The 224,746-nt window shown below is 46.4% G+C and overlaps 2 protein-coding genes and 1 pseudogene across 6 annotated transcripts; 2 read left to right on the forward strand and 1 right to left on the reverse strand.

The window, feature by feature from the left end:
• Positions 1-6,975: 6,975 nt before the first annotated feature.
• Positions 6,976-37,324, reverse strand: LOC119445927 (uncharacterized). Of its 4 annotated transcripts, none has more exons than XM_037710229.2 (7): positions 37,126-37,324; positions 35,143-35,415; positions 32,930-33,196; positions 31,368-31,481; positions 24,835-25,086; positions 16,621-16,751; positions 6,976-12,279 (listed from the first exon to the last, which is right to left on the reverse strand). In XM_037710229.2, exons 2-7 carry the CDS (start codon positions 35,284-35,286, stop codon positions 12,105-12,107), a joined length of 1,083 nt encoding a protein of 360 aa, XP_037566157.1. In that variant the 5' UTR covers positions 35,287-35,415; positions 37,126-37,324; the 3' UTR covers positions 6,976-12,104. The 4 variants fall into 4 exon arrangements, with proteins under 4 accessions (XP_037566157.1, XP_049519690.1, XP_037566160.1 ...); XM_049663733.1 differs by having other exon boundaries at positions 35,143-35,445; XM_037710232.2 differs by lacking the exon at positions 37,126-37,324 and adding an exon at positions 36,766-36,780.
• Positions 37,325-58,574: 21,250 nt separating this feature from the next.
• On the forward strand, positions 58,575-200,320 carry LOC119445928 (aromatic-L-amino-acid decarboxylase-like). 2 transcript variants are annotated; one of them, XM_037710233.2, is made up of 16 exons: positions 58,575-58,652; positions 118,971-119,165; positions 165,927-166,351; positions 169,694-169,807; positions 175,707-175,758; positions 175,939-176,009; positions 176,555-176,689; positions 178,026-178,169; positions 178,883-179,044; positions 179,360-179,427; positions 180,188-180,258; positions 180,410-180,429; positions 181,398-181,496; positions 181,575-181,676; positions 182,754-182,978; positions 196,821-200,320. In XM_037710233.2, the coding sequence occupies exons 2-16, from the start codon at positions 119,018-119,020 to the stop codon at positions 197,058-197,060; spliced, it is 2,076 nt and encodes a 691-aa protein (XP_037566161.1). In that variant the 5' UTR covers positions 58,575-58,652; positions 118,971-119,017; the 3' UTR covers positions 197,061-200,320. The 2 variants fall into 2 exon arrangements, with proteins under 2 accessions (XP_037566161.1, XP_037566162.1); XM_037710234.2 differs by lacking the exons at positions 58,575-58,652; positions 118,971-119,165 and adding an exon at positions 143,451-143,776.
• LOC119446950 (U2 spliceosomal RNA) lies at positions 111,588-111,699 on the forward strand (annotated as a pseudogene).
• Positions 200,321-224,746: the final 24,426 nt, after the last annotated feature.

The following is a 224,746-nucleotide window of genomic DNA, read 5'->3' on the forward strand; positions in this document are numbered from 1 at the left end:
TTTTGTATTTCGCCTTCATCGAAATGCAGCCGCCGCGGCCGGGATTCGATCCCGCAACCTCGTGCTCAGCAGCGCAACGCCTTAGCTGACTGAGCTACCGCGGCGGGTATAGTTGCATGTAACACAACAGTGTTGTCATTGACTTGAGCAAGTTGGGTCTGCTTCTATGAATGCCCAATACCAGGATGTTTTTTAGTCTTGCTTGAAAAACTGCAACAACTGACAAAGTGCTATTTAGTTAACCTTTCTAGTGGTTGTTGGTTCATGGTATTAAAATTCTCATATTCATCTTATGCACTGCATTGTATCATATAGTAACAACCAAGTTCACCTTTGTGTGTTGCCAACGGCATTTAACTCAACCAGAAAGAATTAGTTCCGTTTTCGAGTGTCCTAGTCATTTCCCTAGTTTCACTGTTCGGACAGGTATAATCTCACTTTTACTTAGCAAATCACATTCCAAGTGAACACACATCGTTTCCGCCCTGCTGCATCTGATACCGCTGAGGGTCTGGATATATTTTCCATAAAATTTATTCCTACGTCCTATCAACATAGAAGGTCATCACGATCGTTGGTGTGTGGCTGCGTGTTCTATGCGCCGACCCCGTGCTTGTTTAGTGTCCGACGACTTTCACCACATTTCGCACCCGAAATAGCCGGGTAAGACAAGTTCATAGGTAGCGATCAGGCAGTCAATATTTGCGCCGTGCGGGCACAAGCATTGTAGGGGAAAAAATCAGTGTCATCGGCGACGGCTGCGCAGAAAAATGCATTCCAGTTACGTGTGTCGTACTTCAGAAACGAGGGCAAGAGAGCGCAGCTAATTACGAGCACAACACGTCGCAGGCTTTGTCGAGAAGCGAACTCTCCATCAGTTCTCTTATGTCGTCCACTTTTTCCGAGACTAAGTCCATGAACTCGGGCTCACCCCTGCTCATCACGACGATACGCGTAGGATGCACCGAGAAGTCGTCGTACCACAGTTCCAGCCGAAGAACTCCTGTGTACCTGTCGACGCGGAGCGCTAGGTCCATTCTCACGAACGTGAAGCTGCCGGCGGTCTGCAGTTTGCGGCCGAGTAGGCTCGACGCATGCTTGCGTTCGGTGTCTTCGATCTGCTGTCGGCGCAGTACGTACGCTTGAGTCGCTTCGGCAGCTTTGCCAGGGCTTGCTCCAGAGATGACCCCTCGATGTCTTCGCATACGGCCCAGGCGATGGCCATTGGCAGGCTGGTCGCTCGGACTCGATGATGTTTGTCGATTGTGCACTCGAACTTGTGGCCGCCCATGTCGCACTTTACCTCCAGCACGCCGTCTGAAAGTGCGCGCAGTCTCAAGCCATGTATACGCTCCTCGGGGATAGGTAGCCTTTTCAGCTTACTTGGGCTAGCCATGGCTGCGCTCGAGACGAGTAGACGCGCTTTGCGGTAATCACATCAGCGCTGGGCGGACATCACAGGCACGATGGTCACGCGAACGCGAGAAGCAAGCATGACACGAGTCGTTTCACGACGACCATATTCGCTTAATCACATCTGTAAGTGCACTACGACGGAGAAACGTAGGAGTACTTGTGAACTTCACACACACAAGGACAAAAAAAAAAAAAAAAAAAAAAACGTTTCATTGTTTGTACCCGGTGCGATCTGAATTCCTTCGGGGCGGCTCCATATGAAAATGGACGCCATTGTGGACACATGCTCACGATGTCGATTGCACGACCGTGGTCGATCGTTAAGCCAACGCCTCCCATTGCCTGTTCGTGGCCTGTTCAATGCCTCCTTGGCCTGCTGATGCTGCAGTAGCGGAAGGACGGTGAGGACAGTTACCTGCATGCCTGCAAGCTTACATTTAACTCCATTATGACGTTATGCCGCGTGACAACCCAAAAAAGGCCTGGTTCTCTGGCTTCAGTAACCAAGGTACAAACAAGGATATACAAAATAGCGACATGAAACTCGAAAATACTACAATCGGCATCGGAAGTTTACGAGGCGTGGCGTGGGCTCAAGTGGGCTCCACAAGAAAAGTGACGAAGTTATCACTTTCGTTGCTTGCTAATATTACTGTTTTACTTTCCACAACAAGAAACCAAAATATTAACTTCAAATTTTAAGATACTGTAGCATGAAAATTAATATTAACGATTAGAATTCATTTAATATCTCATTCTTAAGTAAGAAAATCCTATTTATGTATTCATCCTTTTTCTACCCACTGCAAACCAAACCAAAGCTTGAATGCAATGTGTACCACAGCTGCAATGCGATCATTTTAGCTACCAATGCTACGGCCGCTGTATGAATACTAGAGTGTACTAGAATCGAATGAAAACACACACCATATATTTTATCGAGCGGCCATACCATGCATTCGCTGGTACCATGTAACGGTGGGTGCGAAAGTGGACCGCACAAACATTACACGACCCCCGATATTTCTAGTACACCACGCTTTGAAGCGAATCAGAAAAGGAAGAATGGCGGAATGCCAAGATACGTAAACATGATTATTTAAATTACTTTATTGGTTAGACGTACCTACACCTAAAAAAAAAAGACATTATTGTAGAGAGATAACTTTGTTATAATGTAGCGAACAAAAGCGTCAAACACCATTTCAAACTGAATAAGTACCCCCTAGTGATCGAATGAAAAAGGGCCAGGTTGGGATAGGACTTAGTCTGAAGCATGCGTAAGTGGACGACAGAGGTCCCCCCCCCCCCCCCCCCCCAAAAAAAAAAAAAATTAAAAAAGAAAAATAAATAAATTGCGGCACAACTAATCTCACAGTGACATGTCAACGGTAATGCTTCAGCATTGAATCAATATAGCTACACAGCTTATTGTCACCGCCGAAACGAGCTATGCATGACGCGTGTACTACAGCGGGACTCTATTCCCTAATGGGCCGAGCCTGTACATGAAAGCGCAGCACTTGTATGTAGGCTCCCTATTCCTAAGAACACCTGGCGACATCTAGCGCTGCCACCGCGAAACATGCGCGTGGCATCCGAAATGCATGCATGGCGCGCCGGTGTGTGTGAACGCCGAGAAGCGCGTCATGCGGCAACCGCGGTCTCCTCTCTCACGCTTCTTTCTTAGGGAGCCTACATGCAAGCGCTGCTTGTATGTAGGCTCCCTATTCTTTCTGGACACGCTGCGCTATCTAGCGGCACGAGACGCCCGCGCGTGGCCTCCGAGCCAAGTAAAGCATAGAGGGGCTTTTGAGCCAATAAGTGTGGCACGCCGGTGCCTGCAAACACTGTAGATGAGCATTGTTCCCCCGCTTGCCGCACGCTCTGTGGCACACACTGCAGTGACCCAAGTTGGTGAGAGGTTCATTGAAGAGTGGCACATACCCAGTGCAATCATAGAATAGCACGATCGTAAAAGTGTTGGCATGTTCACTGAAAAGCAACACATAACCAGTGCATTTGTGGCGCAGCCTGCTAATGTGTGGGGCTGCTGTCCTTGAGAAACCCTTGGGACGTGGGTTCGATTCCGCTCAGCATTGGAGAAACTTATGGGATCTTTTAGGGGCGAAGCTCCTTAGGGCGTGGGTCTGTCCTTCCTCTGATGTAGTATGTAGCCACCTGTAGTTTTATGAAGTGTTCACTAGATGGCGTTGCGGTTCCGCTTCTACTTCCACTTCCGGGTCGTAACACTAGTAGATACAGCGTTTGACCGCTGGCGCCACGCTGCGCCGCTCGCGCGTACCGCGTTTCTAGGTGGTTTCTTTCGCTAGCTTTCGCCGAGGGCGCTCGAACGCAATCATATGATTCGCATGAATGCATTCTTGGAACCTGGCTGTATGGCTGAGTTAGAGTGTACTAGAAGCTTCTAGTACACTCTAGCTGAGTGGTTACGGCGCTCGCTTCGGGATCGCGCGTGCGCCGCTTCGAATCCCGCCCTGGTTAGGATTATTTTTTTCTTAATATCACGCTTTCCTTTTTTCCCTCTCTTTGCCAGCGCGGTATCTTTAACCCCGGTGCCGGGCGCTGACGCGAAGCGGCGGTCGTTGGGGTGTTGCGGAGCGCAGCGTAGCAACACCCCAAATAAAAAATACTGCTCCAGTCAGGTAGACTGCTCCCTCCCTGATAGTGAGATTATATTTGGATCATCAAAACAGTGATGCGTTTATAATACCACCGATCCCAACAGCAGGCTAGTCACCACCAGCCCAGCGTTTTCTCCGTCAACGCCTCATCCGTTCCAACGGCGGCGGCTCGAAACATGGTACGCGAGAGCGGCGCAGCGTGACGCCAGCGGTCGAGCGCTGTATCTACTAGCAATTGGAAATACGCTTCCGGGTCCGGTTCCACTTTGCGCGCGTTCGGTGCGAACGCGGGCAAAACGCCGACGGCGTCGACAACAGTTCTGCGTGTTGCTGGTGCTGCTGCATGTCCAAGTTTATACAGCTGATAAAACTACCTTGAGTCGACCCCATGGCTGCTTCGCATACTACTCAGGGTTTCCCTACGGGAAGATGGTGTAATTTTCTCTCTCGTTCCCGACGCGCGCTCTCTTTTATCTCTCGTCCGTAGCTGTGGTTTACCCGAATGATCCCCCGGTGCTTCGCCCACTCATCATTCACTTCGTGGATATGCTGTGACTTTTTTCGTCATTGTAGAGTGGCACACACCTCCTAGCTGGCACATACTCAGTGACCGAAGCTGGCGTCTAAGAGGTTCATTGGAGAGTCACAGACTGAGTGGCACATACTCGGTACTCCAAGTCAGCATCAAAGAGTTTCTTAGAACAGCGGTACCTACCCAATACTGCGTTTACTGACTCTTGTCTGCATGAAAGAGGTTCATTGAAGAGCGGCATGTATGTACACATTGCCACATACTCAGTGACCCAAGTTGGTCACCTATCAGTTTGCGGCTTGCGCAGTGCTGTGAAAGAATCGGTTCACTGCGCATTTTATTTTTTTTTACATTAGGCCACGCCGTAATTTGGCAACGATAAATGCGCTGGCTAGTGCCTCTCAAACATATGCCAAGGAACTCTGAAGAGCTCTAGGTGCTATGATGGATTGCGGTACCACAGCTACCTTAGACATGTTGAAAAATGGAGGCCCGTGGCTACTGACTGGCACGTTTGCGGCAGTTTCACACGAAGACGGGATGGTCAGGCATGCCTTTGCTTGCCTGACCAGCCCGTAAGCAGTCAGCTCAGCTAATTTGCTTAGCTGACTGCTTGCATTGTGCCTTGGAAATAACACAATGTATGGCCACGTACACCACCTTGAAAGTATTTCCCCTTTCATGTTCCCTGAACATATGACACATTTTAGAAATGCCAAAATGTGGCATAGCTCATGGCATGCTCGCACGCATAAGGTAAGACACTAGATCTAAAACAGACCAGGAAGTTGGTCTCGTTTGTAATTACATTTCTTGTCTCCCTCCCACCAATTCATTAAGCTCAACGCTGCTTAACAATGATCGGTCATGAAAAGAGTATCAGATGATGATTGAATGTCACGCAGAAGGCGATTGATGGGCCTCAACATTCCAATAGTGAAAGGCTCTGGCTTACTTTTGACTACCTACATGCACAGGCCTTGGTACACAAGCATTATACGCCAGGCACAATATACCTCATGTCAAATGACGCATAGCAGCGAATGTGTGTCACTCTTACCTGTGTGCTTCGTCTAAGTGCTGGTCCTCCAGAATTTGAACAATGTTACACCAACTGGCCCATGTTTCTACCTTGAAGGTGTGTTATACTTTGTATTGCACTGGCTAGTGAAGCCCTTATTAGTATACTATACGTGCCTCCGAGCTAGCTGTTCGTTGACTCAAAAATTTTCTTGCGGCTAGAAAATGTGTTTGCGCTGGTTTGTTGGTTCTTGTGTGTCAAGTCTAGTCACGCAAAAAACAAATGGAAAAAGATGTGGAAGGTACGCACCAGAATCAGGGTCATTTGCCGAGTGCGTGCTAGATGGCGCCACAATAGTGCACAGCAACCATAGTTGTACCAGTTATGTTCTCTGGTTGTATACTAACTCTATGGCTGCAGCGAACAGAGGTGTGTAACGTATGCGCTTTGTTAGTGCAAGCTCGTCAACATGCATTTGAAAGTGACGGCTGACGAGCAAGAGACTCTAGACTTATTGCCTATCGCAAGCTCTTTCAGGTAAAGAACCTTTCTTGTGTTTCATTCCTATATGAATGTGGCCACTGCATGTAGGAATTGAACCTACGTGTAACCACAGCCACTGAGCCAGCACAGTAATTCATTGGAAAGGTCACTCTGGCTGCAACTATATACCACAACAGGCATTTTCATTCCAACCTTCAAAGATTTTGTGATTTAGCACTTTTTTCATCAAGTTTCACAGCAAGAAGTCATTTTTTAGCCATCTGGCACCTTTATGAAATGAAAAATCACACTTTTTGCAGCCCTCACAATCGGAGAAGCCAGCCACCACATAAGCTACGTTTACATGGACTCGACAAAGGCAGGTCGAGCCAGCTTATTGGGACAATAACCGGTCATCGGGTTCATGTAAATGCTAGCAGGTTGGGCCGAGCGAGCATCGAGCAGAGTTCCATCAACTGCAAGGGGGTGGATTGAAATGCCCGACACACTTGGCAAGATGCATGTGAACGCTGTCGGTTCGAGAAACTAGACTCCAGACTCGACCACTCGCGTAAGGTTCATGTAAACAAAGCTATAGATATGGAGAGATTCTTCTGCTTCTCAGCAACTAAAGATATTGAAAAAAAAAACAGGCGAACAACTATGCCAATCGTTTTATCAAACAACATGGACAAATACGTGCGTTTCTTTGCTTAATTGGAGTGAAAACAAAGCAGCCGCAAGGTCACAATCCTCTTTCAAACTTCTCAGAATAGAAACGCAGATCACTGTATGTGAGGCTCGTAACTTAACTGACGCGACACAATACCATAGGTTAGCAAGTGTAACCAGTGATGCACGAAAGATTGAAGCCGGAGTGTTGAGTTAAAAAAATCTTTATTAAAGAAAAAACTCTGCCGCGCACATCCTATCCAAAAAGACGTTTGTGTGAGTATAAAAGCCTAGCTCGTCATTGTCTTGTGCATACTGCATCCGGCGCAGTCAAAGAACTGCAGAGTACCACAGCCACTTATTCAAGCCGAGCCAACATCTCACTACACGTCAGTGAGAGTAACTTTTCAAGACACTTTGTTGCGGCAAATGTGCATGCCAGCCAAGCATCACAGTACACAAAACTCGCATGCATAGCCCTTGATGCACTAGAAACTATCGTTCGGTGGCGTGCTGGCAAAGCGAGCTTGTCAACAAAAGTGGAGCGGTGCAACTTTTTTTTTTTTTGCCTTAGTTGCACGCACTACCCGTCCACCTTGCAAGCATGAGCTACATCAAATGCGCTGTAATGCAGTGTTACAAGCTCAAGTGTTATTTCATTTCAGGCAATCGAAACAGCCTTTCTGTAAAAAATAATTGCCGTTACACTTGAGAAACTGAATTCAATACAGCTTGGACAGTTTACTGGCAATATCCTTTTGTTTACTTACTGAACAAGTTCTTATTTGCAAGATCAACGTTATTATCCCAATATTTAGCTTCAGAGACGCTTGCGTGCGCCTAAATTTTGCAATAAAGGCAAGGACTGAATGTGTATAGTGACGCAAGTGTGAATTATTCGCGAGACTCTTTGCAAATTGCAGGCCATTTTAGGCCCCGACGAAAATCGTTTACTTCAGGACTTTGAACATTGTGTCATAAAAACAGACTTGCCCTTGCTTAATTCATTAAGTGAATACGGCAAGTGCAGGACAGCTGCAATTGCTCGCACAGGCTATATGGTGCAACTTCCACGCTCAGCTTTCTGTATTATGGCTGGTAATTAACTATGTGTGTGCAAAACGTTATATATTGCTTTGAACTACCATTAAAACAAACAAAAGAATTCAGCAGACAGGACACATGGAAAAATGTGGAAGATAAAAATGATATAACCAAGATCACAGACACAGCTTGCATTGCTGACTAAAGTGGAATGTATGCCCCCCAGGATGGATGTTCCAGTGGTTGACAAGATTCATCCTCCCATCTTCCAGGGGCAAACCTCCAGAACAGACAACCCATGTGTTCCTCAAGCGGCAACTGCTTGCAAACTCTGACAGCGAGATGAAATCAACATCATGTTCAGCTGACCAGCGGACCTAAGGTTGGGTCGTATTGTGAAATTGGTCACGTTTCATATTCTGAAACCAGGTAACTTGGCCTGCCTGCGACATTGTTTGAAAACTCCCTAGAGGTACCCATCACCTTTTGCATGTACCTATATTTGAGCACAAGATAATCTGAGCCTATTTTCAACGTACCATCGAGGTTAAATGAAGGGAAGTCGCTAGCATAAAAAGAAAGCTTTCTTTGGTGGAAGAGCCTTTGTGTGGAAGAGCCTCAGTGTGCATCTGATTTAATGTCTCCACTAACATCCTTTGTTAGCAGCAGTCTCAGCTACACGGCCCTGTGACAATTTGGCGCTTTCCTCTTTTTTTTCTGCTCAACTGAAATTAGTTCTGGATCTGAATACTGATTGAACTATCTTACACATGACAGGAGGCACGGCAAGGTCTTGAGAAATAACTCCATGGACATGATTAAAAAAAAATCTCCGACGTGTCCCTTCAAAGAGCAATACTAAATTAGTACTGTCTGGTAAACCTTTGTGTAAATTTGCTCATTATTATGGGAGCAAATTTAAGTCCAGCGTGCCCTTTATGAAGTTTGCACCGAAATTTCAGCCACAGTAAGTCAGTGCAACATCTCAGATTTCAAAGTATTTTCTCTTGGTTGCACCTTTTAGGCGCTAGAAAGTTCTTGAAAATTGCTAGAGTCTTTGGCTCATTTAAAGTGCCATGTGGTCCTTTATAAAAATAATTTCAACGCGGCCACGTAGATGCTGTCAAAATCAATAGGTACGAGAACTTCAAGGCTGCGGCGTCACTGGTACTTTTCGTTTTTGCATCTTTACTGGATTAGCAAGCCTCTGTTCATAATAAGAATGGCCATTTTTCGATTGTAGGAGCATAACTCACTAACATGGCTTAACAGGGTGTCCCTTTAGTGTCCCTTTAACAACAACAACATGGGGATATGAAAATAATGTGAATTAACGAGTATGCCGACTCACTAACTTCTTTTGCTGCAGCCTCATCTGCCGATTTAGTAAAGTGACGCATACTGGAAGCGACAGCCCTAAAGGTTAAATGAAAATTCCCATGCCTCAAATGACGGCAGACATTCAAACAGTAAATGTTTGTCGAGTATCCCAAGTGCTAGCACGGAGGAACCAGACATATATAACCAATACTGGCTCCGAAGGTCCGCTCCTCAGGAGGCAAGCAGTTGCTACTTTCACTTGCAAGCTAGGGCCAATTCAAACAAATGAATTGGAATGCAATGTGGGAACACTGCATGCTTCTGCAGTATCAAAAAAAAGGAAATACATCATAATACACTTTATAACCACTGACCAAACTCGCTTTGGAAGCAGCACAAATATATAGATAGGGTATTGCTATAACATGCACACAGCCCCTAAAGAACAATGAAAAAAAAAGTTTATTGGGTGGGGGGGACCTTGAATGAACACAACGTAGCCTATATACTCTTGTAATCATCTGCGTAAATGAAACTAAATGTGATCCGTTTGTTCAACAGACAGCATGAAATATGTGTGCACATGCACTGAAGCATGCAGCAGCAAGTGATAGTGCAGGGGTGGTATTCTGGAACGATCACCTCTTGGCTATATTTTCGGTTTCAACTGATGCAACTCCCAAAAGCAATTCCTGCGTGTTTACCTGACGGATACCCCGACATTGCCACGCTTGTTGTTGGCCATCATGTGAAATCAGATGGAAATGGAGCAAATGGAAGAATAACGCGAGAAGGAAGCACTATGCCCCCCCCCCCCCTGATTTTCTTTTTTATTGGCCAATTTGGCCACGCAAACTGAAAGCGGTATCTTATCGGGAAATCGTTCCAGAATGCGGATCCGGGTCTTGTACAGTGGGGCAAAACAACTGCACGAAATACAAAATGAACACATCTAAGAAAAGAACACGACGTGAAAGAAAATGGGGGACAGCAGAGAACACTGAAAGGGGAGGCAAGATGGGTAATTTTGTGCAATCAAGGTTGCACTGACTAGCCTGGCACTGCATTCCGGCAGGTTGCTAAAACTAACGTATGGCTCAAAAACACAAGAACTGCATGTGCAAACAACCTACATATGTCGGTAAACTAGAGTGACGATACGGCTGACTAATGTACATAAAAAGTTCCGCTGCTTCTGCAATGCCAGTAGCCAGGGTTTTTCTTATCCCTACTAGATTATCGAACAAAGCTCTAACTGTTTGTTGACCCCGTTTTGATCGTCAAACTGCTACGTTGCCACCAAAAAAGGAGACCACACATGTCGACATACGAGGCTCTCGGGATGCCCCTGCAAGCTGGCCAGAGTTGGCGATTTGTTCCTCGCAAAATGAGAACATGCACACTGTGCCTACAACAGCAGAAGGGTGCGTAACGACGACCAACTTAAGTCGTCTATTCCAAACCACCACACCGTTGATTACCCTTCACACTTGCAACAAATCACGCTAAATATCGTTGTTGGCTGCCTCGATGTTGACGATGTCACATTCACCAAAACAATGGATGAAGCTGCTTTGCTGAAAGACTCGTCCAGGTACAACCAATCTGGCTGTAATTGGCAAGAACCTAGTTAGCTGCAAACATTTGAAATGGTAGTTTAAATGGAAGTGCTCAGTAGCGTTTTGTTCTTTGTAACGGCTAAGTCACGCCTGGTTCTCAGAGCTTCTGATAGCCTTCATTTCCCCGGTTAAAGCATTACCACCGTGCACCAATTAGCACTTGTAATGGAAGCGTGCATTCAGCTCTCATGCAATCTGGTGGTGCTAAAGGTAATGGTGGCAGTCACCACATGCAACTTTAGCATTGGCACACAGATAGAAAGCCAAGAAGACTTTTTTTTTAAAAACAATAACAACTGCATGTTCAAACTTCAACAGAAACAAAAACAACACACAGTACGCTCCATCAGAGTCGCGAGACAGCTTACAACACTAAACAGCATATTGTCCGTGCTAGCCATGTTGTTCTTAAGCTGTTAAATAAAACAAAAAGACTCCACTACATGCAACAAAAATAAAGGATTTGGGCAGCGGCAAATGTGTCCATCACCAGATCGGCTCACGGAGCACCCAGCGCCAAAAACACTGCAGTTCGCAAAATTTCCTCGCTGAACAAAAGAAATCCATGCAAAAGCAGCACCTGGATTACAGATTTTGAACTCAATTTGAATTTTTTTTAAAACAGCTAAAGCACGTACTTCTCCCAAGGTGTGTGAAAATGATACTAGCGAAGGCTGGACGTCGGGGAGACTGACACGAAATTTTCAAAATGTCCAGTTTCTAATATGGCCAGTGCAGCCATCTGGCATCTGGCCTGTGCTCGTTTCCTCTGGGCTGATGGAGAGCACACTCACCACTGAATGAGCGTGCATCTTAGGCACGCAGTCACACATCTCCTGTCAAAACAAAGTATGACAGGCAGCAAATGGAGAAGCAGGACGCAGGACAATTGCTGCAAGGTGGCCTCAACGTGACCAAGCAGCTCCTACACAGTCAGGCAATGGAAGCCAAAAGAGAATAATGAAATTTCACTGGCGAAACACCGTTAGATCACCGCTCTCGACCAATGACAATCAATGTGGGGGGCCAAGGATGGTGCAACCACTGCACTCCACATACTATCTTTTCTCAATGCTAGCCTCAACCCGCATCGATTGCCATGTGCATCCCTAGAATTTAAGATCCGAATGTTCTAGCCTGCAAGCATTTTCGGGAGCCTCAGCAATATGGAAGAAACGACTCGAGAAGACAAACTCAGTGCTGGCTAAAAGGCGGGTAACAGCACTTGCGCACAGAAGCGGAGGAGGACTGCCGACTGTGCCGCAATTTGTCATGGCAGCAGAGGCAGCAGCAGCAGCAGCAGCAAGGTGCGCGCAAAATTGTCCAGCGCTTGAAGGACGAGTGTGCCACCATCATCGGGTGGTCGAGCGATTGGCCGTGCTGTTGACCTCGGGCTGACCCGACAGCGGCATGTCGCTGCCGTCTACGATCCTCCGAAAGAAATGGTCCTCGTCTTGAAAGACGTACGGCTGCCGGTTGTTCTCGTAGAGCAGGCCCAGGATAATGTTTAGAGCCGATACATCATACCTGAGTGAGGAAAGTGCAACGTAGTGATCAGCAGGTGCATCCGTGTGCATTTAACTAACAAGTGCCAGGAGAAAAAAAAAATAAAAATTGTGAGAAATGCTGTTTTTTATAAAACAGTGCATTTATTTCGTTATTTTTTTCTAGAAATATAATATGAGGAATGCTTATAGAGCTTTTGCTGGTCTTGTTGAAAAAAAAAATAGCAAAAGAAATTCTGTAAAAAAAGTAGCAAAAGACATTGTGTATTTTTTATGAATGTGTCAAAATTGCCAAGGTAGCGCAACCTTTGTCACGACGAGTTGGCTCATCAGCAACAGGGTTTAAGGCCAACTGTAAAGTGCGTAGTTTTAGATAGTGCAGATATTTCACGTGTGAAATACGAGTGCATGTTTTGCAAGAAGGTTGCAGAAAAATGCTTTTTGATACTGAAATTGCAAAAAATCCGGCCATTACTACTTGCCGGAGATGATGTAGAAAACAGAACATTGAGAACTAGTGCGGCTTCCCGGCATGACCTCGGAAATGAGGTGGTGCCTATGGCGGGCTGAAAATCTTGTAGACCACGGTCTGAGATTTGCATCATATCCGCTAACTGTCGTCTGCTTAGTTGCTATTTAAAGGCTTTTATTAAGACAATGTGACAATGACCAGGCCTGCAGTTATGTCAAGATTGTTTTGACAGTAATACTGCTACAGTATAGACCACTTATAACATAACCGCCTATAGTGCAGGACCGGATATAGTGCTGTCTTTTCAGACTCCCGTTAATTTTCCCATAGCACTCCATGTATACAAGTATCGCTTATAGTGCAGTTGCGGGAAACGAAATACCGGTTACAGTGCGGCTGCCTGAGAGCACGGAAGTCAGCGGAGACGGCGAACGCTCCCCTCAAACGGGCGCCCCAAGGAGTGCTCGAGGAAGAAAGAGACGAAGTGGAGGAGAAGGGCATGTGGTGCGAACGAACAGCCAGTGAGGCTGAAACCGGAATCTTGAGTGCGAGTCGTGAAATATCACGGCGCGCATAGCGATCGAGGGCCACGAAACTGCCAACGCCGGCCAACGCTCGCTTCACGATAACGGCAGTAAATGAAACTTCAGCGAACGGGAGGCGCCTGCACGACACGGCGAAGGGCGCACGCGGAGACCGTGAAACGTGAGGGAGGAGGGCGGCAGGGAAGCGGATTTCGCCTCGTCAACTCCACCGCTTCGGTGGCTCCCCTCGCCCTCCCTCGTAGCTCCCTCACTTTCGACTGCCACCGTGTGCCCGCCGCCGTGCAGGCGCCACCGCTCCAGCCGGCCCGGCGCCAGCTCCCCGAAGTTTCGTTTTCTGCCGTTATCGGGAAGCGGGCGTTTGCCGGCGTGGGCAGTTTCGTTGGCTGGCCTGGGACAGCGCCGCTGCTTCCCTCTGCGCCATAGCCGCAGCGGGCAAGGTCAACATGTGACTAGAAAGTAGAGGAAGCATCAAGGGGCGCAACACAGAATCGGCGACCTTGCCATTTGAGAGGGGGTGAAATTTCCGGCGAATTTTTTTTCTTTCTTTTTTTTTTTTGTTTTGTTCGCGCGCGACATTGAGGGGTCTCTTCTACGCTTTTACTCTATGGTGGTGCCGGAGAAATGCCGGTCGGAGGCGCTGCCGTGTGATTTGGTTCGAATTAACGAGATTCGACTGTAAATTGAATGCAAACGTTCTAGCCGCATTCCTCGACTGTCGCATACGCGTGGCGGCTCGGTGCACATGTTTTGCATATGTGCAGGCCTTGAAAATTGTTGCTTTAATTATAGTGCAGTACCCCTTATAGTGCAGATATTCGCGACTCCGGCGACTTACGTTATAAGCGGTCTACACTGTATATCACTTCTAATTAATTTAGCCAAAGTAAAACTTTATTGCGGTTAACCTTTTCTTATTTGCAAAACCAAACTGTGATAGTGCGTATACAGCTGAACCATAATATAAATATAACGAAGTCAGTAAAAGCGGCAATTTGATTCCTTATATCGAATTTTCGTTATAGTGAAATGTATATTTTTAATGCAATTAAGTATGGCCGCCGGCGAATATATATTACACCGGAAGCGGCCGCAAAATTTTCCGAATTATCAGGCAATTGAAAAAAGAAGTTTGAATGAGAAAAAAAAATTGTTCATGTTAAATTTGAGAGTCGGTGACGAAAGAAGTGGTTTCATGCCGTGTTGACGATATCTTCACATCGGCGGTATGAGGCTACGCCAACCACGCTTTCACCTCCATTCTGCCCCCAGGCTGATAGTATTTTCTAGTGCGGGCTGTGCTTGAAAAGGTGACATACGAATACGAATCTATCGTTTTGAAGGTCCCTTCGTTAAGACATACAAACGTAAACAACAGACACGTAAACAGGCAGTTGTTGGAATTCAGTGTTGTGTGTGTCCTCCTCATTCCTTTCCTATGTTGTTCTGTTGTAAATTCAAGCTGATCAAGCCTGAATTATGATGTTATTTTAATTTCTTGACAAATCGGCACATGGTGCCTTGGTGCAGAAAAATGTTTCAGCTAAGAGAACGAATGAGTGTCCTACGAGCAGGATATCTGTAAGACGCCTAGCCATTCTGAAAGCTTGCCACAACATTGATGACAGCTGTCGCCCATACCACGACAGCAGTGAGTGCACTGAGCCACAATGCCAATTTCCTAATCCTTTAAAAACTCTGGGCTATCCTCATGCAGGAGAAAGCCCTAGAGACCTTCTATAACACAGTGCAATTATTATTCCGACAGCAATTATATGGAGACTCCAAGCGAATTTTTGCCATGGCCATCGGTAAAAATTCCCTAGTAGTCTCCACATAATAGGTATATATTTAGGTATAGGTATGCTGTAGGCTTATCCCTGCCGTATGTGCAGGTTATATTGCTACACTATTCAATCGCTAATGTTGCTCATACCAGGTCTTATGTTCTTGACTAAATTATTCTTCAGAATTTTGAGAATGGCGGGCGTAGAGAATAAACTTTAATCAAAAGAGCACGCGAGCGTAGGTAGCTCCTCTGCTCTGCAGTGGGTGGTCCCCTCAGTCCAGGAGTCCAGCGGCCTCCTGGACTGATAGCTATCGGAATAACAATTGCACTGTGTTATAGAAGGTCTCGAGGGCTTTCTCCTGCATGAGGATAGCCCAGAGTTTTTAAAGGATTGCAAAATTGGCAATTTCTAGAGACATAACATTCACAGTGCACACCTTTTATCTTAAATGTTCTCAGACAATTAAATATTGAAGTGCAAAACTATATCAGTGCTGAAACCTGAAAGTGGTGTAATTTTACTGCCGCAGCTCCTAACGGGCAGCATAGTGGCACCTGTGCGATGTCACTATAGGCCCTACGTGGCGTTTTAAGGGTGCCAGAAATATTGGCGCACCTGCGTATGTCACGTCCACATTAGCCGGACCTGCATATGGTTAGAACACCGTCCGAGAAGTTCAAGTGCAACGCTACACCTTGCTATCACAGTCAGTACTTCACTGCCATTTTTTTGTTTTTATTTTCATTGCATGACAATGAGTAGTACCCTTGGCTAGGCAATGCATCAGCTCAAACATAAATCATAGGGCATCGAAAATTCCAAGCCTGCTGTCTTAACTCAAATTCCACATTTACTTGGTTTTCTGGCATGCCAAACTCTCCCTTTCCTTTTCGCTACCTCAGAGTGCTACTCTACTGTGCAGGGGATGCGCGACTCTCACGCTGGCCCCTGATGTTGTTTTCCCCGCATGGCTCCCGTCTCCTGTACTCCGGCTTCGCTGCGTAGCTTTACGACGACGGAGTTGCAGCGTATTACGAGAGATGGCACTAGTGTCGCGCTGCTACGGCAGGGGGTTACGTGGGCACAAAAGGGAGAAGGCTGTTGCTCTTCGGGTTGGGATCGGTGAGCGATGTGGACGTCCCGCGCTTGCGCCGATCCACACTTCGCGAAACCGTCTCGCGTGGCTAGGAGCAGGGCACCGGTATGGACGAATACGGATCGTTCGAACGCGCCACCGTTCGCGTGACTGTACACGTGAACGACTAGGCGATGGTGTCATAGCACGGGGCGAACATATTCGCTCGCTATCTGGTCGCGGTGAGTCGGAGTTCCTTGATTTGTCGCGCGCCCATGTGAATGTTCTATGCGTAGTAATTCGGCTAGCATGCATTAGAATTTAGTGTATGAAAGGTGCAATAAATGCCCTTTTGACTGTTTGCACTACTGTGTTGTCGTTCCTTTGACCCAAGGGCACGTGTGAGACCCCAGAACTGATGTAGCTCACGTTACATACGCTTTTCTTCAGTGTCCATTGTAGAAATCCTGCTGCCTTGACTTACCTATGGCAACCCGAGTACCGGTAGAGAGGTTTCTTGTCAAAGCGACAGCCCGTACTCTGGGCCCCCACTGGAGTGATGCAGTCTGCCACCAGGGCGCACCTCACCCACGGCAGCATCAGCCGACCCCGCACCTGCGCACCACAGAAGTGCAATGTCTCGATTAGTGTGGGAGGAGGAACTAACATTTATTAGTCCCACAGGAACTAAGACCCCAACCCGGGCCTTGTTGGTAGGCTCGGGCCTTCTGGCCCAGCACATTCTCACTGCACCGCACCATAAGCAGCCACCATAATTTTTCAAATTTTCGTAGGGGAGTGGTCCACTCCTCTCAGCTGCCGGAAGTTTGTTTGAAGGTAACTTCGAAAGCAATATGTTTTTGAAAGCGAAGGTCATAGTGAGGTGTTGTGTCCCCAGGCTGCAGAGCGAAAATCACCAGAGGGCACCGTAACGGAGGGTTTGCGATTTAAATTTTGCCCACTTGGGATGCTCCGAAGCGCACCGCGATCTCAGTGCCACATGTCCTTACAAATTCCACATCGATCGGAATGCAGCTGTCACACCAGAGAATAAAAGCCTCGACCTTGTACTCAACAGCAGAATGCCATGGCCACTGTGCATTGCAATGGGCGATGTGCAAAATATATACTGCTAAGTCAATAGGCACCGGGCGCGGGATGAATTTGGACCGATGGCGCCGCGAATGTAATGGCATGTGGCGGCCGGGCCGCACGCAGCAGGCGCTGGCGTGAAACCAAGTATGATCAAACATGACTGAAGCCTGTTAGGCCATTAAATTTAACCGTTGTTCATCGCTGCATCGCGTTTTTCAGGTGGAAAGTCTGTATATGTGTGGTTTGTAGGCAACAGCGCGTTCAGCGCTCAGCAATTGAAACGCGGTACACGAATCGCATGGTCGCCAGCGCTTTTTGCAGTGACTGTAAGCGCTGGGGACACCAAACTGATGCATTGTGGTGTAGAGTGAAAGCGATAACCTTCGTAACCCATTATGACTGTATTTGGTCCCACGGCGCTCACCTGTGGCATGAAAAGACAAAAAAAAAAAAAAACGGTGGCAGCCACGCGCTGCCAGCGCTTCAATCGCTGGGCACTGTACATTTCTGACGCTGATTTGCTATGGTCTAGTTGTTCTAACGTTAATAAAAGAGACGTTCATACGCAAGAGCATCGGGTGCCACTTGCCTATCTTCGCCTCCAGAGTGTAACGGCTCCGGAGCTTGGGCACCGAAGGCGAACACTCAGATTTGTAGTCATTTTGCCGTCTTATCAGTGTATCAGTCTTCATTTAATGTACATTTTCCTTCCTAGCAATTCCCAACTCTGGTTGCGTCCGGCACACGACTGTGCTGTGCATCGACGGCGAACGCCAACGCAGTGGCGTGTTCACACTCGCCGCCACCGACGGCTCCCGTCGCGCTAAGCTATATAAAATGGGCCGTGACTGAAGATTGGGCTAGTTTATAAGCAATCAAGAATGGGGGAAGCATTGCAAAGATAAAATAACTACAACGGACAGAGAACGGGAACTTACTGACATATGTGCTATCGGCGAAGCAGCTCAAGAAACAGAATAAGGAAGACGTATGTCTCCTTTTTTTCTGTACAAAATTTTTGTGTTATTGGCATATTTTCATGATTAAATACGCGGTAATGTTAAAGCGCAAAACAAAATAACATCTGGAATATAACTGCAAGATTTCCACGTCTTAGCTTGCCGCGGTGAGCTCCCTTCACGTGGTGCATTTGCATCGTAATGTGCGCTCGTTTTCTGCTTAAGGGGAGAGGCGGGTCAAAAAACGGCGATTTTCATTAAAGAAACAGGTTTTGTGTTTTTAGTTGTTTCAGCAACATTGATCTCTCCTATTTCACATATGATGAAATCAGAGCCAGAAATGATCGGGAAAAGTATAATAAACTCGGTTAAAGCACTCGAGGTGGCAAGAAAATGCACAGATATGACACATTGTCAAGCGTGCGATGCGTCAAACCGCGGTGTCGCACGCCATTGGGCTCATGCAAGGTGGTAGGCCTAAGCTTTTTCTCTCCAAGGTTAGCTTTGCCGCATTACATTCTCCCCGGGAAGTAATAATAATAATTAACAGAAGTAAACAGCTTTTATAACTTTCAATCGCATTTTTCTCAACTTCATATTTTGGGCAAAACAAGGCGTTTGTGCACAACATTTTATGTACTTATTGTGTTCCAATCAAGACCATATTTGATGGGCGTAATTTTTAGGATATGTAGAATGCACTTATCTAGAATTTAATGCAATCACTTTATTTTTTTAAGGATGAAAATTTTTAATGTACTCGGGCACCAGCCACTGAATATGAAGCACCAGATACGAAATTTTCCTAAAAAGTTGCCTGTAAAGGGAATCACATTATCTTGCTTATTAGCACTCAATGGAGTGTTAGGGATAGGAAAAATAATTTTGCACTGCTCTATCATGCTAACTGCTATGTCAAGCAGCTGCACAAACATGCACTGCTTCTCACTTATGCATGGCACTTAGGACATGAAACCATCGAGATATCCTAAAACTAAAAGTAGATTTCAAATGAAGAGATCAAGCTCTACAAGTGGTAGAATTTTCATTCACCCAGCATCATTATTTAAAAAGAAATATTTCTGAGGAGCGTCTCCCCTTAATATACTACCTGATGCCACGAATGTGATCTGCCTCATACAAGTGACGACCTTTCTCAAAAGCAGACACACGAAAATGCGTTTACCGGTGCGTCAGCCCTTATAACCCGCAGTACCAAATCACCGGAAGCACCGAGCGCCTTCGTCCCATCGTCTGCTTCACATGCCAGTGCTTTGACAGCTGCCGTTCGCGGCGCTGTTCGCCAGCATATCGCCGGCGCGACGCTGGCGCCTTACGACGGCCGCCCGGTGCCTATACATTAGTTCAGGCACAAATCTTGGTGGCTTCCTGCCCTAACTAATGAACTATCCAGTACATTAGGCCCTGTCCACTAAGCGTTATGTGGCATACCCTTCTGTTACATTAGCTCAGGCACCCACCCTGCCTAATTCAAATTACAGTGGAATCTCGATGATACGAATCGCACCGGGTCACGAAAAATATTCGTATTAGCCGAAATTCGTATCATCGAAACGCAATTAAAACTAGCCAAATTAAGGGGGGACGCGGGGATCAGATCGCGAAAATCGCGAGAAAAATCGATTTTTGAAAACCACGCGTTTCGGTATCTGCAACGCTTAATCTACGCTGTATCAAAATGGTTTGGCTGAAAACGCACTAAAAGTGCCCGAAAAAGATTAATTCGTCAGTGCGCAGGGTGAGAAAACAGCTTTAAATTGCGAAAAATCACCGCAGTTCACGGAGTCATATCTCGCATTTCCCGCCACCGAGTGCCGCCATCTTGGTATCGTTCGAAAGCTCAAAGTTTCGCCGTTCCACTTCTCAATTCGTCCGTAGTCGCCATCTTGTAACAAATGCACAAACGCAAAAGAAACGCGGATCTGGGATAGGTAGTCACATGGGCACTCCGGTGAATGCGGCGCTCCGATTGGCTGCCGTGCTGAAAGGCGTCTCTCCATTGGTTGCTGCTGTGACAGGGGCAAGATGGCAACCGCAGTTGTCTGCTTCGTAAGCCACGCCGGCGTCTTCACTTGACATGCAGAATTCGGATTACTGAGAGCTCCCAGGTTAGTGGTGGATCGTCGCTCGTTGGAGAAGAAATTTTGGATGAAGCACGCCTTCGGAATACGGAAGCGCAAGCCTCCTACGGCAAGAAAAATACGGCGATTAGCGGGAGAAGCGGAAGAGCACCCGACTGAATGTGCTGCGCTACCTTGCACCGTAGATTGCGTGCCGCGCTATCTTGCACCATGTGACTCCGGCAGCGAAACAGACAATCGCCCTGTGCCATCGGCACCGATAACGCAGTCGACAGAAGACGCGCCAACGGAGGCTCCCGTGCCTCGGCGTAGGGCCGCGCGAATCAGCCGAGATCGTTGCTGCGACTAGGCAAAATGGCGCAAACACAAAGAACGCGGCCCGAAGCACAGCAGCCACTCCGTCCGGCCGATGGCATGCGGAAATGGAGGAAAAGCAAAGCAACAAAAGCGCCACCGCTTCAAACTCTTCGTACCCAGTTGTGGCCTCCGCGCTGTCCGGCGCCGCGTCTGCGCCTCCGCACCAAAAGAGAAAGGGAGAAAGCGCGTGACTGCGCGCTGTTCTATTTCGCGGCCATCTGTGGGGCGGCGTTTATTCGTATCAACCAACGCGGGTCGAAAATCGATTCGTAACAACCGTTCTCTAGCACGTTGCAAAGTAATGGGGCTTGGCCGGGACCACAGAAAAATTCGTATCATCCGGAAATTCGTATTAGCCGTGATCGTATCATCGAGATTCCACTGTATGTGTTTGTAACACGTTTAATGCAGTGTAGTCCCAGTTATAAAATAAATTAAAAGACGACATCAGATAGAACAGAGTCTCACACCAGAGCTCTCTTTAATCTCCTCTTTAAGATGGCCAATGTGGCGTGCAAGACTGCTATTTTGAAAATCTGAAAGTGAATGCTAGCATAGTCTCTTTCACAGTGCTACCTGGTGATTACAAGACGGATTTAGTTTAGAGCACACAAGATGCTAGCGGGAATGAAACTGAATGCAATAAACATTAAGAGATGCGTGCAACTACGTACACTTGTGAGATCTTTGAGCGTGCAGCTGCAGGTGCTACAGGCATTCCGGACATTCTGCATTTGTGTAGTGTATGTGAAGGCGAGGAAAAGTAGTAAATATTACAAGCAAGTGTGTCGATGGTTGTTACTTAACACATTTTATATAATGAACTTAACAAAACAATAGATAACGACAGCTGAAATCTTGCACCTAGGTTTAGATTTGGTGGCCTCCCACATGCTACATTTTTCTTGCGAAAAGAATTGGGTGCACATTAAGTTTTCACTTTATTTAAAAGCTCCAAAATTATTTCTACATTTGAACCTATAAAAACTAGGTGTGCATTAGATTCGGCGGCATGTTAGAATAGAGCACATACTGCTAAGTGAAGCGGCGGTGTACTTGAGCATTTTTCTGCTTCTTTAATGAGCATGCTAAATTTGGCTATCATTTTAATCGGTCTCGCCAAGTTCAAATTAATAGAAGTTGGTTGTATACTCATTATAAGCTCGTTCTACCTAAAGCAATACTTTCCTAGAAATTGATATAATGAACCATTTTTAGTTCTGAATGAACATTTACTGATTATACCTCGCTGATTAGGCAGACATCTGGCTGCCCGCAGTGTGCTAGTAACTCACCTGATGTGGCAGTTTAAAAGCCCTATGAGCATTCAGCCACTTGGCAAAGCGCCAAACCGGCTGTGGAGTGCCGAGCTTCTGGTACTTGCTGCATGGTGTAACTGTGGTATGGGATAAGTAGCTGCACATGTGCAGATAAGGAGTTTTTAGCTTTGCAATCTTTTATTTACATTCTTGCGCAGCGCTGTAAGCCTCTAGTTTTGCCCGATGCTCATCATTGGATGCCAGCGTAAAGGAACAAAGCACTGGTCCTGTGTGTACGTGTTCCTTGTTGTCGCAGTCTTTACGTGCTGTTTAAACATGAAGTAAATAAACTCTGTCGTTGTTTAGGAGCGTCTGATCACATGCAGCGATAAGTGCTGTATAAAACCCGGGTATTGCATGCACCTGCAGGCATACTCGAGAAACGATGATTCTAGCCATCAGTTTATGCCACAAGAATAAACTGACATATACAGTGGAACCTCGTTGATACGATCTTCGCGGGAACTAGAAAATAGAATGTATCATCCAAAGCAAGCCCCAAAACCTAAGAAAACAGGCTTACTTGGTGACAAACTCGCTAGCAAAGCTTCCTGTGGCGTCGAGTGATACTGCTCCGCATAACACGCCTGTTATGCGGAGCAGCATCACATCACACGAACTGCAGTCAACACGCTTTTATTGAGCAACTTTAAAATAGCTCGTCAGTTTTCGCTGAACTTCTTTTTTTTTTTTTTCAAAATCCGTAAACAAGTTTATTTGAAAGATAACAAGTTCCTTGACATTGCTACGGAGGTCACGGTACCACGAGGCCAAGAATTCCGAAACAAAGGAACACTGTAGAGCAGCGTGATAACCAGCGATACAACTGGCGGACGAGGGGAGGCGTTTCATTCAGCCACGTGACCGCATGAAGATCTCGCCTGAAAAGCCAACCAAAACAAGCGCGAGCAAAAGCTGACGCGAGCAGACGATACGAGTGTGAATATAGCGGTAGGGCGGGTACGCAAGGCACCAGTTTCCCGTGCCACGGCCGATCTGGAGGCGCGCACTCCCGTCTTTCTTTAAAGAGTGAGCACGCACACATCACTGAAGGGGGCAGCTCATTGGTCTGCTTCGCTCGCAGCTCGTTTGCTGCCAGGGCCCGCGGCAATTCAAATCGGTCCAGGAACGATCCCTTCCACGGCACGAAACGCCTGCTTCGCGGCAGCTTTTGTGGCGCCCATTTTGCTGTCGCTGGTGCGCAGCGCGCGATTGTCTCCGGCCTGTAACACGTTGTTCGTGGGTCGTTGGAATGTAATTTAATCTAGTACACTTGAAACGGCGTGAGCAGCGTATACGGTGCTTGTACTAAGAGCGGGGCTAGAAATGTATTCCAAGCTGTCTAATCTTTCAGCTTATGAAATAAATCGGGATCAGTGTGCTCTGCGTTCTTTATTAGGCAAACATTTTGAACCAGTGGCTTGTCATATTTCTGACTCAGTAAAGTTCCTCGGTGCGGCCACTATCTGTTTATTTTCAGCGTAATCACTCGCGGGTGTTCTCTGCTGCGATAAATTTGTTCTTGCTGTGCACAAAGCTTGGAATTTAAATGTTCGGTACTTTGCGGTAGCTCGTAGCAAAGACATATTATCGCTAGTCCCTCGCTTACTCTGTGGACCGTCACGAAACATTCAGCTTTCAACATTCGTGTCTTGTCGGTGTAGTCGCCGTCACTAATGCTTCGGCACATTGATTCAAGTGTGCGCCTCTTCACTCACACATTGGCGATAGGGTGGGCGTAAGTTTTCGTGCGAGTAAGGGTGGATGTGTGTAGAAAGCGTGCGTGAAACTTAGTATGCCAGTAAGTGGCACTACTTCATTTTGTAACGAGCAGTACTCACTCCAAAGTGCCGACGTTCCGGAGTTGAAGTCCTTTCTTTGGAGGTTGGCTATACAGCGCAGGCGGATGAATTATATTTTTTATCCTTGAGGAAATCCGGTCGCGAAGGGCGGCAACACAGGCAGTCATTATGTAGCGCGGCGACACAGGTTGATTCTATTCAATTGAATCACTATTTTTGCAGCGAACTCCGCACACGTCTTCCCTTTATGTAACATTTTGTATGAATTGGCCGGGCACAGTGCATTAGCGCACACCCAGTTGCATTTTCAACAGCTTGGTAATAGAAGCAGTAATGGTTTCGTATTCGTGTGCATCGCTGAGGCAACGTGGCGAGGAGACGAAAGCGCCATCTCGTTCTTGTAGAGTTAACTGCTCCGCGAAAATATAAAGCTACGAGTTTCAGAAATACGAGTTTGCAGTCGTATAATCCAATTTCAGGTGAAAACGCGATCGTATCAACCGCCTGAAAATACATTGCTCCTATGCCCCGGGGCGTTGGCCGGGAAACGAAAAGAAAACGTATCATCCCGAAAAACGTATTATGCAGAATCGTATCAACGAGGTTCTGCTGTACACGCTTGTTTCTATTGTAGTCCATGCTAGGCTAACACATATGCTTCGGCTAACTCAGTGGCCCACCTGCACCCCTTTGACATGCCATTTCGGCCTCCACTTGAACTTGAGTATATTAATGGTTTACCGTACTTTTCATTTTGTGTGACCTTTGAAAGTGATCGATTGAGAATGTAGCCTCGGGTGACTTTGGAAGTTGTGTAAGAGAGTTTTTAGCTTCACAGCATGACCCCACCATCAAGGACATTACAAGCACCATTAACTGGACTACTGATAGTGTTTTGCAATGGCCGGTGCTTTTAAAGTCCCTGGAACTGAGCACAGCTGGTCGTAAGGCCTTGTCATGGGCTTTAATTTGAAAGAGTTCCCTGGCCTTAAAAAATGCAGCAAGCCACCAATCTATTCCCCACAAGTGGCCCAAGAGAAGGTGAGGGGAGAAGGGGAGCGTACCTGCGGTGAGTCGAACAGAAGGAGAACGGAGGGATCAACCATGCGCTGGAAGAAGAAGTGCTCGCGAGGCGCCCTAAGGAACTCAAACATGCCCAAGTGGGTGAGGGCCGAGGTGGGTTGTGGCTGGGAGGCCCAGGGCGCAGCCAGCCCCTCACGCAGTGCCCGGCCCACCACCCGGCGTGGGTCGGGTGCACTCGTCAGCTGGTAGTCCGGCTCCACCCACAGCACGCCACCAGACTCGCGAACCAGCTCCTGTTTGCACATACACATGAAATGCATATATTACACCAAATTTTGCGCGGCAAGAATCCATTACACAATAGAACCTCGTCAATACATTTTGGAAAAAGATGCGCAAGAAAATGTACTAACCGGGAAAATATACGATCTGAAGTTGCTAAAAAATTTGGAAGTAGCTCTGCATGAGCCAATGACAAATGGCACGAGGGATGGATAATGAAAAGAATCATTATAAAATAAAGCTATAGGATGCTTTCTCACGACAGTGGCAAGGAGAGCAGCATTTAGCTCACCACATTAACCTAGCAGAAGTATCATAAAGTTAGTGCAGACAGAGAGACACGCCAATAAGTGCAATAATTTCTATGATATCAAAATTATAGAATTGGAAATATTGACCTATACGACAATCCTGGGAGCGGTGATGCGATATTTTCGAACACTTTTTTCATTACATGTTTTTTTAATACAGCTGACTTTCATTATGGATTATTATAGTACAGTTAAACCTGGATATAACGAAATTGACAAATTCCCGAAAACTTTGTTATAAAGAGGATTTCGCTATATGCAGGTTCGGCACGAAAATTCGAAAAAGGAACGCTTACCGTATTTACTCGATTCTAACGCGCCCTCAATTGTAACGCGCACCGGTTTCCCGTTTTCGTTGAAGCACTCATCCTTGGAATGTCACACCAGGTACCGGATGTGTGGACGCGTGTCGTTTCGCACAAGAGCGAGCGTCACGATGGCGTCGTAGCGTCGTATAGCGTTACAGTAGAACCCCACTGTTACGTTCCCGGGGGCTGCGTTTTCCTGGCTGTTACGCCAATTTCGGCCGGTGCCGGCACAGCTCCCATAGAACATAATGCATTGGTAACCCCGTTGTTGCGTCGCAACTATGGGACCATTCCCGCATCATACGTTGCGAACTGCCACCCCGCGCCGGCCCGAGCGGCCGTTTTGACTTTTCATGTCGCTTGGCTTGGTGGCTTGACGATGGCATTGGCCGCCCAAAGTGCCGGGGGCGACAACTATGACGTATTTTCGATTTCCGCCAGCAAAAGTATGGCCCTTGAGATCCGTATTTGCTATATAAAGATAGTGTCTATGATGCGTTGTGGCCCTAAAATTGGTTTTGGCTCATAGATATTCCGTATAAAGTCCAAGGGCGATAACGCAGTCGCCGCGCGCCGTATGCTGTATGTGCGAGTGAAAACGTGCAAGGGGAGCCGACGACCGCGTCTCAATTTCGCGCGCGCAAGAAAAGCAGAGAGGAAGTGCGCCTTCTTCTGTTGCGCTCGAGGCACCGGAGAGGGGGGAGGGATAGCGGGGCAGTGTTGTACTGTACTCTGGCATCAACTGCGTACTGCGCGGCGGCGTGCGGTCGCGCGGGCCGTATCTTGAAAGCGATCTGCGTTGGGGCAGAGTCTAGCAGTCAAGGTGCGTCGGAGGCTCGTAGCTTTGTGCGTGCTGTGTGTTCTCGGCGCTCAGTTTGCGTTAAACAGCACAAAGGTCACTTCGCTCGCGTCTACAGCGGCGCTTCCACACGCCGCCAGGGTTTGACAGCGCGTGTCCGGGCTCATCGAGTGTGATGTGTCACAGCGTGTACCAGCGCGTCGGCAACATGAACTGGAAAAGGAGAGAGTGCCGGCTTGGCGGGCAAGGCCAGCAGCAGCAAGCGGCAGGATCAGGTTTGAATGAAGGGAGGGGGAAAGGTCATGCCCGTGGCGGCAAGATCGCCGGGTCGAGGGATGCAAGCCCGCCTCGCACACGCACGCATGCACACGTGCGCTCGCTTCGCATTCCGTTGCGGCGGAGAAGGTGCTTCCGGTTGCTGCTCGTGCAAAAATGACAAAATTTGGGGCAAAATCTCTAGGTTGTCGGAGGGGAAAATTCGTTATATCGAGGGGGTTTCCCGCTGCCACTTCGTTACGTAGAGGTCTCAAATACATGTGCTTCTATAGAGTAACGGCGGGGAATAGAAAAACTTCGTTATATAAAGGAATTCGTTATATGGAGGTTCGTTATAAGTAGAGGCCGGATCTTTAGGCATTAAAAAGCGCGCGTTAGGCGCCAAAATAGGCAGGCAAAACAAGGTTTTAGGCCTCCAATGTCGTAAATATAGGCACAATAAATTTTTACATAAATGCAAATAATATCAAACGAAGACGTGCACGGCCTATATCTACGATAGGAAAATAAGAAATGTTATTGCCTACGATGGCACAAAGGTGCCAACAGTTGAACATAGCCGTGCAATTGTCCCATAGAACTGCTGAACTATTGACGATCAATTGGCTTAATTCAACAAGCACACTGCTCATATTCATGTTCAATGGTCACTGTACTTGAGCGTCGCATCATATAGTGAAACAGGTAGGAAAAAGAATACTTGAAAGCTGGAAATACTGATTAAAAAAAGCGATACTTCATGTCTGCCTGATGAATTAAATTAAGACACAACAAAAACAGACAAATAACAAATGCAAGAGAGACTACGATTTATTAAGAAATTAGCGTGTTCTTACATGGGGACTGTTAGGTTGGCAATTTCCTCATATACAATGACATTATCCGAATTGTACAGGGAAGACGTCCCAACACTACCAAATACACTTCCCCCGCCCATTTGAAGGCACACATGTTTGAAGAAATCTGTTTGGAGAGCACGTGGAACGTAGTCTAAGAATCACTGATGAAGATTGTGGAAACAATAGCAAACTACCACCATCTCCAGATTTTTGGATTCAAAATTGTGCCTCTTGTCACTGCGAATGATCTCGTACGCTGATAGGGAACGCCCGACGGCGGTGAACACCTCAAAAAGTAAATTACAAACAAAACAAAAGCCACGTGCACATCACATTTTTCTTTCTTCTTTTGCTCTTCACTCTCCTTTCCCCTGACGGCTCTTCACGGTCTGGCATTCGCCAACCGCTAGCGCCATGTCAGCGCGGCGGCGTATGCTGGCCGGCGCGTCCCATTTCAATGCTGCTAGCAGTTGTTTTCCGGGAGTTGGTCGAACTAAAGGACTAGGTTGAACCCCACAGAGTTCCGAACAGTCAATGTTGCCCGGTAACATGAATAACGGTCTCTAACTGCACTTGAAAGCGAAACTTGAGGATAAATAGTGTTCATATAGGCGCCGATATTGGAAATAGGCATTTATAGGCATGTAGGCATTTATAGGCACTATAAAAACACTATAAAAGCCCTTCTTAACCTTTAATTCGTGCTCATATATCAAAGTGGGGTGATAGGAGGGCAAGGAACAAAAAAGGCATTTGCCTGAAATCCGGTCTCTAGTTATAAGCAGGTTTAACTGTACATCATCGAAGATGCTAGTCAGTCATCCATATACAGTAGAACCTCGTTGATACAATCCCGTTCCTCACAATTTCCTGGTGCCAACGTTGACGATCGAGAACACAAAAGATGATCCAATGCAGTTAAACTTCTTTTTTACTGTTTAATACGTTCTTGGAACCAATGTTCTTGGCTCTTGGCACCAATAGTATGTCACCAAACTGTGATGATACGATACGTTTTCCGGCTGCTAGATTCCATGTGAAAAAGAAAAAGTGCAAGTACGTGCAATCTAGAGCAGTAGGCGCTTGCCATGGCAGCTTCCTTGCAGCGCTCGCCTGCCCGTGTCCCGTGAAAATACCAGCACATACTTAGTTGTCTCTTCTGGTACCAGCAAATCTCACGAGTCATCACACATTGCATTCACAACTATTAATGCCAACTCTACCGCGATAAGCATCCTGACCTACCTGTTTTACAGCGCTTGTGAAGGAGTGCCATTGGAAGGTATACTGCACACTTTTAAGAGGCGAAAACCCAAACAAGGCACCTTTCTTTGCTGCAGGCCGCACGAAGTGAGCGTCATGTTTCACTCTGGCAGCGCCATCGTATTTCGATAGCACTCACAAACTCAATTTCGTTTCAGTTCTACATTACCATTTTAAAGCACTACACGGTGGTGTCCAAAACATGGCAACTATGACATCTTTCCGGCTCCTGAATCGCTTCTGGTGCATGCAGCCAACAATAGCATAGCTATTGAGATCTGTTTTTGCCGTCACTGGAGTATCGATTTGGACACCACATATAGGAAAACGACAACATGCGTCTCGGGCCTCTTGGGCCCCATCAGCCTGGCGCATGTGAGTGTCGATTCGTGCAATGCTTCGTGTTACATATGTGTCAACTACAACAGAGTCTGCAATATTTTTTTGTGACTTCGGATCGTATGTTTTCCCAGTTAGTACGTTTTTCCCAAAATTTTTTTTCAGAGACTTATGAACGATGTTCTACTGTACTATGTAATGTGACGATGGTCAATTTGCTGGAGCTCTCACTGCTACGAATTCTACCAACTGAAACGGTCACGTAGGGCACACTTATTGGCTGCTTGTGCAGGTTTCACACAAGGCACATCACCTCACTCATGCAACATCCCTTCAAATCTCCAGAGTTCCAATGAAGCACTGGAATGCCATCATCTCTGGCAGTTTATATGATGTTTCAAACTGTACTGCCCCTAAGTAGCTTCTGTGTTAAAGTCATATGCCAATTTGGAGGCATGTTTGACATTTCACAAGCACTAAAACTTACTATCACTGCATGCAATAATGGGAAAATGTTGGTACTACATATTAAAGGGGCCCTGAAACACTTTTCAAGCTAATCATAGAATAACAATACAATTAAATCGTCGCCTCGCGAATCTCCTACTGCAAAAATTTTTCAAATCAATTTCAAGCACAAGCAAAGTTAGATGTAGTTATCAGACCGGTCAGTGGCCTTTTCTCTTTTTTCATTTGCACTAGCATACTGGAAGCTACTCAGGGGAGTCGGCAAGAGGGTGCAGGGGAGCAATGCCCCACTGGCGCTGCCCAAAGGTTGAACGTGAGACGGCTCATGGCAGCACCCCGTGGCAGCCGCAGTATCTGCACACGCTTTTCATCTCGAAGGCCACGTGCAGCAGATGCAGCTATGCACAAATGTCGTATTTAGATCGGCGGTTTTTTCTGTTTTTTTGTGATTGAAGAATATATATATTTTTCATTTATATAACTCAAATGACCAATAATTGATTACTGAGAATGTTCTTGCGATCAAAATGCAGCTAATAGCTGTTGTGGGTCTAGCCGATTGCGATGATGCTGCACGACAACATTGCAGAAAAGAGAGCAAGCAATTTTTCACTGCATTGGTGCAGTGCGATAATATGGGGCTCAAATGTTCGCTCATTAACATATCGGCAACATTTTCTTACCAGTGCGTTCAAAAAGTGTTTCAGGGTCCCTTTAAGCAGACTAAGGGGAAACGCCAGATGAGCCTGGACGGGCAGACCAGTAATTCCACACTTGTTTTGATGCAAAGAGATGGAGAACTATTCAAAAGAAAAAAACTAAAAGCAAAGAAGCTTCCCTTTTTGAAGTTTGCTGGGAAGCAGATGCCATTTTGGGAAGCCCTCCGTATGGTGCAGCGTGCTCGTGTCATCACACTGCCCACTCGTATAATGCTTCCGACAAGGCGCGTGGTGCAAGGATTTATAAATGAAACTTATGGACAGCAACTTTAAGTGCAACTATTTTCATGCGCAATATTACTAAAAAAATTCAACACTATGGAATGGCCTCAGAGAATGACAGAGTGATTCTAATCAACAGTAGGTGAACAAGGAATGTCGCTGTAGCGAACATTTCAAGGAAGAGACTTGTCTCCGTGAAGTCCCAAAGAAGACAAATTCCTTTATTGAAACAGTGGCTACAACAACATTCTCCATTTCCCTGTGAACTTCTGTCTTGCTTAGACTGATTCTTCCTCATAAATGTATGCGTGAAATGCAGTAATTCAAAAGCGGATTAATGATTTCTTTTGTCGTCCTCATCTGTCATGCAAGTTGAGTCAGCACACATGTGTAACTTAGATGTAGAGGTGGAGCTGCACTGTCTGTCTAGCATAAGAGATCTGTTGAAAAATCTCTTTACATCAACAAAAAATACACCTTGTGTATGTGTTTGTGTGTACATCCATGCCATGTATACCATGCACATACTAGTAGTATACTACTTTCCCAGTGTCTCTAAGTGCACAGACCTTCTAGATAGATATGGCACGTGAAATCAAATCTTGGGACACAGCACAGGACAAGTTGCATTTTACATTCAGAGTGTAATACAAACAAGGCGAACCTTTAAAAAGTCACTGCAATAGATGACACATTGATATTTACAAAAAAAGAGACAGAGATGAGACAAAGAAGGAATGTGCCTCACCTGAATTATGATTGGCCGGTAGGCATAAATTTTGAGGTTGCTCACATGCGGTGGGTAGAAGTCAAAGTTGAGTGTGCGCAAGGTGCAGTTACTAGAGTTACACATGCTTTGTGCCTGCAAAGAGGAGGAAGGAAAACAAGCACCACAATGAGCAGCTTATAGTACCATGAAAAAAAAAATGGCAGCAATGAGCAAGTACGAAAGGCAAGAGAACAAGAAACATGTTCAATCTATTCATGAACAAATTACAATAGCTTGTTTAAACAAGAACACAGAATAAAGAAGACATGACACAAAGCTCTCGGCATGGTCTTTGCCTTTTAATGCAACAGCAATTATATAGACACTCGGGACGCATTCACGCCATCTGCTTTCCAGCTGCCATCATGCTCTCACACTATTGATTATTAATGACGCACGCATGGCATACACCTGAAGGGTTAGAATGTCTCCAGAGGCACGAGCGACGTGCAGTGTATTTGGCTGTAAAAACGACCTAGCCAAGTGGACGCACCATCGTGGTCCACCCAATCGGCTCCACAACAATGTCAGGGCAGCATTCTGCCCCATGTTGCTGGCATGAGCATGATGCGCAGACACACTAGCATTCGTGCCACACTACTGTGCATGTACCACTACCGTGGTGCTACACTGGCCTGAGCGGAACAAACAGTAACCATCAAGCTCATCAAGCTAAAGCTATCTAATTCTTTCCATGGCCACTGACAAACGTTGACAGTTTTCAGTTGTTCTTGTCTTGTGCATCACCAAGGTGCAGCACCTGCAGTGTCACTGGCAGTGCTCCTCATCACGCCAGTGTTTAGACACCTGGCAACCTGCCAGGGCATTGTTTCTGCTGTGCAGCAGTAGTTACCTCGCGATATTGTCAGTATACCATCCAAAGAGAAACGCTAGACCTTGCTACTGCTTTCAATGCTTCGGCCTTAAGGTGAAACTGCCAGTTTTTGTTCTTGCCCAAATGCACAGTTATATACGTACATCATGTCCCACCACAAGAAGCATGGCAAAAACTATGATCAGCTCAGGGAAAACAGCATAGAGAGGATGGACGATGAGAAAACGCAGATGCTGACTGCCAGTTGGCAGACAGTGCCTCCTGTTGTGCTGCTTTTTCTCGTCGCTTACGCTGTCTGTCAATACTGTTTTCCTTGTCCTTGGTAATGGCCAACTCATATAACTTCATGTTTTAGAGTACGAACAGCAACACGTGCATGTGGCAGTAGTGCGATGACAGAAAACAGGCTTCTTTCATCTTCAAGAAGTAATCTCCAGTGATGGAACAGGAGAAAAATGTTGACGAGTCCCAAAATACCTTGCTGCCTTCACAAAGAGGAAATATTCACTTGTGCTCATGCTCACAACCATGTACGGCTGTTTCTCACTCTAGCCTGACTGCCAGAGACATGCTAATGTCAATGCTGTACAACCAATAATACAGCTGCTTATTGCTAACAAAACTGCTGTGGTCACTCCAACACAAACTAAAGAATACATCACAGTCAACAAAAAGTAATAACGATAAAACTGTGGGAAAGACTGACGGTGAGCAGCTCAGCAGTGCCAAAGTCCAGAGCATAGACGACCACAGAGCGGTCAGGGAAGTGCGCCTGGCAGGCCTCGAGGAAGCCCGGTAGCCGCCCCAGCTGGTCGACACCCATGGCGGTGCCTACAACAGGTGGTAGCGGACCACTCTCATTCGCCATGAGGGCAGCTGAGGAAGGGCCCCCCTCGGAAGGCGTGGCCGGAGACAGCCCCAGGTGCAACAGGTACCGCTCAAGCTCCTGGGGATCACGCTGCTCAGGAACAACCTACGCACATAACGCACGAAAGAACTGATTCATGGCTGACTCACAAAGCTGGGTACATCTCGATGATGAATACATAATTAGACAAGGACTTCATTCACACACACTGATATCTCAAAAAAAGTGGCTGGAAAGGCATCTCCTGTGGACGATTGAACTGTTTTGTGGCACAAGCACTCAGTGTTCCCAGGTGGTATCTGTGTCAAGGACTGACCGAGCCCAACATGACTTAGTTGCATAATTGCACAACTTTCAGGCTTTTTGTACATCTGGCGAGGTCGCTCAAGTTATCCTGAAGTAATTTGCGAAGGGAGCCAACTGTGCTATCTTTACACATTTTGGCATACACACGATATACATGAGCCCAACTATAAGGATCGGGTCCGCCAACCTACCCAGCAAGGTAAAGCTGGTTTGCCACCTTTTGCATTTACATGGACCCTACTTTAATGACTCAAAAGAAGCGCCACCCCACTTCAAAACATGCTGGTCAAGAGTGGACTCGGAGGTTGTGGTTCACTGCTGCAAACAAGAACCACAGAGTGAATTCAAAATCCAGTTCTTCTATCTAGAAGACTTATTTCCACCAACTTGACTGCACTTATATGTGTTTTGCAGAGTTGGTTTATGGGCAACCTACCTGCCACTGTCGCAGCTCAACCTGAACCTGCTAGTCCTCATAAGTATTTGACAACTACTTGCCGTCCTGACTAGGCAACTCAAACCAACTTTGCGGCAACTGCACTAAACAATTTGCTAAATGAAAGGGTTCAACTTCACTTCAAGCCAAATGAGTGTCCCATGACCTGCAAACGTGTTCACAGTCATTTGTGCACTTGGCCTCAAAACACATCTGTCATAACAGAGTTGTTTGTTATTTAACAAGTGCACACTCATAACAGTGTCAAGCTCTCTGGAAGTGTTCTCATCTTACATTATTGTCCCATTTATGGATCAAATGTGACCAAATTTTCAGTCTTGAGCTTTCATTAAACATCAGACAGTACAGCACTGTAGTTTAGCGAGGTTCATAAGAACAGAAACACTGTGCATAGTTATGACCTTCAGTATGCAAAGATAAACCAGAGAACACAAGTCAAACAAGTACACAGGACGAAAGTTCGGCATACAGCAGATAGCACCAACTGAAGGCCCAGCGTTTGTCATTCCCAGTTCCACAGATATGACCGATTTATTAAATCTAGCGGTTTTCCTCGTTTACAAATAAACAAGGGTCTCGAGTTCAATGAGCAAGCACTCGCTCGCATGCAACATTGAACTTACGTCTCCAACTCGTGTGTGCTTCTCTTGCACTGGTTACTAGAACCTATCAAAGCAAAGCTCTCTTTGCCTCCTCGCCCAACTTTATGGGTACTGGCTGCTGTGTTGCCGATTACACAACTTGGGGCTTTGGGTATGTGCCCAAATAGACAACTGGGGTCATTGGACAAGTGTAATCAGACACTTGTCAATGGGTATACGTCTGCATAGACAAACTTGGGCCACTGGTTATATGCAACTGCACATGTGGCCCTGGTTATGTGAACATTCTTGGCCAATCCCCACGAATGGGTGTGTGCTACTGGGAAGGTGCCCGAATAGACAAGCAGAACGAGAGGCAGGAAGTTAAGAAGTCGACAACAGAAAACTGAAGAACTTGGCAACAGAAAAGTGAAGAAGTCGGTCTCAAAAGTAGCTGAGTCTGGAGAAGGAAGTAAAGGGAACAGAATGAGACCAAAGAGTGCACTGAACGAGGAATATGACGTAAAGAAGGAGAAATGAAGTGACATTTCAGCAAACATCCCCCCCCCCCCCCCAAGAAAGCTTCCATTATTACCAATTCCCGCAAATGCGTGGAATCTGTTGATTTTTCTTAGATTGTATTAGAAACGTAAAATTGCAGTATTAGAACCTACACCATTGGTTTTAATCTTGCACACAGCTCTCACCTTGAGGTTCTTGAGGTTGCTGAGCTGCCGGTGGGTCTCTGAGACGAGCCCGTCCAGGGCGGGTTTTGGGTCCCCATAGAGGCAGATGAGGGTGCTGGTCACCACGATGCAGGCCAGCAAAAGAAGGAAGCTCTTGGCCCGCATAAGGCTGCATCCGCAGGCGCTCGCCGCCTGACGCCAGCGCTCAGCTCCAGGGCACCAAATGATGTGTTCTTCCTAACTAGGCACTATTACTTTGCAGAAGCTGCCGCCACTGGCCCTCAGCCGCACATCCTGCACATCCGGGCAGTCACCATCAGTCTGCTGCTCGTGGGAAAAAAAGGGGCCCGACACACTTGTTCACGGACACAAACAAACAGTGCTCCATGCTCTGGTGAAACTTGGCTGCAATTCCGCCAAATACCTGCGCAATTTCTGGGCAAGGCATGCTGTCTCTGTATCATAGTTTCTTTTGGCATGCTACCACAGATTCTTTACAAGCAAGATGTGCATTGCATTATCAAATTTGTCAAGGGCAGCCAAATTGAATGCACTACAGCGTCAAATATGGGACCTATGACAAAGGACGCAATTATCCTAACTCCTGCAGGGCGACTATGATTTCAGGTGCCAAAAGTCCTACGTGGGAAGAAATGTGATCCCACGCCTACAGTTCCTTGTAAACGTACAGGTCCTATGCATTTATCTACAAGACAAGGCAAGGCAAGCATCTGCTGCTAGCTACACATATGTATTGAGAAAGTCAAGCTACCAAGCCAAGGGCAATGCTAACGATCGTGCAGCTGGCGTTCGTTGGGCTGTTTTATAATAAGACAGCGAGTACACTTACGGCAAGTGAAAACCGAAAACAATGACGCTGCACCTGCCTTTCCTGCTGGCCCGTTGTAGGCCGAGAGAGAAGAGAATATGAAGAAGCTCGATAACGGAGAAACGAGGAGAACGACAGGAAAATTCACGAAGGCAAGGTGAACCTTACTTTGAGCGCCGAGGTCGCTCGCAGCTTTTTCCAACGGGCACCAGTGGTAGTTTAGGCGGCGCAACGTACGATCCGAGGAAAAGTGATATGGGCAGAGCGCCTATTCAGCGCGACCGATACGTCCGACCGGAACACCTGCTGAGCTCCGAGGTGTGCCGTCGACACACTTGAAAGAGCCGCTCCCCACGCAGCTGCGCGATCTCGTTCGCGTTAAAGACGCAAGGGACTCGCGTTCGCGCGGCCCTCGCGGTCACGGTAACCGTCGTTGGCTTGGCCCTACGAATTCTGGCGGTCTCCCAAATTCTTCCCGCAGCATGCCAGGCGCGATTTTCAAGCCAATATGCGCCTTCGTATATGCAGAAAGAAAAGCTTACATTCAGCAGATCTCTGAGTGGCGCCCTAGTTGTGAAGAGAAATTTTGTCTTTTTTCGCGCCTGGCCCACGCTGTACTGTCCTTGGTTAGGTTATAAATAGCTGTTTTCTGCAACATCTGTCACCCTGCTAATCGAGTCCGAGGAGCTGGTGGCGCGCTCGGACAGTGATGCAAAGTATAAATAGAACCCGCGCTGCAGAGCACCGTCCCTGCTCCAGAAATCCGGTTGCTCTAAACAGGGCACTAAGCAGGGTTGAGAAGTTTCGTGACTGACGTTTTCGTGCTTCTATCCGTGCGCAGGGAAGCCACTGTAATGACTGTAAGCCGTGGAATGTTTTAAGCCACAACGAAGCGTTGGTCGAGATCCTAATCGATGTGTTTGCACGCATTTCCTGTCAGCGGAAGTAGGCGCGCGATTGAGAAACGAACGCCGAGGCCGATTGGCGTGCTTGTACGACACAGCTGCACGATCCCTACTACTCACTCGAGGTCAAAGCTAGTTAAATTGTACCAGCATACGCGCCAAGAAAATGGAAGCATGGGTCGATCTTTGCGAAGTGATACGAAACATGAAAGTTGGTTGCGCAGAGAAACAAGCAACGCGTAGTTGGAAATCGAATGGCTCGCGAGTCACCTTTCAGCGCGAACGAAGCAGACTGGTGGTCAGGAAATTCTGCTCGGACGCTTGAGGCCAGGATGCATCGGTTTAAAGGCGCCACAGCTGACTTGCGCACAAGTCTAACAACGCCAGAAGTCACGCCTTTTTGGCCAACGTGAAAATTTTACGAGCACGGGTTGCTCGACGCACCGGCACGACACAAACCAGCGCCTCACAAAACGCCCCCAAAACGATCCCCCAGTTGGTGTCTCCCGAGATAGGTGTCGCTACAACCGCGGCAGAAAGCGCCTCGGTAAAGTAAGCTGTTGCGCAGAAGAATGTGTAGCCTCCGAGATTACAAATACGTCGTCGCGTGGCGGTGACAGTCCCGGAGGCCCTTACGGAGTTTGCAAATAATCTGTGGCACTACAAGACAGCGCTCGTTCTTTTACTCGTTCTCTTGCGGTCATAGGCGTATTTACTAGGGGGGGGGGGGGGGGGGGATTTTATAAGTATGCCCCCCCCCCCCCCCTCTCTTTTGAAAGCGGGCGCTTTTAGATGCACGCTGGAAACTCCAACAAGACCACAGCTGAGACCAAATTTTCTTGTGAATGCATTAGCCACGTAAATAATGCCTTTATATATTATGCATTCCCTGTTTGGGCAGTGAGGATCGTCTTTCGTGCTTCGCCGCGAAGAGCGGTAGCAGACGACGAACAGGGTGCGCCATACACTCTTGCATTGCCGAGAAGGCTGGCGCTGGGCAGTTCCAGCCATAACAAATTTAACGTCGCGCTTCTTGCATCATGCTAAGTTTTTTGGGACATCATATTTGAAAACACAAGATTAGCTTGCTATATTTAACGTAAGGGCGAGGGATTCTAAAGTATTATAATCAGCCACGCCCAACGATGTTGTTGGATTATCAAATACCGGAACTATATTGACTCTATATGGGGTGATCATTTCTAAGTTTTACGAAATTAAAAAAAAAAAAAGACACCTGTGGCAGATAACATAATCCTTGTCCTTAAGCTGGATTATTTGAAGAGGCGGACATTACTAGCACGAGAAATCGAGACCACATATCTAACGAATTAACAGACATTTACTAGTATATTTCATCCTGTACTAATAAGTGTTTTAAATAATTGCTTTACGGCACATATTGCAATTTACGAATTGTAGCCGGTGACTTTGCAAGACGTATTCACTTGAAATGAATTTCCCGGAGGGCACCAGTTTCGAGGTATTATTTCCCAAAGTGTGGGACGAAATGCACGGGCGTTCCAGTTACCTTTATGCTCCAATGCATGAAAGAGCGTTTTGTTAAGAAGTATAACAACAGTGCAGTTTTACGGCCGGTTTGAGGACGGATATCTCCAAACTGGTGTCATTCCGGAAATTCATTCCAGGTGGACACGCCTTGCAAATATAATAATTCGTAAATTTCAATATGTGCCGTACGTAATGCAAGTAATTAAATTCGCGAATTTTTGTTAATTAGTTGAATATGTGTGTTGACTTTATTTGTAAGTAATGCCCGCCTCTCTGCATAACCCAGCTCAAGGACTGGAATTCTATCTGTTATCTGCAGCAGAGAATTTTTTTTCTTAATTCCGAAAAACTTACAAATGATCACTAACGTTAGCCAAGATATTCAACGAAAAAAAAAAAAAAAAAAAAAAAACATGGCGCAGGATACGATCTTAAGGCCTACGATGTTCGCTTTTCAGAACTCTGACGACGGAGCACTGTAGGTTTTATAATTGTATCTTGCACCGTGCAATGGTATCTTGCAACGTTAGCTGAGCCACACGTTATATGTCCAGAGAGCCGAATCTGTTGAATTTCATCGTGAAATCACCACTTATCTAGATATGTTGGTGAAAATGACCTTCAGAAATAATGTCAACAGTTGGGCGAGTTGGTGACCAGTGGCAGAGGTTAATTGTTCCGTGCGGTCTTTCTGCTTTGTTGTGCAGTGTTTTTGTTCTGCGCTTAAAGCGTTAAGAAGAAAACGACACTGTCGAATGTGCGCAACCATTACAATACCATTACAAGACTTGTATTTCTTCTATTGGTATATGTGTCACTTCTGACGTACGTTGTCTGTCCATTTTTATTTTTAGGCTCTTTCAACACAACAGTTACACTAGCACACGTGTAACTGGCAGAAAAAAAGCAAAACAAAGAAACTTAATATTCTGAGGAATGGGCGCCACTTTTGGTGATATATAAATACCGAAAGTTTTGTTTGAACTTCGTATAGGTCACCTATGTGCTGTGAAAAAAAAAAAAGTTACCAAATGCCTGCTTTCTCCCATCTTTTATGCGCTATAAAATTAATTTATTTGGTTTTCCTGGTTTCCTCGGTAAACTATGCGAGGCAAGGTGATTATATTTTGTTGAAGTAGGAATCGTGTTTTGAGTCACGAGAGATAAATGTTTATTTAATCTAGTAGAGTAGCAGTCTGGGTCAGTTGGTACATACTGAATAGTAAAAACCAGTCAAAAGACGAAGGACCAGTCGTCGTGTGTGCCACGTCTCTTCTCTGTCCTTCGTCTTTTGACTGGTTTTTACTATTCATTATTTAATCTATGTGGGCTCATTACAGCCTTTGTCGAAAGTGACTTAGGAGTTTTAAGGTGTTATATATATTGCCGTTATTCTAGATGTTTCCCAGACTCCCCAAAAATCTGCATGATGCATGAACTTTAAATTCCGTGAAAACATGGGTAATTTTTAGTGTAATGGCGCTGAGAACCTCTCACTCACTAAAGGTAACGCTGTAAATAATCTTTGTTATTCATACCTATTTTTGTTAGTCACACAAGGCTCGCAGTTTCTTTCTCCGCTGTCTTCGGTGAACTAAATGAGGCACCGTTGTTCATATTTGGGAAACATATTAGGGGCACGGTATGTGTTATGTGGTGGGTTAAATGCGCCTTTTTGCAATAGATTACGTATGCAAGCGGACCGGAGCGTTATTAGTGTGTTTTACAAGCGGCGTAAAACTTATACGGCTGCCCTGGCATAATTACAATTTCAACAAAGGTCAAATTTTGCGAACACATAGGGGGAACGCTACGCTAAGTTTGTGTGTGATGTTAAGTGCGTGTTGATCAAGTGCAGCCGTTGGGAAAAAAATTAAAGGAAGAAATTTAAGAACTCTTAAGCAGGCGTTCGAAAGTGTCAAGCTGCCGTTATATGCTACGTTTCCCAACTTTTCAAGAGAACTCTGCACTTCCCAAACGTTTTAATTTTTATTTAGAAACAATGAGCGCAGGAATGTGTTGCGAATTTTTAACGTTTCTAGCTTACTGGAAGCGTTACGAACAATTACTGAACCTTCGTTTTTGGGGGGGGGGTATTAATGCGTGATTAATATAGTGGGTTCGCCTGGTGTCCACAGTGAACTAAACGAGGCAGCTTCTTTATTTTTGGTGACAGTAAGGACGAGGTAATGGGTGATGTGTAGGCAAAGTTCAAAGTGGGTGGTTAATTGAGGCTTTGGTAATTGAGGCTGTGGACTCTGGATACACGAAACTCAATTGAACGGAATTGTTGGGGAGCGCATTCAGTAGGGCAGAAGCGCTCGCAAAGAACGCGTCAGCCTCGGTGGCCTGTCCACGGCAAAGAAGCGCCTGTCCGCGGCGCGCTCGGCGCTTCTTAATTTAATTTTGCACTGAAAACAACGAAGTGGGGCCCTCGCTTGCGCACCATCGAGCACGAAGGGCTCCACGGTGCACGCGACATGTGGCTCTACGTGGGTCTTCGTGCTGAATATACCGAACATTTGAAAAATCAAATGGTAGCTGTTCGATTCGTGATCCGAATCATTTGAACATTCACTACTCGATTCGATTTAGTGATATTCGAGTATTCGCACGCCCCTAGTTTGTAATACGCCCCTAGTGTCTATGATGAGCCCTTTGCTGGGACCCAGCTTTAGTGACGCCATATCCGGGAAAACGTATGAATGAGAAACGTACAGTGGACTCCAGATAAGTGAAATTAACTTAAACAGAAATGCTGGATAAACGGAACGACGGTGCCAACTTTGGTTGGCCACCTATAGGAACAATGTTAACAAACTTCGTTTAAACGGAACTGGAACTGAACTGACACTATACGTCATGCATCTACTGACAAAAATTTCAAATGTTGATGCCAAATAGCCAAGAAAATACAATTTCTATTCATTTTGCAATCCAAAATTTGTGCATTCGTGGCATCAGTGGCTGCTCTGCAGTGTTCACGTATAGCCTAGCTTTAGCGTTCCTTTGTGCATCATGGTGGAGACAGTCAAAAACCGAGAGCTCATGAACAAATACCTTGTGAGAAAGAAGCTCTGATACACACAAGCAGAGTACAATAAAGTCTTTTTTTTTTTCACCATTGTAAAATTAAATCACTCGCTGCTTTTGAAATAAAGCAATTTTTCGTAATTTTGTGTCCTTCGCATAAACGAAACTTCTGATAAACAGAACTCTATTTTCTGTCCCTTAAGTTCCATTTAAGCGGAGTTTACTGTATTGGCGGTGTTCTACTATACAGCATAAACACGCACAATATATTCATGCCCAACCAGTCAAAACGAACAGCATAAGTCACGTGCTTTTGTGTCACATCCGCCGCTGAAAATTGTTGTCACTGCAATCGGCACGGAAACTGATTTCAGGATCAAATTAAAATATAAAATGCTCTGATTTTAGTGCTATCACTGGCGCTGGAGGCATTATCAAGTCCTATAGTAAGCAAATGTGGGATAAAACCATGTATAATTTGGGATGCAGGGCCCCTTTAAGCTTTCAAGGACAGAGGTTACAGCAAAAGAAAGCTTGCACTCACCGCCCAAACTGTCCACGGAGGGTCCCATTGACACGAGGCTGCCTGTAGTAAGTCCTGGCTGCTCCGCGATCTACGAGGTAGATACATCTGACTCAGAACAAGCACACTATTATCTCTTGCACTTATAATGTGAAGCCTTGCATGTAGTTTGAGATAGCATCACCACTGGCTGCACAGTTCCAAGAAAAGCTACATACAGTGAAACCCCATTAAGACACACCTGCTTAAGGTGCACGTAATGACGCTTTGTACACAGGATTCTTGTCCCATAGCTACCATTGAATCTATTCTAGTGTATTTACTGTCCAGATCAGTCATAGGCTGCTTATCACGTTCTCAGATAAGGTGCATTAGTTCTGCTATTCAATATGTACTACAAGCTAACACAGTTGATCAACATTACAGGTGATGTGGTTCACAGTGGTGATTTGTTTCATAAGGTGAGATCGAGGCTGAAGTTGTTGCTGCAAGGCTATCGCAGTTGCAGGCAAAAATGAAAGAATCCTGTCGCAATGTGTGAATTAAGGATTTTTGTTGGCGCCTCTTCCTCCTAACATAAAAACTCCAACTTTGCTTTTAGTGCGTACAGTAAAACTTCGATAATTCGAAGACTGCCAGACCACAAAAAAGTCTTTGAATTAAGGGGATTTTTGAATTAACCGAAATTAAGAAAAAGGGAAAGAAAACAAGCAAGAACTTGCTGCAAAAGGAAATCACCTTTATTTTCCATGTCCGAGAAAGACTACTTGAAGTAATCACTAATGTGGGATTGCTTGGCACGGTAGTTCGCCGCCCCAAGTGCCATGTTTTCCAGCTGGCTCACAACACGTAGCATATCAAAATCGCCACTGCTGCACTCCACAAATCTGCGGACGATGTTCAGGGAATTGATAACGGCTGCTAAAGCGGCCGCGTGGGTGGGTTCGTTATTGTCGCCGTCATGGCCGACTGGCACACTGTCAGTGATTTCATTTTCCACGTCAGCATACGTTGTTTGGACATGTGCTTCTAGGTTCGAATATTCCGCGATGCCTAGTCTGCCGCCATCTTCTTTGCTGGAGTTGGTGATCCGGGCACACATATCAAGTAGTCTCCCTCGTCATCTCGGCAGGAAGAGCTGCAATTAAGCGTCATCCCGCAAACGTCATCCCCACGTTGTTTACAAAATCCGGCGTGTTCAGAGCAGCGTCTTATGATATTTGCCTTGAGTTCTTTCCAGGCGTACACAATCAGGCAAATCGCATCGAGGAGATTTATCTAGTACTGTTTGCCGTTGTCGTAGCGGAGCAAATCTGCTTCGATAAGTGGTGGCGGTAAATCTTCCTCGTCTGCAGTATCACTCCTGGTCCATCGGCTGAGATATGGCTGTTGTGTTTGCAGGGATGAAGACAACCTTGATGGCTTCCAGGTTCCTGATGTCACCGTGGGATGGGCAGTTATCGATAACAAAAAGAACTTTCTACCCTCCAACAGCAAACTTCCGGTCGAGGAGCCGCACATGCGCCTCGAATATTGCTGCCGCCATCCAGGCCTTTTTATTATGTTTGTAGATGGCGGCATCGGTCGGAGGAAGACGCGTCTTTTTGAAGCATCGGGACTTCTGCGCTCTGCCGATCACAAGCAATGGAAGCTTGCTGCTTCCAGACATGTTCGCGCCGAACAGGATGGCAATTCTGTCCTTGGGCTGCTTCCTCCCCGAGACAGCGGTTTCCTTGGCAGCAAATGTTTTAGTAGGAAGCACCTTATAAAATTGCATCTATAGGGTGGTGGCGTGGTGCAGAGGTAGAGCACCCGGCTTCTAATCTGAAGGTCGTAAGTTCCAATCCTCCTCCAGTCCACTACATTTTCAGGCATGGAGTGGCTCCTGACACCGGCAAAAAATATTGCCGAGAGCTAGTGGGGCTATACTAGTCCAGGTGAAACCAAATTAGGAAGGCCCACTAAGCTTCAACAAAGTCTCTCCCTCTCCAGAACAGGAATTGACCTCCTTGGTGCAGTATTCGGCAACTACCTCCCCCGTGACTCCTACAATTAACCCATGGCCCTCAGTCCCCAGCGTCTGCGAAGCACCTGACCAAGGCGGCGGTCAGACCTGCGACGCGGCAGAGGGTGCTGAGAATGTCTGGGTCCGGACAGGCCGCCACTGGAAACTGAACCTGGTAGTTCGTTCAACACGCGCACCCTCTCGAGTTATGCTAGCTTAGCAGGGCTATTTGTAGAATTATAAGGCGTTGCCTGGGGTATTATTGGCCTTAGTGAGGTTAGAAGAACTGGTGAGGCTTATACAGTGCTGACTAACGGCCACGTCCTCTGCTACAGAGGTCTTCCAGATAAGACAGAATCCGGGGTAGGACTTCTAGTCCATAACAACATAGCGGGCAACATTGATTCTACAGCATTAAGGAGAGGGTAGCAGTCATCGTAATATAGCTGAATAGGAGGCATAGAGTGAAGGTTGTACAAGCCTACGCCCCAACTCCAGTCACGACGATGAAGAAATAGACCAGTTTTATGAAGGTGTTGAATTAGCAATGAGAAAGGTGCAAACTCAGTATACTGTAGTCATGGGCGACTTCAATGCAAAAGTGGATAAAAAGCAGGCTGGTGAGCAAGCAATTGGCAACAATGGCATCGATTCTATATAGGAAAGCTAGAGGAAAGATGTTGGTAGAATTCGCGGAAAGGGATATGCTCCGAAAAATGAATACCTTCTTCAGGAAGCGTACCAACAGGAAGTGGACCTGGAAAAGCCCTAATGGAGAAACAAGGAATGAAATAGATTTCATACTCTCTGCCGATCCCAGCATAGAGCAGGATGTAGAAGTGTTAGGTAGGGCAAAGTGCAGTGGTCATAGGTTAGGGCGGTCTAGGATTTCTCTCATTTGAAGAGAGAAAGAGTAAAATTATTCAAGAAGAAACAGGCTAACCTAGACGCAGTAAGAGTAAAAGCAGACCAATTCAGGCTGATGCTCGCCAACAAATATGCACATTTAGAACAGGAAGATGACGAGAACATAGAGCTTGTGGGGTTTCACACATGCTCTTGGGACAAAGGAACGACAATACAGTAGTGCAAACAAACAAAATGGCATTTATTGTGCCTTTCATACACTAATGCACGCTAGCCAAAGTACTACCCATAGAACATTCACATGGGCGCGCGACAAATCAAGGAAGTCCGACTCATCGCGACCGGATAGCGAGCGAATATGTGCGCCCCATGCTATGACACCATCGCCTAGTCGTTCACGTGTACGGTCACGCGAACGGTGGCACGTTCGAACGATTCGTGTTCGTCCATACCGGTGCCCTGCTCCTAGCCACGCGAGACGGTCTCGCGAAGCGTGGATCGGCGCACGCGCGGGACGTCCGCATCACTCACCGACCCCCAACCCAAAGAGGAAGCGCCTTCGACTTTTTGCCACAGAACACCCATACAAACTTCTTTTGCTCCCAAGTCACGCCGCCGTTCGGTGGCGTTAGCATCGCGACACTCGCGCCATCTCTCTCAATGCGCCGCAACAACTACGACCGCCGCCGGCGCTTAGACACGCGGAGAAGCCGGATTACAGGAGACGCGAGCTATGCGGGGAAAACAACATCAGGGGACGCGTGAGAGTCGCGCATCCCCACAAGCTAATGAATGAAACCGTAACTAGGCTGATCTCCGAAGCCGCAATTGAAGTGAGAGGTAAGGCACCAATGTAACCAGTAGGTAAGCTCTTTCAAGTAACAAAGGACCTAATAAAGAAACGACAAAACATGAAAGTGGCAAACTCGAGAGATCAGATAGAATTCGCTGAACTGTCAAAACTGGTCAACCCGAAGAAAGTAAGGGATATTCGAAATTATAACGTGGAAAAGATTGAGGAAGCAGTAAAATATGGACGCAGCATGACATCAGTGAGAAGAAAACTTGGCATAGGACAAGGCAATGTATGCACTGAAAGATAAGCAGGGTAATATCATCAGCAATTTCGATGACTTAGTAAAAGCAGCGGAAGAATTCTGTACTGACCTGTATAGTTCCCAAGGCCGGTATTTTGTAGCGATGCCTTATGACTTATTCTATACTAGTCTTATCATCCACCGCTCACGGCTTGTTGATCCCGTTGATAACGTGAGCGGACCGTCGCTCTGACCGCTGACAAAGCGCGATAAGCGGGAAAAGGCATTAGCACCGGAAAGGCATCGCTACAAAATACCGGCCCAGAGCAGCCAAGATATACTATCATTCGAAGTAGTGATGAACAGGATACGGCGGCGCCTTCTATAACTAGCGAGGAAGTTATAAGGACCTTGCAACCAGGGGAAAAGCTGCTGGAGAAGATGGAATAAAAGTCGATTTAATCAAAGGTGGAGGAAATATCATGCTTGAAAAGCTTGACGCCCTTTATACGCAATGCCTCACAACTTCAAATGTACCAGAGAGCTGGAAGAACGCCAACATTATACTAATCCATTAGAACGGAGACGTTAAAGAATTGAAGGATTATAGACCCATTAGCTTGCTTTCAGTATTGTATAAAATATTCACCAAGGTAATTTCCAATAGAATCAGGGCAACACTTGACTTCAGTCAACCAAGAGAACAGGCTGGCTACAGGAAGGGATATGCTACAATGGATCATATCCAGGTCATCAATCGGGTAACCGAGAAATCTGCGGAGTACAATCAACCTCTCTATATGGCTTTCATAGATTATGAAAAGGCAGTTTATTCAGTAGAGATACCAGCAGTCATAGAGGCATTGCATAATCAAGGGGTACAGGAGGCATACGTAAATATCTTAGCAAACATCTACAAGGATTCCACAGCTACTTTAGTTCTCCACAAGAAAAGTAGAAAGTTAACTATCAAGAAAGGGGTCAGGCAAGGAGACACAATCTCTCCAATGCTATTCACTGCATGCTTAGAAGAAGTATTCAAGCTCTTAGACTGGGTAGGCTTAGGAGTGAGGATCAACGGCGAATATCTCAGCAACCTTCAGTTTGCAAATTACATTGTCCTATTCAGCAACAATGGGGAGGAGTTACACCAAATGATTGAGGACCTTAACCGAGAAAGCGTAAGAGCGGGGTTGAAGATTAATAGGCAGAGGATAATGTTCAATAGCCTGCCAAGGGAACAAGAATTCAGGATCGCCAGTTAGCCTCTAGAGTCTGTAAAGGAGTACATTTATCAAGGTCAATTACTCACAGGGGACCGTGATCGTGAGAAGGAAATTTACAGAAGAATAAAATTGGGTTGGAGTGCATACGGCAGGCACTACCAAATCCTGACTGAGAGCTTAGCACTGTCGTTGAAAAGAAAAGTGTACAAACATTGCATTCTACCGGTGCTAACATATGGGGCAGAAACTTGGAGGTTAACGAAGAATCTCGAGAAGAAGTTAAGGACCGCACAAAGAACGATGGAATGAAAAATGTTAGGCCTAACGTTAAGAGTCAGGAAGAGAGCGGTGTGGACCAGAGAGCAAACGAGGATAGCTGATATTCTAGTTGACATTAAGAGGGAAAAAATGGAGCTGGGCAGGCCATGTAATGCATGGGATAGATAACCGGTGGACCATCAGTGTTATAGAATGAATACCAAGAGAAGGGAAGCGCAGTCGAGGACGGCAGAAAACTAGGTGGGATGATGAAGTCAGGAAATTTGCAGGCGCAAGCTGGAATCAGCTAGCGCAAGACAGGGGTCATTGGAGATCACAGGGAGAGGCCTTCGTCCTGCAGTGGACATAAATATAGGCTGATGATGACGATGATGAATAAATTACGTATGTGTGTGCTCTAGAGCGTTATGAGTATAGCAAACGAACGGGGCAGGATTTAACCCGTTGCCTTGGCAGAACTATAAATGCCACCGAGACCAAATTTAGCGAAAATAGGTGGAACGCTATAAAAATCTCGGCGCGAAGTTGAATGAGCTGGATTACACACAGGTTTTGTAAAAAAATATGTTAGTCGATACTCTTAAAAAAAAAAAAGGTCGTAGTAGTTACTACCTAGTGTCTCACCATTTCCTACTTTGGTATAACTGCAGTTCGCAACTATAGAGTTAGTAACAGTACTGACTAAACAACGTAGTCATTGTTACTAATGGGTCTCCGCTACCAATTTCGAACTTAGTTGGCACAGCCAAATTTAAAGTTCCTATTCTATAACACATATCTCCGACCCAATCTGGAATACGTCACAGCTGGTCCGATATATGCAGCAGAGGCGAGAATCTTTGTGTCAGGTGGTGCTAACTGCGTTCGGAATTGGGAGCTGAGACCCATTAGGTAACACTGACTGCCTTGTTTAGTTGGTATTGTTACTAACTCTCTCGTTATCAACTGCAGTTATACCATGGTAGCAAATGGCGTGACACTATGCAATAACTACTACGGCCTTTTCTTTAAGAGTGATAAGTTTTATAATGCGTGTGATATGACCGCTATCAGCTATGCTGCCCTTTGTCCCGACAAAGCTGTAGGTGACAACGTGTTTATATTTCGTGAAAATGGGAGGGTTGGTCATGGTAAGTGACATGTCTGACAAAATTTTTACGTTACTGGTACAGTTAGAAGCGTTGCAAGTAATTACCGAACCCTCGTCTTTCACCCTATTTTCATGCGTCATATACTTGTATAAGACGTTCGTATTAGTTGGTGTACGCGATGTCCTCGGCGAACCAATCAAGGAACCTTGGTCATATTTGGCGAAAATAAGGGGCACGCTATGGGTAACGTGTAGGCTATAAGTTCTAAGTTAGGGGACAAATTGCGACATTTGCAGTAAATTACGCATGGAAGCGATCCGGAACTTTATATTTGTGCTTTACGAACAAATCAGAATTTATCTCGATGCTCTGGGAAAACTGGGAACCTGTGAGCGCGCGTGAGGACTTGCTCTGGCGTCATGTGCCTCATAAGCTTTAGCACCAGTTTGTAGCAATCCAAAATGCATGTGTCCTAGCTCTGCAGCGTGAACATTGAAAATGTGTGCACCTATAGCTACCACGAGAACCTCGATCGCTGGGCGTCGCAATGTACGAGTCGGCGTTGTGGCAAGCACGGTGGCATACTCTCTACATGTTTTCCCCTTTCAGGTCACGAAAGGCATGCGCGTATCAAGCGTTCTCGACGAGCAAGTAGCGAGAAGAGGGATTATTATCATTTGAGGATATGGTAACGCGACCGAAGTCTGTCCGATACACTCGAACCTTACACCCTTTGGGACTTGTCCCCAAACAGTAATCGTGATCTATTTTCCGTGACCTTCCTTTCCTAAGTGCTGCGCTCATGGTACTTCCAGGTCACGAACGGCGTGCGCGTTATCAGCGTGACATAGAAATCTTGACAGGACGGTAGCGTTTACAGAGTTTTCAAGAAAGGAGTACGCAAGCCAGACGGACGATGATTGTTGTTTGAGGACAAGATACGGCCCAAAGGGTGCAAACCTTTTTTAGAGTGTACATACGAGTACTATATAGGGAAAGTTGAGGCGTATTGATCCATCCACTCTCTGACATCGACCCAGTGGTTCAAGTTGTCTACGAGCTTGAATCACTATGTATGGGCTCTTGGTCATGATGCCGTCGTGCTGGTTCCACTGTCGTCACATTCGAGCTTCGTGATTTGACTCTCGTCATTCCCTCGTCGTCACAGCTTGTACGCCAACCCAGTGACTCAATTTAATTAATTGTCTCGTAGCATGAGCCACTATAGGTATGTGCTCGTAGTCGTGTTGCCGCATATTAGCCGAATGAACGAAAGTCTCAGAATGACCACTATACAGAATGACCACTTAAATAAACGTGACTTGGGGAATACGGTGTGTCTACATTGCTCGAATGCTAATCGCATTATATACCATCGACAGTTATCGCGCATGAGATGAGTTCTGTCGTAATTTTTTTTTCTCTCCCGACTACATCTTCGATATTGTGGTTGCTTGGGAAACGTGTCAGAAAAGAGGTAGTTAATGGTGAGGACGGCTGTTAGCTGCTGTGTATGGTATTGCTGTTCCATTTTCGCCTAAAAATTCGTATACTTTTTGCGAAATATTTACACCTTAATGCTGTCTGAGCAGACTTACCACGCAGAGTGCTTTGTTCATTTCACGACTGAGTGCCTTTTTGCGTATGCATTTTGTACTGAATCGAATTTTCTTATCATCATCTGCGACGTAGAAGTGCAATGCCTACGCTGCAAAGGAAGAAACCCGGCCTTGCCGCTAGAGCGCATCTATTTTGGCTGGCGCTGTTCCGCTTCTAAACGTATCCTGTGGCTCCATTAACCTTCCGTAACATTCGAGGAAAAAAAAGATACTCAGGAAATGGTAAGACTCTAACTTTGCACGTTTCTAAGTAGGTCACTAAATTAATTTCAGATTGCGAAAACTGTAGCGGGAATGATAGTTTTTCGGCGTAGGACGGTAGGCAGCGGAATTGAATCGGCGGCGTAGCGCGCTAACTACAGCGCTATTGTTCACCGTTGCGCTTCGTGACATCGTAGACTAGTGTACGCGTTTCCATTAACAAATTCGCAATTACTCTTCTTGAGGGCACTTCAAGGAATTTATTTCGCGATGTCACTTGTCAACAAAACAAAGCGGCTGCTTAACGCCCGCTCCACTTCGTATAAATGGGCTTCGTTGCGCTTGTCTGCGGGACGCACCTGTCACGTATGTGGACTGGGTTGTCCCAAACTCCGGTGACGTCGCGTACATTTCCACTCTCATAGAGGCCCGCGCCTTTATTGAAGCTGTCACCGCTGATGTAGCGGTCTGGCACCCGAACAAAAGAGAAATCGCAGCCACGAATTTCAGATATCCTTGCTGCAAAGCGCTGTCGTTTGCTACTGAATCCCGACCGTACTTTCGAAAGCGCTCGCTAGGTGGCCATGAGTGGCGCCTCTATAATATCATATATATAATAAAGCAACACCGCCGCATAGCGCGATGAAATTCCAATACAGCTAATCGAAAACCTCGGTCCAAAGAGCAAGGCAATGCCGACTATAATAGCATTGAGCAAGTGATTAAAACGAAGAAAATTCCGGTTGGATGGGAATGGACAGGGAATGGTTATGGGATATTCTCAAGCACGAAGGCATATATGACGATTTCGTGGAGCTGCTGAGGGAGATATAGAGACAACCGAATACGAGTTGCATGAGAAGGCCGAAAACGTAAATCAGTGCTGGAAATCGCCAAGGACTGAAGCAAGGATGTCCTCTCTTGCCATTGTTGTTCACACTTTATGTCAAGGGCATAGAAGGACGACTGGAAAACAGTGAATAAGGATTTGATTTATCATAGATGCGTAATGAACAAATGGTGCAAGACAAGATCCCCGGACTGATGTATGCGGACGACATATAGCTACTAGCGACAGTGCAATAGATTTACAGACACTTGCGAATATATGTGGCATCTATACTACCGCTATAGAGGCACTCTACAAAACAACCAATGCTACTTAGAAATCATTACTGCGACTTATATACAACATTAAGCGTATCATTCCTTCAATAAAGCGATTAGCTTTCTAGAAGCGTTCGGCTATTCGCTTACATTGACAATAATCGTTGATGGTTTCTGCACAATTTTCCCGTAGCTAACTCCATTATGTCCTTCCCTCTGTATATAGTACGTATCTTCTTGCGCATGTCAGGGACACTGAGCATGCGCGGCGTCGTACAGCAGGGGCTCAATAACACGAATATTAACTCGTGGGCTCCATGTCTAAATACATGGAGAAGGAGAAATCGTTTTTCTCGGCAACCACTGCACCAAATTTAATGAGGTTTTTTTTTACTTGAAAGAAAAGGTTGATATCTAGTGATTGTTGATTTCGAATTTTTTATTTAAGTCATCATTTTTTTTATTGAAAATTGGCAAATATCGCAATTTCTTAGAAAGCGAAACTGTCAAGTTTACAACCCTGTAACTCAGCAATGCAAAAAGATATCACAACTCTATGAATGGCAACTAATAGTACATGTAAAGCGCACAAAATTTATATATTATACATGGCTCCCAAGTAAACCGCTAATATGTGAGTAGAGCTTTTGCAAAACCCTAGTAAACAATGTAAAAAATTACGTAAGATATAAATTGACTTATAAAGTTTGTCCACTTTGGATGCTCTAACGGATGCAGTTTACAGAACTGTGACATCTGTTCTTGGGGCAGAGCTAAAAATATGTAAATTTCCTGATTCTATTTTTTAGACTTACGAATTTTTGAAAATTGCTTTTACAAAATTCAGATCGTAAATCAAAATTACCATTCGAGCAATAGCAAGAATTTCTCTTTTTCTCTCAAATGCAACAAATTTCATTAAAATCGGCAGAGTAGTTAACTCAGAAAATTGTTCCTGCGTTTTACATCTATTTGAATAGGCGGCAGCGGAGTCGGGCCCGAGCTAAAGCTTCCTCTTAACTCATTGTTTTATTTAATTGTCATTTACCATCATCCTTTACTATATTTTAACAGCGGAGCTGTTTAAGCCGGCAGTAAGTCCGTAACACGTCGGAAAAACTTCGCTGAGCGATGAGTCACTTGGGTTGCCTAGCAACAACCTCGCGGCGTGTGCTTCGTCTCCTCTCCGTGACGTGCACATGTTGCATGCCTTGCCATGGGACGTTAAGAAGAGAGAAGGAGAGCATACGCGTCGCGCGCACTATGCTCGGGAGAGAGAAAGAGAAAATAAGACAGAGAGAGAGAAAGAAAGAAATTGTAGCAGCACCAACGAGGCAACGCGCTGAGCTGCTGTCGACGCCGTCCGCTATTCCCAGTTTCCCTGCGTTCGCGCCGAACGCGCGCGGTGTCTGTGACTGCAGCTGGCGCCTCTGGCGGCGGCTCAGCAGGTTTCGACCAGCCACGCCCCGACAAGTGTGGAGGCGTAGCTTGGCCGTGACGTTACCGGGGAGATAAAACTCAGAGCCGTGACGGCGGCAGAAGTCTCGTTGACTCTGTGGCGAGTACATGTAGCCTTGACATGGGGCTACCAAAGAAGATCCGGACACCCGAAGAAGCCGCTCATCTTGAAGCTTGTCGCGCGGCCAAGCGAGAATCTGCACGTCAGCGGCGTGCCGATTCGGAATACCGTGCCTAGCAGCACTTATCATTTCCTAGCAAAACTTAGGCATGCCTAGTAATACCGGGAAGAAGCTAGGTTGAACACCAGCTCCGCTGTTCACTCCAGCCTTGCACCACCTGCCCATGTTTTTTGTTAATCCGTTCCGATTTACTTCAGTGGGACTAGCAGGACAGAGACACGCTCCTACCGTCGACCTCTCCGCCTTTCGTATCATTAATCTATCTATCTATCTATCTATCTATCTATCTATCTATCTATCTATCTATCTATCTATCTATCTATCTATCTATCTATCTATCTATCTATCTATCTATCTATCTATCTATCTATCTATCTATCTATCTATCTATCTATCTATCTATCTATCTATCTATCTATCTATCTATCTATCTATCTATCTCAACTTCTGCTGAATACACCTGTTTCTACTTCTGCTTGCGGTACCACGCAAGAATGTTAGTGTTTCATCTTAGAGTGATTAACTTAGACAAGTATACCCTTGCGGAAACGTTGGTTCCAGCGACATTTCTAGTCACATTTATCCACTTCAAGCCTCCATCTTGCTGTGAACTTCTGTTTCTTTTTTTTCTTGGGAGTTTTCATGGCAGTATTTCTTTTTCAGAGCTGCCAAAAATACGACACATAACAAGGCTGCACCATGCTGTAGGTATTTCACTACACCGAAAAATAACACCTCACCGAGGTGTTTATAACTTCAGTTTCAGGCCATGACGTTAGGAATGACGTGGATTACTAGTGTAGTAAAGCGTTTGATTGCGATAGCAATTATATGGACACCCCAAGCGGAGTTCGGCCGTCGCCGTCGCCGTGAGGTTCCGTCTAAAGTCCAAGGGCGATAAAATCGTCGCCGCACGCTGTATGTTGTATGCGCGTGTGAAAGCACGCAAAGGACGCGCGCTTTCACGGAGGCGTACGCACGGCGGAGAGCAAATTCGACGTCTTCCGTTGCGCGAAAGGCCGTGAAGGATGGGAGGGAGGGAGGGATGGGGGGGGGGGGCGACGTTGTGCTGCGGCACCAAATGCGTATCTTGTGACCGGGCGCAAGGAGAACTAGAATCTCGCACGCGAAAGGAGGAAAGCGGGAGGCAGCGCGGGAGGGAGGGAGTGCGGTTTCTGCTCTGCGAGCAACTGCGTACTTGTACTTTGCGTGGCTGCGGGCGTTCGCGCACACCGTATCTTGAAAGCGATGTGCGACACGGCTCCTACCTTTGTATGCGCTGTGCTTTCGCGGCTCAGTTTCCGTTGAAGCGATAGACCACACGAACCTTACCTCGCTGCTGCTGGTGCGCTTGCTCACGCCAGCGTTCTGACAGCGGTTGTGTGCGGTCATCGAGTGTTATCCATTCAGTTAGTAAGCGAATGTGTCCAAGTTTACACAGCCGATAAAACTACTATACTTGCTCCGTATAGCTCTCTACTAATATGCTATCGCAATTGAAGCTTCACCTTTCGGGCGAAACTGTGGCATTTTTATGAACCGCGCTGACCATATTTTAACAAATCAGGGCTTCGTCTTTCACAGCTTTCATTGCAGTCTCACATTACGTGCACCAACATTGAATAAAATAATGAGATCTCCTGTTTCCGTCCTTTAAAACATTGCAAATCGGAGCAGCCGACGCGCACAACTTCCATGAAATACATTCGTCTCGTAAAACAACAACAACAACAACAACAACAACAACAACAACAACAACAACAACAACAACAACAACAACAACAACAACAACAACAACAACAACAACAACAACAACAACAACAACAACAACAACAACACAACAACAACAACAACACAACAACAACAACAACAACAACAACAACAACAACAACAACAACAACAACAACAACAACAACAACAACAACAACAACAACAACAACAACAACAACAACAACAACAGGAGTGTAGTATGTTAGGGTCTAACCAAGTTCAAATTGTTTGAGGTACTGCGCGCGGCCAACTCGCCCATACCATCAGGCAGGGAACGGGCGACGCCCTTTCCCACAGTGTTACCAATGAATTCTGCATAAGCCGACGCCTTCGAGATCACTCGGAAAACATCTTCAACATCAGCGGAAATTACAGCTATCCGTATCGTATCTGTATCGACGTACCATGGCGGTGGACAACATTTTCAGATTCTGAGTCACCTCTGCAAGGAGTCGGATATCCAATGAAGAGAGTAGGGAACGAGCAACTTAACGTACTAATATATGGAGATAACTCTATTGTATGATGAAGCACATGAGAAGAGCCACTTCATAATGCTACAGTGGATACCCAGCCATTGAAAAATCATTGGCAATGAGTCAGCACACACAGGAGCAAAGCTTGGGCATATACCGACCCAACTCAGTAACCATTGACTTCTCCAGACACAACGTTACGGCGTTACTCTCCTCCAACTACCGCCAAGATCACTATTTCGCGCTAGACGCGAACTTCAAGATTCCACCTAAAGCAAAGAAAGGTTATACGCAATTGTACTATACACAGACTCGGGCTTGGGGTAGCGTTCACACGATGTTATTTTCGCAATCTAGGCCGCAAAAATTACCCAAACTGTCAAGCATGAGGTATACGTACTCCAGAGACGATCTCACACATGCTTTGCAACCGCCCTGATTACCGCACAGAACACCATACATTTATTAAAGCCACATTGTCTAGTTCGGACGACAGACCCCTAGTTCGCAGAGGAAGATACTAGGGCCATAGAAGAGCAGTCAAAACAACAAGAGCGCTCTTGCAATTTTTGACGGACAGTGGCCTCACCTCCAGGCTCTAGAAGTACATGACCGATGGCCAAGCATCGTGACGTGGGTGACGTACGTGTGCAGAACATGTATACGTATTGCACGTGTACATAGTTCACTGTGCTTTATCATCGTCATCTGCTCTCCCTCTCCCTCACTCTCCTTCCCCTTCTCCCTTTCCCCTACTTAAAGTAGCCGGCTAGAGACAGAGCTCCTCCGGTCGATCTCCTTGCTTTTCCCATATTAAAATCTTCTATCTATCTCTCTGTGTCCCACGTGACCACGCTGCACCTTAACTGCATTTGCAATTATGAAGGGTCAAATGGGCTCTCGCTTTGCTTCATCTTGACCAGACCAGGACGTGTTAGCGAACAAATGGCCGTTCGTATTTATTGTTGCAACTCGAATTTGAATGTGCTCCTAACGACGCGTCGCCTTGGAAACACGACGTCAGTATAAAATGCGGCACACTCAGTTATAGGTGGTATTGTCTGATAACAATCGCACGTACACCCTAGCGTGATGCATTCTTCCTGGTGATTAGCGCATACAACTATATGTAACGCCGGTATAAACGAGTGACGGCCAATTCTATATCGACGTATTTGCGGGTCCTCATGGGAACACACTGGCACAACGACAAGACGACAACGTGAGCATGAATACGCTTTAACGACAGCACGAACGTAAAAGAGACGGCTCGCGGAAGAGAGAAAACATCACACTAGTGCTGACATATAACACACAACAGCCCGCACGTTATCAACCATTGTCAGCGAACACCACCACCACGTACGCCAAACAAAGAAAACCACCAAGCTAAAAGACAAAGTTGAAATTCAAAACAACCAAGAAGTGCGTGTCAATTGGGTCTGCTTCAAGATGAGATTAGGAAACTCGCTTGTATGTGATGGAGCTAGTCGGCGGACGCAAGACAGTATAAGCTGAGGTAAACCATATATGGTGAGGTTGCGAGGCGTTCATTCTTCAGTGGGCATAAACTAATATAGTGATGATAACGCTCCACGCAGAGGCTACAACTTTGCACGTCAGTTGGCAGCGTAGTGTTCCCGTACATTCTCTGTACACCTGCTTTCGCTTCCTCCAGTCGACTGCGTTTAGAGTGAGCGGGCTAATTCAAGTTTTGAGTGGCGCCACCTAACTGCCCAGAGTTCTTGAATGAGCAAGCAAGGATGCGCATGTATGGATATATCTTATGGCGCTCGCGGCGTAAGCTCAAAAGGCTCCCGCCCTCGTAAGTCAGCTGGCCGCCGAGATAGAACGCTAGCTGACGACAGAGAGCGTGGCATCCTGGCGCGCACGCCGACCAACGCCGGTGCGATTCTTCGCAGAGCTGCCTGTAAATAAATAAAGAAAAAATAATAGAAAAAAAAACTACTCTCTTCTCTCTCTTTTTCTACTGCTACTCGGCATCACTTCATTTCGCATAGTGGGGCTATAGCAGTGTCAGAGCTGCCCACGCCAACTGGGCCATTTTCACGACAGCCCGTATCACGGTCTTGCGCCTCGTCCCGCACACTCGGTGTGTGAACACACGCACGCACCCACCCACTCGATCGCGCCTTTGTGACGACGAGCCAAGGAAGAGGGACGTTGTAGGACAAAACGTCGACGAGGGAGGGTTATAGAGTCGGAAGAGCAGCGACGTATAGCATCTGAGCCAGGAAAGGCGCGGAGTTGAACGGGAGAGCTGGGGAGAGTGGGCAGAAGTGTGTGGGTATAGGCGAAGAGGGGGGACATGCAGTCGGCTATAGCTGTCCTTCGAGGCGAAGACTTTCCAGAGCTCGATCAAGACCGCGCGCGTGCTAGTTAGTGCACAGAGCCGCTGTGGGTGGGATGTGCCGTCGTGGTCCCCCATTCCAATTGCCATTCTCTTCCCCAAAAACACTTCTCCAACTCATCGACTTAGCGGCGCATCGGTGGTGCTGGCGGCGGTATCCCTCATAGCGGCGGTGCCTCACGTCGTACTCCCCTCCCTTTTTTCCTATACACGGCTGTGTCCACACTGAAGAGACAGGGAGCAGTGGGCAGAAGGAGGAGAGGGAGGTGATGATGAAGGTGGGCAGCGGTACATTTATAGTTTATCGCGTCCCCCCCTTTTTTTTTCTCTCCCGAACACACCCTTTCCCTTTACCATAGCCGCCTTCTTCCGTGCCCAGGCTGCCTGGCATCTGCCCCTTTCCAAACCACTCTCCGGCAGCGCGAGCATCGTTCCAGAAGACGCCGAAGTCCTCCACGCGCACCATGGCCGTCGGGGGCCCCCCTTCTTTCTTTCTTCCAGACCCCCCCCCCCCCTCTCTTCCCTATACAGGCGCTCCTCTTCCCTCTTCCATTCGCACTCCGAAGGGGGGCCCGGCCGTCCCTCGTCGTCCAATGGCGGACCCCGGAGGGCCCTTCGAATGCGCCCCGGGCTCCGCCCGCCTTTTATAGAGCGCTGTACAACGCGCGCTCTGTTTTTGGCCGCTCATCTCGCGAGTGTTTTGCAGCTTTGACGAGCGCTTGCCTTCACACTTCCTTTCCCCCCTTCGAAGCGAGCGTCGAGGCGAAGGAGAGGAATGCCCTCGACTTGCGTGAGAGGAAGAAAAAAAAGGAACGAGAGTATGTTGGAAATAATAAAAAAAAAATAAGCGAGGAGGTTTGGAAAAGGAGGAGGGTGGCGAATACGAAGGGAGGAATGTGTTCGGAGCGACCTGCTGCTGTGGTCCAAACTCTCTTAATTTCTCGCGTGCTCGCGTCGCCAGAGACCGGAACTCTACCCTCGCGGCCACGGTGGCGTCGTCGTCTCACCCGCGGTGACTTGCGGCAGCTTCTTCGGCAGCGGTAAGCAAGTGCCTCCTCCACGTGCCGCCGTACAGCCGTTGCGCGTGTACACCGCGGCGCTTCCAATTGTTTTCGACAGCTGTTTGAACCTGTCAGCGCGGCTGTCGTGATGTCGTGATGTCGAGAAGAAAGATGAAAAAGAAAAAGAAAGATAGAAAGCGAACGTGGGTATAGACAGGAGTCTGATTCGTCTAGACCGTTCAGGCTTTTGACACGCTTCGTGAAATCTCAAGAAAAAGTTGCGGGACCTCAAAAATTACAGCCAACGAGCCTCCCCAGTTCGCGCGCTATAAAGCGATAAAGAACACATCCGAAGCAAGACGAGAATAAAAAGTAATATATTTAGCTGTCTGTGGCTAAGCAATCATGATTTGGTGGTGGCGATGGGGCATTCTGCATTATGGATAAGTATATGAGCGCGGAAGTGAACAGACCGCTGTATTTAAGTGAAGATCCCTGATGCAGACACGTCTATAGCATACGGAAATATTTAAACAAGGAACAAGTTGAAAAATAAAACGATATCGCTGGTCTTTCGCGCGTTATCGTCGGATATCAGTAGCTTAGCGCCGTAGGACTCGCGTCTTTACGAAAGAGAACCTCTACTTCTGGCCGCAGAATAATTCAGAAACCAGACTGGCCGTGATGTCAACAGCAGGACGCCACGACTTCCAGGGCTACGCTGTGTCAGTGGATTGCGGACGCAGGCTACATCATTCCCTGTTGTTGATGCGTTCAAGTGCGGGCCCTCCAGAACTCTGAACAACGCATGAGTATACTGTCTTGTGTGGCAAGGCGATGTCTGAGGGTTCGCAAAATTGACATTGAATGAGCGGGCAGCTCACGGTGAAGATGCTTCAGGAAGTGTGTTTGACCGCATTGTACAGAGGTCAACACACTTCTCTAGAATGCGCAAACCACGTTCTCAGGATTGCGCTGGTGATATCTGAAGATGACACGTGGCAGAAAATCGGCTTTATGTGAGGTTGCGTGACTACAATTACAATTTCCATTTATTTCTCTCGACTTAGTGGTCGGTTTAAGCTTTGATAGCTTCTTTGACCCTCAGAAGTGTGTTCTAGACAAGTGTGTGGACCTCTGTACATGAGTGAAACCTTATTTTCAATTTCTTTATTTTTCGCAGTCTAAAGATCGCCTCCGTATAACATTCGGAACCGTTCGATACGTGGGCTTATACGGTTTAAATGTGAACCTGAAATGCGAACGCTTATTCCAACTTTTCTTTTAACAATCAGCATACGGGTCTTTGGCTGTGAATTGAGCTTAGCCAAGGAAACACGTGAAGTTGCTCCGACTGCATTCGTCGGCGGATGCTGAGTTCGAACGGCTTCGCCTATTGTCCTTGAAAAGCTGATAGACGTGCGCTCTGGGCAATGATTGCTCCCGACATGCGGGTCGTTAGGCGTGTAAATGTACACATTAAGATCCACACTACCATCGCCTTGGCGCTCTTTGGCCACATTTGCAGCCCTTGCGCCACTGAGCCCCACTAGTCATCATCCACCTTGACTAGCTGGCCAGGAAGCAGTGGCAATGATTCTGCTCAAGGCCATGGCATAAAAAGGTAGTCGCAATGCTTGGAGCGTGGTAATTGCAAGAAGCCTAACAACTCAGCAGGCGTAACGCATTCCTCTGCATGAGCACATTCGCACCGTTCTACTCAAGCGACTAGGACGTCGTAAAGCTGCTTTGTTCCATAAAATAACCTCATTCGCAGCTGCATCGCGCCGCAACGAATTCATAGCAGATATAAGCCCGCTGCACCAAGCGGTTATAAAACAGTCTAAATGCGTGGCAGGCCATCTGTTCTTCAGGTATCAGAATAGACGACCTTGTCGCCGACCGATGCAGCTCGAGTAAAGGCCTTCGACGGCGCGCACAGAATAAGATGCACTCACACTATGCGTCTAACACGCAGCTAGCAATTCTAGCTTATCATGCACAACAGAAAGTTAGATATGGGGAGACCACCAGCGCCGTGGTAAGGACCACACGTGACTGCGACGAGGGGCCCCGAACTATATCGTCTACGGCGAGCTGAGACCAGGCCATTGACTAATGTCAAAAAGTCAAAAAACAAAACTTGGCACGTTGAAACCTCTAGCGATTTCTTGTTCACAATAAGCATGTGTTTAAAATTTTCGTGTATATACAGCTGAGCATTCGTCCTACGCTTTGAGAATGCACGTCGTCCATATCGCCCTGTGTCACGTTTGACGTGTTTCCTGTGGTTTGGTTAATCAGCGATTCGAGACGTAGTCTTGGTGATACGTTCCTTTCCATGGTAATGGCATTTGCCTCATCCAAGTCTGTTACGTGACGTGTGTTTCCAACGTGTTCAGCGATGGTATTTGATGTCACATGGTTCTTGGCAGTCGACGATGGTGGCGATTGAGTCCAGGACACTGAGTTCCCTGTAGCCCTGACCTAATTTCTTCCTTGGGTGCGTGTTCGGCTGTTCTTGAGTTTTGGCAGAATACTGCGTACAAATTTTTTTTTGCGCATCTGAACAGTATATGGTGCCTTCCATCAAACTTACCGCAGATGAAGAAGGAGGCGGAAGGATTCCTTCCTTGGACGCTATATGCTTTCGCTCTCCGACGCTGGCCTGAATTTTACCGCCTATACAAAACAGGCTCATTCTTGTAGGTACGTAAACTTCAAACTTATATGTACCCGTCTGCGTCGTTACGGTGCCAGTCAAAAACCGAACAATAAACACTTGCTCCACGACTACAGATTTGAAAGATGAGCTAGAAGCAGCCAAGAAGGAGTTGAACCCGACGCGTTTCACTGAGATGATTCGGCAAGTCATGATCTGCCGGCACCTAAGACTACGGGCAGAAGACCCTCCAGGATGCTCGAAGTTAGAACACGCATTGGATACCTACATTCAATAAATTGGCGAGCCGCTCTCTAAAATATCCAACCACGCCGTACAGATTGCGCATATACAGACATGCATATCCGCAATCAAATTAAAGCTAATTAATGAACTTGTCAACGTGAAAGACCCTTGACCTCGCTCAAGGTATCCGGGAGTGATTTACACTATTTCTTGTGCAGATTATCTACATTGGAGAAACGGGAAACCTTCAAAGGCGACGGAAACAACATAAAAGCGATGTTGCCAAGAACCACGTGGCCTCAAATTTCATTGCAGGGCGCGTTCAAAATAAGCGTCATGCTGTGAGCCGGGACGGGACAAAGGCCATTATCACCGAAAGAAACATATCAGCAAAAATACATCCGCAATCGCTGAACACAGCTAGTTAAATTTCTGAAGCAAAGTTTCTAAAAGCAGAGAACGGGGGGCGCTAAGCAGGATGCAACGCCGTTTTAAACGGCGTTGCATGTAGGCTCCCTACGCAAGGCAATCTGGACAGCGTGTATTTTCGAACCCTGAGACGAATGATTAAGCATACTATAAACAAATCTTGCGTGAATCGGCTCATTGTGCACAAGAGATCTGTACAGGCACCCAAATTTAAATATTTTTTTACATTGGTCAGTAATCTCTTCCATTAGTGATGCTTTTACCTGACAAAATGGCGCTCCGTCGAACTTCTAATTGCAAGTGAGAGCTTTCGTGGGGCTTCAGCGTAGAGAACACAACTTTCGGGTATGAGACTGGCTTATCTCCACAGGTACAGTGCATCGCGTAGAGGCCCGATGAGCGCCAAGGAAGGTGATCGTGCCGATTAAACTTAATTGAACGAACCACCTCCGTAGCACGCGACGATTGGCGCGCCTGCGTGTGCGTCTTTCCTGCGTGTCCCGACTAGGAACTAGCATGAGTCATTAACGAGGACGTGAATGGCTTTGATCTCAACGCGGGCCATTATTCCCGTGGGCACGACTGGCCCAGGTGCTGCCATTCTTATTAGAGCGATAGCTCTATATACTACTCCAGGTACAAACCCAGAAAGCGCCTGATTCCGTAAATCTGACCTTCAAGCTCAGTCCAAGGTCAAACTGGGACTTAGACTGCCTCTACCGGTGGCTGGTGCGTATGCCGCGTGGGCGCCCATATCTTGAAAGCGATCTGCAATGTGGACAAAGAGCGCCGAGTGCGGGTAGCTTCGTATGCGTTGTGCTTTCGACGCTTATTAGTTCGCGTTGAAGCGAGACGCAGCAGGAAGGTCAATTCGCTCGCTGCTGCTGCCGCGCCGAGCAGCGTTTGTGTTGTCTTGCGGTGCAATTGTAGATGCAGGACGGCGCCGAGCAGCGTCTGTGTCCTTTCCAAATGCAAGCAAAACCATGCTGTCGTTCGACAAACTTTGTTTAATCGCGTTCAACTACGGCAAATTTTTTTTTCTACGTTTGCCATCGCTGGTCTGACAGGCACGCCAATCCTGGCAAGTTGCTCGAGGCACGAACGGTTTCGACAAGGAGCCCATGCCGAGCCCGGGTGTAGTTTTTCGCCGCACACTTGAGAAGCAAGGTGGACGTACAGTGTACTCTTCTAGTACACTGTAGTGGACGTTTGCACAGCGAAGGTTTGTCTCGCGGCGCCTCGCTGACAGGCTCGGTGATGGGCGGGCAGTGTTTTTACGGTGCCGAGCGTTTCCTTTCATGGGGATATTGTGATCTTGAGCTCTATTTCGAGAACACCTTTCGTCCACACTTTGCACGTAAATTTTGCTGATCATCATCTTCGCTTTCGTGCTTTTTCTTGGAAATGACTAGAAATATGACAATTGTGGCTGTCTCCGGGGTAGTAGTTTTGAATGGTGTATTTATAGTGAGCTTTCCACACTGAAAACAGCGTTAAAAAAACGCGGCCTTGGGCCAAGCTCAATGATTGGTTCAATGATTGGAACTGAAGGTCCACTCACGCAACATAACTTAGAACAAACTGATTGGATGATTGGCGAACTGACGGTTGATTTTTACAGCTAGTCACCAATGATCGGAACGAAAACGTTTAGGGTGGGGCATGGACGAGTTAAAAATTTCGGTTCCCGGGGGGTCCCGACTAATTGTTCTAGACTAGACCTCAGCTGACAGGCAGCGTCTGCTGTACCGAGATGTGGTTGGTCCATATTATATGCAGATCCGATCTGTAACTTTGTAACGCATATATGAAAAGTCCATAAAAATTGCGCGGATCCCACGCTCTGTGGGAATCAGTGCATGAACGAGAAGCTTACTTGACGTACGTGCTAGTGTTAGTGCTAAATGCGTTGACTATAGTATGTGCGATGTTACATGAATGTAGACACAATGTTACGCCGTATAGAAGCTACATTGATACCATTTGATGATTGCATGTGATGATATTTCTTATGTTGAAACAAAACGTGGCAGTGAATTAAGTTAACTTCATTCCTTGAACGAAGTGAATGAGCGTCGCCGCTGCACATCGGAGTATATCCATACCCGCGACAGCTGCCATCACATTCTACATACCGAGACGCTGTTGGTCTCGAGGTGCAGGTGAAATAACAAGTAGGGGTGCATGTACGGAGCAGTACGAAACGTAACGGTTGACGTTGAACGCGTCTACAGCCCTTGCAAGGACATAATTAATTACAACTCCCACTCGAGACGTTGGTAAATATAAAGCTTTGCACGTGAAGAAGAGGAACCGAGGCACCCTATTTTTTGTTAGTCAGAATCATATGAAACCAAGGCGAGCTCAGGGGAAATTATTTGTAGTTTTAATTGAAGTGTAGAATTGCTAAAGATAAATGAAAGTTGACGAAAAATCAACTTGCCGCCGGTGGAAGACGACCCCACATATAAATCCACATATAAACCAGTGGTACTACGCCAGTGATTCCTTTTCATACTTCTCCACGCTCCGGGTTCAAAATCTAGGCACGACTTCAGGTCAAGGCATTGGTTTCACATCAAAGCATCAAGACGGACATTTGCATCACTCTGTGTTCGATTCATTCCCGCGTGACGCGTCAGCGCTTCGCTGTGCAGGGTACGAAGCCTTCCTGACATTGAGGTTCGAGTGCACGTACACAAGTTCTCGCACGCGATCCCCTGGGAGTCTGTTGCGTAGCTTGGTGCGCACATTTCCAAACTCGGACCAGTTTCCTTCACATGCGGCAGAAGAAGGGAGAATCTGCACCACGCGACAGGCAAGGGGCCTCAAGGGTTGGTTGAGGCAAAGTCCTTCCCACCACGTGGAGGGATCCAGGTGCTTCGCAGACTCCCAAACTCATGGGTCGAAAAACACGACTGTCCGGCGTTACGGCAGGAAAATTCATTGTGCTTCTTTAGACGAAGTTCCCTTGCAGGTTCTGTATTCTGCAGTGTTACACGTTCTTTTTTTTTCAATTTTATCCTGGTTCAAAAAAAAAAGAAAAATAACAGTTTTTCCCGAAAGTGTCAATGTTTTGTTTTTTTCAACCGCTTACATCTCTACCCAAGACCGCTACAGAATATCCAAGTAGTAGCCCTTTCTCCATTGGCCTTGCCTGGCGATGTAGCGTGTAGACGGGTGAGGCACGACGCCCCGCGCGTTGCTGAAAACCTGCATTGGGCTCCAGCCTCCAGCCTATGGTTTGAGCCATGCGGCCCTTTCATTTTAGGGGCGCACGCAGTATATATGCCCGAACCCCTCGGTGGGCTCTCTGCGGCTCCCACGATCGATTATGGAATGCCGGCTTCGCGCCCTACTTCTGCGCATCTAAACTCCCCGTCAGACGCAATTACTCTCAATGCTATTCGCCCCTGCTTCCCTGCTTCTTTTCATTATCCTTTTTTTGCCTTTTGTCAAAGAAAAAAAAACACACACACAGAAAAGGAAGAACTTAGGTATTGTCGTTCAGGCCTTTAGGACCCTCGGTGGGTTTTTCCAGCTCTTCTCACAGGAGACCCTTTTTTTTTTCACAGTCGTGTGCGAGGACACGTGTGAACATCGCCTGAGATGCTTGTAAATTGAGAGAATTAAGACACAGTGTCCTGAAGTTTCCCTGTTATGTCGCTTACTTGATCAGGATATTATGCAAAGTTCATCCGCTTTGTTCATTGCTCTTTCGTCGACATCATCATTTGACATTTTATGAGCAGATGCTAACCGAAGAGGAATTCTTAGGCAGGATAACAGAAGGCAGAAATGCAATGAGTATGTTCTAAAACAATTTTCTCCTGAACTCCGCTGATCCAAAAGATACGAAAACTCGTATCTTACAAGAGCAGCAGACAGCGAAAAACTATAGTCTGAAAGAGGTTGGTGCCCACAGCACATGAACAAAAGTTGGTGTGTTGCAATACCATAGTATGGTAAAAAACGAACTGATTGAACTATGGGAGAGAAAGCCCGACCATCGTGAATGAAGGTGAAGATTTATCTTCTAAACTTTCACGAGTCACAAGAAATAAAACGCGAGCGTCCCATAAAGGCCTGTTCGCTAGACTTCCTGTTTGGGTTAGGCTGATCGTCTCTACCAATACAATGTTTAATCGCTTGACAAGTAAAGTTAATACAAAGTAGCTAATGCGCATTCGGGAACATTACCAGGTGCCAAGGACGCGGATCCGATTGTTCACCGCAAATTTCTAACTGCACTATGACGTGACCCTCCTGCCTGAAAAGAGCTGGTACGAACGTCATAGAACCGGAGGGCATTTACCATGGACAGAAATTTACTTTTTTTTTATAAAGAAAAGTGGGGTAAAAGTCGGCTTTTATACCGTCTGGGCCAAATATCGAGACAGTATTCATGCCTCGCATCGTCCTATAAAGGTCCTCGACTGAAGCTGGTACGGACAGGAAGCGATGATTCAGGCTACATTCGATCGGCTAACACTGCGCCACCAATAGGAGTACATGCAGACGAGAGAAAGAACACTGTCCCACAAGCTCAGAGAAAATGTCGCCAGCCCTCGCACTTCTTGGGCTACCAAAGCGTCACGAATGACACTGTCTTATAGTCAGTTGCTTTCGAGCGGCCATCACGCACATGCCTGAGAGTTGAGTGATTGACAAATGGTAGACCTCGAACTGTAGCACGGCTGGATCGTCGCACGAGGCGAATGCCTCAGGATAGGATGATACCGGGCACTCAATTGGTTCACGTAAAACTGCATGACAAACCAACGCGAGGGGAACACTACGTTTCATAGCACGAATTAATGGGAGCGTGTCATTTAAGTGCTTTAGGAGGCGAGCCTATAGGTATACGCGCCCCTCTTGCACCAGAAGGTCGCGCCACCGGTTACTGTGCAGCTCTCACTTTACTGGTGCTTTAGCTGCAAGTTCCGGCTGAAGCCATGTCAATGCACTGCGGAGGTTTGAAGAAAAGTGTCAGCGCCATCAACTACATGAAATCTGCTGCAAACTGGGACATTATAAGCTTCCCAGAGGAAAAAAAAATGGACGTGCTCAACACGTGTGTGTGTTCCCTTTAACAGCAGACCCCACCGGTGCTGAACTACAACGCAGAAAACGAATGTTCAAGGCTCACGCGGGGAGCAGCTGGATGCCAAAATGCTGCGACGGTTGTGCATTCACATGCCCCATGTCACACCGCGTTACTCTCCGGTCAAAATATCACTGGGAAGAGGCCAGATATTGATAAGAAAGAGGCGACGTGCCAGGCGGAAACCTCGGTACTATTAAACTTTTCAAAGTTTTGGTCAGCAGCAATGTAGAAGTGGTAAAGTCTACTATTAGAAACCCGGCACACCTACGTAGAAGTAAGTACGCTACCATGCAATTGAACTCCCGCGTAACCGGGTGCAGCTGTTCAATTGGATTTCTCAACGCAGGTGCACCAATCCAAGGCCGCCCTTGCCTCGGTTCACAAAAATGGCGGATGGGATAGAGCACACATTTCAAATACACAGCCAAGAAAGTGCGATCACTATCTAATAACTAACTAGTGATTAAAAACGAAACCACTCGAGTGGGAGTATGCTCCGCGGAGCATACACCTCCATAGTCCTAACACGTCTCTCTTTGAAACGAAATCAACCGCTAACACGTGGCCTTCTTTTCTAAAAGCGCAATGTGTTATTCGCCGATATGCTTATATAATAAAAAGAACTTTCGCACTTAAAGCTCATGCATAAAAAGCAACGAAATTGCAAACAGAAAACCCATCCTGGCAAATTTGAACATCTTGGAGTGCACGAAAATTACCTCCCCCCGCCTCCATTCCTGTAAGAAAACGTCAACATCTTGAGCGCAAGCACAGTGCAGAACCCCGTTATGTCGGTATTCCAAAAACGTTGAACATTGAGCTTTTTGACAGAAATACTACTATGATCTGAGAATTTGCCATCTCAGATGGGACGAAAGATAGGCTTTGCCGTTGACCGGGCCTAGTGTATCAACGTCTGTACTTACCGAGAGAGCAAGTAGGACCACAACTTGGTTGATTGAGTTGACGAGTCTATTATCGCCCTCATAGGTGGTGATCCAGTCAATTGTCGGTCAGTCTGATCAAGTCCTGTATTGTTGGGGCTGCTTGCGCCAGCAGCCCCCTTTGAAAGATGTGCCATGCTGATCACACGCTGCAGCACTTATCAGACTGACCATGTTATACGGCTCAACTGACTGCTACCGAAGAACAGCATGGACGTCCTCAACAACGTCGCTAGCACTTGAGTTGAATGAACCTTATGATGAGCTTGACAGAGCTGCAAGGTCTTAAGACGACGGCCCTGCCACAGCCACCTGTAGTCGTGGGGTGGTCTTCCTCAGGTGACGCGAGAGGCTGTTCAGATGATGATGAAGAGTGTCCCAGCTCATTCGAAGCAAACTCTATCGCTGTACTCTTCAACAAGAGCTGTGTTTATAGCCCCCGGACGTGTCATCACAACCACTGCTACGTACAAGTGCGTCCTGAGATTGTCCACAGTTGCATGGTCGTTACAGCAACGTCTACAGGGAGCTTAAAAGCCTTCCATTGAATACCCGAACACGCTAGAACGATTGCACCGGAGCGTCTGGCCGTCCTTGTCGAAGACGTGGTGCTTTAAACTGCACAGGAATCACAAAACAGCACTCATGAAGTTGGGCATCTGCTTTGGCATTTCGATGCGAGTTACCGTCGACCCTGTTTCAGAGAGCTGTTTTTATAACGATACTCCCCAATTCAACAGCACTTTGCCGAAAAAAGGCAAGGGCCACACACAGCACTGTATCCCACGATCAGTGAAACACGGAAGCTAGAGCGTCACATAAACAGTCGCGATTTTTAAGCTGGACAATAAAGACTGGCTCACCATTGCAAAGGATGTCTTCTCGAGGAGCAATGTTTTCAGCTCTACTATAGATGTCCAAATGACCGCGCTAAGCTTCATAAATCCCTGGTACCCAAGGCTCAGGAATCCGCGACGTCCTCGACGGCATCAGTGACATTGTCGGCAATAGCCTCTTCAGGCAAAGTGAATAGGAAGCATTTCTGCGTGGTTGGTTTGGCTCGATCGTCGGTTCTTGAAAAGACGAAGTCCCCATGCACTGCAATGACACCGCCATGTCCTTGGGCTGCCGAGCAAGGCGAGTGGATCAGTACAATACCGTGGCCAGTGGGTCAATACAAGGCTTCGCCAAACTGACAGTAACCTGAGTAGATGTAGATGTAGAACCTAGAAGTTAGTGGTACATACCCCCTCTGGGGATTTGCCAAGAAACGGGTATAGTTCAAATCAAATCAAATCAAGCTTATTTTCATTCTGTCAAGATAAAGAAAGAAGGACTGCGACAAGATGCATTTTTTCAAACCAACTTGACTAGTTCAAAGCTCCATACAGTTCGATATAAATTAAGATAAAGAAAATGAAACATAGCCGATCCCCTCAACTTCGTCTTCCGCAAATGCGCCATTTTGTATACTTAAATTGAATTCATGACACTTACAAGGGTGAAAGTTGCTGTAAAATTTTGCTAGGGCTGTTTTTCAAAGGGCCCCGCCATTTTGTTCAGGTCGCCATGAACTGGAAGTACTCGTGGAAGACACATCCTGAATGTATTAAGTTGAGTAAACCTTCTAGTTGGGCTAGTAGGTGCATCTGTTATCATTAAATTTAACGCGATGCGAACGGAGACATATACGTAACGCCTTATCTTCCACAGATGACCCACTGCAAGTAGGTAGCGAGTCGGGAAGATGCACCGATGATTTTCCCGTGCGCCCAAAATACTATTGAAGCGGTGCCGTACCATCTCGCACCATGACTATATACCTGCCCAAGAAAGGCGGCCAAAATAAGTACAGAAGGCCGAAATGTTCCATTGATGTGATTGATACGCAGAATTTCCTTAATACCTGTGGCAAGCATTTACGTTGTACAGACGGGACGAACGGGTGCACTCGTGAACGTGCGCTTAGTGCACGTGTCACTGCTGGCGAATGTGAGCCACGACTTCACGGCTTGCGGATTTTAGGCAGCCGCAGAAAAGAGACAAAGTGATTGCGAAGAGGAGGGGGCGCTATTTTCTGCAACGGCAAGACCTGAAGTTTTTGAGGTTAAATTTATTCAACAGAAAGGGAACACACGTGTTAGTGACATCTCGCTGTCGTTATACGGGGTGATCATTTTTAAGCTTTACAGATATTTTTTAAATCCCTTGTGGCAGATGCTTATTCCTTGAGCTGGTTTATTCAAAGAAGCGGAAATTACTTGCGCTAAGCAATGAAGCACACATTCAACTAATTAACACAAATATATTAATGGACTTTTTAATTAATTCACGGCACACATAACAACTTAGAAATTGTAGCCGGTGAGTTTGCAAGGCGTATCCACTTAGAATGAATATTCAGGGTGACACCAGTTTCTAGGCTTTCATTGCCAAAATTCGCGACTAAGCACATGGGTGTTCCAGTTACCTTTGTGCATCAATGCATAAAAAAGCGTTTTGTTAACAACTAAGTGGAACAACAGTGCATTTTGAGCGCGAGTTCGATGGTGCATACTTCGAAACACGTGCCATCCTCAAAACGTTTTCTATGTAGATGGGCCTTGCGAACTCACCGGCTATAATTTGTAAACTGCAATATGTGCCGTAAATTAATTAGTTAGGTAGTGAATTTTCGTCAATTGGTCGATTATGTGTTTTGACTTCTCGTACAAGTAATGTCCACCTCTGAATAATCCAGCTCCAGGGCTAGAATTATGCTGTCTGCCATTGGCAGTATCTAAAAATTCTTTAAAGTCTAAAAATGATCACCCCGTATAACTCTAATATTCGATTTCTTTGTACATAAGCTGAGCTGATATGCATCTAAACTGCCATGGTGTATTTAGGTTGTGTGACGTTTACTGCGAGATACAGATATTGCGTCGTGATGTTATAAATGTGTATAGAAAATAAAGAATTAGTCATATTTCAAAATTGCTTCACACTTTAGCTTCAAATTTGTTTATGTTTCTGTGATCTGTCATTTTCTTCTTTCATCCCCCATTCCTTCTCTATATCTTCAATTTATATCCCACCTTTCCTAAAAAGTAGGCAGGCGTGCCCATTTCGGAGGCAGTTTCCAGCTTGCTTCTTCTTTTACATATGTCTCTTTCCATTGTAATTACGTTTTCAAATCTATTAACAATAATTCATATTTATAAGTGGCTGTGGACACACATGTGAAAAGATTTAGTGCAGGGCTGTCCATTCACGCTGCAGGTAAAGCGAAGGCATAAGATCTACGTAACAAATGTTACAGCATTTAAGTGCGTGCAATTCACTGCGCTCCCATATAGAGCTGTCTATATGGACCGTGTGGTGATGCCTGTAGCAGGCAAGCAGCCAGAATGGTTCTGAGCGTTATCGTCGCTAGGCTTATAGAGGTTGTTTCCCTTCGAACAATTCTTACGACTGCGCCCAGGTGCGAGATAACTATCATTGAGTGGCTCCGAGAGCACGCAACCCACTCCTTTCAGCACTGGAGGTTCTTCATCTTCACTACAAGCTTGACTTGTTACTTGAAACAAAACTGAGGATCGTGCAACTTGCGATGCGATTAAAACGAAATTTATGAAGTTGAGCGTCCCAAATCAGCTCAAGGACTATGAAAAAGAAGCCGTAGTTGAGGGCTTCGGACTATTTTTGACCACTTGGTGTTCTCTAACGCGTGCCCAAAGTGCCCAAAGCTTGTTACACGTTAGAGAGAGACTGTGGACGCTTTGTAGAATGCGCGCCCGTGATTTGCGTTATATCCTTTGTAGTAGCGGAAGGAAGCATGCGCAGCAGGCACCCGTTTATCGGGAGCAAGAAAGCACGTTTATTGAAAAACTATCGTGGCACTTGTATACTCTGGCCATGACGGTGGCGCATGCGCAGCTACAAAGCTTGCAGGCACGTAGTATAATTGAAGTGTTCACCGCGCGTGCATCTGGCGATCTATGATACAGCTCTTCCTTCTCCCTATAGTTGTAGCCTGTGCGGAGGCTTATGGGCGTGGGTTGAGCGTTGGAGCATAGAATCGGTTGCGATTGACACCGGATTGGTGTCGCTTCGGCACAACCTCTCACTGCTTTATTACCAACTGAAGGCCGACAGTCCTGTGAGGATTGACTGCTTGTTGATTTGATTTCGCAAGGTGAGTGTGCCCTTTCCTATATTGGGCTTGTTTCAATGCGGACTGCATTTCGCAATCCGGCGTCGGCGATTCCCATGGCTGCACTTGATCGACGTACTTTCGTTGCACCCCAGTTAGCGGGTCTTCTGTTACCAGACGCCTATACACCGGATTGTCGACACGTTCCCAGGTAGCCACCTTTGACCAGGCTGATTATACTGCCGAGTTCACACGTATGTACATTCCTAGCTTGAACGGTTGCACTCCGGGAATCTGAATACTGTTGGTGGTAGCATTCTCCTCCGCCTCGTTCTCCTCTGCCAAATAGGTGCTTAGGCGAGTCCATGGTTGCAATCCCATGAGCATTTCTGCAGTTGACTGGCCTTCTCGGGTCGGCGTGAACCTTTAATGTAAAAAAAAGAACACAGAAATTCTACCGAAGTTGTCTAAGCATGTGTAAACATACCCCCAAATTTCAGTTGGCCCACCCCCAAACTTAAGTTGACCCACCCCAAATTTCAAATTGACCCAACCTCAAATTTAAGTTGGCCCACCCTCAAATTTAAGTTATCCCACCATCGAATTTCAAGTTGGCCCACCCAAATTTAAGTCAGCCCACCACCGAATTTCTTGTTGGCTCACCACAAATTTCATGTTGCCCAACCCCAAATTTAAGTTGATCCACCCCCAAATTTCAAGCTGGCCTACCCCCAGATTTCCGTTGGTCTACCTATAAATTTCAAGTTGCCCAACCCCCAAATTTCAGTTGGCCTACCTCCAAATTTACAGTTGACCCACCACCAAATTTCAGTTAGACCACCCTACTTTAATCTTATCCATGCATTTTCTATAGGGCCCTATGTATCCCTATGGGTATCCCGTGTGGTCAATTTTCTTATTATTGTTTGAGTTCCTTATCGCTTATAAAGCTATCATTCATCTACATTTACACTATTAAAATGATTAAATGTCTTAACTTTGCAAATTCCGCATTTTTGTACAGATACAAGGCATTACACTTTTCGTGTGACGGGGCTGGGGTACACGCTAAAGAATGCTTGCGCATTAAAAAAAAAGAACTTGGCGAGTCGACTTTGCAAAGTTCTTGTCTGCTTCTTCTCTAAGCCCTCTTTTATGGTGCCTGCTAGAGCACTGCACGGGCCGATTTTTTCAGCACGTTTTTACGTTGGCCTGCCCGCTAGAACCCGATCAAAACATTTATGGCGAGACCCGGGCCGGGTCTCGCCCGGGTAAATAAACTACGTTACCCGTCCGGCCCGGCCTGCCACCCCTTTACTTTAGGCCCGAGCCCGGCCCGAGCCCGACTCGAAACCGGCCCGAACCCGGCCCGAGACCGAAAAATAATGTTTTTCAGAGTTGAGATGCCTGAGAATAACTCGCTGCACGTTACATGCACACCACCAGAAAGCCCGAGCCCGGCCGGGGCCCGCGTCAAAAAGCCAAGCCCAGCCCGGGCCCGGGTCAAAAAGCACACGCCGTGCCCGAGCCTGGCCCGAGCCCACGAAAAAACTGTTCTACCCGGCCCGGCCCACGGGCCGTGCCGGGCCCGGGCTTTCGGGTAAGCCCGAGACCATGCAGTGCTCTAGTGCGTACTGCTCATTCCGTCAGCCTGTTGATAGTACAGGGCAGTTACATGACGCACGCCGTTTTTCCGGAAGAGCCGCGCTGTCTCTGGATTGATGAATTAGCTGACACGACCGTCATTGGTAAGCCAAATCGTGCGAAGATGACCCGGAGTGCATGACTGCATGTACCGTGATTGCTGCCGTGACCGTCCTCAGAGACACCGCCTCAATTCATGTAGTCTGCGCATCGATGAGAACGAAGATCATATTGTCTTCCAAGGGATGCGGACAATCTATGTATGGACGGCACCAACGTCGGTTTGTTTTCGGTCAGTTTGCCGGAACTTGTGCAGTGGGCATGGGCAAGCATTGCACACATTGTAGACAATTTTTTTTGCCAGCTTCTCAATAACATTGTCTAGTCCTGGGTACCGGAAGATAGAGCGCACGAGGTTCTTCACTGCAGTCATGCCAGGATGCGTGTCATGCAGCTCTTTCGAAACAAATGCCTGTGCTGCTTCGGGCAAAACTACGCGATGGCCCCAGTGGGTGAGTCACTAACTCACAGATAATTCATGCCTGCGTGTAAAATACGGTTGGTACCACGGTTGTTTCATGCCAAGACGCCTTGGCGAGCTTTCGCAGGATCCACGTCTTCATTTGATGGAGCAAGTCGTTGCTGGCTTGGTCTGACATTTTCAGCGCAGATAAAGCGACATCCCCCAACGCTTGCGCGTGCAGGGAATACTCTGCCAGATCATTTTCACTGCCACTATCACGCTCCGGCAAAAGCAATCGGCTCAGTGCGTCAGCGTTTGCAATTAGCTCCCCTTTTCGGTATTCAAAATCGTACTGATAAGCAGCTAAGAGCAGCGCTAGACGTTGAATTGTTGCAGCTGCCATTTGAGGAATTGGTCTGCCTGGACGTAACAAACCAGTCAGAGGCATGTGATCGGTCATCAGAGTCAATCGTTTGCCGAACAGAATCCCAAACCCTGGTAACCTCAGCGTTCTTGAGCGAAACACTATGGCATGATCTACCCCGCTGATGCGGCGGGACGCAACAGTTCCTAGTTCCTAGCCGCAGGGGTTTCTGGGAATCGTAATGGGCGAGTAAGTTGGCCTCGCGCACGGCGCGCTTTGTTTTCTCGAATTCCGTCACCTGAGCGGACCCCCAGCACCATAACGATCCTTTAGAGAGCAGGCGATGCAACAGAGCCAAAGTCGAGGGCACGTTCAGCAGAAATTTTGAGTAGTACGTGACCAGTCCTAAGAATAATCTTAGCTAGCTTGCTGAAGTATGTGTCGGTGCCGCTAGCACTGCCTCCAAATTGTTTTAGTTGTTGCCTCGAAACATGGCTCCTACCCGTAAGGGGGATTGGCCACACTGGTTTGATATAACAAAATACCAAAAGGAGCAAAAGGCACACATTCGAAACAAAGCATCAGACAACTAAAGGTTAAAACAAATTTTCAGATGGATTATTCATAAACTTAGAAAACTCCTGCAGAGGGTGAAGGCCTCTTGTTCTTGTCTCCAAATACTGGCTCATACCCACTCCGGGGGACTGCCGTAGTTAGCCAAGAAGTAGGCCTTTTGCATCGATTCGGTGTCCCAAAAATGACACTTAATTTTCATGGAACCGGCACTTCTCCCGGTTTAGCTAGAGACCATTCTCCCTTAGTCGGTGTAACAGTTGCCGCAGGACCATGGTGTCGTGCGTTTTTCCTGCTACTATAATATCGCCCAGGTAAAATTTCACCCCAGGTAGGCCTTGAAGCACAGCCTCCATGCGACACTGCAACAGCACTGGGGCTGAAGAAATGCCGAACGCTAAATGGTTGTAGCAGAAACGGCCTTTGTGCATGTTCAGCACAGCTGTCTTCTCGTCGTCTTCATCAAGGGGAAGCTAGCTGTATACGTTGTGCAAGTCGAGCGTCCTAAACACTTCGCCTCCAGACAGCGCTGCAAATATGTCGTCGATTTTTTGCTAGAGGCTACGGCTTTACTCGTGACGCTGGATTAACAGTTAGTTTAAGATCTCCACACAACCGGATGTCCACGTTCTGCGCTACAGGCACTACTGGCGTTGCCCATTCAGCCACGCGGACAGGTGACAGCACTCCATTTCCTACGAGTCGGTCGATTTCGGCCCACACTCGCGCTATCATGGCATACGGTTCTGTCCGAGCCTTACAAAACTGGGGTTGAACTCTTTCCTCAAGGTACAGTTTCACTGGTGGCCCCTTTTAGCACCCGAGCTTCTCAAAAGTTACAGAGGCACTTAAGTCTCCTTACGTGCATTAATGCGAAAGCATTATCAACGTCCACGCCACGTGACCTTGTCACATGACGTCGTGGGCACGCCGGACAGCCAAGATTTGCTTGTCTAGAGCGGGGCTGCGCAGAATGAGTCCCACTCCTCCTTGCTGAACATGGGGTATCTTGACCCGCACTTCCAGGGCATGTGTGTTAGAGCAGAGGTCTGTCCGCAGGACGGGCAGGCGACGTCGCGATATACGTCGGGGTAAACTTCGTGTAGAACGGCTATATCCCATGACGTTATGCGAGTGGGCCAGGTATGTTTTGAGCATGGGTCAACTCAATTTTGGAATTGGGCCAAGTAACTTTTGTGGGTGGGCCACTGAAATTTTGGCGGTGGGTCAAGTCAATTTTGGGAATGAGCCAGGTCGGTTTTGAGCATGAGTCAACTCAATTTTCGAATTGGGCCAAGTAAATTTTGTGGGTTGGCCACTGAAATTTCGGGAGTATGTGGGCCAAGTCAATTTTGGAAGTGGGCCAGGCTGGTTTAGAACGTGGGTCACCCATTCGTTGAATTGGGCAAAGTCACTTTTGAGGGTTGGCCACTCAAATTTTGGGGGTGGGCCAAGACAATTGTGGGAGTCGGCCAGGTACGTTTTGAACGGGGGTCAACTCTATTTTCGAATCAGGCAATGTCAGTTTTGGGAGGGGGGCACCCCAATTTTGGCGGTGGGTCAAGTCAATTTTGGGAATGAGCCAGGTCGGTTTTGAGCGTGGGTCAAGTCGATTTTCGAATTGGGCAAAGTCAATTTTTTTTGGGTGTGAGCCACGGCGTCCCTCCGACGCCGTATCTGTTCACCGTGGGATTTCGCAGTGCGAGCCGCAGCAGGTCCAGCGCCGGGAACGTGACGTCATCACTTGGTCACGTGGGTTTTCTTGCCATCGGATGTTAACGTCGGACGCTCGCCGGATTTTCCAGTTCATGTGGCATATAAGGTTTTCGCCTTAAAAAGGTCCGGAAATTTACCATGGAGTGCGCCTAACTGGGTGTCCACGTGGACGACATTTACCGAGGAAGACGTTTCTCCCTCTAAAAGGGACATGAATGCTTCGCGGAATGCCTCGATCGTTTTACTTCCGCAAAGGAGAGGCACTTGACAGTTCACCACTACCAGCGAACTGCTAACCATCGCTAATCCAAAGTGCGTCTTCATATCCAGCTTGCCAAAGGGCGACAACGGCCCCTGAAAACGGGCCTACGGGCCAGTAAGCAATGGCGAGCTTCTTCGTCCCAGATTCCACAAACGATGCGGTTGCGCAACACATGTTCCATCGTCGTCGGGAAGTTACCATTTTCGGCAAGTCTTCCGAGGTCCCCAGACGCTTTCTTGTTCTTCTTATCTGCTTAGAAATACAAATAGTTTGCTGCTATTTCGTAGCTCTGAGGGTTGTAGTGCTCCTCCAGGCATTTCACGACGTCGTCATACGTCAGGGAGTTGATGGAAACTGACGGTTGGCACCCTTGCCGAACCCGGACGAGATGTCATTCAACGACGAAATCAGCAGGGCATGAAGTTTTCCAGTGTCTGTAATCTCGTTGCCTTCAATATACGCTTCTAGCCGAACTCGATACGTGATCCAGGTACTCACGACGTCGTCAAAAGCAGAGGGTCGAGATGCCATCTTTCCGGTCTCAAAATTGAACTGTGCCTAACCGGGATCCATCCTCGTCGCCACTGTAACAGCTGAAGGAAGCGTGCAGAGCAGACACCCGATTATCGAGAACAAAAAGGAACGTCTATTGGCTGACTGTCTTAACACTTTTACCGGGTATTCAAAATTAAGCTTTATGGTTTTCTTAAAATTAGGCACCGGGAGGCACGCGAAGACCACCTGTGCAAATAGGTTATGTGGCCAGGGGGACACAAAGTGAGATGATAATTATCGCTGTCAGCAGCCCAATTAACTAAAATTGAATAATTTTTATTGACTGCAGTAAGTGTGTATGTTTGTATTCAAAAGTTAGAGGCAGTCGTGTTTCTACACAGTTTCACTTGGAAGAATTCCTCTAGCGTGTCTGTGCTCCGAGATATCCGACTCCAAATTTTAATTGTCGTTCGCATGATTACACATGCAAGAGAGTGAGGATCGGCGCAAAGCTCCTCCTTGATGTGACGGGGCTCTTGCGTGCGGCACTTAGTCTGACAACAGGGAAGAGGCATAGTTAAAGATGATAACAATCCCCCTTCCCCTCTCGGCTGGCGAAATCAAGATATGACAGTGCGGTGTACCGTACGCAGTACGCATGATCCTTTTAAATGTGATAACAGGAACTAATTTTTCGGCACATTTTTGTATTACTTGAGATCGCACCGGGACATCATCTTGTGACTGCGTTAGCTTCACTGTCATCTTCTATAGTGCTTCTGGAATAGCGGCGCCTCTGTACGGAAGGATAACCAAGAATATCCACGTGGAGTCCCTTCGTGGAGTCCCTTCGCTAGTATGGCTGCTTCTGGCGGGACAAGGTATTCTACCGAAGAAAAAATAGACGTGGAAATGGCTGAAATGAATGGCAACGTTCATTGGCAATGCGCCTGTACGCGGCTCGCCACCCACACCATCCCCTTCGAACTAGACCTACCTTCATAAACGTGTTTCGGCGCTTTCGCACAACAGGGTCAGTCCATCGTCCAAGACAGACCAGGAAGACAATCGTCGATGAAGACGTTAAAATCGACGTTGTCGCGTGCGTAACGTCGATGCCAGAACTCAGCATCCGACCAATTGCCGATCAGTGCGGTCGCAGTGTTGGAGCAGTCGCAAATGTGCTAAGAAAGGATTCCATCCCTATCATGTTTACCTTTACCAGGACTTAAGTGAGGCGGACTTTGAAAGGGGGGTTGACTTCTGCAATTGGGGCCTGATGAAAATCGATGAAGAAAAGGACTTCTTATACACAGAATAGTTTGGACAGATGAAGCTCGGTTTTGCCGCAATGGCACTGTGAATATTCACAACGCGCATTATTGGTCACAAGAAAATCCACACTGGCTGCGGCAGTACACGCATCAAGTTCGCTGGAGTGTGAATGTGTGGTGTGGCATACTCGGGGACAGGATCATTGGACCTTACTTTTTTTTGCGGACAACATGAACGGAAAGGTGTACACGGAATAAATATTAGATGTTGTCGTCGACGACTTATTTGTCTCTAATCTTTCCCTGAATGACCTGCGCCAAGTGTGGTTCCAGCATGACGGAGCACCACCACATTTCTCCACCACGGCAAAGAGCTGGTTGGACACACGTTTTCCACGACAGTGGATCGGATGTGCTGGAGCGATGTTTTGGCCGCCGAGATTCCCTCACCTTTCTCCGCTCAACTTCTTTCTTTGGGGCTTACACTAAAGATCGAGTTTATGCACAGAGCCCAGTGACGTCAATGATATGAAGCACATGATAATATATGCCTGTGCGAGTATCCGTCCAGAAGTACTGCTCGGAGTGCGAGAGCGATTTACGCTTTGCGTTGCTGCGGAAGGGAGGCATTTAGAACATTTTTAGGGGCATTGACATCTTGATGGGTGAAGTGTTTTCATGAGATTTGTGCATGACCACACCAAACTTAAAGCGGCAGTATGAAATAGCCGTTTGCATAGCTAAAACTGTTTCTGCTGTTGACGGTGCAGTTGTTGCTCTTGATTTCAATATAACTTACAATACTAGGAATCAGCAGTCACTTTATTTGCGTAGCGCATGCAAGGACCATGCCCGCTCGGGTAGTCACCATTACGACTCGCACTGCCCTCCGGCTTCTCCGCTCGCGCCATTATCTCGGCATGGCAGCTGCCGCCATCGTAACACGCTGCGCGGTTTCGTATTACGACAGCGGTTCCGGGTTCTTCGATTTTTTATTTCGCCAGCAGAGAGGGGAAGGGGGAGAGATAGTTATCATTTTTGCCAATGCTTCCGCCCCGTTGTCAGACTATACGCCACACGAAACAGCCGCGTCACTTTATTTATTTATTTATTTATTTATTTATTTATTTATTTATTTATTTATTTATTTATTTATTTGTTTATTTATTTATTTATTTATTTATTGACAAAATACTGCAGGCCCAAGCTAGGGCTGACTAACGCCGACGGTGTCCGTCGGTCCCATCTCTTGCGCCATCGAGGTTCGACGCCTTCAACGTCACTTGCGGCGCTCCCCAACACGTCAGCGTCCTGAGGCGCCTTCCAGTGCGTTGTCTCTTCTACATAGCAGCAGTGGCCTTCCGCGCTGCGTCACGCCAACATGTCGCCCCGCGTATTCTTAGCGCACGGCCTGAGGTGCTCTAGCTCAACACTAAACTTTTGTGTTTACGCCACCAGACAGAGCGCACCTGCAGGTGGCGGTAGAGTTACTGTATACGCTCCCTGCGGCGGGAGCCATATATAGTAACTCTATGGTGGGCGGCGTGTGGATTGACGTCAGTCGGCGCAACCCAATGGCAGATGGCGGGGGCCTTTTCAGGGAGAAGTAGCTTACTAACGGATTTCGGTGCCGTTGCGGCGGCGCTATGGGTAGGCCTATTTATTAATACCCGTATTAATAAATACAATATATGAAATCCAAACTATGAGAATAAAATAATAAATAAAGGTGTTACATCAGCAGTAGGTGGTTGTCTGACGTCGGCAACAGCTGCGCTGCATATCCACTTTCGCAGGATGAAATGGAGGCGGATTCCCCCCCCCCCCCCCCCCCTTTTTTTTTTGCGCTTTGCTTCATCGGAATGCAGCCGTCGGAGTCAGGAACTGATGTCGCGGCTTCAACGTCGATAGCAGAACACAATAACCGCTGACCCACCCAGGAGTTGCAGTTCTGAACTGTCAATTTATTTCCCTTGCTTACGAGGAAGACCTGACTACTGAGACTTCAAGCAGCCTATTTGGGATGAACCCGTGTTTAGAAGGCAGCGCGGCGTCGCAAATGAATGAATGAATGAATGAATGAATGAATGAATGAATGAATGAATGAATGAATGAAATTTGCATTTAAGGGTGCAGATATGGCCGAGTATCGAAAAGAAACTGATGTAGTCAATTTCACTAACCTTCGTCCACGTTGTGTGAGCGCATTACATGCATGAGGACCATACTGCGCATCGTTAAGAATACAACAAAAATATGCAATGCAATGCATGAGTATTTGCTGCTGGGCTAGTTGGTTCATACTTATCCCGATATGTTAGGACGCTAACCAAAGAAATATACGACCAGGACGCGACAAGGAAAACACGAAAGGTCAAGGACACATCCGCTGTCTAGATTATCACCACACGTACGAAACAGTACGTACGAAACAGTAAGTGAGACAGAATAATAAGGCGCGTCAACATGGAGCAAGAAATCAGCTTGAGCAGCAAAGCTAAGGAAAAGATAAGCAATACCAAAATAGCGGCGCTTTTGGTACATATACGTCAGAGCTCATCAAACGCGTAAGTCAACGTATGATGTAGGCCAGAAACCACAGTTACGAACAAAACATTTCGGAATGACATAAGCACGAAAAAGCTGGAATACTTCGCGGTCTAAGCAATGCTATTGTTATGGACACACCGTGAACTTGGTCGTTGGGCCTGCCCAGTACACCTACTCGCTTTGAAGCACGTGCCTATGTAGGCCACGAGGCATTTCAGCTGATTCCGAAGTTCCCGCATTCCGGAAAATTTGGTGGGCATGAAGGTGCGCATCAAAGCAGAGCAACAATCCCCCCCCCCCTCCCCCCACCCTCACAAACACACCTATACCCTTAAAAAAAAGCGCGCGTTTTGCTGTGTTCGCCGGCATGTTGCCAACGAACTTTCGGCTACGAGCGGAGAAGCCATATTTGAATCGCTTGGTTTGTTTAGCAACCTTATTACTGTGAAAGTGCATTCGCTGTTCCTTAAGTCAGACGCTATAAGAAATGCCGCATCCGAGGAATTCTAAGCCTTGAATTTTTTCGCAGTCGTCTCGCATCTGAATATACGACTGTCAGGCTTACTCGCACCTCTTTCCCCTTTTTGTCGCTCTTCTTTGGCATATTTTAATCCCCTTCCCTCTCCCTATGCAGAGTAGCACGTTAGTGGTCACATGCACGTCGGAAAAATCATCTGCCTTCATTAGAAAGCAGATGATTTTGCCGGCGTGCTCCAGTCTGTAAACCAGCGGTACAGCCTGTGACGCACGTGTCGGTGCAGCGCTCTTGTGCGATTTTCAGCTTACAGAGAAAGAGAAAAAAGAAGAAAATGACGTAGGTCAACCACAAAAAATAAGAATGCTCGTTATATTTGTACTGTACCCGACTATAATACAGTCCTCTAGAGTGGAAATGAGTTACTGTGACCCAAGGGACAACTCCATACGACTACATTGCTTTCCGTTAGCTGTACCTTCCGATGGGGAAAGGGTATATCAAGAGAAAGAAGGATAACAGAGAGAGAGAGAAAAAAAAAACTCAGATCGCGCACAATGGACAGAAAACACTCGCAGCTGTCACTGTCTATGTTTTAAACACCTCCATTAGTCAATTCTTTGGCGCAGACGTCCATTGGGCGAAGCAGCGAACGCGAAACGCAGCCGTTGCGTTCAAGTATTGTTTTGACGTCCGTGGAAGTACAAAACGCCTACGCACGAGGCCTGTAGGTCGGATTTTTTTCTTCGGCCAACAGATAGCGCGCTACAGCGCAGCTGTCATGGTGTTAGCGCGACATTCTGTAAGCTGAATGATGAATGACCGTCAACAACGTCGACACTGCGAAGCAGTGGCGCGGTGGTACGGTGCTGGGTAGAGTTACTATATATGGCTTCCGCAGGGAGCCATATATAGTAATTCTAGTACCGGGATGCGTAACCTTGATGTTCATCCGTGCTGCGGCCCAAAACTCTCCTTGCACAATAAGTGATTCTCGCGTGTTCGCAAGCGGCTGTCGCGCGTATGGAACCACCGTGTGCGACGTCAGTCCCGGAAACAATTGGTGGCCAGATTGTTTTAACCCAGCTATGTGACTCGGAGTTGCGAACCTGTGCCGAACGGGAGTCTGTCCTAGGCCATCTCCCGGATCCGGGTGAGTGCGCGTGGCACTAGCGTGTTGTTCACGACCTTCTCTCCTCCCCACCAACCCTTTCCTTGTCGCGTTTCGGATTTGGGTTGTTTTCAGTTTTTTTTTTTTTTTTTGCTTCCAGAAGGAGAAAGGTTGAGGCTGAAGAAAGCACTTCCGGCTTATATGTATCTCGTCAAGGGAAGGATTTGCCGTGACACGCGAAGTGACTGAGTGTGTGGAAAAATATTGGAACGCCGGCCACACAGAGCAGTTAAACGACGACGTTTCGTTGGGCTGAAATCTCTTAGGGAGCGACTAGTGATTCTCCGACATCTCTTTTAAAGCGGAGCTTTCCTTGCTTATACGTACCCGTCCGATTCTAGCGTGAGGGCTTCCGAAGCACAGGCGAAACGTCAGCGAAGAGCCGGGGACCCCGAGTTGCGGGAGCGCGACGTTGAGGCCAAACGTCATCGAAGAGCCGCCGACGCTGAGTTTAGGGCAACGCCTGCGACGGCATTGTCTTGCCACAAGCTTCGATTATCCCAATTTTCTTGACAGGGCGGATGGTCTCTCAATTTTCGTGTAATATTGATCGATATATTATTGGTATCAACATGAGTGCTGAACGAACTACATGTGTACAAGGGTGTTGGGCCGTCTGTCAAGTCCCAACAAGCTCTTGCTTTTTCTACAAGGATACAACAAAAATTGAAACTGAAGCATTAGTTACATTACATTTAGACACAGACATGAAAAAAAGAAGAAAGAAAGGCACACATGCTATACATTCCAATGAAATTTCGAAAATCAGGCCAAAAAATTAATTTACGATGTTTTACGTGCCAGAACCAGATATGATTATGAGGCACGCCTTAGTGGGGGACTCCGGATTAAAATTGCGACCACCTGGGGCTCCTTATATTACGTGCACTTAAAGCACGGTACATGGGCATTTCTGCATTTCGCTCCCATCGAAATGCGGCCGTCTCGGCCGGGATTCGATCCCGCGACTTCGCGCTTAGCAGCGCAACGCCACAGCCACTAAGCAACCACGGCGGGTAAGATCGGGACCTAAGGTTTCGACCAGACTAAGTACGTGAGCAGCATCATCTTGAAAGACAGACCGTGTCAAGCGAGGTCACGCGGCTCTTTCTATCACGCGGCTCTTTCATAATGAATAAAGTTCTAACAGCATGGACAAATTATATGATGTATTACTGATTGTCTCTCTGAACGTAAGACCGGATCGTAAGATGCAATAGCAAGTTTTACTTTTGTAATTTTTCTTTGTAACACCTTCCCAAAAATAAAATGCACCACGACAAAGAATAAAAGCGTGTTCGATTGTCTCAGGTTGGTTGCAAAGTCTACACGTTGCATTCCAGGGCACACATACGATCCTTTTCCATGAAGCTATGCTTTTACTGGCAAGGTGGAAGTGTGCAGAAGGAAATCACCTTCCTGGTGATTTTCTCTTTCTTCCTTTCTCTCTCTCTTTCTTTCTTTCTTCCCCCCTCTCCTCTCTCTCTCCCTCTTTCGCTGAGGCTACACGAGCTGCTGCGGAAGGCGGCGCAACGTGAACTGATGAGGCAAGCAAACTACTGCAGCTGGCGTCGCCAGGTGCGCTGACGACGTTCCGATCCGAAGCCACGGCTGCTCCACAGTTCTGGCTTACTAAAGGTGTGCCAAGTGCGTGCTAGATTGCACAGGTCACGTGGTCATAGAGACGCGCTCGTGCCCCTGCTAGCGCATTCGTCGTCGTCTTCTTCCACAGCTGGCGAAAACATTGCTGCTGGCTCTATCTTGAAAGCGATCGTCTTACGCGAAAGATGGATGCACGGACAGTTTTCTCGTTGGGTATACCATAGAAACGCTTACACATTTAATAGGCCGTAGGATTTCTCTTTCATGATAAAGAGTCACGGTAAGAGACCTACTAATGGGGCGACGCTGCCGCTGCATGTGAATGGCTGGTTCTGACTCTTTAAAAATCAGTCAGAAAGAAAATAAACAATTAATATTAAAAAAAGTTGTCGCAGTTTCACCCGAAAGGCGAAGCACCAATTGCGATAGCAAATTAGTAGAGAGCTATACGGAGTAAGGATGGTAGTTTTATCAGCTGTATAAACTTGGACATGCAGCAGCACCAGCAACGCGCAGAACTGTTGCACCGAACCGCGCACCGAACGCGCGCGGCGTTTTTATGTAAATACATATTTGGTGCCGCAGCTAAACGTCGCCTCCCCTCCCTCTCTCCCTCCCGTCCCCCACAGCCTTTCGCGCGACGGAAAAAGTTGCGTTTGCTCTCTATATATGGAAAGGAGGAAAGAGACGCTTAATTCTGCAGCCCTTCAGGGAGCACGGCGCAGAACGCGCGTTTGCTCTCCGACGTGTGTTCACTTCCCGTGAAAGCGCGCGTCCCTCGTGCCCTTTCACTCGCACATACAGCGTCCGGAGCGCGGCGACGATTTCATCGCCGTTGACGTCATACGGAACCTCACGGCGACGACGACGACGACGGCAGAAATCTGCTTTGGAGCGTCCATATAATTGCTATCGCAATAAAAAAGAACAGGCAGACTCAACTCCAGTTGGCATCTACGTAGAATGAAGTATTCCTGTTGTCAGTGGCTCATGAACCGTGTGTGTGTGTGCGTGTGTGTGTGTATGAAGTCTGGTTTTCGACGTATGCCTATTACTATTAAAAGAAGCATGTTATAGGAATAAATAATTTTATTTGTAGTGAATTATAGACAGGATGGATATCATATACACATCTTTACATGCAATACATTATCTATATACCTTACGTCGGTTTCTCTAGTGCAAGTGCGCATCGAAACGCTCCAAGCGTATCGACGCACCGGCTTGCCCGCGAGAGAGGGTGTTCTATGCCGCTTGTCGATGCATGCGTCCATCTCACGGTTGAAAACGACAATGGCGTGCCTTTTGATCCTGTCATATTCCTGGGCCTGCACAGCATATGGCGAACGCGGACGGCTGCACACAATGCAGATATTGATGGGCGACCCGTTCGCGAACATTTTTACGAATCTTTGTCCCATTTTGTCGAAGTGCAGAAGGTGCAGACGTTTGTACCGGATTGGGTTCCTAGATTGCAACTTTTGTTGCACATGCCGAAATACTGATTACATGTAGTCAGCAAACAGCTGACGGCTCACCGATATAAGATCCTGTTAGTATGTTCTTCTGCGCTTGTCAGATATGTGACATACGAGGCAATAAAGAAAAAAAAAGCGTCCATGGCGTAGTGGTTTCAATGTCAGGCTTGTGTGCGAGAGGTCCGATGTTCGAATTCTGCCTTCATACAATTTTACTTCAGCGAACCTGTTCATGGCTAGGTTTCCGTGCATTTTCGTTCTGCGTGTGCAAAAACTCATTTCTCGAATTTGATGCAAAATCGTTTGATTATATGCAAAAGCTTATAAGTTCATCACTTGGATATTAAATTAAATTATGGCTTTTTACGTGCCAAAACCACGATCTGATTATGAGCCACGCCGTAGTGGGGGATTCCGGAAATTTGGACCACCTGGGGCTCTTTAAAGGGACACTAAAGAGAAACAGGAAGTTCAGCTGGAATAAAAGACGGACCTTCAGGAATTCATGCAGTTTTTGTTGGGTGCAAAAATATGAGTTATTAGCGGAGAAATTCGTAAACAAAGACCAAATATCTCTTCCTCAATTTCTCTCACCCCAGATTTGGCGCTGAAGCAGTGTCGTCACAGATTTCATTGCTCTCGGCGAATCAGAATGCGCCATGATACGTCACCGCTTGCGTAAACGGCCGAGGCACTGGATGCATCATGGCTGCATGCATGGTCGCTGCGTTTGCGTTCGCCGCGATGGATACCGTTGCTGCAGCTGAACTTTGCAACGAAGAGCTCGCCAGGGAAGCAGGACTGCATTTCAGCGATATTCAGTGAAACGGAGCGCGAAATGATCCTCTGTGCTCGAGCGGTAGGTGTTTCCGCGTGCGATGGTGGTGAGCCGCCGGCCGCGCCGGCGGAGAGCTTCGTTTTCGTCGACGGAAGGTGAAGCGTCCAGTCCGCCAGGCGACGATGTTCCCGACAGAACAAGCGTAGAAAGTTGCGCATGTACTCGGTATGGTTATTTCGTGGCTTTATTTAATGACATTCAGCACTCACCGAGCCGCCAGTTTGCTGCTGCAGGGGCACCGGAAGGAGGTTTGATGAAGGCCGCATTGAGGGAACAGCTGCTCCAGAAAGGACTGGCCTCTGGGGCACGCCAAGATACTTTCCGAGGGCGAGAAATGCAGAGAGCACACCATCGATTTCTCTGGCTCTCTTGCCGTTTTATCATCGGCAGAGCACTGAGCCATTGCGAACGCCGGGGAGCCGGGGCTCACTGCGAGACACCACATGAAAGGACACAATCGAGTCAACACTGCCGCTGCCCCTGAGCAAGCGCCTTTGTCCATTTATACAGCCCTCAACACTACACACACGAGGCATTTGCTGGCTGTTTCCCGCGAAGTCAACGTTTTTCGAGCCACGCAACACGCAACCAAACACCGTAGAGCGGAACAGGCGTGCGCGATGCATTGACCAAAAACGAAACTACGAAACTATCACGACCGGATGTATCGCCATGCCATTTTTTCTTATTTATTTAATTTTGTGCTAAACTTGTACTTCCTCGCTTGAAACGTTTTAAAAAGTTGGCAAATGCTGTTTATGTACGTTTAAGGTGTATTTCATTTTGCGTTTTATTAACAGCGATAAATCGCTCTCGACCAGTCGCGACCGGCCTGCATTTGTAATCTCCGACGTCAGAACGTGCAGTGCGGGAAATTCGAAGGGGCGTCAGCACCTATCCTTCAGTTTTTAGCTATTTTCTCGCCTATTAAACATCTGTTTGCAGTAAGAATGGTATGGCTGTGATCGTGAAAGGATAATCTACCATTTAAGCTCAACTTCCGGTTTCTCTTTAGTGTCCCTTTAACGTGCACCTAAATCTAAGTGCAGGGGGTGTTTTCGCATTTCGCCCCCATCGAAATGCGGCAATGCATTTTGAGTAGATTAGTTATCAATAGGCACCATTTTCAAGATCACTAGTTTCCCAGGTAGATAATTAAGTTTTCTCAAAGATTTGCCGCTGTGCGACCCGCGTCGGCCGTGTCTACGTTCGCACCGCCCTCTTTTTGTCGGCGTTACAATCGCTTGCATATCTAGTTTCCTTTTCTTCCGCTCTCCTGTGGTTGTTATGCCGCCGAAACGTCACGCGTGTCTAGTTTCCTCCCGGGGGCGGTGGTCCCGTCTCTGTGTCGTGTGCTAAACAGCTTCGCTGGTCACCCACCTTCATAGAGTGGAAAGGCTCATGATTTTTAAGGTTTATTCAAATATTTATAACGCCGTACTTTCTTGAAAATGGTGAGTGTACAAAGTAACGAAGCCATTTGAAGCCAGAAGGAGGAAGTTTAGGCACATCTATACACTAACCAGCATTCCCACGCTGGCTGAATCACCCCACCTGCAGCTCCCGCAGGCACTAGCGCCGCAGAATCCCCCCTGATAACTCTCTGCTTGAAACGGTAAATGCGTAAAATACTACTTCGCTGCAACATTCCTAGATGGCGCCACTTTCCTGTTAAACACGTTCGGCGTTAGAGGCCAGATGCATACGATTAAGTGATTCGAACTCGGCAGGAAAACCTATGGTGTTGGGCTGCTGAGCACGAGGTCGCGGGATCGAATCCCGGCCATGGCGGCCACATTTCGATGGGGGCGAAATGCGAAAACACCCGTGTACTTAGATTTAGGTGCACGTTAAAGAACCCCAGGTGGTCGAAATTTCTGGAGTCCCCCACTACGGCGTGCCTCATAATCAGATTGTGGTTTTGCCACGTAAAACCCCATAATTTATTTTTTTTTGGCAGGAAAGCTTCACTTTAAAATGAATAACCGCAACCGTGGAATGCAGGCGAAGTGGTTCATTCACAGGCACTTTCAGAAATTAAAGAATGTGGTCGCCAAAATAAAAACTACCCCAATGACTTCGGTGCTTGAGTATTCTTCCAGAACATTTACAGGATCACACCCCGGGTTTCCTCTTAAGAACAGCACCCAGCCGGGTAGCCTCAGTCACACTATAATAATAATAAAAAAGCCGGCAGATCCCACGCCCTGTGGAAATCGATGTTATGCGAAGCAGTGTGCGGAGAGCCTACCCAGTTAACGAAACGACCACGATAGCACCAAGACGTAGGCGGCTGTTTTATGACCTACATCACACGCATCTCATGACATTCATGTCATGACCTATGATTTATGTTCGTCATACACTCTTGTCGTACTATGCCAATTTTGGTAAATACCAAGTTAACGAAACGACCATGAGAGCACCAAGACGTAAGCGGATAGAGATAGATAGATAGATAGATAGATAGATAGATAGATAGATAGATAGATAGATAGATAGATAGATAGATAGATAGATAGATAGATAGATAGATAGATAGATCCCTGTGGGAATCGATGTTATGCGAAGCAGCGTGCGGGGAGCCTACCCAGTTAACGAAACGACCATGAGAGCACCAAGGCGTAGGCGGCTGTTTCATGACCTACATCACACGCATCTCATGACACTCATGTCATGAGTCCTCAGGAGTCCCTTTAGCTACGCCTAAGAGACCTTAAGGCGAAAGCCTTAGTCATGCTCATGACATGAGTTCGACCATAGTTCAGTCCTGCGAATTCGTTCCAAGTGGATTCGCCTTGTGAACTCAGTGGCTATAATTCGTAGATTGAAAGATGTGCCGTAAAATAATTAGTTAAAAAGGTAATAAGCGTAATTATGTTAATTATTCAATTAGGCGTTTTAACTTCTCGTGGAAGAATGGCCGCCTCATCGAGTAGTTTACATCAAGGGTTATAATTGTGCTATCTGCCACAGGCAATTTTTAAAAAATTTGGTGCAGCTAAAATGAAACACCCTGTATATACTTTTACATATCTGCCGGCTTTTGCTTTCTTTTAGATTGTTTCGTTTTGTAATTGCCGCAAGTAAGCAAGCATAAAATTGAGCAGCTCGTTACAACTACATACTTGAAGTACAGCGAATAGCTATAGTCGTCATTTATTGATGAATTGACTGATGACCAACCGATTGACAGAATGCCTGGCTGCCTGAATAATAGATTGCTTGAAATGAAAGCTACTCACGAGGGAGATTGGCCAGGATTCACCTTGGAAGCACGGAAAGAATATAGCTTCAGGATAACCGCTGCTCTAAATCTCTCTTTTTTGTTGCGATAGCAATTATATGGACACTTCAAGCGGATTTCTGCCGTCGGCGTCGCCGTCGCCGTGAGGTTCCGTATAAAGTCTAAGGGCGATAAAATCGTCGCCGCGCGCCGTATGTGCGACGGAAGGCGCGCGGGGGACGCGCGCTGTCACGGAGAGAGAACGCACGGCGGAGAGCAAACGCGACTTCCGTCGAGCGAAAGACCGTGGGAGTATGGGAGGCAGGGAGGGAGGGGGTGGCGACGCTGTGCTGCGGCACCAAATGCTTATCTTGCAACCAGGCGCAAGGGGAACTGGCGACGCAATTTCCCACGCGAAAGGAGCAAAGCGGGAAGGCAGCAGCGCGGGAGGGAGGGGGGGGACTTCTACTCTGCCAACAAAAGCGTTCTTGTACTTTGCGCCGGTACGGGCTGTCGGTGTTGTATCTTGCACCGTATCTTGCACGCGATCTCCACACGGCCCTGACCTTTGTGTGCGCTGTGCTTACGCCGCTCAGTTTCCGTTGAAGCGATAGACCGCACGAACCTTCGCTCGCTGCGGCGGCCGCGCTTCTCCACGCCAGCATTTCGACAGTGGTTGTCTGCGGCCATCGAGTGTGATCTATTCATGTGTGCTTGTGCGCGCTGACACCACGCTTGTTAATTCAGTTAGTAAGCGAATGTGTCAAGTTTATGCAGCAGAGGGTGGTGGGGTTAGTGTTGGGGTATTGTTGTGTACAGTCCCAAAGCACGTGTGTAAGTGTTGCTGGCTGTGTCTTGCAGATATGGTACGTGGGATTGAGGTAAATGTCTGGGTAGATGTTGTTGTAAAGGTGTAACGAGGGGTAAGTGTTGGTTTGTAACAGGCGGAAAGTTGTAGCCTGCGCTCGGGATAGCTTGCTGTGCGGGCCGGGGAAAATCCTACGCTCTAAGTAGAAGGATTTCACTACATCATTGTAGCGTGTCAGGCGATCCCTACCGGTGGGGGCAGCCTCCCCGTCTCCCGCGTGGTTAACGATCCCTCGCGCTAGGGAGTGGGTAACCTCGTTGAGGTTGGGGAGGTGTGGGTGGATGGTGCCTACATTAGCTGGGAACCCGACGAGTGTAACCTGATGGTCGGTTGAGCGGGGTGCTTGTTGCAAGATGCGCAAGGCTTGGTGGGAGATACGACCGTTGATGTAGCTGATAACAGCGGAGCGGGAATCAGAGACGATGGTATGGCATGTTGGGTCTAGTGTGGCTAGCGCGATGGCCAGTTCTTCAGCTTCCTCAGCGTGTGGGGTTATTAGGTTGATAGCATGATGGAGAGAGCCTTCACGTGTGGTGACGGCTGCAACGCGGGTACCGTGGGGATATTCGGCGGCGTCGACGAAATTCACACCGTCGTTGCGATCAAGGGCTTTGGTGAGAGCCGTGGCACGTGCTGTGCGGCGTACGCGGTTGTATTCGGGGTGCATGTTTCTGGCGATAAAGTTGGCGTGAATCCAGGCTCGTATGGTGGAGGGGATCTGGTGTTTATGACCGTGTTGATGGTGGTAGGTGATACCGAGCGAGGTGAGCATGTGGCGGCCCGTCGCTGTGAGTGTGAGTCTCTCCAGCTGAGAGCGGCGTTGGGCCTCGATGAGCTCGTCCAAGGTGTTATGGACCCCTAATTGAAGGAGGAGGTCAGTGCTGGTCCAACCGGGGAGGCCGAGGGCTTGTTTATAGATACCGCGTAGGAGGATGTTGAGTTTGTTTTGTTCAGCCTTGTACCAGTTTAGAAACGCAGCAACGTAGGTTGCCACATCGGGCGTGACTGCGACATTTTTCTTCTTCGTGCTTTTTTAAGCGAAGCTTTATAGGCTCACAAGTTTCGGCGGTGGTGGTGACGCCGGTGGCGGTGTCACGCTGAAAAGTGGGCTGATCCTGGCGATGGTGCCGAAAGGGTCCAAGCTCATTGGCACATACCAGGGACGAAAAAGAGAGAAAGAGAGGAATACAGAGAGAGAGAGAAAGAAATAAAGAAAGAGAGGGTGAAAGAAAGAAATAAAAAGAGGAAAGACCGAGAGAAAGAGAGAGAGCGAGAAAGAAAGATAGAAAATCACCACGGTCAGAGAAAGAAAGAGAGAAAGAAAGAGGAAGAGAAAAAAAAGAATTAAGGAGAGAAAGAAAGATAAATACAGAGAGAGAGAAAGAGAGAGAGAAAGAAAGCAAATCACCCAGCAAAGGGTTCAAGGACACAAAGTGAAAGAAGAGAGAGAACGGGAAGAACGGATAATAGAAAGAGAGAAAGGAAGAGATAGAAAGATAGAGAGAGAAAGAAAGGAAGAGAGAAAAAGAAACATCACAACGAAGGTCAGAGAAACAAAGAAAGAGAGAAAGAGATAGAGAATGGGAGAAAGATATAGAAAGAGAGAAAGAGAGACAGAAATACAGAGAGAGAAAGAGAGAGAGAGAAAGAACACGACAAGCTTCGCTTACCCCCCCTTTCTCGACAGGGGACGGGCTGGTGATTTTTTTAAAGCCTCATCCGTTTTTGGATCATCACATCAAATCGTTTCTGCCGAAATCCGTAAAGTGGCTTTATAGAACGAAAAAAAAAATCACCCAGCTGAAAGTATAGCCCGAAGCCATAGAGGAAATCCATGCGGATGTCTGGGAATGCAAGCTTCGCTGTTGAAAAAAAAAAAAAGACAATTCACCCTGCGTACAGGGGATCGAACCGTCGTCGAAACTAATTTGCCGTATTCAATGTCCCTGCAATTTGAGTTGTCGATGAATTCGGCCTGGCTCTGCGACCTGCTAGACTCTCTCTTAGCTCAAATGAAGAGCGATCTCCCCGGAAAAAAAAAGCTTTAATGCCGGGTGCGATCCACGGACCAGAACACATTTTTTCAACTGTGAAGCCTTTTCTTCCTGAGAAATCCATATTGGGCTCCTCTGTAGTCTCGTGCTATTTCCAGGTGGAAGGAACATTTCATGTTTCCGTGTTAAAACAGCGGTGACGTATATTTTCCGTGCAGCACAGAGTTCTATACTCATAATAATTTATTTCACATGGGTGCTGACTAACACGTACCGACGATCTCACCTTGTGCACTATCGAGACGCGACGCTACCATCGACACTGGTGACTCTCTCCTCTGCATGCCAGCATTGTGAGACGTTTGCTAACTGCCAGGACGCTGTTTCTTCTCCGCAGCAGGAGTTGTCTTGCGTGCTCCATCGAGCCACGTCACACCCGCGTATACCGTACAGACTCGTGTAAGGGACACACTCGTGTAAGGGCCGCAGTCCCACCTTTGCCCCGCAGTCCCAAACCCGTAGGCCCGTAGTCCCAACTTCTCCAAAATTTGGAAGAAAACAAGATTTTCTAATGGAGAAGCAATCGCGTTCGGCGCCCCGATGCTGCGAGCGAGCATCGGTACATTTTCGCGCGCTGCGTGCTTCCGCGGCCCGCTACTAGATGGCGAGAGCAGGGGTGTGCACAAGATACGGGGTGTCCACAAGTTGCCGGCTGCGCTTGCACCATTTTGGCCAAAAGGTTCGGTCCCTTGTCAGGGCCGCACGTCGCCAAATTTGTGGAAAAAAAAAGTGCGGCCCTTACACGAGCCTATACGGTAGTTAGCGCACTGTCCCAGTAGTGCGTGCGCAACGTTAAACCTTGCTTTCGCACTGTCAATACTTCGCTCTTCGGGCGAAACTGGCAGTTGTTCAGCATAGCTTGCAATAAGTTCGAAGTGAAAAAATAAATTAATAACAACGACATATTTTTTCGCGCAGGCAACGCCGTTGCGCCGTGATATCAAGCGAACCAAAATTCGTGTAAAATTAGACAACAGTTTTTACAAAGCTTGCATCATCTTGTCAGCACAACTCGTACAAGACTACTTGCGTTGCATGTGTCTTTACAGTACTGCAAGAAAAAAAAAGAAAGCAATGTGTAAATAAATATCAAATAAGTACAGAGACTCTTCAGTTGAATTTAATCGCTAATGACAGCTTATGTTTCACGAAGGCCTTTAGATTATTCTGAATTTTTTTTGTAAATAGCTGGAAAACTCGAGTGATTGAATATCTGCATAACTTGTAATTGATTGGCTCACGGGGTTGAGCATCGCAAAGCAACACGTCAGATCAGGTAATTTCTTGCCACAGAATAAGACAGCTGCTGAAGTTATCCCGCGAAACGAAGAATAAGGAAGTTTCGTTCCCACAAAAATCGTCGGCCCTGCACAGGCGTATTGATTCACACACGTCATGGGCATGTAGTACATTCGCACACTACGTACTGCATTGGCGCGAATACAAAGGCAAAAAAAATGTAGCGTTGCAGAATATATTATGTTACGTTTTGAACTAGAAAATGTGGCTCGATCTCCCTACAATTTTTCACGGTAAAAACCGGGTTTACAGCGAGGCTGTAAATGACTAGAATCCTGGGATTTCTTCGTCTCCGGCAGGACGAAGCGGCTCCTGCCCAAAGCAAGCCGCACCCACTTAGGACGCCCGAAGAGCAGCGCGAATACGATGAACGACGAAAGGAACAGCAACGTCTATGGGCACAACAGCGTCGTACTCAGGCTCGGCAAGACCCAGTTCAAGGCTACGTCACATTGGTCTATCTGATCAGGTGATACCACAGCTTCGCTAACCAACCACCTTCACGTCGTGGATTGGAGCCCACTTATTTAATGCTTATTAGAAGGACGAAAACACGATAATTAGCCCCAAGAGCCGCTCTAGACGCGAGCGCATACATGCACAAAAACACGCGCGCATAAACACTAATAACTAACATCACATGCCAAGTTAAGTGCGTGACCCTTCCTTTGCGTGGAGAAAACAGTCGTTATTTGTGCTTTCGTCGTGTATTTAACATTCTTTGTCAGTCAGGACCGGTTGTGGAAGCCACTGACACAGGGGAAACATTGGCAACAAGTGTCAACCGGTTCTGCATGGCAGACAGCTTCGGTCATATATCGAAGCATTGTCAATTTTACAGCGGAACTCCTAGTGCTGTCTACAAAACGCTCGACAACGTTATATTTTAATTTTTTATTGCGATAGCAATTATATGGACACTCCAGGCGCGTTTCTGCCGTCGTCGTCGCCGTGAGGTTCCGTATAAAGTCCACGGGCGATAATATCGTCGCCGCGCGCCGTACGCTGTATGTTGAGACTGAAAGCATGCGAAGGGCTTGAAGCGGGAAGGAAGTGCGCAGTCTTCCAGTCGCACACAACGCTCCTGAGGGACGGTAGGGAGGTGGAGGGGCCGCGCTTTACTGCGGCCCCTCCAAGTTGGTACAATGGTTGGTTTTGAACACTGTTACCTCAGCACAGCTGCCCGATACGCTAGAAATTCGACCAGTGACTATCCTCTGACCCAGGCAAGTGGGAAAACGGTTAAATACAAACACGCAAACGTAGATAAATAGATAGATACATAGCCCCCGGAACGTGCGTGCAGTATCCTAGGAATGCTAACACATTAAGAGACATTCACTTCAAAAGTATAGGGCGTCCCAACTATCATGCACGAAGACTTAAAAATATGCAAATGCCAGGTAGCTGGACAGAACCAAGGTAATGTTATTTGCCATCGCTTGGAGATACTCAGATTATTTTTTGCATTCCGCCTAATTTCATAATTAGTCCTAATTATTGCAGCAACTTTTCACATATTATAATTAGAAGAAGAGTGCCAATGAGAAAATTGTAGAGCAACATGAAAAACTCCCGATACAGCTTTCTGTTGCTCACTACGTGCTACATAAAAGGGTTTTTCCGAGCGTAAAAGAAGCCCGCGTATACACGCAAAGGGCCTCGAGCAGCCAGTCGCGCGACAATGTTGCGTGTATTAAATACAAATTTAAAAAATATATACTAGTTGTTTCATTAGTCAAGACGCACAGAGTTTACTTTAAAGATTACCTGAAGGGACGCTTCAAAAATGCACAAAAAATTCACATAAAAATGATTTCATGACAGAAAAACGGAAATGCTCATAATGTTTATTAGTGCAATATCCATGTAATGGCGGCCAAAATGTCACTTGCCATTCTATTGGTGGCGCTGCCACCGGAGGGTCAGAATAATCTAGGGGGTCCAAAAAGTAAGGCTCTCAAACATCGCTCGACGACTACATAGGTATTTGCATCCTGCTGAGATCACTTCAATCTAAAATAGGACGCAAATTAGAAGTCGTAAAATTATTGGCGTCAATACGACAATCGTAACCAAGCTCTCAAAATCTAGCATTTTACTCCAAAATCGCAAAAGCTGGCAGATATGAAATCACAGCATACAAAAGAAAGAAGAACACGATTTCAGCACACTAGTTTCGACGCAAATAAGTCAACACTTGGTTAAAGAACTTCATCATTAGTTAGACTGTTCCTATCCTTAGCAACTCTTGTGAAGAAGGAATACTTGAAGCAAATACGCTTGTGCGGAAGGGAGTGAATGTTAAATTATACCTTTGTCTGGTGGCATATCCGGATGACAAAGATATCGCTTTTGATGTATCAGTGTTGTAGTAGCCCATAAATTAGCCAGTCAAAATATTAATATGGGAACAGAGATTCCTCTGGCACAAGGCAGGTAAATGAGCTTTGGCCAAAAGAGCTGTTATTGAAGAGCGTCCCAAACTGTTATAAGTAAAGCGGACATAATTTTTTTCTGGTATGTTCTCTGTTTCATCAATGGCAGTTTTATTCAAAGAGTTACAGATAATAGAAGCATGGTCTACTAGTGGTAAGACATTTCTATAAGCTAGCAACCCAAGAGCAAGATGTTGATAATTTTAAAGCTCTTCTAGGAAAGAGCTGTTTTCGGTTTGGGTGTGCTGTAATATGGTCAATGTGGCTTTGACCAATAAAGGGTGTCATTCATCCAATGTCCTAAACATTTAAAGTGAGTTCTTTTATCAAGAGGTAGATTATTTGCACAAAACATAAATTGTAGAGGCCCCGTCCCCGTTTCACAGTAATAGTCATGAAAATATTTCCGAAATTGGTTTGCATTTGCCAGAATTGACACCATTCAATAATCTTCTGGAAGTCCTGATTCAGCTTTTCTCGGTCAGAAGAACTTTTGATCTCCGAGCAAAAACTCAATCATCAGCGTACAATGTAATTTTAACTGAAATATATGTTACTTTGTCCTTAATGAATATGAGAAATAAAAGCGACCCAAGCACGGATCCCTGTGGGATATCAGAGGCTACTGAAAGTAGTTCTAAAGAGTGGTCTTCGTGAACAAATATTTCTGTCAGTTACCTAGGTAGGCTGACAACCAGGTAATCAATTGTGTGTTCTTGAGGACGCCATTTAATTTATAAGGTAACTTCTTGTAGACAACTTTTTAAATGCTTTGTTGAAATACATAAAAAAATTGCGTCAGTTTGGGTACCATTATTAATTGCTACTGCAAAATCATGAACTCTTTCAGTTAGCTGAGTAGATGTATAAAAACGTTTTATAAACACGTGTTGATATCGTATTAATATGTTGACATGACGGATGATGGCAGTTTAAATTCTGTGTTTGCTTTCACCTTGAACGATTGCAAATAGAGCATGATTCAAAGGAACATGATTCAAAGGAAAGGCTGGGCGAGTCCCGCGCAGGCACGTCGCTTCTCCGGCGGCTAAGAGCAAGAACTCGCTTACATTTGCAAGCGACGCTGAACACTTTCCAATTTTTAGGATTGGAATGGCCTAAACGCAGTCGCCTTGACCCGCCATGGTCTTTTTCGGATGTTACCTGCAGCCTCAGTGTACTCCACCTACCGGCGAAACGCACCATTTCAACTGCAGAAGCAAAGTTTATGGTGCTGGTGGTGCTGGAACACTTGAGCACAGCGTTTCAACGCCACTTGCAAGTGTACACAGATGGTTCGGTGTGCGCACAAACAGATAGCTGTGCAGCGGCATTCTGCATACCATCCCTTGATGTGTCATGGTCTGGCCGACTAGATCGCGTAGTTTCCTCTACAACAGTAGAAAGCGCCGCAATCGCCGCGGCTTTGCGGAAACTACGGGCCTTTTCTGCACGAGATGCCGTGGTGCTGACGGATTCCAAGTCAGCGTTACAGAGATTACATCGTGGCCTACCTCTAGAGAAATTTACAAGGCAATCTCTGGCACTGATTAACGACCTGACAAAGCAAAGGATTTAATATAAGATTCCAGTGGGATACCATCACACGTAGGAATTGATGGAAACGAGAAAGCTGACGCCCTTGCACGCCTAGCGCTGACATGTGTCCCAAAAGTGAAAGCTCCAAAAGCTTTCCAGAACCCTAAGGGTGCAATCCGCCTTCACTTTAGGGAGATTCACAAGACTCCCCACGAAGCCTGTGTGACTCATGGATTTACCCGCGAAGAAGCGACGCTTTTATACCGCATCAGGACCGACTCCGCGTACACCACAGCTTGGTTATTCAAGACTGGGCTTCGCGCTTCCCCATTCTGTGCTTTCTGTGGTGACATTGGTGACATCGAACATTACATTTGGATATGCCCGCAGTTTGACAAAGAAAGAAAAGCGATGATCGACAGCTTACAAAAGAGCGGTCTTACGCACAGGACCTTTGAAGACGTCGTTTTCCCCGGAGAACCTGCGACAACCAGGAAGAGAGCGCAACGACAGCTGCTGGCCTTCCTGCGAGACACGGGGCTCATAGACACTTGGTGACACACCCCTGATCTCAACTCGAAGGAGGATCAAGCGGAACAATTGCCGGCTATGTATGCCAGGCTAACCCCGCCTGCTTCAACATCACCACCACCACCACCATCAAAGGAACACAAATAACCTAGATTTCCCAGCACGAAAACGTACTTTACAATGTCCCTAAATATTTCTGGTTCTCGACATTCGTGATAGGAGAACTAAATTTTTCACTGCAAGCTGTTAACACGGCGATGACAATTACCCGAGTTTTACACATGTCAAATACTACGCTTCCGCCATTTATCTACCTAAGAGCTGCCGTTAAGTATTATTTGGTCTTAAAGCCATGAGAAACGGAAGCGATTTGTTCGGATTCGCGTGATCGAGCTCAACCGCTCCGAGATCAAAACCTTTCTACACGGTCAAACTGAACATAAAATTTATTCCAATTGATTTTGGGTGATCATTTACTGCTACGCTTGCGAATGTACTCCAATCGAATGCATTTAGTGATGCCTCAGAACCGGCAGCGTTTTAATTCACCCAAATCGGTTTTGTAGAGAATAGGAAAACATCAATTTTTTGAACACAGTATGATGGCTGTTTCAAAAATTAAATTATGGGGTTTTACGGGCCAAAACCACCATCTGATTATTAGGCACGCCGTAGTGGGGACTCCGTATTAATTTCGACCACCTGGGGTCCTTTAACGTGCACCTAAATCTAAGTGTACGGGTGTTGTCTGCATTTCGCCCCCATCGAAATGCTGCCGCCGTGGCCGGGATTCGATCCCGCGACCTCGCGCTCAGCAGCTCAACACCATAACCACTCAGAAACCGCGGCGGATCCGTAGGAAGTCTGTGATGGACCCCTGTGCTGTGAAGCACAATCACAATGTGAAGCCTGCCAATGTTAAGGTAGCCGTCGCTTGATCGTGGTCACGGATCCTATGCATCCTACAGCGATCTTCGGCCGCCCACATGCAGCTTTTGAATAACGAGCTGCGTTCGAGAAGGCCACATTTGAAGCGGCTTTCCTAGCTTCTAAGTCACTAAAATGTACGCCAGTTGTTGATTCAAGTCGCCCAAAATGTTACCGGTCGCTAAATAGAAAAGTTTGTCGCTGAATAGACAAGGAAGTTGCTAAATCTAGCGACAGAATAGCTTAAATGACAACACTGATTGCAGAACGTTAAATTATAACACGCAAAGCGGATCTTGTGTTTGCATAGATGGTTAGGTTAGACGAACCCAACAAACACGGGATGATGCAAGCAGCGGAAGATGAAACTTGTTTTAGACCGCCCAACGACAGGCCTCTTCAGCATTACATGGAGTGCAAGGCTCGTCACATAGGCGGCTCGCATACTTTGACCCCCCACTTCTGACGGGGGAGGGGGGGATGCAGGTCCCCCCCCCCCCCCCCTCGACCATTCCCCGGTAGATACGCCTATGCTAAAGATAACTGCCTCTGTGTCAGCCCTGAGCAGAGCTCGTCCGTGGCATAAATGAATCCTCTCGCTCTGCTTCATCTCGCTTTTCGTGATTATGTTGGTTTACAAGATTTCTTGTCCACCACCGATTGGTCACTGGTTGCAGACAAAACCAATGTTGATGGCCAAGTAGGTCTGTTTACGGAGCTTGTTTTGAGCAGTATGCGCAAATACATTCCCCAGTACAGACCTAAACGCTCTAAATATCTCTACTGGTTCTCGTCTGAACTTATAAATGTCCCGAAGCATAGAGATCGCGCGCCCCAACAATCTTGAAGTCTTGTGCTTAATGAATGGAGAGAAAAATTCCGCTGTGCTCTGGCTCTCTGCAAACGCCTCTATAAGCGGGATCACGACTTAGATATTGCATTTTTGGAAAAAAAGCGCCTCCGACCAGCCGACGGTATTTTGGAAGTATATCCGCAAGCGGCTCTAGTAGACGTGGAGGATGTTTTCGCCTGCTTGACTCTAGCGGAGTAGAAGTCCAAGCAATTGCGGAATGTTTTTCTGCCCATTTTGCATTCTTATATAAAGTTCAGGTTTCAACGCTGGTGTCAACCAGCTCCACACGACGGTTCCTACATCTAGTGCTGTGTTGCTTGATGAAAAGCTCATCCACGGATGCCTTAAGCGATTGAAGCCTTCTTTATCCTTCATGAGGCCCTGACGGCATCCCCTCCGCAATTATAAAAGCTTATGGCAGTATATTTGTCCCAGTATTGACATCCATATTTAGTAATTGTTTGAATGCTTCCGTTTTCTCTCCCATGTGGAAAACTGCTCGTGTTATTGCTGTAATTAAGTCTGGCTGTAAACCCGATATCTCTAATTATCGCCAAATTTCACTTCGGTGTGCCACGTCTGAGGTTTTTTGAGCTTGTTCTTCACAACATATTTTCTTTTACTGTGAAGAACTTATTTATTCCGAATCAGCATGATTTCTCACTGGCCGCTCCACTATTACAAACCTCGCAAGCTTCTTGACACAGATATCCGCGCCGGTACTTCAAAGGGAGCAAGTTGACACCGTTTACTGTGACCTCAGCAAATATTTTGATGTAGTCAGCCACTCACTGCTTCTGATAAGACTTACGCACTGGTGTTGACTCGTCAGTTGTAACCCGCTGTGGTTGCTTAGTGGTTATGGTGTTGGGCTGCTGAGCACGAGGTCGCGGGATGAAATCCCGGTCACGGCGGCCGCATTTCGATGGGGGCGAAATGCAGAAAACACCCGTGTACTTGGATTTCGGTGCACGTTAAGGATTCCCAGGTGGTCCAAATTAATCCGGAGTTCCCCACTATACGGCGTGCCTCATAATCAGATGGTGGTTTTGGCACGTAAAACCCCATATTTAATTGTCAGTTGTCAATCTCTTGCGCGGTTATCTTCTTGATAGATCCTGTTATATTAATTTCAATGGCCAAACGTCTTTTTTTTTTACATGGCAACTAGCGGCATCCATCAAGGATCAGTATTAGGACCACTCCTTTTTTATTTTTAATAATGACGTACTTACCGCTATTCGGAACTCTTCTTTCCTTCTATATGACATCAAGATTAAAAAAAAAAAAAAAACAGAATTCACATTGTTTATGACTGCCGCACCCTGAAGTCGGGCCTGTTTTGTTTTTCTAAATCGTGCACCTCACCTTGAATGCTGCTAACACCAAAGTCATGAGTTTCACCCGCAAAACAGGAAGCATTTCTTTTTCTTATTCGGTAAATTCTGCACGGTTGTGTAAGGTCTCTGAGATCAATGATCTCGGTGTACCTTTTGATACAACGTTACACTTTTCCGCTCACACTAAACGCGTTGCAATGCGGGGCATGCGCACTCTTGGCTCTGTTTGCAGACTGTCGAGAGAATTCAATTCTCCTACACCGTTCCGCAAGTTATGCACAACAATCTGTCTTGCTCAACTCGAAAACGCGTTCGTCCCCTGGAATGGATAAAACACTCGTATGAGCAAGACCTTTTTTCTTTCTTTTTGTTTTCGAGAAGACCATGTAGTGTATGTAGATCTGTTGAAAGCGCTCAAGATTTTTTTTTTTTTTACATTTACAAAGCTGTTGCATCCAATCACATTTGTCTTAACATATTTCTCACCCTTACTTTCTTCCTTTTTCCGCCCTCTTCCTTCTCCTATATAGGGCCTGTCTGTCCCCGATCTTTGTCATTACGCAGAGTAACATGTAGGCACTTGTACCGGGATATTTTTATGCTGAAAACACATTTAGAAAAGGATGACTTAAACAGTACAAGGACGCTTTCTTCGCTACTTGCCCTTAAATTGCAGCGAGTACAAACAGTAATTACATTTATTTACTAAAATTGTTTATTAACTTTTTAAGTACTGATTTTATGATCCACGTCCCTGGGATAGCATGTCCTTTGTACCAGAGTGGCGACCTGTGTCGCATACTTTGTGAGGAATAATAATATTAGCTGTATTTGCTTGTTCACCTAACTGACTTATGATATGCGAATGATTCCCATAACGGCCTCTTCGATGTGGACGCGAAGGTGGGAACTAGAGAATTGGAAACTAGAAAGGGAAAATTATAAAGGCGAACGGGTCTGGGGCGTGCTGTAATTGGATAAAATGTCATAAGGAAGTGCGGCGCAAGAAAAAAAGACAATAAAAAATAAAATTTTTGAGCAGCGCACAATTCTATTTGAAGAAAGTGAGAAGAAGGAAAAGAATGAACGAGGAAGATGGGAACGGAAGGCAGAAGGACCCTTACAAGCCAGTATGCCGCTCTTCCCCCATTCGCATATCCAGCCTTGAAGCCCCCGCATCTCACTCACCCCCTCCCCCCTCCAAAAATATTAAGGAAGAAAAGGAAAGAAATGGAATGTGTACAGAAAGCGCACAACGCTTGACTTCATGACTCATGGCCGACGCGTGACAAATCAAGTCGGCGACAGCAGACGACAGCCACCCCGGCGATATACTACATATTTCTACGGGAGGAAAACGGGCCAGCAGACAACCGCCTCGGGTGGTACAGATGACGCCAGCTTCTGCGAGCTTTCGCGGACAGCCAAATTTTGCGTTCGAAAGAAAAAAAAAAGGGGGGGGAAAGAGGGGCAACAATACGGCGGCTATAATACAAATGCCACCAGAGAGGCAGGTTGACTTAGCACGCAGACGAGGGTGACAATGAGGTGCGGGCAGAACAGACGAAAAAAACGAACGAAAGAAGAGCGGCGTCGAGAGTAAGACTAGTGGTATACTCGGAGGCGTCCCGGACGCTAAAAGGTGCTGCCGGAATGTAGAGCACTCTGGCGTCCTTAGCCCTTTCCGTCTTTCTTGGACCTTGCCCTCGGTTTCGACGCGTTTCATTGGACTTGGTGGTTTACTTATTTTCGCTCCACGCCCACGGCTCTAACCCCGGTTGCTCCTGCTGTGTGGCGCTGCGTGGGGCGTTGTAAGCGTCGGAGGAAGAAGGAACAATCGCTTTGGCTCTTTTAGTTTGCTATAGCTCCGTTCTGCTCCATTATATATATATATATTTTCCTTTGTCGTGCTCGTCACAGCAGGTCTTACACAACGGCGCGGGAGTCTGGGGAAGTCGGGTTGGACGGCAAGAAAGAAAAAAGAAAGAGGGCGCATCGGTTGTCAGAGATGAGCCATCATATATAGAGGTGGTGGCGTGCAGTTTAATTGAAAGCGGTGCGTTTTTAATTATGTCTACGCCGTTGCCAGGGGCAACCCCCGTCAACACGTGAAAGGATGACTTGGTCGGGCTCTCGGGGTTCCGCGCGTCGTCGGGTTGGCATTGCCCCGTTCGCCCCTCCCATCCTCCCTTCATCTATCCGTTTCCCGGCCAAGCCGATGACGATGGCTGGGTCTTATTCCTTATTTCCCTCTTGCTCTCTCCCCTTTCCCCAGGGCGCCCAGGAATGCGGTGTGGGGACGGTGTGGAGCGCGTCGGGTCGGCTGGGCCGACGTATTTGCGCACTTGGTATATACGAAATATGAAAGCTTGTTCTGACCTCTTCGAGGCCCCGTTTCCTCGAACGCCATTTGGGTCAGCGGCAGGCAGACTTCGAGGCAGACGATCCAATGGAAGAAAGCCGAAGAAGGCGTTCGTGGGGACACCGTAGGGCTAGAAGAAAGAAATAAAGAAATGCAAACTGCAAAAAAGAAAGAAAGAAATGAAAGAAAAAGGAGAACACCAGAGAACCAGTCGAACACGCCTTTAAGGAGGGAGAAATTTTAGCGCTGACGGTTGCGCAAAAAGGAGCGAGTCGCTTTCGCAAACGTCCTCCGACCGACGACATTTTGCGGATTTTAAGGGGTCGGAGCATCTGTGCTTCTGAGCTACATGACGTAAATTTTGAAGACACTGTTCTGCGGTTTCAATAATTCGATGTGCGCGTTGCAGTGGCCTGTTGAATGCCAGCCCTGATTTGACATTCATCCACGCCAGGAATGCCCCCACTACTGAACACATTCGTGACAATATAAAGCGTGCTGAAACTCACAGTTTCGGTCTGCTATGCTTCGCATGCTCCGAGACACAAAATATACCCTGCTTCTCCCGCGCCGTTGGCTTTACCACTCAGTTAGGCTGCATGCAAAATAAGCCCCCTTTGACGAAGATAGATAGAGCAGTGTCATTCCTGGCATCGGAAGCTTTTGACGGCGGAATGAGATCAAATCTACATATCATGAAAACGCACAGCAGTACAGCATATAGCAGTACAGCATACAGCAAAACGGCACACGTGTTAAGTGGAAAGCCACGTTGGGGCCTGTGTGTTAATAATATAAGCCACGAAATTTCCGGTAGAACCCTTCTACGATGGTTGCATCACATCACGTCACTTTACATATTTAAACACGCTAAATTTGAGGTATTACATAAGGGGTAGGTACAGGTGCAAATAATCGTATATACAAAAAATCACCAGTCCTTCCCCTGTCTAGAAAATGGGGGTAAGCGAAGCTTATCGTGTGTGTATCTGACCTTCGTGGTGGTTTTATTTCTTTCTCTCTCTCTCTTTCTCTATTTCTGCCTTTGTCTGACCTTCGTGGTGATTTTCTATAATCTCTTTTTTTCTCACTCTCTCGGTCTTTCTTTCTCTCTTTATTTATTTCTCTCTCTCTTTCTTTTTTGTCCCTGGCATGTGCCATTGAGCTTGGACCCTTTCTGCACTATCACCAGGATCGGCCCACTTTTCAGCGTGACACCACCGCCGCCGCCACCACCACCACCGCCGACACTTGTGAGCCTAAAAGCTTTGCTTAATAGCTATAGAAATTCTGAGAATTATCTACTAAAGCGTAAGCATTGTTTGGCTCGGCTGTGACTTCGTTTTTGCTTAGTTTTGCATACTTGCATTTCCTATAGCTTATGCTCGTCTACCCATGGCCTATCCTGTGGCGAAGAGTGCTTAGGCTTTAGTAGACAATTCTCAAGTTTTCTCGCCGCATCCGACCCCTTCAATGCAATTGTACCAATTGAACCGGAACGCCGTAAGGTTTTATCTAAGAACCTTAGAATGCCGGGCACGAGCGCACCTCGACTGAGCAGAGTGGTCGAAAGGGCACACCAGCTGCCGCAGTAGCGCGTGAGGCGTTGCGCGAGGGCAGAATGCATCACCGCGATGGCATATCGCCCTCGCAAGCCTGTGTTATGAGCGCGTTCCTTGTCCACGCAAGCTCTCGCCTGCGTTCTGACTGTGCCTGCGTCGGTAAGGACCAATGAAAATGCGCCAAGCTCTCAACGCGCTCGCTTGCCCGCGAGGTGTTCATAACTCGAAGGACGCTCAGCAGCATTCAATTGGACATTGGGCCACCCCAAAATCTCAAGTAGGCCCACACCAAAATTTCAAGTTGGCCCACCCCCAAATTTAGGTTGACCCACACCCCAATTTCAATTTGGCCCACCTCCAAATTTAAGTTGGCCCATCCCCACATTTTGAAGTTGACCCAGCCCCAAATTTAGGTTGACCTAAGCCCCAAATTTAAGTTGACCCCCCCGAAATTTAAATTGGGCAACCCTCAAATTTCAAGTTGGTCCACTCACTAATTTAAGTTGGCCCACACCCAAATTCAATTAGCCCAACCTTAGCTTTCAACTTGCTCACTCTCAAACTTCAAGTTGGCCTACCCCAAACTTATATTTGGCCCATGTGTTCAAATTTCAAGTTGGTGAAACCCAATATATTAGGTTGGCCCACCCCTACTAAAATGGGTAGGGGTGGACCAACCCACAATATGGGTAGGGAATTATGGCCCAACCCATAATTCAAGTTGGCCAACACCCAAATTTCAGTTGGCCCACCTCCAAATTTCAAGAAGACCCAACCCCAAATTTGAAGTTGACCTGTCCCCAAGTTTCAGTTGGCCCTACTACTACCTATTACTACTACTACTATAAGCTTTCCCATGTATTTTCTAAGGAGCCCTATGTATTATCGTCATGGATACTGTCTTCTTAACTTTATTTGCTTTAAATTGTTCCGTATCACTTAAAAAGCTACCAATCATCTACATTTATACTATCATAACAATTAAATGTGTGAACTTTGAAAACTACGCATTTTTGTGTAGATACAAGGCACTACACGTTTCGCATGACAGGGCTGGGGAGCTAGCCAAAGAAAGGTTATGCTTTAAAAGAAATTATTGGTTAAATATGGCAGTTATACCGGGTGTTCATTTTTAAGTATTACGGAATTTTTACAGATCGCCTGTGGCAGGTAGCATAATTCTTGTCATTGAGCTGGGTTATTCGATGAGGTGGACATTAGCAGCACGAGAAATCAAAATGCATATTCAACTAATTAACAAGAATTCACTAATTAAGTTATTAGTTAATTACTTTACAACACATATTGCAATTTACGAATTGTAGCCGGTGAGCTTGTCAGGCGTATCTATTGGAATGAATTTCCAGAATGACACCAGTTTGAAGATATGCGCCATCAAACTCGCCGTAAAAATGCACTGCTGTTACCCTTACTTTTTTACCAAAATGCTGTTTTATACATTGAAGCACAAATGTAACTGGAACGCCCATGTTAACTCCATAATAGGGAGACCTTCAAAAAAGAGTGTAGATGATACCCTTGCAGACGCCTTTCCCCATTCAGCCACTGCTCAGATAGCGAATGATTTTAACAACCACTTCATTGATTCAGTGAGCAACATTACGAACGGGAGCACACCAGTAAATCTCCGAAACAACATTGCGTTCTCTAACGTCCATTCTGCTTTTCTGCCCACAGTTGATGAAACCGAACTATGGGATATAATAGGTTCCATGCGTTTAACAAAATCACCAGGTTTCGATAAAATTAGGATAAGAGATATTGCTGCGAATTTTGAGGTTCTTAAATCAACACTGCTTTACATATTAAATGAAACATTAACAACAGGTCAGATACATGAAAACATGAAAGTTAGCATTGTGCGACCTCTTAATAAAAAAGGATCTAGAAAACTCTACGAGAATTACAGACCAATATCAATCCTTTCGTCTTTGGCATGCATATTGGAAAAAATAGTCCATGCTAATATGGTTTCATTCTGTGATAAGTTTAGCCTTATTAACCCAGCGCAGTATGGCTTTCGCTCAGGACAGAGTACGATAGGCCTATTAGAAGATTTTAATGATTACATATGTAACGAAATCGATAAGAACAATGTTGTACTGACCCTTTTCGTTGACTTACAAAGAGCATTCGACACATTGGAGCATGAACTGCTACTCTCTAAACTAAGCAGCTGTGGCTTCAGAGGCCCGTATTACTCATTTTTTAAAAATTATTTAACAGGAAGGCAGCAATGTGTCCGTGTCGCGGAATCGTATAGTTCTTTGTTGTGTGTCAAATCAGGTGTGCCGCAAGGGTCCGTTTTGGGACCACTCTTGTTCAATATTTATGTGAATGATCTTGCTTGCTTACCACTAAAATCAAAAATTTATTTATATGCTGATGACACTGCTTTAGTTATATCTAACAAATTTGTAAATGAAGCCGATCGAGTACTACAGTCTGATGTGTCTAAACTACTAGATTGGTTCATTGGCAACAAAATGTTCATTAATAAATCGAAGACTAATATGATATGTTTTCACAGCCCATATAAAGTAGTTCCTGATGCTTTCCCTGTTTATCTTCATGCCAGTAATTGCGACGCATGCCCATGTGCTCCGGTAACTATGGTAAAAACGCTAAATACCTTGGTCTACACTTCGACAACACGCTGTCATGGAGAGTACACATAGAAGAGCTCGCAAGGCGTCTATGAGTTGTGTGCGCTCATTTGTATGCCCTAAAATCTTTGTGTGATGCAAATGTCCGTAAAATGGTTTACAAATCTCTAGGTGAATGAATCATAAGGTACGGAATAACAATCTACGGCTTTGCTTCTTCTAGTAGACAAAAGATAATTAACCGTATCCTAAAAAAATTGCCTATAGCCTCTCTTATGGCACAGTTAGTCAGGGGGACGATGTCTCGTTGAGCATGTGCCAGTCAGGCATGTTGTTTGTCGAACAACAAGTTCTGTTCGACATCATGTGTAAGAATTGTTTTTCTCCTACATTCAAAAACTTGAACGTGAAATCTCGCTGCTTACGTCACTTAGAAAAATATATTGTTCCTCGTGTGTACACAAACTATGGCAAGAGGACCCGTGCTTTCTACGTGCCGGCTAATTTTAACAATCTGAATGATAATGAGACCACAGGGTCATTTAAAGAAATAAAAGCATTCTTAAGGTCATGGGCGATACCGAAAGCCTAAAACTGTTAAAATTTCCTGCAGGATTTGTAAGCACGCTACAATCACGGTTCACATGCAGAAGAAGGCATCATACAATGTACTTTTTTTTTGTACCTGTCAGAACCTGTTTGAGCGTACGGTTTTAACCTCTGATGTCACTGTTTTCTCTTTATTTATTCTTCTACCTTGTAGGCATAAATGATATATGTTTTCAGTATTATAGTACCAAGTGTTTTCCCCCTATCTTTTTCAACATTATTTTTTGTGCTTTGTAATCCGTTTAGTATACACGTATTAGTACTACCTGCCGAATGCCCAGCCTGCACACAAGCAATGTTGCTTATGTGGGCTGGATCTGTAACTAGGATGTGAATGGATGTAATAAATATTATTATTATTATTATTATTATTATTATTATTATTATTATTATTATTATTATTATTATTATTATTATTATTATTATTATTATTATGTATTTCGTCCCACAATTTGGGAAATAATATCTCGATATCTAATAATTGCTGAAGCACCAGTGTGTCATTAAACTATTAGAGTGGCGTATGTCTTAATGCAAGCATAACTTGGCTGTTATTGACGGCAATTGCTCCAGTAGGTCCCTTAGATAGGGGAGCGAATAGTATGGAAATAAATGACAGTGCCACAGAAGTTTCAAAAGCTACTTCACTTTTATTGGTCTAGAATAATGCAACCAATATAACTGACCAAACAGAACATGTTTCAATGGTTGAAAAGTATTATGTCCAGCACACAGTCGTAATGTATAGTAACATATGCGAAACCTTTTCGCAGAATCATTCGCAATTCCGTGCGACAACATGTATTCATATCCAACAGTTATAACTTATCAGACAACATTGCTCCACATTATCATTTAGAGAACATTCGACTTACTAATTGTCCTACCCGTCGGACGCTCAGAGCCTGTGTTACGGAGAGTGAACGAACATAGCGCGACGTTTCTTCGTGCAGCGTTGTGCATTTATCGTCACGACGAGACACAGCGCGTCGGATGCTGCAGCCTGAACTTGCACGATAACAAGAAACCTACACTCACACCTTTCGCCAATGAATGCCGTGCGCTAGGTCACGCAAAATTTGGCGTGAAAGCGCACACTACACTTTGAACAAACACGCAAGGAAAAAAATTGGAGGACGTTTTAGCTTCGCATTTAAGAGTTGAACGCGGTAGCGTTATCGGACTCCATTCGCATCACATTTTTCTTTAGGAGTAGGCTTCACTGCAACACACAACGTGGGAAAGCCAGCTTACAAAGACCAAGCTTACACTGATCCCCTTAAAGTCGGCTTCACTTTTAAACACAAATGCATTACTGGGAAGACATTTTTACAGGAGCAATTTAAGCCGTCCTATATCAAAATGTGAAGGCCCTAGAACCTTTTTTCATTATTTTATTAATTGTTTGCTGTTGCCCCGAGGCGCGCGCATGCCCAAAATTTAGAAAGGCTCGGTTTTCAACATTCCCCTCAATGTTGCCTAGAACCAAGTATTTTTTTTAAACCTCCTTGTCTAGAACCAAAGTACAGCGAAACACGATCAGAATTGGAGGACGCTTAGGTTTTGTCTTTAAGAGTAGAACGCGATAGCATTCAAAGATCCCTGGCTGCTCATCAGGCTTTTTTCTCGTATATCCAAATTACAATCCGACGCTATCACGCCTGTAGGTTGTGGTTAAGTCGTACTTTACGATTTCTCTGACGAATTTTACTTTGAGAAATTTAATTTTTGTTCACTAACATCTTGCGCCACGCGGAGGGCCTGTGTGGTCGGGGTGGTTCGAGATGATGTGGTTCGGCATTGTATGTTTGCGCCAGACGCCGATGCTTAACGCCGACGCCGAAGCCGACACCGATGCCGGATTTTCTGCGACACGGGGCCTTTAACGCTGTCGCGTTAAAAAAAGAAAACTTCTACGAAACCGCCCCGCTGAAGTGAGCAACGCCATTCCGCAATAATAGCTGGCTTGCACAATCTTGCCAAGTCTCGTGCCAGAATCACTGGTTGGTAGGGGTCACCAAGAACGAACTCATAAACTGTGAAATAGAAACAAAATTAACATCTGGTGTTTTAGTACAGTAAAAATATTTGAAACGGAGTATTTACTCGCATGACAGCGTTTTGATGTAAGATTCTCTAAGATAGTTTTTTCGCATAGGTTTTCAAGTTTCAGTGTTTGTCCCCCCCTCACCTGGTTGCGCTTCAATCGTGCACCATTAACTGATATCTCTGGCAATAGGTATTGGCGCGCTTTTCGTTCCAAGCTTCGCGACCTATTTAGATGGACCTTGTGTATGGTGCGAACGTAGACATGGCCGACTCGGGTCGAAGTGTAGTATCTGTTCTTATCAGCTTAATATCTGAAACGGATTGTATTTGGACCCAAGATATTAAACTTATTTTTCCAAGTTGGCGGAGTTCTTCAAGCCTGATTTACCTGCACACACACACACACACACACACACACACACACACACACACACACACACACACACACACACACACACACACACACACACACACACACACACACACACACACACACACACACACACACACACACACACACACACACACACACACACACACACACACACCACACGCACCACACGCACACGCACACGCACATGCACACGCACACGCACACGCACACGCACACACACGCACACACACACGCATGCTGCACACGCATGCACACGCAGACGCACACACAGGATATCAGGTGTAGCATAAGTCAAGAGCTTTGAGCTCCCTCCCAATGGGCAATGAAACTCCGGTGGACATCCACTGGTCAGTCAGTTTTGAACATATGGATGTCCGTCGGAGATCCACAGAAATCCACCGGATTTGCTACGGTCGTCCACAGGACGCTTATGCGCAAGAAAATTGGCAGTCCGTCGAACGTCCTATGGCTGCCAAAACCGTACATTCGGACGTTACAGGGACATGAAAAACCATACACTTAGGCCTTTTCAGTACATCCATCGGACATCCACAGGAACCTATTATTGAAACTTGGGGATGTTCAACGGACATGATTTGGTTTAATTGCTTTACCCAATAAGCATTCAAACTCCTCTGGACGTCCACTGGACTACCGCTCCTGGATATTTTGGTCACACGGCCGTAGGACGTCCGCAGATCGCCGAAGGATGTACGGCAGACATCAGTAGGATTACAAAAGGCGCATAAAAATTGGCAGTCCTAAGGATGTCCCGCAGATGTCTGCAACGGATATACGAATGTTCCATGGATGCAGGAAGTACTCTAGGAAAAAAGTATAGTAGAAATATTTTATTGGTTTCATGTTATTGAATTATGAAACGACAGACCTGACACACTAATAAAGCTGATAGCCTGTATTGATGTCGACAGTAGCGCTCTGCACCAAAATGGTTTCCTCTACAAGGATGCATGAATTGTTTATTCTAAAGCGAATCTTTCTACGTGAACCCTCCCAAACTTCGAGCGTTTTGGCAAGGCAACAGTAGCAACCACGATCAGCACACACAGGGCAGCACTTATACAACGAATCCGAATCGTGGCCTATATATAGCCCCAACTGTTGTACCCCTACAGGTGTGCTGGCGGCCAGCTATGATCTCTACGAAATTACGCAGTGAAACAACAAGCGGTACCTAAATATCCTCAGTAGGACAAATAAACAGCTTGGAACGCATAAACACTTTATTAAAGCGATGCCTTTTCTGCCTTCAATCTCGATGTTTGGCGTGTTTGCTTGGTCAACTTCTTGCCAAGCAATGCTACCTATACAAGTTTATATCATGATCACTACTTCTGTTGCATCTATTGGGACTTATAAAACATTTTATTTGTCCAATACAAGTTTATATCAGTACTTGTATTGCTTTAATTGGGACCCATAAAACATTTTATTTGTCTTATGGAACACCATTGCCCTGATACGGGACCGGCAAAAATCCTTATGGGACCTGTACACTTTTCTATGGGACCTGTACATTCTGCTATGGGACCTGTAGGTTTTCTTATTGGACCTATATATTTGGTCTAAGACCAACAGAGATGTCTATTGGAATTTTTCCTAGGGTATAGTTTATGTTTTCATTGCTTACTGTCCCTCAGACATCCGTACGACAAACCGTGGGTCATTAAGGGATGCCTGCCGGATGTTCGCTTTTATTTATAATCAGCTGAGTTGCACAGTTGGTGTAAACATTAGCCTTCGGTAGAATCTGTGCTGCAAAGATGATGCAGTATTGATTTGTACACCAATGAAAATACAACTTGCACACCCATGAAACACAGATTCCAAAAGCAAGCTATGTTTACGTAAAAAAGGACACACAAAAACTTTGACACATATTTTTATTCATTTATTCAGCTTTTGCAGCTCTATAGCAAAAATTTCCAGCCCCCAAGTGCTGCAAGTGAAATGAGATCAGAGAATATACGAGTACCTACTTTTATTCTCTGATCACTGAGCACTGTAAGCACGGAAAAGGTTCTGTGACGCTGCAAGCAAAAATAATGAAACGGTCACAAAATCTTGATGAGCTTACGATCACGCTGTGCATTAGAATATGTCCATAAACCTGTCTCCGTTGGTACCTGAATGCTCTCCAAAAGAAGAAAAAAATAGCGGGTAGAATGCGAATTTGTTTTAATTTATGCTGCATGTTAACATTTTGAAGATTGGTTGATATTTCGCTGAGAAACGTTGATGTCTATTAAACAAACCTAGATGTGGTTCACATAGCTTGAATGAACTCGACGCCGGTTCTGAGTTCGCATAGAAATGCTCAACAGGGGCACTTTCGTGACTAAAAATCCGAACAAAGTCCGGCTCGGTCTGTTGGCAAAATGTCTAGCACGAATGACCTAAGGACGTCCGCAGGAGGAGAAGAAGTGGATGTTAAAATTGGTCCGATAATGATATCCACTGGATGTCTCCGGGACGACTGCTCTTGAACTTGGACGTTGGAATTTTCAATGCCCATTGGGCTTGAGTGTTTCAAACACGACGCTACCGAGTTTCTACAGTTCAAGCTAGTATGAAGCAAAGATTCTGGTGCAACTGCGTAATCACTTGTCATTCGTTGATCGCGAAACACGTGCTCGATCCGAGACATTTAAACACCGGAAACATGCTTCCTGCCACTAGTTATAGTTTTCCAATTAAGCTGCAACGATGCAATTACTGTTGAATATTTACAGTAAACTAAAGGAGATATAGCTTTTCCTGAGGCACGAAAAGAAAAAAAATAATTAATAAATAGGAAAGAAAGAGTGCTTTAGAAACCGCCCAGAGGAAATTAGACGCAACGCAATTCGGCTCACAGCTTTCGTGGCTAGAATTCGTACGTCATTTAATTGCAAATGAGCGCGGTGCACCGACTGGAAGGAGTCCGCTTCTTGCTTGACCACTGCTAGAAGTCAAAGACAGAGCCGAAGCCAAAGAACTCTGCCATCGCCGCGCGCGTTAGAGAAGAAAGCGATCAATGAAAAGAAAAAAAGAAAAGAAAGTTCAAAGAAGCAATCAGGCTCGAAGCTATAATACCTGAAGCGCGAAGGCGGTCTCGCGATCAGAAGTGTTCTCGATCAAAGAACGTAATACGAGGTGGTTGGAAGTAGGGAACCGCACAGCGGGGAGAAAAATCAAATAATAAAATCTGGGCGAATGGCGAAAAAAAAAAGTCACTGATTACGCCACACGTGGTCTGCGTGCGAAACGATTAAACTGAATGGTGCGTACTTCCAAAAGTGTACGAAAGAACAAAGATGTGTGAGAAACTAAAGAACATAGGTATACTTTGAGTTCCGTGTAGTAAACACGATAGTGCTAAATGGAACCAGCTTTTACCACAATTCTTGTGGTGTTGATCGCTTGCTTTTAATTAAAACCGCAATGTGATCAACTGTGCGGAGGACGGCAGCAATTTCTCGCGTTCTTACAACCACCGTTCGCAGGCAAAGGTCTCGTAAGTTTTTTTTCCCATGAAATGTCGTTCGTAAATATTAAAATTTTGGAAGCTGTCGTACTGCTATGATAAGGCAAACTTGAATGTTATTAGGACCATCGTTCGCCAACAAGGGTCTTGACGTTTTTTTTTTTTTTCACAATGTGTTGTTCGGAAACTCTGATATTCTCAAAACCATTGAACTGTGACAATAGTACCATTGTTCGTAGAGAAGAGTCTCATAATTATTTCATTAAATGTTCGTAAAGCCTGAAATTCTGGAAGTCGTCAAGGTGTTACGGTACGACAACTCTGAAATTCATTCGAATGGTTTATTGCGACGCCAGTGGTATGCAGAGTTCAGTGAAGTTGTGTTGCAAAATAGATCGGGATAACAGGCAACGGAAACAGGCCATGTCACCTGCATACCTAAAACTGAGGTGAAATAAATAATCGCAATAAACAGAGACATGTCTTGAAATTTCGAGGGCCTGTTTAATGAGCTTGTTCACATAAGTTCTCTTTTTGGCGGAAACTCCTTCGTGTTCCTGTGCGTACTGTTTAGTGACTGTTTAAAAGGAGTGCTTAAAAATAAAAAGACAGTGTAGACATAAAGACATCAAATTACGTAGATCTTCGTTTTGTGTAAAAAACAAACGTTGTATTATGACAACGTGTACTCTCGAGCAGGTCACTCGGCTGCTGACAGGCTCGGAAATAATGTATCCGAGTGCCCGAGTAAACCATAAGGATTTGTGTGTGTATGTGGCGTCTGTTCGTAAGCATTCACAATTCTTTGTCCGTGAGAAGTGTTTTGATTGTTAAATTTGAGACAATTAGGAGTAACAATGAACAAGATGACATTGTTCTGTTCAATGTGCTACAGACGATCGACTCACACAATTCGAAGAAAACAGATTAAGCGGCAAATACGATCGCTCGGCTGGAAACCTACAGAAGTTTTCCAAGGTCTGACGAGAGTAAAAGGGTTCGCGCCATTTAGTGAGACGCATGAAGTATTCAACAAGTGCATTTACTTCTTGGCTAAGTAGTCGCGGCTGGCGTCGTGTAAAAAAATTGTGTAAATTATGGTGTCTTCCGTTCCAAAACCACGATAACGCACGCCGTCGCGGGGGACTCAAGATTAATTGTGACCACCTGGGGCTCTTTAATATGCACCTAAATCTAAGTACATGGGCGTTTTTTTCATTTCGCCTCCATGGAAATGCGGCCGCCGTGGCCAGGTTTTGATACCGATACCTCGGGCTTAGCAGCTTAACACCATAGCCGCTAAGCAAGCATGGTGAGTTCGCGTTGAGTAAGAAAGAAACTTTTCTTGAAACAAGAATGAAGTAGGCTGCTTTTCGCACGTGTTTCCAATTCATCAGCAAAATGACACCCAAATCCTTGAAAAGAAACGTGTACTGTTAATATGTTCTGCAAGTACGGGGCCAAATCTGGAGGCTATGACACGTAATGTTTGAAGCAAGCTGAGGAAAGTGCAGCAAATAGTAGAAAGGAAAATCACAGCCATATATAACGAAGATGTAGAAAAATTGGCCGCGTTTATTGAAGACCGAACTCAGTCACTGGCATATTTTCGTTTCCTGAGGTTTCTCGGAGTAATGGCGATTTCCTCTATCCGTTCCAAAAACGAAGCGAATTGAACATAACTCTGACGGAGGCGGACGTCTTCGTACAAGTCCTGAAGGTCGCTTGCGCTTCGACCACTTTCGCAAATATATGCTCCTAGAAATTGATCTCCGGGAGCGATTGATTGATTATGTGGTGTTTTTCGTTTGTCTTTCTTTCTTTTCGTTCCTTTTTTGACAAAAGCAAGATCTATAACGACACTACCAGTGTATGTTGGTCAAACCGGTTGATGCTTGAATTTTAGATCATCTGCGCACCAAGTTCAATGTAGAAAAGTACAAACAATGCAGTTTGGGTGATCACTGTGCCCGGGGCGGGTGCGTTCTGGTGTTTGAAAAATACTGTCTTCTTAAAGAACATCGGAACAGACGAGAGGAAAAAAGATCTAAGTAGACTTGATTTACAAACTAGGCGAGCAATGCGTGAGCACACCTTCTATATTTCTTCTTGACAAGGACAAGGTGTGCCTGTGTAGAATGTGAATTGTGCTTTTTCTGCTAGGTCGACTGCTAAATGGCCCTATGCGCACTCTCTGAGAAATAAAAAAAAGCTTTAAGTATGCGTTGCGCATGTATATTCTACGTTCGTCCATCGTGCTGTTATTACGCGCTGTTAATAGATGATGTATCCAGAATAAAATAATTGCTGGTCCGGTAGGAACGAGTGAACAATAACTTAAAGAAGGTTGCTTGTCATTACTGTCAGCCTTGGCTTGTATCGCAATGTACAATCACTTTTTTTCTCGCATTTCTTGCATACGCTAGGTGCACATGCTAGAAGAACATTCTTATTGAGGGAGTCCCTTGCTCCGTAGTTAATCACGTTGGTGTGGCCAATGTATTTTAACAAATACAATGTCTTTTTCCACAAATATGAATGTTACTGAAAGCTGTTTGATCATAGCATAGCTCACTTGTCATGGTAATACTTTTAACACATATATATTTTACGCACTTAGACAGCGACTGATTTTAGGCCCCTTTACAGCAATGTTACATCCGTGACATCATATGCCATAGTCAACCCATTCCACCATGTGTTTGGCGATCATTAGCCAGAAGTGGCCCTTGCGCCATTAAAACCCATTAATCAATCAAAACTGTTTCCACCGCTCACTGGGTTGTGTGTTACGGCGCTGGTGTTTGCACGCGAAGTTTCAACGCTGGTTGCCCATAGCGTTACCGCTGCTATTGTGAGCAATTTGCCAGTATACACGCGCCTAGAACGGACAGCGAACACTGAGCCAGACTGAGCTGAGGCCCTCTACTGAGTTGGCTGACTTGCTAGAGGAGAGCACGTGTGAAGCGATATGTGTGAACGATATCTGCTTGGTGTTCACGCAGTCAGCATACTAATCGCGCGTGGAATTCCGGCAGCAGGTCACTTTTGCGAAGAGCGGGAAATAAGACGGGGCCGGAATCAAAACGAGTTTACTTCTTAGCAACGGATCGAGGCTTCGCTGTTTGCCGTCCCATTGGCTCCCGGTCGCAGATAAGTGGTCCTCAGTTTAACATCACTTTCTTTTTTTTCTTTTTCTTTTTTTTTTGCGGAGGGGTCCGTCAATTCGTTTCCGCGTAATAAGGTGACGTAGCACACAAAGGCATGCGCATCCATGGCAGAACGAGTGCTGCACTCACGACTAAACGCGTTCCCACGGAAAATCAGCAAGTTTAAAGTCACGCCGCATGCCCAGCGCACCGCGAACTACGTTCCCAAACTTTTTTAAAACCTGCGAAGAATGTTACTCGTACGTGTAGTGCTTATATACAGTCGATATCTGATGTTTGTGTTTTTCTAAGAGCGAGATCTTTACAACAGTCTGCACTTCCTTGCCTTCAAGGCAAACTGCTCGTCAGTTGCTTGAACTTGTCAGCGGCCAGTGAGCAGCAACGAGACTCACTTGTCCGCTTTTGCGGCAGACGCTGGGTGCCCCTGTCTGGCTAATGTATACCTTTGCGTGCCAAACTCCCTTCCAATGCATGTTCGCTGCAGGACGAAGCAATCTGTATACGTTTTTCTGAAGATATCGCTCGTTCTGCGTCCGTCCCGCTGACGGCAGCGTTCTCGGGACCAGCCGTCACCTGTGTTGCTTATCGTCGCAGGCGTAGCCATCGGGGCGAGGCCCTGGTCGGCGTCAGGCGAGCCGGCCATGTCCGGGCAGTTGGTCAACTGGATGCACCGCGTGCTGCCATTCAGCAAGAACGCCCGCAGCCCTCAGCACTGCAACGCTGCCTACGACCACGCCTCGTCCAACGCTTCGTCGCGGAACGCCTCGCCTCTGCACTGCGCGTCCTCACGTGAGTCGACCCCGCAGCCGCCTCTCTGAGTATAGCCCCATAGCGTTTCATACAAAAACATTACTAAAGGGAACTCTACCCGCCGTGGTTGCTTGGTGGCTATGGTGTTGGGCTGCTAAGCACGAGGTCGCGGGATCAAATCCCGGCCACGGCGGCCGCATTTCGATGGGGGGCGAAATGCGAAAACACCCGTGTACTTAGATTTAGGTGCACGTTAATGAACCCCAGGTGGTCCATAATATTCCGGAGTCCCCCCACTTCGGCGTGCCTCATAATCAGATCGTGGTTTCGGCGCGTAAAGCCCGTTATCTAATCTAAGAGGGAACTCTGGCTCTAGTATCTACGAGAACTGCAAGTGTGGCGATTAAGCCAGCACGTGAACGACGCTTAGTACATGCATTTGCATAAACTTCGTCCTTCGGACCTCGAACGAATTGGTGACTTTGCCAAATCGACCATGCTCGTCAAGCTATTCCGTTATAAGAGCAACTATTCGCAACGATTGGACATGTGTGCAGAGTGTAATTGCCTTGCTGTGTTTAGAAAAATGTTAGCACGTGGGAATTTATGAAGATAAATCATATTGATTAACTTCGCGAGAACGTTTGAAGCCCCAAGCGCGAAGATTAGGCAGATCAATGTACTTACGAGGGTAAATCACAAAGTCTTTGCCCGTATTTTTTTTTGTAGCCAAATTACGGCTGTATAAATGCGAAGTCAACATATCCATTCCCAGCGATGGACCTTTCTTGGACCGGCCCGGACTTATCTGCCGGTAGCACCGCGGCACGGCGCTGCTGTCAGTTGTTGAAGACGGCGGTTGTGCTTCGCACGTCCACGGCGTACAAGCAACGAAGTGTGATTAGTTTTCTGTGGAGCAAGGGACGAACGCCCCTCGAAATCCACAGGGAAATGCAGCCCACGTATGGACAAATGTGTCTCGCCTTGAGAAGTGTGAGGTGGCGGTGTTGTGAGTTCGCAAGAGACCGTGAAGACCTGCATGACAATGAGCGTTCGGGGAACAGTCAGCCGGACGAATTCTGCAACACGGTCCTCTCAAATTTAGTGGTGCGATGGGACAAATGTGCTGAAACGGTGTGGGGACTATGTGGGAAAATAGTGTAAGGTGCGTAGAAATACTACGTATATTTGTATTTACCTGTATGTACCTTATTTTGGCTAGTAAAAAATAGGGACAAAGACTTTCTGATTCGCCCTCGTACTACCACGTGTTCAGCTATACCATGGTAGCTTGACGATAGCAGCGCCAGCGTTCCATTTATCGCAGGAATTTCAGTAGAAACCTTTATGGTCTAACCTTTCGCTTGGATGCCCTTTGTCTTGTCAGATTTTTAGGAGACTGCAGCGGGTGCCTGAAGAAAAAAAAAGTCAGTTCGTGATCTTCTTAGTTAAAATCAAAAAGAAAAATACCATCGTTTATCTTTATCTCAATAAAAAAAGGCTTGTTCAGGACTCTAGACTCGGGACGTAATAGATCGCAACGAAGAACGACTATCTGCGAGCTCCGAACATACATTTTTCGGTATCATTTTAGACTGCAAGTTAACTTCTGTCCCGCACCTGAAATATCTGAAAACGAAGTGCCTGAAGGCTATGAATCTGCCGAAGCTCTTGTCACGCAACCATGGCGAAGTGACAGGAGATGCCTCCTTAGCTTATACAAAAGCCTTATACGGTCGCGCCTTGACTACGTAGCCATAGTTTAGAACTCGGCAACACCTAGTGCTTTAAAGATGTTAGACCCCGTTCACCACCTGTGTATCCGGCTTGCTACAAGCGCCTTCAGGACTGGCCCTGAAGAAAGCCTGTAGGTTGAGTCGGATGAATGGACCCTGCATCTCCAAAGAACGTATTTGTGTTTATCATACTCCCTGAAGGTAAAGGCAGATGTAGGACACCCATGCCATTCCACTATAAGAGACATATCCACTGCCAGGCTCTATCGAAATCGCCTGTCTGTGAGGGCGGTTTCACTGTCCCTGCGTTTAGAAGCGTCGGCTGAAGAAACAACTACTTCAAAAGAATGTCCTAATGGCTCCCAGTCGGCTTTCACCGCCTTTGGAATGGCAGACTATGAAGTGTCATGTCTCTTTTATAGAGATTTCCAAACGAGCACCTGAGACTCACATAGCGTTCGCACTTCCTCAAACTTCGGGCGAAGTGCTCATGTGCAAAATTTTACACGGACGCCTCCAGATCTCTTACTGGTGTTGCTTACGCAACTCAGGGACCGTATGCTACCGTGTATGTTGCATTAAATCCGCATATAAGTATTGAAATAAATCCGCATACAAGTAAAGCCAATGTAGCTGCAGATGAAACTGCCGCGTCAGTAGTTTTCGAATATACAAACATAGCTATCTCTCCCACAGATCTGAAGCCTTTCTTACGCCATGAGTTGCGGAAATATTGGCAAAAGCAGTGGGATACTGAAGTGTCAAATAAGCTACTTATGATAAAACCAAGAATAGCGAGATGGATATACGAGAAAACAACAAGGCACAAGGAAGTGCTTCTTGGCAGGTTAAGGATAGGACATACCTATGGAACACACTCTCACCTCCTTACTGGAAGTGATCCTCCGACATGTGATAGGCGTGGTGACAATCTTAAAGTCCTCCATGTTCTTGTCCAGTGGCCTGAAATAGAAGCCCAGTGTAAAAAGTACTTTTATCCCGCCTATTGTGAGCACATCCCTCTTCACCCAGCATTCTTTCTGAGCCATGAGCCACTTTCTGTTTAAAAAAAAAGTCTTCAAGTTTTTAACTAACGTAAGCACCGTACAAATCATCTGGCCACGTTATCTGTAGTGCAGCCTCACTTTGCATGCTGTGACTGCAGTGCAAAAAGTTCTTGCTGCACGTGCCTCTCAGCCCTTGACTTCAAGGACCCTCTCGAAGCACCAGTGCTATTGTATACGTTTTATTATATTGCATTATATACAGGGTGTTCCTTTTTAAGCTTTACGGAACTTTTAGAAATCGCCTGTGGCAGGTAGCATAATCCTTATCATTGAGCTGGGTTATCGAAACACATATTCAACCAATTAACAAAATTTTACTAATGAACTTCTTGGTTAATTACTTTACGATACATATTGCAATTTACGAATTGTACTCGGTGAGCTAGTCAGGCGTATTCACTTGGAACTAATTTCCAGAATGACACCAGTTTGGAGATATGCGCCATCAAAGTCGCCGTAAAAATGCACTGTTGTTACACTTACGTTTTTACCAAAGTGCTGTTTTATACATTGAAGCAAAAATGTAAATGGATCGCCCATGTATTTCGTTCCAAACTTTGGGAACTAATACCTTGAACCTGGTGTCATCCTGGAAATTCATTTCAAGTGGATGCGTCTTGCAAACTCACCGGCTACAATTCCTAAATTGCAATATGTGTCGTAAAGTAATTAACTAAGAAGTTCATTGGTCAATTTTGGTTAATAGTTGAATATGTGTTTTGATTTCTCGTGATACTAATGTACGCCTCTTCGAATAACCCAGACCCGCCATGGTTGCTCAGTGGCTATGGTGTTGGGCTGCTGAGCACGAGGTCGCGGGATGATAAAATCCCGGCCACGGCGGCCGCATTTCGATGGGGGCGAAATGCGAACACCCGTGTACTTAGATTTAGGTGCACGTTATAGAACCCCAGATGGTCCAAATTTCCCGAGACCCCCACTACGGCGTGCCTCATAATCAGATCGTGGTTTTGGCACGTAAAACCCCATAATTTAATTTTAATTTCGAATAACCCAGCTCAACGATAAGAATTATGCTACCTGCCACAGGTGATTTCTAAAAATTCCGTAAAACCTAAAAATGAACACCCTGTATATCATCTCTTCCTAACGGAACATTTATGCTCATAGCTCACATCATTAGTCATTGTCATTATTTTAAGACTGATATATTTTACGCAATTTGTTTTTAGGCCTTCTTACAGTCACGTTACATCTACCATTTGCAACTAATTGTCCACTCCATTCTTAATACATTGACAACCCATTGCCATATGCCATGGCAAAGTTTGGCCGTATCTGACCCTTGCACCAATAAAAATCACATAGTATTGTTGTTGTTGTTGTTGTCGTCGTCGTCGTCGTCGTCGTCGTCGTCGTCGTCGTCGTCGTCGTCGTCGTTGTTGTTGTTGTTGTTGTCGTTGTCGTTGTCGTTGTCGTTGTCGTTGTCGTTGTCGTTGTCGTTGTCGTCGTCGTCGTCGTTGTTGTTGTTGTTGTCGTCGTTGTTGTTGTCGTCGTTGTCGTTGTTGTTGTCGTCGTTGTCGTTGTTGTTGTCGTCGTTGTCGTTGTCGTTGTTCAGGACGTCTTTCTCATTGACAATGAAGAAATAACGATGCGCAGAGTAGCAAAGTTGGTAAAATGGAAACATGAATACGGTCGCAAACGGCAGTGACTCAAAAGAGAACGCTTCACAGTTCCATGTCGTAGTGCGGACGATGATGTGGGGTGCGATTTGTTCGTTTGTTTTTTGGTCTGTTTAAACTTTTAGCCCCCTGCGAAAGGACCACTAGAAGAGTGGCGATAGTGTTTACAAAGCGAGATATTCCCTTTTCATCTGTAGTCTAGAACACAACTCATCACAGCAGGCATAATAGTGCACGCTTATTATTTTTCACATAATAGAAAATTGAAACATTAGATTTAGGACGGCAGGTACGATGATGATGCTTGCGTTTGTTTTATTATTTGCTTATTCTTATTGTCTTGGAAGCCCCAAGTATGGGATATTAAATCGGAAATGTAGGGCAATAAAATGATAATGAGTTTGATTACATCACTTTTGAAGCGGATCACAGCGGGGCACGATATTGGCTGGCCGGGTACGTTGTGGGGTAAGCGGAAATGCGATCAATGGACGATGTCCGGTGCTAGCGTCAATGCGGTGTGCTAGAACATGTCAGAAATGCACATAAGCGGCGCACGCGCATTAGCCATAAAAGGCGCGTTATAGTTGCTAGGTTAGTCTCGTGGTTTCTGGTCTGCGGTATATATGAGTGAGAGATTTATTCGGATTCAGCTGGAGATGTTGGCAAATATTGTGTCGCCGGCTTCTCCACAAACGCATAAATCGTTCGATAATCAAAGGATCATAACACGAGGTCATACGAAAAAAAAAATGGTAAGGTTGCAAAGCACTTTTTGTAAATGTGCAGTATAGGAAAAAAAGACCAAGAAAACGGCACATTCTGCTCTTTTTGCCGTGAAACAAGTCAACCAATCAAGTCAGTCGAAAACTACAAAACAACGAAACTAACACGCACCAGTACATGCTAAGTGTAAGAGTAGTTATATGTATCTATGTGTTAACTTTACTCATATACAATATCACGTGCAATTAATAGAGTTAATAAGGTTTTTAAAGCAGGCCAGTTGAACAGTGCGGTAACGAGTCTTGTCATCTATCAACACGTGTACGTGGTTTTACGTTTCGCAGCGAATATTTGAAGTTGTTCAATGCTGGTCGTCAGGAATTTCAGTATTATAGAAGAGCTCCGCTTCTCTAGGTCCGCGGATATCACTGAACGGTGCCTCAGGAACAACCGAGACACTGCTCGAAGAGATGAACAATTGACAGTGCTTTGATGCTTGACTGTTCTTAGTCGCTGCTCAACATTTGTTATAACTTAGATGCATCGATTCGCATTTTATTGGAACAGCTGTGTTTGCTTCATAAGAGACGGAAAGTGAAATTTTCCTGGCAGAAAAATAAATTGCTAATACACCAGCTGTTTGTGGGAAGGCTATGGTAATTTTTAGAAATCGCCTGTGACAGATAGCACAATTATAGTCTTTGAGCTGGTCCCACTCGAAGAGGCGTACATTACTTGCACGATAAATTGAAACGCGCAATCGACTAATTAACAAACGAATAATTAATATTAACTAATTGTCTTACGGCACACATTGTAATTTGCAAATTGTGGCCGGCGAGACTGCAAGGCATGTCCACTTGAAAATAATTCTATTGATACACAATTTTCGAGTTATGCGCCATCAAACTTGCGCTAAAGATGCAGTCATTCCACTTGATTTTTTAAAGGAAACGCCGTTTTATGCACTGAAGCACGAAAGTAACTGGGCGGCACATGTATTTCGTCGCCAACTTCAGTAATTAATATCTTCGAACTGAAGTCATCCTGAAAATTTGTTCTAAGTAGATCCGCCCTTTGAACTCTCCGGCTACAATTTGTAAATTGAATATGTGCCATAAGGTAATTGTTTAAGAACATAATTCGTAAACTTCTGTGAATTAGTCAATTATGCATTTTGATTTATCGTGCAACTAATGACCGCCTGTTTGAGCAATTCAGCTCAAAGATTAGAATTGTGTTATCTGCCACAGGCGATTTTTAAAAAAATTGGTTAAAGTATTCGCAGGAACATCCGGCATAGTACCAAATAGCAAAGGGAACTAGGAAAGTGAAAAAATATTCCTGAAGTAGGATGATTATCCTGCTGCTCCTACTCACGACCTTTGTTGCAGATTTCATCACATTAAAAAAAAAAAAACGCAGTTCGCAAGTAAACGTCGTCATGTTTACTCTCTTTTGGAGCTATTTTGAGACAATGCGTATGTACTATACAAGTTTATCCACACATGCTATTTAAGGGCCGATCTACTACTTTACTCGAAAAGCTACCTTCGCAAGATGATCGCCTTCCTGTGCCTGCTTTACATCAAACTTACCAGTTCAACGTACCATAGTCTTAAACGTTCAAAAGAATAGTGCATTCCGTCGCAATGCACGCATTTGTGTACGCGACTGGTTTTTGACAGTATTATATATTGGAATGACGAGAAGAAAAAGAAAAAAAAATTGAGGACGCTTAAGCTTCGCCTTTAAGAGTAGAATGCGATAGCATTCAAAGATCCCTGACTGTTTGTCAGGCTTCCCGGCAACTGCAGCTTTCTTTTTTCTGCACCTTCGTCTCGGCGCGCCGCTGTCGCAGGGGGCCTACATGCAACGCAGGTTGCCATCCTAACGCTGTTTACGCTGCCGTGGAGACGAGCGCCATCTAGGTGGGAGTTTTGCAAGGACCACCGACTGGGGCGCGCCGCCGTATGAATGGTGCAAATGCTGGAAAAGGGGTTTGGGTTCGAGTTTCCGCGAAGCAGAATTACGTTTTCTCATATATTAAAATTACAATCCGACGCTATCATGCCTGCAGGTTGTGGTTAAGTCGTACTTTACGATTTTTCTGACGCGTTTTACTTTGAGAAATTCAATTAGTTCACCGGCGCCTCTGCGCCACGTCGAGGGCCTGCGTGGTCGGCGTGGTTAGGGATGATTGTCTTGGCCGGACAACTCCGCCGTCGCCGACACCGACTCCGACACCGACGCCGAATTTTCTGCGACAGGGGCCCTTAAGGCTTTCGCGTTAAAACTTACGGCATTGAGCTGCGGTAAATGTAACCTGTTGCATGCTCAGTGTTGCGCCATTTTAGTTCGGTGCGTTGAGTACTGCTACAAAAGACCGCTTTGTTGAAGGCACTATCATGTATCACGCAATGTTCGACGCGCCGATTTCCGTTAGCATTTGAGAAAGACCAATTTTTCACTGGTCATAATACTTGCAGCGCATAACTAACTTGTTCACACGCTTCAAGCCCGCCATTCTCTTCTGTATTTGAACAAAATATATAAACAAAACTTGACATAAAAGCCTGCACACTAAATCGATATATAATTATTATGTAATTGTGAGCACTGACTAGAAAATAAATCAAGCATCACCCTGCCCACCTTGATTATCGGTCAATGAAGAGAACCTTGGAACAACTTTGACACATTTATTGATATCCCAACACAACAGGCGACTTCAGGGATTTATATATACTTCCATTTGAAGATATTCGTGCTGCAGAAGGTCAGCAGTATAGCCGGCGTACTTTTTTCGAAACGCGACCAGCATCTTATCATAGAGGTGACTCGGCTACACACGTGTGGTCATGCAAGGTGACAGAATACAGGAAAGTGGCACGAACGTTGCTCTAGCTCTGACACAATCAAGCGCTTCAGTGCAAAAGACGTCCGATTAGATAGCTGCAGAAATCGAGAGCACAACCCCATTTGCATGTTGACAGGTGGCCCGCTGTTTTGTTGCGCGCGTTTCTTTTCGACTGGATGTCGACACACTTTTCTTTATGATACAGAATACCGCCACTCGAGAAGGTGTCCCTGCATCGAGCCCGGATGCGTAACCCGACCCCAAAGTTGCTACAACGGTGTTTACCGCACGTACTTGACTTCGTCTCACTGTACGAGTGTTCTTGCGGAGCTCGAGCTTCTTCTTCTTTTTTTTTTTTTGCGTTTATAGCGGTGATGAAAACACGTGGCATTATTGAGCAAGCGAATGAGAAGGCATTCGCTGCAGTAGGGCTTGCTTCGCCGATCTTTCGTTTCACGGTGTATAGTTATAATTATTTTGGTAACCGGCTGGCTTTCGCGTCCCGAAGTCCTTCACTTGGCTAAGAGGTACGCCGTAGTGGACGCTTTCGAATTACTTTAAACAACCTCGAGTCCTTTAACCAACTGGGTACTTTCGGCGAGCCCGCTCTATAGGTCTGAGCCAGAGAAAATGCGCCCGAGTCAAACGTGCTGCCGTTAGCAAGATAAATCGGGAGGTCGGAAGAGTAAACGCGTCAGGCGCTTCGTCTAGTTGTAAACAGACAAGGCACGCATGCGCAGAGACGCTCGCCCGCTACCGCCGCGGCAGATTGCGCGCCAATAACGGAATAAGGAGGCATACGTGAATATCTTGGCAAATATCTACAAGGATTGCACAGCAACCTTGGTTCTCCGCAAGAAAAATACAAAGTTAATAGGAGACACAATCTCTCCTATTACTGCATGCTTAGAAGAAGTATTCAAGCTCTTAGACTGGGAACGGCTTAGGAGTGTGGATCAACGGCGAATATTCAGAAACCTTCGGTTTGCAGATGACAGTGTCGTACTCAGCAACAATGGGGACGGATTACAGCAAATGATTGAGGACCTTAACCGAGGAAGTGTAAGAGTGGGGTTGAAGATTAATATGCAGAAGACAAACGCGTGTTTAATAGCCTGGTGAGGGAACAAGTATTCAGGATCGCCAGTGAGCCTCTAGAGCATGTAAAGGAGTATGTTTATCTAGATCAATTACTCACAGGAGACCCTGATCCCGAGAAAGAAATTTACAGAATAATAAAATTCGGTTGGAGTGCATACGGCAGACATTGCCAAATCCTGACTGAGAGCTTACCACTGTCGTTGAAAAGAAAAGTGTACAGTCATTGCATTCTACCGGTGCAAACACATGGGGCAGAAACTTGTAGGTTAACAAAGAAGCTCGAGAACAAATTAAGGAGGACCGCACAACGAGCGATGGAACGAAAAATCTTAGGGCTAACGTTAACAGACAGGAAGAGAGCGGTGTGGATCAGAGAACAAACGGGGATAGCCGATATTCTAGTTGACATTAGGCGGAAAAAATTGGATCTGGGCAGGCCATGTAATGCGTAGGATGGATAACCGGTGGATCATTACAGTTACAGAATGGATACCAAGAGAAGGGAAGCGCAGTCGAGGATGGCAGAAAACTAGGCGGGGTGATGAAGCTAGGAAATTTGCAGGCGCAAGTTGGAATCAGCTAGCGCAAGACAGGAGTAATTGGAGATCACAGGGAGAGGCCTTCGTCCTGCAGTGGACATAAACATAGGCTGATGATGATGACGATAATGAATGGAATATGCAGGAGTCACGTGACCGGAACCTTACCAGGCATCGGTCGCGCTCCCGGGTGATCGAGAGCTCCTGTAAACTCTTTGGTAGATCTGGACAGGAGGGCGACGCAATCAAAGAAGCAACCGAATGTGTTCCGAGCACTCGATTACAATAAGCGAAATGTAACGTATTACGCGTTGTATGGCGCAAGGCAATTACTTTCCAATTAGAAAATATGTAACGCGCACTCGAAAATGACCAGCCGAGTGCACCATAACTAAAGGAATGTTCAATGCTCTCATTTCTTTTTATTGCGATAGTAATCATACGGACGCTCGATGTCATTTCGAAATATCATTGTATCAACGGCGCTTGCGCGGTCCGCGCGAAGGAGCTTATAAGGTCTCCGGAATCGCTCGAGAGATAAGCAATGGGCATGGCTTAAAAAAAAAAAATCATGAGCCATTCCACTTGCCTGTGGCGCCGTGGACTAAGGGCAGCCACTTCCGCTTTAATGGGTCCCATGAACCAAGTGGGCCCCACCCCACAAACCCCATTTATTCCGTCAAAGAAATGTTTTACTCCTCCTCCTCCTGCTCGAGTTATGAACCCCTCGCGGGCAAGCCAGCGCGTTGAGACGCTTGGCGCGTTTTGATTCGCCCTTACCGAGGCGCAGTTAGAACGCAGGTGACAGCTCGCGCAGCCAAGGAACGCGAGGGAAGAAACATTTCACCAAAGGGACTATAATTTATAGGCTTTCGCATTCGCACACGTAAGCAGTCTTCAGTGTCTCTGCGGAATTTTAATCGCGCTGGGAAGCATGAAGAAAAATTGGAGGGCGCTTAAGATTCGCCTTTAAGAGTGGAACGCGATAGCATTCGAACCTCCTTAACTGCTTCTCACTCTTCCCGGAAACTGCAGCTTATGGAACTGTAACGTTTACCGGGAAACGCTGGCGGCGAATGCTATGCACGAAGACGAGCTTTCTGGTAGAATCGCGGCCTCTTGCGTGGGCCGAACTTCTGTTATTGTTTCGCACTTTTAATATTGGCAGTCTGAGAAGGTTCAACATAAAAGGCGTGTGCTGTCGGTGTTTTGTTTCATGACATTTGTTTGAGGGGTCTCGTTCTCAAATTTTGAGGAATAACTTTGTAAAGAATGTAAGACAAAGCGTGAGTAACTTTCGTGGTATAAGACGTATTTAGTGCCGTATAGAATATTTTTTGCTAACAGGACGCCAAAGCCGGCTACGGCGCCGGGCGCGGGGCGCCGGACGACGACACCGGGTTTTCTGCGACCCGGTGTCCATAAGAATTCTGCAGGATAACTCACCCTGGAATGCTGTGAAGAAGTGAAGTTGTCCCGTGGAATGGCGCGCACCATTTTTCTGCTCAGTTCCTCGTCTTGAGAAAATCTGAAGACGCGCACCTTGCACATCGAATCGTAATTGCCACGGCTCTGAGGTACACAGCACTTGTTCGGCATGACGAATTCAATGCCCCCCGATCGCTACGACACGCACGATGTTTTCACAATTTCTCGAAAACTCACACTGAGGGGACCGCGACGTACCACGTGTGGCAACAAGAAACAAACTGAAGGGCCCGGTGTGCTGTCGCACCACTTGTCCTCCGTCGTAAAATCATAGTGCGCTTTGACTACAATGTTTTCCCACTAGATGTTTTATTCCGCTCATATATTACTGCCACATGATTAATGCAGCCTTGTTCGGACACTTGTTTTTCTTTATTCAGAGAAAGGCAGCGAATTGCTAAATGACGACCACTGATGCCTCACCAGTTGTATCCAGTGACCAGCTGTATCCATACCCACTTTTGAGTGGTTTCCCGATGAAGCCCTCTCAAGCGTGCCGCCTCCGCCGCCGGTTGGTGACGTCAGCATTCCGAATGCGGAGAGCCCTCCGGCCGTAAAATTGTCTGTACTCTATCTCACAAGCTGGTTGTAGCACTGCTGAAGGTACGAGGCGCACACGGACAATACCGTTGCGCAGCGGTATACAGGGTGTTAATTTTTCAGTTTTACGGAATTTTTAGAAATCCCCTGTGGCAGGTAGCATAATTCTTATCATTGAGATGGGTTATTCGATGGGGCGGATATTAGTAACACGAGAAATCGAAACACATATTCAACTAATTAAGAAAAACTAACTAATTAACTTCTTAGTTATTTACTTTACGGCACATATTGCAATTTACGAATTGTAGCCGGTGAGCTATAGTCCGGCGTATCCACTTGGAATGAATTTCCAGAATGACACCAGTTTGGAGATATGCGCCATCAAACTCGCCGTAAAAATGCGCTGTTGTTCCACTTACCTTTTTACGAAAATGCTGTTTTATACATTGAAGCACAAAAAAGTAGGCAGCTTGCACTCGGGGTGCAAGGCTGGAGCAAACAGCGGAGCTGGTGGTCGACCTAGTTTGTTCCAGGTTTTATGAGGCTTGGCTGAGTTTTTCTAGGAAATTCTAAGTGCTGCTAGGCACGGATATTCCGAATCGGCACGCCCCCGACGCGCAGATTCTCGCTTGGCCGCGCGACACGCTTCAAGATGAGCGGCTTCTTCGGGTGTCCGGATCTTCTTTGGTCGCCCCATGTCAAGGCTACATGTACTCGCCACAGAGTCAATGAGAGTTCTGCCGCCGTCGCGTCGGCTCCGAGCTTTATCTCCCCGGTGATGTCACGGCCAAGCTGGGCCTCCACACTTTCCAGGGCGGGGTTGGTCAGAACCTTCCGAGCCACCGCCAGAGGCGCCTGCTGCAGTTACGGACACCGCGCGCGTTCGGCGCGAACGCGGGGAAACGGAGAAACGCGGACGGCGTCGGCAGCAGCTCTGCGCGTTGCCTCGTTGGTGCTGCTACAATTTATTTCTCTCTCTCTCTCTCTCTCTCATTTTCTCTTTCTCTCTCCCGAGCGCGCATCCTCTCCTTCACTCTCCCTTGCGTCCCATGTCAAGGCAACATCTGCGCGGCACGGAGAGGAGGCGAAGCACACGCCGCTCCACGAGGTGGTTGCTAGGCAACGCAGGTGACGTCATCGCTCAGTGAGGTTTTGTTCGCGACACACGAACTGACGGTCGGCCTAAACAGCTCCGCTGTTAAAAGTAACTGGAACACCCATGTATTTCGTCCCACACTTTGGAAAATATTATCCCGAAACTGGTGTCATCCTGGAAATTCATTTCGAGTGGGTGCGTCTTGCAAACTCACTGGCTACAGCTTTGAGACACGACTGCCGCGCTCCACTCAATCGGCTTTGCAGGGAGCACAGAGAAACGTTCTGCCTTCCGCTGCTGACACAAACGTTGTGGGCTCGTCGCCGCACATGCATTATTGATCCTGATTATCAGTTGTGTGCATGCCACACTGTGCATATGCTGGCCTGAGCGGAACGGATAGCAAACCTCTCGCTAAAACTGCCTAATATTTTCTTGGGGGCTAACAAACGCTAATGGTGTTCCGTCGCTCTCCTTTCGAGCACCATCGAGGTGGGACGCTGCAACTCCGCTGACGGTGCTCCCTAATCGCGCATCCCAATCTCCCAAACGTGCTGCATGACGCCAGCATGTCGCCCCCGCGTGTTGTTAGAGCACCGTCCACTGCACTTGAGCACGACACTCAACCTTGGTATTACTTTCTGCGCGTTGCCCTTCGGTTGAAACTGCCAAACAACCTTTTCCTCCTGGTTTGGTGTGGACGTTTTTTTGGCGAGTAGACGAAGGGAGGTATTCCCAGACAACTACGCTCCGGGGAAGGAAAAGCACGACGTGCAGTTGCAGGACAAATGACTTCTCGGCGGATAGACTGTGCGGGAGGTCTTTGTGGGTCGCATGGGTCGAGTGGTGTGGATGATTGATCACAGGGGGTGTTCGCCACCAGAAGCGATAACGTGTCGGTGTGTTATCACACTTCTCTGTGCATACATCTCTGTTCAGAATCTTTCCTTCACCAGTCGCAAAACGTCGCATTAGCCTGCAAGTCATCGCTACATCCACGTCACATGCAATGACGTCGTGCGAACTTGTGTTTGCGTTTAAGCAGAATGTGTAACTTAAAAATGTTGGAAATAAAATACAATAACACGTATAAGGTCTTTGTTTCGCCTTAAATTGAGACCACTTAAGAAATATTCGCCTAACGTAGATGCTAACCATTGCGTTGATCTGAAAATAATTTATTTTTCGTTGATACAGAATTTTAATTTCAAATTGGTCTACATATAGTTAAGAAGCGGCCATCTCTTACAGAAGCATTACGCCCTCAATTCCTTATGCACCAGTCCTCTTGGCAATTGCGACGCAATCTCCATCTTCACAGTTCAATATTACTTTCGCAACCCGAACAACTACTGCAAACATAGTTTCAGTTAATTATTATATTTTGATTCCGCTATCTGATTGTGAGGCACGCTGTAAAAGGGAGACTGTACGATCGTTGTACGATTTGATCCTGAGGCACGCATTACAAGGGAGGCGGCGGATCAATTCTAACCACCTGGGCTTCGTTAACGTGCACCCAATGCAAGGTACACGTGCGTTATCAATTAGATTATTTCACGCACTTTCCGGGGACTAACTGTCTATCTACCTGTGTATGTTTGTCTACAATCGTATTCCTGCCTACTCGAGTCACTTGGTCGAATGGGAAGCGCATCGAGCAGCAGTGCTGGGGGAGCAGGGTTCGAAGCCAACCCTTAGACCAACTTGGGTAACTGAGTATGTGGTAATGCGTACACATGTCCAGCTCTTCATAGAGCCCAGTCCCACATGGGTCGCTGTACGCGCGGGACTGGGTAGATGCCGCTGTTGGCGAAACACTTCAACGCCGACGTGGATCACTGGGTACGAGCCACTCGGTCTTTGCTGGGCTTCAATGGACATCTTTAACGCCACCTTCGTTTACTAGGTATGTGCCGCTCGGAATGTGGCGATCCTTCAAATTTCAAAACGATCCTTCAAATTTCTCCGATGCTGGGTGAAATCGAGCCCACGTTGGAGGTGTTCGTCAAAGACAGCAACCCGTCGCTTTAGCAGGCTGCCACACAAATGCGCTGGGTATATGTGCCGCTTTTCAGTGAACGTCTTTCACGCGAACGTTTTTAGCGAGTTGCACCATGAAAGCACCGGGTATGTGCCGCTCTTCAATGAGCCTCTCGCCGACTGGGGTTACCGATGGGTACGCGGCAAGCGAGAGCTCAATTTTCATCGTTCGCAGGCACCGGCGCGCCACGCTTCTCGTCTCGGAGGCCACACTCGGACTTCTCGGCAGCACCGCTAGGTGGCGCACCGTGTTTAGAAAGAAGCACGAGATGCGGGGTCCGGTTGACGCATGACTCGTTTCTCAGCGTCCGCACGCACCAGCGCGCCATGCATTTCGGAGGCTGCGCACCGGCTTCGCGGCGACGCCGCTAGGTGGCACCGAGTGTTCTTCGGGAAGCGCGAAAGAGGAGTTCCGCTGCAGTGCACGCTTCATACAAAACTTGCTCCGACGGGGGCAACGCGTGATTCAATGCTAAACGCGCTCGTGAGATGGGTTCTGCCGAATGTTTTTTGCATCCTGCTCCATCGGAATGCGGCAGCCGCGGCGGGGATCGAACACGCGACCTCGCGTTCCGCAGCGCAACGCCATAGCCACTGAGCTACGGCGGCGAGTGATCCGTGCAAGTGCGACTCTCGTGCACATTGACGTGGTCTTTCCTGTATACGTGATTGTTATTGTTCCCTCTCCGATAGCGCACTATATACAGAGTCCCTGAGTGCACTCGGCACGTTTCCGCAAATCGCGCATGAATGGTGGCCAGACGCCTCTGCCGCTAGCTTACCTACAGCTCAATCAACCGTCCTTGGTGGTAAGGGGCCCGATAGGGGCACTGTTCTACACGGCACAGTGGCTCTTGTCTAGCGGGATAACGGCACGAGGAAACGTCCTTGCTTACTTCCTCCAGAGCAGCTTGCAGGAGTACCTCGTGGCAGAGTGCCATGTGCTCGTCCACCGCAGTGCGCGATGTCCTTCCACTGCGGTTTTTGGAACGTGAGTATCGGCGCACGCTTGACAATGGCCACCTACGGACCCCGAGCATCTTCGCACCGCGTCACGCCGATATTATTGCACGTTTCAACAAAAACGTGGAGGCATACGATTGCGCAGACGCTCCTGTTTTTCGCGGCGTGTTGGTTGACCTTGCAGATAGCTCGTCAGCAGCTATTCACCGAAAGCTTGCGCTGGTCCTTGAGAAACCCGTGTGACGAACTCGGCGACCCCATATGCCCCTCAACGACAATGGCGCGGGCGGCACCGACACGCCGCTAGCGTTGTTGCTATAGTTATGGCAGGTACGCTCCAAGGTCTAGGTAAAAACGACGTGTTTGCATTTGATTAGCTTGTTTTCACGCATCGGAACGTTCTAGTGCGTCCATTTGCACGTTACGTTCACTGGTCAAGGTCCCAAGAAATGTAAGGACGCGCTATGCAAAGCGTGGCGTCTTCACGATAAACAGCCAAAACATGCCCGTTAAATAAACCAGCGATGTCCGTCTACCGGTTGGTGTTTTGGTCTGTGCAGATGTTTTCCTTTCTCATCTTCAAAGGCGTCTGTGCCACAATCGCTATCGCCGTCGGTCATAACAGAAAAGTCAAAAAAATTTGGCGAGAAGCCCTCAGACTGCGGGACCCACAGTATTCCAATTCGTAATGAAGAAAGGTGCGGCACGCTTTGGCCAATTGTTGCAGATAAGAACACCGGCTCTCAACGAAGGACTATACGCAATCTTGTAGGTCGACCAAAAGGCATAGCATTGGCTGCTCGTAAACATTCTGCATAACAAATACATGCACAATTTCTTGTTGTAGTCATGCTTAGCTGTATGACGGGATCTCTTTGTCTCTTTTCATCCCTTATAAACTTCCATCCCCTTGCGTAGGGTAGCAAATCAAATAGGCGTCTGGTTGGCCTCCATGCCTTTATTTACCCGTCGGAGTAACCCGGTGGCTGTGGCGTTTCGCTGTTGAGGTCGAGTTCGCGCTTTGGATACCAGCCGAGGCAGCCGCATTTCGATGGAGGCTAAAGACAAGCATGCTCTGCGCTTGAATTTAGGAGTACGTTAAGGAACCCCAGGTGGTCAAAATTAATCCGGAGTTCTCCACTACACCGTGCTTCTTAATCGTATTGTGGTTCCGGCACGTAAAACCCCAGAATTCAATTTTCAATGCCACTACTTCCTTTCTTTGTTTCTTTCCTTCTGCTATTTGATACCTGTCCCCTTCTTGCTTTGTCGTTACATGTAATTCGGTGCTGTATTTCGTTTTAGCGATTTTCTGTCCCTTCTAAATTTTGCAACAGGCACTACGAAAGCCGGTATCTCCTTTAAGTGAGAGATCTTATTTGACTGAGGAGGGACCAACCATCGCGTAAAGAAGAGGAGGGTTTATGCTTTGATCGGGACATGGCTTTCGGCAGAACCAGGAACTTTTTCCGCAGCTGCATTACGAATGCAGCTGCGTGTAAGCGCTTTCGTGTCGACGACCAAATTGTATCAACGGTAGCGCGGATTGTAGCCATCCGTGAGACAACTTGAATCATACGCATCAACAGTCCAATTTCCGTACCTAAGCGGCGAGCCTTCTGTTCTGATTTGTGCTTGCGAAGATCACCAGATGGTGGTAATTGCGAACGACCCCTGTCTCGGACGAGTCTGTCCGTCATCGATGGCTATTGTCGAACCAGCGGAGCACGTCTGAATCAAAATGAAAACTAGCCTTCGTACATCAAAGAAACCCCTGTTCCGTAGCCTTCCCCACAGTGCCGGCAAACAGTTTCGGAAGATAGTGAAGGCTCCGCAATGCCGGTGTGTTGGGGAGCATTCAGTTTGTGACTTTCTTTCTTCGTGCACGGGTTGCCATACGACATAATATAGTTAAATAAATGCTTGCAGACCTTTTTCGCAAAGAAGGTGCCTAAGGGTCCTATGGAACTTTCTCCATAATTACCTACTCGTAGTCTATGCTGGTCTGTGTGCATCCCAGAATCTGAGCACTTTCTCGCTTGTGGCCCTTGTACCTGGACACAGTCACAGCGGATGGCGAGCATCCGCTGCGTAGACGGGGCCGCATCACTTTGGGCACATTACAGGCCCTTATGTGCGTGGGCCCAGGCCCAGATTTTGGAAGGTTGACGGGCCATTCCAGGCCAAGTCTCCTGAGAGAGGCTTTCGCCACCCTAGTGAGATTCCGAGGGAAGGAGTGGACATACAGGGAGATTCAAGCACTTCTGTCGCGTCGGAGAAATGATTTCCGGGCGACGAAGATAAAGCAGGCGTCGTTGGGAAGGGTAGTCGCTACGTTGTCAGGTGAACGAAAGTGAATGATTTCGTCTGCTATATTAATATGGTGGCCGTGCCGGTGACCTTGCGGCAGTGTGCCTTTGACAGTTTGTACACATGAAGTCTATGGATATATTCAGTGACACGCATTGTTCGTGTCACTCATTTCAGCGGTTTCACAGCATTGAGCGAGTCGAATGACATCAATGTTGTTCAAGTTGCGAACAGCTGTGATCACATTGTGTGTTGTCTTTATATCTTAAGCAACAAATGATCTGGTTTTGCTACGTAGCTGCGAGCGGCTTGAGTACCGAGCTGCTCGGGCTGATGAAGATTGCCCTCTCAATAGCTGCGCCAACGTGTATCACACAGTGTCTCCTAAAGACATTGTCTTCTGGTGCAAGAGGTGACTAGTTACTTGTGCGAAGCTTTCTTGTTTTATTGTTGGTAACATAAGGGTTAATGGGGGAATCTTCTTTCTTATAAATGAGAACAGAGGATGTTTTTATGCGGCAGACAGGTTAATAGTCGCACGGCTCACGTCAATTTTGCAAAGGGTAAATCTGGCAAAAATAATAGGCGTAACAGTGCTGCGCAATGAGGCGAAGGCATGCGCCTGAAATACATATGTGTGTTTCCATATTTCCGCAACGCGAGAAGCAATCGCTAGCGCATTTCCTGCACAGCTTAGCCTATCAGTTAAGCCAAAACGACAAAATTGACAAAACGACAATCCAGCGCAACAATCGCATGTAATGGTTTTTGTAAGCAGTTATTGGACAACTTAAGCTGGTTTAGGTTAGCAAAATCACGACTAGTACGCAAAGGTCTGTAACATGCTGGATGTTTAGAACTATGCCACTGTCTTACTTATGTCGTTCTCATGTCAGAATTCACAGCCTTGCATGGTAACAAATCTCCCATCATCTTAACCGCAACGTTGCAGGCAGTGCTCTGACATATTGAGAAGTTCGAAGTGCATGTCCCTAGCTCGAAGAGCGCTAGATTAGAGATAAAAAGACACTGAATAACAGCTGAGCGCATCATATAACTAACTATACGGATATTTTTTTTTGCATGTTAAACAAACCAGGTGACCTTACACCGGGTTTCGTGTAACTGCGTGGAATCTGATCAATTACAAGCGCCATTCAAGAGTCGTGCTCCAGTAACAAAGGACACGAATCTCCCGTTACATAGACTACGCGACATGTATAGTGTCGTCCTCAATCTTGCAAGCAAGGCGCGAGCGTACGGTCTTGCAGTGATATCGTTGTTATCTAAGGCGCACATCATACGACCACTCGAGATTTTGTTTGAGAAGGGTCCCACGAAAACGGTGGCCTCGAACAGAGCACGTTGAGTAGGCATATATTGTATCATCCTCCCCGAAATATCTGTACGGAAGCGTAAAGATTGTAAGGAGCCAGCGTTGCTCACTTATCAACCGTCATCGCTGAAAATATGCTGCGATGTTGGCTTTTGATTGGCCAATGAAGACATGAGTTTACCAGAAGGGGGGAAAAATACTACGAAAGCAAACGAAGTGAGACAACCAATGAAAACGAGCCTTCTAGGACGCTATTCGTACACTTAAATAATACCAGCGAATCCCGACGTTATCGAGAATGCTTTGCTCAGATACTCTGTCCCCATAAACAATAAAAAAAACTCCTTTACAGTAATCAGCATTGTTCTCTTACAATAAGCACGTTCTCGCGTTACAATCACATGATATGGACAGCAAACTGTCCTATAGGTTTGCTTAGTGCCCCATACTCTAAGTATGCTTCTGGGAAAAGACCACTTCCACGCCTGGAGCCATCACTTCGCTCGTCCCAGTGCTGAAGTAATGAAGTGAAATGTCTGGCGCGTATGGTCAAATGACGACTCCCTTTGTCTTTAACAAGCATCTTATCAACCAAAAGGGCTCACGAAAGAGACAGTCGCTAATGTGCTCATAGCAAAAGACTGAAAACCTGACCGTGCCTCAGTGTTGTGTGAAAGCCTTTACTCCGTTTCAACGGTACACCTAGTAGGTGACCGCAACATCAATTGCCACTAAGCCTGTAGTGTTCTGCGCATTTCCTCGCGCAGTGAGCCTGCTGGCCTCAGTGGGGATGGAAAATTATGTTAAATGTGGTGCGCACCCTCGAAGTGGAAAACGTGCGCGCCTAATTAATCAGCGTAATATCGCATTGCATTGTTTTCTTGCGTCCACCTTCACTAACAGGTAAAGATTGACTGACCGAGTCGGCTAGTAACGTTTGTCAGGACCCACTGAGTGTAGAACAGGAACGCATTCCCCGTGCCATTTTCTTGCTGGTAACTGCTGGGACGCTTCATGCCAGGAAAGCTGGCAATCGGGCATCCCTGCCCTTCATCTTTCTCTCACTCTCTCACTCAAGGTCACTTATAACATAGTCATCTGGTACCTTTCAAGTTATAAAATCACTGTGCTAATGCGTTACATTTTATACCACTGATCCAATTAGGTACTGATAGCTCAGGAAACGCACCATGATCTCTCACTGGTGCTTGTGGGCGCTGAAGGGTTCATTCTTTTCAAGTGTTGTTCCAGATATCAAGAGGCTGCGGGCTCTTACAGTGGTCCAATACTGGCACGGTGGTTTTTATGAACAGCATCTCTCGAATGCGTCTTCGAATAGGGAGAGATTGAGAGCACCGGTGTGTCAACCAGAGTGGATGAATAGTGTGACATCGTTAGTGTTGATACAGGCACCTATGTTTTAGACGATTGATTATAGTATGGCTGCGTCGTTGCTAGTGCACGCGTAAGCACCGTTGCACTTAGCTGTACGTGTCGAAGCACCGTATAGTGTTGTCACTGACAGCTTTTCTGTTTTTCTCCCCTACGACCTCTTCTGTAGCTCCTGCAGAAAGAACCTTGTGTTTTCTTGTTTTTCTTTAACTATGTGTGCGGCTGGTGGATAGCGGGCCAACTATGTTTTGTTCATTGTGTTGAAGAACCATGCCGGCGGGCCAGTGTAGCGTCCCGTCATAGCGCTGTCCAGGTTGATATTGATGACGTTTCCTTTTAAGTATGAAGTGCTTTTAGCTCCCGTTGGCGGCGGCCTTCAAGAAACCTTGAGCTAAAATCCAGATGCACTATCCGGGCACTCAAAATGAGAATGGGGCGAGAAAGAAACAAGAACATCCAGACAACCAGTCAAAACTTAAGAAAATGTGGTCTCTGGTCCCCAACCCCTTGTGCAGGACCTAGCAACATACGCTAGTTACTGCCCAAACAAGTAACAAAACAACTATTGCTTTCGATTTCTTCGTGATATTTGTTCAAAACAGTTACTCTAGCTGTAACTTCTAGTGCGCTGAAGTTTAATTGTACGCTGAAGTTTAATTTGTCATTTCCAATAGCGACGTTGAAAAGGCAGATTGTCATCTTTTGGCACTGAGACAGGGTTGCCTGTGCGCTTTTCTACGCCAGCGGTCCGTGAGTTCCACGGCGCGAGTCTTGCGCTGCCTCCTTCGAGAGATAACGCCACGCTGCCTGACCAGGCCGGCAGCGTCCGGCGCGCCGCGGATAGTTGTTTGGCTGAGACGAGACTTGCAACGAGGTTCAGTTCAAAACAGGTTCATTTCGGCTCATTAAGCTTTCAGGCCTGAGTCGCGGCACCAATCTGCTTTGCCGGTATCCAATACATGCTTGCATCTACTCTCGATTATGGGAAAGCCAGCATTTTTTTTTTCAGTATTGTCTCGTCCCCAACTCGCGCTAGCACAGCATTCACCATCAACCTTGTCAGTGGCGCGGATGACAGTAGCACCACCACAGGAGCTCCAGTTTAGGTGTGCAGCGCCATCAAAAAGAAATTAGGCGACGAGTGCCACATCTCATATTGAATTTATACTTAACATTTAATAGTGCCCCTCATACTGAATCTGTTCTTACACATCTGCTGATCTCTTCTCTATGCTATTTCTGGAAGAAAAGTGAATCTCTTGATTCCAAACATTTTTTTATGCAGCCGCTGGTTTATTTTTCAAAGAAAAAGGGTTCTTGAAAGTCCACTTCGTAGGCTTTGTTGGAATTTAAGCATTTTAGTGTTACTCTCCCTAGGGACCTCGGCACTAGGTTTTAGCAACAGGGATGTATTTGACATAGTCTTAGTTCCTTCAAGCTGCAGAACACTTACCACACTACTTTCTTTAGAATCCCTATTGTACTTTTCTAAATTCTCTTTGATCGGAGTCGTTCAATAAACCTGCTTACTATCTGTTTTAAATGGAATTATCCAGGTATTTACTTGAACTATTCAATTACACACTATTCTTTCATTTTTCTATCTCTTCTAATTTTTTCCATCTCTTCGTTTAAGTACTGTACTTATTATCTGTGTGTTTGCTACATACCCTGACTCTTGATCCATCCACCATTGTAGGTACGTGTCATGGTTGAGGTTGATCATCATCACCTTCATCATGATCACTCATAATAAAGTTAGGCACTCACTACACGGTGAGGGGGCCCGTCATAATACTCTATACGATATTATGACGGGCCCCCATCGCCGTTTCGTTGTTAAAGTGAGGGGCCCCTTTTATTCCATCGCATGTTATGTGCACAAAGTTTCGCTAGTCAGTGGCCGCTAAAACGGCATCTACCCAAGACCCCCGCCCACCCCATCTCTCGCTAGGCCTACGCATCGGGTCGCTTCGGTCCCCTTAGGAGCCCTCCGTGTCAGACGCGGCGGTGAAGCATACGACAAAATAAGAAGTATTGCAGAAGCCGAACGACGAAAATAATTATGCAGTAACGTTAAAATGAAAGAAAAGCATTGCCGAAGACTCGATTCGAACCCAGGACCCCACAATCACGAGCCCTACGCGTTTCCACAACGCCACAAAACCAGACAAAAGGCTTCACTATTACACAGCGTCTGCATCGGCTGCTGTTAGCCTGTCACTACAGTGTTATGGCTATAATGAAGGGCCCCCTCACTATAGTCAGTTCCATAAAGTTAGGATCAGTCATTGAGCATGTATGACGTGATGGTTGCCCGCCGTGGCAGCGTATAGTTGCTTTGGTGTTCCGCTGCTAAGCCCAAGGTTGCGGGATCGAATCCCGCATTTCGATAGGGACGAAATGCAAAAGCGCCCGTGTACCGTGCACTCTAGTGCATGTTAAAGGACCCCAAATTAGCCCAGAGTCCCCCACTTCAGCGTGCCACATAATCATATCGTGGTGTTGGCACGTAAGACCCCAGAATTAAATTTTTAACGTGATAATGAGGGCGCTTGGATGATTGCAAATTAGATCAGGCGTGTCGAGATAAGCAAGATTCGTTTCAAGTATTCGTGAGAAAAAAAAAAGTAGGGAAGAGATTGATACGACCGGATCCGTTACAGGCATAGGTAGCGGCACAAGGTAGATAGAGAAGTTTTGAGGAACAGAAATAATATTAAGGAGACGAATACAAAAATGCTAGAATGAAAAACATGTATACCATACCTGATTAAATCAATCAGGTAGGTTACTATTTGTTGCCTCCCAATTCCAAAGGAGATGCCAATAAATCATCATCAATATCATATTCGCAGAAGAATATACAGTGTATGGAACGTTCAACGGTGTAGCGTGTATTGAATGTGGCAGTATGACGCATAAGTATAGACGTTAGTTTACTGGTCCGCGGAAGCAAGGTCGTTGTCGGTGAGCCGTCCATCGCGCAACCAGCATTTCTGACGGGCAGCCCTCACACTCTGGCCGCCTACAATGGTGTAAATTCTGCCTGGGCAAGGACGGCGTAGCGAATCTGGGCCCCCGTTTTCGTTTGCGCGTTACATAGACAACTTATGAAGTGAAGCTACATCAATACTTCTTTCTGGGCGAGTTGGTACATCTTGAAACTTTGGGTAACAGCGGAAACAGACGACCACAAGAAGGTACGTGTGTAGTGTGTGCGTGTCTCCCTTCTTGTGGTCGTCTGTTTGCGCTGTTACCCAAAGTTTCAAGAAGTGAAGCTAACCGCCGAAGCCTACGAACCACAACTTGCGTAACGCGGACGAAGCGCGAAGCGCATTGTAATCTATATCTATCGATGGCGATTACGAAGCGACCGACGCGGCGCGAACGACGGGAAAAGAGAGAGTGAGAGAGTGCCCCTCGACCTGAGGGGCGATTACTTGCTTATTCTTTCGCCTCATTACCTGTTTAGCTCGGATGTCGTCGAGACTCGGAGAGGAGTCCCTCTTATCCGACTGTCCACTCGGAGTCGCGATCCGCAGTGTATTCTTTCTCGGCGTCGGAGGAGAGGTTGCTTCTTCTATCGGCCGCCTTCGCGCGTGTATCGGCTCCTGGGAAGGAGGAGCACCTGCGCTTATCTGAGGGGCAAAAACCTCGCGTCCGCCTGCGCGTGGTCTCAGCTGTCTCCGGGTGACGCCAGCGCACGTGCTAGCGCCATGAAGCCCCTGGAGCTCCTCTTCAACCGGCTGCACTGCCTGATCAAGATCGACGCCCGAAATGAGGAGGCACCGCCGGACGTTCTCGGTGAGCCAAATGCCCGCCGCGAGCTCGTGGAAGGCTGCTTGTGTTGGTGAGAGACGGCACTGTCGTCTCTTCAGCGACAGAGACAGTTATATGTATACCATGTCCCACCCGCGCAATCCTTGCATTATGACAGCTATGTCAGAACAGCCTCCTCTGGCGCGCAGAAAATCAAAAAAACCATCTAGTCACTCTAGCTTCAGGAGCAACATAAATCATTCCTACGTTTGTCACACTCGAATCGAAATTGACTTATTCCATAGCTCCCCCCCCCCCCCCCCCCCACCTCCCTAAATAAAGGGCTCCCAAACACCTCGAGACACCGCACAAGTTCCGCTGATTCGAGTGAGTTGCCCCAACGCCATGCACACCTTCTCACGACCGGCCAACCACTGTTTCACGACTGACGGGTGTTTATAGAATTAACGCTCAAGACGGGTCCTTTTTTTTTTTTTTGGAACGCCACTGTGAACTGCTCATTAAAGAAGGAACACCCGCAGAGCTGTCCGCCACTTTCATGCGGGCCCCAGCGTGCAATTTCACGAATATTCCTCCACGTTGCTGGTTTCCGAATAACTCACTTGATTAATGAATGTTTTAGCACTTCAGATTCGCGATTAACTCGCCCAGCGCCCATATGCTGAAACGGTCAGCTCATAGGGTGGGGCGAATGTCGCGGGAAGGTGGTGGTGCCTGATTCCATGCCAGAACCAGAGCGACATTTTTCTTCAACGGCGCAGCTTCTTTCCTGAGGAACCCGTTTGTAGCTAGTTCTGTTCTACTGTACGCTGCACGCCAACATTCCCTCTCATCGCGCTGGTACTTGTTTGCGCACTGATGCTCATTACCGACACAAGCGACGTAACAGTACTCTTTGATATTCCATAAAGGAACGAGTCATCGTGTGCTGCATATGTATGTATGAATCTTGTGTAACGATCGCATTGGGCCATACCGCTGGCTTCTTCTTGCAAGTCAGGGTGGGCACAGCATATCAGTCCGACCATTTAGCAGCCCTGAAAAAGGAGAGTCGATGTGTGTTGCTTTACAACTTCTTGTGACACTGTGAACAGTAAAAAACAGTAAAAAAATTAATCGCCATGGTGTCCTTCGGTAGAGATAATAAGAAGATTATAGAGAGAAGAATGGTGAGAGACTGCCAGGTTACAGAGCACATGTGCGACAAGACCACAGGGCTAAGTGAGAAATTCTCGTTAGCAATGTATTTTTCTATGGTAAATGCACCAACTTTGGGCAGTTTCATTCACAGAGGCTAAGGCGCGCATTTCAGTGAAAGATTGTTTTACTACTTGCTCTGAAGGAGCTCATCAAATATTCCTCACTGCACGGAACTTGACACATACTTCCTGGGCCCATCTTCAGACGTAAGTATACGGCGCTTGACCAGTGTGGGCGCTGTAATAACTTCAGTTTCTATGTGTAGAAATGATCGAAATCGCGCCGGTACTATATTTTCGCTATGGCAATCTCTCTTGTCAGTACAGGCACGCGGGATCATGACAAGTAAAAGTGACGTACCAATTTTATTGGCTCCATCCTACTTCAGCTACAAAAATTGTAGCTCAATAAATAGAAGTCCTCCACACCACGACGACAGTTTTGTCGCTGATAGCGACAACCAGTGCCAGCGATAATGTAATGAAAGTTCTGTTACTAGGGAAATAAGCGCAGCAATGCTCCACGAATGGTAACAAGGACTTCTTGAGTACAAATTTCAAAAAAGGGCCTTATTCCTTCTGTTTGAGTCTCTTTCTCATTATGCTTAGCTTTGTGGTATCTTCACGATCTAGGTGCCAGTATTTTGTTACGTCAATTACAGCCTTGTGATTAGCCATCTTTTGTCACAATCTTAAGGTCCCTAAAATCAGAGACAATCGGCGTACGCGTTTAGTGTACGCCATAGCGACCGAAGACAAAGCTGGTGTTCGTTCATGTCCCATTCAAACGCGTGTTTTCTGACCTCTTTATCGGAACGAGTCAACAGCGATATCCGATGTCCTTAGTCGAGTTGCGAACAACCAAGTGAAAGGAGCTGCCTTGTTCGTAGTCCACGTTTCTCTATTGATTTACTTTAATTATTTATTTGTTTTCTGCACACTGACTTAAAACAATGTAACTCCCTTTCCAAATTTAAATCTGACTTAAAGGACTACCTATTTGAATAAAAAAATAACTGTTCTAATTAACATGCTATTGCCTTTGAATGTATTCGTCACTTTTTCAAATTTATTGTGCTGACATGTTATACCATGGTATTATTATCTTTTCTTTTTTTGTTGTTATGTTGTTGCCGGTTTTCTTTTGTATTTTTGTACAGCTTTCATTTTGTAACTTGGTTTTTTTTAGTATATGATTATGCATGATATTACTGTAATTATATTGTCTTTATTGTGCTTGTTAATTTTTCACCTATGCAGTGTTAGTTTCGTTTCATTACTCGATATTTAATTCATCGTAAGGGGTCCCGCCTGCAGTTTTTACTTTGGGACCCCTTCCTGTATACTAGTCTATGTACTAATTTACTTATCAATAAAAAATGAATTGAATTGAATTGAATTGAATCATGCATAATGTACACTCATCTACTTTACCACTTGTTCGTCCCTCCCGCACATCTAGACTTCTGCATAATCGTCTCAGTTTCCAGCGCATCTTAGGCCACATCAATGCATTAAACTGCTCTGCTTTGCCACGTGCGATTGCTCTTTGGAATGGTCTTCCTGATAACATTGCTGACATTAATGATACAGTAACCTTCAGACAAAAAAAATCAATGCAATATTTGGCTTACTTAGCTAAGCCAAATGAGCCCACAACTGTTTGCTTACCTTCCTTGGATTTTATTTCATTTCACGTTCTTTCTTTATTATTTGATGATCGTTCTGTTCATATTTATGTAACGGTATAACTTGTTTTTTGCTCCACAACTGTTGTTATCTGTACCGCCCCCCCCCCCCCTCACACAATACTCCTTCTGGAACCTTTGAGGTATATGAAATAAACAAATAAATAAATAAATAATATGCCCTGATTGTCAGACCTAATCTCGAGCAAGTCCTCGTGAGTGGCGTGTTGTCAGACAACCTTGAAGTAAAGCTTTGTGGAAAAATCCTACACCATATTCTCGCACCTGGTTCCGACAGGCCATGACGGTAGGCTTTTGCGCACAAACTGCAGAACGAATACAGGATACTTGACAAACACGAGCGCAAACTTTCAACTGAAAGGGTGAAGTTATAAACACAGACAATGTAGGACGTGCATCCGGGTGGTGTAAAAAAAACTACAAAAAAAGCAACGAATCTTGAAACAAACAAGTGGAATATGAAAGCATTGAAATCATTGAATTGAACATCAAGTCACTGAGCTGAGAAATCATTGAGGCGGCACAAATAAATTGCCTGGGGGGTTCAGTGTGTCAGTGCGGCCTCGATTGGAATGTTACAAAACGATCTGGATTACTTACGACACAATCCACGCCACCGCACGTGTCACCGTTTTCATATTCCCCTTGTTTGTTTAAATATTCCTAGCTGTTGTTTTCATCCACCAGATGCGCATCATACATCGTCTGCGTATATTACTTCATCCTTTTCGCCAATAAAACTCAGTCGAAAGTTTCCGCTTGTGTATGTCAAGTCTTCGTTCTCTAGTTTCTACGATGAAGCCTACCGTCATGGCATACTACCAACTCGCCCGAACCAGTACCCTATATTCCAGCATGCGTTCATAAATGTTCACAATGAATGTTGAGCGGTAACTGCATGCGTTTTCGCAGGAATTATTCGACTCTTTATCGCTGTTCATATTTTGAAAACCTTCATTTACAACTGCACTGATACGCAAGAACGAATATTCCGACACGCCTGCCCCGTAAGCGTATACAGTCAGTTACATAGTTTAAACAACACGCATCTCCTCATGACACTCACAATCGAAACGTCTGTCGAACAGTGCCTACTCGTCTTCTAGCAGTTCGAAGCACATTTTCGCCGTTTCTTCAATGTTATCGCGTGAAAGCCTACAGACACCACAGAAGACGCAAAAGTTGCAAAGTCAGCTCGTCACGTGAAACGAGAAACACGCAAGCAGTCCTAAAATGTCGTCACTGAATCAATAATTTTTGTCAACTTGTTTGGCCGTCGCATTTACGAATGCTTATTTATTCATCCTAGGAATACCCAACAGCTCCAAATGCAATTTTTGCGGCTGCGGCGAAACAATAGAGCCCCTCCTGTGCCATTTCCAATTCTTCAATGGTCAGCGATGTGCTCTGCGAGCTAGTCTCAGCCGCTTAGGTGACAGAGTGCTCTCGGAAGAAAAAATACTGGGATCTTTTTCGATGCACTTTAAAATCCCTATTTCCCTTTTTGAAGGCGGGTGGATAGTAAGACTGCCTGTGAATCTCAGTGAACATTCCTCTACGAGTGTGGTCGCACCGAATGCATTTTTATTATTATTCCTGCTAACTTTCCCTCCTACCTTAGCGTAGAGTAGCCAAGCAGGCACGAGCTTGGTTAACCTGACTGCCTTTTCTCCTTCGTCTCTCTCTCTCTCTCTCTCTGGTGAGTGGCTGTAATTTACCCTTCCGTCTTTGTATTACCAGAAGAACGTTCGTCAAACACTAGGCTTTACGAAAATGAGCAAGAGTATGCGCGCGCATCCAAGACAGCTATCAGTGGGATGATCGTCCAGTAGGATCTTTCTTTGGGTGCACTATGATGTGTGTTATTCGTATTATTCCAGCAGCACTCGCCAGATTTGGGCAAAGACGCTAAATCCAGCTGATTACCATTGCAGTACTCTGTATCGCAAACGTAAAATATCGCAAGTGGCCTGAATTCGATCCCCTGTTGAACTATAGTTAACGAAATTTTATTCTTGAACGAGGTGTCGTTAAATTTTATTTGTTTGTTTGTTTATTTATTTAACACTACTGCGAAACTTTTGCGCAGGTTCATACAGGAAGTGAACTGTAAAAATTTCACATGAGTACAAGAGAGATGAAAAAATATTATTGCATCCATGCTACGAAAGAGCAGAACAGGATTATTTGTTTCACGCGAATCAAGAAATACAATTACAGAAAGGTGCTCAGAATAATGTACACTGTTAGTTGTGTCAAATTGCGCTATTTAAGAAGCTTTAAATGACCTATTCATTTTTAGTGCTTCAAAATAAGTACAACACAAAACTAAACGTAGTAAACAAAACCACAGGTACCATTGCCTAGGTTTTTTATCATACGCATCATATTGTAAACTGCGCACTAAAAACAGCAATCCTTGTAATGCTCATCTTTAACTATAACATGACTATAATTTTGCAACAAAGTCGTCCACAGAATATGATACAGCAAGTTCCTTTGGGAACACATTACATTTGGATTACAGACGGGAAAAAATTAGTACTTGAACGTGTCGTAGTGTGAGGTACTGCCTGGTGTGTTTATGACGACAGGTTCCCAGGGAGTGCTGATACAGTCGCTGTACGTAATCTCGCTTACTTATATTGTTGTGATCTAGGAGCATATAAAAACATTTCTGGACTGGAAGCCGCCTATACCTACCCATAGAAGACAGTGAAGGTGCCGGTGGCCATCGTGTGGTGGTCAGGAAACCGGCCGCGTAGCATATCATGCGCTTTCGCTGCCGTTTTTTTTTTTCCGCATATGATCACCATTACTAAACTAAAATTTGGGGGTGGGCCGACTTGAAAGTCGGTGTGTGCCGACTTAAAATTTGTGGGTGAGTTAACTGAAATTTGGGGGTGGGCCAAATTGATATTGGGGTGGGTAAACATGATATTAGGGGTGGGTCAACTTGAAATTCGGGGATGGGACGACTTGAAATTTGGAGACGGGCCAAGTGAAATTTGGGGAAGGGACAACTTGAAATTTGTGGATGGGCCAAGTTGAGATTTTGGAGTGGGACAAGTTGAGATTTTGGGATGGGCCAACTTAATATTTAGAGGTGCGCCAGCTTGTACGTTAGGGGTGCACCAGCTTGAAATTTGAACGTGGGCCAACATTGATTTGAGGTTGGTCAGCATGATTCATCCAGCACGCAGGATTGAACCACGCTCGTTGCAATCTGGCTGCATGCATACGAAGCTCCTGCTGAGGCACCTTTGTCCAGGAAAAATTACCGCGCACTGCAGTCGCTGCACACAATCAGGTGGCCGCCAAGCTTTCTGTCCACTACAATACGGCGGCGCTGGCTTCACTTGAAGAGCGTCCCTTCTACTCCAGCATTTTTATATCCTCCTAGGCTGTGATATAAGGTAAAAAAAACTTAATTACATTAAACACACGCCTGAAAATTTGGGTAGAGAGGGCTGCTTGATTTCTAAGAATGCTTATGCTGTCGTGTCGAGAATATTTAGAGTGAATAAATCGCAATACTTTTTTTTCAATATTTTCGCATTTCTCTAACTCCTTTCTGGTAAGGATTCCACACTAAGTTACGTGCTCAAAAATGGGCCTTACTAAGGTTTTATATGCTGTTAGTTTGATTTCACGCAGGAAGGCACTGCAGTTAATTTTATTTGGAACAAACCGAGCGTTCCGAACGCTTTCGTACATGTCGTATGAACAGGAGTATTCCATTTAAATGCACTTGTAAAGGTTATGGGCCTAAATATTTTATTGCGTCAGTTTCTATTATATGCTTAATCAAACGCAATTTAAAGATCGACTTTCTGTGAGTTATGGTCATGTATTTTGTTTTCTTAATATTAGTTTCTATTTCCTACATTTCACACCAACGTGGGATATTGTTCAGTGATGTATTTAATCTAAGCTTGTCATCAGCACTGGTGTAAATTATCAAGTCATTGGCAAATAGCCACAAGTTCCCTCCACTTTCCACGCATCCAGTGATGTCATTAATGAATATATAAACGGTACCAGTGCGGATTACTGTGTTACCCCTGAATAAGCTTCGAGATGACCAGACTAATTAATTAATAAAAATAATTATTTATGGAAACATATTGGGTACGGTTCGACAGATATGTACGTTGCTATCCATCTTCTCTTATTGTGCTCATCCAATGGACCTGATTTTTTCGATTAGTTTACAGCTCACGACATGATCATAGGCCCCCGACAAATCAATAAATTAGACATTAGCTTGAAACAAGAAAGTAATTATTATGCGAAATCGTGCATTATCTCTAGTAATTGGGTTATATAGACCTTTTCACTGATTACAAACATAGGCCCTGCACGGCTTCCGGTTTTGCCCACTGACGTAGCTGCTAAATGTAACTGGCAAAGAAGCAACCATGCGTTAAAACATAGTAGGCTGATAACGCACGTGACCGGAAGTTTCTTGGAGGCGGTACGCTCGCTGCTGTTACCACGAGCATGAAACCGTCTATAGTCGACAACCTTCTTCTAATACAATGTTGCATAGGATATAATGATTTTTCTTCTAAGTAAGTCACGATTGCTTTGCGTACTATGGGCTGCGTTAATTTGCAAGAACAACTTGTCAGTGGTATATGTTTGTATGTTTCCACGTGTAATCTATTACCTTCTTTATGGATGTGGATTACTTCCGCTCGTAGCCAGTCCGCGGGGAAGGTACTTGTATTTATCGATTCGGAGAATATAATCTGCAAAGCAGCTCCTGTGCACGTGCTTTCAGAAATACGGTTGATATATTATCGTGCCCGGGGCTTTCTCGGTGTCTGTTCACAAGAACACGTTCATTTCTGTTCTTAGTGGGCTTTTACGTGCCAAAACCAGTTCTGATTATGAGGCGCATGCCGTAGTGGAGGGCTCCTGATTAATTTTGACCACCTGGGGTTCTTTAACGTGCACTACAACGCAAGCACACGGGCGTTTTTGCATTTCGCCTGCATTGAAATGTGGCACGCCGTGGCTGGGATTCGATCCCACGATCTCGTGCTCAGCAGCGCAACGCCTTAGCTGACTGAGCCACCGCGGTGGGTCAAGAACACGTTCAAACTTCCCGACTCTGTTATCACTATTTGGCCCATCCGTGCGCGTCAGCAAAGGCCACCGCCACACTCGAAGTCCGCGAGCGCGTGTAGAAAGATTAGAAATAGGCATTGAATGTATTCTCAATAGCGTTCATGTCTTCGACGGCCAAACCAATAACTTCTATTTTAGTGATGAAGCCTTCTGCAGGCTTCGATAAGTACCGCCAAAATAATTTGCGGCCGATTCCTCGCAAAATTTGTTAACGTATTTAAAGAGGAATCCTCTTTTGCAACTTTCACTTCTAACTTCAGTTTGCGCGCAAGCTCTTATCTCTGCGGAATTGACATATTTTTTTCTTTGTCGGTTATCACTTTATCACTTTATCACCTGTCAGTTATCATTTTAGGTGAATTATGCTCCGTGCCATCCACGGTGTTTTGCGCTCAGTTCCTTTAAATTTTGTTGGTATGAAGTTATCTTCGCAATGTACCAACCCCTTTTAGCTCTAACCGAAGACCGTTAACGCCTCTGCAGGACTGAGGTGAGAAACCATCCAAGATTTCTTCTGCATAGTCGATAACTCTCGCATCATTAGCTCGGCTATCATCTTTGAAAACTATTCGCGACCGTGTTTTCTTGCAGCTAGCGCTCATATTCAAATAGAAACGTGTTAAAGTTAGTACCTTATAGTCCAAGATACCTTCTTCAATACGAATATGTGGTGTTATCGACTGCGATACTAAGCAAAGATCAAGCACTGAGCAGGCGTTTCTCTGAACACTCGTAGGTTCTTTAACAATCTGTAATAAAAAACAATACATTATATTAAACAGGTGCTCACAGTTTTTTACTTCTCTATTACCAATAGTCAATTTATCCTAATCGGTCCCCGCTAGATTAAGTGAACCAGTTAACAACAGCCTCGTACAGTTCATTTTGCTGTGTAGGTGATGACGGGAGGGGGATGACGCCATCGAATACGTTCCGTGTTGTGCAAGTTCTTTTCTTCTGCTGCTCAAAACAGCAGTAATAGCGCATGTCACGTGGTCTCATTGATAATAAACCCAAGGAATAAATCAAGCTATTTGGTTCAGGTCAATTACTTAAAGCGCGCAGCATCATTAATAAGAACGTGAATAACAGTGACAAAAACTATGTTTGCGCTTCGCCCCTGTGCCTGTTTGTGTTTCTGTCACTGTTATTCGTGTTCTGATCTATAAGATTCAGCGCCCTTTAAGCAATTCTCATCGACAGCCATGATTTCAACAACATTTCTCGTTGATTCATCTCTTTTAGCTGACGAGACCTAGGTCTTATTCAGATTGTCTGCACGTCGACAGTTGTTGTGCTCATTGTATTAAAACGAACGTTTATGCGTTTGATTGTCAGCAAACTATCGCTGTAACGCAGATCTCGAGAGAAAGGAGACCATCTGAACACTTCTCTACCGGCTGCATCACTTTTTTTTTTTTTGCTAAGGCTAAAAAAAAATTCAGACCTTTGCTTGGAGATACGTATCAGTACCGCAATCGCGTCGCGTCGTTACAGGGTTCCTGGCTCTTGCAAGTAAACATGCAATCGAGCCCTGCGATCGAGTTTGGTTCGAGCGGAACAAACCCTTCACGCATCCTCGAAAAAGGCCGATAATCGCTAAAAATTGGTTTTCTTTAAGCCCGGAAAAGATAATTCCGCACCGCCATCGTGTTGACAGAGACACCGACGAAACAGCGGCCACTCTCGGCAAGAAAGTCACGTGAACACGGGTCCTCGAGGCCCCGTTCGACCAAACCAAGGCGAAGCGTCCTGGGCAAACACGTGGACCGAGACGGACGACACTCGCCTGAGGCGCCTTCGCCAAACAGAAGGCCAATTGTCGGGGATACTAATCGTACCCGATAATAATCATACACAAGTGCTGTTGCGTTATTTCCGATAAGCCAAGAGCCTCTCACTGCAGCTTAGAGCGTGGTTCCTACGCACCATTCAGCCCGGAAGCGACCGCAGAGTGTGTCCAGTGCGCATTCTTTTGTCTATAGCGGAGCTGGCACTATCTTTTCTCATCGTATCAGGTCACAGTAGTACGGCACTTTCTTTCATATTCCAGAAATAGGCTTCTGTTAGCGTACCATTACGCTTCTCTTGCAGTGCCAGATGTTCGAAGTTAAAATACCGTTGGTAGCCGCTATGCAGAGCCATTCTGTCGGAAGCTGGCAAATAGAGGTACCGGATTCAAACTTTGCAAATAGTGAGTCGTTCGAGTACGTGTAGATAGTACGTGGACGCTTGAAGCGTCATAACGCCGCCGCTGTCGGGCTGTCCTGCTATCAACTTCTGATGCCATTAGACTGTGTTTGGTAAAATCTTAACGCTGGTTATTGATTATTGAAGTTGCAAGAAGCGTAAGCATGTGCGGACAAGGGGTGAAGCATGGCGAACTCGGGTGGATATAACCTCTGGTGACGTCTCACTCCTTGCATCATTGAAGATTATGTTTAATAAAGTATTTACGGAGAATCTTCACTGGCAGGACAGCAGTGATATAAATTTGAAATTTTGAGTAAGAAATAAAATGAAATTGCAGTGAATTTTAGCAAAATGTGTTGCAGCTGGTACGGCCGGTCAAGAGCGTTCTCAAGCTTTGAATCCTGAGCTCCTTAGAACGTGAGTGATATCAGTAAAGAACCGAATATTGCGACCTTAGGAAAACCTGTTTTCATCTGAAGTTTGCCTTGATGTATCCTTGTAATAGTTTGCTTAGATCTGTTGAGGTTTTTTTAATTATTATTGGGCGACAAGAAAACTTAAGCCTCTGAATAAGTTTCACGGGGTACACAGCACACCAATATGAAAGGGAGCACTTGGACTTTATTTAAACATTTAAACAGCAATTTCTACAACTTCGTAAGCGATAGTTTCGCTCACTTGCTACTTGGTATATAGTTCTAAAGATGAATTCCATCGTGGAGGTTTTTTTTTTGTGTTCTTTATTAGCGCAGGAACAAGGAAAATTACTGGCTTTTGAACACAAACCTGTTACTTTTCGTAGCGAAGCACCATGTACCTCTGCTCCACGCTGCCAAGAATCACTTTTAAATAACGTTGTTCAAGGGGACTTGCTGCCTTGTATCGTCAGTCACACTTTTCAGCTCATGAATTAAGTAGTTATCGAGTCACAATCTCGTTGCGATTAACACGATGATGTACTTTAGGGCATCCTGACAATGTCTCATGGGGATCGCAAAGTACCGATAGAACGGCTGCAACATTATACTGCAAAGATTTCGACTTCGAGGCAGGTGTGCCGTTCTCGCGATTGCCTGCAGCGCCGGTTGCGTCATTCGCAGTACTTTCTCGAACACCCTGTGTCCTGCGGGCAGAAAGGGCCGTCGATGCCTCTCACGCGGATAGTGCTTAGCCTTGCAAAACTTCCCGGTGCGCCAAACTCAGAAAAACGAAGGGCATCAATTCAAGGTCGCATGTTTTATCGGCGCTACCGCTAGTAATTCGCAAGAATCTAGCCCGATTACTGATAAAATACGATTCTCTGGAGAGATACGGTCCGCCGTGTTACCGGATTTCTGGCACCTGGAGAAATTCAGCAGCAGCGTGCGAGGAGAATTGCATTGCAGGCAAACATTGGACAAGTGTGCCTCGTCTATCAGCGCTTCAGGAAGCTCTTGAAAGGCTAACGATAGGGACAGAGAGGCGAAGCAAAAACACACACACAAAAAAAAACATCTACTGCCTTCCTTCCGATAAGTCGCGTATTGGTGGCTGATATCCAAAGAACTGCTCAAAGTGTGAAGAGGACACTGCACGTGCTTGGCGAGTTTCTTGGCAGAATAGTCACATTGTTTTTTTTTCTTTGCCTCAGACGCTTATAGCAAGAATATCATGGGCTGCGAGTCAGAAAATATCACTTCAACCCCTCCGTATTTTCGTAGTCTTTCCTAGCTCTTTCTATTGTTCCGATGAGTAACTCTTCTATCGTGAAACGCCTTTAAATTGCTCAGAGGGGTCACTTGCCGAAACGGCATGTAACGAAAACATGTTAGTATTATCGCTTATCTTTGCAACCGCACTACCCAGGCGCCTTACTTTGGTATTGTTGTCTGGAGGAAAGAAGCCATTACTCGATCATCTATAGGTCGCGTACACAGATGGCGCCGTTGTCACAGCCGCGCATGGCGCAATGGCAGCTAAATTTAGCTCCCATTGCTCCCAGTACGTTCGTCGATTCAAGTGGGAGTGGTCGCGTTTGAGAGAGCGCACTCTCAGGGCCATAGTAGGTATAGTCCATCAAACTCAAACCTGTGTTCATCAGAAATTTTAATTCCTACAAGTATGCAACTTTTTTCGCACACATTTCACACTTGCTTGGTTACGGCGCTGCCGCGTTCGAAGCGCAAAGCTCGGGCAGCAGGTCAGATGGATGACAATTCGCGCCCACCACCTTTGACAGTGGCGGGCCCACTACGAAGAGGAAGCGAGCCCGATTGCAAGATCAGACCGTATGACCCCCGCTAGAGATATGAGTTAAGCACGTAAGCTTTCTAACGCGTGGATAGATGTAACTTGTGTGTTTGGTAGCGCCATTTCTGTACCCTAGTGTCCAAGCACACTCTGCAGCTACGCACGAGGCGTTTCACGCACTCCGCTGCGGCTGCATCCCTGATACAGCCTTCCCGACTTTTATTGGTAACTGAGCAGTGCTTCGAGACATTTCCGATTCGGTTTCTCTGAAGGGGTGTCTAAAATTTCAAGCGATAACCAAAGCTCAGCTTCTTTCTCGGGAGCTTAAGGACGGAAAATGATGGCAGTAATGCTTTGTCCGTTAGATGTACTGAATTAAGATCCCTGGGAAAAGACTTTCTTTCATGAAAGACTTTCTTTCTTCCCTTACTAGGGCTTAAAACAAAACTAAAGACATATCATTGTAAGTATCATGGTAATAATGAAGTATTCTGATGCCTGCAGGATACTTAATTATTACCATGATGCTTACGATGACATGTCTTTAGTTTTATTTGAAGCCCTAGTAATAGACGAGAGTGACAAATGAGATGCGAAAGGCACGGATATTAACCGGAAGATGGATATCCAGTTTGCTACTTTGCACTGGGGAAAGGGTAAGGAGAGACAGAAAGATAAAGAAAAAATGCACACACATTGAAAGAGGAAGGTGAAAACACACACACACAAAGGACCCCGGCAGTGTCACAGTCGTTCAAACAGGTCGCTTGAGCGGAGGAACTTCAGTAGACCCTTCGTGACACTCAATGACACGACGACCATTTTTTTGCTGAGACATCATCACGCTGAAACCACAATTTACAGTCATTCTTGTAAGTTATCATGTTTTTTTTTTTGCAAGTCACCCTTCCTATGATTCACCAAACTCGAACCGTGACTCAACACTTTTTTGCTCAGTCATTCTCACTTGGACCCTCAAATCACAAATATGGTTTGCAAGTCACCCCCCCCCCCCCCCCACTCCATAACCCCTTCATTTACTTCTTAATTGACACTTGATTCACTCTTGATTCACCCTGTCACTGCTTGATTCATCTTCATTCACTCTATCATCTCGGTTTTACTTCCATCACACTTGACTTTCTCCATTACTCCAAATTTCCAATTTTTATCACTCTTGATTCGCCCTATCACCACTTGATTCACCTTCATTCACTCCTAATTCACCCTCACTTACTCTTCATTATCTTAGCTCATTCTATCTCATTATTACCTTTCGTTTGACTCCTATCTTCCAACTAAACCCCTTTAATTCACCATCAATTCACTCCTAATTCACCTCATTCACCTCTCTGCATACCCATTATAACTTCAGTTCACTTGGATTATTATTCTTCCACCGTTAATCGCGGTTTTGTGTGCATTATCGCCTCTTATCCTAAGAGGACCCATGTCGTGTCGACGACGCTGTTTCGAAACGGCCTTGAAACGGAAGGCCTCAATATGAGACATATAGGGCTTTCGCCTTAATAGCAGAGGTTATTGTCACGTAGTAGTGACGTTGAAGAACACAGCAGCGAAACTGCGTATGACAAAACTTTTTATTTGGTGAACTTGTGCCGACAAAAGCAAGTTACACTCAAAGCGCAATGATAGCAGCGAACACAGTCGGCGACCGTTGAAAACTCATCTGCCGGTCAAGCGCGTCGGCTTTAATACAGGACTCGACGAAGCTTCCAGAGTAATCGCTCGTGCCCCGCTCGCCTTCCAGAAATTACTACACAATTCGCGTCACACGTCATAAAATCAGATTCGGTGACAACAGACAACCATCGATAACATTCCAGAAACTTCCGAAACATGCAAGCGCGTCCTGCGCGGAGCGATAACGTTTAATATTTGTTAGCCGGGGAGGAGCGGTCACCAGTGAAAGATAAACAAGAACACGTGGCAATATGTTCGATTGATTCCTCTCTCCCGGATACACGTCAGTATTATAGGTATAGAGCTGCCGCAGTTCGTCCTGAGATTGGATTTGTGGGTGTGATATATTCAAGGAACCGTTGTATCCACACACTCTGGTAGTGATTTGGTATAGTTAATTATAGGCAGGCAGAAAAAAAATGTCTCCTAAAGATAGACTTGTCAAGTTTTCTTGGCTGTCGGTTCCAGTGAGATCTGCCGCGCAATTCAATAAACACTAGCAAAAGTCTTACTCTTCGAGTCCTTGTACATATTTGCGTCCAGGCTCACGTAGAGCGCTTCCCATACAGCCACTCCTCTGCAAGGACAGTTTCGATGTTTACCGGCGGCAACATCGACTGCTCTTCGCGCCACCCATTCTTGCGGGTTAGGCGCAGTACAAGAAACTTTGATGACTTTCGGAAGCTATCGGCCCGTTTTTCCACCGCCCACTCGAACTCAACACCGCCGTCTGAAGAGGTACTCAAGAATTTCGCGCACAACGTCATGTTGCTGCAATATTTCGCTTTGTCTTCAACGCTTCTGACCCTGCCAAGAAGGGATGCGGCGTAATACATCTTCTTGCTCTCAGATACGATTGTGTAAGGTACGAGGACAGTGATCCCGGAAACCTTGCACCAGACTTGAGCTCTCCTTATATTATGAGCGTCTCGCACGCCAATGCCACCGCATTCCACAAGCTGTTGACAATGGCGCGAATTAGAGGGCCGCTTGTGTCTCGCCTGTGTAGCAGCCAGAAGCGCTAGGATGGCTCTCCTGCAGCCCGCACGTGTACAGCGGAAGGCCGGGGACGCTTGGTGCACTCATCGTTTGCTACGGCAGCGTCAGTCGTCCTAACGATGCCACACCACTTGGCGGACAGGCTTTGAAGCTTATCTAGGAGTTCAGGCCAAGTGCGGACAAGTGTCCAACGCGAAGTCTCCTGAAGTGGCACGTGCGGCCGTGAAAGACAAGTTGCCTGGAAGCTGTCTGAGCACTGCGACAAGTTCAGTTACTGGCCTAGTTTGGTAGAGTTGACGCATTCTCAAGTTGTCCGGCCAGTGCATGTGAGCAGTAAAGAAACTAAGGACAGCAGCTGTAATCAGTTAAGCCATGGCCAATAGGAATACCTTCGTTTCTTCTAGATGATCACGAGGGCTGCAATTGGTGCCTAAAAGAGAGACGAGATGTTTCATCGTGGCTGACGAAACTACCTGTGCAGCTTAAAAACATAGCAACCTTTCTTTCGAATCTCTGTCCAACAGGCTGAAGAGTAAATGCAGCCAGGTGCATTATGTACACCATTCCTATAGGTCGTGGATGCAATGAGCCGGGTGGTTCAAGCTGCGTGGCAAAATGCTGTGACGCAAATGCTCGCGTAGCGATGTCTCATCACAGAGTCGTGTAATAGCGCATGATATACGAGTTACCGCAATGCGCTGTTATTACGTTTTGTTTTCTGAACACTGTGCAGTGTCAACCGCAGTCGTGTGACCTGAAATTATTTAGGAAGTAGATGTCAAGCTATAAGTGTTCATGCCGAGCTGAAGAAACTGCAATTGACAGGCGCAATCATAACCACAGTAGTAGTATACGTGCTTTTGAAAATAATGTTACATACATAAGGAACAGCGACGGCTAAAAAACCTTTCTGAAAAAAAAGCCTGCAAGCTGGGGAAAGACCTAGCTCTGCCGGTGTCTGCGGCATGGCAGGTACCGGAGAAGGTGTTCTCGGATGGCAGCACTTCCATGAATATGCGAGAACAGAACTATCTCGTTCGCCCTTATCAGGATAGACATGGCACTCGAGGCTTATCGCGCCACTCATGTAGTCACACCAACCGGAGGTGGCTGCGGTATTGTACAACACAGAAGGTTGTGTCAGACGCTGTCGTCTTTGGGAACTGCGGGAAGCTCGTACTTGCGCAAAGGTTCGCCCTTTGCATTGCAACTGGCCGCACGGGCTCTAGTGCTTAAGTGGACAGCCTGCGGAATTATTCGGCTACTCATATCTATCGACGTCGATATCAGAATGAAATTGAGTTGCACTGCTGTAGAAGTCTACCGGAAAGCCTTATCAACACTCAAGGGCAAGCAGTGGAGAAAGGGTCGGTTGTGAAACTGACGATTGGGATCTTTTTAACATCATTCCATGGCAACCGTTGGGCACAATAATAGCGCACGCACACGCACAGTGACACACACAACGGAACTGTATTATGCTTTAACTTTGATATTACCAGTTTAGTAGGGAAGACGATGGAACCGGTGATACGTTGCCAGTTTTTATTCCGCTTATATAGAACAAGACGATTCTTCGCCTGCACAATAATGGAACGCAACAACACCTCGATTCCCCCGTGATATTGACACGTGCCCTTGTTTTTCTTTCTTGGGTGACCGCGTTTCACTCTTTTCTTAATCGTCACTACTACGCGACAATGTGACACAACCGTTTCAACGCGTAAACACAGCCGTGTTATACAGCGCAATATAGCCATAAACATAAAAACATCGCAAGCGCTCATTCTGCTTGAGGTCTTGCAAGATCCTTTGCATTACGTTAAATTGGAAGCCACAGTTTTATTAAAAGTTTTCCTGCTGTTGTAACTTGTCGGTGCTTTTGTTCTGTTTAATGTTGCTTTCTTTTTGTTGAGTGACCGGGATGCAAGTGGCAGTTCATATACTGGACCATAATTGTCCGACATCGGGTCAACATTAGCCACTCTTTCTCTGCTACTAGGAGTTCCTATACTTGTCTGGGGTTTCGTGCACAGGTACCATGTCGCAAGCTGCAGAAACGAAAGCAATGCTCTTATCGTCTACGCCAGCGTCCACGGTCAATAACCTTTCGAGCATCGAGCCTATAGGCGAATTTCGCTGCATTTTGCGTTCGATGAAGTCTCAGTTTGAACAGAAGAAATTTAATTATTGTAACGCACTGCGCTTTCTTTGAGCTTTTTTTTTTTGAAATTCAGTAGATACAATACTGCAGATATTGCAAGATAAATTCGACATGAACTTTACAGCGTCTTTATACGTTGTCCCATGCTAGCACATCATAAAGATAGCGTGAAACGTGAGCGTTTTTTAATTTTTTAATTTTTTGAAACGAGTGGTTATTATTTAACGTTAACGCACTCCGCGACCTGTAAGGAAATATGGACAGAAAGAAAGCGCCTGATCACTCGTCGCAAGGAATTATTCCCCTTCCTTTGGTTCTCGTCGTCGGGCCAATCAGCGGCGCTTTGCGTCGCACTTGGGGATTTTCTTGAGTGGCCCCTTTAGCTTTTCTTCGCTCCGTTCGGCCCGACAAGAGCGAATGAACTTTGTAAATAACAATATCGTGTCGCGCGTATTCGGGAGATGTCGACGCTGTGTCCTCGAGCACTTTTGCGATAGGCTCTCCCTGTCGGATCGCCATATGCATCCGGTCTGCACCCGCAGCCCTTGCCTTGTTGCCTGCGTCCTGAAGAGTAGCTTTCATTACCTGTTTGCACTGTCCAGCCGTGAGCTCTTCTCCAGCCGCTATTTGTGAGAGGAGAGCGTTATCTCCGGGACTTAGGCAAAGATTATACAGGGGGCTTTGAAGGATCGGTCTTTGTTTAGTGCAGACTCTTGTCCCTGTGTGCATCTAAAAAGCCTCGTATTCCGTGTTCTTTTATTCCTGTTTTTATATTCTTTATAACGTATTAGAAGAGACGTTGGCGTTTTCATGTGGCACCATCAACTCCTCTTCGCATGACAATCAAAATGAAATCCCCCCAAACGTCAGGGAACACTGAATGCAGTCTAGCAGCACGAACACATACAAAGTTACTATGCCCAATAGTCCATGAAGCCACAGAATATAGTACATGGACACGCACTGAAATATACAAACACGCATAAAGACGCACAGTTCAAGTGCTTGAAATTGTCCGTGGTAACACACAGTTCATGGTTCTGCAGACGAGTGGGTCGTAATAACACAGCCTATCACATAACTACATAGGATCATATAAATATTCATAGCATATATGAATATTTAGTATAAACATGTGAAACTCGTATTTTCTAGGAAAACTTTAAAATAACCCAGCACTTTTTTCTGCAACCTCGCTGTTGGCCATGGGGCAAGTATTTTTTTTTTTCAGGGTGAGTGGTCGACGATCTAGTGACATCAAATCTGTCCTCAGTGTCCGTCTTGCCGTTTCGTGTTTTAGGCACTCGAGAAGAAGGTAGTGTACATCTTCGTCTACGTGGCCACAAAGGCACTGCTGTCTGTGTTTTTTTATCCTGCAAGAAAAGTGCCGCGTGTGTTCTGTACCAAGCCACACATGGTGCAACAAAGTCTCAAACTTTCTGTTATCACTGAAATTTGAAGGGATTAACATTCAAATACCTGGGTATTCTGATCTTTTGTGTTCCGCCTGTGTTTCAGTTTTACCTTCATTTTAGCAATAGTGAGAGGGATACGTACGTAGCGCGTCCGTTGCTGTGCAAACACACGTTAGACTGTGTCTGAATGCGATTAACAATGTTGCAGGTGAATGTTTGCGTCATAATGCGCTCATGTTCACGAGAGCAGAGCATTCATGATTCCAAAAGTGAGAGAGAAAAAGCAAGGAGAGAGGAAAGGCATCAAAGTCAGCCAGACGAACGACAGGTTTGCTACCCTGCACGGGCGGTAAGGAAAAGAGGGAATATAGTGAGGAAATGGGAAATGAAAAGGAAATGAACACTGCGATTACAAAACCAATGTTACTCATTTGGGGAGCCACAAGGACTGCGTGACGAAATACGCGTGCGTATGTGTTCTCTAAGCTGATTTTGGTAACTTTGCGACTGAAGGACCACTCTAGCGAAAATAAAATAAAAAGTTCACAGCCTCTTCGAACTGTCACCGGCCAGAATAAACATGTCATAGCCAGCAGCGGCCTTTTGAAACTCGCTGCGTGCTGTCGCATTACCTATTTGCAATACATTCGATAACCTGCACTCGCCTTTCAATACTTTGGCTCATCTAATTGTCCATTGTAGAGATGCTGAGGCCGAGAGAAAAGGTCACCTGCGCGAGAGGTGGCCACATTTAGGAAGGCATGAAGTGGTCTTTGTCAAGGCTAAGCCAGACTCATTTATCGAGGAAACTAGCGCGAGAAATGGGACAAAACGGTATCTGGGATGGCTCATATACGCCCTTTGAGCAAACACTCTTTAAGTCTCTTTTCTATAAGCCACTTTTCCTAGCAGTCTGTCATGTGTGTCTTACGCAGAACATGAAAAAATAACGTTTACTAACTGCGAACACTTCATGAAATCAATGGTTCGACGATTATTCGTCTTGTCGGGAGGAGGCATAATGAAAGGAAACAGTGAAACACCGACCAAAAATGAAAAGGCTTAAGAAAAGTCTTCTAAATATTTTCATTTTCTAAACCTTCTAAACCTTTTTTAAACATTTTCATTTTTGGTCGGCGTCTCACTGTTTCTTTTCGAACACTTCATGTGCCGCCATTATTATTTTCTTTCCCGCACGCTATTGTTAAGCAGGTTGAACTATTCCGTAAACATAATTCCTTGCGCTAAGCCGTCGGTATATCATTCTGACTGAAGTAACGCTTATACTTCATTTTCCTGCCTTCCGCGGTGTATCGTAATCTCATCTTGTCGTCTTCGCTTACTTACTCTTTTTCATAGCACTTAAAGGGGCCGTGAACCACTTTTTATCGAAGTGGACAAAGACGTTTAAGTGGAAAAAGGGCTATTTCAGAAATACTTTGCCGCTAAAAGTACTTCAATACGTTCAGCAGAAGCGGAGTTATTAGCAATAAAACATGGCCGTCGCTGTGATCCCGCTCCTTCTTCGATGCCTTGCACTGCGAAGGCTAAGGTGAGGTGGGGCGTAGACACAACGCTCCGCCTTCGAAATTTCACCGTGGCGCGCACTTCAAATTTAATTTTCGGTGTTAACGGAGACGCCACGATTTCCGACTTTGGTGCTTACGACACGCTAAACGTAAGCCAAACGTGGTTGTCCTCAGCGAGCCGCAGTGCGCTTAGCTAGTGGACTCGTGGCGACACCCCGCGGCGGCCGCAGTGTAGCCGACAGCAGAGACCAATAGCAGCCGCGTATTAGAATGTGCTTTATTACGAAATAAAGCACACAGAAAAGAGTGAGGATCACGGCTTCGGTTGAAACGAGAGCGTTTGAGAGAAAGGTGACCTCGCGCTCCGCTTGCAAGCTCCACGCACCGCGTACGGACAGCAAAACTTGGCTGAGATGTTCACAGCAGCGTATGCTGCCCGCGGACTATGTTATTTCACCAAGCCTGAGGGGCGCTTCAGGGTCCCTTTAAGCAATATTACGGCATTCCGCCGCGCAAAGTATTAATTGTACTCAACACACGATGACAAAGTGAGGTATTAAAATGTGCTTTGGTTTACCGTCGAGAAATACCAGGTCGACAAGCTTGAGGTCTTGCTTTCAGGAGCCAATCACTTCACAATGCACTCATCAACGATGCCCACACGTAGAAATATCAGTTCACACGTCGACAGCAAAGATGGCTCAGCGGCTCTGACACCTTGCTTATGGCCACATAATAGTGACGTGCTTACAACCACCTCCTGCTGCTGTGTTGCTACAGTAGGATGCCGAATTTGGTAACGTCCATCTGCTAAGATTTCGGTAGACGTTAGCTCAGCTTGGGTACGGGGAAATATTCCAAACACAGTTCACTGCATGCAGCGCCCTTCATCGACTATAAATGTGCAACATCGATACGTTAAAGTCAGTTCAAAGCTTTTGCATTTCGAAAAAATAGTGGTCCTCCTGTTCTTGCTCCAGTCATTCAGGACGACCAAGTCTCCTGTTGCCATTAAAAGTCAGGTCCTGGTTTATTTATATTTATTTTTTGCTGGCGCACCGATGCCAACTAAAGTTCTCGAAATCACCAAGTGACCAAAAGGTTCAAACACTTCACGGCCTAAGCACGCAGCTTGGAGTGAATGCGTGCACTGCGCAGGCACTGTCAAGTGCCGAACGCTCCCGTCACTTACAAGCCGCATGCTTAAATAGCATTTCAGCTTCTTCACTGCTCCCGCATTATGAGAACGTTTGTGAATACTTGTACAGCCAGCCTCAAAAATTAAAGCCCAACGCTTTCGTCACTTGAGTATGCGAGGTCTTGTGCGGTTAGCGTTACGCTCGCCAGCAATTCCTGCGACTCGACTGAACTTTAACACTGCCCATGGCCACATTAACATATAAAATTGACAAAATGCGCATGAAAAGCAGCGTCCGAAGCTCCAAAGCACGGGACCTGAAACGCCGCAGCGACGAGATGAGACATTTTGGGGAAGGACCGTTTCTGTGTTCGGACAACATTGCTGAACAATTTCAGTGTGCCCTTTTGACTATTGGCAGTGATGTAGCTTTGATATGTAAAACGAACTATTCAGTCAGAGAAAGGCAGTGAAAGACAGCGGGTTGGTTGGTCTCAAGGAGTTCCAACAACGAAATAACGTAGCAGTACAAGACCAGGATGGAAGCTTGGACAAGTGTGTTCTACATTAGGAGCGGTAAAGGTGAGATATACAGCGCCTGCGTGTGTCTTACGTCTATGTATTTTGCACTGCTTTACCATTAGGAATACGTGGTCGTTCTGCTGCCGTTACCGAGCTGCGTGTTCTCCGATGTAGTTTGCAACCTGTGTCAAAATCAACTGTCCCAACTGAACGTTTCGGCACCCTCCTCTCTCGCAGCGGCGCGCAGCCGAGCAGCGGAGGAGGCGGCGAGTGCCGGCCCGGAGCACCCGGCGCCTCGGCATGAGATCAAGAATTCGCTCGAGGCTGAGCGAGGCGAGGACGACTCGGGTGTTCGCGCATACGAGCCGTGCGTAGCGCAGATGCAGGAGGACGAGTTTCCGCCGCCTCCCCCGCCGGTCTCGTCGGGAGAGCAGCGGCGGCACGGGCCGTCATCGCGCGGCATGGACTCGGTCGAGTTCCGCCAGCGCGGCCGCGAGATGGTCGAGTACATCGCGCAGTACATGGAGACCATCGGCGACCGGCGCGTGACCCCGCAGTGCGAGCCGGGCTACCTCAAGGAGCTGCTGCCGGACAAGGCGCCCGAACAGCCCGAGGACTGGGACAAAATCATGGCCGACGTGGAGCGCTTCATCATGCCCGGAGTACGCGAACGTTGCAGTTCCTCTCGCAGTTTACGCTTTAGAGTATAGCGGGCCAAAGACTCTTGGACGAAGAAGGGCATCGGACTCGGCGGAATGCCGGTGGGCGTATAGGCCTTACGAAAACATTGGGCGAGTCACTTTAGGCTCTTTGTGAGACGACATGGTCAGATGAGCTTCCATGCACGATTTTCTTTTGTTTTGCTTCTCGTAATATTGTCGCATGGGAAGTACGGCCAGTCTAGTGAGCCCCGCTCAGTGTCCAGAAATGGTTGCGCTTAAAAATAAAACGAACACTCGCCTTAGGTTTTTTAAAAAAGTATACATGTAGCTGACGTTTCGGGACCACTATGGGTCCCTTGTACAAGAAATTCAGGCATATTTCATCTACGATGACTATCGAAGTACGAAAACAGCATTCCTTTGAGACGAAAATGCAGAAAATTTTAATTTGTTTTTGAAGAGCGCTGTGAAAGAGGTTAGGCCCACATGTTTAGACTGCACTATCTTCGGCATGCAGTAGAGATACCAGTAGTCGTAGAGGCATTGCGTAATCAAGGAGTACAGGAGGCATACGTGAATATCTTGGGAAATATCTACAAAGATTCCAGAGCTACATTGGTTCTCCACCAGAAAAGTAGAAAGTTATCTATCAAGAAAAGGGTTAGGCAAGGAGACGCAATCTCTCCAATGCTATTCACTGCATGGTTAGAAGCTATTCAAGCTCTTAGACGGCGAAGGCTTAGGAGTGAGGATCAACGGTGAATATCTCAGCAACCTCCGGTTTGCAGACGACATTTTCCTATTCAGCAACAGTGGGGACGAATTACAACAAATGATTGAGGACCTTAATGGAGAAAGTGTAAGAGTGGGTTGAAGATTACAAAGATAATGTTCAATAGCCTGGCAAGGGAACAAGGATTCAGGATCGCCAGTCAACCTCTAGAGTCTGTGAAGGAATACAGTTATCTCGGTCAATTACTCACAGGGTACTCTGGTCACGAGAAGGAAATTTACAGAAGAATAAAATTGGGTTGGAGTGCATACGGCAGGCATCGCCAAATCCTGACTAGGAGCTTACCACTGTCGTTGAAAAGAAAAGTACAATCATTGCATTCTACCGGTGCTAACAAATGGGGCAGAAACTTGGAGGTTAACAAAGAAGCTCGAGAACAAATTAAGGACCGCACAAAGAGCGATGGAACGAAACATGTTAGGCCTAACGTTAAGAGACAGGAATAGAGCGGTGTGAATCAGAGAGCAAACAGGAGAGAGAGAGAGAGAGATAAATGAGATGCGAAAGGCAGGGAGGTTAACCGGAAGGTAGATATCCAGTTTGCTACCCTACACTGGGGAAGGGATAAGGGGAGACAGAAAGATAAAGAAAAAAACCGGGGAATAGCCGATACTCTCGCTGACATTATGAGAAAGAAATGGAACTGGGCAGGCCATGTAATGCGTAGGGTAGATAACTGGTGGACCATTAGAGTTACAGAATTGGTGCTACGAGAGGGGAAACGCAGTCGAGGATGGCAGAAAACTAGGTGGGGTGATGAAGTTAGGAAATCTACAGGTGCAAGTTGGAATCAGCTAGCACAATACAGGGGTAATTGGCGATCGCAAGGAGAGGCATTCGTCCTGCAGTGGACATAAATATAGGCTGCTGCTGCTGATGATGATGATCTTCGGGATCGGCCCACGAAAACGGATAGACGGATAGCAGGAAATGAAACTGGTCTGACAATGCCAAGACTGCTATTCGCGTTGAAATAACGGCGAATACACTCACAATTTTAGACTGCACAATCTTCGGGGTCGGCCCACGTTTTTAGGCGGCACTTCTTCGAGATCGGCCCACGAAAGCGGTTAGAGAGATAGCCGAAAAAAAAACTAGGCTGTTAATCCCAAGAATGCTATTCGCATTAAAAAAGGGAGAATAGGCCCACATTAAAAAAAAAACGGACTGCACTATCTTCGAGATAGGCCTCGAAAACGGTTAGAAACAGGTCTGATAATGTCAAGAATGCTATTCGCATTAAAAAAAATGATGTGCTTGTGTATATCTGGGTAACATCACCCCACGTCCTGTTTATCGCGTATTCGGTCGACTGATTAAATACAAAGATATGACGTTAAAACAGACGTTCCTCTGTTATGATAGCAGTAGCAAGATAAATCAGCGTTGTGTTTACGTGATGTTCTACCTGCGTGCTCGAGCGCGCTTTGTCTTGTCCTTCTGATGCTGCTGAATTGGTAAACGTTCCCCGCTTTCGCCAATGTAAGACACATATCATTCCTTGCGCGGCATCTTGTAGGTTACCTCTGGGTACTTTGGCATCTCCAAACGGTCTTTCACTGGCACGAGATGTTTCAATGTTCTTCTCGGCACGTGAGGCAAAAAGACAGTTGTTACGAACAAGGGACCTGTCGCGGCCTCGAAGCGCGAATAATATGTTTATCTTCTTTTTTTAAACATCGTACTTATACGAGTGCTCATTTGATTTTGTGTACGTTTACCCTCGCCTTATACACTTTCGTCCAAAGTCACACTAAATCTCTTGAAAAAGGAAGCACTGCAGGTGACCTGCGTTTTTAGTTTTAAACAATCTGAAACGTAGATTTTGCGCTTACCGTTACTTAGTTCTCGATCAAAATAGATATCAAGAAGTCGCGTTTCGGTCGTCGTCATTGAATAAAACACTTGGCAGAGTTACTTGCCTCGTTTGTCCGGACTTGTAAGCGGTGGTGAAACAAGTCGTCCTGCAGCAGTTTGCTTCTCCGATGACGAAGTGCGCATGCAATGGTGTATTTTTTTTTTGTATGAACCAGACAAGCAAAATTTTCAAATGTTTTATTAACGATGTGGACAAACAAATGGTCTGGTGAAATTTAGGGGAGAAAAAAAGCAGTGGTAATCTCGAAACCGTTTTTTCCCATTGTTAGAATGAAATGCTCGCTCCCCGTATTTAGCAAGAAACAGGAAGTTCAGCAGTACCGTCTTTTATTCATTACTGTATTATGGGGCAGCGCTGACGATAGCGCGCCTAAATACTCTATGAACAAAAAGGTTATGCGTGCACGCTTGTCATAAGATACTGCCTGGCCCTTCACAGTCGTCCTGGCATGAATCGTAAAGGTTAGAAAAGTAGGCGAAGACGCATAACCTGTTCTATGATGGCTTGTTAAAGTCAAGGAGTACGCGGCGCGTGCAGGACTTTCGGAATGCCAGCAGTGAAATAAAAAAAAACTGTTTTTCGGTTACTGATGCTCCTAAGCCGGTGACGTAGTCCAGTGCGGCTTGCTTGCTGGAACTATTTCAGTCGTTACAAACTATCGTCCGCGCAGGTGACCCACTGGCAGCACCCCCACTTTCATGCCTACTTCCCCGCTGGGAATTCCTACCCTTCTATCCTGGCGGACATGCTCTCTGATGGCATCGGCTGCGTCGGGTTCTCCTGGGTGAGTACAGACATGTCTATGGTGCGGCTTCTCTTTCGTAGAGTTCGCAATCACCGCTTCTTGTGAATGTTCAGACGTTGTTGTGCTGGTACATTTTGTTAATGCGCTCGCCGCTTGCAAAAAGTGAAGACTGCGATGTCTCTCACATAGCGCATGCGTAGTTTGCGGCGTTTCCGTAGAAGTGTCGTCCACGAGATACTTGTCCAGTGCGGGTTCGTATGCGAGGCAAAACGTGCATCCTTGATCATATGAGAATGTTGTGCCACAGTTGGTTGCTTCCACATTGCGGAATCAATTGGCACGCGTTATTTGTTGGGGCAGGAAGCAGAAAGAAAAATCCGAGGAATAACTTTGTAAAGAACGTATGACAAATGTGTGAGCAACTTTAGCGGTAAAAGAAGTATTTCATGTCTATGGAGGGTCTGCGTGGTTGTGGTTCGGAATGATGTTGCGCCACACGATGGTCGGCGCCGACGCCGGATTTTTTTGCGACACGGGGCCCTTGACGCTTTCGCGTTATTAGGTGCCCCCCGTTGACGAGGGGCGGCCGCTTCTCTGCTTGACGCAGGCCACTAGTCGTAGCCGGCGTGGCTTCTTGCAAGACGCAGGGCCACTGCACGCGCTGGGCCGGCAGCGTGGTGCGGCCGGTGCTCGTGGCAAGGTACACACATAGCCTGCGCACGCCTCGTTTCTTCATCTGGCTAGCCTGGGGGCCTCGCCGAGCACTTTCGCTGGCTGGCACTACTGGCTGCTTTGCGCGGCTTCCGCCTGTCTGTGGACTTTTCTTTGTTGTTTCTGCGGCTGCCTGCAAACACGGGCGGCCTGATTTCGCCTCTCAGTCGAGTCCGGTGAAAAACGAAATCTCAGCGCAATCATTGCACACCGTACAAACTGTACTTAGCAGATGGAAAAACTATCATAATTTAAATAAGTGTAGGCTGTCACAATATTTCATATACCGTGCGTCCATCGTACGTCTACTTCCCTCCTTGCCTTCGGATGTGGCCGATAAGGTAAAGCTTTGGCAAAATTACCACTGCAACTGCCGCGCTCCAGCTTCAGTAAAGGATGCAACCGATATAACAGAGATAAAGTATCATCACTTTGTCTTACTGTGCTTCTTTTACTTTATTTTATGATGCTAAGTGACACGCCCCCTCATTTGTTCCGCGTAGAAAGTTGCGTACATTTTAAACTTTGCACGTTGAAGTATTCGATATGGCAAAGGTAACCGCCTCCAGTAAGGCATAATGTTGCAAGTTGCAAGGAAATGCCTAGCACTAACTCGAAGCTATTGTTTTGAGTTCGTCATCAAATCAAAACAGATAATCAACTGTTAACATCAGCTAATGTTTTCAGTTGCTAGTGGGAAAGGCTTAAAAAACACAACTGATAGCAGAGCCAGAATTGGCTCTCTTGTGCTCATGTGAGGCATATGTATTAGTATGAGTTTGTTGGTTTCTCTTTGCGTTGACAGAAGAAAGCCCCATAAAGTCGTCTTCCTCTATACGGGTACACTCTGTCGGAGTCATGGCATGGTTGTCCAGCTCAGTGCTTTTCCGGTATCCTTTCTACCACTGAACACCACCCGTCGAACGAATGCTCCAAAAAAAAAAAGCTATCGTAAAGAATTTCTTCCAGCGTATTAAGATTGCAGGTTGACACACCAGTTACATCTCCAAATTTGCCGCTGAGCCTAAAAAGGCCATGGCCGCTTTCATTTTGCGATATCCTCCATTAATGTTCAAGGTCGTTCTGCTTAGTCAACATAGTTTTGCGGATCACCAAATTTTAGTCGTTTTTTTTTTCGTTCGGCAGCCTAATTATGCCATAAAATTTTGGTATGTGCGCATCTGCTCCATTGTGTGCAAAAAGCAGATGTGCGAGCTACGTGGTGATGGATATAACAGCCACTTGCAATCAAGATTTCTAGATACATCGGACGCCTAAGGCTGTTGATGTACAGCTCGCACAGGCCACCTAAGAATTGACTTAGTCGTAGTGTTGAGAGCCGACTTGTCCGCCAGATCGTCAAGTAATACCGTAAGCCACGCCCAACTTGTCATACAGCCGTCTACTGAGAAAATGAGTATGAAGTTAATGATTTGGACACAATAGTAGTGACTTATGGAATCAAGAAGCTGGCTCTTTTAGATTTCGGGAATCTCGTTTGAAAAAGTGGTCGTTGGTCTTACGATAACTTGGCAGGGTAGAGACAAAAAAAAAAGAAGACTGTTTGGACAGCAACTTCTTTCTGCTTACCGCCGCGTTGCCTCTGTGATTACGGTATTTTGCTGCAGAGTACGACAACCCGAGTTCAGATTCGGTTGCATTTCAATAGTTCATGAGTTCGGCGGTTTAATTTCAATAGGAAAGCTGAATGTAAAATGTCCATGTAGCGATATTTCGGGGCACGTTATAGCACCCTGTGTTGTCAACATTAACACCGAGCCATCCATTATGGCATCCCACATAACCGAATCGCAGACGGTGTAGAGACACAATTGTAGATACGCACAGTAAGTTTCAAAAGACTTCGGAGTTAGTTAACAAAGCACCATGAACCATCATAAGATTAAGTGTTCAAACAGTGTCGAAGGTTTAGGCAGAATCGCAACTACACAGTGGAAAAAGCATCAAGCTGGACAAATCCCGTGTTGCTACATTTCATGTATTTTGTCTGCTCTTACCAAACGCATTGCGATTATGCATTTGCGTTTGTGAAATAGTTGCCCATCTGCCGCTTCATGCAAGGCTCTCTTGAAATCACCAATATACCTACCACTGGGCTGAGTTAATCTTTTGGATCTCCGGAGGCCAGCTGGAAGCGCTGATTGCTTGTGGCTCCAAATAGTTCGAGTGTCCGCCATGGGCGAGACAGTTACAATATCCGCAGCAGGAAATTATCTCATCCCAGCCTCCCCCCCCTCCCCCCCCCTAAAAGTACAAATTACCCCACTAGGATTTTATTGCAAGAAAATGCTCGCAGAGACACACAAGGCAGCGCACGTTAAAGCTCGTTACAAGGGGTTGCCCGACTTCTGCACGTTTGCCTGCCAAATATTTAACCAAGCTGTAATAATTATTGAAAGGACAGCTCTGCAGGATACCTGAAAAGTTGTCGTTATTATTGAAAGGACAGCTCTGCAGGATATCTGAAAAGTTGTCGTTGGCCAGAAATTTGCATTCCCATTAAAATATTGCAGTGTAAATGTTCTTGAGCATCTGGTCATAACTTTGCTTACGTTCTCCGTGAACAATTTCCAGAATTCAAGCTAGGACACACAATTCTCAATGATGAGGCAGTTGCCTGCCTTCAGTTTTCCACTGTTTCTCGACCATTCGGCGAGCACTCAGACAAGCATGGCTGTGATATTACTTTAATTTGCATACGAACAATATTTTGCACCCAAAGTAGAATGGAAAACAAAGAAAACTGGTAAACGTTCACTTAAGCATAACCTAGCTTCAATTCAAAGCACTGCCAGTGAACAGTAGTTTTTTTTCTTTTCTTAAAGTAAAATCACCACACCAAAAAAAAAATGAAGTGCTAGTAATTCATGTACGGAGAATTAAATCCGCGCACGGTGTTTAACTCCTATTTACGAATTTTTGGGACTTTCCCTATTTCCCGATGGAGCACGTTTACTCTGCTAGTGCCCAGTTACTCAGAATAAATGTACTCCGTTTCATGGGGCCTGGGTTTGAACAAGAACTCCCGAAAATTGCGCTATAAACATGGGACAAGCCGTTGGTGCCACAAAGTGAGTCGCTAGCACTCTCACTTGTTCTAGAGCGTGCGGACCTTTCTGCACTCAAGAACGTGCTGAAGTTATTTAATCATGATTGAATTGCCGCCACAAAGTAGGTTTCTGTGCCGGAGTTTGCCACTGCGAAATCGGCAACGCTGACTAAGCGCTTATTTGGATTGAAGGGTGAAAAAAAAAACCAACGAAAAAAACACAACGTACACAAGCAAGAAGACAATGGCACGAAGCTAGAATTACCAATTGGAGTTTTATGGGTAATTACAAATATGTAGCCTCTGGCAGTCTACTAGCCCCTTTTGCTGGTTTGGGTGTTGATCGTTAAATGATGCTACAACTTGTAGTTGCGTACAGTATCAATGCACAGCAATGACGTCGATATCACAGGCGCATTGTGAGCTAAAGCGACTGGTTACATTATTTCTTTCCTAGGGCCAGTGTTGGTAGGTGCTTTCTCCCCATGTTTATTTTCTTTCCTCATGCAGCACGCTCTACATCACAAACATAAATAAAAGTAATAAAATAGCACCAATAGTCGCAATCTGATTTCAGAACCTCTTTGCTTTGATTTCTTTATCGGCCTTTATTGCGCCGTCTTCTTTTCATTTTTTATGTTTGCTGCCACATCAGCTTAATGACTTCATCTGCCACTTTTTTCTTATTTTACATGCAGAATGTGCTTTTCTTTCTTGATAAAAGTGTGGCACTTATTTCGAGTTTGGTGTAGTGAATACCTAAACAAACCTCTTTGCCCGAAGTGTAGAATCCAATTGCACCACCAGGCAACCGTAGCCAGGTAGTAATCATAGATGCAATCAAATAATTAAGGTGCTCGTTAAAGAATGCATACAGAGTCCTGAATGTATTCATGGCATAAGTGTAGCTGATTCTCTTGGTTACTAAGGCTCTGGTGCCTCAGGTTTTCAGGAAGCCTTTATCTAAGGCGTACGAAAATGAAACACGCATTTATCTCTTACCACACTAGTATCCAAAGTGTTCGCGCATGCCCACTTCTGCCCTTTATTGTAGTCTTGTCATGAGGCTATGCAAAAAGCATGCTGCGCAAGACCTGTGACCATGTCAATGCACGACTGCGCACTGAGTTGTACTGCGGTCTGTTCGTCGCTTCCATTCTTGTTTGCCGACTCGTAGCTCATCTACATTAAATCGAGAAATCTTACTGCTTAGCACTCAAGCGCTAGAAAGTTCATGCAGCTCCTTAGAAGTTACCTTAATAAAGAATTTGCTGCCGTATGCCCTCCTGTCCGCGTTGCTATTCCCATGCCGTATAGTAGAAGTCCTGAAAATATGTTCTCATGAAAGGTGGCGCCGAAAGGGTACTGACCCAAACTGTATTACTTAATCTTCTCAGTGTGAGAGTTCCGTGTGTTTTTTAAGCATTTATTGATATTTGTCGTGGCCCTTGGGCTTTATTGCGTTTACTGTATATTTTATGCTAAGTACTCCTTCAACTTCTGTGTTCAAGTTAACTAGTTAATCGTTTCTTTATTCAAAATGACATTTAGCCTAATTTGCGTAAACATTGCCTCGGGGAAACATGGCTGACGATCACAACCGCCACTAATAACTTGACTATAACTCTGCATCTTAAATTAGAAAGCAAGAGAGTTTATATTTCTTGCCGAGAATGAACTGTCATAATGAAAGAGAAGCAGTTCATTCTCACTCATCCCAGTTAAATCTGCCTCGATTATTGAAGCATGATATCCCTGTTCATCAAATCCGGTCAACACCCTATCTAACTCGTGCAAGCTTTTATTACCCCTGCTAATCGTACTGTATAAGCAATTGAAGAAGTCGGAGTGATAAACTATGGGACAATATTTAATCTTGGTTCCGCGAGGTTTTTTTTTTTTTTTGACGCTAAGAAAGAATCATGCATTCCTGTCACTAACATAGCCACTTGACACGAAGGTGCATGCCTGCATGTGCTTGTGCCGATAGCATGAGCGCAGACCCGAAGTATGGAAACCCACTAGTTCTGGCGCATGGCCGCGTTTAAGAAATGACGATTTGCTCTGCGGCTCGCCCAGACTGTGATGAGTTTCATGCGTTCAGCCTTAATATGTTAATTAATGCCTCTTTCTCTATTTTCGTTTCTCTCTCCACAGGCAGCCAGCCCGGCTTGCACAGAACTGGAGGTGATCATGCTGGACTGGATCGGTACGTCATCAATCGACATCTCTTCCATGCGTGCCTGCACGGTCTTAAAGGCAAACAGATGTTGAGTGCTAGCCGGCTTTATAAATCGTCGTTTCTCGTAAGCTTAGATAACTGCAGTGTGTGACGCTAGAATTCCCTGCAAGGCACCACGGTGCAGTGATTTATCTCTCTTATTTGCAGGAAAGATGATTAACCTTCCCGAAGAATTTCTCTGCCTGTCAGGAAACAGCAGCGGAGGAGGTGTTATTCAGGTAAGCCAGGAAAACGTTTCTGCTTCGTCCCTGGCAGTGAACTGTTGTGGAAAGGTTGGAGGCACAAGTTCCCAACATCTCCAAGATCATCAATACCTTATCCAGTATGATGAATACTCATTATCATCATGCCAATCAGTCGATACGTTTATCTCTCGAGTGACAAGAGCATTGTGTATTCACAAAAATACGGCTACCTGTTTCTGTCACCAGCACACATACATTTCTATTACACTGCTATCAAGGCAACCATGTTTTTTTTTCCTTCGATCCAAGAGCTTGTATGATTGCTGGTTTACGTTTGGCTTTCAGCACAGAGAGAACGGAGAGAAGGCAGAGAAAATATAACGATGGGGTCGCTCTATTACTTGACGATATTCCTTTGTGCCGCAATGTTTTACAAGTCGGTAAAGCTTTACTTTGCCCTAACATGCGTGCGTTATATGAGAAGTATCTTGACAAACAACACTAAAGCAAATTATGGTGACAAATTGTACATGTTTGCGGATTTCTATCAACTCACACTGGCAACTCCTTTCTTACAGTCAAGCGCAAGCGAGTGCATTCTGAACACTCTGCTGGCAGCCAGGTACGCAACGATCAAGAAACTCAAGGAGGAACAGCCTTTCGTCGATGAGGGCGTGCTCCTCTCCAAGCTCATGGCCTACTGCTCCAAGGAGGTATAAGTGCTTTCTGTGCATGACAGCGCTGATGTGGTCCTATGGTAATACTCTGCGAAAAATAAATGCACGAAATCAATGAAATTATTGCATTAAAAAACCGAAGGCAAATATTAGAGCAGGCTGCGCTATTTATATTGCTCTTTTGAAACCTTCTCAGCGTTTGCACACAACGCGGCTTGTTGCAGAGAAAATTGTGAGGGGAGACCCAACTTCTCTTTCCCAATTTCTCCGCGTAGTTATATGGCGTCGCAGATTTCGCAGTCCTTAAGTCAATTTTGGCCTTTTTCTGCATGTAAAGCTAGTAGAGCTTGAAAAAGTTGAAATTTCACTTGTTTTAGGGTGTGACATAAGCCTATTAGGGTCTAGTCTACACTTAACTATTGCCTATGCCATGTTTCTGCAGCTCTGCCGCCATTTAAAAAGGCCTTAGAAATCCCCAATGTTGGTATTACACGTCTCTCACTATTAGGCCGTTTTGGTCTTATCTAACATTATATTTTCTGTAAATGTTTTCTAAGTTGACAAAAATGTGTTCTTTTATTCTGCGTGGCTTTGAAGTGCGATAGTGACTGTGCAGAAATGACTGTGAGTGATTCACGGGAATTGTCCTTCAGGTTAGATGAGTGTTCGCTGTAAACCTCTCCACGTGTATTCAGACACTCTCAACATAGGCAGAGCCGGTGAACAGCGCTTCAGCTTAAATATCTGAAGCCTTCGGTGTTGCATGTCGAAACACTATTAAATGCAACGACGAATTTTTTTTTTGCAAATATATATCGTCACGGGGTAGTGACCGTCAAGAAACAAGAACACTGCCACAAAGAACTCATGAAGAATCGAGCGTTCTTGTAGGGCGACCTTGTGCCCAGAATGCAAAACAAAACTCAAGTGACAACGATAGCAGCGAGCACAGTCGCCGAATGAAATCTGCAGCGGCTCCCTGCCGGTCGGTATCGAAGTTAGCTGATAACCCGGGACCAAGCGGCGAATGTTTGCGAAGGAGTCGGAAGCTAGGAGCATCGAGTTGAATAGACACTCTAGTATGGCGACACAAGCAACGGCTAGAGAACGCACTAGGTGCTGCGGTGTTGTCGCAGGTAATGCGACAGCTCGTGCTTCGAAACATAAAACGATGATACGGTGCGTCAGTGGCGATACGAAAACAAAGTAAAAACATCACAGTCCAATGTCTACAACACCGAATCAGCCATTTTCAGGTCGCGGCGTATGGTCACTTACGCTATACCATTTGTTCGAAACACGGTCGGACACTTCAGTAAACGCAGTGGTGAGATCCAATAGTTTCGACCTGTTTTCGTTTCTTTTCCCGCAGGCCCACTCATCGGTAGAGAAAGCAGCCATGATTGGATTCGTGAAGCTTCGCATTCTTGACACGGACGAGAACTTCAGCTTGCGCGGCTCAATGCTTGCCGCCGCCATGGAGGAAGACCGCAAAGCCGGATTCGTCCCCTTTTTTGTAAGCGTCACTTCGCTTGCTCGGCGCGTGCGCTGCAAAGTCGCGTTAGCTACTATAGCTTTGGTTGCTTATGCTGACTTTCTGTCATGCCCGGGCGTTCTCGGTCATTCTAATCCCAATATTGAGAGCTCGTAATACACTCTCAAGTGCGAAGCGCGGACCCGATTGTGATATAAGAAAGTGATTAAAGAAACTGCGCATCTAATTTTCTCTGTAACGAGCAAATAAGGGTGGCATATACCAAAACTTCATTCTTTCTTTGAAGCAAAAATAAAGCAGTTGCGGCGCTTATTTAACAACCCTGGTTGGTTTGCTATACATGAAGACGCGATATACAGCGCGACTGTATGAGTGCAAGAAACCAATCAGATACCAGGGCAGGAGGGGGTCCGGAGACGGTACCTCAGAAACCAAGCGGTGAGATTTTCTGCAAAAGATAGTTGATAGACTACTACTGCAAAAGATCAAGCACCGCACTTCTAGATACGAAGTATCCGCAGTAGTAATAGTACTACCAGCTCCTTGGTTGTCTACGCTGACTACGCAGCATCCTGACCTCTCTCGAAGCTTCACAATGAGCCTCTTGCCAAACAATAAAGACAATAAAGCCTCTTGCCTCTGAGAAAGCATGGTTTTTGTAAGAACACGTTCGCCAGTCAGTGATTCGAAAACGCCGATTGCCTCGCCTGACGTACATGTGTTTTATTGTGCAGGTGAGCGCAACTCTGGGAACGACGTCGTGCTGCTCCTTCGATGCTCTGGCGGAGATTGGTCCACTCTGTCAAAAAGAAGGCATCTGGCTTCACGTGGACGCCGCCTACGCAGGAAGCGCTTTCATCTGCCCCGAGTTCCAGTACCTGCACAAGGGACTCGAGGTATGACACTGCGAAACACCGTCTCAGGGCCATCAACTGCGCATCTCTCTCAAACTGTTTTCGCCACTTATCGGAGGAAGAAGAAAAAAAATAAAAACTAAGAAAGCTTCGTTTCAAAACGGGGAGCGAAATGTAGCCTTGAAGATGCAGCTTTAATCCATACATCTGTTTTTTGCTAGCTATGTATGTATGCCATCGTACAAAAAGAAAATAATAGAAAAAGCTTGAACATATATGCTACAGTGAAACTAACAGCTCGTCACGTTCAAATGTTTCTTTTTTTCTGATTTTTACGTTGTTGTTTTTCTCTTCCAGTACGCGATGTCTTTCAACATAAACCCTAACAAATGGATGCTTGTGAACTTCGACTGCTCCCTGATGTGGTGAGTATCAGTGTAACCTTTCCTTAGTTTTTTATCGGTCAAAGATCGAGCTGGCCCAAGAAAAAATATAAAACAGACATTTATTTTACTTATAATTTTCTTTCTGGAAAGGCTTACATGTTGGATGAGCTGTTTTCGCGGTTGCTAAACCAAACCAAACCAACAAAAAAAGCACTGCATAATGGTACGGAAAGGCACAACACAAAACGAACACTATTGTAAAGAAGTGCAGAGCACCTGCATGGCAGCTGCTGCGGATACCAGGAGGAGGAGGATTGTTGCTTGCTGCAGGCAGGCTTAGCTTACAAAGTTACCACCATCAATTGCTCCACCCGAACACCACTTATCAAATGCAGTAGAGTCACATTAGATCTGGTAACACAACGAAATACCAGTGGCGGCTAATGGATTTGAATCGGAGCGCAATAGGCTTCTCATCATCCATCCACATCGGCCGCCACACTGCTCATCATTCACATCCAAGCTTTGTATATCCCGACGGAATTTCAGGAGAAGCAGAAGTGAATGTGCATGCACTGAGAAAGTAGGCGCACACGAAACTATCAGCATGTATAAAAGTGCGTGATTGCGCGGTTTGTCAACGCTGCCGATAAAAGAACAAAGCGGGATTATAGTGCAAATAATGGCTACTGCCTGCTGTTGCTGCTGCTTAGCGGTGTAATAATTGCCCGACGGGCTTCAGCCGAACGTGCCGGGCGTCAATACCTTTAACGTGTTACAAATTGTGCCTCTCTTACAGGGTAAAGGACAGGTTCAAGTTGACGCAAGCTTTGGTTGTTGACCCGCTGTACCTACAGCATAGCTATTCAGGTGAGCGTGAAGGGCTTTGGCGTATACACGCGTCTTTTGAACAAACAGCAGAGATCGCACGTGTAAAGCTTTACTCTTGAGTGGGTTTCTTTCGTACACAAGTATGCTTTTGGATACGTAAATGACACGTGCCTGTTGCTCTTCTTTTCAGATAAGGCAATTGATTACAGGGTGAGTCCGTTTTCGTTATCTCACCTCTTTTGATTCTATTAACACCTTTGTGAAACAGAGGGCAACACCCGAACAAAGCGTAGGCTCTTGAACGTACCATTATATTGCCTCTGCCGATAAAGCAGTGTTCGCGAGTAGGAAAAGGAGTGAGGCGGGGGGGGGGGGGGGGGGGTAATTAGAAGAGAGACTTTTGGTTTGCTACCCTACACTGGGGAGAAGTAAGGAGGGAAAGAATAGAGCAGAAAGAAGGCAAACGCGCGAAAATAGAAAAGAGCAAGTGTGCAACGCCCAGGCGTGTTAAAGTCTAACGAGCTACTCGGACGTAGAAACTTCAATAGTGCGTTGACCGACTCCTGTTGTGATGACCATACAGGCTGGCACTCCGGGATAGTCTGTTCTAGAAGCGGCCGGTCATCGAGCAAAGACAACGGCAAAGAACGTGTTCGATAGTTTCAAGCATTATGTATATATTATTTGCTCAATCAACGTTCTCTGCTCACAAATGTTAGTTATATTGCAGAGCAACATTTAATATGTCAATCGCGTCGGCTTTACACGTCCCAGTAGATTCAGTTTACATAATTGTCATGTCTATCCCTGTCGTGGATCTACTGAGTTGTAAACTTTGTTTCAGATTGCTTGAAACGTTTTGATTTTTGCCAATTCGTTTTCATAAAAAAAAGTGCGGACTTGAATAGAACTTTTTCGCTTACATAGATGAAGCGAATTTCATTAAATTGGTTTAACGGTGGCCGCTCGAGAGGATTTCTGCATTTCACGCTACTTAAAACAGGGAGGACCTGACGTAAAGCTTTCTTCGGGGAAGTGGGAGCTTTAGCCCGCCTTCTCACACTTATGCCAGTGTCTGCACGCACTCAGTGCTCCAAGGGCTAATCAGGATAATCAAACCTTATTAACCTTGTGCCATAAAGGAAGCGCCAACCTAATTTTATTTCTTTGCGTGCCAGCACTGGGGCATCCCCCTCAGTCGGAGGTTCCGGTCACTCAAACTATGGTTCGTAGTGAGGAGGTACGGCATCGCCGGACTACAGCACTACATCCGAGAGGTTCGCAGTCTTTTTTATTTATTATTTATTTATTTATTCATTCATTCATTTATTGATTGATTTATTGATTCTTCACAGCACGTTCGACTGGCAAAGAAATTTGAGCTGCTGGTGCGGAGCGACTCCCGGTTCGAAGTGGTTAGTCAAGTGATCTTCGGTCTCGTCTGCTTCCGGCTCAAGGTGAGAGTCTGGCTTTTGGAAAAGCGCACATGGACGTGCACGCTTTCTGAGCAGCCACTGTGCTGTTGTGAATGTTTTGTCTGTGCCCTATGTCTTCCTTTCGGGTACACTTTGCACCCTTTAGGTTCTGTCTTGTCCCTTAACGTTAGTCGTGATCTATCTAGCATTCATTGTCTTTAACGCTGTACGCTTCCGGTACTTTCTGGTAGCGAACGGCGAGCGCGTTCAGCGTGGCATAGCGTTCCTGACAGGAAAGAAGCGCGCACACATTGCTAAGCAAATGAACCTAACGCAAGATTGATTACGGTTATTGCTGGGGGACAAGATAAACTCCGAAAAGTGTCGAACTTTGCATAGTGGACCCTAGCTCTCTTCTTTTCCTGTACCATGTCTGCGCCCATTCCTTTGAGGCAAGTGCAAGCTTCCTTACAAAATTAAGTACACGTAGCCAATAGGTTGTCTGTGCCCATCATTAGACTATTTTACATACTACTTATACTTCTCCATTGTGTCCATCGATGAACTATACGCACTGTAAATAACAGTTGATCAAGCGTGCAAGAGCCGCCGTGGTGGCTTAGCGCCTATGGTGTTGCGCTGCTAAGCAAGAGGTCGCGGGATCGAATCCCGGCAGCGGCGGCCGCATTTTGATGGGGGCAAAATGCAAGAACGCCCTTGACCCGTGCATTGGGGCCACGTTGACCTGGTGGTCAAAATTAATTCGGAGTCCCCCACTACGGCGTGCCTGATAATCAAATTGTGGTTTTGGGCACTTAAAATTTCCCCAGAATTCAATTCAATTCAAGCGTGCAAGGCCTTAAATTATTAATTAATGCAGAGTTATGAAGTTTACAAAGGCGTGGACGTACATAAACTTAAAGTCTATAAGCTATCGTTCGGCAGTCTTGGGCTATGTACAATAAGTCTTTACAAATTGTGTACAGTCATTCTGCAGATTGGCAGTTAAAATAAAATTATCTAATGGTTGTTCCCCTTTCTAGAGGCGGCTGTCGGCCTGTATCGAAAAGTGTGTTCTCCCTCTGTTTCATAACCTTACAATACGAATCTGGCTCGCAGGGCTCGAACCAGCTGAACGAGAAGCTGTTGTCGAGCATCAACGCGTCGGGCAAGCTGCACATGGTGCCGGCGTCGCTCAACGACCGCTACGTGATCCGCTTCTGCGTGTGCGCGCCCAACGCGTGTGACGCGGACATCGTCTACGCCTGGCACATCGTGAGCCAGTTCACCACCGAGCTGCTGCAGCTGCTCGGCCACGAGACCGACAAGAAAGAAGAGGAGAAGGTGAGCGGCCGTCGTGTTTGATTGCCACGCTATCGGACGCACTCTAGCTGTCTTTCGGGGCTTCTGTGCGTGACTAACCACTTCGCCACCAAAAAAAAAAAAAAGAAATTCCTTTGCTAAATGCATCTCATTGGTGATTTGAATTTCCTTGCTCATCTTGTCTCTTTAGACATATTTTATTATCCTTGATTCAGAGCGACTCATCAGGAAAAAGATCGTTCTGCCTTACTTGCCTTTCATTGTTTTACAACTATTCTTATATTTTTAACAGCGGAGCTGTTTAAGCCGGGCGTAATGTAGCAACCGCGAACAGAAAATGTGGGCCGATCCTGGTGGTAGTGCAGAAAGGGTCCAAGCGCAATGGCACATATCCATGCGAACTGGCGAAGATGAGCCTGGCTAAGTCTAGATAAGCATGGTTGGGGCTACTTATAGCTTAGTGAGGCATCGATAGCCAATCAATAGCTAATCGATAATCGATCAATAATGAATAAATTCCGGAAAATGCTGGGGATGACTTGGTAGTGCTTAGCCTAGCCCAAAACCCAGGACTAGCTAGGTGCCCATCAGCTCCGATGTCTCTTTAGCATTGCGCCTCCAGTGCAAGCTGCGCAATTTTTTTTAATTCATCCCTATAATACAATCATAAAATCCACCCGACTCTTGGCCAATCCCCCTACGTGGGTAGGCGCCCACTGGCTTTAAGGTTATCATCGTCATCACGACTCTGGCGCAATGCTTCTCAAACTACCTATCGTCAAGAATGCATTGATAGACGCTTGGAGCTCGTCCGGAATGCCATCGAATACATTTTCTTAAACATGCTGAGAAAGCCTGACCTCGAACTGTTCTGTAACGATATACATGCCATAATAACGTGTTATAAATTTTGTACGCCGCTGTCAGTTCAAAACTACACAAAAAGGTGATCCGTATAGGTGACGATATTGCTTACTTCCAGAGTCGAGTTGAAGATTCTATAGTTGAGTTAAAGATTATTCGCGTTCGTTTGTATAGTTTGACATAGAGGTCAGGAACGCGGTATTGCTTAGCTTGAACAGACTGTCTTAGCAGACAGTCTGTTCGCTCTTTGTTATTTTTATTTATTCGATACTGCCGGCCAGAAAGCCCGAGCAGGAGGGAGAATAATTCAAAACACAGTAACAGTGTCAACACTTCGGAATGCCAAAATAGAAAAGCACGAAATAGGCAATGATTTCTGAGGCTCTGAGGCAATGTTCAGGCAAGCTATTTCAGTCAGTAATTGTACGGGGATATGCGGAATACTTGAGCAGGTTTGCCTTAGCAAAATGTGGAGTTAATGAAAGTGAGTGTGAGTGACGAGATTGTTGGGTTCACAGAGGTAGAACGTAAGGGGGCAATTACTTTTGCACACGGCACTGCGTTATACGCTCAGCTGTACTTCTCACCTAATTTTTTTTTCTGCAACTGACCACTGTTTGCGAAGACTTTCTTTGAAGACATATACCAGAAACGAGTAACCGAAATTTCCTATATCATCAAATAAAAAAATCGGTGAACCAAATCCGTTAACGATTTGTTAGCACTTTCCAATTAGTTATCTGGGCATAACGCTTCTGCCGATTAAAAAACGCCCCACTTTTGCGTAGTGCTTGTTCACAATATCGAACAGCCGTTTGCTTTAGCATGTCACTTTTCTTTTGCACTGCTCACTATTGCATAGGTTGAGCATAGCGAGCATGAATGTGGACGGGTCGTTTCAGGAGCCTCATCACACTGTGCTCGACACCACGTACGACAGCTACATCAGCTGCTCGGACAGGATGACGCATGGATGAAGTGGCCGGGCATGTGTGCGCCTAGCCTGACCACTACCACCCCACCTGCTCGCAAATGCGTGCTTCCTTGAATGCGCACGTGACTGGATCCCGCTTGTCTACTGCCCGGCAACTGCTCGACAATCTGCATGTTTGTGCTTTGCACCTGCCTGACTTCGTCACGCCTGCGTTGCATGGAATCCCCGTGATGCCATTTCCAGCAAATGTACTACATCGACGAAAGCATTCCTATGCTGGCGAGAACCGTAGGACTTGTTCCAGTGCATAATCCTGTCGTTGTCTAGCGTTCTGCGTGGTGATTGTGATTGCAGGCACGCGCGCTGAGTAAACTAGCTTGTCGTGAACCCTAGACTCGAAGCAGGCATCACCAGTAAACTGCGGTCTATAACGCTCGCAGCTCATGGGTTCGTCGTGATACTGGCCCTTCATGATGTATCACGCTCAAGCGTTGCCACGTGCATGTTAAATATTTTAACCACTTAAGGAAAGTGTTTTAACTGATCAATAACTCGAAGTACGCCACTGTAAAGCCAAAGAATGACATTGAAAAAGGAATATAGTTGTGTAGAGGTTCAGCCAAACGTCCTATAGTCTTAGATCAACATTTATATACGTTTTTTTTTCTCGCACAAGTGTAGCCCACTGTGAGCGTCACCGGTGCGAGCCTGATGCCCTGTCACGGAGGGGCAGTTGCGATACTTTAAGAAGTCTGAAACCAAAAGACACTTTAGGCACATTTTTGAATATCAGAGTAGACGATTATCCACAAATGCAACTCCGCCACAGGACATCCAGTTCTAGAGGGTGTAGATCAGTTGTAGATGCATCCATACTCTTCAAGCAGGGTAATGCCCGCAACCTGAGTTATTGTACGTGTTCTCGTTGCACAGAGAAGACTTGCTATTTCATATTGAGTGGAGTTCTTGGCAGACTAGCAAACGTATTTCTCTTCAGGTGTAAGCATGCCAAGTGTTTGTATACATTTTCGAAAAACTGTGCATGAACAGCTGGTCATTGCGCATGACATGCGAATACTTTGGCCTTGAAGCTCCAAGCATGAATGTCGTCAAATTCATCACGTATTTTTGTATCTTGACTTTTGTATGCATATGAATTGCCGAAAAAAATGCAAACGTGAACTTCAACTTTATGAATGTTGAATTGTAATCAGTCATTATTATACAGCGCAGATGGTTGCAAGTGTAGCTACATGAACTGTCCGAAAAGCAGTTTGTCTTTGGTGTCTCCATGAAACGCAAATGAGGTTCCTTCCACTGTTTATGACAGCATCAAGTGCGCTGTTAAAAAAAGCGAAACACCAACTATTCTTCAGTAGCCCTTGCTCAAGACTGCACAATGGTAACGGAAGCCTGACCGTCCGTCCAACTCGGGGATCATAAGGGAAAAAAATCAAAATGACAAACGCACGAAAGTTGTTCTTTACAATATAAAATCCAGCTGAATGTGATTCGCTCCTTGCTCTACCATTTATTCTTTCATTTTTGCTCCCCACCTTGTCGCATAGACTGGTGTTTTTTTGTCTACGTTATGCGCCGGAAGTGAAATAGCACAACATTGCGACACTATGTTCGCTGCATGCGGTATTTAGTGTTATCAAGTACGCCTTTGACAAGATTTCGTTAAGTTCGAAAAATAATATTTTTTTAACCTGTGTGCTAGCTGATATCAAAAGCAATAAACAAACGCTTAAGTGATGTGGTGTGTTAAAAGTGCACTAACGGTGAATTCGTCACCTTGCATAAAGGATGCTGTTGCATTCGTAAAGGAGTTGAACTCACGTTCTCGTGGTTAAGAGTGAGAACACAGCCTAGTGCAGGTGCCTTATCTGCAAAGCTTTCATTCCGCGGCCAAATTTTGAAACGATTCTCTTCACGTTTAATTCTTTTCGCGCTTCGTCGTGTGCTCGTGCGCTGTCATGCCACCATTATCACGTGTATCAGCCACTGGGCATGACACATATGAAATGACTGGAAGCGAATGGAAAGTATCCCTAAAAGATATGGCCCCTAGTTTGTTTGTTTTTTTTCTTTTTCTCCTGATTCTTTGCTATAGAGCACTTACACTTGCGGCGAAATGGCGTTCTGATGTCGGCGTTTTTTTTTTTTTTTTGGCATGCGAGTTGTGCATCAGTTAAAAATATATATCTATACCGCAGCAAACTCTACGTTGCGACAGTAGAAACATTGTGCTTAGACGTTTGTTGCCGTCCCTACCAACCAGAGTTCGCGATGTAACAGTGCAATTTGCTTTTATTTAACCTGACGTCCTGTCGTCGTGAGAATGTCTATTTTGTCTGCTTGTCTTACGGACAAGGCATTCTTCTCGAGAAGATAGGAAACGTCGGACTAACGACGTGATTTTTTTTTTTGTAGCACGCTACTAAGACATCGTCTGTTGATCGTTTTTAGCTGAGTGGACTACGTGTTGTTATTGTTTTTAGCACACACGATAGCTTTGAACCGAGATTTTGTTTCTTGTTTGTCGCCGTTGTCATGAACTGTCTCACCTTCGTTTTCCGTCTTGTTTTGTTCTTGTTTTTCATATCCACCTTTTTTTTTAGCGAAAAGCGAATGATACTAGATTATTCGTTTGCCTCGTACGAGCTATGCATGTATGGCTAATGCATGACTCTGTGTAGCGTAGCTAGGAGTATTTCACTAGTGCGTCACAAAGGCTTCTGAGGAACATCGATATATATACATACGCATAAAAGGCATACACATTGTTGTCTCATATTTAAAGTGATGTCAATACATTTGTACATATACTGTCAAGAGAAGAACTACTGTCTTTTATTCTCTGCGTGCGGTGTTGTGTTTTCTCGCGGTAGGAGCCAAGCTCTCTCACTTCACGACAGCTGAAAGAAAAGTACGCCTGATCCTGGAGCTCATCTGGAGGAAGCTCCAGACGGGCTCCTTCCCAACACCAATTCTGTATTCATACATTCATCCAGCAACATTTACGCCACAGTGCAAGCTGTGCAGAGCTCCCCGAGCCGACCTGTTCAATATACTGTGGGGCTGTCCGAATATACATATCCGCGGTAGTCCAAAGGGCTTGCAAATTACCATGACGCAGTCTGTGGGAGGCCACGCTGCTCAGCTCCTACCCAGATGAGCAGGTCTGGGTCGCGGGGCGGGCAGAGGCCGCCGCCAGGGAGCAGGGGATCCAGGCCGACTAACCGTCGTCGCCTCCCGCATCTGAAGAAACCACGAGCCTCTGGTTTCAAATAAATGTTTTGTCCTCCTCCTCCTGATCACAACAGTTTCCAAAGCACTGAAGTCACGAAAAGAGGACGTATCATCGCGGCTTCGGCACGCACCCGACCTGGGTGTCATGAATGCAATGCTGTGACTTATCCGCGGGGACGTTGGTGCACTGCAAGATTTAATTTTAGCGCGGATGAGAAAATGTTACTTTTTTTTTTCGCGGATTCTGTGCTCCTAGAACAGTTGTGGACAGGCTGTACCTGTAGTCGCCAGGAACGCCGAATTCGGATTAAATCTACGATCATTCGGGATTTCTGGATTCGAACCTGACATGATATGTAGTAAGTAGCCTTCGCCCCGCTAAGCATTTGGTTTCACTGAACACTTCAACGTAAAGCGTGTGTGTTAATTCAGCCACTATGGCCTCTTGAAGGCAGTTATTGTGTGTTCGCTATGATGTTGTACGACAGAATACGTACGACAATAAGCAAAAAAAAAAAGAAAACAAAAAAAACGTAGGAAAACACTCACCCGATTATAAATTCGAGAAATCTAGTTTGAAAAAGTGAAAATCTTGATGAGAACCGTCTGATGTGGTTATACTTGGAAACAGTACGCTGCATCTTGGAAACAGTACGGAAACCAACGCAGGAAGAATAAATGATCCCCTAATTCCGCCATAACCACCAGCACTATACATAAAGCAGCCGGGACTTTTTCGTTTCGTCACGGATGCCATTAACTGACACCACTCTTTCGTTCCCCTTTTTCCATTTCCCAGTGCATACTAGCAGGTTAGAGCGCGAAGGCTTGGTCTGACCTCTCTGCCTTTCTATTAGTAAATTCTTCTACTATATGCAAATAAATGACATTCCTCTCATGCCCATCTTAACCGTTTTCTTTTCTTGTACAATAAAAAAGCTGATGCGCTTGCATACTCAGCGCTCTGTCATCCTCCCAAAGTCCAGGCCCCAAAGAGTAATCAAGTTATACATCTGACATTCGAAATCACCTTGGCTAGCGTTGGAATCCACCACATATGCCCTGCGTAACCAAGAGATTTCATCGAGAGGAAGCCTCACTTCTATATTGAATAAGGACTGGATGTGCTAGTACACCGGCATGATTTTTTAAGACTGGGCGACTCAATATTCCCAACTGTACGGCATGCGACGAGAAATGAAACATCGAACACTTTCTGTGGTCGTGCCCGAAATTCCAAGAAGAAAGGGCCGCTCTCCTGGTGAAACTGCAGAAAAACTGCCTTCTGCATGCGTGCCTGCAACACCTTGGATTCCCCGAAGGATCAGTTATAGCTGCAAAGAAATTTCACGTCTCCTTATCGTATTCTTAAGGGTTTGATGGACATTTGTTGAAACACTGCTGTGATATTGTAAGAGACGCTCGGGCGGAGCAATTGCCGGCCTTGATCGCCAGGCTAAATCCGCCTATTGCTACAATCCCCCTCCACCTCACTAAGGCGACAAAGAGGCCCAATCTCTGACGACCGACCAACCAAGCGCCCCGCATGATATCGCAAACTGCATAGATATCACAGAAGGAGCAGTTCACGCTCGATAATGCATTATCGCACTTAACTGTTTCCCCGGGTAATCGAAGTACTGTCGTTCCTGACAACTATGAGAAATAGCGCAAAGTCGGCGCAACCTGGAGTTGGTGAAAAACAGAATAGGGGGCTTCGTAGTTTCTTGCGGATCTTGGCGACACCTAGGGCCCAATATTTCACGAAACATGTTATTTCTTCGCACAATTTGGAGGCGCCATACAGGCTCAAAATTTTTAACTTTTAACTAACTTAAACTTTTAAGACGCATGTACAGGTAAAAATATTGCTGCTCAAAAATGTGGTCAACTTACAGCAATGGTTCTATGACGACAGCATGGTTATTCTGGCACTTCCATCGCGTATATACAGACGCAGAATAAAGGGTAACCTACAGACATTCCTAAACATATGTGATATGTTTTATACATTACCTCGTTACTTAAACAAGCGTCTGTCGGTGTACCTTTCCACGTCCTGTTGGAGATGGATGCAACCGCGTGAAGAAACTTTCCTTGTTAAATTATTTCATCAAGGATGTACTTTTAACAGCGGAGCTGTTTAAGCCGGGCGTAATGTGTCTACTGAATCCAAAAATGTGGGCCGATCCTGGCGGCAGTGCAGAAAGAGTCCTAGCGCAATGGCACACACCCCTGTGAACTAGCGAAGCTGAGCCTGGCTAAGTCTAGCTAAGCATGGTTGGGACTACTTAAGCTTAGTCACTCATCGATAGCCAATCGATAGCCAATCACCAGCTAATCGATAATCGACAAATAACCAACAAATTCCGGGAAATTCTGGGGATGACTTGGTAGTGCTTAGCCTAGCCCAAATACATGGCCAATACCTTGTGATAGCCAATTGATAGCCAATCAATAGTTAATCGATTACCGATCAATAATCAATAAGTTCCGGAAAATGATGGGGATGACTTGGTAGTGCTTCGCTAGCCCAAAAGCCAGGACTAGCTAGGTGCTCATCAGCTCCGCTGTCTCTTAAGCATTGCGCCTTCAGTGCAAGCTACGCTAATTTTTTGTTTTGTTTTGGGAGAAGTTTGCCAGCACTAAGCAGTAGTAGGCCAGCATGTAGTCAAATGCGTGACGTCACACTGACGTCGTCTGCGCGGTGCATGGTTTGGCACATAATTAAAAGAAAAGGTAAGTTGGGCCTTCATTTCCTTTGCTGACAACCTTCTTTAGCCAAAGAAATGCAAAAAATATCTGAAAAAATGCCTTGCTAGTTTAAGCATGCTTAACCTATCCGGTTAATGCCATTTTCACGAGCTCGATTAAATGACGCTTCGGATATATCGTTGGTGCTCTTGGCTTTGCCAAATTTTGTTTTGATGGCCTGTTCGTTATAACCCATATTTTACAGCGAAGCTCTTAGCCTCTAGTTGGTGGGGATTTTCCGCGGCGGCGTGCTCACACAAAAATGTCGGCCGATGTCGAAGGCAGTGCACAGAAGCGGGAAGCGCACAGTGTGCGGCTTCTCCAAGAGGCATCACATGACGTTGGCAGGTGACATTATCACTTCATGAGGAGGTCATCGCGTGACGTCACGTTTGACGGGATGGCGTCATCAAATGATATCACCAGGCGATATCGTCACGTGACGATGTCGTTATCACGTAACGTAAGTTCGACGTGATGATGTCATCACGCGACGTTTGACGTGATGACGTAACCACGTTACGCTATCATGTCAAACGTGACGTCACCACTTGGTCCCATGGGTTTTGGTACCGTCATTGGCGGTACCAAAATCTGGTTAACGCCGGATTTTTCGCTTCATGGGCCATATGATGATTTCGCATTTATAAAGAATAACCTCCCTCAGCAGTTGAGACGGTATTCCACAGCTTCGCTGGACATCAACTTTTCGGATCCGGGATGGCGAGTCAAATTTTACAGCGTAAGCTGTTACGGGCTCATTCCAATAGCCTTTTCGGATGGCGATGTTGCCCGACGCCGCCGGTGTCCATCGCAGCCATCGCCAGGAATGAGAAAAAAATATACACAGTTCCTGCCGGATTCGAAGCCGGGCCCGCTGCGCCGGCTACTCCACCAGTGAGCCACGCCAGCGCTTGCTAGTTTGCAACAGAAGCATGCCCTATACACGCGTCCTAGCGAGTTAAAAAACCCGCGATGTGGGATAGGCGCCACGGTAGCGTCAATACGTGCACACTTTGCAATGCATTTGCATATATTACACCAGGTGGAACGCCGTTTAGCAGTTGCATACATAGGTACAAGGTAGATAAAGCAGGTTTGAGGAACAAAATGACTATTAAGGAGATGTATACAAAAATACTAGAATGAAGAACATGTATAGCATACCTGATTAAATCAAGCAGGTAGGTGACTGTTTGTCATCGTCCCGTTTCAAAGGGGGTGACAATAAATCATCATCATCATCATCATCATTAGTATCGTATCGTGCCCCTTGTCACGCGATGTGACATGCGCGCTGCCTAGCGTCAATACATACAAACTTCGCATCGCAGCTGCGTTGTTTTCCACCATGTGTCCCGACATGTCGCAGTTGCATGTAGCAGTTGCATGTTGCATTTAGCTGGACCTAGACCTGGTTAACTCAAGCAGGCTAGGTGACTGTTTGTCACCGGCCGGTTTCAAAGGGGATGCCAATAAATAATCAGCATCGTATCGTGCCACGGGTCAAGGGATGGGACATTGTGGCATCGAACTACCCGGTTCTTGGCCAATCCCCCAGAGTGGATATGTGCCACTAGCATACCCACTAGCACTGTACATCTACATGTGCGCCGCGTAGTCTCGATACCTGTGCAGTGTGCGACAGACTGTGGTTTGAGAACAAGTTGATGGTGATTGGTAACGTTCGAGATGTCGCGAAGCGTGAACGTGATGCGGTTTTGACAGCTACCCCAGTCTTTACTTAGCTATAGCTACTCGGTTTGGCTGAGCCGAGGGCGCGCTAATGGCCATCGATCATTTGGTGCGACAGGTGGTGGCTAACAAGCTACCCGCTGCGTTTCCGCGCCTGCGCAAGGAATCGAATAGGCAGTTAGTATGTTGAGTGCGCTAGGTATGGGAAGGCCGCGTGTAGTGCGTACGACCGAAGAACAGATCCGCTGGTAGATCACATTCACAAAGTGGAATAGCTGCGATGTTTCTTTTTTTTTTTACTTTTTTTTCTTGCTTACCCATGAAGTAACTTTAACATGACGGTTTAAAAGCGTACGCATTAAAAAAATGTCAAGGCACATCTTCTCTGAATAACACCACTCCTACACCAAAACAAAGCAGTGCCATGCGCAAGCCTCCTAACCACGCTCCGCTCATACATTAATTTCATGGGGAAAGGCGCCGTCGTGCTGAAGCAGGGGTCGTATTTCGCAAAGAGTGCTACCAAAGCTCATCAGCGTGGATTAAGGTTGGCACAAATTAGAGCAAAGTGGATTTCGGTGGATTACGATAGGTACAAATTAGAGTAAGGTGAATTAATTAAGATTGGTAGAAAGAGTGAGGTATGGTATGGTATGGAGAACTTTATTGAGTCCTGAAGGTCAACCCTGGGTTGACGCGGGCCGCTCCCACGTTGGGACTGTCAGGCCGAGCCCTTCAGCCACATCGCGGGCCTTCTGGACTGCCCGTAATTGGTCAGAGAGTGATTCACTTCGTAGCATTTGCCGCCACCATTCTTGTTCCTTGTCACAGTCTGCGAAGACCGCAGGGCACTGCCAAAGCATATGGTCAAGAGTAATGATGCCATTGCACTTATTACAATTGGTTTGAATTTCCCTCTCTGGATAGATCCTGTTAATAAAATATGGACTTGGGTATGTCCTTGTCTGTAGCAAACGTAATGTGACCGCTTGGGCTCTGCAAAGTTTACCGTGTGGCAATGGGTATTCCCGTCTGCTTAAATAATAATGTTTCGTGATTTCGTTATATGTTAATAATCGATCCCTGTGTTCCCCATGTGAAGTGTAAGCTGCTCGGTCTTGAAGAGCACGGCTAGAAAGTCCTCGTGCTGCTTCATTTGCCACCTCATTGAGGTTTCTCCGAGTTCCGTCCACCACCCCCAGATGTGCAGGAAACCAGCGAATTTCGATCCTCTCACTGTTGACCTTGTCTAGTAACTTGGTTGCTATCCGTGTCACATATCCGTTAGTAAAGTTGCGTATGGCTGTTCTAGAGTCACTGTAAATATGTGTCCACCAATTTGCCCGGATGGCTAAGGCGATGGCTACTTGTTATGCTACTGTTGGGTCCTTTGTATAGACGGTGATGGCATCCCGTATGTTACCTTGAGTGTCTACAACAACGGAGGTATATGCATCCTTATTTTTAACCCAGGCAGCGTCAACGAATACCGCCTGCTGCTTATGTTGATCTATGTCTTGAAGGAGTGCCTTGGCTCTTGCCTTCCGTCTCTCGAGGTTATGTGTCGGGTGCATGTTCCTAGGGAACGGGGTGGTCTTAATTTTTTCTCGTAGTCCCGCCGTAGTCCGTTTGTTGGTTTGGTTGTTACTTTCTACGCCTATTTCTTCAAGTAGCGCCCTTCCAGGTCGTGTCCTCATTAGTCTCTCTTGGTGGGCCACCTGTTGAGCCTCAGCTATCTCTTCTAGTGTGTTATGCAGCCCTAGGCGCAATAATCTATCACTGGCAGTGCTGATGGGAAGTCCTAGTGTAGCCTTTATAAGTAGTCTAATTAAAGCGTTTAGCTTGTTCTTATCAGCCTGTGTCCATTGTAGCATGCCTGCCACGTACGAGAAGTGGCAAAATGCGAATGCATGTACCAATCTTATGGCACTGTCTTCTCCTAGCCCCTTATGCTTATTTGTAATTCTACGCAGAAGTCTAATGACTTCTTCAGACTTCTTAGAGATATGTTGTATCATCCTGCGATTAGATCCATTCGCTTCCAGGAGAAGGCCTAGCACCCTAATAGTCTCCACCTGCCTGATTGGCTCTCCATTCTTGGCGTATATGTCAATGCGGGGTTCTTCCTCTGGGATATATCCTTTCGGCTTGCGCCCACGCTTACTGCTCCGCAGTACCAATAGTTCTGATTTTTTAGCAGAGCAGTTCAGTCCCATACCCTCAAGTATGGTTTCCACCACATAAATGCTTTCCTGTAGTTTGGTCTCTATTTGTCCCATATTACCTTCAGCACTCCAGATTGTTACATCATCTGCATATATTGCAAAGTGGATACCTTCAATCTGCGCGAGACCTCGAGCCACTTTTGACATTGCCAAATTAAATAACATGGGAGATAGGACAGACCCTTGTGGTGTCCCACGATTCCCAAGTTCCAGGCTTGTCGATTGGAGTTCGCCTAACCTGAGACAAGCAGAACGGCAACCGAGAAAGGCTTTGACTATATTGTGCAATCGCTTACCCAATCCCATCTCCGAGAGGATATCCAATATGGCCTTGTGTTTGATGCGATCAAAGGCTTTTCTACATCTAGGCCTAGGAGAGCTCTCGTATGTAGCGGGCTAGCAAGAATAAGGTGATGTTTGATTAAAAGCATTGCATCTTGAGTCGAAAGTCCAGGATGGAAACCGATCTGGTTATGCGGAAGAACATTTCTGTTCTCTACATACTTAGTCAGTCTATTAAGTATGACATGCTCCATGGTTTTGCCCAGACATGATGTTAACGATATGGGCCTTAGGTTATCTAGATTGAGTTGCTTGCCTGGTTTGGGAATAAGAATTGTGTTAGCAATTCGCCATTCCTTCGGATAATCACCGTTTTTCCAGAGTTCATTAAAATACTCAGTTAAATACGTTATAGAATCATCGTCCAGATTTTTCAAAAGCCTATTGGAAATGCCATCTGGACCAGCAGCGGATCTACTGTTGAGGTCGTACAGGGCTGCGCGAACTTCGCTTTCTGTGAACTCTTGATCCATAAGCTCACAGTCTTCCCCTGTATATTCAGGCTGGTCTGTACTCTCATTGCTATCCTTAAGTGGTAAATACTTAGCTGCGAGCCGATCAAGAATGGCCTCGTCCGTTGTGTCCTGACTCTCACGATGGACGAGTCGTGCTACTGCTGTTCTCCTATTAGATTTCGTGTCGTTCTCATGAAGCAAATGTCTAAGTAAGTTCCAATTTCCACCTCGTTTAATTCGACCATCTATGGTATTACAAAGCTCATCCCATTGTTGTTGCTGTAAATATCTGGCGTGTTCCTCAATCTCCCTATTCAACAATGCTATACGCTTCCTGAGTCTCCTGTTCAGCCGTTGCGTTTTCCATCTTTTTAACATAGATTGTTTGGCTTCAATCAAGTGTGCCAGCCTACTGTCATGATCCACCGTGAGGTGGATTTACTCTTTTCCTACCGTGGGGAAAATAGGTGTTTTCTGAATGTTACGGCAAATGGTTTTTTCTGACGGTACTACTGCACTCACTACTTAATGTAATACATAGACGGAAAGCAAAATGAATCGGCTTATCACGCATAAATGTTTTATTAACTAGGTTTATGTCATAAATAGGATATAAATTGTTAAAATCGAGATTGTGCGATAAAATTCAACAAAGCTTGTAAAGACACGCTTATCTACTAAGAACAAAATGTTACGAAAATTATGAGATATAGAAAATTTATTGCCGTCTATTAGGCACTATCTCCGAAAAAATCAAAATTTTTCTTTGAACAACTATTTCGCTACAAAAAATTTACTGCAAGCACTACAGTTGGGCGTGCCGGGCTGCGGCCGCCGACGTTCCGGGCTGATTTGCGTCGTCGTCGCTTTCAAACTCAAAGTCTGACGAAAAGTCGGCGTCCTCTGATTCGCTGCTACTCGTTGCTAGCCTGGATTAATGTTGGCACAAATTAAAGCAAGGTTGATTAAGGTGGATTGAGGTTGTTACAAATTAAAGCAAGGTGAATTAAGGTTGGTACAAACTAGAGCAATGGGGATTAAGGTAGAGCTGTGAAGGACGCGTGACAAAGCATGACGTCACGTATCATGGACGTAACCATGCAATTAATTAGAGAAGTCATGCTTTCGCATTCAAATCACGTAAGGATAACTAAGTGACTATAAATTCTGCACAGATAATTCCCTCGGCGAGGTAGATCGTAACGAAATAACGGTAAGTGAATCGTTACAAATTGCGGTTCAGAAACCGGTTTCCGGGTGACGAACCAGATAAGGCAGTGATGCAGACGCAGCAAATCAGCGTCGATCTTGTACACTATACACATTGCCGTCTTCGCAGGAGGCCAAGATATGCGAGGAGTCGGCGGACGAGGTGTTCGTGCTGGAGCGGAAGCAGCACAGCCTGCGCTACCGGCGCAGCTTCTTCGTGCGCATGGTGTCCGACCCGAAGCTGTACAACCCCAAGATCGTGCGCGCCCTGTCCGGCTCGACGAGCAGCGAACCGCAGCAGCGGGGCCAGCCCAGCGAGTCCTCGGGCGAGTCGCCCACGTACACGGGCGAAGTGGTCACCCCGCTCTAGGCGCCGCCGTCGCCCATGCCGCCAGCGCACCAGCACGCCTGCAGCCACCGCCGCGAGCGTCTTCGAACGAGCAGCTCCGCCGGAAACGCGTGTCACTGTCGTTCGCTGTGCTCGGAACAGCTCCCCGAGTAGAGAGCCCGAAGGGGATCGAGTGAGCATTGAGCGTAACGGGGGAGCATGCTACAAGTATTTGCGCTTCGTGTCTGCGCGTCTTACCATTTACGGAATACTGGACAGGTTGACGGATGCAAGCCATTGATCTGTACCATGTTCAGATCAGTGGGTACAACCTGAAGCATACACACTAGTATTGCAGCTGCTCTGGTTACGACATCTTGCAACGCATGTGTTCAACCTCAACACGAAATGTTTTTTCGGGTTGCCTGAGTGTTCTCGTTGAAGTAAAAAGAGCCCATTTATATATATATGCGTGGATATTACGTTCCTGCCAACGCCTTTATGTCAGCAGATAAGCAAACGGAGTCGGCCATGGCAGTAGACGTTATGCGTGCTCTGGTTGAATTCAGCGTCACAATGTGTCGCAGCCAGCGGCGCTGGTCGCGTCTGTGTCCCGGGTATTTGCAAACGGTAATACGTAAATGAATGGGCAAAATTTCATTAGTGTTTTAGCATAACGAATTAACGCGTGTTGTCGTAAACGTACATAGGAAGGCATAGACCGGAGCAAGGGTAAGGTGCGGCGTCTCGGTGACAATGACTGAATGCATTCCACTTTTCCGTGGCGAAAACATATCGGCAGCGAAAGGCTTATCATCGCGAATCTACTTTTGTACATTTTCTTTTTCAGTGAGAAGATCGATGGGACGAGAGAACTTTTTCCAGAGCGTTTTGGTTCATCGCGGCGTCAAATGATGCTGTGATCAAACAAACGCGCATGTCTACGCTATAGCACGTGGCTTCGCGATGCTATAAAGTAGCTAAAGCTTTGAGCCCCCATATTCACAAAAATTATCTTTCTTAAGTGCCTTCTGAAATTGTCCATCAGCGTGGCGGTCGTTTCATTATCAAGCCGATCGCTATGATGAACGGCGAGGGTCGGAATGCGTGAAAATGAGGAAGCCCTCTTACGAAAGAAGTTTTGTGAATACAGGCCCCAAGTTGCGATATGCGCTACGACCCTTTTATGCTTCAGCGCATCAGGCCTACAGAGGTCTCAGGTTCAGTAGCACATTCGGCACTTATAGATGGCGGAATTCGTTGGGATGGTGCTATGGACCACCGTGCTATGCACACATAGTCCTAATGGCTAATTTGCAGGTCGTGATTATAGGTCCCGTGTGCATAAAGAGAGGAAATTTTAAGGGTATACACGAACTGGGGCTGCTAAATGTTTTGCCTCATATTGAGCGTCCCATGTTGCAGACTACAGTCGCATAGCGGACGTATTGTATAGAAAGCGGATGCAGTAAATGTCGGTTGTCCAGTCACGACCAATGCATGCACACCGACGTGGCTTGTTCGTGAAGGTGTGGCAATTAATCGGGACCGTCCCCCTTGTGAACACCATGCACAGGGTGGACGCGCTGTCGTAACTGTGGGAGTGTGGCCATGGTATGAACCTTACAGATTGTAAGACTCGGGTTATTGCAGTAACTTCTCTAAGAATTGACGCCATCGCACATATTGGCCAATAAGGAGTCGCATAATGACACGTTCGCTACGTCAGTGACGTACAATGCTACGGCAATATCAGACTGTAGTCTGAGAGTATAAACTGCTCGCGGGTATCATAGCTAAAGGTGTGCGCGAGTACGCACACAAATGACGTCATACGTTGGAGAACAAAACGATGTGGCACGGACGCAGAGAAGATGGAACGTGTGTTACCACAGAGAAAGAGAGTATAGGGGCTCGTGCACGTTCGCTCGCAGAGACTCGCGTGTCAGTGCTTGCTACGAAATTTGCGCATGCTGACATATTTAGGACTGTATAATGAAAATAGCTTTCGGTTGCATCGAGAACGATACAATGGATGCGGTAATGAATGCGTCGAACTGGGACGCTCTCGTGTCGCTTATAACAAGCTTATAACAGAGCTTTAGCGCTCTTATAATACAACGTCAGCACTTACATGGTGTAACTGCTTCGGTGAAACGATGATATTTATGTCACTTTACTGTCGGCAAAAAAAAAAAGAAAATAAGGAGGGGGAGGAATAAACGTTTAATTTCGAAACAGTATCCCGGGTGGGATACTCTAGGTGGGAGGTCTCCTCATTCCAGGAACCCTCTGGCCTTCCCTGCCTCCTTGGCCCTGGCGACGAGGCGTCGTTGTTGTTTCAGGTCCTCGGAGACGAGTTGGTCATGGCCTCCCACGTTTCGATGAGGTCTTCGCTTTCTGGTCTGGCGTTACAGTCTTTTGGTGAGGGCGATGCGTCTGTGTTTAGGTGCCATGGGCACTCAAGGATCAAGTGCGCCAAGGTGTCCGGTACGCCGCCCGTTGGACAGAGATGTCCTTGTAGTGTCGGGTAGATTCTATGCATGGGTACGCTGAAACGACAAAGAAATTTCGGTGTGTTTCGTCCTGGTATATAATAGAGATAGGTAAATAGAACCAACCTTGAAGTTCCCTTTCCATCGATCACTCAAGCTGTTGCAAATTTGTCTTTATGGTTAAGCAATTTCATACTAGCGCGATCAACAAAGTCCTTAAACAAGAGCGTTATTCCTGCACTATTACAATACATTGGGATGCGGCCGTGGTGTGGGCAAATCTTTATCAGCCTAAACTTCGAACGACTCAGAAGGAAGTGCACGAAAACGGAGCTGCTGCATGCAACTTCAATGAGCGTGCACAGTCTTGTTAATGAATCTCGCGTAGCGCTAGGTATACGAGTGAAATATGATTAATCTTAGGCCATATGGCTTTGTGATTATTTCACTTCCAACTAATTTATTACGGGGAGCTGAAGAGATATTCAAGAAAACTGAGCTGGACATAGCCAGTGACCGCCCACTGTCTGCCTTTACGCGCGTCGTCCTAGTACAATAACCTAACGTTCGAGTTGCAAAAGAGCTTACAAGCGCGACGAAACTGAAGGAAATCGTGCGTTCTAATAGGACACTTTCTTTTGGCTGTTCCAGAACCATGTCCTCCTTGGGGATATCGAATGCTCACCCAATTCTGTTGGCCAGTGACCCTTTCCGTTACCGCCTATCGTACGTGTCCGCTGACCCGGATCAGGGGCGCGACATATACAGGGTGTTTCTGCGAACACTTTCAAAAATTCTTAGAGGTTGCCTGTGGCAGATAGCACAATTCTAGTTCATGAGCTGGTCTACTCGAAGAGGGGGACATTACTTCCACAAGAAATTGAAATGCATAATCGAATAATCAACAGAAATTAACTAATTTAGTTTTTAACTAATTACTTGATGGCCCATATTGCAATTTACAAATTGTAGCCGTGGAGTACCAAGGCGGATCCACTTGGAACGAATTCTCGGGATGACACCAGTTTCGAGATATTAATTCCCGAACTTTGCGGTGAAATGCATTGGCGTTCCAGTTAGTTTCTTAATAAAACGTCGCTTTATGCATTGAAGCGCAACATTAACTGGAACGCCAATGCATTTCTCCGGAAAGTTCGGGAATTAATATCTCCGAAACTGGTGTCATCCTGAGAAAAATTTCCAAGTGGATCCGCCTTGCGAACTCCACGGCTACAATTTGTAAATTGCAATATGGGGCCATCAGGTAATTAGTTAAAAACTTGATTAGTGAATTTTTCTTGATTAGTCAATTATGCATTTCAATTTTTTGTGCAAGTAATGTCCGCCTCTTCGAGTAGACCAGCTCATTATTTAGAATTGGGCTATCTGCCACAGGCAACCTTAAATAAATTTTGAAAGTGTTCGCTGAAAAACCCTGCATAATATATATATATATATATATATATATATATATATATATATATATATATATATATATATATATATATTGCTTTCCCAACGACTTGTAGCGCAAATATGCGAATGAAGAGAGAAACGTAAGTTTATCATTAGAGTACATCCACCCGAAGAAACTGTGGGCCGTTCTTAAGGTCTCTTCAGCTCTCCTTTAGGCTGGATTGACGCGACGGGCCGGATCCACAATTCAGTGGGTGCAACGAAAATGAGGTGCCACGAATCGCGTCGCTACGGCAGCCCGTCTGCGATGTGATTCGGCGGAACTAAGCTACGTCATATACTCATCCGCAGTACTGGTTCCGTCGTGTGGTTCCAGCTTTAACGCATCCTGACGGACCACCCGAGTGAGAGATTTAGTGGACGTGGGACCCTATGAACGCTTAGGACAAATATTTCCAAGCGACCACGCAAAGACGCAGCGGCACGGCACGAATGTAGCAAAGAAAGAAACAAACAAAGAAGGAAGGCAAGAAAGAAAGAAAGCGACTAGCGCGCGGCATATGCAATGGCGGAGCACAGAGAATGCGGGTATCGAGCTGATCTATCCACCGGAACGGAAGACGATCGACGTGAAGCTACGGCTCTCTACCCACAATGCCCCCACCCCACAAAAGGCCTCCCTTGCCTATCCCCGTGTTCTCCCAAATCCTCGTGCTCACACGCCACGCGTGTCAAATGACCGAAAGTCGCAGGTTCTCATCCTCCGGCATCGTTCTAGCCTCCGGTCCAGATGTCAAGCCCAGCTGTTCTTCTTTTTTTTTTTTCCGCACCGTGTAAAGGGACCCTTGGGGTACCGCTATAACTGTTATATGCATGCGACACACACGTTGTATACTAATAAAAGAGCCCCGTTTATTGCATTCAGTGACGTCATATCGCTCTTCTTTCTGCACGGCCTTCGTAAAGGTCTGAGGCGGCATTTTCGAACGATCACTTTTGGAGATATACGATCAGTTTCGTGAGATTTCACAATAGTCGCCGGACGCGTCGTAGTACACTTCCCTCTAGAGCTGCAGCAAGCTCTCTAAATTCGCACAGTTACAGGGACGCTGTCGGCTATACACTTCTGCGGGTTCGGAGCCGAGTCACGCAAAATTTCGCAAAAGTGATCACATCCCCGAAAGTGATCGGTCGAAAGTGACTGCCCCTGGTGTTTGCTTGGCGACGGCGCGAATCATTGTGGGTGACAATTAAGGGTTCATATTCTCCGTCGATCACTTTCGAGGACACTTTCACATTTGTGCGACGTCCTGCCCAACGCAACATCTGACTGTAGAGACAGGCGTGCTGTCACTGGCTTAACCAATCATTGAGCACGCCTAAAATGATGTCACCGACAGTGATCAGTCGAGAATACGGCCCCTTATCAGGCAATTGCATGCAGACCGCCATAATTAAGTGGTCGCTGCACGGTCTACAGACTATTATGTAGTTTTATAGTCAAACACCTGTCGTGGTGGCTCATTGACTATGACGCTCTGTTGGTGAACACGAGGTTATGGGTTCGATTCCCGGTCGGTACAGATGCAATATCTTTGGTGACAAAACTATGGGTTCCTCGAAACAATTTTTACGGAAACTGACAACTCTTTCGGAGAGACTGACCACTTTGCAGAAATATATTCTGTTATGTATAATAAACTTGTTCATTTTTGTTCCACTCCGGTACGAGTGTTCAGGTCACTCTACGTCGCACACGCTTATAGCGAACGCTAGTGAAACTCAATAAGAAGAATAATATTCATTACACTTTGCTATGTGTACGACAGTAATTAAAGTAGGAGGAATTTCAGCGAAATGGACTGATCACGAAGAGCGGCAAATCGCAGCTGCCCGACGACAGCAACAAGGTCAATCGATCACGTGACGCCTGTATCTGTCCATTTTTGAGACCCGAAAAAGGAGCCCCAAGTATATAAAGCCCCAGTAAGAGGTTCTATATACTTACTAGTTTTATATGCTAGCTAAGCACTTCTCTGCGACGTCACTGCCCAAGCGCGTGTTTCTTTTCTAGAATGGAGAAAGCGCTCCTCATTTTCGTATTGGGTGCCCCAAAAGCAACAGATTGTTTGATGGATTTGTACTCCTCAAAGCGCCAAACGAATCATGAGGAATACAGTAGTGAAGTGTTCAGAATTAAATTTCGCTCACTGCTTTCTTTTTTTCTGAAACTCACCCAAATATAAGAAATAAAAAAAGTCGCAGTTTCGCCCGAAAGTCGACGTTGCCGACGAGGCGTTGTTATTCTGTAAGAGCCCACCTAGTAGACTGCCCATTTCGGCGGTCGCCGATTGGCCCCGGCTGCACGAGCGAGGAGGAGACTGGTGGGCTCCTTCTCGCTCGTGCAGCTGGAGCCATCGAGGACAGCCGAAATGACAGCGAGAAGACAGCGCACATGCAGGCGCCAGCCACCTCGGCTCGCCGCCATTTTGCACCCGCCATTTTGCACCCGCAGTACCTTCTATAGGTAATCTTAATTATCTGTCGTCGTCGACTGCGCTTCCATTTTCTTGGCACCCGTACTGTAACTCTATACTATAACTCTAATAGATCACCTGTTATCCGTCTTACGCATTGCATGGCCTGCTCACAGCTCCACTTTACAGCGAAGCTGTTCGCCTCTCGGAGGTCAGCACTTTTCGTGTCTTTGTCGGTGAATAAAATATATCAGCAGCAGCAATGGCTCATACCCCCCTCAGCAAGCAAAAATGCAATGGCTCAACCCCCTCGTAATGCAGAGGTTACAAGCATTCAGCAAAGGGAAGCGAACAGTACGTACATTCATTGGAATCACGCATACAATGTACAGAACAGCGTACGTTTCAATAAAGAACAAGCTCAAAACAAGCATATATCATCAGCAATGGTTCATACCCCCGTAAGGCAGAGGCTACAAGCGCTTAGCAAAGTGAAGCGAACAGTGCATACATTCATTGAAATCACCCATACAACACACAGAACAGCAGGGGCGTAGCCAGAGGGGGGGGGGGGGGGGGGGGGGGTTCCGCAACCCCCCCCCCCCCCCCCTTACCCACCCTTTGTTCTCGTAGCTTCGCGCTGACATAATTCATGAAACCGGTGCTACTATCACAATTTCATTCCTGGGCGCTTCCGTTTGGGTTGGTAATTTACAGGGAATCATGTCTGCATATGGAAAAAACTGTCACGGTGTTTGTCAAGGCTTTGACACTCTGTGAAGTTTTGGGCGAGAATGTGGCGGCCGCATTCTGAAGCAACAAATGCGCAACAAATGAAGCAACAATTGCGGCAGCCGCATTTTAGATGATGGCGAAAACGCTCGAGGCCCGTTTACTTAGATTTAGGTGCACGTTAAGGACCCCAGGTGGTCGAAATCTCCGGTATACATTTCCGCCGCTTCCCTTCAGTTGCCGGTTAGGCCGCGCTCGCGCAGGATCTTAGGCTACGTTCGCACTTGGTCTCGATCGAAGCTGTCGGAAGCGGCAAAATCTTGCAAAAATCCGCCCGCCTAGGCGGCAAAACAGGCAGAAAAACAGGCTGCGAGCCAAATCGGTCTCAGGCCGATTTTTTTCCATGCATGGCGAAGCGGAAACGCGGCGGAAAGTCATTCAGCTTCACTGGAAGCTACACTAGCATGTAAACAACCGGTCGTAAATTTAATTGAACATGGCACCAAAAGTGTAGCCTGTAATGCTGATCGACGCGATCAAGAACCAGCCCTTGCTCTACGACAAGAGTGGCACTAAAACGTACAGTTAGCAATACTCGCGATAGTATTCAACGTCGCGCGACCGGAGGTGCGGCAACGAACAACCCAACTGCGGCGTGACCCAACTTCTCGCGCTTTTGCAAAGCCAGGCGAACCCACCACCGCCGTTTCCGAGGTGTCCGCGTCTTCCGTTTATTCATTGTCCATTTCTAGAAAACAAGTAGGTAGAAGTATAAAAGCCATTTCTTCTTCCACTTCCATGGCAGACAATAGTTAGGCAGATTCCTCGTTGGCGCTCCATAATTCTCTTCGCACGTGTACGGTATGTTGCAGAAGTCGCGGGGTGCTTTTGTCGTCGTGACGATAGATTGGGAGCGTATACGTCTCACGTAGGACGCGCAGGCTTTGGCGAGCCCCAACACAAGGGCCAGCCCGGGTTTTAGCTGTGGTGTTCCCGATGCCCATTTGGTGTCCTGGAGGCGCCGACAATACGAAATGATGAAATGTTATTACAACTTGTAAATAAAAGCTATTAAAGAAATATTATCACGCCTAGGCACCAACCTGTGACTCGGCGCTACTACGCCCGTGTGAGGAGAATTACGGAACGCCAACGAGGAATTGACCGAAGGTCGCAGATGACACACGAAGTTGCGTAAAATGATCACTTTTGATGACGGTATGTGGGTCAAAGAGTGAACATACCGCTCGAAACAATGCGATAATGAGCGCCACCACGCCGACAAAAGTACGCAGACGAGATGGACCTGGACGAAAACGGCAGCGGCGGCCGCGGCGGTAGCAAAACAAATGTGAACAACTTGGACAGGCGCGGAAAAAAAATTTCCGCCCGCTTTGGCCTTTCCGCCCGCTTGTCGCTTCCCAAGTGTGAACGTAGGCTTAGACTGCGCGAGAAACGTCTCTTGTTTGCGATTGCGCCCCTACGGAAGGCTGATAATTACTGTTGTGTTGTTGAATCCCAAACCAGCAATTACGGAAGGCTGGTAGTTGCTGTTTTGTTGTGGAATCCCAAACCAGCAATGTCCACACGAAGGGGTTGATGACAGCAGTGAAATTCCACCGACTCGCAACAGAATGCACGAAACAGACAGCCGACAAGCATGAATTACTGCTGTGCGCAGTACAGCGTAAGTAAACTCTTGTTGCAGGCGCTGACAGTTCTCGTCGGAGTTCCCGCGTCCTGAGAAATTGATTATGTGCACTATGCACTGAACAAGACCGGAGTTCATTCCTGCATCACTAGTACACCAATCAGTCGAGATTCTGTGAGGTACAAGGCCGCTTCCTGTTTGCACCGGCGTAAGTGAAGCAGAAATGAGTTGCACGCACTACTTAAAATGCGTACACATGCCATATCTATGCTGTGCGGTGAAATATTCTGTACAATTCTGAATCTGTTGACGTAAAGGCAAATGACGGCTGCACGCTCGCACACAGCGGAAGACACAGCGGCCCATGCACTTGCCGCAGGAAATGCAACCCTCTCGCATGAGGGAGCAGGGCGACGAAAGCTTCAAAAAAATAAAATAAAAAGCATTACGCGTTTTTGCGCGTATTTAAGTTTTCTAGCGCAAAGACGCAGCGAACAAGCTATTGCTATGGGAGTAGGTATAGCCTGGTCCCACGTGCATTTTCACGCGTATAGCCGTCCTTGACTTGTGAAACGCACTTCGCTCCGACGAGGACGACGCCATCTACGCTTAACGGAAATTAACAATTAATAATGTCTTCTCCGATCGCACGGGTCGTCTCAATGATGCGTTTTCGAAGACTGGTCCATTCAGTGGCGCGATGAGAGACCGTTGCTCCAAACGCCCACTGTACCTGTCGTATTTACTGTATTTTACTGAGCTTACTTCACTTTTTACTTAATTTCTTCACACGCGCACGCGCACGCGAGAGGGGGGTGGGGGGGGGGGGGGCGGTCCCATGTCTTTGATATACATGTATAGAGTCTGCTTAAACTACCAATATTTACTATCGGTCACGTGACGTAGAGGAAAGCAGAAGCTTGCCCCCCCCCCCCCCCCCGAAAAAGATTTCTGGCTACGTGTTCTGTGTTCCAGTTAATTTTGTGCTTCAATGCAAAACGCGACGTTTTGTTAAGAACCTAACTGGAACGCCAATGCATTTCTCCGCAAAGTTCGGGAATTAATATCTCGAAACTGGTGTCAACCCGAGAATTCGTTCCAAGTGGATCTGCCTTGCGAACTCCACGGCTACAATTTGTAAATTGCAATATGGGCCATCAGGTAATTAGTTAAAAACTTAATTAGTGAATTTCTGTTGATTATTCGATTATGCATTTCAATTTCTTGTGGAAGTAATGTCCACCACTTCGAGTAGACCAGCTCATAAACTGGAATTGTGCTATCTGCCACAGGCAACCGTTAAGAATGTTTGAGTGTTTGCTGAAACACCCTGTATATCCCGTGGGTCTCCGCAGTGACGTCACGGATTAGCTCCGTGTCTGCGCCGCAGCGGCAACCACTCCGCACGGCGCGGTGACGTCATGGCTCGGCAAAGCTAAGGCGAAGCGATGCGGCGCGCGATGACGTCACGGCTCACGCAGCTGTGGTGAGGCTCGGCGCGGTCGGCGCAGCTGGGGCGAAGCGCTGCTAGGTGACGCTTGGTGACGTCATTGCCAGGCAGAGGTTTTGCGGCGTACACTCGGCGGACCATCCTCGAGCTTAAACAGCTTCGCTAGCTCACAGAGGTATGAGCCATTGCGCTTGGACCCTTTCTGCACTACCCCCAGGATCGGCCCACAGTTTTTGTTCGCACTACGCGGCCTAACCAAGAGCTTAAATAGCTTCGCTGGTAAAAGACAGCAAAATCATCTCATCTTTGCACTGCGCGTAGTCTATCTACCACGGCCGCCACGTGGTGCCGTGACACTTTTCGCTTTGGCTGGGGCTTTGCCCTCTTGGCTTCTCCACTGTGTAGCTTCCAGCGTGCTAGCGGACACAAAAGAGACAAAGCCGGGTAAAACAGTCATAACACCATTCATAGTTGAAGGATTCGAAAGATTTTTGCGGCACGAGATTCGTGGGACGACATACTTTAATAGTGAGGTCATTCTATGATTAGTCAGAAACAGTGCTTAAAGTCGGGGGGGTCCGGCCCCCCTCCATTTCTTGAGGGGCTCGGCCCTCCCTCGGTTGGTCAACTGTAGCACTGCAGTACCCATTCAACAAGCACTGGGGACGATTTTAGTACCAGTAGTGCATCGTGGAAAGCAATTCTAACCCCACCATTTTTTCATTATTATTTTACAGCGATTAATCGGTTGATGTTGCCTGAGCAAAAACAGGAAAGCAGTTATCGCCATACTGCTGCATGCATTTCCCCGAGGCACTGCACATGATGGTCACCGCCCTTGTGTTCGACTAAGATTCGTGGCCCAGCATACCGTTTCATGAGCCACCTGACCGTGACCTGCTCGAGAATTAGTGAAGGTTTCTGAAGAATGGAAACTGAGGGTATATATATATATATATATATATATACATTGTCGCGAAGAGAGACGCTAGTGGGTCCAGCGCTTTTGCTCGCAACGGCGCTCGTACTTGAAAGCCGTCTCGTTTGACTGTCGACGCTGCGCTGCTCCGATCTCTAATAAACCCTTTACAATTGGTGGAGCGTGCTGCGCCCTCAAAACCTGCAACCTGGAACTTCGATCCCGCACCGTACCGTCGACCATGCCTGAAGAAGCCTCCCAGCAAGTACCTCCCCCTGCACCGGCACCGTGCTCTGGTGTGCCGCGCCACAGGGACCCTGCTATCTTCACAGGCGCGGACGACACCGACGTTGAGGATTGGCTTACGACCTACGAGCGGGTAAGCGCCCACAATAAATGGGACGAAGTAGCTAAGCTCAGCAACGTGCTATTCTACCTCGCGGGTGTGGTCAGCTTATGGTACAAGCATGAAACGGATTTTCCGACGTGGTCAGACTTCAAGACATCTTTTGTCGAGGTTTTTGGTCGCCCTGCTGTTCGTCAGCTGCGCGCCGAACAGCGTTTGCGGGAACGAGCTCAGCAAGCAGGCGAATCCTTCACAAGTTATATCGAAGACATCCTGCCATGTACTTATGCAAGAAAGTCAACGTGAACATGTCGGAATCTGATGAGATCAAGAATGTTATGAAAGGCATAGAAGACGATGCCTTCAACATGCTCCTTGCCAAAAATCCTCGCACTATGGCCGAGATAACTACACTGTGCCAAAGTTACGAGGAGCTACGCAGGCAGCGGTCATTGACCCGTCGCCCTACATCGCGCGACGAACACCTCGCTGGCTTGACGGCCATTTCTGATCAGTCAGCGTTGATGGCAGAAATCAAGGCTTTCGTGCGCGAGGAAATTGCACGCCAGCTCTCCTTGATGACCTTTGCTCAACCACCACCAGTACAAGAGCCAACGTCAAGTTTTGAGCCCCCGCTCCGCAACACCATCGCGCACGAACTTAACCAGCTTTTGCCTGAGCGCCATCACCATGTTCCTGCGGCCGCACCTCTCCGCTACGCTGAAGTCGCCGCCAGGCCCCACCCCTTCCCTCAAGGTGGGCCTCTCACATACGCCAACGTCTTGACTGTGCCCCGACCACAGCCCGCGATGCAACCATGGGCGCGATCTTGTAAGCGTTCCAAAATGGAACGGAGGCGGTCCGTTCCATCGAGCCGCACACGATTGGTCAATTTGATCGTCTCGGTTCAAATTGACCAATCGTGTGCGGCTCGATGGAACGGACCGCCTCCGTTCCATTTTGGAACGCGTACAAGATCGCGCCCCATATCACCAGCCGCCCCGCACAACGCGTCCTCCTACATGGACGGGGCCCACCACAGCGAATCGGTGACGTACATCTGACAACCGACCTATCTGTTTTGCGTGTGGCTACGCCGGTCACGTCGCACGCTACTGTAATCGCGTGCAGTCACCTAGCGCTCCCACATTTGCGCCAAGTCGTATGGTCGGCTCTCCCCGCCCATATTACGACGACCCTTCGGCATCGTCCCCGACGTTCCGCCCAACGCCCAATACCCGCCGCTCATCTTCTCCACGCCGACGCTCGCTATCACTCTATCACTGATGCGGCCCCGTCCCGCAGCTCGGGAAGAGGAAAACTAATCGTCGCAGTCCACGAGGCAAGGGCTGCGACGCCGGCGAAACGCGAAAGTCCTCAGGGTAGCCCGACGAATGTGATAGACATGTTTGTTGATGGTGTTCGCACATCTGCACTCGTGGACACCGGAGCCACCGTATCAGTTATGGACGCAAAACTTTGTCGCTTGATTCGGAAAGTCACGATTCCCCTTACTGGACTGTCCCTCCGCACCGGCGCACAGCGTATTCACCCGTTAGCGGCGTGCACAGCTCGTGTTGTGATTGAGGACGTTGTATACGCCATCGAATTCGTTGTAATTTCATCGTGCTCCCATAACGTTATCCTCGGCTGGGATTTTCTCTCCCGCCACAATGCCGTCATTCATTGCGCACGGGCCGAACTAGAACTGTCGCCGCTCTCCGATTTGACGCTCGCCGACGATGCTTCTCTTCCGAACAAACTCCTCGTCAGACACGTCACCACCGTTCCTCTTAACTCGTCAGTGCTTGTCTCTATGTACTGCAGCAGCCTCTCCGACGCCGTCGCACTACTTTCTCCGTCTGGCCGCTTTTCCACTCGAAAAGGTCTCGTGCTACCTTTTGCGACGGTGAACATTACACAGGGCTCTAGTGCTATATTTGTAACCCGTTCTCGTACGCTGTGTTGCTACTTCCACGGAGAATGTCTGGGCAGTGTCGAAGCTATCGCAGACGTACAAATTACGGACGTTCCCGAAGACCCATACTGTGCCCCTTACTAGTACGCTCGGCTCGATTTCTACGTCTGGCCCATTGCCTATAGATGTGTTCTTCTGATTCTTCTGTTGCCGATGACCTTACACCGGGCCAGCGATCACAGCTTCTGTGCCTCCTACAAGAATTTCGTGCTTCTTTCGACGTCGGGCAACCTTGCCTGGGCCGGACGTCAACTGTTACACACCACATCGATACTGGCTCCCAATCGCCATTGCGGCAACGACCATATCGTGTATCGGCTACAGAACGTCGCGTGATTCATGAACAAGTGGCCGATATGCTCCGCCGTGAAGTGATCCGACCTTCCCACAGTCCTATGGGCATCTCCCGTCGTTCTTGTTACGAAGAAAGACGGTTCTGTACGGTTCTGTGTGGACTATCGGCGCCTCAACAAGATCACTCGTAAGGACGTTTACCCGCTTCCGCGAATCGACGACGCTATTGACAGCCTACAAGGAGCAGAATTTTTTTCATCTCTCCATCTGCGCTCAGGGTATTGGCAAGTACCTATGGCAGATGACGATCGACCGAAGACAGCCTTTGTCACGCCCGACGGCCTGTACGAATTTAACGTCATGCCGTTTGGACTTTGTAATGCGCCAGCAACATTTGAGCGCATGATGGATACCGTTCTGCGAGGCTTGAAATGGCACACGTGTTGTGCTACCTTGATGACGTCGTTGTTTTGCTCCGGACTTCTCCACGCACCTTCAACGCCTCCGGCGTGTTTTGACGTGTTTGAGAAACGCCGGCCTACAACTGAATTTAAAGAAGTGCCGATTTGCAGCGCGGCAGCTGACGATACTGGGTTACGTTGTTTCCAAGGATGGAATTATCCGCGATCCAGCCAAGCTTAGTGCCGTCGCCGAATTCCCTAAACCTACGTCCATCAAAGAACGGCCAAGTTTCGTCGGTTTGTGTTCTTACTTCCGACGCTTCATTCGAAATTTCGCGGCATCATATCACCTCTGACGAAGCTCCTTGGATGCAACGGACCACTTCATTCGTGGTCTTCAGAGTGCGAGGAAGCGTTCGGAAATCTCCGTCGTTTGCTGACGACTCCCCCAATTTTGCGCCACTACGACCCGATGGCCCCTACAGAAGTACACACAGATGCCAGCGGTGTTGGCCTCGGCGCTGTCCTTGCGCAGCGCAAGCCTGGCTTTCCTGAATATGTCGTGGCCTATTCTAGTAGCACCCTTACGAAAGCCGAGACCAATTACACTATCACGTAAAAAGAATGTCTGGCGATCATCTGGGCTCTTACTAAGTTGCGGCCTTATTTGTATGGCCGCCGATTTGTTGTCACCGACCACCATGCACTATGTTGGCTGTCATCGTTGAAGGATCTTTCCGGTCGTCTTGCCCGCTGGGCACTTCACCTGTAGGACTACGATATCCGCGTGCTCTACCGCAACGGACGCCAACATTCTGATGCCGACGCCCTATCACGCTCTCCCTTGCCTGACGACAATACCTGCTGCTTACTATCCCAGCTAGCTGTTTCTACAATCGACCTTGAGACTATCGCTTCCGAGCAGCGCAAGGACCCGTGGATTGCTTCGATTATAGACTTGCTTGCTTACCCATCACCACATTCAACCACTCGTACGTTGCGTCGTCAGGCTCGCCATTTCGCGGTTCGCGACAACCTGCTTCACCGACGCAGTTATGCCGCAGACGGCCGCCAGTGGTTGTTAGTAGTTCCTCGCAGTCTGCGCTCCGAAATCTGCGCATCCTTTCACACCGATCCACAGTGCGCACACTCAGGAGTTTTCAAAACCTACCAGCGCCTTCGACAGTGCTACTACTGGCGAGGAATGTACAAGTGCGTTCAACAGTTCGTTCGCTCCTGCCCCGACTGCCAGCGCCGGAAATCTTCACCCCAGCTCTCGCCGGCTGGTCTGCAGCCTCTACCCTGCCCTACCCGCAATACCAGGAATCTGGGACATCGCCGAACAGCGCCTCTAGCGGCCGCCTCTGAAAACATGCGCATTTTCTATGGGAGAGCGTCGTTTTTCCCAAATAACTAATCATGGAAGCCATCTTTCAAAATATTACCGTGGAAATAGGCTCTAGGAGCTTAGCCTGACATTTCATGCAAGCGGTAGCATTACTTACGACAGAAAACCCGTTCCAAATTGCGGGTGAAGTTCGAAGTGTGGGAGTCTATGGAAAAGGTCAAATTTTGGAGGCATTTTTGGCCAGAAAAAAGCAATTTGAGATAAGCCTATTGCATCGATCGACGTATTACCGGGGATTTATCAACTTCAATGACTCGGCTTTCAGCTAGTTGCAGCAGTAACTCTTGAAATGGCAAAAAAGTCGTTCCAAAATCGCAGTTTTCATAACAAGGTCGCATAATTTATTGTGGTACGTATATAAACCTGGTTTTTGCCTCCAGCACTCAAACCGATAGCCGAGCGCTCTGCGCTACCACCGATTAGGATCACTGATACCACGATTGTCAGTTGGCAGGTTCGAAGCCAGCGGCGCCGCTATTTTTTTTTATCACTTTGTCGCTGCTTAGTTTGGCGGTTTCCCGCCAGATGGCATATTCCGAAACGCAGGTCATTTAGTTACGGTTCTTGTTTCGTTTCTTTCTACTGTACCAACGTCTTCCTAAAAAAATAGCTGGCTGGTTTCGTGAACATGCGAACGTGCTTCCAAACTTCTGTTGAACTTTAGGTGTAATGTATTTTAGACAATAAACCCAGGTTACGTGTTTTCAAAGTTCATTTCTTTCTTAAGGCAAACATTTATGAAGACATTACTAAAAAATATTTTGCCTATTCAGCTATGTCATGGAAAGGCGTGTTTGTGCGACTTTTGTTTAGCCTGAAACGTACCACAAAAATAAATAGCGTCCCGTGTGTGCAATCAAAAGACGCAGAAGTAGAAAACTTGGCTGCAGCCCCAGACGTACTATTCTTACAATGGAATACAGAAGCTATTTGACTGAGTATATTTGCATTATATCAAAGCTGAATTTTTGCGTACCGGATCTTCGGTGCAAATGAAGGCTGTCCGAATTATTTCACAAGCTTTTTTGCTTAGTACAAACCAATACCTCGAAACATAAACATTCTATCCTCAACATGCAGCGCACGTGTCTTATCATTTGAACCATTCCCATATACCTTCACGAAATTCCAGAAATACTAAAGGTCTTCATATCCTTTTACCACAACGTACGCAGAGGAGTATTGGAAATTATGGGAAAATACACCGGAACGTGTTAATGTAGTTTGTCATGTAAAAATAGAGAACGATTCCAATCACAGACCACACCCTTTTTGAGTTATGCCCACAAAGTGCTGCAAGAAGACATTGTTTTCGGCTACAATCACCAAAGTTGCTATCGCATTCTGCTGTTCTGTTCTTAACTAACTCTATTGCTGAATCAGATCGCAGCGCCTTGATATAATTACTTTTACAAGTCTTCAGTAATTCTGTGAGAATATTTTCCTACCCTAAATATAAGGTTTTTGAACAATTGAAGAAACATGAGAAAGGACCGTGAAGGTTTGCAGAAATGTTCCCTTATTAGAATCGTTTATGGCCCATATCGGTACGGTGGTATTGTCATGATCACGCCAGCGTCCACTGATACCATTTATCACTTTACTGCCTGTAAATAAAATTCAAAAGTGTCGTTCCTTGTGCGTGAGTAGCACAATCGCAGCTGATCGTTTCATATGGGCCCACTAAGCCACACCTTCCCTTTTCTGCCATGGTGCCACCAAGAGATGTCAATTTCACCCTTGAATTTCTCCCTTTCAGTTTCCTAGAAAGTATAGGGACGTACACAAGACGAACAGGCGAAGCTTTGAAGTAGTGCTGAGATTTGAGTAAAATTTAATAGGCAATATGTTATTACCCTTTATTTGTTTACATATATATTACACCTCATTGGTGATAATAATGACGCACTACATCATAGTTGAGTTCTTCTACTTAATAAATCATGTCTGAGATGGCTGTCTTGAAAATTAACCACGCGTTGACGTTGGCTGGAAGGCCATTCATTAAAAAAAATTGTGTGCAGAATAAAGAAAATGCAGGTGTTCGACCACACCTGCATCAAACTTTTACGCGGCTGAGGTTCTTTGACTAAGTTCATTTTTAACGCAGCTACGCCCGCAGCCAATAAAACTATGAAAAACTTTGTTTTGTTTACTCTAGATAAGTATACGCTGTAAATCCGAATATCACGATGCGTGCCTAAGGCGTAGAAATATAAATATTTTTTCACCTTCCGGGGTACGAAAGCTTTTGACGCTGACTATACGTTCTGAAGGCGAGGTTGCTTTTTAGCTTATTCGTGATGACAAGCGCCGAGCTCTTGGTGATGGAATATTGGAGCGTAGAATTGTAGAACTTGTGCAAGCTCACACGACTTCACGACGCAAACCTAGCGATAGAAGCTCAGAAGGAGGAATAAACATTTATTGTAGAACCAGCACTTTATGATGGCCGGGCCTAAGCCTCCCATGAGGGGACGTCGAGGGCTTGCCTCGCCGCCGCCTCACGGGCGTGCTGGGTCGCCCAGGTTTGGTCGTCGAGGGCGGAGCTCCGCAGAGCCTCACGCAACCTCGACGAGGGGGTCATGGTGTTAATGTGTGTGTACTGTGCTGGGCACTCCCACAGCTTATGTGGAAGCGTAGCCGGGTGAGTGCCACAGCACCGGCTGTTGGGTTTACTGTAGACTTCAGGGAATATAAGGTGGAGGCGGGCGAGTGAAGGGTACGTATTTTTTTGTAGCAGACGCAGGGTGGTAGCCTGCGCCCAGCTGAATTTGGGGTGAGGTGGGGGGAAAGATCGGCAAAGCATGCGTTTAGTTTATCAACACTGATGATAGATGAATAGTCAGAGAAAATGAATGTTACTGTCCTATTATGGACAGACTCGAGTGTAATGCACACGTTCTAGATCACTGTAGGTTCCTGTCGTGTCTGACGGAAAGACAGCGCAACGGTGGAGCGAAAACAATACGGCTTTATTTAGCCATCAACTTAACAGCAACGGGCGAACTGCCCGGTTTAATGTTACAGGAATGACAGCACACGCCAGTTTGAATGCCGGCGCTTTTAAGCACAACCAAAAGGTGATAACGCTGCGCCGCCACCACAGCGCATGCCTAGCTGTGACGCCTTATCGCCTAGGCGCGCGACATATCAGTTCCATACTAATTCCATACTACGCATTCCTATTCGAATTGTGGCCTGTCTTAAGCCTACCGAGTCTTAAGTAATCAAAATAAGTAGGCAATTGCTTGGGATGTAGCCGAGGCCATGGTAGATGTGATTAGTAATGCGCTATATGTGAGTAGGCTGACTGGGATTATTACATGAAGTGCGCCAACGTACCTACGTAAAGCCACGGTGGAAATTACGGAGCACTTTATAGTATATATATTGAAGTCATCTGAGAGTGTCTCTGGTAAAAAGTTATAAGTTTTTTAATATGAGGACTGATTAGCCTTCTGTTAAGCTGTTAGGAAAAATACCATGTACGAAGTTCTATTGTGGTTTTAAATTACAACGTTATCAGCGCTTCCAAAAGAAAGTGACTGTACAAGACCATTTTTCTCGGGCGTTCATGTCACCTAGGTACCACCGCCTGACACAAGACCTTTATGTTTAAAAAAAAATCTGCACCGATAACGTAAGTTACATCGCGGAAAAAAATAAATACCCTTTCTAAAGAATGAACCATAAGAGCTTCCCGCCAAAGCGCAGTACGTTGGCGCAAGTCGTCATTTGTGATAACGATAAGAGCGACAGCCCGTCGTTAAAAATGGCTTGTCACTCCCCGGTTTTTCTTTTTTGCTCAAGGACGCGACTAACCCGTACAAGGGTAATCCCTCCCTTCGCATGATGCTTGCGACCTTTCTGGTTCTGGACAAGCGCGTTGTTTGTGTATATTTCACGCGCTTGGCATCGAAAGGCTTAGACCTTTAAACAGCGAAAGGCTGTCACAGTCACTTCGGTAGCTGCACGGAAAGCCCGGGCAATCAGTCCATTTTCACCACACGCGCTCTCAACCAAGACATATTTGCGAGAAAGGGGCTCCTATATTACCCATAGCGAGAAATGTATCCACAAATTACACCTCATTATCCCGATGTGTTTATGAGCCGCACTCTGGGCCTGTATTCCGTGTTATGACAAAAAATCTAGTTTGTGCAGTGTCAGTAGCCTAAACATAAAACAGGAAATTGAAGTCGTCACATGAACTATCATATATCACAAATTGAAAAAAATAAAACTGAAACTGTACTTCATAATACTCGCACTGCAAACTTTGATACATGTGATTCATTTCAATTTCCTATCTGCTCCAGGGTAGAAATATGCTGTGCAGTTGGTAAAAACAGATTATTTTGCAAATATTGATAAGAATTTTTGCCTGCAACATTTGTTCCTATTGGTCATGCACATCCCTCTCTATCCAATATATGGTCGAAACATCACAAAGTTGAATTGTGAATCATTTAAAGGTTAAACTGGCTTCTCCACATAGGGGAAATGCCGTAGGAATTTGAGAATGTAATAATACAGAATCATTTGGTTGCATAAACTTCCTGGCTATAGGCATGTAATGAAAAGCTCAAATGTATTACACGGCTTTGTCTTTTCGCAGCAATTAAATTCACTGCATTTATAAAGCAATGTACGTTTTTTTTTATTTTAGCGCGTGAGTCCAAAAACACATAGCAACTTATTTACCAAAGCGATATAAGTTTCAAAAGCTCGTTAATTAGGTTGTCATTTGAGCCAATAAAACGAGAGACTTTCATGCACAGACAAAATAAGCGGCTAAGAGGAACAACTAACTAGTTATTTCAGAAGAATAACTGAGTTTAGCTACGTAGTGTTAAACTATGTAGCTTTAAATAATGCACATTTTTTATACATCGCCGGATAGGGGTCATTGGAGATCGCTGGGCGAGGCCTTCGTCCTGCCATGGACATAAATATAGTCTGATGATGATGATGAAACATTGCCGGAGGTGACCACCTCTCATCCAAGAAGTATTTTTTACAGTTTAATAATTTATTTATTTGCGCCGTCAGCACTCGAAGGCATTACGGAAGGAAGTGGGTTGAGCAGGCTAAACAAATAATGCAATGATTAAAAAGTAAGTTTCTAATCATATAATTTTAGCTGGTGGTACGTAGAAAAAAGTTCAGTGCGCATGGCGAAGGCAGCTTTACAATTATACCATATTACCTGACCTTACAAAGAATTTAAAAGGAAAATTTAAAAGGAAAGGAAAAAGGGAATTAAAAGGAACATAGTAAGTAATTAAGAAATTCAGATTACACAACGTATGGTAGTTTATGTTGCATGAAACTTGCGTTTATTTGTACTCTTTATGATTTCTTTGGGGAGGCGATACCATTCAAGGGCTGTGCGAGGCCAGAAAGAGCTGAAGGAAGTTACTGTGACTAAATCTGATACGTATTTTGTACGGCTGATCAATACGATGCCATATATATGGTGACGGAGATACAGTCGTACGCGGATATATCAAGCCAACTTATAACGAATTATTCTGTATATCGAACAGCTGTAAAATCGCCTTGAAAATTCCATGCAAATGTATCGGGCTGGTGCACGCGTATAAAGAACGCTCGTTCACCAGCACATTCGATATACCGAACGCGGCGCCACGCAGAAGACCTCATAGTGCACTTCTTTGTACACTTTGAGGTATTCTGGCACCTGGAGGTGGAGAAGAGATAGTGCAGTCAGTTGAGCCCTGTAAGCCTGTTCGGCTAGCCCCCATACTACCTCGGACGTCAACATTCCTTCTATCCGATTTTCGAGGCGTCGTCGTGTGGGTTGAGTGCCTATTCACGAGTTTATTTTCCGCAAGCGATGGCTGCTACAAGTGTAAATAAAAGAATCAGCTTGGACTTTTCAATGAAGTTGAAAGCGAACCAGCAATTTTTTTGCGGGTAAATAAAGTGTGCTTGCTTTTTTTTCCCCAGTTGCGTGCAGTAAGTTAGCGGCTCTCGGATGCACTAATCGGTAAGCCACCGTTTACGTGAGAGCCTATTATTTAATATTTCGAATTAGTTAAATAACGACATTTTTTGTGATCCCCTTCAGATTCGATATATCCGGGTTCGACTGTATCAGTTTGCGGGTTACAAATTCATGTTTAGCTTTATTTGGGGTTAGAGTAGCTATTCGATCATAAGCTGAACATATAAAAAGAGTGGAGTAAATTTGAGTTCTAATGAGGTAATAAATACAATGGAATTTCACACATTGGATGTATACTCAAATTTTGTTCCTATTAGTGTTTTCTATAGTAACATGAGAGAGGATGGTGGCATTATAAGTGGACAGGAGCTAATAACCCAACGTTCGATCCGCATTGTTACTAATGTCGATATGCTAGGTAAGATTGGCGGTAATAGGTTGACCAGGTAAGATAAGCGGTACTATGAACACGTGAATACTTTTATGAATATACAGGCTGTAACTCCGTGTTGTTAAGTAAATAATACCCGTGTCACACGGGCGTTTGGAAGGCCTTCCAACCGATAGTCAGTTGACTCAAAGGTCAAGTTCGAGCTGCTACACGTGCGGTTTCGAAGGCCGCCGAGTCAATAGTCTATCGAGTCAACGGAGCACCCTACAACTCTATTGAAATCTGGATGGCCTTTGAGCAACGGAAGCGGAAACAGCGCGAACATGCCGTCTCGTTCACAGTGTGCTCGTACTGACGGTTAGAAAGAACAAATCCAACCAAAATGCTCTAAAAATACTATACATGATTGTTATTAGTTATTAAATAAACTATTTTCGCCACTTCATATGTGCGAACTGCACGTACTCTCGACAACAGCGACGTGCTTGTGTTCATTCCTTCCTCCACGTTGTCTAGTAAACTCTCCCTCTACTCTATGTGTTGCCGGATTCCGTCATATCGCCGCCTATTCGCAACATAAAATAAATTATAGCGTTTTTAAGTGGTTTTAATGTTCTCTAACTTTTGGTTACATGAAAACGAAAATAAAGATCCGCAGCGCCACACAATTTTGCGAGAAACGCCTGAACCACTCAACGGCCTTTCAAAAGTGCCGTGTAGCAGCGCGACAACTCCTTCGAGTCGATAGAGTTGTGGCGTTTCGAAGGCCGTCGACTGGAAGGCCTTCCAAATGTACCCGTGTGACACAGGTATAAGTCGAAGAGTTGTTTTGAATGGGAGTTGCTCAGATGATGTTGCTGCTACGTCTGGTTTGCCGCAAGGCTCCGTGTTGGGGTCGATTCCTTTCCACTTTTTTAATGCGAAAGCATTATATGCCCCATTACGCGAAAACCCGTAGTTGTCGGTGGCGTCACCGAATGACGCTACCACAAATGGCCGACGGAAAGAGTAAAAACGCGTAAAAAATGCTCGAATTGATGACAAGTTCAGCAGGCAGGTTCATGTAAACAAAGTAAACTAATCCCTTTGAAAAGAAAAATAGGTAAATTTTGATCTGGGCGGGAATCGAAACCGGGCCTGCGGGGCGCGGAGGAGACCCGACTTTGGCCCCTACGACGGGATAAACTCATTCTAGCCAACTCATCCTAGCTCGACTCGCAACTCCCGCCCCACCACTACTCCGAATTCCGCCGCTGCCAAGAAATGTATGCAGCCATCTACGCCTCAAGCTCTGGCGAGGCACCGGCCCCGGCCGCCCCAACTCTTTGCCCTACGCCACCCCAAGCTACACATCAACGATCATAAAATCATCCTCCGTCCCCGTGACGGCCTCAACCTTCGGGCCGTGAACGGCGTTGCGCTTCGCTTCGCGATGGGATTCTGCAAGCAGCCCGCCTCGGACGCCAAGAGGCCAAGCCAGACACCCTAATCATCAACACCCTCCAACACGTCGTCCTCATCAACACTCCCGACCCGCAACGCCGACACCACTACCTCGCTATCAAGTCCGTACTCATCAAAGACACCGCCTACGACTACTCCTACCAAGCGGCCCCGGAAGACTGCGCCCGCGGTGTGGTCCACGGGGTCCCTCTCGCCCACTCTTACGAAGACATTCAGGATCGTCTCAATCGCGAGCAGAACCCTCCCATCCTCGACTTTAGACGCATGGGCTCCACGGAGTCCATCATCATCATCTTTTTCGAACAAGACTGGGTGCCCAAGCACATCTATTACTCCTCCGTACTATTGTCACGTAGTAGTGACGGTAGAGAAAACAGTCACAAAACTGTGTATGACGAAACTGGTTGTTTATTGGGCGAACCTGTGCCCACAAAAGCAAGCTACACTCAAAGCACAACGATAGCGGCGAACACAGTCGGCGATCGTCGAAAATCTGATCAGCGGCGAAACGCGTCGGCTTTTATACCTGAGTCATCGAAGGTTCCAGATTAATCCCTGATGCCCGCGTGTCTTCCAGAAAGTTCTAGACAATTCGCGTCGCTCATACAATCAGATTACATGGGCGTCGGTGACCACAGACGACGGATAGAAGCATTGATAACGTCCGAGAAGCTTCCAATGCAGGCGCGTCCTGCGCCGAGCGATAACGTTTAACATTTGTCAGCCAATGTTGAAAGCGGCTACCGGTGAAAGATAAACATGTGTACGTGTCAATACCCTCCCCTTAAAAAAAAGCATCGTCCCGATGCTACAAACAAACACGAAAGCGAAAACAAAACCATGCGTAATAAACAAAATAACAAAAAACAATAACAAAGTAACAAAGTACCTAAGTTTGTCAGCGGGCGTAGAAAGGCTTAAGACGCACCACGTGGATGACTTCAGGTCGTGCCCGGCGCCGCTGTGATTGCGAAATGCCGTCTGGCACGACCTCATAGTCCAGTGCGCCAATACGTCGGGTGATCTTATATGGTCCGAAATAGCGACGTAACAGCTTCTCGCTAAGTCCTCGTCGGCGTATCGGAGTCCAGACCCAAACACGGTCCCCGGGCTGGTACACGACGTAGCGTCGTCGAAGGTTGTAGTGTCGGCTGTCGGTCCTCTGCTGGTTCTTGATGCGCAGGCGGGCGAGCTGTCGACCTTCTTCGGCACGCTGCAAATAGGTGGCAACTTCGAGATTTTCTTCGTCGGTGACGTCCGGTAGCATGGCGTCAAGCGTCGTTGCCGGGTTCCTTCCGTAGACCAGGTTGAACGGCGCCATGTGCGTCGTTTCTTGCACGGCCGTGTTGTATGCGAAGGTCACGTACGGAAGGATGGCATCCCACGTCTTGTGTTCGACGTCGACGTACATTGCCAGCATGTCGGCGATGGTCTTATTTAGGCGCTCGGTGAGGCCATTCGTCTGCGGGTGGTAGGCGGTGGTCCGGCGATGGCTTGTGTGGCTGTATCGCAGGATGGCTTGAGTTAGTTCTGCCGTAAAGGCAGTACCTCTGTCGGTGATGAGGACTTCTGGGGCACCGTGACGCAGGAGGATGTTCTCAACGAAGAATCGGGCTACCTCGGCAGCACTGCCTTTGGGCAAGGCTTTTGTTTCGGCGTAGCGGGTGAGGTAGTCCGTAGCTACGACGATCCATTTATTCCCGGACGTCGACGTCGGAAAAGGCCCCAGTAAGTCCATCCCAATCTGCTGGAACGGTCGGCGAGGTGGCTCGATCGGCTGTAGAAGTCCGGCTGGCCTTGTCGGCGGTGTTTTGCGTCGCTGACAGTCTCGGCATGTCCTTACGTAATGGGCGACGTCGGCAGAGAGGCGAGGCCAGTAGTATTTTTCTTGTATCCTTGCGAGCGTGCGGGAAAAACCGAGGTGTCCAGCCGTTGGGTCGTCATGGAGAGCTTGCAGAACCTCTGGACGCAATGCTGAGGGTACCACGAGGAGGTAGTTGGCTCGGAGAGGCGAGAAGTTCTTCTTTAGGAGAATGTCGTTTTGCAAGAAAAACGACGCCAATCCTCGCCTGAACACCTTCGGCACAGTGACGGTCTTGCCTTCCAGGTAATCTACAAGGTTCCTTAGTTCCGGGTCGGCTCGCTGTTGTTCGGCGAATTCGTCGGCACTGATGGGTCCCAAGAAAGTGTCGTCATCCTGGTCATCCTGTGGCGGCGGTTCGACGGGGGCGCGAGACAAGCAGTCGGCGTCAGAGTGCTTTCACCCGGACTTGTAAACGACGGTGATGTCGAATTCTTGAAGTCGCAGACTCCATCGTGCGAGGCGACCTGAAGGATCCTTCAAGTTAGCTAGCCAACACAAGGCGTGGTGGTCGCTCACAACTTTAAAGGGCCTGCCATAGAGGTAGGGGCGAAACTTTGATGTAGCCCAGATGATGGCGAGGCACTCCTTTTCTGTTGTGGAATAATTTGCTTCCGCCTTCGATAGCGACCGGCTAGCGTAACTTACAACCCTTTCTAGTCCATCAGTCCTCTGCACAAGCACGGCGCCGAGTCCTACGCCGCTTGCGTCGGTGTGGACTTCGGTATCGGCATTTTGGTCGAAATGCGCAAGGATGGGCGGCGATTGTAGGCGTCGCTTCAGTTCTTCAAATGCTTCGATTTGCGGCATCTCCCACTTGAACTCGACGTCGGCCTTCGTGAGGTACGTCAGTGGCTCGGCGATCCGTGAAAAATCCTTGACGAAGCGCCTGTAATAGGCGCACAGTCCCAGAAATCTACGCACTGCCTTCTTGTCAGCGGGCAGAGGAAAGTTGGAGATGGCCGCAGTTTTCTGAGGGTCGGGGCGCACTCCAGACTTGTTGATGACGTGGCCCAAAAACAAGAGCTCCTCATATGCGAAGCGGCACTTTTCTGGCTTTAACGTGAGTCCGGAGGTTTTGATTGCTTGAAGAACTGTTTCAAGGCGCCGCAGGTGTTCTTCGAAGCTTGAGGCAAACACAACGACGTCGTCCAAATAGACGAGGCAAGTCTGCCACTTCAAGCCTGCCAGTACTGTATCCATGACGCGTTGGAAAGTCGCAGGTGCCGAGCAAAGACCAAACGGCATGACCTTGAACTCGAACAGTCCGTCTGGTGTTATAAAGGCCGTCTTCTCCCGGTCCCTCTCGTCGACTTCGATTTGCCAGTAGCCGGTTTTGAGGTCCATCGACGAAAAATACTTTGCGTTGTATAGTCGATCCAAGGCGTCGTCAATGCGTGGAAGGGGGTATACGTCCTTCTTCGTGACCTTGTTGAGGCGACGATAATCGACGCAGAAACGTAGGGTTCCATCCTTCTTCTTCACTAACACCACGGGGGACGCCACGGACTCTTGGACGGCTGGATGATGTCGTCGCGTAGCATTTCGTCGACTTGTTGCCTTATGGCCTCGCGTTCGCGTGCCGAAACTCGGTACGGGCTCTGACGCAGTGGGCGGACATTTTCGTCGGTTATGATTCGGTGCTTGGCGACAGGGGTTTGTCGAACTTTTGACGACGACGAGAAGCAATCCTTGTATTGCAGGAGCAGAGCTTTTAGTTGTTCTTTCTTATGCCCTGGGAAGGTTCTGATTAACGTTGAAAGTTGCTTCAGGTATTATAGTCGTCGTTGCGGGTGCACTGGAATCCGTGAAGGCGAAAGCACTGCTGGCTTGTACTATTTCGTCGATGTAGGCAACCGTGGTGCCTTTGTTAATGTGCTTGTATTCGGGGGCTGAAGTTCGTGAGCATCACCGTTTGCTTTCCCTGCACGTAGCTCAGCTATGCCTCTAGCGACGCAAATTCACGGTACAGCAGTAAGTGATGATCGCCCTCGATGCGCCCTCCATGTCTGCAGGCACTTCCGTACGACGGAAATCATTACGCTGGAGTGAGGCGGAACGGTGACTTGTTCTTCAAGCACATTCAAGGCATGGTAACTGATGCATGTATCCGGCGGTATCGCTTTGTGTGTTGACAGCGTTATCGACTTGGACCTTAAGTCGAATGACTGCACCATGTTGGTGTAGAAAGTCCATGCCTAGGATGACGTCCCTGGAGCAGTGCTGCAGGATTACGAAGCTCGCCAGGTAAGTGCGTTGTTTACCGTGACGCGCGCTGTGCAGATTCCAGCCGGCGTTATTAGTGGACCTCCCGCTGTCCGTATCGGGTCCTTGCCAGGCCGTCTGCACCTTCTTTAACTTGGCGGCGAACGCGCCACTGAAACTGAATAGTCGGCGCCAGTGTCGACGAGAGCGGTGACGTTATGACCATCGATGAGCACGTCTAGATCGGTAACGCGCGTCGGCGTTGG

The sequence above is a fragment of the Dermacentor silvarum genome, chromosome 3 (assembly GCF_013339745.2).
Source record: "Dermacentor silvarum isolate Dsil-2018 chromosome 3, BIME_Dsil_1.4, whole genome shotgun sequence".
NCBI classification, from domain to species: domain Eukaryota; kingdom Metazoa; phylum Arthropoda; class Arachnida; order Ixodida; family Ixodidae; genus Dermacentor; species Dermacentor silvarum.

Excerpts from the sequence above, each read along its gene's own strand:
- LOC119445927 (XM_037710229.2), bottom strand. The coding sequence starts at position 35,286 with ATGCGGGCCAAGAGCTTCCTTCTTTTGCTGGCCTGCATCGTGGTGACC. Across the intron at positions 33,197-35,142 it reads GCAACCTCAAGAACCTCAAG|GTTGTTCCTGAGCAGCGTGA; the intron begins GTGAGAGCTGTG and ends TTATGTGCGTAG. Across the intron at positions 25,087-31,367 it reads ACCGGCCAATCATAATTCAG|GAGCTGGTTCGCGAGTCTGG; the intron begins GTGAGGCACATT and ends ATGTGCAAACAG.
- LOC119445928 (XM_037710233.2), top strand. The coding sequence starts at position 119,018 with ATGTCCGGGCAGTTGGTCAACTGGATGCACCGCGTGCTGCCATTCAGC. Across the intron at positions 175,759-175,938 it reads GATCATGCTGGACTGGATCG|GAAAGATGATTAACCTTCCC; the intron begins GTACGTCATCAA and ends TCTTATTTGCAG. Across the intron at positions 180,259-180,409 it reads CCTACAGCATAGCTATTCAG|ATAAGGCAATTGATTACAGG; the intron begins GTGAGCGTGAAG and ends TCTTCTTTTCAG.